Source organism: Pongo abelii, chromosome 13, assembly GCF_028885655.2.
Source record: "Pongo abelii isolate AG06213 chromosome 13, NHGRI_mPonAbe1-v2.0_pri, whole genome shotgun sequence".
Lineage (NCBI taxonomy): Eukaryota > Metazoa > Chordata > Mammalia > Primates > Hominidae > Pongo > Pongo abelii.
The window spans coordinates 42,826,216-43,114,573 of record NC_071998.2 but is presented as its reverse complement, the minus strand read 5'-3'; the positions used below and the strand labels follow the sequence as shown (position 1 = coordinate 43,114,573).

At 40.5% G+C, this 288,358-nt stretch overlaps 1 protein-coding gene, 1 long non-coding RNA gene and 2 pseudogenes across 5 annotated transcripts; 2 read left to right on the top strand and 2 right to left on the bottom strand.

Annotated features, from left to right (window-relative positions):
• Nucleotides 1-20,218: 20,218 nt before the first annotated feature.
• On the bottom strand, nucleotides 20,219-60,184 carry LOC129047838 (uncharacterized). Its single transcript, XR_008509627.2, has 3 exons — nucleotides 60,062-60,184; nucleotides 27,366-27,491; nucleotides 20,219-20,411 (listed from the first exon to the last, which is right to left on the bottom strand). It is a non-coding gene; the product is annotated as an uncharacterized LOC129047838 (long non-coding RNA).
• A 181-nt stretch (nucleotides 60,185-60,365) lies between these two features.
• Nucleotides 60,366-60,463, top strand: LOC112135015 (U6 spliceosomal RNA; annotated as a pseudogene).
• A 22,557-nt stretch (nucleotides 60,464-83,020) lies between these two features.
• TTC39B (tetratricopeptide repeat domain 39B) lies at nucleotides 83,021-220,235 on the bottom strand. 4 transcript variants are annotated; one of them, XM_024252637.3, is made up of 20 exons: nucleotides 219,964-220,235; nucleotides 182,759-182,793; nucleotides 143,225-143,320; nucleotides 131,143-131,253; nucleotides 128,289-128,420; nucleotides 127,123-127,199; nucleotides 120,928-120,995; nucleotides 116,939-117,003; nucleotides 109,701-109,806; nucleotides 108,300-108,365; nucleotides 107,663-107,771; nucleotides 106,835-106,902; nucleotides 106,684-106,743; nucleotides 105,089-105,250; nucleotides 104,063-104,154; nucleotides 102,397-102,523; nucleotides 99,416-99,524; nucleotides 94,827-94,944; nucleotides 92,132-92,248; nucleotides 83,021-89,227 (listed from the first exon to the last, which is right to left on the bottom strand). In XM_024252637.3, exons 1-20 carry the CDS (start codon nucleotides 220,198-220,200, stop codon nucleotides 89,137-89,139), a joined length of 2,046 nt encoding a protein of 681 aa, XP_024108405.3. In that variant the 5' UTR covers nucleotides 220,201-220,235; the 3' UTR covers nucleotides 83,021-89,136. The 4 variants fall into 4 exon arrangements, with proteins under 4 accessions (XP_024108405.3, XP_054375819.2, XP_024108408.3 ...); XM_054519844.2 differs by lacking the exon at nucleotides 131,143-131,253 and having other exon boundaries at nucleotides 219,964-220,226; XM_024252640.3 differs by lacking the exon at nucleotides 182,759-182,793 and having other exon boundaries at nucleotides 219,964-219,982.
• Nucleotides 220,236-272,182: 51,947 nt separating this feature from the next.
• Nucleotides 272,183-272,824, top strand: LOC100457231 (large ribosomal subunit protein uL30-like; annotated as a pseudogene).
• Nucleotides 272,825-288,358: the final 15,534 nt, after the last annotated feature.

The window sequence follows — 288,358 nt, the reverse complement described above, 5'->3', positions numbered from 1 at the left end:
CCATGACCACTGATACTCACTTCTTGGATCAGGTAAAATTCTCACCTGCCAGCAATAAGGCTACCTTTCTTTTCTTCACCCAGGAAGTCATAATGACAGTGAGTAAAAGTGAAACCATTATAAAGAAAGTTTAGAATACATCCTCACCTATTTGGTTAGAAAGTAAACCATTTGCAAGTTTGACTACTTTACCCTGATATTACTATTAAATTGCTGGTGAACCAGCTCACAGCTGACAACCCAGCTCACAGCACTGTGGTGAACACTCATAAACGATTAAGAACTATTGAAATCTTCAGAGTGTAGCTAATACAAATTTTCATAAAAAGTATTTCCTGACTGGATCTGTTTTGGCCTCAGCATTTTTAAGTTAATTTGGAGAAATTAACCTAAAAAATTATTAAGAAAATGTAACAGCTTTTTAAAGATGTGGGGCATTTCAATTTTTGTTCAGAGAAGGGTTTCATTCCATTAGCTTATGAAAAAAACACACACACACACACGATATTGTCTTGTGTAACCTTACGCCTGACAAGAGAGAGTTTATGGCATTTGCTTGGCTTCACCACCAACCAGTTACTTGTACAATACATGTGGTGGGTGGGGCAGGAGCAATCCCAGAGTCAGGCCTTCTTACAAAATGTTTACAAAAGAGTTAATTCAGCAAATGATAGGCCCACTATTTCTCCTAGCTCTATACTGGGAAGCTCCCAAGTTTAGTCACTCAGCTATCAAAGTGGTGATATGTTCTCTGTCACTGTTCTTTCTCTATCTTAATACCTAATGCTCTTTGATCTCTCTGATTTTGATGTTCCCCAACCATACTCATTATTCATGGGCCATATAGAGGTGAGAAGGAAAATCTTTCTCCTTCATATTTAATCAGTAGCATTTCTGTGAGAAAAATCCCCTATAGTGGGAGCACCAGGGCTTTATGCTGCCATTTATTAGATCTTACCTTGTGTGGGCATTATGCTAAGAGCTCTGTCTGCTTGGTTTCATTTAATTATCACAGCAGTCCTCTGAGTGTTTCCTAATAGATGAGGAAATGGATACTGATAGGTGTAAATGTCTTGCCCAGAGACCCCAGTGTCAGGCTCCAGAGCCCATGCTCTGTCTACGACTATAATGCTATAAAAGAAGGTAGCCTTGTTGCTGGAAAGGGGTCTCAATCCGGAACCCAAGAGAGGGTTCTTGGATATCACACAAGAAAGAATTTGGGGTGAATCCATGACGTGAAAACAAGTTTATTAAGCAAGTAAAGGAATAAAAGAATGGTTACTCCACAGGCCCACTTTTATGGTTAAACAAGGGATGGATGATATGCTGATGACATGCTAAACAAGGGGTGGATTATTCAGGCCTTCCCTTTGTAGACCATATAGGGTAAACTTCCTGACATCGCCATGGCATTTGTAAACTGTCATGGCACTGATGGGAGTCAGCAGTGAGGACAACCTGTGGTCAGTCTCATCGCCATCTTGGTTTTGGTGGGTTTTAGCCAGCTTCTTTACTGCAACCTGTTTTATCAGCAAGGTTTTTATGACCTGTATCTTGTGCTGACCTCCTATCTCATCTTGTGACTTAGAATGCCTTAACCTCAGGGAATACAGCCCAGTAGGCCTCAGCCTTATTTTACTCAGCTCCTATTTGAGATGGACTCATTTTGGTTAAAACACCTCTGACAGCCATTTTCTAGAACCATTTTCTAGAACTTAAAGCGTTACTACAAGGAAATCATTGTCCACTTGTTCTCTCTGCTAAGGCTCAAACAAAAGAACATGAGCATAAGTTACATGGAAAGAAGAGTTGCTTAGAGAAGTTGATCATGATCCCCTGAAACAGAAAGCTAGGGGATGGAGTGGAAGCTCCATCCTTCAAAGTGACTATAGGGCCGGGCGTGGTGGCTCATGCCTGTAATCCCAGCACTTTGGGAGGCGGAGGCCGTCGGATCACGAAGTCAGCAGTTCAAGACCAGCCTGGCCAACTTGGTGAAACCCCATCCCTACTAAAAATACAAAAATTAGTCGGTCGTGGTGGCGGGCGCCTGTAATCCCAGCTACTTGGGAGGCTGAGGCAGGAGAATCACTTGAAACCAGAAGGCGTAGGTTGCAGTTAGCTGAGATCACGCCACTGTACTCCAGCCTGGGCAAGAAGAGCAAAACTCCGTCTGAAGAAAAAAAAAAAGAAAGTGATTGTAAGATGCCAGGTGCGATGGCTCACGCCTGTAATCCCAGCACTTTGGGAGGCTGAGGCGGGTGGATCACGAGGTCAGGGGATCGAGACCAGCCCAGCCAACATGGAGGAACCCCTGTCTCTCCTAAAAAATACAAAAATTAACTGGGCGTGGTAGTGCACACCTGTAATCCCAGCTACTCGGGAGGCTGAAGCAGGAGAATCACTTGAACCCAGGAGGCGGAGGTTGCAGTGAGCTGAGATCACGCCACTGCACCACTCCAGCCTCGGCAACAGAGTGAGACTCCATCTCAAAAAAAAAAAAAAAAGCAAAAAGAAAAGAAAGTGCCTATAAGAGCAACAGTAACTGCCTGTCTTTAGCGGTTAGGGAAACATAAGAAACTTTTTTCTTTCAGGATTGAGTGACTCAAAGAGGAAATTTTAATCAAAGGAATTCTCATGGCTAAGATTTAATGTGGTGCTTTTTCTGTGTCAGACTCTATTCAAGTGCTTTATATTAGGTAATGGAACTGAGATCAGAAAAAATGAAACACAGTTTCTTCCTCTGAAAAATACTCTCTTCAAACTATTTTTAAAATTACAAACAACAAAGCTCTATTTCACAACTACTATCAAAATAATATTTCAGCTCCAAGGGCAATAAAAAACATTGGTGAGGTGGAGATGGGGGAGAAAAAAGAGAAAATAATAAGTAAAGCAAAGGTAGGTAGCAGCGAGGAGGAAGTAAAGAGAATATGAAGGAAACATATTTAAAGGTGGGGAAGGGGAGACGAGAAAGAATCAGAAGGAAAGGACAGGAGAGAAACTGAAAGGTAAAGATAAAAAGTGGAACAGCTGAAGGAGAGGAAAGCTTTACACGATTATTTTTGCATCACAGTCTGCTGTTCATTTAGGTCATAAGTGGACTTTAAGCCAACCTATCAATGGGTTCTGTTAAAAGAAAACTTCAGACAAGTTAAATTTGATGGAGTTTAATTGAGCAAAAAAAATAAAAACAATTGGTGAATTGGGCAGCCTCCAGAATCACAGCAGATTCAGAAAGACTCCAGGGGTGCCTTGGGGTCAGTATAAATGTATAGACAAAAATGTAAAGTGACATACAGGAATCAAAATCAGAAGTGAGGTACAGGAACAGTGGGATTGGTTACAGTTGGGGTTTGCCTTATTTGTACACAGTCTGAACACTTAGCAATGTATGAGTGGTTGAGGTGTGGCCACTGGGATTGGCCAGCACTCAGCTATTGTTATGGTTGCATACTACTAAGTTAGGTTTTCGATTTTGTCTGCCTATTAAGCTAGGTCACTGTTCGTCCACAAGTACTCAAATGTAGAAGTATGGAGTCCTTCTCAGGCCATATTTAGTTGGCTTTAACAGTTCTTTCCTTTTACAATGCCTAGTTAACTGTTGGCTTTAACAGTTCTCTCCTTTTACAATGCCTAGTTAACTGTTTAACCATTGTTCACAGGTTTTCAATGTCTCTTATCAAGTTTTCAAACTCTTGGCATGAACTGGGGTAATACCAGTAGCTATCGGGAAAAATTACCACCCAGGCCATGCTGCAGATAGCCAGGAACTGTGGTTTTCACACTGAACAAAATCAAAATGAAAACAAATTGATCCTTAAGTCAGAAGTCACTTCAATATTCTCTGAGAAAACTGATTGGACTACATATTTACATTTCAGTTCAATGCCAAAAAATAAAATAAAATCTATCTACAAACATAAAACTGCGAGAAGCATTCTCAATGGAAAAAGTCTATCCTCGGCTGGACTCTAGATTTCCTCTCTCTATGGAGCAATCCCTTGCTACATCTGTTCCTCAAGCTAGTCAATGAATCTTCCTTCTAGTCTATAAGTTCTGTTGGCCAGTCTCATCACCTCCTCAAAGAAATTCTCTGAGGTGTTTCCTGTATCATAACAATGCGTGAAGTGACTCCTGTAGCCTCATTCATCTTGGCTTTCCATTCATTACTATTTTCTACCCTAGCTCAAGAAATCAGGAATAGTAGCACATTTTTCAAGTTAAGTTGAAAGTTTCCCAAGTTCCCTAAGTCTCCACAGACAACTTTACAGATTTGTATAACACAAAATGGAATTCTGAAAGCAGAGTGAAGCTGTTCGGAATAATCAGAAAGTCACCAGATGTTGCGGTTACAGGGCATACGAAATGCTTTCTTCTAAATGTGCATGTGATTAAATCTTGCAGAACTACTCTATCATATCATTATAGTAATGGATTCTTTTCCTCACAAAGTTGCATTTTTTCTACTCAAAGTCTCTTTTGACCAAATGAATTTCATATGTGTAATCAAAACATTATGTATGTCATTGTACTTGGAGTTAATTTGAGCAATTTTTATTAAAAATTACCCACATGGTAAAACACTTTGAAAACAATTTCATGAAGGAGACTTTTTAAAGTTATTATTTTAAACATATCCATGCATCTTTGCTTTTCCTGCAGCATTTTTATTTTATTTTTTTTTTGTTTTACCAAATGGGTGTTCTTAGATACAACGTGTTTTTACTTCAGTGTAGACATTATATTTTGGTGTCAAGCAATAACTAGAAGGTTATGTATTACTGTGCAGGAAAATTTAAAACTTCAAAACTTACTAAAAGTAAAAGAAATTTACAAGTATATTTATTAACAAAAATGATGTTCACAGTACAGTAAGAACACAGGTTACAAAGAGGGTTAGAGTATAATTTTTATTTAAAATGTAATAGTAATATAAGAATTAACTATTATTGAGGATTCACTACAGGTAGGAATTGTTCTAAGTATTTCGCATTGATTATTTCATTTTATCTTCATTACAATTTGGTACAGAGCTTGTATCGAATTGTAATGAGGATACATTGTAATGTATGTGAGAGAATGGGAATTGAGGCACAACCATATTAATTATTTTGCTTAAAGTCACACAACTTGTAACTGGATTTAAACCCAGTTAGTTTGGCTCTAGGGATGACTTGATCAACATGCTGTTCTGACTCGGGAGCTCTGGGCTCAGACTTCGTGGGTTCAAATCCAGGCTATGCTAATTGCCAGTCATGTGATCTCAAGCAAGTTATCTAACCTCCCTAAGCCTCAGTGTCTTCCATTATGAAATGGAGAAAACAATAGCTGACTTATAACATGGTGTTGACATGTAGATCAAATGAGAAAATCCATTTAAAGTGTTTAGCACAATGCTTGGCACAAAGTAAGGATTCAATAAATTTTCATCATCTTCATCTTCAAATTCTGAAAGAATATACAGTCATGCACCACATAACAACGTTTTAATTAATGATGAACCACATATATGACAATGGCCCTGTAAGACTATAAGATATAATGCAGCTAAAAAATTCCTAGCACCTACTGATGTCATAGCTGTCATAATGTCATAGCACAACACATTCCTCATGAGTTTGCAGGTGTAAACAAACTTACTGCACTGCCAGTTATATAAAAGTCTAGCATGTGCAATTATGTAACAGTAAATAACACTTGATGATAATAAACTATGTTCCTAGTTTATGAATTTACTATACTATTCTTTTTATTCTTATCTTAGAGTCTACTCTTTCTACTTATTAAAAAAAAAAAAGTTAACTGTGAAACAGACTAAAGCAGGTCCTTCAAGAAACATTCCAGAAGAAGGCATTGTTATCATAGATGACAGCTCTATGCATGTTACTACTCCTAAAAACTGTCCAGTGGGGGCCGGGCATGGTGGCTCACTCCTGTAATCCCAGCACTTTGAGAGGCTGAGGCGGGCGGATTGCCTGAGGTCAGGAGATCGAGACCATTCTAGCCAACATGGTGAAACCCCTTCTCTACTAAAAATGCAAAAATTAGCCGGGGATGGTGGTGCGTGCCTGTAATCCCAGCCACTCTGGAGGCTGAGGCAGAAGAATCGCTTGAACCTGGGAGGCGGGGGTTGCAGTGAGCCGAGATGGCGCCACTGCACTCCAGCCTGCGTGACAGAACAAGACTCCGTCTCAAAAAAAAAAACTGGCCAGTAGGACAAGATGAAGTGAAAGACAGTGATGTTGATGATCCTGACCCTGTATAGGCCTAGGCTAATGTGCGTGTTTGTGTCTTCGTTTCTAACAAAAAAGTTTTAAACATTAAAAAAAAAACCTAGAAAAATGTGTATAAAATAGGAATACAAAGAAAGAACGTATTTTTGTACAGCTGTACAATGTCTGTGTTTTAAGCTAAGTGTTATTAACAGTCAAATTTTTCTTGAATTAAAAGGTTTATAAAATTAAAAAGTTACAGTAAGGTTTAACTTACAACTGAAGAAAGAAAAATTTTATATAAATCTAGTATAGCTTTAGTGTACAGTGTTTACAACATCTACAGCAGTGTACAGTAAAGTCATAGACATTCATATTTACTCACCACTCACTCGCTGATTCACCCAGAGAAACTTCCAGCCATGCAAGCTCCGTTCATAAGTGCTTTATACATGTGTAGTATTTTTTATCTTTTATGCTGTTTTTACCATACTTTTTCTGTTTAGATATGTTTAGATACACAAATAGTTACCATTGAGTTACAGTTGCTTACAGTATTCAGCACAGTAACATGCTATACATGTTTGTAGCCTAGGGGCAATAGGCTATGCCATGTAACTTAGGTAGGTAGTAGGCTATCCCATCTAGGTTTGTGTAAGTACACTCTATAATGTTTGCAGGATGATGAAGTCTCCTCAGGACACATTTCTCAGAACATATCCCCATTGTTAAGCAACCCATGTCCATATGCCCAAATAGTAACAGTGGTAATATCTAGGAAATATAATTACAGAAAACTTTCCTTTTTTCTTTTGACTTAACAGTGTGTTCTACTTTTTCTTTTCTTTTTTATTTTTATTTTTTTGAGACATGGTCTCACTCTGTTGCCTAGGCTGGAGCGCAATGGCACGATCTCAGCTCACTGCAACCTCTACCTCCTGGGCTCAAGTGATTCTCCCACCTCAGCCTCCTGAGTAGCTGGGACTCTAGGTATGCGCCACACCATGCCTGGCTAATTTTTATATTTTTAGTAGAAACAGGATTTTGCCATGTTGGCCAGGCTGTTCTTGAACTCCTGGGCTCAGCGATCCACCTGCCTCAGCCCCTCAAAATGCTGAGATTCCAGGTGTGAGCCACCACACCTAGCCTACTTTTTCTATGATAAATATATGTTGTGTGTTTAACAAAACTCCTGGATATAAAGTAAAATTCACATTTCTTAATTGTTGCATGCTACAAATAATATCTATAGAGAGAGGAGTCACAATGCTGAACTTTTACCAATCACATACTGTATATCAGGCATCATCTTGGCTTAAAAAAACAGAAAAATCAATAAGACATGGAATAAACTCTGACACAGTTTGCAGTACAGCAGGCAAAAATGACACGTAAAGGGAGAGCTTTCCAGACAACAAGGTAATATTTCAAGAGAGACGTGTGCACTATGTTATATAAGCCCAGAAGGGGCTGGAAAGCTCTCCAGGAAGCAAGAGAAGGCTTTGCACTGAAGGGGAAGGGAGTATGAGTCCTTATGGCATCAGGAGATGTGTCCTCCAACTTCTCGGAGAAGAAAACTAATTATTAGTATAATATGTTAGAAATGTCAGATGTATCAAAATCAGCTGCATAAGCTGTAAGCCAGAAGCCACATGTTTATATGGGACTAAAATTTACAAGTACCACATCTAAGGATCTGTGTGCTCCCCAGCAACCAAGTCACTGCCCAACATGCTCACAGTTAAGTCTAATGTCCTGAGTCCTGAGAATGAGTAGGAAATCTCCAAGTGGATAAGTCGGTCAAGAGCAGAGGAGACTTTTCTGACCAAAGTAAGTTAGGGTAGAAGCAATGGCAGGGAGTTGTTAGAGGAAAGGTTTGGAGGAAAAAGGAGAAGCTCACCCCATGAGAGGTATCCATGCAGGAGGAAAACTGGTAGGAAGTCAGGTGACAGGACCTACTCAAATTCCCAGAAAACAACAATGAGAGAAAGGAAGACTTGGCAAGAGAGTGGAGCCTGCATTGGATTTTGCACTGATGGAGACATGAGCCTGTAAAATATGGATTCCTTATCTCATTTTCATACACTTACCACTCTCCAAGAGACCAGTATTTACCTGAAACTCACCTGATCTGAAAGAGTTGCAGTGCTTCAGCTAAGTCCAGGGATAATATTTGATTACCAATGGGGAAATTCAATTTGACGTGTTACTTGGATGCTGCTGCTCATAAATTGCCATTCTTCCAATTCCTGGAGACAGGCTATTTATTTTTAAAAATCAAAGCTTTTATATTCTCTTAATAAATTAAACATAAAACCTTCAAAGTTGCCAACTGATAAAAAATCTCAACATAAGCACAAGAGTTGGAACTACATTAAAGGCCTGATACAAATCATTAAGACAAATGAGAATACCCTCCCTATAAACTGAATGTTTGTGTTCCCCTAAAATTAATATATTGAAACCTAATCTCCAATGTGATGGTATTAGTAGGTGGGGACTTTGGGAGTTAGGTTATGAGGTTGGGAGCCCTCATGAATGGATAAGCGCCCTTATAAAAGAGGCTCCAGAGTACCCCCTTGCCCCTTCCACGAAGGAAGGACACGGCAAGAAGACGGCAGCCTATGAGCCATAAAGCAGGCCCTTACCAGCCACCAAAATCCATCGGCATCTTCATCTAGGACTTCCCAGTCTCCAGAACTGTGAGAAATAAATTTCCATTATTTATAAGCCATCCAGTTTATGGCATTTTGTTATAGAAGCCTGAACAAGCTAAGACAATGCCCAAAAGTGATATGTGTAAAAGTCGTGGTCAAGTAATTTATACACAAAAACAAGGGCAAATGACAAATACACATACAAAGATGGCTATTCTTCTCTATAATAGAAGAAATTCTAATTAAGACATTTAATTACAATTGTTTTTTGTCAAATTGAAAAATACTTTTAGAATGAAAAAGCTAATAGTATTGTTTAGGGAAACTTTTAGAACTGTTTGATAATCTGCACATACTTTAACTCAACACTTGCGCTTCTAGAAATGAATTTTAAGGAAATAGCTAAGGATATGCACAAAAATTTGTGGCAAACATATTCACTATAAAGTAGTTCAGGCAAGACAAGGTGGCTCACGCCTGGAATCCCAGCACTTTGGGAGGCCAAGGCAGGTAGATCACTTGAGCCCAGGAGTTTGAGACCAGCCTGGGCAATGTGGTGAAACTCCATCTCTACAAAAAATACAAAAATTAGCTAGGCACGACAGCACATGACTATAGTCCCAGCTACTTGTGAAGCTAAGGCAGGAGGATCCCTGGAACCTGGGGTAGGGGATGGAGAGCTGAGATGGGTCCACTGCACTCCAGTCTGGGCAACAGAGCAAAATTCTGTCTCAAAATTAATTAATAATTAATTAAAGTTGTTCAAAAAACCATTTAGAAACAAGCAAAATGTTCAACAATCAGTGATTACTTAAATAAATTATGTCATTTTTAACTTTTTACTTTGAAATCATGTTAGACTTACTGAAAATTTGTTTAATAGTACAGAAAACCAGCTGGGCATGGTGGCTCACGCCTGTAATCCCAGCACTTTGGGAGGCCGAGGCTGGTGGATTGCCTGAGGTCAGGAGTTCGAGATCAGTCTGGCCAACATGGTAAAACTCCGTCTGTACTAAAAATACAAAAAAATCAGCCTGGCGTGGTGGCATATGCCTGTAATCTCAGCTACTTGGGAAGCTGAGGCAGGGGAATTGCTTGAACCAGGGAGGTGGATGTTGCAGTGAGCCGAGATCACACCACTGCACTCCAGCCTGGGCAACAGAATGAGACTCATCTCAAAAAAAAAAAAAAAATGTACAGAAAACCCCCATATATCTTTGTGTTTGTTTTCTATTGTTGCTGCAACAAATTAACACAAATTTCGTGTCTTAAAATACCACAAACTTATTAACTATCAGCACGGTAGGTCAGAAGTCCAGCATGGATCTCACTGCACTAAAGTCAAGGGCTGTGTTTCTTCCTGGAGGCATAAAAGCAGAATCCATTTCCTTGTTCACTCAAGTTGTTGGCAGAATTCAGTCTCTTGTGGTTGTAGCCCAGAGGTCCCCATTTTCTTGCTGGCTGTCAGCTACAGGTCACTCCCAGCTCCTAGAGGCCTCCTACATTCTTTGGCTCATGAACCCCTCCTTCCCTCTTCAAAGCCAGCAACCATAGGCTAAGTCACCTCCACACTGAGAATCTCTGCTGCCTCTTTTTTCATCACATCTCTCTGACCAGCTCTTCTGCCTTCCTTTTCCACTTTTAAGGGCTTGTGTCATTACATTGGATAATCCAGATAACCTCTTTTCAGTTTAAGGTCCAGAACTTTAATTCCATCTGCAGTGTTCCTTTTGACATGAAATGTAACATTCCACAGGTTCCAGGGATTAGGACATCGACATCTCTGGAGGAGGAGGGAAGATCAGATCACTATGCCTACTACAACCCTTCACTCAGCTTCTGCTAATGATAACAGCTTGCAAAATATAATTATTAAAGCCAACAAATTAACTTTAATACAACACTAGTAATTGAAGTACCAATTTTACTCAAATTTTACCAGTTTTTCCACTAATGACCTTTTTCTGTTCTAAAATCCAATCCAGGATCCTACACTGCATTGATTGTCCTCTTTCCTTGGTCTCCTCCAATCTGTGACAATTCTTCATTATTTCCTTGTTGTTAATGACCTTGACATTTGTGAAAAGTGCTGGTCAGTTATTTTGTAGAATGTCGTTAATTTGGGCAACATAGTGAAACTCCATCTCTACAAAATACAAAAATTAACTGGGCATGATAGTGCATGCCTATAGTTCCAGCTACTTGGGAGGCTAAGGCAGGAGGATTGCTTGAATCTGATGTCTTGGCATGATTAGACTGAGGGTATTATTCATTTTGGGCAATAATACCACAGAAGTGATGTGCCATTCGCAGAATATCACATTAGGAAATATATGATGTTGATATGTTTTATTACTAGAGATGTTACCTCTGATCATTTGGTTACAGTGGTATCTGTTGGGTTTTCCCACTGCAAAGTTACTATTTTTCCCTTTGTAGGAAAAATATCTAATAAATAATAAATATTAATATATAATAAGTACACTATGGGAGATACTTCAAAACCAAGCAAATATCCTCTTTCTTCTCAAACTGTCACCACTAATTTTAGCATCCTTTGAAAGATCTTGTTTGAAGAAACTGTCACTGCATTCTACTGCTGATTTCCTAGATCCTCATTTCTTCTGGATTCATTTATTAATTGAAATTGTTCTATAAAGAATAGCTGTCCCTTCTGTATTTTATTTACTCTATTACTTATTTACATCAGTTTGGACTCATGGATATTTATCCTATTTTATGGGTTATACTCCAATAATATGATTATTTGTTTTGTTGCTTAACTTGTTCCCACTTTGGCCATTGGGAGCTCTTTCAAGTTGGCTCCTGTGTCTTTTTGACAGCCTCCCGTCTTTTTCCTTCTACCTTTTTTTTAAGCACTTCTTTACTCTCTGGCACAATAAGATGCTCAAGGCTCAAGGCTCATCTTGTGTTTTCTCCACATCAGCCCTAGAATTAATCACTTCTCCATAGAGCTCTGATTCCTATCACAGCAAAATAGTACTTAGACGCCAAGATCTGGGTGTTATATGAGCTCATTGTTCTTGAGAAAACATTACTTCTAGGCCTTCTCAATAGACAGAGTTTGGAAATATATATAGGTATATTAACCCATTCTTATACACATTTTTTTTTACCTTTCCGTGTGTGTGTGTGTGTAGATTTAAACTGATACCTCTGATTTCTAATTCTACATCAATGGTTTCTTCTAGCCTTTCTCTTACCTTTTTAGGTAACTGTCTTTTCTTTGTCTTTCTTTGACAGTGAGAAATCTGGTTTTTGTTTTCTACTATGTATTTGTTTATTTGTTCAATCTTAGTATACATTAAAGTCATCTCAGAATTGCCAATCCATAACCCTCTAGGAAATAAATTCACTAATTAGAGTATAGTATTTATATACAGTTCTTTTTGTCTTTAGCCCTACAGTGTCTAGCCAGAATACTATTAAAGAACTTCAGTTCATTCTTTTCTTCACGGCTGCCTTCAGTGTTATTTGTAATACAGTTAGGTTCATTTATTACTGTATTCCATTTGGATTCCCCCATATTCTGACTGATTTTAAAAAATATTTTACCTATAGAAAACTTCATTTTCTGTGACACACAGTCCTATGGATTTTGACAAATGCATAGTCCTGTATCTACCATCCTGTATCTACCATCTACCATCACCTGTATCTACCATCCCTGCTACAGGGAAGTTCCATCGTTCTAAAACTTCCTTCATACTGCCCCATCTAGTCAATCCTCACCTATTCCCTACTCTTGGCAACCACTTTTACTTTTTATCCTTCCAATTATGCCTTTTTCAAAATGTCACATGAATGGAATTATACAGTGGTAGCCTTTTGGGTCTGGCTTACTGTCAATTAGTAAATACACTTAAGATTTATCCACATTGTTTTGTGAAACGATAATTTATTCTTTATTGCTGAGTAATATTTCCTTGTATGATGTTTCACAATTTATCCATTTACCAATTGAAGGGCATCTGGGTTCTTGCCAATTTTTGTCAAGTATAAATAAAGCTACAGGTCGGGCATGGTGGCTCATGCCTGTAATCCCAGAATTTTGTGAGGCCAAGATGAGTGGATTGCTTGAGCCCAAGAGTTTGAGATCAGCCTGGGCAACATGGCGAGACTCCACAAAAAATACAAAAATGAGCTGAGCCTGGTGATGCACAACTGTAGTCCCAGCTACTTTGGGGGTTGAGGTGGGAGGATTGCCTGAGCCCAGGAAGTCCAGGCTGCAGTGAGCTATAATCATGCCACTGCACTCCAGCCTGGGCAACAGAGTGAGAGCCTATCTCAGAAAAATAAACAAATAAAGTTACCATAAACATTTACAGTTTGCATACAGCTCTTTGTGTGAACATAAGTTTTCATTTCTTTTTGGTAAATATCTAAGAGTGGGATTGTTGGGTCATATGGTAAGTCTACATTTAACTGCATAAGAAATTGCCAAACTGTTTTTCATAATGATAGTACCATTATGTATTCCCAACAGTAACACATCATTTCAAGGGGATACTATATAGCCACATAAAATCTTGTAGATGAATATTGATGAACAAATAATATATTCACAAAACATTATGTTTAAAAAGCAAGCTATGAAACATTACCCAATGTGCATTAACATGTCATTTTTCTTCAAAAGTCATGATTTTAATTACTTGCATAATATTTCATTAAATGGCTATATCATTATTTTACTAATCCTCTGCTATTGAATATTCAGGTTATTTCTAATTTTTCACTAATATAAGTAAAAATATGATTAAAATTTTGTATATAAATCCATATACACACTTCTGGTTATTTTCTTAATAAATTTCCTTGGAAATGCAGTTACTGGGTCAGAGAAAAATCACTATTAGCATTTTTAAGATACATTGCAAAATTATTGCCAGAACTTCCTACCACAGCACCGCATTGTGGTCTTTTAATTTAATTCCTGGTCTCTAACCCTTCCAGGTAATCCTCCTTCCCCTTCCCCTAGCCAATCCTCCGCTCTTTCCCATTCCTACCTGGGAACTGGGACTTCCCGCCTACCTACCCAGACTGACTTCCTCAGCAGATTAGAGGGAAGTTCTGCATTCCAGCAAAGTTCCCACTACAGTGATTAGTTCTGCACAGGTTGATCCACAAATTCCTGTTTTGGCAGCTATTCCACATCTGTTAACCTTCAACATGTCGCTCTACTCTCCCCATTTATTTTTGAATCATTAGTTATGATTTCAACTTATTTCATACAGTCAGTAAACTGACTATACCTCACAATCTTTGTTCTGACTTTTCAGCCAGCTTTGGATGTTTTACTGAGCCATTAAACATGTGGTTCACTTCAGTCTAAGCTGATGGTTTTCAGGTATTACATTTAAAGGCATCAGAGAGACATAAAGTATTAACAGTAATACCCAGAATTTCCATTGGGATCACTGATCAACCCTTCAGGGAAATTCCATATAAACAGCATAATTATGTGTACTCACTTTCTAATCACAAGAGACTGCATAGGCTTCTGTTTACATGATTCTACCCGAGAAGCAGAAGAGAAGCAAAGATTTACCTTAAAATTTTTCACCAAATACACTCACACACATCCGCACCTTCTGAATACTGAAGATTATTCTAAAGCAAAATATACCCCCAGTACAGATGCAGGGAGGACCATGATCTCATAGGGAAGAATGGTGAAATATAGTTATACTTTAATATGGAGTAGGGATATAGGCAAACCAAACCCTTCCTAAAGTCTAGATATGACTCACACACACCACCACCACACTCCCACAACTTGGAGAAACCTGTGCTTCTCTGTGGAAGCAGAAAAACATTTTAGGGAATTACAGTCCAGAGAAAATGGCAAGGAAAAAAAATTCGTTTATCATCAGTAAATGATTCTTACAATAACTTTGGAACAAATTTAGATTAAGCCCACAGAACATTTTAGTACATGCTTTCTAAGTGGCCAAGGGGAACTGCTCCACCAATTCTGGAACTTTTTTGCGAGAAGGGTGTGGGTAAGGTGTCCTCTGTGCAAGCTTAGAAACCCAGTGAGTACATTGACTTTGACCAAGCTAATGTAGGACTACAAGCCCCCACATTGCTGATGGCTTGATTACAACAGAGTATTGAGTCTCCATCTCCTGTCTGTGGAGGAAAGCTAGAGAAACACAGATAATCTAACAATGTTCAGATAGAATTTTTTTATTTTTTATTTGTTTATTTTTTTATTTTTATTTTTATTTTTTTGTGAGACAGAGTCTCACTCTGTCGCCTAGGCTGGAGTGTAGTGGCGCGATCTTGGCTCACTGCAACCTCTACCTCCCGAGTTCAAGTGATTCTCTTGCCTCAGCCTCCTGAGTAGCTGAGATTACAGGTGGGCACTACCACACCCAGCTAATTTTTATATTTTCAGTAGAGATGGGGTTTAATCATCTCTACTGAAAGGTGGCCAGGCTGGTCTCAAATCCCTGACCTAAATGATCCGCCCACCTCAGCCTCCCAGTATGCTGGGATTACAGCCATGAGCCACCACACCCGGACCCAGATAGAAATTTTGAAAAGCATAAACCGTGAAATTGACGATCAATGCCCAGGAAAATTCTAGAACGGACTACTACTCAGAATTGAGGAAAATGTAAGAAAAAATAACATTGGCCAGGCGCAGTGGCTCACGCCTGTAATCCCAGCACTTTGGGAGGCTGAGGTGGGCAGATCATGAGGTCAGGAGTTCGAGACCAGCCTGGACAACGTGGTGAAATCCTGTCTTTACCAAAAATACAAAAAATTAGCCAGGCATGGTGGCAGGTACCTATAATCTCAGCTACTTGGGCGGCTGAGGCATGAGAATCGCTTGAACCCAGGAAGTGGAGGTTCCAGTGAGCCGAGACCACGCCACTGTACTCCAGCCTGCGCAACCGAGCAAGACTCCATCTCAAAAAAAAAAAAAAGAAAGAAAGAAAGAAAGAAAAAATAGCAGCATTATGAGACAATATAGGCTCACAAAAATTAGTCAGACTAGACTGCTCTCTTTGACTTTTGTCAAAGGGCCCCAAGATTCATAGAATAAGAAAATGCCATAAAGAGACATAGAGGGTTTTTAAAATATACATATCTGTGATCAGTAGCAATTCTGTCCCTTGACCCACTGAAGCACTTATCATATTTTATTAAATATATTTGTATAAATGTGGCACTCATTATTTTCTTTATATCCCTTCCACAATGCCCATGTATAGTAGGTACTCAAAAACGTTTGCTGAATTGATTTTTAAATGATGCTATACTTTAATTTTCTTTGGAGATTCCAGTAAACTTTTCAATGAAAGGTTAGCATTTCAAGAAAAGATCCTAAAGATAAATGTGAACAAAGGGCTCTGGTTTTCTTTAGCAGAGCAAAGGCAAATAGATTTTCCCTCTCAAGTTCCCAGAAGAGAGGAAGTAATCCATTTGTTGGTGCTCATAAAACAAACACTTGGAGTCCCATTAAATTCCATTTGTCCTCAACTACTACCCATGAGCCTTTATTTTCAGTCCCAAAATCTGAATGGCCACTAACCCAACTCTTTTTCTCCAATGTACTTGGAAGTTAATTTTTCAAAATAATAAAATTTAGCATGACCTGAACTATACCAAAACAGTAAGAGAGCTGAGTAGTGAGAAGAAAGGCACATGATATAATCAGATTTGGTCTTACAAATCTTCTAAGAAATGTCCTTTCCTCATTTAGATAACCAGCTTGGTTAGTTTTTCCCTCATTTGCTTATGCTCTTTTAGATTGAAGTTAAGTATATGTTTACATTTCTAAAATGCTGTCATTTCAATAATTCCATCTCAGTACCAGAGAACAGAAGTCTTGATTTTCCAACTGCCTCCCTGGTGCTTAAAAAATTTGTAGGAATTGAACTCTTAGAAAGAAAGAGAGAAAGAGAGACAGAAAGAGAGAAAGAAAGAAAGATAGAAAGAAAGAGAAAGAGAAAGAGAAAGAAAGAGAAAGAGGGAGAGAGAGAGAGGGAGGGAGGGAGAGAAAGAGAGAGAATTCAGGTTTCTAACTAAAAGGAAACAGCTACTCTTCCTAAATGTTTAAGTTACAACATAAATTACAGGTAACTCCCACCATAAACACAGCTGCACTATCTCCTTTCATGACATTAATGACAAACACTGTTCCATCAGGATCTCAGGAAAAGCAACAGAAGTCTGCCTTTGTAGAAAGCAAATTAAAACAGTCCTGTTGGCATTCCACAAAATACAGTGCATTTGAAGATGTGGGCAAACAAACTAATCCCTCCCATCCACTCTCTCTGGCTTTAGATAAGTAGGAACATTTTTTTAAAACAGCTTCTAGATGAAAGGAAAGACTTTCCAGCTGGAATGGGAGCCTGTGTGTCAATGACAAACACATGCACCGAATGTCAACACAACCGTATGAAGCATGACAGGAAGTGCCTCAAATGACTCTTTTCAATGTAGGCCTGACTGGCCGTGCTGCTGAGACATTATTATAAAGGGTCCACAGACACAGCTATGGAATGGGAGCCCCATACAATGAGAAATTGAGCTGAAAACTTCCAAGGAAGTAACAGAAAAAGTAGCTCATTCTTAAATAACTCAGATAATCTCAGTGCCACTGAGATAGTTTCAAAGCTCCTTAAGGACAATAAAAATAAAAATGAGGAGAAAATATTTTGCACTTATTTTTACATAGATCTATGGCTTTGACATCTGTAAATAGAATAGCTAGAAATAGAAGGAGGGAGGGGGAATGGAGGGAAGAGGAACAGAGGAAGAGGGAATGATGAGGAGATAATCCTACCAAATCTTGGGTTGAGTCAGAATTTTAGAGCTGGATAGAACTTTAATGTTATTCAGTGGTTTTCAAGCCCAACTGTACCTCAGAATCAGCTGGGGAACTTAGGAAAGGATGAAATAGATAAATAGACAGTCACCTAATCACTCATCTCCAGACTCTGATGGATTTGAGGTGTGCTAAGGCTAGGGTATGAGTTATTTTTAAGCTCTCAGAGGGAGAATTCTCTAGGAAAGTCAGGGTTAACAAATACTGGTCACACGAAGTATGTTCAGGTCTAAGAGACCAGGGGTTCAGGGTGCTATGGAATCACAGACAAGGAACCCCTGCTCCCATTTGACAGGCTGGAAGGAAACTGATGGGCTGCTAAAATTGAACCTTAAAAGATAAATTATCGGACAAAGAGAAGAGAGGCAAAGATAAAACTGAATAAGTAAGCAACGTAGATATAGCATGCTAAGGAGTTTGGCAATTATCCAAAGACATTTAGGAACTGTTGCAAGACTTTGTACATGGAATGTCATGTACATCTGCTGTGTTTCCCTGCCAAGGCTCCCTTCCCCCTTCGGCTGATAACAGAACCAATTCATGAGGTTTCAGTGGGGCTGATTCTGTTCTCCAAGCTACAGGGGGTGGGTGTATAACCCAGTCTGGCCAAAGAGAAGGCTTAAGGATTAGCAAATGATTCAGGAATAGACCACTGATCCTCAATGGGACCTTTCTGCCAAAATCACATGGGAAGAGGTTCTCTTTTTGCCGGATCTTGCAGCTGGTAGCGTCTCAGTCCTGATCTGCCAGTGGCCACCATACCCAACAATGCATATATTTGAAACTGTGTCAAGCTGGGCCTGAAGTCAAACCTATCTCTTGGATTTCTCAGAGCTGTGGGCCAAATAAATCCCCTGATTTGTTTAATATAGTTTGAGCTGGATTTCACTCACTTGTAAACAAAAAAGCCTGACTAATACAGAAGCACTATTTTATTTTAGAAAAGCTATGTTCACTGGAAGAGAATGGCATACCATTTGAGAGGCTACCGCAGTAGTGGAGGGGAAAAGTAATGCAGGCCTGACCTAGGCATGAACAACGGGGGTGGTGAGGAAGTGGAGAAAGAGGGAAAGAAAGAGAGAGAAACTGCCTGACCATGGTGTTTGGAAGAGATACTTAATAATTAAAAAAAGAAATGATAGATGTGGCCAAGTGCAGTGGCTCACACCTGTAATCCCAGCACTTTGGGACGCCAAGGCAGGTGGATCACTTGAGGTCAAGAGTTTGAGACAATCTTAGCCAACATGGCAAAAACCCTGTCTCTACTAAAAATACAAAAATTAGCCAGGCATGGTGGTGCACTCCTGTAGTCCCAGTTACCCACCAGGCTGAGGCACGAGCATCGCTTGAACCTGGGAGGCAAAGGTTGCAGTGATTGAAGGTTGCAGTGAGCCACTGCACTCCAGCCTGGGTGACAGAGCAAGACTCTGTCTCAAAAAAGCGAATAAACAACAACAACATAAAATGATAGATGTATGCATTCATTTGACAAATATTTATTTTCATGCTTACAGTGTAAAATAGAAATAATATTTCATGAGGAAGTTGTGAGGATTTGAAGAGTCAATGCATATTAAGAGCATGCCAGCTGGGCCCAGTGGTTCACACCTGTAATCCCAGCACTTTGGGAGGCCGAGGTGGGTGGATCACAAGGTAAATAGATCGAGACTATCCTGGCCAACATGGGGAAACCCCATTTCTACTAAAAATACAAAAATTAGCTGGGCTTGGTGGTGCGCGCCTGTAGTCCCAGCTACTCTGGAGGCTGAGGCAGGAGAATCACTTGAACCCAGGAGGCAGAGGTTGCAGTGAGCTGAGATTGTGCCACTGAACTCCAGCCTGGTGAAGAGCGAGACTCCGTCTCAAAAAAAAAAAAAAAAAAAAAAGAGCATGCCTTGGTAGACATTGAAAATCAGGGTAAGTACAAAAGACAGCTTGCTATCATAGATATTTTGTTGGTATCTTTGAGTCTAGATTTCCAGTCATTTTCTATTCCAAATCTGTCAACAAGATATCATTATATATTGCCAGTAAGATATTAATAATGATTTTATAATTTGGAGGAAATCTTATATTAATACTTTTTAAAACAAAGTTTTATTAACTTAAGTTACCATAAAGTAACACCCCAGATTAAAACAACCAAGCTCAGCACAAATTATGTGTTTCTAGTGATTCTTGCCGATCTCATTTTTAAAACATGAAGGGAAAGACCATTCATGCCTGTCCATAGGTGAATTCAGTAGCAGAAAATTAATAAACAGAAATATTAGAAATTTATCAAAATAAAAAGACCAACTTGATATGAGAATAGGCTATTAAAATTTTGAGGTATTCAAAGAAGTCTATTTCAGTGAAACACAGGCAATTACATATGATAGATAGATTACAAAGCCTAATACAATGACTAAAAGAGACCCCAAAAGAACTAAGATTATCCACCAAGGACATAACATCAGTGATGGAGTCCCAAAAACCAAGTATCCAGTTTTAAGTAACACCTTTCTACAAGTTTAATAAGCTATGCATCATTCTAGATAAGCGAAGTTATTCTGAGGCTGACAGCATTAATGATACACTGCAATGTGATACATATTGGCAGGAAATGTTTGCTTTAATGTATGCCAAGCCATCTCCGTCATGCTGCTTGATGATCTGCAGAGTCTTAAATGTGATCTGTGTAGGGAAATACAAGAGAAGTTATTGTTTGCATCTATTTAGCCCCACATACCCTCTGTTATTCAGTAAGATATTGTCAGCCACTTCCTGCATGTGGACAGAAAGCCTTTATAGTCTGTGAAAATTTGTCCACAGTGTATTGATGTGTTATATACACACATACACAAAAAGAAGGACAGAGGCAAAAACCAAAAAACAAAACCTTTGAGTTTTAGCTGAATCCATCACGGCTGTGCCATGCAGATAGATATTTCTACCTGGGGAAATTGAGTATTTTTTCTTGATGTGTTTCATTACTTCTTTTTCAACATTGCATGGTGTTCTAAATGTTATAGCCCTTCCACTGATTTAACTTCCACATAAAATGATCATGAATCAGAATCCTTCACCAAGTTCATAAAAATTCAGACCCAGATAATTTTAAGACAGCTTAATAAGTGTACTTCCATCTAGAGTATGAATTCTTCCACATCTCTATCAATTGATTTCTCTGTCTCAGCTTAAATACTTCCAAAGATGGGAATCTCTCCAACCTATGCTATATTCTAATGATAACTTTGACATTTTGCTTTTTGATAGAACACGGTCTAACTCCTTAGATATTTCCTTTTAGGAGATATTCATTTCCTCCAATAAGCTGCTGACTAAAGAGGTGCTCTTCAAATCTCCCTTAGCACAGATGTCACCTTGATCTTTTGATCACCTGGATAGAGCTATAGGCAGACTGATATATTCTCAGATCCACTGAAGCAGATCCTTCAGAGTCCCCACTTCCTGGATATCAAATGAACCAGAGTTCTTTGCAGGTTTTTCTAGAAGCTCCCCCTATGAACTGCTAGAAAAATTGCCTACTTCTCCAGCTGTTCTCATTCTCCCTGGATTGAAAATTCTTTTCTACCTACTTGGTTCCACTCTCTAGGAGCCAAAGCCTCTTCACTATAGATTCCATGGAGAAACACTGATGCTCAATATTTTTTATCTTAATTCATGTAGTAGTCATAGAGGCACTGTTTTTTAGCTGTAGTCAATATGACTTGATAATCACCTAGTGTTTTGTTTCCTAAATGTCTGCAGAAGAAATAGGTGTCAGAGTGATGTCAGCAAGATGATGGACTAGGAAGCTACAAGCTCTTCTTTCCCCTACAGAGACACCAAGTTAACAACAGTATATGGACCAGAATGCCCCTGTGAGAACTCTAGAGACCAGCTGAGATGCTATAGCACCCAGGCCATTGTAAAATGAAGAAAGGATTCCAGAAAAGGGGTAGAAAGCATTATGGCAGTTGGTGCACCTGTTCATGCTTCTGCACATTCACAGTATAGTATGGAGCAATTGGGAGGAAATCTTCAAACTGAGGGTCCTTCCTCAGAACAGAAACAGAAGAGCAGACTTTGCACTCAAAGTTCTGGTATGTCGGAGGGCTGTCTGAGAGTCTGATTTTGCTTGACTTAGAGCAGAGGCAGGATCAGACGCTGCTGAAAACAAAGTCTGGCAGAACATTAGGTGTGTAGTTCTACAGGCAGATGCCAGGGGGAGCAAGAGATCAGAAAAGGTTTGAAAGGTTCTTGAACAGTTACCTAGACTGACTGGTAACGGGTTTCACCTGAACAAATCCAGTATGCAGACTGTTAAAGGTGGGTGCTTTTTCAAATGCCCAAATCCCAGCCAAAAAAAAAAAATTACAAGAGGTACAAAGAAACACGGAAATATAACCCAGTCAAAGGAGCAAACTAAAACTACATAAACCAACCCTAAAGAAATGCAGATGTATGAGTTGTTTGACAATTTAAAATAACTATCATAAAGATACTCAATAAAAGAGAACAGATAGACAACTAAATGAAATCAGAAAAACAACATATGAACAAAATGTGAATATCAAACAGAGATAGAAGCTATACAAAGAACAAAACAAAAATTCCACAGTTGTATGTCAGTAAATTGGATAACCTAAAAGAAATGGATAAATTGCTAGAAACACACACCCTACCTCGACTGAATCATGAAGACATAGAAAACATGAAGAGGCCAGAAACTTGTAAATTATTGAAATAGTAATCAAAAATCTCTCCACAAAGAAAAGCCCAGGACCAGATGACTTCACTGGAGAACTCCACCAAACATTTAAAGAAGAATTCAAGTCAATTTCCAGAGAATTCACATCAATTCTGAAACTCTTCCAAAAAATTAAAGAGGAACACTTCTAAGCTCATTCTATTAGGCTCTGATACCAAAACCAGACAAAGAAATTACAAGAAAAGAAAACTACAAACCAATATCCCTAATAAATATTGATGTAAAAATCCTCAACAAAATACTAGCAAACTATTCAACAGCACATTAAAAGGATTACACACCACGACCAAGTGGGACTTATTCATGAAAAGCAAGGAGAGTTTTGCATACAAAATTTAATCAATGTAATATACCACAATAACAGAATGAAAGACAAAAATGACATCATCATCTCAATTGATAGAGAAAAAACATTTGACAAGATTCAACACCCTTTAATGATAAAAATCATTCAATAAACCTGGACAGGAAGGAAACTACCTCAACATAAGAAAAGCCATTTATAAGGCCAGGCACAGTGGCTCATGCCTCTAATCCCAATATTTTGGGAAGCCGAGGCATGTGGATCACTTGAGGTCAGGAGTTCGAGACCAGCCTGGCCAACATGGTGAAACCCCATCTCTACTAAAAATACAAAAATCAGCAGGTGTGGTGGTGCACACCTATAGTCCCAGCTACTCAGGGGGCTGAAGCGGGAGAATCACTTGAACCTAGGAAGTAGATGTTGCAGTGAGCTGAGATCCTGCCACTGTACTCCAGCCTGGTCAACAAAGCAAGACTCTGTCTCAAAAAAATAAAATAATAATAAAAGCCACTTATGAAAAGCCTACAGCTAACATTATACTCAATGGAGAAAGACTGAAAGCTCTTCTTCTAAGATAAGGAAAAAGGCTTAATAACTGCTCTCACCACTCCTATTCAACACAGTATTGGAAGTCCTAGCCAGAACAATTAAACAAGAACAGAACAATTAGGAAAGAAAAAGAAATACAGACGGGTGCAGTGGCTCACGCCTGTAATCCCAGCACTTTGGGAGGCTGAGGTGGGAGGATCATGAGGTCAGGAGTTGGAGACCAGCCCAACCAACATGGTGAAACCCCGCCTCTACTAAAAATACAAAAATTAGCCAGGTGTGGTGGCATACGTCTGTAATCCCAGCTACTCAGGAGGCTGAGGCAGGAGAATTGCTTGAACCCGGGAGCCAGAGGTTGCAGTGAACCGAGATCACACCACAGTACTCCAGCCTGGGTGACAGACTCTGTCTCAAAAAAAAAAAAAAAAAAAAAAAAGAAATACAAATTGGAAAGGTGTTAAAATTATCACTGTTCACAGATGACACGATTTTATATGTAAAAAACTCTAAAGATTTCACACCAAAAGAAACCTTGTTAGAATTAATAAATTCAGTATAAATTGCAGGATACAAAATTGACACAAAAAAACCATTGTATTTCTATATACTAACAATGGACAATCTGAAAAGGAAATTAAGAAAACAATTCCATTTATAATAACATCAAAAAGAATAAAATGCTTCAGAATAACCTAACCAAGGAAGTGAGAAGCTTATACATTGAAAATTAGAAAATATTACTAAATGAAATTAAAGTTGACACGAATAAATGGAAAGGCACCCAGTGTTCGGGGATTGGAAGATGTACTATTGTTAAGATGGACATACTACTCAAAGCAATCTACAGATTCAAAGCAATTCTTATCAAAATCCCAACAGCATTTTTTGTAGCAATAGAAAAATTCATCCTAAAATCAATATGGAATCTCAGGGGATCCCAAAAAGCCAACACAATTTTGAAAAAGGAGGAGATATTTGGAGGACTCATACTTTTGATTTCAAAACATATTACAAAGCTGCAGTAATCAAAACAGTGTGATACTGGCATAAAGACAGACAATAGACCAAAAGCATAGGATAGAGAGCTCAGAAATAAATGCTTATATATACGGTCAAATAATCTTCAACAAGGGTGCCAACATCACTCAATGGAGGAAGGACAGTCTCCTCAACAAATGGTGCTGGAAAAATTGAACATCCACATGCAAAAGAATAAAAATGGGCCCTTATCTTACACCATATACAAAACTTAACTCAAAATAGATTGAAGACCTAAATGTAAGACCAAAAATTATACAATTCCTAGAAAAAAATAGGGAAAATCTTCATGACTAGGATTTGCCAACAATTTCTTAGATATGACACCAAAAGCATAGCCAGCAAGAGCAAAATAGGCAAATTGGAATACATCAAAGTTTAAAACTTTTGTTTATCAAAGGACACAATCAACAGAGTGAAAAGGTAACCCACAGAATGGGAGAAAATAATTGGAAATCATAGATCTAATAAGGGGTTAATATCCAGATATATAAATAATTCCTACAACTCAGCAACAACAACAACAAAAATACAAATAACTCAATTAAAAAATGGACAGGCCAGGCACAGTGGCTCATGCCTGTAATTTCAACACCTTGGGAGGCTGAGGCAGGCGGGTTGCTTGAGCTCGGGAGTTTGAGACCAGCCCAGGTGACATGGCAAAACGCCATCTCTACAAAAAATATAAAAATTAGCTGGGTGTGATGGTGCACACCTATAGTCCCAGCTACTCAGGAGGCTGAAGTGGGAGAATCACTTGAGCACAGGAGGATGATCTGTGGGCCGAGATCACACCACTGCACTCCAGCCTGGGCAAAAGAGTGGAACCCTGCCTGAAAAAGAAAAGGTGGGTAGGGGTAAAGGATTTGAATAGACATTTGTCATAAGATGACATACAGATGGTCAACACACATGTGAAAAGATGCTCAGCATCAGGGAAATGCAAATCAAAACTTCAATGAGATATCACCTCAGAATGACTACTATTAAAAAAAATAGTAAGTGCTATGGTTTGAATATTTGTCCTCCAAAACTCTTGTAATTTAATCCCCAATGTGGTAGTATTGAGAGGTAGAGCCTTTAAGAGGTTACTGGGTCATGAAGGCTCTGCCTTCATTAGTGGATTAATCCACTCATGAATTTGTGGATTAATGGGCTAATTAGATTAATGGGTTAGCATGGGAATGAGACTAGTGGCTTTATAAGAAGAGGAGGAGAGACTTGAACTAGGATACTCAGCTTCCTTGCCAGGTGATGCCGTGTGCCATCTTGGGACTACAGAGAATCCCCATCAGCAAGAAGGGTCTCACCAGATGCAGCCTTTTGACTTTGGACATCTCAGCCTCCGTAACTATAAGAAATAAATTCCTTCCAGCCTGGGTGATGGAGCAAGACCCTGCCTCCAGGAAAAAAAAAATGAAAGGAAAAAGAAATTTCTTTTATCCATGCAGTTTTAGGTATTCTGTTATAAACAACAGAAATCAGACTAAGATAGCAAAACATGGAGAAATTGGAACCCTTGCACATTGCTGATAGAATTGTACAATGATGCAACCACTATATAAAACCATATGGAGATTCCTAAAAAATGTTAAGATAGAACTACTATATGAGCCAGCAATCCCACTTCTGGGTTTATATGCAAAAGAATTGAAAGTAGGGATGGCCAGGTGCAATGGCTCACACCTATAACCCTAGCACTTGGGAAAGCTGAGGCAGGAGGATCACTTGAGCTCAGGAGCTCAAGAGCAGCCTGGGCAACATAGTGAGACCTCGTCTCTACAAAAATTTTAACATTAGCCAGGTATAGTGGCGCATGCCTGTCCCAACTACTGAGGAGGCTGAGGCTGGAGGAAACTCCTTGAGCCTGGGAGGTTGAGGGTGCAGTGAGATATAATCATGCCACCGCACTCCAGCCTGGGCGACAGAGCAAGATCCCATATCAAGAAAAGAAAGGAAGAAAGGAAGGGAGGGAAGGAGGAAGGGAGAGACAAGGGAAGGGAAGGGAAGAGTCTCGATGAGACATTTGATGCCCATATCCACAGCAGTACCATTCAGAACAGCCAAGAAGTGGAAGAAACCCAAATGTCCATCAACTGATGAATGAATAAACAAAACTTAGTATATACCTACAATGAAATATTATTCAGACTTAAAAAAGGGAAGTGGTGTCACATGCTACAACATGAATGAAACTTGTGGACATTATGCTAAGTGAAATAAGCCAAAAACAAAAAGACAAATAGCATATGATTTTACTTACATAAGATACTTAGAGTAGTCAAATTTATAGAAGCAGAAAGTAGAATGGTGGTTAACAGAAGCTAAGAGGAGGAGGAAAAAGAGTTATTTAATGGGTATAGAGTTCAGATTTGTAAGATAAAAAAGTTCTGGAGATCTGTTTCACAATAATATGAATATATTTAACACTACTGAACTGAACATTGTTTAAATTGTTAAGATGGTAAAGTATATGTTATGTATTTTTTTTTTACCACAGTAGAAAAAAATTCTGTGGAGACCTTCAAGAACCTAATGAAAGTTATGCCCCTAACCTTGCCAGAAAAATACATAGACATTGTATATAATTTCAGGGAGTCAAAGGACATCCACTGGGAGAGATGCATAGGTAAGAACTGCTGGGCTAGGCTAAGCTTTATACTTGAAAGATAAGAAAAATAAGGAACAGAGAAGGCAAATTATTTTCTCCAAGATCTCATTGCTCAACAGCAACAAAGCTTGCTTTAGACCCCGGGTATTCTGATTCATGATCTGGTGCCTTTTCTACCACTGCATGTTGCTTCTTCTATTGGGGGCTATATAACCACTAAAAATTGGGCAAAATGTGGAACTGCAATTCATTTGCAACAAAGGCCTCAGCTGACCCTATGAGGAGCTCTGGAGCTGAGAAGGCCAATCATAGTTGTCTGAAGTTGGAGAGGGTCTAGAACGTGGGATCAGGAGCCTGGTCCCTCCTTCTTACCCAGTCAATAGATGCAGCTGCTCAGAAGGCATGTGACCTTGGGCCAGGAAGATCTCTTCAGGACCTCAGTTGAGACCCATCAGTCATCAATACTCCCAGCAGGACAGTGGGATGAATACCTGGATCCTGGGGAAGGGGGAATTTGGGCAAGGCAGGATTAGTTCCAATACAGTAGGTGTGGGAACACTTGCAACAAGCCTTCTCTTCCTTTTCAAATAACCTCAACATTTTAAAGTCATATTTTCCTCTTGTTTCTTCATACTTCTTGAAGAACTAAGGTCAACCCATAGATTATCAAGAGCAGAAAGAATGCAGCTATGATGCCTCAAGCTTATCTGCAAGGCATCTGAGGACTCCTCTAAACACTGTAATGACAATTGACCTTGACAAAATTGGGGAGTCTATTTCTGAAAATAGTCTCTGGGGGATCCCAAGAGTAATGGTATGAAATTGATCGAGCAATGCACTGTTTCGCTTTATAGCCTTTCCATTTGTCACACAAATTATAATGAATACTTATTTCTTGATTTACATTTCGGCCTTCACACAGTTTGCAGCTCCTGCCATGTTTACATGCACCATCTGGAAGAACTAATGAGTCAAGGAGCACCAGAAATTATAATTTGCTTTGACTAAACCTAGAAGATTTTTACTGGCAATAAAATGATTTTGCTTTTTATTTCCCCTGGAATTGCAAGGAGATTAAAACATGAGTTTCACTGAGTTTAGGGCAGAAATATGCAAAGCAAATTTTAATAGAATGAACCTGCAGGCATCTGGCATTCCTAATCAATTCAGAATAATTTAGTCATTATAGCAATAGTCTCATGATAGAAAGTCTCTTCTGACACTGGAATTCTTAAAAATGATTACCTAGCCTGTACTCAAATGTCACAGTGGGTCTCAGTGGGCATAAGAGGGAACACACAGGAATGCTAAGTAGCTTAGAGTTTAAGAACTTGGTCTCTGTCTCCCATGGCCTTACAGCTCACATCTGTCATTTATGATTGATATGACACTGGATAGGTTACCTAACCTCTTTAGATATCAGGTACTTTGTATACAAAACAGAGATAATAATAGGAACCATATAATGAGGTTATTGTGAGAATTAAATGAGATAATAGAAGGAAATTACACTAAACTTTAGGCATGACACTAAAGCACTCAATAAACAGTCACAGTTATTTCCCAAAAAATAAATTACTCTTTCAAAGGAAATTTAGTCTCTCTTGGGTCAGAATTGCCCTGCATAGAGAGTAACTAAGGATAATATGGATGAGTTAATTAAATACATCCATAGTTTAGTCGAAGTGTTCATTTTTATTCCACGACAGAGTGTGAAGGAGTTAGCCCTGGCCTAGCAAGGCTAGATCCAATGGACTCTAGGAAATGTAAATGAAGATACAGATGGGGTCAACTACTTGGAAAACATTTCACATTCTAATTCTTCTTAAAGGTTAAATTTAGAAAAGGAAATAAATAGTCATTTCTGTTGCCATAGCAAACATCTCTCCCACTGGCAAAGTAAAGAGGTAAATATTAGGACTACCCAGTAAATCCAAAAGGACATAATTATAATCCTTGAAAGGCTCTACTAAAAATAATGTGTTCAATTTAGCATGCTGGAATTAATGTAATTTGTATAGGTTTTATAAAATAGTATTTGTTATTTCTGTTTATAAAACAGAAAATGTATTGTAGAAGATTAATAAACTATATTAAACTTCTGAAGAAGATATCAAAAATCACCCAAATTCTACAACTCAGAGATTAAACACATAATGGGTTTCCTTCTAGTTTATTCCTATGCACAAATAGGTTGGGTTTTCTTTTTTCAGAATTATGATCGTACTATCTGTTCAATGTTTGACCCTACTCTTTTCATTTAAGATTTACTGTTTAAAAGCAAACACTTTCTACTGTCACAGTTTTTGAAAATGTGATTTTTAGCAATGTGTAATATCCTCTTATATAGATTTCTTCTAGGAATCATTAGTGATTTTTAACTTTTTACTTTAAAAAATAAAGCTGCAGTAAACATCTTTGCTCATTAATCTTGCTCCAAATCTTTGCTTTTTTAAGATAGATTCCTAGAAGAGGAATTATTACAAAGACTGTATTTTAAGCCAATTAATGCCAACCAATTGCTTTCCAAAAAGATGTAAGATAATACCCACTTACATTTTTATCAGCAATGCATGAATACTCATCTTACCAAACCTTTGCCAGCACCAAATTTCTTAACTCCTAAAGTGGAAAAGTGTACTTCACACAAAATAATTGATATCTTGACAATAAGGTTATTTTGTCTACTTCTTGGTTAAAATTTGATATTAATTTATGATAATTCAGCCAAAGTTAGTTATTATATAATCTCTATTATGGTCAGTCTTGTGGTTGAATTGGTTGTGTATGCCTTTATCTGTTGCCACCACCACTAGTTTACGGGCCTCTGGAAAGCAGCAAGGGATATTATGTACCTCCCACACCACCTAGAACAGTGTCTTGTACACAGTTCATGTTCAACAATTATTTGTGGAGTGGAATTGATTATGCTATCTAGCCTTTAGGAATATGTCAGCCAATCTTGGGAAAGGGCGAGATACAGATTTCAATAGACAGATGCCTATCTTCTAGTCACCGTAGTTTTGTTAAGATCAGGGAAAAATAAAAACAAACCACAGAAAACCATCTTGGCAGTGACAACACTGGCAAACCTTATGCTAGATCAAGATCTTTCAAATTTTCGGCCCTGACACAGAATAAGAACATTTACATGACGCAGCACACACATACATCTATAGAGATCTATAATTAAAATAAATAGTTTATTCTTCTCTATGCTACCTGTGATATAATCTAGTGTTTCCTTTTCTATTTCAATGTTTAAGAAATGTTCAATTTTTAAGGACTAAAGACAACATTTCCCAACTCCTTTGTAGGACCATTCACAGGTTATATGAATAACCAAATTATTTCACAATAGATGGTTTGGAAAACAACTCATTTGAGCAAGATCATAATTGACCACTAGTCCTGTGGCAGCCTTATAGGCCAGCTGCTTCCATACCTATCAGAAGTTGGGGAGACCTTCCTTGGCTTTCACCTTTTCTTTCCCACACAGGCAAGTCTACAGAGGCTGCCTTAATCCCATAAGGTCCCACCAGTGTGCCCTTGTTTTCTTAGACTACAGCTCCAGGCAACAGTTGGTAAACCTATACTAGTGTTGCAGACTGACCTGTGTCTCAAGGAAGTTCAATGTGAATAAATTTTTAATTGTTAAATGCAGAACTTGTATAATGAAAATAGACGGCAATATTATAATCAACTTAAGTGGATGAAAACAGGAAGGAGGAATAGATTTCACATTTAGTCCTCGGATTCAACTGATTTTCTCTAGAAATCAGAGCAACTCAGAAGTATGACTTCAGCTTTTTCAAATTCCAAATGTGAGTTTTCATCACAGGTTGCTGAAGGCCACAATACTTTTCACAGGGTTGAAGAAGCTGTCTTTTTCCTTCTTAGAAGGTCTAGCAACCATTTTCTGACACTGAGATTCACAAGCAATCAACACCTCTACTAATTTCCAGAAACTCGAGTCCCGAATCATGGCATTTCTGATGAAGGCTACAAATGAGGCAATTCTTGATCAGACGAACGGGGAAATAGCAAAGACACACAGCGTGCAAGGTCTCCAATACCCTCACAAACCCTTCAAGTCCAGCTCTTCATGCCAGCAGAGAAAACTCTAGGTTGATGCAAAATGTGGATCACTTTGCCCCTGTGATACAGTCAATCATCTCCTGGGGATAGAGCTATAAAACAAATATACTAGCTAAAAACAAATGTTTAATAAAAACTACCCTAACAAAAGGCAAGCATCCAAGTAAACCCACCACTTTACTCATAGTTAATTGAATAGTTATGTCCTAAGTACCATATTAAAAGTCTTACAAGAATTATCTCATTTTCCAGATGGAGGAGATGAGACACAGAAGATGTAAATAATTCACCTGTGTAAGAGGGCAGTTGTCTCCTAACATCTATTATCCTCTTCTTATTTTAATAATAAACCTCTGAGTTTTAGCTGGGCACATAGCCACCAGACTAAAGAAAACATTTCTCAACTCCTTCGTAGGACCATTGTGTACAATGGCATTGTCTACTATGGCAGCTTGAGCTGCCATAACAAAATACCGTAGACTGAGTGGCTTAAGCAACAGAAATTTATCTCTCACAGTTCTGGAAGCTGGTAAGTCCAAGATCAAGGTGTTGGCCAGTTTGGTTCCTGGCGAGGGCTCTCTTCCTGGCTTGCAAATGGCAGTCTTCTTGCTGTGTCCTCTCACAAGGCAGAGAGAGATGGAGAGACAGCAAACTCTCTGGTTTCTTCCTAGAAAGGAGCTAATCCCATCAATAAGGACCCCACTCTAATGACCTCATGTAAACCTAAGAACCTCCCAAGGTTCCACCTCCTAATGCCATCACTTTAGGGGTTAGGGCTTCAGCATATAAATTTGGATGGTGGACACAAACATTCAGTTCATAACAGCCATGGAGTTAAGTCTTAGGCAATGGGCTGTGACTGAAAGTGACCCATTGACTTGTCCCATAAAGGGACATGCCCTCCACTTCTCTTCTTTCCTTCCCAGTGGCTGAGATGCAGATTTGGTGATGGGAGCTGGAGCTCTGCTTTGGACTGCAAAAAAAATGCTGTGGGTTGAAGGTGGGAGAGCAATGAGAAACTAGATACTGTGAGGTTGTCACATAAACCCTAATGTGTATAGGGCGATACAAACCTCTATCCTATTGGAGCCACTTTACTTTGGCCTTTGCTACAACAGCTGAATCTGCATCATAACTAATTCATTATCCAGGTCGCATCACTGATAAATAATAGAGCCTGTTATTTGAACTCAAATCTGTGTAAATCCAAAGCCCAGTCTCTTACTGACTATACAGTACTGCCTGCAAAAACCAAAAGGTTAAAGTATAACAAAAGGAGGTCAAGCTGACACCCAGAGAAGGTGCTAAATGCAAAATAATTTTAGCTCTTTGAGGTCTGAAACAAGCCTGTGCCAATCACACTAAAAGTTCAGGCGTCCCAGTTGTGAATAAAAACACTAATAAACATTGGGAAGAATGGAGGAGCATGCCACAAAACTGAACTACCCAAGTACAATTCTGACAGCGGCAGATAAGGGCTGGATTCAGGTTTACTGTGGGAAGCAACAATTGTAAACCACCCACGGCGATAACACCATATCAGGGACACTTCCCAGTTGAAGTCCACTGTGGCAGCACCAAGGTTCTTTGGTTGTGGTCACCTCTCACCCCACTCACCTAAGGCGTTTCTAAAGCCCAGCTCCCAGTAGCACCCTAGAGCCTGAAATTGGAGAGCAGTCACTTCGAGATCTACACTGTGAACGAATCAGGTCTGGTCCTACAGGCTAGCCCACTCCGAGAACCTAAGCAGGCATTTCCCCCTCAGCAGGAAAGCCTCCGTTTCCATCCCAAAGCTGCTCTGGGAACATTCACTTGATTTAGTTGAAATGGACAAACAAAACCTAAATCATCTGGTTTTAGACCTGAAAGATTTTCAAATCCAGCAAGTAAGCACTCTTTACGTGTCTTTCTATCTACACCCCTGCAGATGCCCTCACCACCTCCTCCCTGCCATCTTGTGACAAAAACACTGTGAGAAAGCACTTTAATACAAACAGGAGGGTTGTGAAGAAACTGTGCCTGTTTCTTTTGTTTCTGAAGACATTACTAAAATCCATTCTGACCCAAATGACAGAGCTAGGGGCCACATCTCACAGCCAAGCAACAAGGATTCCAAGCCGAAACAGTCCCAGCTTTTTGTGACTGTGGAAGAATGTAGTCCAGAAATGGTTTCCAGCTTGCCCAGTGGAAGAAACAGAAATCCAAGACCCCAGAGAAAGTCCCAATTCCCTGTAAACAAAGAAGGGAGGAACCGTTTATTACAGCCACTGGTCTTAATATAAGGCTCCAAGTATGTCAAGCACGCCAAACAAATTTAGCTTCACCACCTGTTCTGGAAAAGAAACGCCCAGCCAAAATCCCCCCAAAAGTGCACAGATATTCTCAGTGTGGATTAGCTGGGAGTCTTTTCAAATATGTTCTATATTAGAGTTTGTAAACTGGGCACTTGATGTATACCACATGGCTGCCGCGTAAGACGTGAAGTTTTTGTTCTGTGCCTCAGAAAATCACACTCTCTTGCTCCACAGTTTTTAGATAAAATTTTACAAATGGTAAGAAATCCTAAAAAAGAAAGAAAAAAGAAAAAAAAGAAGAAAGGAGCCTACAGTCTTACTGGAGGAAAAACACACATACTTGAAAAATTCCATTATCTAAGAGGTATGCCAAGAGAGTGTGGTTAACTGCCAAAAAAAAAAAAAAAAGTGGGCTAGGTGATAATTGATGAAACACAGATGTGTAAGCATGTGAGGGCCAAGAGGTATAAAATGCCATTGTATAGACAGGTAACAGAAAAGTAATGCCTCAGTTAAGCCATGCAAAGGGTCAAAAAAAATAAAATCAGGGCAAATGCCAAAATCTAGTTCCACTTAACATTTACTTGCAAAGCACCTTCTAGTCTACAGAGTCTGATAGATCAAATTGAGAATGCCTGTAAATTGTTTAGGAAAATGCCAAGCACCTGCTAAACTTTCAACAAATGCTCATTGCTGCAGTTACTGTTAAGACAAAACTACGCCCCAGGGTATGCTGCACCTCCCATGAACTTGCTGAACTTCTATCTTTCCTTTAAGACTCAACTCAAAACTCCTCTCTGAAGCTTTCCTTGGCCCCAGGTCCCCTCCCCAGGCAGTGTTAGGAGCCCCTTTGTCAGTGTTCCCAATGCACAGTCTTATATACACAGTCCCCCTAGGGATCCAGGAAGAACTTAAAAGTAAGGCACAAAAACTATATATCTATGAACCTAATGTCTACTTTGAAGCATGCTTGAAGAATGAATCAGCGCTGAGTGCTAGAAGGAAAGAAGGCAGGAAAACAGGTCAGTGGGAAAACCTGAATATGCCCCAACCTCACCGATCTCCAGATACATATGAGGTCTCACCAACATTAAACCTCAGTGTGAGAGCAACAAACCTACTCATATTACTGACACAGGAACCCAGTCCTTTCCAAAATTCCCCTGAGTTTCTTCTGAGGTTCTCCAGAAAGTGTTTCTCAGGTGCTCACGAGGCAGTTCTGCCTACCACTTCTCATTTTCCTTGGGAACTCTGAGCTCACTACTTGCCCCATGACACCACTGCCTCAGCAGCTGTACCATAGCATTGGGAGCAGCACCTCTGCCCAGGCCCAGATCCCTGCAGAGTCGCCCAGGCACAGGCTCTCTTTTCTGGCTGTGCGTCAACAGCTGGACTGTCCCATGAGAAATTAGAAAGGAAAGGTACGTGCTCTATCCACCACAAAACTCAGGAAATGGATTGCAGCTGAGGGTGGAAGCAGGCTAAATCATCAGATAACTGAAATAGGATTTTCAGTTAACACACACAGCAGCCATTTCTCTCCTTCCCCACTGGGTGCCCATGGGTATCCAGAAAAGCAGAGTTAGAGTGGGAGCAAGTGCCAGAATCCTCAAGCCCTCCTGCTGAGTCTGAATTGGGGTGGTACCCACTCCCCTTCTTTCCCCAACAGGAAACTCTCGAAGGGTCCTACCTCAGGGTTGTTTTATCCACTAGCTGCTCTAGACACAGTGCCTGTGGCCTTCCAGCTATTCAGTCAACAGCATATGAAAATGGTGAGACCTACTATAAAAAGTATTTATTCCAAAATTTTTTTTAAAACATACATAATTAAAACGAATAAATGTTTATCTAAAATGATTATCAAATGTAACATTACATCAACTCAAATACTATTTCCTTAAGGACATTCATCACCATAACGTGGTTGCATTTGCATTTGTTAGAATGATATGGGATGGCATCTCCAAAAGTAAGATCCCTGACAGCCTCTGTAGTCAAAACAGGTGTCTCCTCCCTGCAGTCTGGTTTCTCTGACCGTCATCAGCCTCCTAACTCTGCCAAGCCTGTCTAAAGAGACTGCAACCCGATTATAGGTACACTTCAATTTTCAAAAAAAATTGTTATAGAAATGTTTGACTATACAGAAAAGAATACTATCAACCCATATGCAACACTCAAGACCCAGCTACAGTGTTCATGAACCCACAGCCAATCCATACCTCCTTTCCCTCCAGCAAATTCCAGATATTGTATCATTTCATCCATAAATATTTGATATATATATATTTACATATATATAAAATCTTTAAAACCTTTTTCAACCTACATACAATAGTATTATCACACCTAAAATACTGTAATTAATAATTTCTAATACCATAAAGTATCCAGTAAGGATATAATCTAATTTTTACTTCTTCCTTAGTCTTCAGGTAAGTCAGTTAATGGAAGTAGTTTGGTTTTGTTTTTGTTGCTGCTGTTGTCATTTGAAAGAGGTCACTTTACCCACCATCTAAATCAATCAATTTCCAACCCAGGAAAACTCCTAATAGGTAAGACTGAAAGAGAAGAAATGAAAAGGAAGATGGTGCTGGAGGCAGTCACTCATGCCTGTAATCCCAGCACTTTGGGAGGCTGAGGCAGGCGGATCACTTGAGGACAGGAGTTGGAGACCAGCCTAGCCAACATGGCGAAACTGTCTCTACTAAAAAAAATAACAGTACAAAAATTAGCTGGGTATGGTGGTGCACACCTGTAGTCCCAGCTACTTAGAATGCTGAGGCAGGAGAATCGCTTGAACCCAAAATGTGGGGGTTGCAGTGAGCTGAGATCGCGCCACTGCACTCCAGCCTGGACGACAGAGTGAGACTCTGTCTCAAAAAAAAAAAAAAAGGAAAAAGAAAAAGAAAGAAAGAAAAGGAGCTGGAAGGGAGGGAGATATCTCTATTAGACCAGAGAAGGGATTTACAGCAAGGAGACCTGGGAATTTTGGAGAATGAAAGAGAGTCTGGAAAGAAGAACGGCAAGAGATAGGTGGACGCCAAACACAAACATGCCTGTATGCTGAGGGTCTGCTCTCTCATTTAGCAGGTATGTCTGAAACATGTTCAATCCTTCTGTTACAACAGCCAGCAGAAGAGGTCTCCTCACGCTGAGGGAATCATTGATGGTGGTCTTTGACGGCACTAGCAGCGTCTCTGGGACTTCACCACCTGAATGCAATAAGCTTCACAAGCCTGCTCCTCTTGAAGAAAAAATAGTTTTTAAGTGGATTTTATTTCAAGGCAGACTGGCAATTCAACAGACACAGGCAGGCAAAAATGTTACAGAGCCAACAGCAAGTTTTGTTTTAATTCACATTATACAAAACAAATGAATTTGAGGTACTTAAAAAAATGTTCTCTTCACCTCATTCTCATTGAGAAAGTAAAAATTGTTCTCCCTCTTTCTGCTGAGAAAGAACCATAAGTATTGTAAAACCACAGGAGGAGCTCTGCGACACTGTAAAATGTTTTCATAGTTAAACAATTGTATCTTTCTTTGTTTTTTGTGGACAGTCATATCTGGGAGATGTCCCTCTGTCTGTGAGGAAAACTCCAGTCTCTTCAGCCTGGAATCCAATCTATGCCCACCTTACCTAGCTGATCCCAAGAAATACTTCTCTACCATAGGTCTCATCTCCTTCCTATTCCTCACTCTCATTCAACCCATTCCCACAACTCTAGCTTTATCCAAAACCTTCTCCTCACCTGGTGTTTCCAACCTCTCTTGCTCAGGCACAGTTGAAGTTCTAGTTCCCTCTCCAAAGCTTTTAATCTGACCAAACCATCACATCCTTCTCTTCTCCAAAATCCGACAACACAGAGCTTGACCCCACAGCTTAGACCTTAAATATGCTTTCTCATATGATCTAAAAATTGTTTCTACTTATATCTTATTTCACTAATATGATTTGCAACTTCCCCGAAGCAAAGGACTGTGACTCATGCATCTTTTATACGCAGAACGGTACTAAGCACCTGGTAAACATGTGGTGCCTACTATCTTAATTTGCCTTGAACTTTTAGATCTAATGTGGGAACTGTCATTTCAGCTACTTGTATGCTTACCAAATGGGATTTTATAATTTCACAAATATATATGGAAAGATTTGGATGACACTATGGTATAGTGGCATCTTTTCATCATAGAAAATTTGACATGGCTCCCTTTAAATAAATTACCATTGCCACTTTGACAAGTTCACTTGTTGGAAACATAAAGGACTCTATTAATATATGGGCTGACCTATATGTATATCTTAGCATTTTCCAATGAGTGAACACTGAGTTTTCCTTTTTGTTCTTCATGTCAATATCCACTAATGTACTTCTAGCATTCTAGTCAATGTATACCAAAAAGAAAGAAGGCAGAGAATAAACATTTTGTAATTTATCACTAGTCCAATTTAAGATGAGGTAGGAAAAAACGTATTATTTTAACAGTTGCACCATGCCCTCCTAGGGATGGAATAGGTTCTGAAAAATGCTTTGACGAGCACTTGTAGTATAAATTGAGACATTGAGCATCTGGCCATCAGAGAAACACTTGAAACTACTCTGAAGACAAGGGAAGGAATTTCTTTGTTGTTTAAATGAGTCGAGGAGAGGAAAGAAAGGTAGGAAAAGAGAGAAGAACAAGCACAAGACCCTATGAAGAAACCCTTTCTCCCTTTTCCATCTGGAAAGAGCCATGGGACGACCCCAAATGGAAGGGCCTAAAAGGGTTTTGGAGAGCTTAATATAGACTTTTAATTTTTTATTCTATGTAAATGGAGACCTCTGTTCCTTGTGCCATCCAAATCTCCTACCAAACTCAACACTTTCTCTGCAGAACTCAGTCTTTGTAAAACTCAGTCTCTACATAACTCAGCACCTTCTCAACACAACCTCTAAGCAACTCAAACTCTACTCAAGCCAACTTCTATGTAACTCATTCTCTACCCAAATCAATCCCTACTCAAATCAAATTCTTCTCTACTCAGTTAAAACCCTTCTCAATTCATGCTTGAATCAGCTCCAACTCAATCTAATTCAAACTCTACTTAAGTAAACTAAACTCTATTCAACTGAGTTCTCTAAACTAAAATTCACTGTGCTTACAGATGTTTTGTGTGGGTGTAGTTTGTGGAAGAATTTGAAGAAGTCTGCATCTTACATCTAGGCTATAGCAGCATAGACTGAAGAAAAACATGAATGCAGTTGTCTGAGAATACCATCATCAGAAAGAGTTTCCTGTGAATTTGCAGAAATCTTGCAGATATTTCTACAGGCTGTGGTTTCAAGCCACTTTATCTTAAACTTTATCTAGACATCAGAACAAAGGCTCCCAGCTGATGTAAGTTACAGACATTGTTTAAAGCTTTGAATATGCATATGTAGACTACATGAAAGTAGGAACATTTTTTCTGGACTGAAGGTACTCAGCCCAGAATGCATGGGTTAGAGAGCAGAACTATGGAACTGAGCAAGTAGCAAAGGAAGCCATTATCAGGTAGCAGGTGTTAAACAAAAACCATGGGAAGTCATTGTTTTGAACTGAGCTCCTGCACTAGACCCATACAGGCCAAAACAAAACAAAATGGGGTCACACATGCTAAAGGTCCCATCATCAAACTGAAACTTCTTTTTTTTTTTTTTTTTTGTTGAGACAGAGTCTCACTCTGTTGCCCAGGCTGGAGTGAAATAGTGCAATCTCAGCTCACTGCAACCTCCACCTCCTGGGTTCAAGCGATTCTCCTGCCTCAGCTGCCTGAGTAGCTGGGATTTCAGGCCCAACAGGGCAAAACAAAAAATGGAGTCACACATGCTAAATGTCCCATCATCAAACTGAAACTTTAAGGAAGCTGATAGATCCCTTAACAGACCAGTTTTTCCTGAAAACAGGAGATTCCAGTCTACCTGAATCAGCATAATAAATATGTCCCATCAGGCCAGGTGTGGTGGCTCACGCCTGTAATCCCAGCACTTTGGGAGGCCGAGGCGGGTGGATCACCCTGAGGTCAGGAGTTTGAGACCAGCCTGGCCAACATGGCAAAACTCTGTCTCTACTAAAAATACAAAAATTAGCCAGGTGAGTTGGCGCACGCCTGTAATTCCAGCTACTCGGGAGGCTGAGGCAGGAGAATTGCCTGAACCCAGGAGGCAGAGGCTGCAGGGAGCCGAGATTGTGCCGCTGTACTGCAGCCTGGGTGACAGAGCGAGACTCTGGCTCAAAAATTAAATAAATAAATAAATAAATCCCATCTGCTTTAATCTTTACCAAAATAAAGTAACCTGAAATAATCTGATATTAAGAAATCAGTTTCTTAAATATTGTTCTCCTTCCTTATTCTCACCTTACAAAACTCACTGTTCTGCCATTGCCCAGTCAGAGCTCTCATTCTGTTTTGCAGAATGGAGGTTGTCCCAATTCATGAATCATTAACAAAAGCCAACTAGATCTATAACTAAATTTGTTGTAATTTTCTTTTTTTGACACAGGTAATCAGTGATAGGCATTTTACAAAGCATATTTTGGATATCAAACCTCTTTAGAAATAGCATTTTTGACATATTTATTGTTTAAAGCAGTGTAAAAGAGTACATCTGGCATATCAGAGTGAAATGAAGAGGTGTAATTGTCCATCACCTTTTGAAAGGCCACTAAAATTAAAGGACTTTAAAATGCGCAAACCCACAAAGACAAAGAAAAAAAAAGGAGAGGAGACACCTGCCAATGAATGATGTCAACAGATCTTCAAAGACGGAAAACAGACAAGGGAGTATTAGCAACTCTAGCAAAGGGGATCTAGCATCTGAGCACAAAGAAAAATAATAACGAATGGGGCCATAGCATCTGCAGCACCAGGAAAGGCTCAGGAATGGAAGTACCACAAACCAGAAGGCAGGATGAGACTAAGAAGGAAAATCTGTATACGAAGTAGAGAGTGATCAAATACTATGGACCCTTTTACTTTCCCCAGTTCCTTGCAGCCACGCTACTGGCTTTCTCCCCATTGCTTAGGAGAATGGAAATGTGGTCTCTGGAAAAATATGGGCCACAGAAACTCAAAAGTAACTAGGAGTACAGAGTTGGTCTGAAGCATGGAGCTCAAAAGGGTGGGATTAAGAACACCTTCAATGGTAAATGTTGGGACTACATCTTCTTACCCTGCAGCTGGAAACTATATTCTCTCTAGGAAATATATTAAAGTATTCTTGTCTAAAGAAAGTGACAATGGGCCCGGTGCGGTGGCTCATGCCTGTAATTCCAGCACTTTGGGAGGCTGAGGCAGGCGGACCACGAGGTCAGGAGATCCAGACCATCCTGGCTAACACAGTGAAACCCCGTCTCTACTAAAAGTACAAAAAAAAAAAAAAAAAATTAGCCGGGCGTGGTAGTGGGTGCCTGTAGTCCCAGCTACTCGGGAGGTTGAGGCGGGAGAATGGCGTGAACCCGGGAGGCAGAGCTTGCAGTGAGTCGAGATCGCGCCACTGCACTCCAGCCTGGGCGACAGAGTGGGACTCCATCTCAAAAAAAAAAAAAAAAAAAAAAAGAAAAGAAAGAAAGTGAACAGTATGAGAGGGTGAAGAAACTCTAAAGACATTGATATTCGAGGATCTCTTAATGAAAAAGTCAAATCACAAACCAAAGCCCACATACTTTCCTATCAGCTACCAATATGCTTTAAGTATTATTGGGGTTATTTGTTTGTTTGTTTGTTTGTTTGTTTTGAGATGGAGTCTCGCTCTGTCACCCAGGCTGGAGGGCAGTGGCATGATCTCGGCTCACTGCAACCTCTGCCTCCCAGGTTCAAGCGATTCTCCTGCCTCAGCCTCCTGAGTAGCTAGGACTACAGGTGCGTGCCACCATGCCCAGCTGATTTTTTTTTGTATTTTTAGTAGAGACGAGGTTTCGCCGTGTTAGCCAGGATGGTCTCGATCTCCTGTCCTCAAGTGATTCGCCCACCTCAGCCTCTCAAAGTGCTGGAATTACAGGTGTGAGAATCCTCGCCTGGCCAAGTATTATTGTTTTAATGAGAAGACAGAAAATATCCCCAAATATCTGACCAAGTTGGTAGCCTTACACTACCTGACTTCAGGACTCTTGATCAGCTGTGGTGATGTTGCTATAAAGATAGATATATGAAACAATGAAATGGAAATAGAACTGTACATATAAGGTCAGTTGATTTTTAACAAACATGACAAGGTAATTCTCTGAGGAAATTACTATCTTATCAGCAAATAGGGCTAGAAAAACAGGATATTTATATAAAAAAAACTAACCTCACACTATGCACAAAATTAACACAAAAAAGCTAAAACCATAAACAGGCAATGACTTTTCTTATAAAAACATAAAAAATACCAACTATTAAGAGATGTTAAATAAAATTTATGGGAGGCTATTTTTATGGAATGAGCGCCTGCACTGGGCCCCAGTAGATCAGACCAAACCACAATGAAATCACTTCTGCTAGGTGCCATGTAATCATGCCAAACTTTAAAACAGGGCTGTTTTCAAAAACAACAGCCTGTCCAGGCACAGTGGCTCACACCTGTAAACCTGACATTTTGGAAGGCCGAGCCCAGAGGATTGCTTGAGCCCAAGAGTTGAAGGTTGCAGTGCACTATGATCACACCACTGCACTCCAGCCTGGACAATAGGGTGAGACCCCATCTGAAAACAAAAACAAAACAGATGATTTACCATAATCAATAAAAAGGGGCCCAATGAACCTGAGCTGGCATGCTAAGGAAGCCCCCTCAGCTGTAATTCATAGAAGGGAAGTAACTTGAAGTAACCTGGTGTTAATCGATCTACTTTTTAGACTATGCTGTTTCCTTGTTCCTGCTTAAGCCACCTTTAAAAACCAACTGTTCTGCCACAATTGGAGGAGCTCTTGTTTATTTATAGACTGAATGCTGCCGGTTCATATATTGCTGATAAAAGCCAATTTGATCTTTAAACTTAATTTGTTGAAATTTTGCTCTTGGACACATAAAGAATATTAATAATATATTTTGTTAAAAATGTTTAAACTTTTTCTGTGTAAAATGTCCATTTATAGGTAATGAATAAACAAGGTAATATATCTATACAATAGAATACTACTCAACAGTAAAAAGAAGTAAGAATAGACACGCTGAGTGAGGTGGCTCACCCCTGTAATCTCAGAGCTTTGGGAGGCTAAGATGAAAGGATTGCTTGAGGCCAGAGTTTGAGACCAGCTAGGCAACAAACCAAGACCCCATCTCTACAAAAAAAGTTTTAAAAAAATCAGCCAGGCATGATGACACATGCCTCTGGTCCCAGCTGCTCAGGAGGCTGAGGTGGGAGGATCACTCGAGGCCAGGAGTTCAAGACCGGTCGGACAACAAAGTGAGACCCCCATCTCCGCAAAAAAAGAATGTTTTTAATTAGCCAGGCATGGTAGCACGTGTCTGCAGTCCCAGCTACTCATGAGGTTGAGGTGGCAGGATCACTTGAGCCCAGGAGTTCAAGGCTGCAGTGAGCTATGATCACAACTGCACTCCAGCCTGAGTGACAGAGCAAGACTTACATGGTTGGGCTCTGTGTGCCCACCCATATCTCCTCTTGAATTGTAATCCCCACATGTCAGAGGAGGGGCCTGGCGGGAGAAGAATGGATCATGGATGCAGATTTCTCCTTTGCTGTTCTTGTGATAGTGAGTGAGTTCTCAAGAGATCTGGCGGTTTAAAAGCATGGCACTTCCCCCTTCACTCTCTCTGTCCTCCTCCCGCTCTGATCACATAAGATGTGCCAGCCTCCCCTTCACCTTCTGCCATGACTGTAAGTTTCCTGAGGCCTTCCCAGCCATGTGGCAATTAAACCTCTTCTCTTTTCTTTTTTTAAGATGGAGTCTTGCTCTGTGGCCCAGCCTGGAGTGCAGTGGCACGATCTCGGCTCACTGCAACCTTTACCTCCTAGGTTCAAGCAATTGTCCTGTCTCAGCCTCCCAAGTAGCTGGGATTACAGATGCCCGCCACCACACCCGGCTAATTTTTATATTTTTAGTGGACACAGGATTTTGCCATGTTGGCCAGGCTGGTCTCGAACACCTGACCTCAGATGATCCACCTGCCTTGGCCTCCCAAAGTCCTGGGATTACAGGTGTGAGCCATCACGCCCAGCCATAACCTCTTTTCTTTATAAATTACCCAGTGTCATGTAGTTCTTATTTATAGCAGTGTGAAGACAGACTAATACAAAGTCCCTGTCGAAAAAAAAAGGAGAAAGGAAGAAGGAAGGAGAAGGAGGAGGAGAAGGAAAAGGAGGAGGAAGAGGGGGGAGGAGAAGGAGGAGGAGGAGGTGGAGAAGGAGGAGGAGGAGGTGGAGAAGGAGGAGAGGGAGGAAAAGGAGGAGAAGAAGGAGGAGAAGGAGGAGAAGGAGGAGAAGGAGGAAAAGGAGGAGAAGAAGGAGGAGAAGGAGGAAAAGGAGAAGGTAAAGGAAGAGGAGAAGGAGGAGGAGAAGGAGGAGGAGGAGGTGGAGAAGGAGGAAAAGGAGGAGAAGAAGGAGGAGAAGGAGAAGAACAAGGAATTCAAGATGGTATAAACACCCATCAGGTTCTTCCTGATCACTGCACTAACCAAATCAATTCACAGAAACTATGGCACTGCAGTAAAGAAAGAGTTTGGCTGACACAGGGCCAGCCATACCATGTGAAAGATAGAGTCATTCCTCAAATCAATCTCTTTGAGCATTTGGGGGCTAGAAGCATTTTCAAAGGTAGTTAGCGGGGAAGAGGTGGGGTGGCTAGGTAATAGGTGGAAAGGAGGAGGAGAAGAGACACAATAACATGGATGAATCTCAAAAACATTATGCTGAACAAACAAGTCAGATGTAAAAGACTGTAAGTGTATGATTCCATTTATAGGAAGTTCTACAACAGACAAATCAAATCCATAGCAACAAAGAAAATCAGTGGTTATCTGGCACTGGGGATGGGGGCAAAGGGATTCATTGCAAAGGGGTATGAAGTAATTTGGGGGGTGATGCAAATGTTCTAAAGGTGGATTGTAATGATGGTTGCTCTGGTGTAAACATTTACCAAAACTCATCAAACTGTCAATTTATAATGGGTATATTTTATTGTGTGGAAATTATGCCTCAATATATAGTAGTTGATACTTCCTAAATCTCTTGGTATCACCTCTTCCTCCAACTTCTGTTCTATTTCTCTGCTCCTGTTACAGGTATACTCTCAGAAAGATTTGTCTACAACCGCTAACTCTATTTTTTCTCCTCTTATTCTTAGGAGTCCTAAGTCAGGCTTATAACCACACCATACACCAAAACTGTTCTTGTTAGAATCATTAATGACTTCAAATTTCCTAACCCAATTATCAATTTTATACAATTTCTCACTCCTTCTTCATGATATGCTTAGAGACACACCTAACTCTTTTCTGGTTCTCCTCCTACCTCACTGCCTGTTCCCTGTTAGTCTGCTTTATTGGTTACTTGTCATCTTCCCAACCTCTGCTTGGAGTTTCTCCATGCTTAGCAATCCTCTATTCTTTCTCTACACTCATTTGCTAGATGATCCCATGCAGCCTCTAGCTTTAAATATTATATCTAAAACGAATGGCTCCCAAAGTTGTATCTTTATCTCAGACCTCTTCCTGAACTCTAGACTCACATACCAGCTGCGACTTGATATTCCACTTGAATGTGTAAGAGGTATGTCAGACTCAAAACATTTGCAGTATGCTGAATAATGGCCTGCACAGCTATCCAGGTCTTAATCCCTGGCTCTAGTAAATGTTACCTTCTGTGGCAAAAGAAATTTTGCAGATGTGATTAAGTTAAGGTTTTTGAGATGGGAAAATTACCCTGAATTAGCCGAATTGACCCTAATTATCATCTCAAGTGTTCTTATAAAAGGGAAAGAACTGCAGATGAAGGCAATCACATACTGACTAAAGTTCTCTAACATAAAAAGCTGACTTTGAAGATGGAGGAAACGGCCACAAGCTAAAGAATGAATGCAAGGAATGCAGTTCCAAAAGCTGGAAAAGGCAAGGAAACAGATTCTTCCTTAGAGTCTTTAGAGGTAGTGTGGCTCTGCTGACACCTTGATTTTGGCCCAGTAAAACTGTTCTCAGACTTCTGACCTCTAGAATTGTAAGGGAATACAGCTGTGTTTTTTTTGTTTGTTTGTTTTGTTTTGTTTTGAGACGGAGTCTCGCTCTGTCACCCAGGCTGGAGTGCAGTGGCACAATCTTGGCTCACTGCAAACTCCCCCTCCTGGGTTCATGCCATTCTCCTGTCTCAGCCTCCTGAGTAGCTGGGACTACAGGCGCCCACCACCACACCCGGCTAACTTTTTTTATTTTTTAGTACAGATGGGGTTTCACCGTGTTAGCCAGGATGGTCTCGATCTCCTGACCTCATGATCTGCCCATCTTGGCCTTCCAAAGTGCTGGGATTACAGGCATGAGCCACCATGCCCAGCCAGCTGTGTTGTTTTAAGCCGCTAAGTTTGTGGTAATGTGCTACAGGAGCAGTAGGAAACTGATACCACGTCCTGAAGTGAAGTCCAATCTCTTGCCTCCAAATCTCCATACCATTCTCATTCTCAGTAGATGGCTCAGGCCAAAGAACTTCTAGATACACATTCTATAAGGAAAGGGACTTTGTTTTATGCACTGCCATATCTCTAAGCATAAAATAATGCCAAAGTAGGAATTCAACAATCATTTGCTGAACAAATAAATGAGTGCAGAAAACAGAAGATCAATATAAAACTATCCTTAATAACTACTTTTGCATCCATGAAACAAGAATGAAATAATGTAGTATTAAAAATCAAATATTAGTACAAAGAGGTCTTTGAAATTAATATCTTTGCTAAAGTTTTTTAAAATGCAACATAAGGGTTGGAAAAGTAGAATGAAAAAGCTAAAGACAATACTATAGCAGACTAAAAAATTAGGATTGACTCCTAATTCTTTCTTTTTCTTTCCCTTTTTTTTTTTTTTTTTTTTTGAGACAAAGTCGCGCTCTGTTGCCCAGGCTGGCATGCAGTGGTGCGATCTTGGTTCACTGCAACCTCCACCTCCTGGGTTCAAGCGATTCTCCTGCCTCAGCCTCCTGAGTAGCTGGGATTACAGGCATGCGGCACCATGCCTGGCTAATTTTTGTATTTTGAGTAGAGACGGGGTTTCACCATGCTGGCCAGGCTGGTCTCGGACTCCTGACCTCGTGATCTGCCTGCCTTGGCCTCCTGAAGTGTTGGGATTACAGGCGTGAGCCACCGCGCCCAGCCCTTGACTCCTAATTCTAATCCAAAATTACAATCAAGGCCCATGATTCAATTAACAGGCATTCCAGACAGAGAAAACAGAAAAAGGGAAGAAAGAAAATTACTAAAGAAATAAAATAAAAGAATTTTCAAAGCTGAAGGACATAGGCTTTCATGTTGAAAGAACTCATGAACACACACAAAATAAATTATGAAAGGACTATATAAAGGCAAGTATATAGAAGAAGAAAACTTTCCACAAATATAAGGGCCGTGGCACAAGAGAATGTCATCCCTCAGTACCTAGCCCTGCGCGGGACTAACAGAGAGCGAGGACCACGGGGAAAGGAGCCAGTGGGGTCAAAGACAGACCACTTTCTAGCAACACCTGGCTCAGAGAGTTCATTAGTCCTCTTGTGAACAGGGCGTTGGAAACTAATAATGCCATACGTTGCTTTGTTGTTTTTAGTTTTTTGCACATGAAGTTTTACCATGGAGAAATGTAAACCTCATAAACACTAGGTTCAATCATTCTCAGCAAATATCCATATCCCTCTCAGCAAGACCTGAAGTCAAGAGCCCTTCAAGTATGTCACAGTTAGAAATCTGTACTGGCCAGGGCATGATGGCTCACACCTGTAATCCCAGCATTTTGGGAGGCAGAGGCAGGCAGATCACTTGAGGCCAGGAGTTCGAGACCAGCCTGGCCAACATAGTGAAACCCCATCTCTACTAAAAATACAAAAATTAGCCAGAAATGGTGGCAGGCACCTGTAATCCCACCTACTTAGAAGGCTGAGATAGGAGGCTTGCTTGAACTCGGGAGGCAGAGGTTGGAGTGAGCCAAGATCACACTACTGCACTCCAGCGTGGGTGACAGAGACTCCGTCTCAAAAAAAAAAAAAAAAAAAATCTGCACTGGCCAGAACCAAGGGCAAGTTTGACACAGAGGTCCTCTGACAGAAAGCTAAAGCTAACATTAACTGAGTCATTATTTGAACCATTAAAACACACATGCAAGTGCACACACACACAGTGTGTGTTCTCGAGAGGAAATTTAACCATTGTCTTCTGGCTTTTTTCACTCACTATTTGCTGTTCCTGTCTTCCTCCCTTCTTATTTTGGTTGTTGCATGACTTTTTTAAGACTTCATTTTTTTAGAGCAGTTTTAGGTTTACAGCAAAATCAAGCAGAAGGTACAGAGATTTCCCATGTACCCCTGCCCCCACACACAGCCTCCCCGACTTTTGACATTTTACATCACAGCAGTCCATTTGTTATCATGAATGAAACTACACTGACATATCACGAACACCCAAAGTCATAGTTTACATTCTATGGGTCTGGAAAAATGTATAATAACATGAATCCACCATTGGAGCATCATATGGAATAATTTCACTGCCCTAAAAATCTGGTAGCACCACTTTTTAATTGAACATCCACATTCAACTTACCTAGAACAATGATATGTAGATTGCATTGTGTGAGCTGAGCAAAAGGCACAGAATACTGTAGTACATAGACTGGAAACAACAAATTATAATAATGCCAAAACTGACTATAAAAAGAAACCTATTAGCTGGGCATGGTGGCTCATGCCTGTGATCTCAGTGCTTTGGGAGGCTGAGGTCAGAGGATTACTTGAAGCCAGGAGTTTGAGACCACCTGTGCAACAAAGTGAGACATTATCTGTACAAAAAAAAAAAATGTTTTTGATTATCCAGATATGGTGGCATGCACCTGCAGTCCCAGCTACTCAGCAGGCTGAGGTAGGAGGATCGCCTGAGCCCAGGAGTTTGAGGCTGCAGTGAGCTATGATCACGCCACTGCACTCCAGCCTGGGCAACAGAGGGAGATCTCATCTCAAAAAAATAAAAATCTAACTGAATATTGTTCTAATCTAATCTCAAACATATCTGAAAATTACTCTAATTTAAAAAGATCTTGCTATGTTAGAAACTTCTTAATGCTAAGGCTGTGTAGTTTATTGATATATAGCAACACATCTTTATAAACATATTTTCATTGTTTATAAGGCCGCTGGGCTTGAGGGTCGCCTGTAGTCCACAAATAACCTTTGACCAAAACAAATAAAAACCCTTTGTTTCAAAACAATGCACAAGTACTTTTTTAAAAACTCAAATTACGTTCAAAGAGTTGTTTGTGTAACCCAGAGGTAGTGGGGACTAAATAATTAAATGGCAAACCCAGCCTCTGAGCTTACATCAAATACCCAGAAAAACCTAGCTAGGAAGAAAATAGGTGGTAAACTATTAAACACAGATGGAGGTACTTGTAAATAAAATGGGAGACTTCTAGGAAGTTCCCAAGTTGGTTTTTTGTTTTTTTAACCTAAAATCTGGGAGGTTTCTAAAACTTTTCCTTTCACAGTTACACAAAAAGCATTTTGCAATAGATGTAATCAGAGCCTGTCCACCATGAAGAAGAGTCCCAGGCAACTTCGACATTGCTGTGGCCCTGAAATACCATTTCAGTCATTTCTGGCCAGTAGCCTGTGAAGAGATATGGATGGGTAACACCAAAGCAACCTAGTGAAGCCTGTGCCTCAGGAGGGGCTGCTTCGTGCGTATGCACATGTATGTCTTCACACACACATGAATTGCTCAACCATATCTGGCTAGTTATCGTGGAATGAAGTGGCTATTATGTAGTTGGTTTTAGAGTGTGGGTTCAACTCTTTAGTGAGAGCATGGAATTATGGTTCAAGCCACACGCCCTGGCACTTAGTCAACCTGGAGTCAAATCCAGCCCAGCCATGTACTTGACCTTTCTGTGCTTCTGTTTCCTTCTCTATAAAATGAGAATGATGATAGCTGTTTTACAGAGTTTTGTGAAGATTAAATGAGTGAATAAACATACAACACTTAGAACAATGCCTGGTACAGAAGAAGTGCTATAGTAAGGACTGGCTATCACTACTATTCTTGGCATCTGCATTTGTTATCATAAAGTCTAAGTTAAAGAACTCACAGAAGGATTCTCAATAAAAGGGAACTGAATCTGGTGGATGCAATGAAACTTGAGGCCAAGACAGTTGTGTCCGTGTTAGGGTGCCCAGGTAAACTGCAGCTCTAGGTTCAAATCCCAACTCCTCCATCTTTGCACTGGGAGCAATTCTTAACATTGTTGAGAATAGAAATTACTTGAATTACACTCAATGTGAAAAATTGTGAGGGTTAAGTGAATACTATCAATATTTCACTTAGTAGCTCACGTAGCATGTACTTCCTGAACAGCATTTTACTTTCCATGCCCTTAAAGTGGCAACCTACTGTTCAATAAGCTCCACTGAGACTGAATCAGATCATGGGCCTTGCTACCTGCCATTATCAGTAGTGCAGTAAATAAATGATTGCAGTGAGTATGTGCTTACTTAATAGTGGTTGTATGAATGCATGAATATACCTATTAACCAATTATTGATTAATAAATGAGTGACTATACTTGCAAAGGATATATTTCTGTGAGGGCATACCATTCCTTACAAACTGGTGTTCAAAAAGAACATTTAACTGAATTGATCTGCCCTAAGCAATAGGTATGGATGAAATTTAATTGAAGTGGTGTTGGGGGTGACCAAAATGACTATAATAGTGTCAGGACCAGGGATATTGTGAAAAAATTAGAATTAACCTAAAAATTGTACAATAAATGAGATTTGAGTCAAAATACTCTCTAATAAACACTCTAATAAAATACGACATTTCCATTAGAAAGGATGGCAAAATTAAGAATAGGGAGAGATTACAGTGATGAAAAACATTCTTTTGTTATGTAAATTAGAAACTATGTTTCTAGTCCTGAAGATGTCTGGCCTTGGAGGTAGGTGAGTCCAACAGGAATTATTCATTTTCAGGTAAGACACCAATGCTTTAGGGAATACATTCTTCTATATAGAAGGTACAAATGAGAGAACACTAAAAAACCATCCTGAGAGAGGGTAAACAAGAGGATATTAGGCATTTGTTACTCCTGGGATGATACAAAGCTCACATGATAAATGCCACCTGAAGAGCACAAGAATGCAAAAGCACACACAGAACTGAGGATTGGTGGAATGGCCCCAGAACGGACCTTGTCCCATTGCAACAAGCACTGAAATAAGACCAAAAGAGGAGTTTGGAAATGTTTTGAGTCACTAAATCATTATTAAAAGAAACACCTGGTACCCCATAGAGATTTCTTTGAAGAGCACAATGTCTATTTAGAAGTAGATATTTCTATTTGCTTGCTAAAATTCAGTCTCTTTTTTTATATTATACTTGAAGATGATTTGAGGGAAAAGTAATATTTATTAAGGGTTGCATGATCCAAGGAAAATTTCCCACAAGTAAAATGTACGCTGGTGACCCAAAGTTCTGGAAGGACACAAGAAAAGGAATGCACTAATTTTCCAAGCAAGATGCCTTAGGAAGTGGCAACAAATAATTAAGATGTGAACTTGGGTCCGGGCACGGTGGCTCATGCCTGTAATCCCAGAACTTTGGGAAGCCGAGGCGGGCAGATCACCTGAGGTCGGGAATTCTAGACCAGCATGGCCAACTTGGAGAAACCCCATCTATACTAAAAATACAAAATTAGCTGGGTGTGGTGGCAGATGCCTGTAATCCTAGCTACTCAGGAGGCTGAGGCAGGAGAATCACTTGAACCTGGGAGGCGGAGGTTGCGGTGAGCCAATATCGCGCCATTGCACTCCATCCTGTGCAACAAGAGCAAAACTCCGACTCAAAAAAAAAAAAACGATGTGAACTCGGAGAAAGAGTAATCTCAAGTACAATAATGCCTGTGTCATCATTCCAGAAAATGTATTCCAGAAATGTCTGTATGCCAAATGTACCCATGTTATGTGCCAACTTCTCCATGTCAGAACACAGCCAATTCTCAAATATTTTTGTTAGAGAGACAGAATTCTGAATAATATACCTAATTTTTCAAATATCTTTGTTTTCAATTAGCAGTCTAGCCTTGTGTTTTTTGTTTTTTTGGGTTTTTTTTGTTTGTTTTTTAAATTCTCTCCTTCTCACTATTGTTAATGATAAAAACCCCATACAAGGCTGGGCATGATGGCTCAAGCCTGTAATCCCGGCACTTTGGGAGACCAAGGTAGGCGGATCACTTGAGGCCAGGAGTTCGAGACCAGCCTAGGCAACATAGTGAAACCCCGTCTCTACTAAAAATACAAAAATTAGCCGAATGTGGTGGTGCACGCCTGTAATCCCAGGTACTCGGGAGGCTGAGGTGGGAGGATCACTGAGCCTGGGAGGCAGAGGTTGCAGTGAGCTGAGATCACACCACTACGCTCTAGCCTGGGCAACAGAGTGAGACCCTGTCTCAAAACAACAACAATAACAAAACTCCATACAAAAAAAGTTTACATTATTATCATCTTGTAAAAAGAAAAAAACACATACTCAAATTTTTTTTTAATCTTGATTTCTCCCAATTCTTTGAGGGGAAAAATACAAAGAAGAGCATTGCTTTGATATCTTCTGATCTTCTACACACATGGCGGCTGGGAAACGGAGTCACTTAAATAACAGCTCAGACTGCTTTCCCTCACAAACAGAATAATAGTAGGAACGTTTCTGTGACTCCAAGAAAGCAAATGTTTCTAATTAGTGAATAAGCTCAGCAGCGGTAGCTGCTCTGGGTATCAGCGCCTCTCGTTAGGGGCTCTATCCTGTTGACAAGCAAAGCAACAAAATCGCCTGAATTCTGTTTGTGAAGGTTGCCACCTACTGAAGAACATGCAGTACTACAGCTGGCTTCACGGGGAAAGAATGCTAGGAGAGTAAGGAAAAAGCAGTTGGTAATCCTGGGAGCACGAGGAGTTTCCACGCCAAAGGAAGTCAGAAAGGGGGTATGCACCGACCTGGCAGGGCACAGCTACGGGTACGGGAGGGGTGAGTCTGGAAGGCTTTGTGTAGAGCAGGTACTTAACTGCGCCTTAAGGAGTCTTAGGGTTTGGCAAAGTAGTGAGGGTTGTATACAAAGTGGAAGCATTTGGGGCTCAGACACCGCAGAGAGAAAAGTCAGCATAATGACAGGGTCCAGAGAGCAGATGTCACCACTGGCTGTAGAAGATCGTCTGCACTGGAACTTATGGGAAATGCGATTAGATACTGAGGGCCTTCGATTGATGAATTAGGACTTCTATTAAGGCCTCGGTAAACGACCCTCAATTCAGAACCAACGGAATAGGGAAACAGCTCAGTTAGAAATTACTGCATGGATTGCACACCTCTTTTTTTTTTTTTTTTTTTTTTTTAGACAGAGTCTCGCACTGTCGCCCAGGCTGGAGTCTGCAGTGCAGCGGCATGATCTCAGCTCATGCAACCTCCGCCTCTGCCTCTGCCTTCTGGGTTCCAGCCATTCTCCTGCCTCAGCCACCCGAATAGCTGGGATTACAGGAGCCCGCCACCACGCCCAGCTAATTTTTGTATTTTTAGTACAGACAGGGTTTCACCGTGTTGGCCAGGCTGGTCTTGAACTCCTGACCTCGTGATTCGCCTGCCTCAGCCTCCCAAAGTGCTGGGATTACAGGCATGAGCCACCGCGCCTAGCCTGCACACCTCTTGACTCTTTGGAAATTGCCTCAAAGGAAACTTCAGAGTGAAGATTGAGATGAGAACTTTATAGGTAACCTGCACCCTGGGCAACCACCCTCCTCCCAGCACTCAGAGCTACAGCAGCCATGGCTACCCCAAGATCTGTCAGTATTGGAGCCCCAACCCTGCCCCTCAGGACACCAAAGCCTACAAAGTACCTCAGTACTTCACTGCTTAACAAGTAGAACATCAACTGTGATACTAAGCAGCATTGATTAATGATAAAGATGACCCTTGGTTGGTAAATTGCATCTGGACTAACCAACTCCATTTTGCTTCTAACCACCAAGCTGTCTTTGTTCATTCCTGGGCATAGGCTGAATTAACTTTGAGAGGAACTTGTTTATAGTTTAAAACAAAGATGATAACAGGCTTTTCCCAGGGAAAATCTCCTTCTTGCCTGGGGACCAGACGGCCTTTGCAGGACTAAGAAATTAGCCACAAGATTAGAAATTACGGTTTAGGAGTCATGCAGCTGGAGGCTACAAGATTCTGACACTACTTAAACTGGTCCTAAGATCTGTGCTTGAGATATTTTGCAGACCCAGCACTTGAAGGATCAGCTGATACCACCTGGATCAATAAACTGGCTCATCTGATCTTGTGGCCCCCATCCAAGAACTGACTCAGCACAAGAAGACAGCTTGACTCCCTATGATTTCACCTCTGACCTGACCAATCAGCATTCTCAGCTCACTGGCTTGCCCCCACCCACCAAGTTGTCCTTAAAAATTCTGATCCCCAAATGCCTGGGGAGACTGATTTGAGTAATAATAAAAGTCCAGTCTCCCTAACCGCCGTCTCTGTGTGAGTTACTCTTTCTCTATTGCAATTCCCCTGTCTTGATAAATTGGCTCTGTCTAGGCAGCTGGCAAGGTGAACCCACTGAGCAGTTACACTATTAAGTTGTTAAAAGAAGTGTTTAGCCACTGTGAAGTTTGAGGCCTCCAAGCCATGTGCCTGCCTAATGTGTTTTGCCTCTCCTTGTACCACATCTGTACTGGCACAAGAACTCACACTGAAAAGGAATGCCTGATGCTGCCCTGTAGATGCACTGTGGTTCCTGTCTGACACCTTCCACAGCAGCCTGGGCCAAATGCATCCTCTGATAGTCTTGAGTCTCAGTGTTTAATTGATTCTAACAAGTCCCCCTTATAGGCATTGCAGATACATAAACACACATTTATCTATCTTTACAAAAAGTGAATCATCCATAAAGTCTGATTTGGAGTCACTTTTACCACTGAAAATATCATGGCCATTTTTCTGCTGTTAAATATTCTATATTATTTATAATAATTGCATAATATCTATTATGAACATATAATTTACTAAACCTGATATTGAACATAAAGGCTTTTTTTTTTTCCTTTTTTTGTTTTTTTTTTAAATTTCAAACCACACTTTAAGAAATATGGGCTGGGTGTGGTGGCTCATGCCCATAATCCCAGCACTTTGGGAGGCCAAGGTGGAGAAGAGCTTGAGCTCAGGAGTTTGAAACCAACCTGGGTGACATAGCAAGATGCCGTCTCTACAAAAAAGAAAGAAATACAACTGAGCTCAGTGGCTCATGCCTATCATTCCAGCACTTTGGGAGGCCGAGGCAAGAGGATTGATCACTTGAGTTTGAGACCAGCCTGGGCAAGACAGCAAGATCCTGTCTGTACAAAAAATTTAAAAATTAGCTAGGCATGGTGGCATACACCTGTAGTCCAAGCTACTCAGGAGGCTGAGGCTGGAGGATTGCTTGTGCCCAGGAATTCAAGATGGTCTAAACACCCATCAGTTTCTTCCTGATCGCTGCACAAACCAAATCAATTCACAGAGACTATGGCACTGCGGTAAAGAGTTTGACTGATACAGGGCCAGCCACACCTGGGAGTGGGAGATGGCGTCATTATTCAAATCAATCTCCCTGAGCATTTGGGGGCTAGCAGCATTTTCAAAGGTAGTTTGGGGGAAGAGGTGGGGTGCTAGGCAATAGGTATCTGCTGTTGATTGGTTGGGGGTGCAATCCTAGGGGTATGGGAAGTTGTCCTCCTGCATGCTGAGTTGCTTCTGGGTGGGGCCACAGGAAAGACTGGCAGGTCCAGGTTGAGCCATCAGTTTCAGACATGCAAAAAATCCTGAAAAGATATCTCCAAAGGCCAATCTGAGGTTCTACAAAACTGATGCTATCTGCAGGAGTAATTGGGGAAGTTGCATGTCTTGTGACCTGCAGAATAACAGCTGGTAATTGTTTATGTCTACCCCTTAGCAGAATTCAGGCTCCTCTATCCTCCTAGCCTGGTGGTCTCTCATTAGCTTTACAAAGCCAGTTGAGTTTTGGGGAAGGGCTATTACCATTTAAATTATAAACTAAATGTCTCCCAAAGTTAGCCTGGCCAAAACACAGGAATAATTAAAGGCAGCTTGAAGGCCAAAGGCAAGATGGGAATTGGTTAAATCAGATCTCCTTTAACCGCCATAATTTTCTCACCATTATAATTTTTGTGAAGGTGGTTTAGGCAGCAATGATCTATGATAGTGCCACTGCACTCCAGCCTGGGTGACAGAGCGAGACCTTATTTTAAGAGAAAAAAGAAAGAAAAGAAGAAATATGTGTAAGATGTCAAATAATTTAATATATCTATGATTATTTCAAGGATATGTTCACAGAAATGAAAAAGTCATATATATTCTGCTTGCATTCAGACTAATTTTGAAATGTCTACAAAAACCTTCTGTGACTATTTCTTTTTTCTTTTCTTTTCTTGTTTTTGAGACGGAGTTTCGCTCTTGTTGCCCAGGCTGGAGTGCAATGGCGTGATCTCGGCTCACCGCAACCTCCACCTTCCAGGTTCAAGTGATTCTCCTGCCTCAGCTTCCCGAGTAGCTGGGATTACAGGCATGCACCACAATGCCCGGCTAATTTTGTATTTTTAGTAGAGATGGGGTTTCTCCATGTTGAGGTTGGTCTCAAACTCCTGACCTCAGGTGATCCGCCCGCCTCGGCCTCCCAAAGTGCTGGTGAGAGAAGAGAGACAGACCCTCTCATATTGTTTTATATTGTTTTATACTCAGAAAAGAAAAGCAAAACAAAATGCAGGTAGCCCAGTGCCTAGGAACCAGACTGGAAACCAGGCCTGGGCCTGCCTGACCTATGCCTGGTAGTTAAAGATCGACCCCTGACCTAACCGGTTATGTTATCTATAGATTCCAGATGTTGTATAGAAAACACATCGTGAAACTTCCCGGCCTGTTCTGTTTCACTCTGACCACCGGTGCATGCAGCCCCTGTCACGTACCCCTTGTTCAATCGATCGCGACCCTCTCACGCGGACCCCCTTAGAGTTGTGAGCCCTTAAAAGAAACAGGAATTGCTCACTCGGGGAGCTCGGCTCTTGAGACAGGAGTCTTGCCCGATGCTCCCGGCTGAATTAAACCACTTCCTTCTTTAACTTGGTGTCTGAGGAGTTTTGTCTGTGGCTTGTCCTGCTACACTGGGATTACAAGGCATGAGCCACCGCGCCCGGCCACCTTCTGTGACTATTTCTTTGATATGAGTGCTTTTTTCAGCTCTTCAATTCACTAGGTGAAGACCTTATCCATATCTATTTTTCAATGATCTAGTATTTATAATGTAAAATATGTAGTAATTATTATTTTTCAGAGATTTTCCATAAAATAAATCCACTTGATAATGGTAAGTTTACTGCTTTATAAATCTAACAGTCATAGTTTTTTGGTTAAAGAATAAAATGAATTTATAGCCTATACATTTCTTTTTTCTTGCCAGTGAAATGGAGACAAGAAGTTTCCTCAGTTGCTGAAGCATGTTTATAAACCTCTTCTAAAATTAGAAGTAATTTATGAGTAAATGTTCTGTGTGATACAGCTGTGTATCCATCTGGCCCTGGTGCTTTATTACCTGATATGTCTTGTAGGGCACTTTTTAAACATTTCTTTTCATCCACAGAGCGTATTTAATTTCCCTTTGCGTCTGGCCTCAATAACTCCAAAACTCTATTTCATCCTCATAGCAAATACACAAAATAAATCCCATAATCCTACATGTTATTTTCCAGGGGTTATACTTGTAAGGCTCATAAATCAATGAGAAGCTTCAAAAAGGAATTTTCTTAAAGTCTATTTAGAATTTGCTTATCTTGTCCATGAGACAAACTTTAAATAATATTGAAAATCAGCTTTCATCTCATCAGTATATGTCCTTTTAGAATCACGGACATATCTACAAAGAAGTTGCCAATGTCCTACAGAATTTCTTTTCAAAGAAGAGACCATTTCTAGGGAGTTACTCATAATATCTCAAAGGGCAGTCTGGATAGGTCAAATAATCAGGCAATTGGTAGGCCTTCTCTGACTTTAGAACTGAGAGTAATAAGGAAATAATGGTTGCCTTTGTTGGATCCCAACAAAACTAATATAGAGGGCTATCTCCTGAGAAGACTGGGAATCCTGAGCCAGAGCTACCAAGGTGTATGCTGTGGTTAATTATTAGAGTGGAGCCAGGTGAGTGCCTGTCGTCCAGGATAAGTATCTAGAGAGAGACTTTGAGGGCCCTCACTCCCATACTCCACTGCGTCTGAGACTTGAGGGCACAACCAAGACAGAGGCAATGGGAGGGGATTATTTTTAATGTCCTTTGTATTAATAAGTCCAAATGAGGGGAACCCAATACCCACTGTGAATGTAAAAAGGCACAATGCTTGTGAAATGGCATAACCTGGATACTGAACTCAGGCAAACCCTGAGAAAATTGCACTGATGTCCTTGGAGAGGTGCTGGGTCCAAATGAGAGAGTGAAGGAAAGTCTGTGACCTGCTCAAGTCACTCCACTGGCCACATCTGCAACAATAAAACCAAATCACCAATTGGCCTTGATGCCAAAGATCATAGTGATGATCATAATGATCTCCCTTAAAAGCAGATGAGTTCCCCAAGTTTAGGAAAGAGGAGGGTGTGGTGGGGTGCTTCCCATAGCTCTGGGGTACAAAGCCGCACTTTCTACAGTGAACGTTGACCACAAGATTGAAAACCATCTACTTGAGGTTTGTTTTTAGTCTTCTTAGGAGACATGGCAAAGAAGTTTGAAGGGTCTAAATTATCTACGATGCTCTCTTCAACTCAAAGCATTTAAATAAGTACCTAACAGTGCCTGCTATTACTTACTTAAGGGATTACCTGGTTCTAGAAACAGTGCTAAGCATATCACAGGTAACACACTCGCTTACTAAATATTGGATGTAACAGAGTATAAGAATTAAGTAGCGTAAGACTGTAGGATTTGCATCTTCATTTCCTTTTCATCAAGAACTATGTCTTATTCATCTTTGCATCCTTGGGAGAATACTGGGCACACAATGGGCACTCCACAAATATGAAACAATCTAAAGCTGTAACTATTTCAAGCAGTGAGAAATTTTCCAAAGAGAAGAAAGCCTTTCAATTTTTTCGGTAATTCAGCATTTATTTTTAGTAATGTAAATTATACCCCCAAAAAGTTATATCACCTATGTATTATTCTGTTTGCTTTAAGTATGACATTTCAGAATACAAAAACCAAAGGCTGGGCCTGTTCTAGAAGAGGTTTACCTCCTTGGTGAGAGTGGATTTACAAAACTCTCCTGGAGCAGCAACAGTCCCCAAAGTATTCTACAGAGCATCAGTTCTGCAGGCCACTAGGTCATGTGCATAATCAGCAACGACATTGAAGTGGATCTGTGGTCAAATCAGAGTAGGGGATGCTGGGCTAAGAAAGGGTAAACCAGTTTCTTTACAGGAACGCGTATTAGAACCCTGACTGCACTTCATACCTTGTAAACCTCCCTCAAAGAGCATATGGGCTGTGGCATTTCTCAAGTCCACTTTTGTATGGAACTGCTTCTTCGTGGTATGTCTTCAGAAGCAACCGTTTACTGAACCCTCTTGCCTACCCATGTCTCCAGTGGTTTGCTTTTGGTTCTGCTTTTCCTCCTTGCCATCAATTTTTAGTAGGTGAGACTCTTCTTCTGTTTGTGGTCTAGAACATTAGGAGTAAAGGCAAGAAACCAGGTTCCAGAATCCTAACTTCTAGATCACCAGTTGCTCCTGATGGAACTAAGAAATGCCTTCAAAGCTACTTGGAACTATGGGTAAAGGTGAAAAGATAATTAAGGCAAAGAAAAAAGAAGGCGGGGGATACAAGAGAAGAGGAAGGCAGAGTAAAAAATGAAAAGACAACACAAGAAGAAATACATGGTGAGAAAGGATGCAAAACCACAATTAACCCTCCACCTTCCACTTTAACACAAAAATCTCAGAGATAAGTCAAATTCCAGCCATCCAGGAGGTAGTATTCCTGCAGGAGTAGTGGACCGGTGACCTGAAGAGCAGCCTTTATCTGGGTCCTCAGCCTCTTACCCTCGTTAGCCAAGGGAAGTTATCCAAGCACACAGCAAATCTTTGCCATCACTCTGATGTATTCTTAATGTTTCTCACCATTAGGGTTTCTGCTATTTTGAATGCATAATATACTGTCTACTAAAATTCTTTGATCTTAACAAAAACAAAAGCACACAAATGTTGAGTGGTGGGCAGAGACCATCTCTATTTGGCTTAGAATCACAGATTCACAGATGTTCAGAGACTTAGAGACTTTAGAGGCAAGGTTGTTTTGGTGAGTGTCTTGCAAGTAGCCCACAGAGATGTGTGTTTTTATAAACCTTGCTTTCTTTTTCAGCAGTTCATTAAAGGTAAACCACCCAACTCACCTGTTCACTGTGGCTTCCTGTCAGGAGAGACAGTCGAGATGACTTCTTGGAGCCTGTCAACTCATACTGCACTGACGGTATCAGATGCAAGCTGGGGAATTTGGAATGCTATCTGCAATAGTGACATCTGGTGGCTTCTAAGTTCTACTGCACCTCCTTAAGGGAGGAAAGCAAGCCTGACTTTTAAGTAGCATTTGTGAAAAAATAAAAGAATTACATGAGTTCTGGAAAAGGACCTCAGAAATGGTATCATTTAACAATCTCCACTTGAATGCTTATGTTACTCACTATATTAAAAATTATGGAGCTTGTTTCAGGAGCGCACACACTAAAATTTTGAAAACTACAGAGATTAGCATGTGCAAGGATGACACACAAATTCGTGAAGTGTTACATATTTTAAAATGTATATATGTACATTTTTTTGAGACAGGATCTCACTTCTGTCACCCAGGCTGGAGTGCAATCATGGCTCACTGCAGCCTCGACTTTCTGTGTTCAAGCGATTCTCTTGCCTCAGCCTCCCAAGTAACTGGGACTACAGGTGTGCACCACCACGCCTGGCTAATTTTTTTATTTTTTGGTAGAGACAGGGTCCCACTATGTTGCCCAGTCTGGTCTCAAACTCCTGGGCTCAAGCGATCCTCCTGCCTTGGCCTCCCAAAGTGCTGGGATTACAGGTATGAACCACCACACCCAGCTTATGTAATTATTTTTAGAAAAGATAAAAAGAAAAAATTATGATGAAAGAACTATTATGATATGAATCCTTGTTTCTAAAGGAGAAGCAGCTAGAAAAATATTGAATTATTTGGACTGCAAAGGGTCTTGCATGTCCCCGAGTGGGGTTTTGAGTTGGTTTTCCATGTCTGTTCTGTGGTGTCTGTCATCCACACACCTGATAAATGGGTGATGAGCCAGGCAATCCCACCCTGTACCCCCTGCACCATGATTTTAAAAATGAAATGAACAATAAACATTCTCTTTTAAGAATTCTGAAATTGGGAGAATCAAAGATATTGTCATTTATCTAGAGAACTGAAGGTGGAAGTATCCCATGAGGTAGTGGGGTAATAAAAATGGACCCTTTACAAGATAAAGTTTTGAAGAAGCAAGAATCTATGAAGACACGAAGCTGACCATACATGAGAAGAATGGAATAAATGTGCAAAGACAGGCCACGAAGCGTGAAGGAAAAATAGGGAAATCAATGGAGAGGGAGGCAGAGAGTGAGGCAGACAGTGAGGCAGTGGGACTTGATCCTGGGGCTACCTTGGTTGCTGCCCTTCCTTGGGCTTAATTGCTCTTTAATTGAAAAAAAAAAATGTCCCAGAGGACACCTGAGTGATTTCCTAGACATAAAAAGAGGCTTGACTACTCCTAATGAAAATATAAAGTTTTTTCACAAATCTGAATTTGCTTTTCATACTGCACTAATTCCTAAGTACTCATTGCCTGTTTTCTCTATTTATTGTCAGTGCTCAGCAGCCCTGACAGAGGGGGCTTCTGGCTTGAAACTATATTAGACATGTTGCTTCCACATTTATGCATTAAAGGCTTGGCCACCTGAGAAAAACTTAACCTGTGGACTCCTTTGTCTTTTACTCTTCAGCTCTGCACAGGTGCCCAATTCAGTTCTGCACAGGTGCTAGCTTAGAGTCAAACTTGACGTGTTCAACTCAGCTTACCCATCATCCCCACTCATCCTGCCAACCCACTCACCCCCGTATCGCCAACTTTCTTCCAGGAACCTGTGCCAAAGAACTGGGAGTCATTCTAGTCCCTCTCTCACACCCCAGATCAAATTTGGTGTCACTAAATTTGTTTAACTTAAAATTGCAGAAGCATAATCTTAGCCATCAACTTGCTTTGTGTAGTTTCCTTATGCATTGCTTCATTCCTTTGGTCTAAATTAGAAATGCTTCTTAAAGAGTAAATACATTAAATCTAATCAACTCTATTACCACTGTTGACAGTCAACACCAGTGGGTGTTTTTTCCTATTGTAAACTGGTTTGGCAATAAGTCAAAATTGTTTTAGTCTTGAGTCAACACTTACTTCTCCAACAAATACTTTGACTAAATAACATGTGTTGGGGACACTGCTGGACAGGATAGAAATGTGATTAACTTAAATAACTTAAATAACTCATGTTGTGAAAACACATACTTTCAAATTAACTGTAAGTAAATGATATGCATACTGTAATACACAGATGGAAAATATCAGGTAACAGAGGAAGAAATAAGGAGTCTTACTCAAGGAATAGAGATGTGAAAACGATATGAACCTAGTCAAGTAAATATCACAAAACAAAATGTAAGGAATATAACTGTGCCAACTGTTAAGAAATAAGGAAAAATTCGTAATACACAATTTATGTATAAATAATATGTGACTACATTCAAGTAAACATTACTTCCAAGCTTTTTTAGTGCCACCTCATAAAAACAGGAGCAAAACAGGGACGAGATCTGGCTTTTCCAGGAGTAAGGTGGTATGGCCAGTAAAGTAAAGTGGTAAGGCCAGTAAAAAAATTCTCAAAATTCTTCCATCACCAGGACAGGAGGCAGAATGGATGGGGCATGTGCTGAGCTGGCCTCAGGTGCTACACCCCTACCCCCACCCCCACCCTCACCCCCACCCCAGCCTGGGCCCATGCCAAAATGTTTCCGATGTTCATATGCCCATCATAATAATGGACAGAGAATTTAGCAACCTTGCATAAGGATGGAGGCGTACAAGAAAAATCTTGCCCACTGACAAAGGCAGAACAAATTACTTGAGAATCTTCTCATGAATTAGAAACACAGGGGACAAATTGCCACTGCCAAGCCATATTTTCCTTGTTGGGCAGTTTTGTGTGAAAATGGACAGCAAGGCAAAAGGACACAAAGAACACAGTATTTTGCACGAGGAGTGTTTTCTCAGAGGAACAGGCAACTTACTGATCTCCACATTCTCTCATCAGGTTCAAGGGCACCTCGGTAGGAGGGCGGCTTCCTCCTCCTTCTTCCAACAGGCCCAACATGGCGGGTTCTTTACCTGTTCCAAGATCGCAGTTCCCAGAACAACATCAAAAGCAGTAATTTAAAGTCTGTTTTCTTTCTCCTTACCTCAGGAGGTAAGGAGAGGCAAGGCCTCAAAAGCCTCCTTCATTTGGAATACTAAATTGCACCTGAGGCATACTCAATTGAGACTTTCTCTCCCACCTTTGGAGATCTTACTCCGTTGGAGTGGGAAGACGGCAACTCACATAGTAATATGGAATTTGAATAGAAAATAAATTGTGCTGAATCTCACGTATGATGTCCTAAAAGTGTCCAAAATGATGTCATTAAAAAGGCAGGGAGGGGGACTGCAATTAGATGGATGAGGAAGAGGCAGTTGAGAAAACAGATTAATGATGCCTTTGACACAATCAGCCTGTGAGGAATACTGGTTTCTATGACAACCAAACCACTTAACCTCTTTTTGAACAAATATCAACCTCTTTTTGAACAAAGCTGTTCAAAAAGAAAAACTTGAAAGATGGGGAGGGGAAAAGCCAGCAGATCCTCTTTGGGGGAATGAAGTAGCCTGTCCCCTCAGCGCCTGTGAGACAAGCGCGTATTAACTACATATCTGCAGGGTGCGTATCCTCTTACACTCTCCAGTTACCAGTAATTAGTTTTCAGAAGCAGCCCAGAGATGTTGAGAAATTGCAACTCATTAACGCGGTTTTCTGACAGAAGAGACTTATTATCTTGATTGAGCTTTAACTAAACAGCACGGACAGGAGGAGACAAAAGGCTACCTCTTGCTTTTCCCAAACTGAGTGTTGCTGTTCACACACACCAAGTTCCCAGCATCTTCCAGGAACCCCTTTCTGAGAATTAGGCAGGTCAGGCTGGATTCTGGACTTTAGTTTGTAGCAGAGAATAGTTGTTGTTAGAACGAAACACCCAGGCCGTTCACAATAAAACAATGTTAAAATCAAATAACCAAAAATTTATGCAGTTTAACGTCCTCCATGTAACGAAGCGAACTGGATTTTCCGGAGTTGCTCTTAAGTCAGTGGAGAACTATCTTCATACTTTCCTGGGTCTGAGATGGGTTTGTCTGAGTTGCAATGGGCATAAATAAAGTGAGTCTAACAGAAAGGAGGTGGGAGGAACAGCAGAAGGGTTCATCTTTCTTAGCATGTCATCCATTACCAATTCCTACACCACTCTGTCACCCTCTACAGACCCTGAAAGTGGTAGGAAAGAGAGACTTTTGTTGGACTGCCTCTTGATTGTTTCTGATGAAAATATATCTAGTTATTGATATTCTACTATCAACACAAATATGTGGAAGGACAAAAAATAGAAACCCTAACAATATCAACAGCATTGCCAGTTTTAGCATTTTGTATAGGTGTTTCTTGCTGGTTTTATTAGAAAAAAAAGTAAGTATTATAAGGAGAAATTAATTTACAATGAACCCTTGTTAACATACATTAAATTTTGTAAAAAAACTAATAATACATTGGAGTTATAAAAAATAAAACCAGTTTCTATCAAGCTAAATTTTAATAATTAAATCTAAAAGGTAAAAACATGCAACTTGGAATTTTTTTAAAAATATAAATAGCTACACACACATCTACATAGGAATATCTCCTATTTCACAACTTTGTTGTAAATTTTGACTCATATTTTGCCTCCAATGCTGGGGATGAAAAAAAAGTCAGCCTGACTATAAATAGAAGCACTGACAGTCTGACAGAAGAGTATCTCATAGTTTAAACTTTGTCTTTTACTTTTCAAATTCTAGTGATGATGGGCTGGATGCAGTGGCTCATGCCTGCAATCCCAGCACTTTGGGAGTCCAAGGCTGGCAAATCACTTGAGGTCAGGAGTTCGAGACCAGCCTGGCCAACATGGTGAAACCCCATCTCTACTAAAAATACAAAAATAGCTGGACCTGGTGGTGGGCACCTGTAATTCCAGCTACTCAGGAGGCTGAGACACGAGAATCACTTGAACCCAGGAGGCGGAGGTTGCAGTGAGCCGAGATCATGATGCTGCACTCCAGCCAGGGCGAAGGAGCGAGACTCCATCTCAAAAAAATAAAAATAAAAAAGTTAGTGATGATGCATATTTCTTCTTTCATGAATTGCCTATGTCCATTTTTTCCTGCTAGAGTTTTAGAATTTTTCTTACACTACTGAGATTTTGAAACAGAGAAACTATTAACGTTATTCTTGCCATATTTATGAAAAATACCATCCTAGATTATTACTTTTAAATTTTATGATGTTTTAGCATACAAAAGTTTTCTCTTTTTTTGTAGTAAAATCTGCTAATATTTTCCTTTGAGGTTTTACCTGTTACTTTTATCCATTGAAACTTCACAGTCTGGCCAGGTGCAGTGGCTCGTGCCTGTAATCCCAACACTATGGGAGGCCAATGTGGGTGGATCACTTGGACCCAGGAGTTGGAGACCAACCTGAGCAACATGGTGAAACCCCATCTCTACAACAACAACAACAAAACAACAACAAAATAAGTTAGCTGGGCATGGTGGTGCACACCTATAGTCCCAGCTATTCAAGAGGCTGAGGTGAGAGGATCACTTGAGCCTGGGAGGCAGAGGTTGCAGTGAGCTGAGATCTTGCCATTGCACTCCAGCCGGGGCGAAAGAGTGAGGCCTTGTCTCAAAAAAAAAAAAAAAAAAGAAAGAAAGAAAGAAAAAGAAAACAAAGAAACTTCACAATCCTCAGAGCAGCTCAATATTCATGTACATTTAATGTAAGGATTTATGTCTCTAACTTGATATGATTATATGCATAATCAAGTTTTCCAATTTTTTTTTTTTTTTTTTTTGAGACTTAATCTCACTCTGTCATCAGGCTGGAGTGCAGTGGCACCACCTAGGTTCACTGCAATCTCCACCTCCCAGGTTTAAGCGGTTCTCCTGCCTCAGCCTCCTGAGTAGCTGGGATTACAGGCGCATGCCACAACACCCAGCTAATTTTTGTATTTTTGGTAGAGACGAGGTTTCACCATGTTGGCCAGGCGGTTCTTGATCTCCTGACCTCGTGATCTGCCTGCCTTGGCCTCCCAAAGTGCTAGGATTACAGGCGTGAGCCACTGAGCCCAGCCCAATACTTTTCTATTGAGCTATAAATGTGCACAATGTAAAATTTACCATAATTTTTTTTTTTTTTTGAGACGAAGTCCACTCTGTCGCCCAGGCTGGAGTGCAGTGGCACGATCTTGGCTCACTGCAACCTCCATCTCCAGAGTTCAAGCTAGTCTCCTGTCTCGGCCTCCCAAGTACCTAAGATTACAGGTGCCCGCCACCATGCCTGGCTAATTTTTTATATTTTTAGTAGAGACAGGGTTTCGTCATATTGGCCAGGCTGGTCTTGAAATCCTGACCTCTATTGATCCACCTGCCTCGGCCTCCCAATGTGCTGAGATTACAGGCGTGAGCCAATGCGCCCAGCTCATAAAATTTTGAAGTGTTACAATTTAATGATTTGTAGTAGATTCACACAAAGTTGTGCAACTATCACCACTGTCAAATTCCAGAATACTTTTCATCATCCCCAAAAGAAATCCTATGCCTACTAGGAGTCACTCCCCATTCCACTGTCCCCTCATCTCCTGGCAACCACTAAGCTACTTCCATCTATTCTGGGAATTTCCTATTAATGGAATCATTTATGTGGTCTCTCACACCTGGCTTCTTTCACTTAGCATAATATTTTCAAAATTCATCCATGTAGCAGCATGAATCAGTACCTCCTGACTTTTTTTTTTGGCTAATATCCCAATATATGAGTACACTGTATTTTATTATCCATGTATCAGTTGATGGACATTTAAACATTCATGTACAAGTTTCTGTGTGGATGTACATCTTTAACTCTCTTGGGTATCTACCTAGGAGTGAAACTCCGATACTTTTTGTTTAATAATGCCTTTCCCAGTGATTGATGATTCCTTCTTTATCATACATTAAATTCCTGGTTTCAGGGCTTTCCCATCTGTTCTGCTGTCCTGTCACTTCTTTTCCAAATACAAGACCTTTCCAGTTTTAGTAGATGTATGTTTTATGCGCTCATAGGGCAAGACACCCCTAACTTTCCTTTCTTAAATTCTCTTATTGCTGCTTATTCTTCACTCTCAGCTTTAGAATCTATTTGTCATACCACTGGTATTTTGACTGGAGATGGGAAATTGATTTGGGAAAAACTGATATATTTGCAATATTTTATCTTTCTATCCGCAGATATGGTCTCTCTTCTTTTATTCAAATCTTCTACTATACCTCCCACTAAATTTTGTGACTTTCCTCATACAGGACTCACCCATTTTTTGTTAAGGAATAATAGATACTCTAGCCTCTGAGGGGGTGACAGCTGGACTCAACTGATGAGAAGTGAACCAAGCAAAGACTTGAGGGAAGTCAACTCCAGGCACAGCAAAGGATGAGTGCAAAGGCTATGAGGTGAGCCCAGTTGGCAGGAATAGGGAGAAGGTGAGTGTGGCTGGGACAAAGTGATCAAGGAAGAGTAGAAGAAGTTGAAGTTGGATTTAGGCAGGCCCAGATCAAATAGAGACACAGAGGTCATATAATGAGCTTAGACTTTTGCCTTATGCAAATCGAAAGCCACGGGAGAGTTTAAAGAAGGCACTGACATGGACTTGCATGAGGGCAACTACCCCTGGTCTAGCTAGGAAGTTGCCCTCTCAATGTGACCATGTGGCTTCCTGACCTATGGTCGGCGCCGAGACCTAACAGACAGACAGGAACTTGAGAGAGCTAGAAGAAGTCAGTCCATAAATACCTGTGAGTGGCTCATCAGGATCGCTACCCCACAAGCCACACACTTATTGTGCTAGAGGCTGGTCCTGAACTCACCAGCACCACCAAAGGGAACTGGAGGTCCCAGAGAAAGGCAACCCTTAATTCCCCATCTACCTTCACATGCCTACAAAAAAGCCCACATGATGACTGTAGCCATGAACACTTCTGGAGAGAAAGTAGCAGGCAAATACCCTCCTCCCATCAGCCTGCCCACCCTTCTCCCTCAAAGCTGCTACCAGAAAAAGTGTTGTGGGACGGGCATTTCCAATACCAAGGAAGGCGGCAGGAGTCACCAAACCACCCATAAATCTTAAGGGGATTGTCGTGGCCTCTTAGTCACCCAGGTGGAAGCTGCTATCTTCCTGGCAGGAATTGCCTCCCCCTCTACCCCTGCTATTGTGCCAGATGTTCATATTGCCTGAATACGTCTGCCCTGGTGGATTACTTCAGGCACCCCTGCCCAAGAACATTCATGGAGGCCACACCTGGAACCTACTTGACCAATACTTCTAATGATTTTGTAAGCACCTAATTTCCTGTGTTAAATTCTTTTCTTCTTAAAGTACCTAGAGTGATTTCTGTTGAACACTGACTAATATTCAAATAGCAGCACTAACACTCTGCCATGAGAGATGCAGCATGAGTGCATGTCCTCAGCAATCTCCATCATCTTCCACTCCGTCTGTTCACCTTGCTGTGTGAAACCATTCTGCCCAGCCACTGTCCTGGTGAGGAAACTGCCTCCACTTGCAGCCCTCCCCTACCCTCTCTATGCTAAGGCTTAGTCCTGTGTTAAACCCGTAAGTACCTTTTAGATTTCTTTTCTGCCTATTCTCTGTGGCCCTCCCAGAAGGCAACACAACCTGAGGTCCCCCAGGAGGCAAGTCCAGAAAAGGACTTCTGACACCAGCAATCCACGGGTTCATTCAACACATACTGAAGGTCCATGTTTTGCCAAGGCTGTTTGCAAGAGACCACAAAAGTTCTGAAAGTCCCTGCATCAGCAAATGATTGATATAAAGGTAATCCTGCAGGGTACCAAAAGGTAGCCAAATTGTCCTTTCCAATCAACTTTCCATTGACATTTGAGAAAGGAAAAGAGGGCTGGGCACAGTGGCTCACGCCTGTAATCCCAGCACTTTGGGAGGCCAAGGTGGGCGGATCATGAGGTTAGGAGTTTGAGACCAGCCTGGCCAACATGGCAAAACTCCGTCTTTACTAGGGATACAAAAATTAGCTTGGCATAGTGGCGGGCACCTGTAATCCCAGCTACTCGGGAGGTTGAGGCAGGAGAATCACTTGAACCCGGGAGGCAGAGGTTGCAGTGAACCGAGATCCCACCACTGCACTCCAGCCTGGGCGATAAGAGCAAGACTCCATCTCAAAAAAAAAAAAAAAAACGGAAAAGAGGACGTCAGTGTTTTGCCCCTGCTGCAGCATGCCAAGTTGTCCGGAGTACAGCAGAAAGCTTGGCAAAGTGGATTGAAGCACTTGCCTGAGCCTGCTTCTCCTGCAGCTCCAAAACCAAATGGGAGAATTTCAGTGGGGCAGACCCCTCCCATGGACGAACTTCACACAGGTGGAAGACAAGGTGGGAAAGTGGGAAAGCTCATTCAATCTTGAAACAATCAGAATATTTCTGCACAAGGCAAAGAGACTCGTCATTTGTGTGCTGTGTGTGCATACAAGAACACACACACATATATACACTGCATTGGTAGTCTTGGGGGAAAGCAATCTCTCGTGGTGCCTTGGAACTTCAAGCAAATGCTACCTGGTACTGTGGATTTTGCCCTTTGGCCAACAGACTATCTTCTGAATTGGTTCAAGTCTACGTAGGGTTTAGTATACAAAAAAAATCAAAGATATTTTATTGGTTAAAGTGCAGTGAGTGTAATTTCATTTAATTATTAGTGAAACTGGGTTTTTTTGGTACTTTTTTTGTATTGGTCTGCTCCAATAAAGCCTACCCACTCTGCATAAGTGCTCTGACTACCCCCAGTCAGCCTCACTCAGAAGGAGCCCTTCTCTGGCCTTCCCCTGGGGCATCTGGAAATAACAGACTCTGGTCCACGCTGTTATATGATCTGCCCAAAGTCCCACCAGCAGCATTGTTATCCCTCCTGAGCAGATGGGGCTGACAGTGCCCACCTCTGAGGTTTGCAGCATGACAGCCACCCTCCCCAGACAGATATCCACAATGCAGTTCTTGGCCTTGAAGCATGAGTTGCTGGGACCTTAATTCCCTCCTTTTTCCCTTTCCCCACTCAGTCAAGGGGTGGAGATAAATGGCTATAAAGCTTGTTTTCTTGAACTTATATCTAATAAGCTGGGTTCTCTGAATTAGGCCTACTTAGAAAAGAAGTTTTAGAACTTAGACACCTATGCCCACTGGAAATGTACAAAAAATGTTGCATGAGGGCCTTTCCCCAAACTAAAGAATGGAATGTCCTATTAGCAGACTTTCTACTCTTTTCTTAATATTTCATTTTTGGGTATCTGTGTTTCTTCCATTAATTACCATTTTCATCCTTTTAATTTTGTATAATTGCCTACCATTTAAAACCCTTCCTATTTCAGTAGGTGCCTGGTCATTCATACTCAACATTATTTGAACAATTTGGTATAACAAAACAAATAAAATATACCATAGAGAAGAAAAAAGTATACATTTGCTTGGAATAACAACAAAAATGGCATCCATTGCAATCATCAATCGTCCACATTACACATGAACTGAGGTCTGAACCCAGAGACTTCAGAATGGGATGAAAGGCCTAGGAGGTTCCCAGCTTTCCTTCTATCATTCTCAGCCAGTGAAGACTGAAAGCATGACATACCTTCCTGGGTTTGCCAAGGAAAAGTCCAACAGAATCTCCTTTGGTCATTTTAAATCCTGTTTTAAGGCTAAACAAATATCCAAGCTACAAACCAGGATAAAGAAGCACAACCTCAATGACTGTCCCAGGTGACAGCTTGGAAGCCCAACCTGAGTTTAATCGCCAGCTCAAATGTGAATGACCTGTGTTGTTTTATTGCAACACATCCAACAAAGATAGGGAACAACGCTACCTTAGTATCATCTCCAGGTCCTTTCCAAAAAGGGGCTAGTGTCAGAAGAGCTAAAAGTGGCTGGAAAGCTAAAGACTGTTAGCAGCATCCATAAGAGAGTCAACAAAAAGCTGTAACAAGAGGCCCGTTGGTGGCTGGCTGGCTGCTAGAGGCCACGTGGAGGAAGAAATTTGCTGGCCTTGGAATAGGAGTCTTTTCCTTTGGACTAAGCTTTAAAGAGTCTTCCTTTGGAGGGCAGAAGATTGCTGAAATAAAGAAAGAAACCAGCTTTATTAAAAAAAAAAACCGGTGAGAAAAGAACAAGATGAAATCAAATCTATTATGCTTCCTAAGATTTTGGAAGACTTCCAGGGACCAATGTTAGGGAAAATGAAAATTGAGCATCAAATGTTAATGGAAAAATCACTATCGGGGATGTGGAAAAAGAAAGTTAATCTGGAAGGAAAAATGGAACAAATGTTGAATGTGTGGGCTTCTCAGTGGCTTGTATAAGAGCCACGAAAATGGATTTTAAGTATAGAAGATTCTGTTGACCCAGCATTGACTTGTCGTTCCATGACCAAATGGGGAACACAGGGTTTTAGCATCAGTTATTGAGATTTTGTGCTCCCTCAGTCCCCTCATTCGCCCCAACAATATCACCCAAGAATGATTATCCAGCCAAGGATTATTTTGATAATCAAAATCATGGACACTTACTATTTTTTATGTGTTTGTGTAAACTAAGTCTAGGGACACAGAGCTCATCTAGGAAGATGAGGGGGAGGGCTTCCTAAAGGTACATGGTAGTGCTCCAATCTGAAATACCGCCCCTCCCCGCACCCTCACGCCATCTCACTTTCTGCTTAGACAGCAATAACAGGTAAAAATAGCTTTGGTGCTGCCTCTCCACCTCATCCTCCCCATTCCCCGAAGAAAGATTTGTAGAATTTAAGATGTGAAAAGCTGGGAACCACCGCATTGAACCACATTGTATCCAGTACTCCATACACAGATTGCCAAATGGCTGAAGAACAAGGTCTGGCCCTTAAAACGAATGAAGCTGGATGGCTAAAAGAGCATTGCAACAGAAATCTTTGTTCTACAAATGAGCTGAACCTACCCAGACAGTCCTAACCATAAGGCCTATGGCATCCTTTCTAAGAGCCACAGTTTTGTTGACAAGGAACACCATGCCGCTATTTTTAAAGGAAGCATTCATCTTTCTGACAGCTAGTCAGTAAGTCACCTTTTGTGGTCAAACTTTGCGTGATTTGGCCTTAGGAAGCTCACCTGGGTGAGAAAGGGTAGGGGAAGAATGTGTCCTTCTTCCTACTGGATAAAAGCTATGCATAAATCTCAGACAAAAATTAGAGACAAAAAAAAGAATCCCCCATGGCACTAAAATGTCAGAATATACATTTCCTAATAGATTAACAAGTACTATAAATATTTACATGATCTGCTGATATACCTAACTTGTAGGGGGAATATGGGAATAGGGGAAGAAGCAGCCAGATAAATATTAAAGAGCATTTTTAAAATAATTATGCTGTAATCATTTTTTAAAAATCTATTTTCCTGAAATAAGGGATTCCATCTCTTTTCGGAGAAGACATTTTATAGCCAAATTAAAGAGAGATTAGCTCCATCACTACACTGGTTCCATTATCACCACTCTAATCTCCATGGTCACCCAGAGTTTGCAACTAGAATTTTGGATGAATTAAGATTTGTTTATTTAATAATGTAGAGGAGATCAGGAAACAGTGGGTGTCTCAAGACTAAATGAACACACGCCTTCAATCTGGGTTTTAAGAAGTTTTAGTGTTATAAGTAACTTCAGACAGAAATAAAAAGAAAAAAGAGAAATGGTTTTCTTTTTTAATAAAGAAAAATATAAAGGCTCCAACATATTATTAAAATGACTTTGCTTTTAATTTCAACATAGAAGTGCTCTGTTTAAAACTATTAATAGTTTATTAACATAAATCTTTAGTAAGTGAAGAAAAAAATAAGATGGAAAACTTTCAGGGCTGGAATGAGCTCTTATTTTCCATTTAATATTTGGGTAGGAACAATTCTTGGAAATGATCACAAACGCAATAATTACTGGCTTAATCCTAAATAGATTTGCAGCCGTTCCTTTTCGTGTTATTTTTGGCATGCTGGCTGTGGCATGCTGTAATGTTGACATAACTGGTTTCTCAGAAAACAAGATTTGTGACAATTTGCTCCATTCTGCTCCAAAGACAATCAATCTGAGGCTTTCAAAGCAGGGCTAAAAATGCACACAAATCTCCCCCCTCGCAGCTGCTTCTTGTTTAACATTGTCAAATTTTCTTAATTAAAATTTGAGATTTTATGCTTGGCTTCCTCTCCCCTTCCTCTAAAGCTCAAATGACACTTTGCCTTTTTTAGCTATATGGAAGTCTACAAAAAGCCAGACAAAGGCCCTAATTGTTTTATCAGAAGACCTCATTTTTAAGTTTGTGCTTAGTATTTTTCGTCTATATTACATTTTATCCAATCTGAATCTTAGCAGGCTTAATTCAGCTTTGAGGGTGAACAGAACATGTATTTCACCCAAAATCATAATTACTGATGAAATATCAGAGGCATTTCCTGAGGTTTTCTCATAAGTCTTCAGTCACATGGCTTTCAGTGCCATCTGTATACCAAAGACTCACAACTTTTTATCTCAACCCAAGCCTCTTTTCCAAATTCCAGTGTCATTTATCTAACTGCCCTCTCAACATCAAGATGTCTTATAAGATCCTTAATAAGGATCTTAAACTCATTATGCCTATAATGACTTCTGAGCATTCCTCCAAAACCTGCTCAGTCTGCCACTTTGCCCATCTCAGCTGATGCAACTCCACCCTTCTGGTCATTCAGGCCCAAACCCCAGACATCATACTATGGTCTGGGTCACTGTGATGGCCTCGTCTCCTGCTTCTACCTCATCCACCTCACCCTACCCCCAATATCCGGTCTTTTCAAAACATGTTAGCCCATGCCACTACTTTGCTGAAAACTGCAATGGTTCCTCATTTCCATCAGGGTAAAAGTCAAAGTTTTTTAAATGGCCCCATTACCTTCTGAAGATAACTTATAAACCTGCCATTCAGAGACAATATTATAGGTCTCTTGCTTTTCTGCATATCTCAAAGAAAAGGCACTGACTGGCTTTGTTCCAGACTAGCTTTTCAAAACTGTTTGGAATGAGCAGCTTTGGAAGATATAGTCTCTCCCTCCAGAGAAGAAGGCAGGTTTGCTTACTGTTCAGTGTGAGGCAGAGAGAATGTCTATCTTCCGAGGAAAGGGCAAGAAAGTTTGCTTGCAGTCTGTTATAAAAGATTCAGGTTTGGCCAGGCGTGATGGCTCATGCCTGTAATCCCAGCACTTTGAGAAGCCGAGGCGGACGGATCACAAGGTCAGGAGTTCGAGACCAGCCTGGCCAACATGGTGACACCCTGTGTCTACTAAAAATACAAAAATTAGCTGGGCGTGGTGGCAGGCACCTATAATCCCAGCTACTCGGGAGGCCTTGGCAGGCAGATCACTCAAAACCGGAAGGCAGAGGATGCAGTGAGCCCAGATTGCACCACTGCACTCCAGCCTGGGAGAAAGAGCAAAACCCCATCTAAAAAAAAAAAAAAAAAGATTCAGGTTCCCTGAGAGGCTCCTCTGCTGTGACACAAACCCAGCGAGGGTGCAGCAGCCCCCTGAGCCCCTCCACATCACCCTTGTGGGACTTGGCAGGCAAGGGGAATTGACACAAATATGCCAGTGTTCATGCCGCTTGTTGTGCCATGAGTAATAAAGCATTTTTTTCTCTGACTCAGGATTCTCATGTCTTCTGCCAGAATCCACAAAACTGTGCAGGCTAACCTTGTTAGCTTGCAAGAAGAGTAAAATCTGACTTTAGTCAGTACTTACCACCTATGTGACTCATCTCCTGCTACTGTCCCTTCAGTGCCTCAGGCCAGCCACATGGTCTCCTTGATGTCCTCAGAACACATTTGACACACCCTTTCTTAAAGCCTTTGTATGAGCTTTTGTTTTCTTCCTGAAATGCTCTTCCCCCAGATATCAATTTAGCTCCCTCCCCTCTGTCAAGTCTTTGCTCTAACTTGACCTTCTTGATGAAGCCAACTGTAACCATCTTTTTTAAAACTACAACTGACATCCTTCCCCACCTCAGCATCCCCAGGTCCCCTTACTTGGATACTTTTTCTCTTTCCAAATGCACCTATCACCTTCTATAGATTATTTAGGGGTCAGTGAATGTTTTTTTAACAAGTCAGATAGTAAATATTTTAAGTTTGTTTGCCTTAGATATCTGTTGCAACTATCCAACTCTGCTGGTGCATTGAGAAAGCAGCTGTAGATAATATGCAAATGAATGGGCATGGCTGTGTTCTAGAACACTACTTATAAAATAGGCAGTCTGCCTGAGGGCCTTAAATTGCCAACCCCTGCATTATATAATTTACTTATTCCATTTATTGTGTAATGCCTGACCCATCGCATTAGAATATAAGCTCCAAGAAGGACACAATCTGTTTATTCACCAGTATTTTCCAAGTGCCTGGAGCCATCTGACGGGAAATAGTAGGAACTCAATCAACATTTGCTAAACAAAAGTGTAATCAGGGAACATATAGTTGCGGATCACTTTTCAAGTGACCTAAACCAGAGTTAGATTCCAAATGATAGATGGTATTTTGGGGGTAACTTACCTGGGTTATAATGACCACTTACCCTTAACTATCCCACTCACCAGTCCACAGGGTGAACTTCCAGCAGCCATGTTTGTTCCAAATGACCCTGTTCTCTTAGTTACAATTGTTTGAAGCGAGGGTCACCACACCTCTCCCAAGCTAGGCCAATAAAAACTCCCCCTATGAGGACTTGTAACCTGTACTGAGAAAGAGGATCCCAGAATTCTAATATGTGAACTCAGAACCATGGACAGATATGGCAGAATTGTACCTACCTGTCTCCTTGAATCTGGGCATAGCCACATGACTTGCTTAGACCAGTGAAATATGGATGGAAATGATCCATGTGAAAATTCTGGATGGAAGCTTTAAAAGTCAATGTGATTTTCAATAAATGGTGATGGGACAACAGGATATCCACATGCAAAAGAATGAAGTTGAACCTCTACCTCACATCATATACTCAAATTACTTCAAACTGGATCAAAGACCCAAATTTAAGAGTTAAACTATACAACTCTTAGAAGAAAACATAGGTATAAATCTGTATGACCTTGGATTAGGCAATGGACTTTTAGATATGATACTAAAATCATAAGCAACCAAAAAAACAAAAACAAAAACAAAACGGATAAATTGGACCTCACAAAAATTAAAAACTTTTATGTCAAAGGACAGTATCAAAAAAATGAAAAGACAAATCACAGAACAAAATATTTGCAAATCACGTATCTGATAAAGATCTAGTAAGAAAACCAAATTTTAAAATGGGCAAAAGCTTTGAATAGCTTTTTCTCTCCAAAGAAAATATATAAATGGTCAAAAAGTATGTGAAAAATGCTCAATATCATTAGTCATTAGAAAAATACAAATCAGGCTGGCGTGATAGCTCATGCCTGTAATCCCAGCACTTTGGAAGGCCAAGATGGGTGAATCACCTGAGGTCAGGAGTTTGATACCAGCCTGGCCAACATGATGAAACCCTATCTCTACTAAAAATACAAAAATTAGCTGGGCATGGTGGCGCATGCCTGTAATCCCAGCTACTTGGGAGGCTGAGGCAGGAGAATCACTTGAACCCAGGAGGCAGAGGTTGCAGTGAGCCAAGATCACACCACTGCACTCCAGCCTGGGTGACAGAGCGAGACTCCAACTCAAAAAAAAAAAAAAAAAAGAAAGAAAGAAAAAAGAAAAATACATATCAAAAACCACAATGAGATACCACTCATTATCTTGTATTTTAATACAAAGTAAATTTTGTATTAAAGGCAAAATTACAGCTGTAAATAGGTCAGTGTTTGCCTGGGCCTAAGAGGTTGAGTTTAGGGATTGACAGCAAAGGGACAAGAGGGAACTTTTTCAGGTGATAGGTGCATTCTAAAACTGGATTATGGTGATGGCTGCACAAAAGTACACATTTACTAAATGTAGACCTGTTTTTAAAAGGAGTAAATTTAATGGTATTTAAATTATACCTCAATAAAGGCACTCTTTTTTTTTAAAGCCAGTATGCAATTTGCCAAACTTCTCTTTGCCATGGCAATGAGTATAATCCTAGATGGTGAGGGTCCAATGGCCTCCACAGTGCAGAACAAGGTTCTCTACTGACCAAAAATGCACATGTAGTGTGAGCAAGAAAAAAACTGTTATTTTAAGCCCCTGAGACGTGTGGGGCTGTTTGTTACCGTCGCATATCCTAGCCCATTCTAATTAATACAGAAATCAGTCCAGAGATGGTATTGGCTCAAGTTAATATTAAGTTTCATTAATTAAGGCAACAGGAATGAGTAATGTCTTAGACATACTATGGTGTGGTTATTTGGCATATGACGCTGTATCAAATAGAATAAACGTTTTAGAAAATTGTACTACTGAAGAACCACCTGCACTGAAAAAGGCTGACTTTTTGAAACTTAAAATGATCCTTTGGCCCCAGTGTGAGGCAGGAAAGGTTGAGAAAGTTTTTCCGCTCCTGGGAGGGCAATTTCTTTGACAGTCTCTTCAGATATGGCCAAGAAAAATTACAGAAAATAAAAAAAATCTCTCAGAAGGTGAACCCAGATGCCACAGAGACTAATGAACAAGAGCACTACTCCAGGAAATGGACTCAAGGCCCAATCAAAGAACATTCTCTATTCTCAAGATATGGAAGCTCAAAACATGAGATTTCAGAATAATTACAGACCAGTGCTCACGGTGGTTTCCCATGCTTCACTTTTCATCTTCTAAATGGGAGTGTACATTGTGGTTATCCCACTTCTGTTCAACCAGTGTCTTAGTTCATTCTGTGTTGCTATAATGGTATGCCACAGACTGGGTAATTTATAAACAAATTTCTTAGTCCTGGAGGCTGGGAAGTCCAAGGTCAAGGGGCCCGCACCTGGCAAGAGCCTTCATGCTGTGTCATCCCAATGTGGAAGGCAAAACAGCAAGAGAGTGCAAGAAAGCAAGAAAGCAAGAGAGCAAGAGAGGGCCAGACTTGCTTTCACAAAAACCCACTCCTGCAATACCAATCCCTCTCCCAAGATAACATTAATCCATTCATGAGGATGGGCCGTCTTCACAGTCCTACCTCAATACTATCACTACGGCAATTAAATTTCAATGAGTTTTACGGGGCACATTCAAACCACAGAAACCAGTACACACATTGTGTGTTGAGGGCAAATAACTGTTTAGCTCACGGTGTCCAGATCAATTGGAGCCACATTTGGATTCAAAATAAGACAAGAGGGCATGCCACAGAGATGTTATAACCAGAAGGGATTTTTTTTCCCCAAGATGGAGTCTCACTGTGTTGCCCAGGCTGGAGTGCAGTGGCATGATCTCAGCTCACTGCAACCTCCGCCTCCTGGGTTCAAGCAATTTTCCTGCCTCAGCTTCCCGAGTAGCTAGGGTTACAGGCACCTGAAACCATGCCCAGCTAATTATTGTATTTTTAGTAGAGACAGGGTTTCACCATGTTGGCCAGGCTGGTCTCGAACTGCTGACCTCAGGCCATCTGCCCACCTCAGCCTCCCAAAGCACTGGGATTACAGGCATGAGACACTGCGCCTGGCCCCAGAAGGGATTTTTGTTGTTGTTACATCCCTTGGTGCAGAAGTGAGTGTATTTTGTGTGCAGGAAAAAGAGTGAATCAGATATCTGGCAACCAGAAAGATAGTCATTTGTGCTATTTACCATCTACTTCTGGTGCTTCTTCCAGACACATTAGGGTTGTACTTTCCTGCTCAGTTGAAGTTAGGTAAAGCTGTGTCATTTGCTTTGGACATGAAATATGTGTCACTTCCAGGTGGAAGCTGTAAGACTAAGACAGCCAGTTAAAAGGGGTCACTGGAGAACCTCCAACCAGCCTGGGCACTGGGAGGAGTATGCACTGGGGTGGAGCCTTGGGAAGTTCACGCTATTTGCAGTGGGGAGGAGCCTGGCCTCTCCTGTTCCCAGGTGGTACAGGGGATTCAATCTGTGAGGCGGGAAGCCTGCTAGCAGGACTCTTGCTTTGCCAAGCGTCCCTGTTTCCTTTTTTTTTTTTTTTTTTCCTTTTCACCTAATAAACCCTGCTGTTCTCACCCTTCAAAGTGTCTGCGAGCCTAATCTTTCAAGGTAGTGTAACAAGAACCCGGCTTTTAACAGAACTAAGGAGAAAGTCCTACAACAAGGCCATTTTATATACACCATGCCTCCTTCCTTTTCTCATTCTAGATAGTGGAGTCTCTGGCAATCCAGGGCCCTGTGTGAGGAAAATGTGGAGCTGATCCCTCCCTGGCCTGAAATAGAGATGGAGCATGAGAGGAAAATAAGCCTTTGCTGTTGTGGACATATTCCTCCCATCAAGTCTCTTCAGGAAGCACAAGAGAGACAGAAGAAATACTCTCCAAGTCTCTAAAGCTTTTCTCTTCTGAATTTAAATACTTCCTGAGTATCTCCCACATTCTTGCCCCCAAATTCCACAGGCACCCTTTATCCATTTACTAGATGGCTGTTCAAGTTTTTGTTTTTAAACAAGCTCAAGTTGATTACCCTGAGTTGTAACTGATGCATTCATAAATCTATCAAGTTCCTCATGCCAAAGAACAAAGGAAAGACAAGCAGGAAGGCATGGGACACATTGGGAGAATCATAGTGGACCCAGCCCAAGTGGGAATGTGGCAGAAAAAAGCTAACTGTTCACCATACCCATTGCCTCTTTTTCCTGAGCCCATGGCTAGACTATATTCCTCTGCCTCTTTTGTCATAAGGTAAAGCAGTGACTGAGTTCTAGCTAATGGAACTTAAACAGATATGTACCACCTTCCTCACACACCCCTCCATGCTTTGTCCCCTTCAATAGCTTGATGCAAAAGACCACAGTGACCTTAGCAGATGTGTGAAGACAGCAGAGCCACAAGACTGAAAGAACTGCGATTACTGCATCACATCATGAAAACCCACCCACTGACAGAGACCACTGGTTTGTGATGGACATCTGTTTGCCCTATCTCACATAGGGGAGGACGGGAAGAATTTAATCTTGGATTAGCCCTTTGTGGTTTTGCATATCCCCTCCTCTGATCCTCCTTAGAGCTGAATAAAGTAGTGGAATGGTCCCCATTTTACAGCTGTGTTAGGCAAAGTTCAGAGAAGTTAATGGCTAGGGAGGGGGAGCACAGGCCACAATCTAGCCAAAGCCAGCCTCAAATATAGATCTCCTGATTCCCAGAGCCCATTGCTTCTTCCACTGTGCTATACCCTGAATGCAGAAGATTCCTCCTTAAACTGAACATGTCAGCAGCTAATCTTTGAGCTATTAAATAAATTACAAAAAGATGATATAAAAGGCAATCCTTCCTTGAGACAACTGTACCATCCCATTTATCTCTTCATGCCCAGGACTTGGCCAAGAACTCGGTACCGAGAAGGGCCTTCATAACTGTATGTTATGATTTAAATAAAAAGTCTTACCAAGAAACAAAAATTCAAGTTTATATCACATTGACAACTAAAGACCAGCAAAACAGATGTCGTGTACTGCTTCCACATGTAGACCAACCAGAATAAGACTGCAATTCCATCAAGTGTAATTTATTTAAATAACAATTCAATTGCATGTTAAGTAAACCAGTTGTAGCAATATAAAAATACAGAATTCCAAGAAAATCTGGCAAATTAAACCTGTATCTAAATGCAGCATATTCTGTAATACTACGGAATGAAAAATAAAATGTGTTGACTTTCAAGTCAGGATGATTTATTTGCACTTAAAAATTTAATTTCTAAGATGACATCTGTTTTCAAAAACGTCCTAATGGTAAAAACAGGCTACAGGAACTGTTGTCATCATGTTGAAATTTTAGATTTTATATTAGCATTAGCTTAAAAATCATAGATAATAACATTAACACAAAATCAGCAAGAGAACACTCATTGGGAACAGTTTTTATGTTAAAAATATCAGAAGTTCACAGTTTTCTTCTTTTTTCTTGACTTACATTGATAAAATGCTTTGATAGCTACAATCAATTTCACCTTCTAGTACCAGATCCAATGCCTACTTGATCAGCAGATGGATGTTACTAACACATTCATTTTATATAAAACTCACACATATTCAGTTTCTAAAAATGTTTTGCTCTGCAAAACTGTGACTGCTGAGAATGGGAAAGATTGGAGACTAAAATGAAATGAGAAGAGAAAAAGATAAAATGCTGACAATTTTTACTAACAGAACTTTAAATTATAAAGTACATACAGGTAGCTTTTATGATTCAACAAGAAACTTCACATTAGTTTACAAAGTGCTATGGCCTCTAATTTTATTTTTGTTTAATCCAAACAAAAGTGAAAGCCACACATTATCAAAGAATTCTGAACTCCTTCTACACATCAAGTTAACAGAGGTTTTGAGGTGGGCAGACCACAAGACAGGTTTATTTTGTATGTTTTAAGGCAAAGCAAAATCTCCCAAATGAAACATCTACAAAATACATTTGCTTTGAGAATAAATTTCAGCAATAAAAAAATACTTCTCATTTATTAAATATACATATTTGCCTTTACATTTGATTTAGCAACGTGAATCAAAAAATGCAAGTGTTCTATGAACATCTGCAAATCAATATTTTTAAACACCAATGCAGAAATCAGTCAGTTTTCATTCAGGTGTTTGGATGTTAACAGTCAGCAAAAGAAAAAAAAAAAAAAAACCGACTACTTATGGAATTTTCCCTAACACAATATGAGAATGCAACATATTTTTGAGAATTAAGTAATTTTTCTGGACAATACGTATCAGTGAAACACATATGTTCTCCTTCTGCAAATATTAATTAAAGAGAACCCAACAGTGCTTAAACCATTAAATTTAACCAACAGCCTAAGATTCAAAATGTTTACCATAATCTCTGTTTATGTAAATTATTTTCTTAAAGAAAAAACAAAACACTCTATAGAACATAACTGTCTACTTTGAAGAATAAATCACTTTGGGGAAAAAATGTGAATAAAAGCTGAACTCGGCCGGGCATGATGGCTCACGCCTATAATCCCAGCACTTTGGGAGGCTGAGGTGGGCAGATCACCTGAGGTCAGGAGTTCGAGACCAGCCTGACCAACATGGAGAAACCCTGTCTCTACTAAAAATACAAAAATTAGCCGGGTGTGATGGCACATGCCTGTAATCCCAGCTACTTGGGAGGCTGAGGCAGGAGAATTGCTTGAACCCAGGAGGCAGAGGTTGTGGTAAGCCAAGATCGTGCCATTAAACTCCAGCCTGGGCAACAAGAGCAAACTCTGTCTCAGGAAAAAAAAGAAAAAAAAAGGGTGAACTCATTTATTATCCCCAAAATTGCTACCTGGACGTCTGTCTACATTAAAAATAGGAATGACTTAAAATGTCTACATGATTTCCAAAGCAAAGAGTGTCATACCTTCAAATTGAGTAAGACCATTGTATTAGTCCATTCTCACGCTGCTATGAAGAAATATCTGAGACTGGATAATTTATTTAAAAAAGAGGTATAATTGACTCACAATTCTGCAATGGCTGAGAAGGCCTCAGGAAACTTAGAATAATGACGGAAGGCAAAGGGAAAGAAAGGCACCTTCTTCTTCACAGGGTGGCAGGAAAGAGAAGTGCTGAGCAAAGGGGGAAAAGCCCCTTATAAAACCATCAAATCTCATGAGAACTCACTCACTATCATGAGAACAGCATGGGGAAAACTACCCCCATGATTCAGTCACCTCCCACTGGGTCCCTCCCAGGACACGTAGGGATTATGGGAACTATAGTTCAATAAGAGATTTGGGTAGAGACACAACAAAACCATATCAACCATGCAGCACTTCAAAATAATACAATTCCTTTAAAAATGAAATATTCTTTATTATACTCATTTTTTATTCAAAGTTTTTGGCTATAAGTCTGCTACACCGAGACCAATTTATTTCTTTCCCAAATGGTGCCCAACAGACTACCAATAATTAAAACTAATTTACTAGAAAATACTAAGCAGCAATAAAACTGAAGGTGTCACTGGGATATGCCAGCATCCCTTAAATTTGTTGTTTAAATTAGTGTTTCTAAAAACTATGGCATTAATATACAAGGTGTATTGTATGTTAATGTTCAACAAGTTTTACATAATGAAGTCTGTTATTAAAGTGCCTTAATTTTCCCTATTAAATATCCAATCTGTAGGCATTCTTTTTAGCTAAATACAGTGAGCCAGCTGCTTTGATTTTTCCATGCAATGTCCTGTTACAGTATTACTGTGCTAAACACATACCATGGGTACATTGTAAGCAGAAGGGAATGGGGTGTAGACTTCCTCTGAAGCTAGATCCACTTATATCCTCTGGATAATTCAGGCCAAGAACCTGCTCAGCCATCTCAGTCCACTAAACAGTCCTTGCATCATTTCTTTCTGCAGTTATGAAGTTACAAAATGACTAGAATGGACTTCAACAGTCCTCTAAGAGGAGAGTCTGTCAAGATCAGATAGCAGCTGCTCAACATAAAAGATATCTTCCCTGATGATAAATTCTGATGTGTCCTTTTCATTACATTTCAACATTTCAAAATAACTAACAGCAAATGTATAAAAGACAAAACTACCAACAATACGCAGCAGAAACAAGCAGTCTAACACTTAAAGACAAAAATATGTAAATAACTGGACTCGGTGAGGAAGGATTTGGAGAAAAAATCCTGTATTTCTTTGGAAAGAACTGTATAAAACAATGTCTATTTATTATTTGTAAGTAGTTTTGTATATAGCTATCTATAGATACGTGTATCTTATGAAGAAATATCTGAAGAGATTTAAAATGTCTTAATTATATATATGCATATCACTTAGGTATCATACACATTCAAAAATAAATTATTCTCTAAATGGGTAACATGTGTCCACAAACCTTTTTATATATATATATATATATATATATATATATGTGTATATATATATATATATAATTTTTTTTTTTTTTTTGAGACAGGGTCTCACTCTGTCACCTGGGGTGGAGTGCAGCGGCATGATCTTAGCTCACTGTAGCCTCAAACTCCTGGGATCAAGCAATTATCCCACCTAAGTCTCCCTAGTAGCTAGGACTACAAGTGCACTCCACCATGCACAGTTCATTTTTTTTTTTTTTTTTGTAAAGACAGGGTCTCACTATATTGCCCAGGCTGGCCTCAAACCCCTGGTCCCAAGTGACCCCCCCCCCCACCACTTTGGCTTCCCAAAGTATTAGGATTACAGGCGTGAGCCACCATGGCCAGCCTCTAAAAACCTTTTAAATAGTAATACTGGCCTAGTTGAGAAAGTCAGTGTTGAAACATTAATAACAAAGCAATTGAAAAGTTTCCACTAGATTTCTCAGAATAATTTTATCTTAGAAAATATTGGGCCAGGCACGGTGGCTCACGCCTGTAATCCCAGCACTTTGGGAGGCCAAGGCGGCCAGATCACCTGAAGTTGGGAGTTCGAGACCAGACTGACCAACATGGAGAAACCCCATCTCTACTAAAAATACAAAATTAGCTGGGCATGGTGGCACATGCCTGTAATCCCAGCTACTTGGGAGGCGGAGGCAGGAGAATTGCTTGAACCTGGGAGGCAGAGGTTGCAGTGAGCCTAGATCGTGCAATTGCACTCCAGCCTGGGCAACAAGAGCGAAACTCTGTCTCAAAAAATATATATATTAATCACAAAATCTATCTTCTCAAAGATGTGAATCACTCTTCTATAATTCTAACAACTGTACTTTGTAAAAAAAGAATGTAAAATCAAATTAAAATCATCATCTCAAAAATAAAATTTCTTAATCTAGTACGTAAGGAGTTTGGCAAAGGGAGGGCAGAATAATGTTCAAATATGCCAATGACACTGATCATCTGCAGATAAACACGATGAAATGAAAGTTTAAGGGCACTTTAAATAGAAAAAGCAAATTTCACAGATATGTATGTGAAGCACAAATCAGGTGATCATAGTAGACAGCAAGTAAAAGCCAGAACTCCAGAACGCAGGCTATTGGGAGGCCTTTAAGAAGTACAGCACGTATGAGTGAATGCTTCCTCAGCATTCAACACCATTCCCACATGTGCTGTAAGACATTCCGGGTGCTCTGCAGCCATGTGTGGCGAGGGGCTACTGTACTGGACAGAGCAAGACTGAGGGGAAACAACACAGTTTACAGGCTCATGAGGACGAGGTAATTTTCTAAGATCCATTCCAGGCCCAAGGAATCACAAAATCGATTAGGGTATTAAAACATCACTGGAGTCTTCCTTAACTCATTTTAACTAAATGTATTTGAATTTAAGATTTCTAAATATGAGAGTATAAATACAAAAAAAAAAAAAAAAAAAACAGAAATAGAGGGAGGGAAATGAATGAAGCATTAGATAATTCCAGATTTTCCAGTTGGCCACAAAGACCTTTTAAAAAATTATTTTTAATGTCCAAGCTGGAGGAAAACCCTCCTATTTATGAAGATCAACAGACTAGACTCACTTTAAAAAGGAGTGGATCACGAGTTCAGGAGATCGAGACCATCCTGGCTAACACGGTGAAACCCCGTCTCTACTCAAAATACAAAAAATTAGCCAGGCGTGGTGGCGGGCACCTGTAGTCCCAGCTACTTGAGAGGCTAAGGCAGGAGAATGGCGTGAACCTGGGAGGAGGAGCTTGCAGTGAGCCGAGATTACGCCACTGCACTCCAGCCTGGGCAACAGAGCGAGACTCTGTCTCAATAAAATACAATTAAAATAAAATAAAATAAAAGGAGTGGAAAGTATTAACACCGGGGATTGTTAGTATCTATCACAACTACCTCTAATAGTAGCTTTGAAAGAGAAAACATTCACTTTTATTTGAAATGGTGGTGGGGAGCATTTTTTCTTTACACACTCCCTGCTGATTTGAAGCCCTAATAAAAGAATCATAGAGTGACCTCAAAGTTCAACTAGTCTAAGCTTGTAGGACAGGCAGAAATGGCAGTCACATTAGCCCTGCTTAAACTCACCCCTTTGCAGAAGAACTGGTTATTGATTTTAGACTGTTGGGTTTTCCGATAATGAAAAATCTTCCTTGGCACTGATTAATGTGGAATTCAGCTTCCTACAGCCTTTATGCACTTGTCCCATTTCTGCCCTCTGAGGATAAAGACAGGATCAATGGACTTAATTTTCCTATATAACTTGGAAACTTCTTGTATCAGGGAGCATAGAAAACATTAACATATATGTTCAGATAAGAGCTGATACAGTTCACCTTTCATTCATTGTCAGGGGGAAATCATGCCTTCCTTGTCACCATTCCTACAAAGCACAAAGTTACTTAAATTTATACAGCACCAATCGGAACCCTGACTCTCCATTAAGAAAAAAAAAGGCAATTATGCCAGGAACTACATGAATTGCACTGTCAGACACAATGGCAACCCAACCCCATCATAAATGCCCCTCAAAAAACTAGATAAAACTGTCACTTCAGTATTCATTCTTCACAGAACACCCTAATGACTCCAAAATGCAATATTAGCTGATGCCCAAGAAGTTGGTGCCACTACAATATCTTGAACATAGCAGGAAACATAAATATTTGTAGCATTTTGATATTACAGTACTAAAAGATCCACTGGATATACTGTCCATAGTATCAGGTAACTGCATAAAGAACAGGAAACAAAAATAAAACAAAATATAAATAACAAAAAAGATTTTTAAATGGAGATGAATTTCTTTTATATTTGTTTAGTAATGCAGAGTTAAAATAAAAATGGTCACTCTAAGCTTAAAATTGTTTCATTTTATACCCAAAAAAGAATTTTTTACTGACTTGCAGCTCTGACTTGCAGCTTCTCACAGTAACAATGTAAGAATATATGCTCAGTATACCCATAGTCACAATGTGGGTGTATGCTTTCAAAAATAATGTTACCAAAGCTCTTCTAAGAACTTTATAAACTTTTTTCCAAAGCTATACACAAATAATTTTTTATGTATTTCCCACTACTAATTATAATGACAGTTAATTTTATTTTCTATTTTGTCTGTACCTAAAGTTGTATTATTAATAACACATTGATATCTACCGCCATAGTATCTGAAGGGGTGGTAATCTGACTTGAGTTCTAGTAATCATCTTTCATTGGATATACATCCTCAGTGTTGGTCAATAATCAGTACCTTGAAGAAAACAAGCCACACACTGCTTGATACAGGTCCATGTGGCAGGAAACGGCAGGAGCAGGTTCATATAACCTGGGTAGCCTACTGTCAACATCGAACCCATGAATACACAGAAAGGTATTTGAATTTCTACACTTCTTTCATTTTACAACACAGACCACAGTATCAGCCAATACTTTTGTGTTGATACTGTAATCCAGACATAAAAAACCATAATTATTATAATAATTCATACTTTTGTATAGCCTTTTACAGTTTACAAAAAGCTATCATATGTTTTATCTAATTGAGCCCTCACAAGTACCAAATACTACACCGCTATCCATACTGGGGGGGCAACTGAACCCCTGAAAAGCTGAGCTACTTACTCCGTGTCATGGAACTATTAACCCACAGAGATGAACTCGTGACTCCCAATATGTGGCTCCTTCTGTTAAACTGCAGAGGCTTCTGTGACAAGTTATTCTTCAAAATGGAAACAGAAATAAGGCCCAGATTCATCAACTCATAAATTGTCTTTTCTCACTCTGGATGCCACAACACATACATGTGGGGAGTTGGGGGCAATGATGATGATTGAAAAATAAAACGCTCCAAGTGGGAATGGTTTGCATTCAACATTTTAAAGTCATTTGTTGAAAATAAATACCTAATACATACACTCACAGTTATAAAACTGAAAAAGACCTTGAAAGTCATCTGTTCTTTAATCTAGATTTCACAGAAGAAAATATGGTGACACACAGGGCACAGTGGACTCCCTAAAGGTCCCCTCACTAATCGCTAATGGGTAGCAGAACCAGGACCACAAGGAGTGTCAAGCTCTCTTCTGCTCTATGCCCTGATTATGTTTCCCAACTAAAGGACTAAGCAAGGTCCAGATTATCTATAAGGAGACATCACAGTGCTAGAGAGATTAGAAAACTAGGTCTTACCAACATCTTAAGTGTAAAAATTATTGATATTTTACACATCATTTAAAGCAGCAGGAAATTTACTTCCTAGAAGAAAAATAATCCATGTATGTATTTTAGGCTCTCATTGCTAAGGTTAAGAAAAATTCCTAAAATATGACACTTCCTTCCCTTTAGATACACAGGGGTTTTTGAATTTTGTTATTATAATAGACTTAAGTACATTCAAAATCAGTCTCTCCAAAATGTCACCACCTTTAATCAAATGAAGAGTAAAAAACCACTAACTGAATACTGCATCATCCTTTATAGAGACAGGTCTCTTCAACCCATGAAGTACATTATATCCCATCTGTGTTCATGTTCTCAGACTGTCCTTTTCAGAAGTCTTCTGAAGGTCACTATTAAGCTATTTTAAATGAAATGATATTTATTTATCTTCTGAAATTTAAATACTAGGCAACAAAATATCTCTGAAGTTTAGCTACCCAACAAATCCAAAATTGGCTCAACTTGTAAGCTATTTGCTAAACAATATTAATTTCCACATTAAAAAAATAAATAATCTAATTAGACTATTGCATCTGCAAGTCTTTCAAAAGACTTCTTCACCCCCTAATTCAAATAATATGAAATTCTTTTGGGGGAGGCAAAATATAAGAATTTTCTAGATAATATAGAATGCCATTCCATAGGAAAAAAAATTATGTAGACCAACAGTAAATCTCTCAGATGATAGAAAATATTGACAAAAAAACTGGTTTTTTGTCTCTTATTCACAAGATCATTTTTCCACTTTAATATAAGGTTGAATCTATAGCAGATGCCGATAGTAATTGAGGGAAAATTCCATCCTTCAACTTCTGATCAATCTGAGGAAGGTTTTCTCCAGAGGTGAAGAGCTGCCTGAATTCTGAAGTGTAGTCTGGACTCCAAGGAGTAATCTTTGTAGTTGTTCCTGAAGACAATAACAATAAAATTGTACAGTCAAAATGTCCTTATATACCAGGTACCACCACTCTCCCATTCCTCTCTCTGATCTACTTACTTACTTTCAAACTCTAATATACATAACAGTAGATCTTAGTAAAATGCAGATTCTGGTTCTGTTGGGGGGTTTTGGGGGGAACTGCAATAATCTGCATTTCTAGAAGCTTCCTGGTGGTCATCTAAAGGTCATACTTTGAGTAGCAAGGTTCTGCTTAATTACCAAATCATTCACAAGCATAGCAAGAAGTTGTGAGAAGGGCTGTACAAATTTTGTGAACTAGTCCTAAATAATTAGACTTCCTTTCTTAAACCAGAAAATTTTAAGGTAGGTGCATATAAACATGGTTAGCATGATCACATGATCGATCACTCAAGAAACTCAAATGAAACAACTGCAACAAAGGCAGCAGAATTGCTTAATGACGTCAAAATTACTTATTCCAATTCTCACATGTAAATATCAATGGTTTGGCCAATAATTACATAATAATTAGGCCAATGTCTTTAAAGGGGTCCATAGAAATCCAAAGATTATTTAAAACCTGCCTAAGAGCATTTATGTTGACCTCCCTTTACCAGAATTGTTAAGAATCAGAAAAATGGAATACTTTTACATACTGCCTTGGCCCATGGGTGAGCTATAACTGCTTTCTTTACAGTGGCACTTATTTCTATAGCCCTTCATTTTGAACAGGTATAAGGGCTACTCACTGGTAATCTTGATGAGGGTTAGTAAAATGTATTATTCATAAACTAAAATCAATATCTTACTGGAGTTTACCAATGGATGGAATTGAGTATTTTCCTAAATGCCACCAATGTGGGCAACTTTGCAAAGCTCCTAATACGTAAAGGGAAAGTGCAGATAATAGTCTTGGAATTACTGAGAAGCATCTTTATGTTTGAATTGTCAGTATTGTCTTGAGTTAGTGGAGGCTTTTCACTGCTTTTTAGCAGTGAGTTACTAGTCTTTTATTTTTATCATTATAAAGTTGCCTTATTATACACTGTATATTCAAATAATGAATATTTGGGACAGCAGTATTTATAATCCATAATTTTCCAATAGCTGGATTTGAAAATATCTATATCTAACACATGAAATATTGGTCATACTCCCAACAAATTAACTTTAAAAGCAACTTGCTCTCATATCACCTATATATAAATATTTTAAGGAAGCCCTCCTTGGCTCTACCATGCCCGTAAAGCTTTTGCCCCATTACGATGTTCTATTCACAGCAAACATCCTAAAAGAGTTGCCTAAAGTAGCTGACTCCATTTTGTTTGTCACCTCATTTGTCAAGGTCACCAACGATACTCATGCTGCCAAATTCAGCAGCCACTTTTCTGGTCTTACCTTGTTTGACTTCTTAGTTGCTGCCCTCATAACTGACCATGCTCTTCTTCTTGAAACACTATTTGGTTGGCTTTCCTAGATGTCTTCCTAACTCTCTTAATCTTCTTAATCTTATCATTTAATGTCTAAGAAGATGGCATATCCCAGACATTGTGCTAGACCTCTTTCTCTAACTATAGAACATTCACAAAATGACTTCATCACACGCCATTGCTTTAAATATCATTATCTCTGTGCTGTTGACTGCAATCTCTACATTCAGCCCTGACCTTACCACTGAACTTCATGCTAAGTATGAACGCCAACTTGCCATCTACCTAATATGAGTACCTAATAGCCATCTTAAAGAATCATGGTCTGAACAGAAGTATGTTTCGTTCTCTCCCCAAATATATTCTTTTAAGTATTCCCCAGCACAGCAAAAAGCATCATCATTGACCCAGTGGCTCAACCTCCTCAATGCAGATGTTCACTAACTGTGATTTCTGTCAGGAATGCTCCCTACCTAGTTGGTTGATTTCTGATGACTGATCTCAAGATTGGCTTTAATTATGCAAATCGCAGCTACAACATCATTTCCTCAAGGAAATATTTCAGAATCAATCTATCCTGAAGTAACACCCAGGCACCATGTATCATATTATAAATCTCAGCAAACATATACCACTGATATTTTTCTTGTCTATGTAATATCTCCCTCTGGCTAACAGAGCAGAAACATTGCCTGCTTAGTTTATAGTTGTCTCTCTAAAGCCTTTACTAGTGTCTGACTCATAGTAGGTGCTCAGTGAATAACTGCTGAATTTGAATAAATGGACAAATCACTGTTTATGACCTAGAGCTAGTCTGGCATTCTTTCTCTACCGCAGGAAGTGTTCAAGGCAAACAGGCCACAGGGTTTTTGCCTTACCTAAGTGATCCATGACCATAGGTCTAAAAGCTATTGTCTGCCAGAATGATAAAAATACTTTGAAACTGCCGCAATAAACAGAAAAGACAGAGTCTGGGTAAGATTTGCAAGCTTCACAAGATCAATGGCTCTTCAAGGAAATAATAGGTATGGTTGAATACACTGAAGGTTGGCAAACTAGGACCCAAGGACCAAATCTAAACATACCCATCTATTTACATATTACCTTCTACGACTTCTTTTGATATAATGGAGTAGTTGCAATGGAGACTTTATGCTATAAAGCTAAAAATATTTACTATCTAGCCATTTACACAAAAAGCTGGCCAACCCCTGATATAATAAAATAAGTTAGAAATCTTTCAAATAGATGCCCATAATCATATCTGTAAATAGTCACAGGGTGAGGCAGTAAGAGGGTTGGAAACAGCACAATTACAGCAAAAGCCATGAGCATAAATCAACCAGAAGTTAGCAAAAGTAGCATTATTACTAATTTGACATTGTTAATTTTTAAGTATATAATGTTACTGCTGTTATTAGAGCAGTATTGACATTTCTGACTCCATAACAATCAAGGAAAAGCTGCCTTCAACACTTACCTTGCAGTTTCTAGGAACTTTATGGCCTTGTCAGTTTTCCCCTGGCTTTTATACAAAGATGCCAATTCAAACAGAGTGAACGGCACTAGGTAGTGGTCATACTTCAGTAGCTTTTCACTGAAAGAACAGAGGAAAAGCAAGTAAATCTTAACAGAACAAGAAATACACATTTTTCTAAATATATATTATTCCCATTCTTCAGAAAACATGTGCAACACTAAGTCTATTATCATAGAAAGGTGGCCATTGTATAGTTATGGAACTCATTAAACTATGGCAATAAATAATGTTCTTTTCATATATTAATCTTTTATTCCTTAATGTAAACCCAGCACTGATGGTTTATCGCTGTCTCTTAAGTAAATCAGCACATACGGATCTTTAAAGATTAACCCTAGAAACGGCAAGATCATCTTTCTGAACACGAATGTGTTCAGAAAATGGCTCCATTTAGAAATAAGAAAGTTGTATTATTTTTAAACTAAGGTTCAATTCCCTTTGTATTTTAAAGTCTTATAATGCTTTAAAAGGCCAATAAAGAAATGGTCAACACTTCTGTTTTCAGCACTATTATGAGAACTCTCTGGTTATAAAACATGCAAAAGCACTGAAAAAAAATATAACTAACACCATTTCAAATGCATAGCTTAGCTCACCAGAACATAAGAAAAAACCCTCAAGTGCCAAAAACAACTAGAATTGAAAAAGGGAGACTCTACATATGTGGGATGATGCTGAATGAGCCCTGCGGTCTGCCTCCATCTGAGTCAAGGGCTTTGTATCCAAATGTCCATGCAGGAGATGAGGTCTTGGGCCCACAGAAAGCAGGGAGCTGAAACTGAGACCTCTATTTAAAGCTGGGATCCTTACAGGACTACTCCTTAAGAGAAAGGCAGATTAGAACAAACCCACTCACTGGCAAAAGAGGAAGACAAAGACAGTTGTCTCCTTGGCCAGCACTTTCAATGAGAAGAAAAAAGAATTCCTTAGGAAATTAATAACCAATAGGCCTGCCCACATTGAATGTGCAATTCAAATTTACATTGTCTAAATGATCCAAGAAGTAAGCAATGAAATTAACATGAAAGAGGCCCTGGGCAGAAAAAGCCTTTAGGGTACCTGACAGAAATAAAATGCAAAATCACTGTAGAGCAACTCTTCTTCAATATAGCCTCATAGGAACCTCAAGATAAAACTCCAACGAAGGTGAGTTCACAATCCACAATTATAAAGCACATGAGCAAACAATTCACTATGAGATTCACATACCAAAAAAACAGCACAATAGGTCATCCTTTTGATCATCCTTTTAATCCTTATAGAAACACTAATAAAATAGAATTCAATAGATATTTCTTTAACATGTTTACTAATTACAGAATATTACTAAAGACAGTACATTTGGGAAGTAGATATTTTCTCTTTAGTCTTATAGGGGCACCAGTCCTCCTATATTCCCATCAATACTGTCAGGAAGAAGGGGATCAGGTGGCCACGGATGGAAGGGCATGTGACACAGAGCACAGGATGTCCACCAGCAGTCTATGGCTGTGATTGTTTTGGCTTGCAGAATATTTTCAAAAAATTTGAGCCAATATTTTAAAATGAGGTGATTTTACATAAAATCCAGATTCCAGGCTTTTCATGAAAAATGGTAGGGATCATTGCTACTGGGCCCACACTGTGCAAAGCAATAATCAAATAGAGCTGAGGAGTGTCGCTACACCCTTCAGAGAAAATACCCTGACCTACATAGCCTACCAATCCTATTCCTGCCACCACTCAGCCGGCCTGATTAAGTAAGGTTACGTATCTGGTCCCTGTAAATACTGCATTTGTGATACAGAGAAAAGGGCCAGGCATCAGAACCCTGATTCAACTCTATGGTTAGTAATGGAGCAGGACATCATCATCAACACTATTGAGGGGGAATAAAACCAGAACAAAACTCAATTATATACAGAAGAACTGCTCTTTGCCAAAAGAGAGACAGAGTGCTCATCACATGCCTCTCTTTCCTGCCAAATTATTATCACGGTGACGGCAAGTCTGTTTACTCAGCTCTGAATCCCTAGAATCCAGCACAGTCTCTGGCATATAGTGGGTGCTCAAATATCCGTGGAATAAATGAATGGACAAATAAATGCATGAATTAAATTAGTATCAGAAGCCAGGCATAGTAGTGCACACTTGTAGTCCCAGCTACTCAAGAGGCTAAGCTGGGAGTATCTCTTAAGCCCAGGAGTTCCGGGCTGCAGTGAGCCATGATTGTACTACTTGCACTCCAGTCTGGACAACAAGGAAAGTCTCTCATCTCTTAAAAAAAAAAAAAAAAAAAAAAGAAAAGAAAAGAAAAACTAAAGAAATATGTACAAAATAAAAAAATTAATTACTAGCAGAGGTTCAGTATGATGCTGCCAGAGTTTGGCTAGACACCTGTTAGTTGAGCTATAAATACAGTTTTTATAAGTCATCTTTAAACACCAAGTAGAAATACATAAAGTCATGTTCCACCTAGACAATAATTTTGTTCACGAGAAACAACAACAACAACAATACACTACTGGATTTTCTTTCTGGTAACACCAAGTAAGAGTTTAGCAGTAAGAGATAAAAGCATTTTGCATCACTTTCTCACAGCAATTCCCCTGAAACCACAATTTGCACTTGGGTTGGTTTTATTGCTTGGTCTTACCTTTCTACAACATGACTGTAACATAGTTCAGCTTGCAAGGGCCGCTGTAAGTTCTTGAGGCAACATCCTTTAAGTAACTTCACTAAGCACTCATCATCCACAGAGAAGCTGTTAAAATCTTAAAACAAAAAACATACAAAGAAAAATACTTTTTAAGATCTTTTTTTTTTTTTTTTTTTTTTTTGAGATGGACTCTCACTCTGTCACCCAGGCTGGAGTGCAGTGGCGCAATCTCAGCTCACTGCAAGCTCCGTCTCCTGGGTTCACGCCCTTCTCCTGCCTCAGCCTCCCGAGTAGCTGGGACTACAGGTGCCCACCACCACGCCCGGCTAATTTTTTGTATTTTTAGTAGAGATGCGGTTTCACCGTGTTAGCCAGGATGATCTCCATCTCCTGACCTCATGATCCGCCCACCTCGGCCTCCCAAAGTGCTGGGATTACAGGCGTGAGCCACCACGCCCGGCCTTAAGATCTTAATTAAGAGAAAGAACAAAGTTTCAGAGGGATCATTTACAAATAAGGAAAATTTTTTAGCATTTGTTATGCCTCACTAAATAAAATACAATGAAATTATTTTAAATGAAAAGAGCTGGGCACAGTGGCTCACATCTGTAATCCCAATGCTTTGGGAGGTCAAGGTGGGAGGCTCACTTGAGCCCAGGAGTTCAGGACCAGCCTGGGCAATACAATGAGACCCTGTCTCTACAAAAAAAATTTTTTTAATTACTGGGCATGATGGCACGTGCCTGTAGTCCCAGCTATTCAGAGATAGAGGCAGGAAGATCATTTGAGCCCAGCAGTTGGAGGCTGCAGTGAGCTATGATGGCGCCACTGCACTGCAGCCTGGGTGAAAGAGCAAGACCCCATCTGATATATATATACATTCCTACAATGCTGAATTTACTATATCAGAACAATCATTTTATCAAGGAGTTCACTCTATTCACTTTAAAATATTCTTTAGGTGGTCACACTCTGAGCTTTGTGACCTTAGATAGAACAACCGGAAATCTGAGCTCTAAATAAAGAGCTTTATTAATTCTATAAAAGGTAAAGCCATGAGGAACAAGAAGGCTGCCTCCTCCTGTTGTTTGGCTTCTGTGTTGGCTTCAGTACAGGAGAGGATAACACTTCCATATGGAGAAGCAGATGGCCTTATCCCCATTAAAAATTCAGGAAGTAGAATACCCTCTCCAGATCATCATGTTTACAACTTATCAGTTCTCCCAGGTTGTGTTCTTTTTGGGGGAAACTATGCCATAAGATTAAACAAAATGGTTCTGAAGTACATGAAGGGCACCTAAAATCTCCACAAACTTCTAACTGCTTGAGGAAAATGTCAAGGATTTTTTCACCACTTTTTCCCTTTTGAAAATGCTCTCTGCCTTCTACAGCCCAAGGCAAATGTGTGTTAAACAGAAGGAACCATATTATGTGTGACATCTATCTGACAAAGGTAGCCATTCCACATTTACACTTTGGAAATTTTTTTGCAAGTTACAGGCAAGTACAACGTTATTCCAAGACAGAATGACAATTTACACATTTCAGGCTGTGACAGTAGAGAGGACGGCAGTAAAGGGAACACAGGAGGCCCTGGGAGTCCCTCCTATTGAAATCCTCCTGCTTTCAGCACAAACCTCAGAAATCATCATTAACACATGCTGGCAGTTAAGATGGTAAACCACTTGTCTATGGAGATTAACGATGCTACTTAACCAACCAGAAAGGGGTTACTTCTAGGTGCTGAAAACTGAATATTCACCTCTAACTTTCAAGCTCTGATAGGTCATTCACCCAGAAAACCACAGGTATCAATAACACATTACCTTTTCTATTATTTATTTAGAATCATTTTTCTACCAAAATAAAATTCTATCCATTGCTTTTCATCACAGATGTTAAAACAGACATTCAAGAAGTAATATCTTTTAGGACCTAGAACCAAAACCAAAGGGTCCATATTGGATGCTAGCTTGTAGTATCATTTTTGTGCATTCTACTGAGTTTCCTGTAGCATTGTATCGACAGTTTGTGTTATGACAACATTCTGGTGCTCTGTGAATGATGATTTTGTTGAGGAACAGACATAACATCATGGGAAGTTAAAATACCAGTAAAGCCGCATGTAACTTCTATGACGAACTTGAGTTAGGCATATGGCAAGTGGGTTCAAAAATACTATATTCCTCCAAAAACCTTAGATGGCAAAATCATTATTTCCTCCAACTACAGACCATTATCTAGCAGATGATTATTTTCCCTTGAAGTATAAATGCTTTGTCATGATTTTCAACCTCATGAATGTGTTCATAGATGAACATTTCAACACACAACACACATGTAATATGTTTCCATTTAACAGTCAAAGAAAATTACATGATAAAGCTACTAGAGTACAATTTTATGACAAAAGATCTGCTGAACTTTTATGGTGGATAGGCTGAGAAATAGGGAAGTTTGAAGCCCAAACTACAAAAAGTATCTGTGCTGAAATTTTTATAAGCTAGCTGAAATGGCCCCAAGAGAAAAATCTGAAAATAGATTTAGAAAGTAAAAAGTCATAAAGTCAGTATCACTTTCTCTTTTACATAACTCTCATAATGTTTGCTATATAATTTCATTAAGCAAATTAGTCAAAGTGGAACTTCTGGTTACATGTTGAATTTAGTTAGATTTCAAATGAAACACTATTGGAATTAATATCAAATGCTGACTCCAGGGATGTCACCAAATTCTGTTCTGTCTTCAAAGTTCTATCTTTTGTATCAATGGCCAGCATTTAATAACTATGGCCAGAGTATTGCAGAGTAGAAGATCAGTTGTATCCTCTACCATCTTTTACTTTAGACACACTTGCAAAGCTAGGAGAAGCCAATACACATCCAGTTTCCAATAATGGGGGTGGGGGATGGGGTGGAAGATGATGTAACCTCAGGTTTACAACTTCTCCCCATTTTCCAACTTCTCTCCATCTTCCAATTACGGACTTTTTCTTCCCTGCTCTGAAGGATAGGAGCTTAATTACTAAACTGTCCTAACAGTTCAAGGTGGGAAGAAGAACAGGAAATAATCTTGCATAAAAGAAGTCCTAGAAGAGGTCATCATAAGTTTCACATGAAATATCTGGCAAAGGTGATCTTCAGAAAATAAACTAATTATTTCACCCAGAGAGAGGACACACAAAGCCAAAACTGTGGGTAAGTATGGCATGTCTGTCTGTCTGTCTGTCTCAGCTCCCCCCTGCCCTGCTTAAATATCTCTAAAGCCTATCATCTCAGCATGTCATTAAGAGAAAAAGGAATGGGTGGAGGAGAGTGACTTGGTTTTCTAAATTTCCACTTCATTTTACTAGCATAGTCCGATAAAATATATTTCCCCTCGAATTTTGCCCCCACCCAACGGGGGGCTGGGGGTGGTGAAGAGCTTGCTCAAATAGACAGTAGGCTGGGCTCCTGGAGTGCCCATCTTTTTCCAGTTAAGAAAAATGAGTTAACTGTTAAAATTTTTCCCCACCATTCCTGAATTTCTATGCCTTTTACCATGTTTATCATCACAGAAGTTTTCATTTTACTTATGTGGTTAGAATATTACAAAAGACCATTTCTCTTGGGGTAATACCTAAGTGACTTGGCATTGAAAAGAAATACAACAAAGGCTATCACTTATGGCATGGTTTACCCCTCTTAAAAATACAGAATCAAAAAATGTCAGGGCAAGGAAACAACTTTGGATAGCATCTGGTCCAACACTCCTCCCACTTCACAAGAAAACAGAGGTGATACCCAGAGTCTGATGGCAGAGCTGGGACTATAAGCCCAGACTGCCTGATTCTGATTCTCCTTTTACCACATCAGCTGCTTCCGGTAAACTGAAATGTGGCCTCTAGCACAACCAAATGTAATGGGTAGAATAAATTGTGATAACATTTCACCTTGAAAACTATTCCCTGTGTCTGCAGAAACACACTAATGGTTAGACAGCAATAAGGAGGCATAGAAAGAGTCACAGCAAACTCAACCCAGAGGAAAGTGCACGTTTCCTTGTGCTGCTCTAAAATTCCAATGCTGGGCTTCCTCCCTTCATCTTTTTCGTCACAGTTTTAAGATACAGTTCACATGCCATACAATTCACCCATTGAGAGTATCCCATTCAATGGTTTTTAGCATATTCACAGAGTTGTACAGCCATCATCACAGTCAACTGTAGAACATTGTCATCACCTCCCTCCCCAAAAAGCTATCATAACTCCTAACTTCCATACTCCATCCCTAGGCAACCACTCATCTGCTGTCTGTCTTTATAGATTTCCCTATTCTGAGTATCGTGTAAAGGGAATCATATAATATGTGGTCTTTTATGGCTGGCCTGGCCTTTTTCTCTTAGCAAGCTGTTTCCAAGGTTCATGCAGTTGCAGTGTGTATCATTCCTCCCTGCATTTGACTGCAATCACCCAGACCCCTGCAGCTCAAGCTCTTTGTCCTTGTGATGTACACAAATTAATGTAGGCAGATGTGCACAGGGAAAAGACAGGAGAGCAGTCATGGAGCAGAGACAAAGGCTCCTCGGTGCTTACTGTGTATACTTACTTTGACTTTGTAAAGCTGCCTCAGCTTTTTCAACAGTTACCAACAGATTTTCAGAAAGGTCTTTTCTTTTGCTCACTATTGAAAAACCATTCCAGACATACATCATTTCCTAATGAGGAAAAATGAAAACCATTTGCAGTTATATGAGGTTATTCAATGTCCTTTATGATCCCCAAACAATGTTCATGTGTTTTGCCTTGGTTTCTAGGAACCTCAAGACAATATTTACAGATCATTTTCCTTTACTTTTGCCTTTTATACTGTGAAGCAATTCAGTATATATATTTTTACCAAAAATTAAAACTCATTCATATAACAAATATTTATTAAATATCTACAAGCATTTAATTCTTTTGGAAGGTAACAGAATACAGATGCAGAAATAAATATTTTAAACCGATACTATGAATAATAATTCTGTTTAATGTAAACTTTTGTTGTTACTTTTAAGTAAAGAAAAATATTTTTAAATGTCTGCCAGTTGTTTACATAAAATGTTTCCAAGAATATCACTGGATATAAACACTGGAATATTTTACTGGGCTTAGGATCTTTTATACCATTAGAAACATGTGACGGTCCAGTAATGCAATCCAATATGCAGAAAACGTATTCACTTAAAAGCCATATGGCTGAATGACAGCTCCTAAAATGTAAACTAATGATTTCTCATTACAGATTATATTTAATGGGCTACCAGATGAGAATTTTTTTGGATCAAAAGCAAATGTGCTTTTGCTTGAAAATATTTTTCTAATGTTCCTGATAGTGCAGTTCATATTTTGAAGGGTATGAAGTAAGCAGGGTAATTAGTATCTTCTTGGAAATAAATTTTAAGATATGATAAAAATATAGCTTGAAAAGCCTCTTAGCAGGAAGTAGTGGAAATGAGGACGACACACTCAAGTAGAATGGCAGCAAAGGTATCTTTATCTTATGGTACCGAAAACTAAGATCATGACACTCTACCTTCAATTTTACATGTAACAATTTATTGCTGCTAACAGAGTGAGAGTTCAATTCAATATCAGAATCTTTTTTAAATTGATGATGATCTTTTAAAAATTCCTTTTATTGATAAAACCTTTTTATCAGAAGGAGGCAAGCTCATATCTGAGACTTTATGAAAAATAGGCTTTTGGTAAAATTCCTAGGTACAAAAAAAAAAAAAAAATCCCAGTACTAACATTTCAAGCCAATTTCCTATACATTCTACTTCCCTAGACCTGGAGAAAGAAGTGCAGGGAGTTAACCTTCCCTATGGTTCTTAACAGTCAAAGCAGGATACAGTTACGTATACACTGGTATCTAAGTACTAAGGCAAAGAAAGATGATAGTCTAGAAAATTTTCAGTAGAGTTCTGTGAGACAGAAAAACCTTCCCAGTGCAAATCACTTAATAAAAATGAATCAGGCATGGAGCTAAGGCTGTAATTGGTTAAGCAACAGAAGGCTCTCATGTGAGCTGGGAGAGGGAGATGTTTGGTTATTTGTGTGATTTACAAGTGTTCTTGTTTTTACTTGTGCTCAGACACGATTACAGAGTGGTCATATTTTTGTCTTGCTCCATCACAGTCACAGTCACGAATGGGCCTGTCTGATGCTGACGTTCTGAGTTTGTGTTAGGTAGGAAACACCTGGACCTAGGTGCTAGGTGCAGGCTAATTCCTGTCTGACCCCTGTCAGGGAGGGGCTGCATTGTTCTTTCTCATAGAATGTGTAAAGGGCTCCCATAAGTCACTAAGAAAACAATCAACAACCCAATGAAAAATTAGGGAAGAATATGAACAACAATTCACAAAAGAAAAAATAAAAATGAAGAAACACATGAAAAGATGCTCCACCACATCCACAGGGAAATGCAAATTAAAATGGTAAAATACTGTCAGTACTTATCTAAGTTGGTAGAGCTTTTTTTGAGGGGAATTTTAACAATATCTACCAAAATATTAAATGTATATATTCCCTTGAACCAGGAATTCCATTTTTAAAAAATCTTTCACAGAGAATTATATGCACATGTACAAAAAGAGGATATTCATCGTAGTGTGTAATTGTAAAAACTGGAAAAATCTAAATAACTGTCAAAGAGGAATGATGAAATAAACTCTGAATTAAAAAAAAAAACAAAAAATTCAGGAAACCCCAGAGTGGAGGACTGCAGACATCGGTTACACTGAACAGCTTTCCTGTGCTGACTATCTATATAAAAACTAAAGCACCAGAAGAGTCATAGTAACTTGATATATTCAGTATTTTTTGAAGAAGACTTCATTAAGAAAATTTAAGTTGAAATTGTGTTTTTCACAGAAGCCTTGCCTAAATGGCATAAAGTTTAAGAATGTGAGCTGGAGCTAGAATACAACAGACAGCAGCCAGTTATGGCTCTTGAGCACTGGAAATACAGCTAGACCAAACTAAGATGTCCTCTAAGTGTAAAAGACACACTAAATTTCTAAGACTTGCTTCAATATGAAAGAATGTATATATCTCATGGATAAGCTTCTATTAATTACATGTTGAAATGACAAAATTTTGCATATACTGGGTTAAACAAAATATATTCTTGAAATTCATTTCTATTTCCTCTTACTTTTTTAATGTGGCTATTAGAAAAGGTAAAATTACATAATGTGGCTTGCATTAGAATTCAACTTCAATGGAATCAACTTCTTTCTGTCTAAATTTCTTCATTTAAAAAATGGGGCTAAGAGTTAACTATACTCAAAAAGTTATAAGAATTAAACGATATGTTTTTAGTAGCCTTTATCGTAATGCCTGGAGCATACTAACTAGTCAAAAACCATTAGCTACAGTTTTTATTTATTAATTATTTATTCAGAAATGTTCAACTTACAACAAAACTTACAATGGTTTTTAAATGAGCTAAACTTCATAACCAAATTTAGATATGCTCCCTGCTGCTGTGAGTAGATAATTTATTTCTAGTACATGAAAAGTAAATAAAATAAAAGCAGATACCAGGGCAGGTAAGATGAGCTTCACAGGTGCAGGTAAGGAGGCGGAGTAACGCCGAGCCTTCCTCACAGCAAACTTCTCAGTAGGGATAGATTTCCCGGCAATTCTCTGCTTCAAGCTGTCCACCTGTCTGTGAAGAGCCCCAGCCCAGCCCCAGAGAAAGGTCATAGCAACACATACATTATTTGTACCTGTGGTTTTCACAGTGAACTTCACAGACCACCAGCAGCAGCATCACCTGGTAACCTATTTGAAATGCCAATTTTCAGGCCCTACTCTAGACCTACTGAATCAGTAACTCCAGGGCTGGGGCCGAGCAATCTAGATTTTGATAAGCCCTCCAGGTGATTCTGAGGCACACTCAAGATTGAGAACCACTGACTGACACATATTTCTTTCCAGTCAACTTAGCTAATGTCTTAAATCTATCAAACACAGTCCAGGAAATCTAGGTATACAACTGGCAATTTGTACGAGTAAGCAGGAAAGAGTCCAAAGTATTTACTTATGTTGTGGATACTCAGGGAGAGAGAAGAGGGTACACTGGTATATCGCCTACTCCTATTTGCAAGTATTGCACAGATCTATAAAATAATATGGCTCAAAAGATAGCCATCAATTAACGTATAATTTAAGAAAATGTTTCCCAAGCACAGGTTGTTTGGGAAATAATCAGCTTAGGATATGTATCATGTTCACAAACTTCCTTTTAAAATTCTACAGAATTCCAATTATGAAATTCATAAGCAGGTAAAAATGACAGTAGGATGGGGAGACTACATGTTCCTGGGAGCACTTTCTTATGCATAATTTTATGAATGCATCAAACAAGTTGCTGAGAAAGAATTCAAGGAAATACTCAATTACGTCACTGAAAGAAAAAATAACATGAAATAATAATATGCCTCCAATATGAGTCAAGCTTATGTTAGGTTAATTCCGGGCAAAATATGGAGATGTGAATTTTAAACTAGAGTGTCTCATCATTTTTGTTCATTACTGTCAGTGGAAAAGGCAGTGGAAATGTGAGATGGGGGTCAGAGGAAGGGGTCAGAAGCATGTCTCAGACAGGAATCCTTGTAGTTTAAAAGTAACAGCATCTTTATGAAGAGACCATTTATTGTTAGAACTCTCATTATCCCAACAACCTAGAAGCTATAACAGAGCAAGACCTCAAAGCTTTCTCCTGAAAATAAAAATGATCACATCTTTCACATAAATTGTTTTGATATGGAGAAAACTTAGTCTGCAGTGGAAGAAAGAGAAGGAGATTTAAAAGATTTTAATGTATCTTAATACTCCCTTCCATTAATTGTTGTTTCTGTAAAATAAGGAAATGAACTTTACAGTAAAAGGTGACATTTATCATGCCATGGCTTTTACTAATGTTGATGTTGATGCTACAGTTAATATACATAGTCTTTTTTTTTTTTTTTTGGAGACAGAGTCTCACTCTGTTGCTCAGGCTACAGTGCAATGGCGTTATTTCAGCTCACTTGAAACCTCCACCTCCCAGGCTCAAGCAGTCCTCCCACCTAAGCTTCCCAAGTAGCTGGGACTACAAGCACATGCCACCATGCCCAGCTAATTTTTTGTATTTTTAGTAGAGATGAGATTTTGCCCCTTTATACCCTCAGGGCCTTTGTTATAGAAATAATGTCTCACATACCTGAATAAAGTTACCACATTCTCATTAGTTGCTACTACATCCTCCTCTGGAAGCATACTCAAAATTGCCGCTTTCAAGAACACATATGTTGCCTTGAGAAAAAGAAGGAGCTTATTACAGAACATCCCTAGGTACATGACATTTCTACCTTTCAAATCAGAAATGACCTACAAGTCTTCCAGATATAAAATTAGAGGCATTAAAGAAATCAGAGGAAATGAAATCTTATATTCCCTGTTCAAAATGAGAACAACTCTTTTCAATTACCAATAATTTAAACCATTTTCCTATTATACAACTACAGCATTCATAGGTGAGAAAGTGGACAGAATGAACAAGAAAAAATTATCTCATTGCCCCCCAACTTCTCATAAGTGGATCAGAATTAATTTTCATTATCATGAAAAGCCTGGCATCAGGGCACTAGGAAGTCTACACAAAATTATCAAGATGATTAAGATTTCATAACTTTGTAAGTACAACTCATTTTCAGAGATAAAACCTCATGTTTAAAATAACTCTTTGTTGTTGTTTGAGACAGGGTCTCACTCTGTCACCAGGCTGGAGTGCAGTGGTGTGATCATAGCTCACTGTAGCCTCGAACTCTTGGACTCAAGCTATCCTCCTGCCTCAGCCTCCCACGCAGAAGGGACTATAGACATGTACCACCATGTCTGGCTAATGTTTTTATTTTTTGCAGAGATAAAATCATACCATGTTGCCCTGGCTAGTATCAAACTCCTGGCCTCAAGCCATTTTCCTGCCTTAGCCTCCCAAAGGGCTGGGATTACAGGCATGGGCCGTCATGTTTGGCCCTGAAAAGAACTGTAGATGGCTTTGAAAGCATGCAATGCTGAGGACAGTACCTATAAATACTGGGTACTTAAGGCACATTTCCTCCTTTTGTGGATCTCTAAGTTGAGAAAACACTGTGGTATCATACTACTGAGCAAACAGTCCTAAATGAAAATCATCCTGGCCATGTATTAGCAAACTGATGACATTAATGAAAGTATTGCACTTTACCTTGGACCATTTACTCTCTTTGCAAAGCAGATCTGAATAGTAATATGCCTGCATCCAGTTTTGTTGGAAAACATTAATCCACATTAGCTCCCAGTAGCAGAGATGGTGAAACTGTTTCCATTCTTCCTGAACTGAAACGCATTTTCGAAATACTTCTTGTGCCTGTAAATCAAGTACATAAAGTTGATCGTCCAGATATTAGACAAGGAGATAATAACCTAATGGAAAAATACATAAAACACTTAGTACAAACAGGACAAAATTATCACTCATTAAACCTCTCAATATGATGATATGTTCTTTCCCTTACAGGCAATGGTACAGTTAAGTTCTGCCTCTTTCTTTAATTTTGTGAGAGGGCCTTGACACTTTGTAATGTGGGAGTGGGGAGGTTCCACTCCAAGGAAGATATCAAATGCAGAAATCATTTAAAAGACTGACAATAAACTTAGAACTTCCATAGAACAAAACACTGTAGGCAAAGTTATAGGCAACAGACAGGAAGAAGATGTCACTATCTACATAATTGGCAAAAGGTTAACTCTTTCATCATTCATCAATTTAATAAAATTCTGTAAGAAAAAGAAAACTCAACAGGAAACAGGCAAAGATGTAAATAGGCAAATCAGAAAAAAATATATAAATGACAGATATACATGTGGAGAAATTTGTAAACTAGGCAATATAAACTTAAAAATTAGATTCTCATTTTTAGCCATCACATAATGTCCTGAGCCGGCAAAGAGCATTGGAAAAAAATATTTTTATATGTTTATTGGAGTTTACACTGGAACAATCTTAAGTGAGGAGGACAATTTGGCTGGATTTATAAAAATGCAACCACCTTTTGGCCCAGGAATTCTACTAATCATAATCTGTCTTCTATAAATATACCTGTGCACAGAAATATACATACAATGATGTTCACAACAGTTTGTAGTGGCCAAATGTCTGTGGACCACTTTAATAGGCATAGTATATCCATCCCATGAAAAGAAACCCAGCCATCAAAAAGAATAGGAGACATTTAGGTATACTGACCTGGAAAGAGATCCAAGACATATTGTAAATAGAGAAAAAAAAAAATCACAGAAAAATATATGTTTGATCCCATTTGTGTGGAAAAAAATGGTTTGTGAATGTATATACATAAATGGCTCCTTACTTTTCTACTTCTGACCTCGACACTTCGTTTTTGAGGGAATTCGTTTTTTGAGGGCTCCTTTGATAAGGAGCCCACACGTAGTAGACTTGCATGTCATGCAGGGGCTAGATTCCAAAGTCAGTGTGTAATGCAGAAATTGGTAACAGTCACAGTTTCTTGAAAATCCCTGAGCTTGTTATTTGGTATATATTACCCTAAAGCGCTTAATGTACTCTATGTATAAATGTAGACTATATTCAGTAATCCACTGCATAGATTTTATATAATAGAATGTATATACAAGTTAAAAGTTTTGGCTTTTTACTTATATTGTTTTTTTCTTCATTTTTGTCTAGTCCATATAGCCAAGTTGACTTTTGTTGAATGAGTAGGTCGCAGATCTACCGCCATACAGACAACTCCCCCAAATAACTCCCACCTAATAAATTACCTCTTCAAGATTCCCTTTCAGCAACTCTATTCGGGCATGATAAAACAACACGAGTGAGCCCTGCAGAGCAAGGAAGAAAACACACCGTTCAACAGTCAACACTGGCTGATTAATTATGGTTGAAACATACACTTTGAAATACTGAGCGTACATTTGGAAACTGCTGGAGGAAGGGTGCCAGGAGACGCTCTGCTTCCGCAACATTCACTTCTCCTGTACCTAGAAATTTAACAGGAAAAGCCTCAGTCTTCATAAGACATGGGGATATTTATAACCAGTTCTCCAAATTTCATTAACATATAGTAAAGACCTACTCATGGAAAAGATGAAAACTATTATTTCATCATTTTTATATCTGGGGAATAAAATAAAGACCAGTCTCACCTATAACTTTAGTTTAAGAAAGCTCTAGGACACACTAATTCTTAAGAATGCAGGTGGCTGTCTCAGATTCCTAATTGGAATTTCTGGTTTTAATAGCAATATTAACTTATTTAGCCCAAAATTTCATTTTCTGCAAAGAAAATAAATCTAATATATGATAAAATAGATCACCTTAATATAGAAATTTTAGCTGAGAACAGATGAAAATTATTTAATGAAAGAAACTACCCTACTCCCTCTGCTAAATGTCACTATGACAAAGGACACTATTTTCTACCTTTATTCAAAAAAAAAAGTAAACAGATATGAACTACTAGCTCTTGCTGATCTTTCTAAATTTTTACTTACTCAGATTAAAAACAATCAACTTTTTGTTTTGTTTTGTTTTGTTTTTTAATTTAGAGACAGGATCTCGCTCTGTTGCCCAGGCTGGATCCAGTGCAGTGATGCGATCATAGCTCACTGCAGCCTCAAACTCCTGGGTTCAACCAATCCTCCCACTTCAGCCTCCCAAGTAGCTGGGATTACAGGTGTAACCTACCATGTCTGGCCGAAATAATCAATGTTCAATGAAACAATCTAATCCAGATCTTACCAAGTATTAGGGAGATGTAAGTATGAAAAGCTAAGATGGTTAAGCAGCACAGTGCAGACCTCATGCTCCTTCCTGAAGCACCTTCACGTAACTGCAGGAGGCCCAACTCCTATGGGAATTAAATGCATTTTAGAAAGAGAACATGACTGGAAAATCATATTTGAAACTTTTTAAACATTTTTATATATTAGGGGGGTTACAAGTACAGATTTCATATATTATGCTGTGGTGAAGTCTGGGCTTTTAGTGTACCTATCACCACAAGAGTGAACATCATACCCAACAGGTAGTTTTTCAACCCTCTCTTCCCCCACCTTTGGTCCCTCCCATCTTTGGTCAACTATTAAGAAAGCATAGGAAACCACGTGAGAGTAATAAGATCTAGCAAGAAGCAATATTAGCAACACATAATTTTTCATCCAAGAATTTGGATAACAAGGGTGAACATTTTTAACTTTCATCAGAAAACCTACGTCTAAGTCCTGAAAAACATGATCAAGAATCAAAGGCTTATTTTCTGTCCCACAAACAAATTGCCAATAATTATCAAGCTAGTTATGCAGACATGTTGCATTGCCCTCATATTCAATAAATAATGTTTTATCTTCCCTGTCAAAAGATAAAATTAAATTTGTACCCTATTTCCAGAAAATCCAATAAATTCTAGTAGTCTGATAATCCTTGCTGGTAAAAGGGACAGCATCTGTAAGAAAAAAATATACAGTGTACTTATGTGTTAGTGTTTCTAACTGCAGACAAATCTAAACTAACAACTTACAGTTTAAATGCTTCAATAACATGAGAAATTGGGAACAAGTTTTAACCACCAGATATTTCTGTGACCACATATTGTAACAATCATTTACGAATTAATTTCATTTAGCTAAGACAATGAACCTTTAAAAAGTTTTTTTTTAAGCCTGGTCTTTCCAGGGTTCTCTATAGAATACTGGGACCTTTGATGTGGTGTGATGAAGTGACAAGAAGGTAACCCCTCAAAGCCCACATCCAGGCAAGGTTTCTTAGTTTCCTTTCCCAGAAGCAAAAATCAGTCACAGTCTGTGTGATGTGTAGACACCACCCAGAAGTGGACAGCTGCAGCTCTACCACTTCTCTCTGGGATATTCCTGAAGGACAGTGGTGAGGGAATATCCTTCCAGTAGGCAAAACCCTGGGCAGTGCACCTGGTTATGCACTATGCTTGAACGGAGAAATGGCCAGATGTGCAATTATACTCTGATTCAGGGGATGTAGACAATGATTTGGTTGGATGGGCAGGCGCTTGGAAGGATCGTGATTGGAAAATTGGTGACAAAGAGGTCTGGGGAAGAAGTACGTGGACAGATCTTTCTGAATGGGCAGAAAATGTAAAGATATTTGTGTCCCATGTGGATACACACCAAAGGATGACCCTAGCAGAAGAGGATTTTAACAACCAATTGGATAAGATGGTCCATTCTGCGGGTACAAGTCAGCCTCTTTCCAATTTATCACCCCACAGGCTATAAGCAAAGTGGCCATAGTGGCACATACACTCATGTGTATACTTCTCTTGATCACTTTGTTTTCTCACTAATTCCAGTGAACCATCAATAAAATTTAAAAATCTCTTAATCACATATTGGAATTTGACAGATTGCTACTCAGACTTCCATCTCCTCAGGGATCATCAAAAATCATTCCTCAAGTTATACTGGTCCCTCACACATTTCCAATTCCAGAGCTGTCATTGTCATTGCAACAATATTTCTGCTGTGGAAATGGAAATGGATTCCACTGTTCCTTGTTACCAAAAACCTTACTAGTCTATTCAGAGTGCCACACGCTTCCCTTACATTTTACAATCCAAAGCTACTCTGAGCATGTGTGGAACTTTGTAACACACTGGGTCACAATGCCAGAAAACTGATCCCACTCTAGCTGTTTGTCAACCAACCCAGGGAAAGGTTCAGGATGAGGTTCGAATGCAGTGGAGAAGGCACAGAAAACCTTAGGTTCTTCTACAAAAGTTCTGGTTTCTATACAGTGATTTCCTTACCAAATTAAACGCCCCAGTGCCAAGCTTGACACCCCCTTCAAACTCATAGAAGAATTCCTGCTGAAGTTTGTTCTTCTGAATTTCATGCAGGATAGAAAGACATTCTCTGGATTGAAGAAAAAAAGTGACAGCGTAAGTTGACCATGACTCTGAAAATAAATATTAAATCAAATTTTACACTTACACACTATAAAATAAATGTCATTAATTAAAATACCATCAAAATTTTAAATGGATGATGCTGTGCTGAGTTTACTCTTAAGGATACTAGGTAATAATCATCAAGGAAAAAGGAGATGCTCATTTTTACAGTGTCTAGCAGGACCAGTGTTTCTCAGCTTAAAGAGAGGGTTCATCCATTGGCAAGCACCAGCCAGGAGCCGCAGGACCACAGGCTGCCATCCCACAGCTTCCGGCAGCATCTTACAGCAGACTCCCTGGGAGGGCTCAGCTCCTCAGCCACTGCACACACTGCAGCAACCTGAGGAAATGAAATGCTACTGGCAAGAAGATCTGAATTTCAGTGTGACTGCCATCGTCTCAAACAGACCAAATAAATTAGGGCTTGGGACCAGGACAGACTGAAACAAGAAAGCAAAGGCCATGACAATGGCCCCATCTGTCCTCTGCTTTCTTCCTGCTCCATCCATGAAAATCTTTCCAACTTCTCACTTTATTTTCTATGTATTTCTCTCTTGCCTGTTCACATCATCTTCAAAAGGCAAATATTTAACCAAAGAAATACAAATTAAAACAATGACAAAAATATAAAAATTGATAATACCTGGGAATTGCTTATCAAATTGACAAATATATTTTTTAATAATAACGAATAATGAGATATCATGAATCACTTGGTGTGAGCAATTATAAAATGTGAAACTACACTTGTGATCCAGTCTAGCCAAATATTTTTAATCTGAATCTAGCAAGCCTATAGACCTAACTTCCAGTTTACAAAAAATGTAAGGGTTTAGAGAGTCAATTCAGATGCCTACAAGCATCCCCTGCTGTCTGTCATTTCCCCTGGGTCATTTATTTTTTATTATGGTGCATTTTGCCAAGATAAAATGATGAATGTTTATTTGGTCAGCTCAATCAATTTCTTCTGATTTCTGATTTTATGCCATGGTTAAAAGGCCTTTGAAACTGACATCATGTACCTAATGATATCATTTCTAAGGTATTTTTGCCATAGAGTCATAATCTGAATTTAATCATGAAGAAACATTAGAAAAGTCCACATTGAAAGATGTTTTACTAAATAACTGGCCAGTTTATTCTTTTAAAATGTCAACATCATTAAAGACAAAGACTGAGGAACTATTCCGAATGAAAAGAGACTAAGGAGACATGACAGCTAACCTCGATATCCAGGATCCCGGGTTAGATCGTGAGCCAGAAAAAGGGCACTGATGAGACAACTGGAGAAATGTGAGTAAAGGCCATGGAGTAAATATTAATACTGTATCCATGTCAGTTTCCTGATTTTAATAACTGTACTGTGCTTCTGCAGAATATTAATATTTGTAAATCTGAGTGAAGAGTATATGGAAATTTTTTGTAATAATTTTCAAATTATTTCAAAGTGAAAAAATAAAAAATAAAAAAGTTTAAAGCCTTTATATTTAAGAATTATAAAAGTACTTTCTTATGTTTCCTGCTAGAATTCTTTTTAAATCTTTTAATATTAAACCTATATGGACTTTTTTCATCTTAATGACTTTTCTATAAAATGAACCATTTTCCCAAAAACATTTACTAAAGTACCTATCTTTCTTCACTGTTTTGAAAGGGCCTATATATATAAAGGAATTTAGTATATTTTGAATTCCCAGGTAAGTGTGTGCATGTGTGTGTAAGTCCATGTGTGTGCACACACACACATGCTGTCTCTTTCAAAAAACCCTGCAGTTCATTTCACTGATATGTAAAGGCATACCTTGTTTTATTGCAATTTGTGGATACTACATTTTTTACAAAATTGAAGATTTGTGGCAACTCTGTGTTGAGTAAGTCTATCGATGCCATTTTTCCAACAATATGTGCTCACTTTGTGTTTCAGGGTCACATTTCAGTAATTCTCATAAAATTTCCAAACTTTTTAGTTATTACTGTATCTGTTAATGGTGACCTGTGATGGGAGATCTTAAACGTTACTACTACTGTAATTGTTTCAGGGTGCCATGAACCACACCCATATAAGAGCGAAAGTTATCAATAAATGTTGTGTGTGTTCTGACTGCTCTACTGACAGGCTGTTCCTCCATCTCTCTCCTCCTCAGGCCTCCCCATTCCCTCAGACAAAACAATATTGAAATTAGGCCAATTGGTAACTCTACAGTGGCCTCTCAGTGTTAAAGCGAAAGGAAGAGTCGCACCTCTCTCACTTGAAATCAAAAACTAGAAATAATTAAGCTTAGTGAGGAAGGCATGTCAAAAGCCAACACAGGCTGAAAGCTAGGCCTCTTGTGCCAAACAGTTAGTCAACTTATAAGTGCAAAAGAAAAGTTCTTGAAGAAAATTAAAAGTGCTACTTCAGTGAATGCACAAATGATAAGAAAACAAAACGGCCCTATTGCTGATATGGAGAAAGCTGTAGTGGTCTGGATAGAACAAACTGCCCGCAACACTCCCTTAAGCCAAAACCTAATCCAGAACAAGACCCTAACTCTTCAACTCTATAAAGGCTGAGAGAGGTGAGGAAGCTGAAGAAAAAAATGTTGGAAGCTAACAGAGGTTGTTTCATGAATTTAAGGAAAGACACCATCTCTATAACAAAAAAGTGCGGCCAGTCACGGTGGCTCACACCTGTAATCTTAGCACTTTGGGTGGCCAAGGCAGGCAGATCATGAGGTCAGGAGTTTGAGACCAGCCTGGCCAAGCATGGTGAAACCTTGTCTCTACTAAAAATACAAAAATTAGCCAGGCATGGTGGTGCACGCCTGTAGTCTCAGCTACTCAGGAGGCTGAGGCAGGAGAATCATTTGAACCTGGGAGACGGAGGTTGCAGTGAGCTGAGATCGTGCCACTGCACTCCAGCCTGGGCGACAAAGGGAGACTCCATCTCCAAAAAAAAAAAAAAAAAAAGTGCAAAGTGAAGCTGCAAGTGCTTGTGTAGAAGCTGTAGCAAGTTATCTGGAATATCTAGCTAAGATCACTGACGAAGGTGGCTGCACTAAACAACAAATTTTCAATGTAGACAAAATGGCCTTCTATTGGAAGAAGACGCTATCTAGAACTTTCATATCTAGAGAGGAGAAGTCAATGCCTGGCTTCAAAACTTCGAAGGTCAGGCTGACTCTTGTTAGGGGCTAATGGGACTGGTGACTTTAAATGGAAGCCAATGTTCACTTACCATTCCAAATATCCTAAGGCCCTTAACAATTGTCCTAAATCTACTCTGCCTGTGCTCTATAATTAAAACAACAAAGCCTGGATGATAGCACATCTGTTTACAGCACGGTTTACTAAGTATTTTCAGCCTACTCTTGAGATCCACTGCTCAGAAAAAAAAAGATTTATTTCAAAGTATTATTGCTCACTGAAAATGCACCTAGTCACCTAAGAGTTCTGAAGGAGATGCATGCAAGGATTATATTGTTTTCATACCTACTAACACAACATCCATTCTGCAGCCCATGGATCAAGGAGTAATTTTGACCTTCAAGTCTTATTATTTAAGAAGTGCATTTTATAAGGCTATTGCTGCCATAGTGATTCCTCTAATGGATCCAGGAAAAGAAACAGAAAACCTTCTGGAAAGGATTCATCATTCTACATATCATAGAGAACATTCGTAATTCACGGAAGGAAGTCAAAATGTCCACATTAACAGGAGTTTCGAGGAAGTTGATTTCAACCCTCATGGATCATTCTGAGGGGTTCAAGACTTTGGTGGAGAAAGTAACTTCAGAGGTGTTAGAAACAGAAAGAGAACTAGAATTAGAAGTGGAGCCTGAAGATGCGACTGACTGCTGTCATCTCATGATGAAACTTTAATGGATGAGGAGTTGCCTCTTATGGATGAGCAAGAAAGTAGTTTCTTGAGACGAAATCTACTCCCGGTAAAGATGCCATAAACATTGTTGAAATGACAACAAAGGATTTGGAATATTAAATAAACTTAACTGATAAAGCAGCAGCAAGATTTGAGAGCATGGACTCTAACTCTGAAAGAAGTTCTCCTGTGGGTAAAGTGCCATCAAGTGGTATTGCATGCTACAGAAAAATATTTTATGAAAGGAAAAGTCAATAGGTATGGCAAACTTCACTGCTGTCCTTTTGTAAAAAATTGCCATAGCCACCCCAACCTTCAGCAACCACCACCCTGAATGTCAGCAGCCATCAACATGGAGGCAACACCTCCACCAACAAAAAAGATTATGACTTGCTGAAGCCTGAGATAATTGCTAGCATTTTTTAGCAAGAAAGTGTTTATCAATTAAGGTACGTATATTTTTTAGACATAATGGTATTGGCAGACTTAACAGAATACAGTACAGTATCAACGTAACTTTTATATGCACCAGGAAACCAAAAAGTTTGTGTGACTCACTTTATTGCAATATTCACTTTATCGTAGTGGTCTGGAACCCAAAATATCTCTGAGGTATACCTGTGTGTCTTTGCCTCTACAGGCCTATTTTAATCCTTTAGTATTTTTAGGTTTTGGTGACTAAAACAGCAATTAGCATTGAATTTAACATTCGTTTATACCTTCTAAAAATATTTCGCAAAGAAATCTATACAACAGCATGTCAGGTACCCAAGATCTACCACCCCATTCCAGGATTTTGAATGAAACACAGTTTTGTGAAAGGATTTTCAGTGAAAGTTCCTCTTAAAATACTAAATTTTCGTTCTGCTACCAGTAATGGTAGGGTAGCTTATATCAGATTAACTTTCCCACAAATAACAATTATAAATCGTAGAAAAATCAAAATATACATTTAAAACATATTTTTACACAGTGGAAAATGAAGGGAAAAAAGTAGGAGTCTCAGGAAAGGAGAAAGTAAGAATGGGGCAGAAAAAAACAGTTTGAAAAATTATGACCACAAATTTCTCAAAACCACACTTAGGCACATCATCGTCAAACTACTGAGACCCAAAGATACAAACCAGTCAGTCTTCAAAAAAGCCAGAAGAAAAGACACATTATATATAGGGGAACAATAATACAAATGAAAACTGAATAACAGAGGCTTTAATACAATAGGAAGCCAGTTTTAAAGGGCTGAAAGAAGGAAAAAAACCCATCGACTCAGAATACTATAGTTAGCAAAAATAACCTTGAAAAGAAAAAGTAAAAAGTAAATATATTTTAAGATAAATGAAAACAGAATTTGTTGAAAGCTGACACCCTATAAGAAATGCCAAAGGAAGTTGTTCAGTCTGAAAGTAAACAGGAAATATATTTACCATTTTGAATAAGAATATGAAAAATGGTAAGAATATGGGTAAAGAGAGAAGACTACAACATATAACTGATTAAAGAGAAAGTCTGACACTGCATTGTAGGGTTTATAATATATGTAAATCTGCTATACATCATAAAAATAGCACAGGGCCAGGCACGGTGGCTCACGCCTGTAATCCCAGCACTTTGGGAGGCCAAGGTGGGTGGATCACGAGGTGAGGAGTTCAAGACCAGCCCGGCCAGTATGGTGAAACCCCACCTCTACTAAAAATACAAAAATTAGCTGGCCGTGGTGGTATGTGCCTGTAGTCCCAGCTGCTCGGGAGGCTGAGGCAGGAGAGTTGCTTGTACCCAGGAGGCAGAGGTTGCAGTGAGCTGAGATCACACCACTGCACTCCAGCCTGGGCAACAAAGCAAGATCTCGGTCTCAAAAAAAAAAAAATATATATATATAGCATAAAGGACAAAACGTGGTAAATGAAATTACACTTTTGCAAAGTTCTTACAATTTATGTCCAGTGCTACAATATTAACTCTAAGTTGACTGTAATAACTTAAAAAGAATATTATAAACACTAGAGCAACCACAAAAAAAATTAGAGAGTACAGCTAAGAGAACAGCAGTTTTAAAAATGTTATTAAAGCAAAAGAAGACAGGAAAAAAGGGGGAGAGAAGAGATGAGGCAAAGAGAAAAAGCAAAATGGTAGTCACAAGTGCAAACATTCAACTGCGCAGCTATGTGAATCTACAAGAAATACAATATAAATATTTAAAAATACAATTTAAATATGAAAACAAAAATAGGTTTAAAGTAAAAGAATATATCCCATGCAAAGACTAATTATAAAAAGCACGAGTGCCTATATGAATATTAGACATAACAGATTTCAAGACAAGGAATATCACCAAAGTTAAATAGAGACATTTCAAGATGATGAAAAGGTTAATTCATTAGGAAGACAGAACAATTATAAATACATATTATAAAAGCCTAACAACAGAGCTCCTAAATATATGAGGCAAACACTGACAGAACTAAAGGAAGAAAGGGATGACTCCAGATTCAAATTTAGAGCCTTTAACACTCTGAGTAAATAACAGACAACTGGATAAAAATCAATAAGGATATGAACAATGCTACAGCCACCTCAGCTGAACATTTCTATCTATTGCAGAAAGTTCTACTGGGCAGTGCTGCTCTGGAGTCTGAACCAAAGATATTACTATAATTTTAAATTTATAAATTGTTCTAAGGAGAGAGAAACTAAAATTATCTAATCAGAAATTATATCAGTAGCTTTATTTTCAGCTAGCTCTTAAAATTGTATTTAAACTTAAATTCTGTTGTCCTATAACACTGAATACACACTCAACAAAAAATCAAGTTCATTTTTAACAACACCAAATAAAAAATCCTAGTCAGACCGGGCGCGGTGGCTCACGCATGTAATCCCAGCACTTTGGGAGGCCGAGGTGGGCAGATCACGAGGTCAGGAGATTGAGACCATCCTGGCTAACACGGTGAAACCCCGTCTCTACTAAAAATACAAAAAATTAGCCGGGCGTGGTGGTGGGCGTCTGTAGGCCCAGCTACTTGGGAGGCTGAGGCAGGAGAATGGCGTGAACCTGGGAGGCGGAGCTTGCAGTGAGCCGAGATTGCGCCACTGCACTCCAACCTGGGGACAGAGTGAGACTCCATCTCAAAAAAAAAAAAAAAAAAAAATCCTAGTCAAACTTAATTTAGGAGAATTGTGAAGAACAAAGGAGTATACAGCACAAAATTATTTACAAACCACATCTTACTTTTTAACTTACTTATATATTTGATAACTTGTTCTAATTTTGAGTCCACCTTTGATGAAGTTGATCATATTTTCATCCTGAAAATAATTCAGTTAAAAAATTAGATTATTTAGCAAAAAAGTTTAAATTGTCCCCACAGTTATGTGTTTGTGTGATTAGAAAAACAAAAACAAACAAACAAAAAAAAGTATTTTGAGGACATAATTTTGAAATTAACACATACTCTTGCTTTACATTTAAAAGTTTTTGGGGTAATTTTTCTTCCACATTAGAGGACAACAAAAAGAAAATACTTGTAAAATCCTTCAATTATTTTATATTACTAAAGAGGTAATCCTCACCAATTAGGGGCCATATGTGGTCCAAATTATTTTAACAAACATTGACATCTACTGAGCAATTTTCTTCTGGGTTTAATAGAATCTAAAATGGATGATTTTAACAACCCGCTCTAAGGCCAAACCTTCCAGTACATTACACCCAGTAAATGGGACAATGGTCCTTCTTTCACAGAGTACTTTAGCAGTCAGAGTCTATTTAATGTTGCGAATTTTACTCACACACATTTCCAGGCCCAAAATAACTGGTCTGGTTTCCGAAGTGGCTGTCACTACTATGCAATTTTGTTTTAGGAAAACAACCCACTTCGGTTATGTTTATCTGATTGTCAACAACCATAAAATTGAGGCTGTTGGCCTAGATGAATGGCATTTTCGGGGTCAGCATTCTAGGATTCTAAGACAATAAATTACATCACTTAACCACTTGAAGGAAGTTACTCTAATAGATGGTACTAGTGGAGACAGTCCTGTGTTTTGCATATCCAGAGAGAAAGTTTTTCTAGTCAATTGATATCAGAAAGATGCTCTGGCCGGGCGCGGTGGCTCACGCCTGTAATCCTAGCACTTTGGGAGGCTGAGGGGGGTGGATCACGAGGTCAGGAGATCGAGACCATCATGGCCAACATGGTGAAACCCCGTCTCTACTAAAAATACAGAAATTAGCCGGGCATGGTGGCGGGTGCCTATAGTCCCAGCTACTCAGGAGGTTGAGGCAGGAGAATCACTTGAACCTGGGAGGCGGAGGTTGCAGTGAGCCAAGATCGAGCCACTGCACTCCAGCCTGGTGACAGAGCAAGACTCCAACTCAAAAAAAAAAAAAAAAAAAAAAAAGAAGAAAAAAGGAAGATGCTCTGATATGTATTTCTCATGTACTTAAGCATCCTTCTGTAGCAAAAGAAAAACTGAATTTCATTTACTAATTTCATTAATTGCTTAAATATTTAATGTTCTAATTATTATAAGAATCAATAGATATGAAATTCAATGTTTATCTTCTTAAATTAAGGAATCTTATGATTACATAAAATCCAATACCAACCAGAAAAGAATTTCTTAAATTAGCTTGAAATATGCCTCAAAAAAAAAAACAAACATATTTCATTTCAGGATTCATCAAACTTAAACTTAATGCCTATTTTATACCAGGCACCCAAATGCAAAAACAGATGAAAGTAATACAGTACGTTAAGGGAGGGCGTCAAGCATGGGGAGGGAGTCATGCACAGGGATGGAGTCATGCATGGGGATGGGATCATGCATGGGATGTCATGAGAACACAAAGTAGTGGCATGGAGAGGGCCAGACATGCCTCCTGGAAGCATTGGTGCTTTAAGCACAAAAATAATTAGAAACTGGCCAGGTATAGAAAGGCAAAGCAGATGGGAATTTTGTAAGCAAAGTAAAACTCAAATGGAAAGACAGGGTGGCATTAAGGATCATGATGGGTTTGGCCATGTGTGCATATGTAATTCCACACTGCTGAAGAATCTATTGCAAAGAGAATGACCAGAGTTAAGAAAGCTACCTCCAGCCATGCTACTCAAGTATGCAACCCCGTCAGTGGCTTTCAAAGACACCTGTAAGGTGCCAGGGGGGTGGGGGGTAGGGAACATAGAGAGGACGTACCAGTTTTGTTTGAAAAAGAACCCCCCTCGTTTGTGATAATCTAATACAGAATACTGCCATACTGAATCAGAGCTACTGAATGCTGAAGCAGAGAAGTGACCAGGTCAGAGACTCATTTTTAAGAGGGTACTCAACCACTGCAGAATAGGGAATGAGCTGAAGGTAAAAGAAATTAGAGAAGGAGAGTCACTAGGTTGCTGTGCAGTACAGCAAAGAGTGGATAAGCACTTATTCTAGAACAATGATAGGAAGAGACGGAGCTGCACAATCTTTAAAAAGCTAAAGCAGCATGAATATAAAAGTGATTGGGTGGGAGGCATGAGGAAGAGGGGACAAGCATGGATATCTGTTTAATTTCAAATCCCCAAATATAAAATAAGCCTTCAAATCCCATATTTGATTACCAAATCCCTGTTTGGAAAACAGAAAAAAACTTGGGCCTTCATGACTATCATTATGATGCTTACTGAGGCAGTAAGACTGTTGTTATCAACCAGCCTTTGTAATGTCTGGGTTTTAGGAAACAGGGTCATGGGCTACAGTGATTCCATTTTACTAAACCAGAATCCAACCCAAGAGGTAAACCTCCAGGAAAAGAAAGAAGCAACTGTCAAATAATTTAAAAGATTGTGGCCAGGCACAGTGACTCACATCTATAATCCCAGCACTTTGGGAGGCCGAGGTGGGTGGAACACCTGAGGTCAGGAGTTCAAGACCAGCCTGACCAATATGGTGAAACCCTGTCTCTACTGAAAATACAAAAATTAGCCAGGCATGGTGGCACACATCTGTAATCCCAGCTACTCGGGGGGCTGAGATAGAAGAACTGGTTGAACCCAGGAGGCAGACGTTGCAGTGAGCCGAGATTGTGCCACTGTACTCCAGCCTGGGTGACAGAATGAGGCTCCAACCACCCTGCCACCCCTTCCCCTGCCAAAAAAAAAAAAAAAAAAAAAAAGATTGTGAGTGAAGGAAGATTTTCCATTTCACAGCTGAATTTCTTTCTGATTTCTTACAATCTCTACCTCACCTCACCCTCACTGTAGCCATCACCACCACCCATGAAGCCATTATGTGAAAATTTATGTTTTACAGAAGCATTGGAAGATACAGAAATAGGCAAGGTACTGACTGTATCAGTTCCCAGAGGTGAAATTAAAATGGATCATAAGGAAAGGATTAATTGTTTAGTGACTTCTAAAAACTGCTCTTCCAAAGGAAGAAATAAAAGCAAGGAGAATGAGAATACAGAAAGAAGGGGAAAAATAAAATTTGAAGTGTACATGCTATGCATGCATAACTGAACTTCACTGAGGCAAGTAGCGTAACAGGGGACACTTCCTCTGCCTGGGCCACTCCCATGTGCGGCCTCTACCAGTAGAAAGTGCAAAGGAGAATACTCTCCCGGTTTTCACACAGATGCATCTTAAAATTAGATGTGATGGTTGCAAAGCAGTTTCTTTAAAGTTTCTTTTTTGTTTTTGAGACAAAGTCTTGCTCTGTCACCCAAGCTGATGTGCAGTGGTACGACCTCAGCTCACAGAAATCTCCGCCTCCCAGGTTCAAGTGATTTTCCTGCCTCAGCCTCCTGGGTAGCTGGGATTACAGGCACCCGCCATCATGCCCAGCTAATTTTTTTTTTTTGTATTTTCAGTAGAGACAGGGTTTCACCATGTTGGCCAGGCTTGTCTCGAACTCCAGACCTCAGGTGGTCCGCCCACCTCAGCCTCCCAAACTGCTAGGATTACAGGCGTGAGCCACCCTGCCTGGCCTAAAGTTTCTTTAAAGACACAGTCTTTAAAGGGCAATGATTCCCAGTGGAGTGCAATTTGAAATAGATTCTTAAGTGCAGTAGAGGAGGAACAAAGCTCTGTAGCATCTTTTTCCAGCCAAAGTTTATCAGAATAACAAATATTTGCCATTACAACTCTAAGTCAAAAGAACTGAAGCTTTAACATAGAATGCACCACATTTTTCTATGCAGCACTGGCAGTCTTCCCAGCCAATACGAATTCCAAGCCAAATATTCATTACCTGCACAAACGTGAGTGCAGCTTTCTGTAGGAGACACTCGGCATAACAGATTTCAGCATGCATCTCCTCTATGAAAAACAAATAAAATTATATTAAGTAAAATCACACATCCAAAGTGATTGCTCTGTGATGTTCAGGAAAGACTGGCAGATAAATGAACCCAAGAGAGACCCCAAAACTTAGACTGCCCCTGTGCTTCCACAAAAATGGAATGATAACCCCAGTTCTCACTTTGTCAGGAAGATTTTCCTGGAATGTGTGACGTGTTCAGGGAAGTCATCCCCATTCAAACGTAACTGCAAAGAGTCAATCACTTCGTATCAGAGACCCAAACTCAACTCACAAGGGGAAATGAACATTTAAAAGCACTTTTTTAAAAAAGGAAACCACTTATTTTTTAACTTAATTAGTAACATAAAACTTTGGCTTTGTGTGGTGGTTCACGCCTGTAATCCCAGCACTTTGGGAGGCCGAGGTGGGTGGATCACCTGAAGTCAGGAGATCGAGACCAGCCTGACCAACAGGGAGAAACCCCATCTCTACTAAAAATACAAAAATTAGCCAGGCGTGGTGGCACATGCCTGTAATCCCAGCTATTCGGGAGGCTGAGGTAGGAGAATTGCTTGAACCCGGGAGGTGGAGGTTGCAGTGAGCCGAGATTGCGCCATTGCACTCCAGCCCGGGCAACAAGAGTGAAACTCCATCTCAAAAAGAAAAAAAAAAAAAAAATATTTAACACAGTTTTAAAAGTTGAAAAAAACTAAATTAAATGTATGAATGTTAGCTTCTAAAATATGAAGGTATGGTAACCATGACACTAACCAGACACATTAGCTACCTGAAAAGAAAGCAGCAATTCTCTAGAGCTCAGTGAAAAAGAAACGTCCTGCACGGCCACGTTAAGACTCCTCACACATGAAGACCTGATATAAAAAGAGGTAGCACTATACCAGTTTTAGGCTAATTTGATCATGTAAACGTCTAGCACAAGAACAAGGTACTCACAAAAAGGGGTTAGGTGGGGCTCTGTGCATCCAGGGGACCTGCGGACTACCCCAAAACACACACCCTAGCTTCCCAACCACCCATTATACTTGCAGAGGATGGAGAGACAAATCTTTACTTTTTTCCATACACAAGTCAGCAGATTCTTGCTCTACCCATGGGATGCAAAGTGGCATGATATTTAAGTAAATGAGCCTGGGGTATTTAGTAGCCTGGGCTGCTAAAAAGGCTCTGCCATGTACGAGCTATAGGACCTCGTCCCCTCTCTGCTGGTTTCCTCATTTATAAAGGCCACTAACACCGCCTCTAGTTCACAGCTGAAGGATCAAATGAAGTGCTGCACATAGAGCTCATGATACAGAGTAAGCACTGGATCAGTGCTAACTACGTGCACTGAGATTACTGCCCATGATCCACGTCACTGCTTTTTGGTAAAAGCTCAGAAAGCAGAAAGCATTTTTATGTGGAGTGTGACTGAAAATAGGGTATTTCTTATTATTGGGATTAGTGCTAAATAGACTTAGATGACAACAAGTACTTTCTTGCGCTTATACACATAGATGCCACCCCCACCCTACACACACATACAACCCACTGGTTCTCACAAATTGGTTCAAGTTCCTGCCATGCTCATATTCCAAATGTTTAATTTACAAAGAAGCACCTCTGCAGCTAAGGTCTTCAACAGTACACAGAAAGATGGAGCCAAAGCCATTAACAGACCAAACTTGAGGAGTTACAGCCTGCACATCCACAGTCAGGGTCTCAGTCCTTCAGAACACCTCTCCTCAAAGTGTGCCTAGTGATTTTCTAGCTGTGTTCAGCGGGATACCAACTGGTAACTTATTTTTACCCAGTCACCTGAATATCCTCTTCCTAGGTAATTCTGTAACAGAGTGAGAACCAGGAATTACGAGCTATGAAAGTCTGCTCAGGAATACAGATTGCTGGCTTGGGGTACATGCAGAGGGGATGAAGTCTCTGGTGGTGATGGCAGCGGTGGGTTGGGGGCGGAGGGGAGTGTGCCGGTAACAGGAGCAAGGAAAGCCAAGAGCACCTTCAGGAAAAGCCAGTCAAGGGAGGAGACATCAATGAGGCTGCAAGGGTTAAGTCAAGGCTCAATTATAAATGGCCTTGAATGTTAGAGTCTGCACTTGATTCAGGAGGCAACAGTGAGTCAGTCCCCGCAGAGATCTGAGCAGACAGGTGGGCAGATCAGGGTTAAGTGAAAGATGAACAAATTTAAGAGCAGCATGGGGATGTGACAACAAGGCAGACAGAAAAGGCATGAGAGTTTGAACTTTGTATTCTGCAAATAAGTATCTGTCATATTAAATCCCTTTCACATCCTAGGTACTCACTGCATTTAAATATCTGCTTGTAATGGGAATTTGAAACCCATTTGGGGCAATCCGCCAGCCACAAGAGAAAAGAACTAGTATGTTCCACATTAAACCCATGAAAAGTTTAATGAAATGTACTCACTCCTGTAGACAACCAGACACTCAAGGATGTAAATGAAAATTACCAAGAGGAAAAACAAATCACACACTAAAGCTACAATGTTTTGACATGCTCCCTTGAACACAAAGTCTGTTTGGGTTGCAGTTGACAGCCAAACTCACTAAGAATAAAATACAGCTTAATTTATAAAAGTCTTATTCTTTCACTGTGGTTGATTTACATTGCATAGTTCTTTAGTTCTCAAAATTAGCCATTAGGCACTTATGAGTAGGTAACTACCAGAATATCTCTTAATTATAAATTCCTTAGTCCACAGGAGTAAATAACTTCATGATGCACTGAAATAATGTTAGCTAAGCACTGCTTTTAGATATGAAAGTCTAAATAAACCTGTATTTCATAATAGGCTATAGTCACAAGTTTATTAGTTTATTTTTTTATTTATGTAGAGACAGGGTCTTGCTCTGTCACCCAGGGTGGAGTACAGGGGCATGATCTGCACTCACTGCAACCTCTGTGATGTGCTTAGGCTTTGTGTCCTCACCCAAATCTCATCTTGAATTGTAATCCCCATAATCCCCTTGTATCAAGGGTGGGACCTGGTGGGAGATATTTCGATCATGGGGGTGGTTTCTCCCATGCTGTTCTCATGACAGTGAGTGAGTTCTCACGAGATCTGATGGTTTTATAAGTGTTTGACAAGTTCCTCCTACATGCACTTCTCCTTCCTGCCACCTTGTGAAGAAGGTACCTTGCTTCCTCTTTGCCTTCTGCCATGATTTTAAGTTTCCTGAGGTCTCCCCAGCTATTCAGAACTATGAGTCAATTAAACCTCTTTCCTTTATAAATTACTCAGTCCTGGGCAGTTCTTTAGGGTAGTATGAAAATGGACTAATACACTCTACCTCCTGGGCTCAAGGGATCCTCCCACCTTAGCCTCCCGAGTAGCTGGGATTACAGGCACAAGCCACCAGACCCAGCCTACTTTTTATAATTAGTAAAAAGTAATTTTCTACCTTATTCCAGATTTCCTAAACTGCCATTGTTCAAAGACATTACAAAAACATAACAACACAGTATCATCTGTTTTCAAGATGACTAACACAGAAATAATTCATTATTTCCTTCATCCATATATGACACATTTCATGCCCTTCTCTACTTGCCTACAGGAGAAAGTGTGGGTTACAATGGAAGAGTTGTGGCTTAGGGAAAGGCAGATGATCAGTTAACCCTACTCTGCTAGGTGGGGAATCCTGGCCATTTGTTGATAACTCTGATCAAGTTCCAAGTCTACAAAGAGGAGGTTAGATTGGTTAATGTTAAGAAAAGCAACAAGGACAGAATATGGCACATACAGGATGCTTTTTAAAAAGGGAGGATTATCGGCCGGGTGCAGTGGCTCACACCTGTAATCTCAGTACTTTGGGAGGCTGAGGTGGGCAGATCATGAGGTCAGGAGATTGAGACCATCCTGGCTAACATGGTGAAACCCCGTCTCTACTAAAAATACAAAAAATTAGCCGGGCGTGGTGGCAGGCGCCTGTAATCCCAGCTACTCGGGAGGCTGAGGCAGAAGAATGGTGTGAACCCGGGAGGCGGAGCTTGCAGTGAGCCGAGATCATGCCACTGCACTCCAGCCTGGGCAACAGAGTAAGACTTGGTCTCAAAAAAAAAAAAAAAAAAGGAGCATTATCATCTTATTTTTCAAATTATTATTATTATTTTTGAGACAGAGTATCACTCTGTCACCCAGGCAAGAGTGCAGTGGCACGATCTCGGCTCACTGCAACCTCCACCTCCTGGGTTCAAGCTCCCGCCTCAGCCTCCTGAGTAGCTGGGACTACAGGTGTGCGCCACCATGCCTGGCTAATTTTTATATTTTTAGTAGAGACAGGGTTTCACCATGTTGGCCAGGCTCGTCTGGAACTCCTGACCTCGTGATCCACCCGCCTCGGCCTCCCAAAGTGCTGGGATTACAGGTGTGAGCCACCACACCCGGCCAAATTATTATTATTATTTATACTCATACAAAAAATACCATGTCATTCATGCCAAAACGCAGCTAAAAAAAAATCTCAAATATCAGCCTTCATACGAAATGGAAAAAAGGGAGGCAGAGGTCAATGGGCCACTAGAGGGAAGCCAGAGAGAGGGTAACAGAAAGGAGAATACAACAAGAGTTCAATTTCTTTTGGGCCTATTTGATTTCTCATTAACCCACTTTAGTGAACTACATAAGCAGCCCAAAGATGGAAAATATGCAGACATATTCTATCCGAAGTCAAGGGGATAAATACATTCTTATAAATAGTTGGAGGTCAGTTTCTGGAGAAAAAGATGATGGGTTTCAGCTGCCTAGAGTGACCAATGAAATGCCATTCTGTTTGACCATGGTTTTGGGGTCAACATCATGCCCCTTTGAAATAAGTCCCAAAGATGTGAAATGTCTCATAATTCCTCTCCTATAATCAATACTCTAGCTTCACATCATGCAAATGTTCCCAAGTTCTCCAACGTCCATAACAAGCTGATAATACTCATCTAACAAAATAAACAAAACTTCCCAATAAAACACACTCAAAAATATGTCTGACATATACTTGACCATTAGAAATTACTCTGACAGCAATATCCAGAATAGCTCTTGCTCTAATCAGCCAAAGCTACTTCTAGTAGCTTTGTATTTTGTGTTTTCTAGTATGGCATATTCTAGTATTTTGTGTTACCTCTTCACAGAACATGTTTGACAATGGCAATACAGGCACAGATTCTCCTGGGATGGCAAAAGCTTTATTCTACAATAGTGACATTTGAAGGACATTTTTTTTTCCTTCTACAGGAATATTTAGATGCTCCTTTCTTGTAAACTATTGTGGACTAGAGTGTAACACTGAAAAGACAGAACTGATGATGAACCTTCTGCCCTAGTCCCAGGGAGCACATCAAGCAATTGACAGCAACAGGGGTCATTTCCTCCCAGCCATTCCTGGATTCTTGAATATTCCCAAATGTCCACAAACCGAGCATCTTCCATACTGTGAAACATTATCATTTTTAAAAGATATCAAAATTACTTTCACTTTGAAAAAAATTTTTAATAGCTTGTGGAAAACTGAAACTCTCAAAGATGAATGGTAAGAATATAAACTGACCTATATGTAGAAAAAAACTGGGAATACCTATAAATATTGTAAGTTTTCAAACTGTCAGTCCTGGTTCTTCCACTTTTAGGAATCTATCTTATGAAATAACTTTTTAAAATGCATGAATCCATATGTATAAGGATTCTAGGACACTATTATTTATATCAATGAAAAAATAAAAGCCATAGAGAAAAGCCAAGTAAAGTGCAGTATATCAATCCTATGGAATACCACACAGCTGTTAAACACTCACATGTAACAACCTGGGGAAGTGTCAATGTCAAATTCACATTGTAGGACAACACCTATTATGTGATTCTATGCTTGCAAAAAAAAAAAAAAATGAACAATCCATGAGCAACAACAAAAACCTTATGTGTACCTTATTTATGTATTTGAGTATGTACACAGAAAAGGCTTCAAAATGAACTATTAACAATGGTTACTTCCGGAGGGTGAGTATGATACGGAAGAGAAAAAGACATTCCATTTACTTTATATACTTCGGTATGGAATTTTATGAGATGATCATTTAACTATTAAAATCAAGGAATAAAGTGATCTTTTAAATGACTTTTACCTTCGCTCAGTTGCTCCAGGGATCCTCTAGAAAGAAGACTTGAGAAAGATTCTACAACTGTGTATTTTTTCCTGTATCTACATTGAATAAATAAAAAGGGAGATAGAAAATAGAAAAAAAAAATCAGGCTGAGCTCATTTTCATTTGACATTCATTTCAGTCACTATCACACCAAAGAGTCAAAAAGCTGAAACTCTAAACCCTGAAGTCTATAGGACACAGATCATCCTTTTCCAACACTCTACATGCAGCACTGGCTAGCCATTTGTGGGAACTCAGTCTGTGTTACTGAACACCACGTGGGGAAACCCACACACACCAATGAAAACTAACCTCCAAAGTACTTTCCCTTATCCCTATAACTAAAATCAGTATTTGTGGTAAAATTCTCCACAGGTTAAAAATGAAGTTAAAGTGCAATATTTGGAAGCTCTCTTCATTTGAGGAACTTACAACACAATTACATCAGGATGTAATTTCACCCATGTTAACCTTCTGATCATGAACCTTCTGCCCTAGTCCTATGGGGGCACATCAAGCAATTGACAGCAACAGGGGTCATTTCCTCCCATCCATCTGATCAGGGTGCTGCAGCCAGCCATTCCTGGATTCTTGAATATCCCTAAATGTCCACAAACCAAGCATCTTCCATACTGTGAAACATTTATCATTTTTTAAAAGATATCAAAATAACTTTCCCCTTGAAAAAAATTTTGATAGGGTCTTCCTATACACACAAAGTAAAGCTTAAAATAAAACTAAAAATCTATCTCATTTTCACCAAACAAAAGTGTTCAAAAACAGGTCCTTCTTAAACAAATAAAACATTCCCTCATGAATTTGCATCTCCCACTTAAAACAAGAATGTTCCTTGTATGGCTTGGTTTGGCATGCAGTACCTAACGTCATCTACGTTTAGAGATGCTTGCTGCTAATCCCACTGAAATCCCCCCCAGATCTCTGTAGCTCAGACCCCAGGCTATCAAAAAGAAAAGTGGAATATATAGATGCCAAATGGGAATCCTTCAGCTTCGAGGCTGAATTTCTTTTCTGTAACTGTGGCCAATTTCAAACACAGAGCTCTTGGTCAGGCAAATGACATTATTTTTGTCACACAGGCATAAAAGTTTGCAGTCACATCTTAAGTATTTAATGACTCATCATACTTTTGGCAGGTTTGTAAAGCATCCTTCATGGCAGAAATGCCGTTCTGGATGTCCTGTTGCTCGAAGGTCAGGACAGCCTGCAACACCACAATGGTACTGTAGCCCAAGGCATGGTACATACTCTCCTTAGCCCTGGGAAGAACACAGGGAATTCAGACATTTTAATTCAATGGGAATACTGATCATAAGAAATCCTAGTAAATGCATGTCCTGACTTGCACAGTAACCTTTATTCCTTCACCATAATCACCGAAATTATATGGGTGGTGAAAAGTAACCTCTTAAAAACTCAAATACCAAGGACTTTCCAATGTAAACCCACACAGGCGGAACAAAATGTTCCAGGTTGAAGGGGACAATATGCATTTCCCTATTTCAACAGAAGAGGGCAGCCTGCAGGCAGATTGCAAGCAAACCAACTGTTTTCTGTTGAAAAGGGGGCAGCATAGGGCCTTTGGCTCTGAAATAAGTGCTAAAATAAAGGCCGCTGGAAATGTATTTTTTGACAGAGAGATTCTGACATATTTTTTCAAAAATAAAGGCTCATATAAAATAATCCCTCTCCTCTCCAGCCAAAGGCCAACAGCAAACAAGATTTTGGAATAAGTTAGGCTGGTCACAAGAGCCATGACCAAAGTAATTGTCAGACCTTGTATCTAGTCTAATCCCATTATCTGAGGTTCCTGATTAAAGTTCTTGATATTTCAAATCATCAAGTTACAGTGAGAACTGCTTCAGGATTCTTAAGGATGTTAACTAGTCCTAATGGATGGCAGACATCCAGATTCTCAGGCTATGAGAACATCATTTATTTTCTCAAAACTTCTTAAGCTGTATTAATTATTTATAAGGTTTAAAATGGTAATGCATGGTTTTGTTTTTAAATATTAATGCATAACAGCCTGCTGCCATGCAAAACAAATGCAAGCCACATTATTCTTTGCCTCCATGGAAATAGTATAAACATCCTTCGGTAATCTGCAGCTTGTCCTGAACATTGAGGGCACTATCTGTTCAAAAGAACCACAAGGAATCAGAGCAGCCCAAAGTTAATCACTAATTGTGGTTTCAAACCTCACATTTTTAACTGAAAGCTCTTTCAAGAAGCAAAAAAAAAAAAAATGATTCAAGTGAGGGAAAAGTATTTTTATTTATTTAATTTTTTTTGAGACAGAGTTTCGCTCTTGCTGCCCAGGCTGAAGTTCAATGGCACAATCTCGGCTCACCACAACCTCCGCCTCCCGGGTTCAAGTGATTCTCCTGCCTCAGCCTCCCGAGTAGCTGGGATTACAGGCATGCACCACCATGCCCGGCTAATTTTTTGTATTTTTAGTAGAGACAGGGTTTCTCCCTGTTGGTCAGGCTGGTCTCGAACTCCCGACCTCAGGTCATCCATCTGCCTCGGCCTCCCAAAGTATTGGGATTACAGGCGTGAGCCATTTAAACACTGAAACATGTACAAAAGTCGGAGACTAACCTGACTGAATACAACACTAAATCATTTATTTTCATTCCATGTTATGACCAGCTGTGTGTCAGTGGCAGAGAAAGACTTGTTTGAATAAAAATCAAACGAGATAATGGATACAAAAATACAGTTAAATGGAAGAAATAACTTCTAGTATTTAATAATAGAGAAATTATAATTAACAATAATTTATCGTTATTTGAAAATAGCTAGAAGAGAATAATTATAAATGTTCCTGAACAGATAAATGTTTGAGGTGATGGATAACCCAGCTACCCTGATTGATCACTGAACACTGTATACAGGTAAGGAATTATCACATGTACTCCAAAAATAGGTACAACTATGGCTCATGAATAAAAGCATTTAAAAACCCAAAGAAGACAGGCAAGTAGGCTGAGAAAAGAGACAGAAGGAGAGACCGAGAGAGGGAAAGACAAGCAGACAAAAGGAGGTAGAGACAGGAGACAAAGAAGTCTGAGGGACAGAGGAGGACAGAAGGAAAAAAGCAGGGGACACGCAAGGTGGAGATTGTGAGGCAAATATTGAAGACAACACTGGAAAATTTCCTTAGACTACAGGGCTTCACCATCGATTTCATCATTTGTTCTTAACCTGTGAAACGATAGCTGACCCATCTTGATTACAGCTACTCTAAATCTTAACAGAATTACCATAGCAGCTCCTCAGCAGGTCAATCAATCTCTAAGATTCAAATGACCAGAGTCCAGTCACCCTGGTAACCACTCAAAGTAAGGAACGAGATTGCCGACTTTTATGCCCAAGTAATCTTGGAAATTATTATATGAGGTCTAAGCTTCATCTAAGCAAGTGTTTGAGGGCACAATGTAAGATTATTCTTGTCAAGATAAAGGCCAAGTAAGCAGGCAAGTACAGGTTTTATTGCCACACCTGAAAACTTAACAGGTACTATTAACTGAAATTAAATTGCTTGTTTGTCAAACAAATAGAGAACCCCAATAATAGTCTTCTTATCTTAAATTTCTTTATAGCACTGAGATCGGCATATTCTGGTTCTTCCCCTCCCCATTTCAAAGGAAAATTTTCTCAATAACATTTAAAAGGAACAAACATAAAAACATTTCACTGAAGAAAGCAAAATTGAAGCCTTATAAAACTACTTATAAGATGACAATATCTGAACAAGAGAGATTAAAATATGCGAAACAATCAGAAATTTTCTACTAATTATATTTGAAAACTCAGATTTCTAAACTGAATTTTAAAAGTGACCAAAGAGGTCTGAACTAAATTAGCTGATCAATATTCAGATGGGAACAGCCAAATTAATTTACAAGCATGACATCAGAGAATCATCAGAAACATCTGAAAGATATTTTATCTAAAAGACACAAAGTAAATTACCAGGGGCGAAGCAATTCTAAGGCATCTGTAAATTTGTTGCTTAGAAATAAGTTCAATGCCACAGCACATTCTTCGAGGCCACTTTTGAGATCCACCTTGGTTGATGATGAACTAAAGATCAAGAAAAAAGCACAGAGAATTTCTATAGCTTTACGATCAGCAAGTTGTCCCCAGGGAGTGTGTGTGTGTGTGTGTGTGTGTGTGTGTGTGTGTGTGTGTGTGTGTGTGTGTGTGTGTGTGTGTGTGTGTGTGTGGATTCTGGAGACAGGACAGGCTGGAATTCTAACTTTGCTACTTACTGTCTATAAGATCCCTGAGTCTCAACTTTCTGATCTGTAAAATGGGAAGACCAACACCTACTTCATGGGGCTGCTGTGAGGATGAGGTAAAGTGACAAATGCTGCTCATAGCAGGTGCTAAATAGATGATAGTTCCCTTCCCCACTGTTTCAAAGACCATACATGTAGGAATTCCACACTTTTGTACATGGAGGAGGGGCAGATTTCTGGTTGTACATGGGAAAAAAATGTGCTTCATTGGAAAACCATGCACTGTTGAGACTCTAGAGGAGACCTCTACAGGTAATTAGATTCTGATTCTCGGGGAAATTACAACTCTGTAAATTGTAGATAACTAATAGCAGTGCAAAATAACTGTTGTCTATAGGCATGTTAATTTTGTCCTGGCCAGTAGAGGTTCAACTAACTTCCCTCCCCCACCGTGGAATAAGTTAGTTTTCCTGAGTTTGCATATTAATTTCAACAGTACTTTACTTCACAGAAATTTGTTCTGTTTTGATTTCTCCTTTGAACCTATTATAACATCTGCCAAATGTCCTCATCTATAATTAATAATTAATCGGTGATTAAATAAAATCCTTAACATGTTCATTTTTGTATCTATATGAGTCATGATTTTATCCTTTTTTGAAAATTATATATTAATCACTTATGATTGACAGAAATTTTGTTCTTTAAAGTCATCTCTAAAATGTTTTGTGTAACAACTTGTAACAGGGAAATATTTCAGTAAGTAAATGAGCAGTAGGATGATTTGGCAAACAAAAATGCTGATAAGAAATAAACCAGCAGGTATGTTTGGCTCATGCCCAGCACTTTAGGAGACTGAGGCAGGAGGAATGCTTGAGACTGGGAGTTCAAGACCAGCCTGGGCAACAGAGTGAGCACTCGTCTCTATAAAAAAGTTTTTTTAAATAGCCAGGCATGTGGTGTGTGCCTGTAATCCCAGCTACAGGCATTGCAGCGGGAGGACGCTTGAGCTCAGGAGTTTGTGGCTGTAGTGAGCCATGATCACGCCACTGTACTCCAGCCTGAGCAATAGAGACTTTGTCTCAAAAAAATAAAATGAGGCTAGGCGTGGTGGCTGATTACAGGCTCAAAGTGCCCGTAATCCCAGCACTTTGGGAGGCCAAGGCAGGTGAATCACTTGAGGTCAGGAGTTAGAGACCACCCTGACCAACATGGTGAAACCCCGTCTCTACTAAAAATACAAAACTAGCTGAGTGTGGTGGCACATGCCTGTAATCCCAGCTACTCGGGAGGCTGAGGCAGGAGAATCACTTGAACCCAGAAGGCGGAAGTTGCAATGAGCCGAGATTGCACCATGGTACTCCAGCCTGGGCGACAAGAGTGAAACTCCATCTCAAAAAAAATAAATAAATGAGACAGGCATGGTGGTTCATGCCTCTAATCCCAGCACTTTGGGAGGACGAGGCAGGTGGCTCATTCGAGGTCAGGAGTTTGAGACCAGCCTGGCCAACATGGTGAAACCCCGTCTCTACTAAAAATACAAAAATTAGCTAGGTTGGGTGTGGTGGTGCACTCTTTATAATCCCAGCTACTCAGGAGGCTGAGGCAGGAGAATTGCTTGAACCTGGAAGGCAGAGGTTGCAGTGAGCCAAGACCATGCCACTGCACTCCAGCCTGGGCAACAGAACGAGACGCTGTCTCAAAAACTAAATAAATAAATAAATAAATAAAATGAAATAAAAATAAATAAACTTGATAAGTATTTGAAGTTGAGTTTCCATCCCACCAACCTCTTCAATTTCATTCTTTAAAACATGAAAGCAAAGTGCCCCTTCAGTGACTCTTCTAGCAGGAATAGGTTCTGAAGGCAAGGCCAGAACCCTTCTCTCCTCGCAGGTCTTCTCACGGCTCCTTCTTATTATTCAGATCTAAGCTAATGCACAGCAGCCTGGCTGACCCCATCCCATCCTGTCTCACTGTTTTTTCTCCCACCATTATTACCACCCAAAAGTATCCTGTGCATGTAGCATTTGTAGACATGCTTGTCTGTCTTTCCTCTCTAGGACATAAATGCAAGGAGGTTGTTTTAGTCATTCCTGTGCACCAGTGCCTTTGACAATACCTAGAACATATTACGTGCTCAAAAAATATGTTGAGTGGTGAATGGGTGGATGGACGGGTACAACGGCTCTGAGTAGAAACAGAGACTTCTTCATGCCTAGAGTTTGAGACACCTCCTGTAGGATGGAGTAGAACCAAGGCAAGCTCTCGATGGAGGGCTAAGAATCGCTTTGCCCTTAAATTTCCAGCGAATGAAAAGACCAAGTAAGAATGCTAGGAGTTCACAAACCTCTCACGGCAAGATTTTTCACAAGAAAGTTGCCTGATACCTCCTGTAACAGTCCATCATGAAATTTTGTCAGTGTTACATTCTGAACATCTCTTGAATTTATCCTGTCTCATCTCTACTGTCCAGTCCAGGTTGGTCACCATGTGTTGCCTGGGGTCTATAGACCCATTTCTTTCCCCATTGCCTACCTCTGCCCTTCATCAAATCTTTACCTAAAGCCCTTTCAACTAATATTTATGGTAAATATGTGCCAGGTACTCTTCTAGGTGCTGGCAATACAGCAATGAACAAGACACACAGGATCCCAGGCTCTCAAAGAGCTTTCATTCTACTGGAGAAGGGAAGGCAGATTTGCACAAGCAGACCAAGAACTGACCAGGGTCATCCCTGATTGGGATAAGTGGTCTGGAAGAGAACCTAGTTTTGGTGGGATGCAGGGGTAAGGAGAAGGCCCAACATTAATGAGGATGGTCAGGAAAAGCTCTCCAAAAAGGTGACATCCAATTGCTGTATAATGGAGCCAGCGAAGGGAATATCTAGGTTGAGGGCAGAGGGGGGATTCTAAACTGGGAATGTGATGAGCAAGGCAGAGAATGAGAGAAAATGAGGACAGAAAACAGGCAAAAGCCAGAAACCATAGCGGCAGAGAGGATGTATTTTATTCTTTGAACAAAAGAAAATACATCAGCTCTGAAATCCTCACTCTTTTTCTCAACATCCCTTCCGTTCAAATATTAGGTGTTCCCATTTTACCTCCTGCCAATTCTCGCTAAGGCTACACCTCATCCTTCATTACCAGGAAACAGACTGTGAACAGATACTAGTCCTCTTGCCAAACATCCACCTCTGCATCTCAGCTGGCCACACTGTCACCTGGGAGGATACACTATACACACCCCCCACTTAGATACACAAAGTGGGAGCTCAGCACCTCCGAGCACGTAAACTCAGCTCTTCTGAGTGGTTTACAATGATGCTCACCTGGAATTAACACCCCTCTCCAGCACATTAGGGCTACCATGGGTTCTGTAAGGAATGACCAGGAGAGCAACTTTCACCATGGCCAAGACTTCTGTCAAGTATCTCTTGGACACACGTGTTCCTCTTCATTTCCACTGCCATCACATTAATTGAGACTGTCATCACTTCAGATCTGAATTCTGAAATGCTCTCCAAGAATGCCTTCCTATTACTGCTTTGACTCCATGGTTCTCAAACTCCAGCACATATCAGACACACTGGGATACCACTCTCAGGTTACTCTTCTCTTCCTAAAACAGATGCTCATCATTCTGCCTCCTTAGATTAAGAACCTAAAGTAGCTACCCACACCTACCACGTGAACTGGAAATTGGCTCACCATACCTGTCCAACCAGACTGGAATGATGAGCAAGGCAATTTAAAAACAGTCCAGTATAGCCAGGTGCGGTGGCTCACGCCTGTAATCCCAGCACTTTGGGAGGCCGAGGTGGGTGGATCACGAGGTCAGGAGCTCCAGACCAGCCTGGCCAACATGGTGAAACCCTGTCTCTACTCAAAATACAAAAATTAGCTGGGCATGGTGGCACACACCAGTAATCCCAACCACTGCGGAGGTTGCAGTGAGCTGAGATCATGCCACTGCATTCCAGTCTGGCAACAGAGCGAGACTCTGTCTCAAAAAAAAAAAAAAAAAAAGCACTCCAGCATTTTTTGCAAGAGGCTCATCAGCATAGCATCCCCCTCAAGTACAGCATGATATAAATAATGAAAAGATTCCTGGACTGGAAATTAGAAGTCAGCCAAGCCATTCTCTAGCCTTGTGACCTTCACAATGTCCCTTAACTTCCCTGAGTCCCTAGCCTCATCTTTGAAGTGCTCTCATTTCACAATGTCTGCAGCAGAAGCAAAGGCAATGGTTATTATGAGTGTGTTTTGTGAACTTTCAAGCCCTGTGCAAGTTAACAACCATGTCTAATTCTCCAAAAACTGTGGTGCTCAGCCCACATATTCATATTCCTGCCCTGCTGGAGACATGCCCGAGTGCCTTTCATAATATATATCTTCAGTGAGGTGACGACTCCTCATGTTTCTAATTTAAAAGATATGTTCATTTAAGGCAGGATGAGTTTTTTAGTCTATTTTAAAATATACATATATAAAATGAACACATAACTTATAAAAATTTGGAACTATACTATATCATTATCACTTACATTCCAATTCTTATTTTAGTAATTACTTTATAAGCTTGGTTACAAAAAAACTTCATAGTAAATGAGCATCTGGGCTCTGGAATCAGATCCTTTTATTCATTTCCTGACTCCCTTTTGCCTCAAGAGAAGTCAAATGTTTCCCACGATATATTGGTTCCACTGAAACTGTGATCCTAGAGAACTAGGCTGCAGCCTCCCAAGGCCATTTGCTATTACTTAACTGGAGGTTTTGTCTCTTTCCTCTAGAAATCATAATTCTTACTCACTTATGTTGGACAGGGAAATAACCGGTGACTTTTTTCCCCTCTTTCCAAATTATCTGAACTCTGCTAACATTACTTTTATAATGGAAAAACTGATTTATAAAAATTTTGAAACATAAAAGTAGTATTTTAAATAAGAACAAAGGAAAAGTCTTTTCTCTACCACTTCCCAGTTCTGTAACCTTGAACAACTCACTTTACCTCTGTAAGTCTCAGCTTCCTTATCTGTAAGACAGGGATCGTTAAGTCTGCAGTTACTACTATAAAAAGTAGTTGCAAAGATGGAGGAAGCTCCTGGAATTAAAAGCATAAGCATTTATATATATTGAGGCATTACTACAATTCTCCAGAAGTGTCAACCTGCCCCAACTCCCCTGCTAAGAACCACATATGCACACATACATGGTGACCTGGCAGTTTCTCTGCACTTTGCTCATAATCTGATGACCTCCTACTATTAACATATCTGATTCATGAGATCTATTGATTAAAAGGTAAAGAAGGGATTTTATTGTTTGTGTTACAATAAATAAAACCAATATATAATAATATATTGGTCTACAAAACCAACATATAATAATCATATCCCCTCACCCTTCTCCCCTGAAGCAGGTCACAAGACCCTCATCCAAGAGGTGCCCTCCCTGTACCCTGAGGAAAAGAACATCCTTATCTCTGACACCTTGGACTTCCCTGAGTAGGGACTTCACTAGATGAATGCTCCTGGACTTTCCTCTCCCTCCTCCCCTCTTCATTCCTCCTCTGGGAAAGGAATTAATTATCTGATTGGTGAGTTGGAAAGAAACACAGGGCATAAATGGCCCAGCCCCTTTCTTACAGGGAAAGAGGGTGCAGAAAAGTCTATTCTCTCAGCGATGCAGTGAGCTAGTAGGGCAGGCTCTACTGCCCCACACCGCCCAACCATGACCCTCACAAGGGAGGCCTGCACTTCAGGGCTGAAATTCCATTCAGGGCTATGTCAAAAAGAAGCCCATTTTTCCACGCATCTAAGCTATAATACATTCTCCAACATAGTCTTTGTGAATAACAAAGCTGAGAATTTGATCTCCACAGGTCTGACTCTTGCATCAATATTTCAACTTGGGCCAAAAAGGAACCTTTTTTCCAAAGTGAGAACTAAGCACTTAGAATCTGTATGCACAAAATGATGGGCAGACAAGTTTACTCTTCAGAGACTTTTACTAATTTGTGTGGAAGTATCCAGGGTTCTTTTGCAAGCCAATCCAAATACAAGTCCCCTGCACCTGTGGACTCCAGACCTCCCTGCCCTCAAGAGCTCCACGGCAAGAAGTCTCAGGTCTATTGATTCAGCTGTGTGGAGTCCAGAATCTCAGAAGCAACTGTGGCTGGACAGCCAGACTACAGAAACTCCTGTTACCATTTCTCATTAGTTATCCAAGGGAGAGGAGGGACCCCACAAGCTCATAGTCTACAGTGGGCTGTGTTAGATGGCGAGACTTCCAAGAAAGTCATTAACCTCTCCAAATCTTTGTTTCCTCAGCTATGAAAAGGATATGAGGATATGACAATATCCACCCAACAGGTATTATTAACATTGCCGTTATGAGCATCAGAAAAGATAAAAATGCAGATGTAAAAGGTAAAAATGCAAATACATAATGCAATAAAAGGAATGATGTAAATATTACCATCTAAGAAAGAATAATAGGGTGCTCATCTTCAGACTCAAATGGGGAAGCAGAGTTTTTTTTTTCTTTTCATTTCCAAATAATTTCAGGCTTCCAAAAAGTTGGAAAAATAGGACAGAGTTTGTATAACCAGTTCCCCTAGATAACATCTTACATAACACTTTTGAAGGGTGCTGGCAATTATTTTGTAGCACAGCCCTTTGGTCTATCTGATGTTTCCTCATGATCAGATTCAGGCTACACATTTTGGGCAAGAGTCTACAGCCACATCACCCTGAACACACCCGATCTTGTCTGATTTTGGAAGCTAAGCAAGGTCGAGCCTGGTTAGTACTTGGACAAGAGACATTTTGGGCAAGAAAACCACAGCAGTGATGCCGAGTTCTCAGTGCATGATATCAGCGCTACAAGCTGCATGCACGTATCTGGTGATGACCGCATAGCTAGGGTGGTCTCTACTGTGAGGTTACTACTGTTCCCTTGGGAGTCACTAAGCATCTTCAGAGGAGGTTCTCAAGACTCTGCAGATACCCCGTTTCACAACACACATTGCCCCCTAAATTTAGTGTCCACTGAGTGTTCTTGTCTGTACCCATTACCATTGTGGTTTGTCAAACAGCAATTTTCTGTTCCCATCATTTCTTCTACATTAGTAAGAATGAGTAGGGAAGAGCTCTCCCTCCCACCACTGACATGTTTACCCAATTATTTATATACTATGAACACATTCACATTAATTGATTCTGTGGGCTATATAACTCAGTACAGTCATTATTTATTTTCTTTCTCAAATTGTACCGGATTTGGCAATTGGAAGCTCCTTTATGTTGCTCCCATGTTCTTTCGACAAGCCCTGTCCTTTTTTTCAGCAATTCTTTACTTTCTGGCACAAGATCTTCTAGGTTCATCTTGTACTTTCCCTGCCCTGGTGCTGGAATCAGCCAGGAGCCTTGGTTTCTTTTGTTAGAGAATGGCATCAGAACTGAGGCCTTGGGTGCCAGGGGTCTCTGCGTCTAGGCCATAGAAGAGCAGAGTTCTGACCCAGAGCCACCCCTGTGGTGCTGCAGTGCTTCAAGCTATGTCTACTTTAGTAGATCTGTTAATTAACAGAAAGAGTTGGGTTTTGTTCATTTTTTTAAAAAAGCACTTAGTCTACATAACCAAAACATGATATACAAATTCCTTTAAATTATTATACCTTAATGCCCCTTCTTCCTATCCTGATTTGTTAATAAGCACAATTATAATAAGCTGCTTTTCAGTATTGCATTGTTACATATGGTAATACTTTTACATTGCCCAATATGTCTCTAATAAAAATAGCTTATTTTGAAATGGCTTCTTGGCAAACACTGGCAACTACTCTGGTTAAGCAACTAAGCCAGATCATTAGGTGAAGGCTAAATGAATTTGGAAGAAGCAAGAAAGAGTAACATAAGTACAGTCAGAAGGTGGGATGTATTCCCAAAAACCTGCTTTAGCTTTCCCGAGCTCAGTCAAGGGTTTCTGTTGTCGTAGTTGTTAAGCTAAGAGGGATCGTTCCAAGACGGAATGGTATAGATGTGATAATGGCATGGAAAATACACCTGGCACTCTTCTAACACAAAGGAGGTAAAAGCTAGACTTAACTCTATGTAATAACAGCTGGGCAATCTGTCCTGCATTCTTTTTTTTAATTGTGGTAAAATACACATAGCATAAAATTATCATCTTAACCATTTTAAAGCACACAGCTCAGTGGTGTTAAGTATATTCACACTGTGTTAACCACACAGGTGTGGTTCATCACTTCAATCTTTAGAACTCTTTCATCTTGCAAAACTGAAACTCTGTACTCATTAAACAACTCCCTCTATCCTACATTCTTTACTAACCAATCCAAAGGAGAGTCACCCTCTGCTCTCACAAGCCCTTGGCCAACATTTTGCCATAACCTTCATGATTGAGCCATTTGGACACCTCATCCCACTAAACCAGTCTCTGGAACTCAGTCTCCTGAGCAGCCAGAACTCCCTGTGTAATTCTGGGATTTCCCAATGCCAGCCTTGATTTGGTAACTAAAGCTACCAACGTTCTGTACCCACACTGGGCTGACATATCTAGGCTTGGTAAGCGAAGTATAAAGAAGTCTATGAAAGGTTTTCTCTCCGTTCCTTTAATTCTAAGGCCCTAGACCCCTGTTCTATTTTGATGACTTTCTCAAGTAAATCAAAAAGACATACTTTATCTTAGAGACTGTAAATTGAGTAACCTTGTGTTCAGCCCATTTCCTATGGAAAAATACATATTTGATGAGCCAACAACAGGTCTCCCACCTCTAATGAAGAGATGTGGTAAGAGGAGAAAGTAAAGTGATGACAAAGCTCTGGCCAGGGTGCACAGTCTTTCCTCATTTTTCCAGTGGCCTTAACACAGTTGTTTCAACAACTAGTTTGTAAACAGATTTGAAGTGATGAACACAAAACTGTCAAATGTCTTAAAGTTTGTCACTGGTGCCCTTTAAGGACAATGGCAAGAAATTCTAATTCCAAGAATTTGAGAGTGACAAGGCATTTTAGCTGATCGTGTACTTCTCTGGATATGAGGATCCTTTTGTGGGAAGATTCTCTCTTGGCTCTTTCAAGGTTGGAGGGAGAATCGAAAGAAACCATGGTTGTCAAAACACTCTGTAAGACTAAACAAGTGAAAAGGATTATAAGCAAGGAGGCAAATGAGTTTCTTAAAGGTGCACCAGCCCAGAAATGAGAAGGTGGAGCATCAAGATGTAATTCCACCACTGCCTGGCTATGGCACTTGGCTATGTCACTTGACATCCAGGGTGTCTCACTTGTTAAATGGTGACCCAAACTCTCTCCTTGGCTGCCTCACAACTTTGTGTTAAGAAGCAAATAGTTACTTGTGGAATGAGGAGTACCAGGAGGAGTAACATATGAGGTATGGCACTATCATTTTCTGTTCAGACTAACTCCATAAGAGCCACTCTTCTTGTCCACACCCAAGCTTCCTCCACTTTGCAAGTGTCATTTTAGGCTGCTTCACATTATGTTTATTCTTTGACACATGCATTAGAAGACCTATTAATTAAAAGGCAGAGTGAGAATGTCTATTGTTTAGTTTTTAAAAAGAAAAAGACTATGAAAACTGCAAATGTGAGTACAGGTTGAGCATCCCTAATCTGAAAATCCAAAATTGAAATGTGCCAAAATCTGAAACTTTTTGAGCACCCACATTACACTCAAAAAAAAAAAAAAAAAATGCTCACTAGAGTATTTTGGATCTTTGGATTAGGGATGCCCACCCTGTGCTATCATGAAAACACTTCTCAATTATTTCTTATATTTCACCTCCATTTCCTCTTTTATATAACTTTAACTTCTTCCTCTCTTTGACTCCTTCCCAACTCAGAAATATACACAAATCTCATTCATTTCTATTTAAAGTAAAACCAGCAAGAAAGATAATTCCCTCAATCTTGCTTTCTCTCCTAACACACCCTTCTCCCACTCCTCCTATTCATAGGCAAGAGCTTCAGAAAACAACTGATGCTCACTCTCCCTACTTCCCCACCTGCCACTGACCTTTAGCCATGCTGCCTGACTCCTGCCTCAACTTCCCTAAAACCTTATGAGCTAAAGGTCTCCAATGACCTAACTATGAAATGCAAAGGATACTTTTCCACCTGTATCCATGAAGACCTCTTTGCCACACCTGGCTCTGCTGACTGCATTCCAGAACTCACCCCTCCCCCCAAGTCCCTTGCCTGTCCTGTGGCCACCAACTCATAGAGTCTTCCTCTCTCAGACATCTATGTAGCTCTTGTTTGAACTGTCATTGTCTCAGCCATGCTTCAATGTTCTGTGTTCCCAAAAGGTTCCTTCCTCCATTCTCTTCTCTTTTGTTATGGCTCTCTGGGAAATACAGGTGTGGTTCATCACTTCAACAACTACGTGCATGCCGAAGACTTCCAGTCTACAGATGCAGCTTGTTGCTGCCTGTGCGTGTCATGCCCTTATTTATTATTGCTTTCAGTAATTTTTATGTATTTTATTACAGCTTTCAAACTCAGCATTATAAATGTTGATACAGTAGTTACTTAGGAAACTATCGAATGAGTTAGAGGATAACTATGAAGGAAGAGCACTTCTTTTTGAAGAAAACACAAAATTCCATGAGCAGGGACATACACAGTAAAAAAAGGATATGGAAAACAAATGCCTTAAGATCCTTAGAAGTTATTTTCACTTTATCTCCATTCTGTAACCTCTTCTATATATTGCGAGGGTAGAATCTTAAGACAAACTACCAAACCCATGAGTATAAAGAACACATGCGTAGCTGAAATTTCAAATGCAAAATCCAAAATGCTAAGGATCTGCTGTATAATTCTAAAAGTTTAATAAACCTCTAAGGATGGATGAAAAGTACTTTCTCATGTACTAAAACAGCTTTAACAGAGCTGCCTTAATAACTCATAAAAAAAAACCTTCACGTTCAAAGAGAGAATCTGTTAATTCTAAAATGATCTGGAAAGGAACAAAAATTAACCAAGTATGATATCACAGAAAAATATCTAATGGAAGGGGAAAATATCATGATATATTAAATTTTAAAAAGTAGATTACTGAACAGTATATTTAATATGATTCCAATTAAGAAAAAAATTTAATATCTCTATATATGAGGAGAAAAAGAATACAAACAAAAATAACCAGGATTATAGTAATACATATTTCAGTCTCTTTGTGCTTTCTATAGCTCTGAATTAGCTCTGAATTTTCTACAATGAACACTTCTTAAAATGTATTTTTAAACCAAGATTATGTGAAAAATGTAAGAAAAATAATCATAATATAATATTTGATGAAAAAATCTATTATGGTTACAACTGTATCAAGAAGCACATGCCTAGGAAAAAGACTGGAAGGAAAAAGACTGGAAGGAAAAAGACCAAAATTCTGTGTTCAAGTGGTCATCATCATGGTTGTTTCTCCTTTCCTCCATTTTCCCCAATGTTTGGCAGTGTGATTTATTATTTTATAATAAAAATAACTGCTAAAAATATTTAAAGATAAAAACGACTTGAAAGGGAGTTGTGCCCCGAAGTTGAACTTCGTTGTGCTTTCCATGTAATAGTGCCACCTATTCACTGAGTCCCTGAGCAGCCACTGTGTCTCCTTCCCTGATTTATAAAATGGGCACTCTACTTGCCTAGGCCTCTCCTGACCTCACTGGTTTGTCAAACGCAATGCACTATGCAAATATCAGTATTACATTCCTTCAAGGGTGGGACTGTCCTCCCCTCTTCCCCCAGGAATGCCCACAACCCTTCCTGACCTGCTCACAGTAGATGCTCCGCGCTGTCTGGGCGCCTGTTGCGTATCACATGATGCAAAGTGAAGGCTGCTTGTTGCCATATCTGAGTGAGAAGATCTGTTAATTAAAAAGGCAGAGTGAGGTTTTTTATTTCTTTGTCCTGTGAGAAGAGTCTACACCAGTGCAATTACACAACACAAGGCTTCCAATTATTTTTATACATCTTACCTCCATTTCTTATCAATTTTTAAAATCAAGTAACAAAAATCTACTGTTATGTGTCAAACATTCCTGAAATACAGCCCTAATAACCTTATTTTTTCATTCTAGTACACAAAAAATAAGTTAACTGAAATTACTCCACAGGTCTCCACCCAAAGATAGGATTGTATCTTGTATATATCCTTCCAGGTTTTTTCCCAAGTAAATCTATACATATTTTAATAAAACTTTATTAAAGACATTCATTATAATGGGTTATAATATACAGTATAATGGATTATATATAGGAATTATTCTGAATCTTTTCTTCTCAATAAATCCAGAGTTGCTTTATCATAGCATCTGCAACATTCTGCTGACTGGAAGTAACGATAATTTGTTACCTGTCCCTCATTTTCAGGCATGTAGGTTACTCCCAAAGTTTTGGCATTATGAACTACTGTAATAAGCCTCTTTCCTCACTTGCCTAATTATTTCCAAAAAATACATTCCTGAAGGAAACGGTGCTTATTTTGTAAGGTACTGTATTTTTAATAAACTGTCTAATTTCCCACTAAATACACACCACAGAAAGCCGAAGTAACATAAAGAAGGTAAGGACCAATCTGCCTTGCAGAATCTTAGGCCAGTTTATTGACCCAAAGATATCTGACAGGCACACAATGGGGGCAGGTCCACTCAGAGAAGGAAACTTCCAGAAAGAGTTTAAGAGTAAGACCTGCCCTGTATTACAATAGAATTGCCAATCTCCTTCCATTTCCACTCACCTTAACAGTACACATCTCACAGAGAAGAGCTAGAGTCATTAAAAAAAGAGGTAAAGTCATTAAATACGAGAAGTTTTGTGTGTGTGGTTTTTTGTTGTTGTTTTCTGTTTTTGTTTTTGTTTTTTAATTCTAAGATGTACAATGGGTGCAGTGGCTCACGCCTGTAATCTCAGCACTTTGGGAGGCCGAGGCGGGTGGATCACCTGAGGTCAGGAGTTCGAGACCAGCCTGGCCAACATGGTGAAACTCCGTCTATACTAAAAATACAAAAATTAGCCAGGTATCGTGGCTTATGCCTGTAATCCCAGCTACTCAGGAGGCTGAGGCAGGGAGAATCGCTTGAACCCAGGAGGCGGAGGTTGCAGTGAGCCAAGATCGTGCCATTGCACTCCAGCCTGGGCGACAAGAGCAAAACTCCATCTCAAAAAAAAAAAAAGTGCAGCGTCCTCAATTCAGTGGAGTTTTGTTTTTTGGTTTTTTTTCCCCCATTGGAAGTTCAGACTTCCCAATGCACTCTAATATTTTACACTAGACATTCATTTTTATCTTGGATATATCAAGTTCCCTAAATTTTTCACATCATGTAGGGGAACATTGAAGTTGTTCTTACAAGGGTGGTTAGGTGTGGGTGGTGGGAGGGAAGAGAACTCCACAGGTAAGGGAAAATGTCATTAGAAGACAAGTTATTTCCATCACAAAAACTTCTTATTATGAGAATACAGGTACCACTTCCATAAATAAGACTCTGGGCAGTGACCATCAGCTCCGTTTACAAGCAGGGAAAGAGGACGTGACCGACTGAAAAGGCTGTCTACCCATTTGGACCATTCTTGCCCATCTGTTCACTTACAGACTCATTTTCAAGGGCTAGAAACACACACTCTCCGAAACGTACTGTTAAAATATCCCCTTTTCACATTTGCCTTTAGCTTTAATAAAAGTCTCCCCAATATTGAAATTTTTACTTAGTCATAACTATCACCCTTTTCTTTAACATTTCTGATTTTGAGGGCACACTTAGAAAAATCTTCCCTCTACAAAGATTATATAACATAGTTTTACCTGTGTTTTACTTTTTAATATGTAATGTTTATTCGTTTATAATTTAAATAGATGGTACAAGATAGTGCTGTGTAATTTTTTCCCTAATCTTTTGCCATGTTTCCCAAGATTGTTTTTAAAAAAACCACCTTTTCCCCCAATGATTTGACATGCCATATATAACACACTAGATATAAACATAAATTTGGTGTGCCAGGTAAATATTATATGTTTCAAAGTGCTAAAATAATTGGGACTGGGCACAGTGGCTCACGCCTGTAATCCCAGCACTTTGGGAGGTTGAGGCAGGCAGATCACTTGAGGTCAGGAGTTTGAGACCAGCCTGGCCAACGTGGTGAAACCCCGTCTCTACTAAAAATACAAAAATTAGCCAGGCATGGTGGCGGATGCGGAGGTTGCAGTGAGCCAACATTGCACCACTGCATTCCAGCCTGGGTGACAAGAGTGACACTCCATCTCAAAAAATAAAAATAGTAATAATGAATTGGGAGGCCATTCATCAAAGATGGTTCCTATACAAGCAAATGGAAACTCAACTCAATGTAAACAGTAAAAACAAAACTTAAGCTTAGCCAATCAAAAACCGCCAACTCACCTCTAACTAAGAACTTCCCACTTGTTCCAGTCAAGTATTTTATTTGTCTTGCTTCTTTAAATACTTCATAAGTTTCCCCCTCCCACTCCGTAGGTAGAACACTGAACTGCTTGTGTTCTAATGATATTCAATTCAGGGATCACTTATGCTCAAACAAACTAGTTAAAATATTACTGTGCCCAAATTAATCTGTTACTAAAAGCTAAAATTATTGTATCTTTACCTGGCACAACAGACTTGACTTTAGCAGAATATAATAATTATTAATAAAATGTTACATTTTATTCATCTTTTCTGAGGTATAAAAGATTAGATTTAGATTCTTCTAGTCCTTTATGTTTGTATACACATGTACATGAAGTCATAGAAATTCTATAGTATTTCTAGATTTATGTTAATATCACAATAAGCATATCATGCCACAAACTAATTTTTTTATTAAACAGGATTTTTTTAGATATAGACATAACTCATTTATTGAAAGTACCGTCTAGTGTTTTAAGAATGCATTTTCTCATTTGGTTAATAAGAAATGCTTCAAATACATAAAGTAAATACTATTGCAAACACACAAATATAATCTAGAATCCATTTTGTGTACAGTCTGAGCTACATTTAATTCTTTCCTGCATGGGTAAGCAAGAAATAACTCATCTACTTGTTATAATAGCTTGGAAACAAGGCAAAAGGAAGACTGCATGTCCTCTCAAGGTCACCTTGGAGCACTGTCTGACAGGCCCACCCAAGGAATATTTAATTCCCTAGGGAGTATATATATATATATATATATCTTGTTTGGCTTGCTATTTACTATTAAAACCTATATTCTGTAAAATTATGTTAACTTGTAGATTTTTTAATCTGGTAGATATGCAAATAATTTCTGTGTGGTAAGATTATGGTTTTATTACCTTGCCGGAGGTTAACCAGTGTTGTGCATAACAAACCTTATTTCAACACTTTTTCTTTCCTTCGTTCTCCAAATGCTGTTACCAGTTTTACCATCTTGCTGATTTCCTCACTGACATGCATTGATTCCATAATTATGATACTTTGACATACTGGATTATTCTGCAATCTCTTACACACAGCAATTTTCCATACATGCTCAGGTCTGTTTCTGGGCATTCTTTTGTTCCATCACATATTTGCCTCTCTCTGCACTAGTCACACCATTTTTATCATCATGGCTTTCTGAGACCTGTAAGCCAACTGGGGCAAGTTCTCTACTTTATGAAATACTCTTTTTGTGGGGTTGCTATTATTACACCTACATTCTTGTTTATGAATTTCAGAGTTAGTCATTATAACATTACAAGCAAGTACTGCTGGAGTTTTGACTGGAAATTCGTTACATTATTAGGAAATCTACAGAGAATTGTTGTCTTTATAACATTGCATCTTCACATCTTTACACATTTATTCAGGTCTTCTCTTATTTCCTTCAATAAAGGCTTTTAATATCTGAACACTTCACTGATATGCATGTACCCTTGCAAAAGAGCCATGCTAAATCTTTATACTGGAGGCTACGAAAAATAACACACCAAACTTCAATTACAGCTATTAGTACATTGGAATATATGCCCTTATTTTGCCCTGTTTTAACAGCTCTAACTTTTAAGTTTTTAAACAGCTTTATTGAGACATAATTCACAGACCATAAAATTCACCCAATTAATGTTTACAATCAATGGTTTTTAGTATATTCACAGACTATCACCACAATCTAATTTTATAACATTTTGTCACCAAAATGTATCCATATATTAGCAGTCACTCCTCTTTCTCCACTCTACCTCCTCTAGTCCTAAACAACTACTAATCTACTTTCTGTGTCTATAGATTTACCTATTCTGGACATTTCATATCAATGGAATCATAAAAAGTGTGGTCTTTATGCTTGGCTTTTTTAGTTAGCATGTTTTCAAGATTCATTCATGTGGTAGCATGTAACAGTACTTTATTCCTTTTTATTGCCTAATATTATTCCATTGTATAGCTATACCACATTTTGTTAATCATTTGTTGATAATATATTAATAATTTGCATTTTGTGGCCATTACGAATAATGCTGTTATGAACATTCATGTACAAGTTCTTGGCCAGGCACGGTGGCTCACTCCTGTAATCCCAGCAGGACTTTGGGAGGCCGAGGCGGGCAGATCACTTGAGGTCAGGAGTTCAAGACCAGCCTGGCCAACATGGCAAAACTCCATCTCTACTAAAAATACAAAAATTAGCCAGGCATGGTGGTGCACACCTGTAATCCCAGCTACTCGGGAGGCTGAGGCAGGAGAACTGCTTGAACCTGGGAGGCGGAGGCTGCAGTGAGCCAAGATTGTGTCACTGCACTCCAGCCTGGGTGACAGAGTGAGACTCCATCTCAGAAAAAAAAAAAAACAAAAAAAAAAACAAGTTATTGTGTGGACATGTATTTTCATCTCTCTTAATTATATATCTAGCATTGCTATGGAATGCTAAATTATGGCATGTGGAATTGCTACATTATGTGGTAACTCTATGCTTGACATTTTGAAGAACTACTAGACTGTTTTCCAAAGTGGCTGTGTGATTTTTCTGATTTTTTTAATTTTTATTTTTTGTAGAAATGGTGCCTTGCCATCTTGCCCAGGCTGGTCTTGAACTCCTAGGCTCAAGCAATCCTCCTACCCCAGCCTCCCAGAGTGCTTGGATTACCAGCATGAGCCACCATGCCCAGCCACCTATGTGATTTTATATTCCCACCAATAATGTACTAGAGTCCCAATTTCTTAACAGCTTGGCCAATACTTGTTTTTGTCCATGAGATATGGTGGTATCTCATTGTAGTTTTTGGTGTGCATTTGCTTAATGACTAATAATGTTGAGAATCTTTTTAAGCACTTAATGGCCAATTGTATATCTTCTTTGGAGTAATGTCTATTCAGATTATTTTCCCATTTTTAATTGAGTTACTTATCTTTTTATTATTCACTTGAAAACCGCTCTAATTTTAATTACTAGGTAGAACTATTTTCGAGTGTAAAGCTTACAGCTATCTTTGTTTATACTTTTTCTCTCAATCAAATCATAGATAGCAGAGCCAATTCAAATTTAACTTCCCCAATAAATCCAACACAATATGCTATGTTCCTGCGCAATGAGATAAAAGCTAGTCCATATTTAAAACTAAAATAAAATTTCAAAAATGAATAAAAATATGTCCTTCAAGCTTTTCCATCAACGTTAAAATCTCTCCTTAGGGGAGAAAAGGAATGAGTAGATAGGCCAACTGATGTGCTCTGGAAGCCACCATGTTTGTAATCTAGAGTCGAAATGGTAACCATCAAGCCAGTGGAGCCCTCTCAAATCCTGCAGAGACCTTGGCACATCTCACCAGGAGCTCCCCCGAGTCACCCCCACCAGGGCTGGAGCTTGAGCTCATCACTGGGATACTCATGGGCAAGCTAGGGAATCCAGTTCTGCCCAGCTATGTCCCCCTTCCCCAACCTGAACAAGAACCTCAAGGCACCAGGCACTCCTCTGTCCAGCTCATCACCTGAAACAACAGAGGGCACATCACAGTAAATAAGTCAAGTACATCCCATCTGCTTGTGTGGCAACTGGCTCTTACCCATAAGTGCCACCTACTGACCTCCAAGTCAAACTGCACAGACCAATATAAAACCTGAGGACAGAATCGCGCAGGGCCTTAGAAGCAAACCCAAAAGACCCTACCCAACATACTTACGCTATAGTTACACCCCTAGAAGAGGTGGAAACAGGAGGTAGGGGGGAAGCCCATCTAAATGAAAATAAATTCAAAAAGAAAAAGTAGTAGCCTCTCTAGATAACAAGAAACCAACATAAAAATTCTGGCACCATGAAAAATCTAAATGTTGTGACATCACCAAAGGGTCACACTAGCTGTCTAGCAACAGATCCTAACCAAATAAAAACTCAGAAATGGCAGATAAATAATTCAGAATATGGACTGCAAGCAAGCTCAATGAGATCCAAGAGAAGGTTGAGAACTCAACACAATGAAACCATGAAAGTAATCCAAGAAATGAAGGAAGAGACTAATATCCTTTAAAAAACAAAACAAAACAAAAAAACAGAACTTCTGGAAATGAAAAATTCACTTAAGAAATTTCAAAATACAGTTGAAAGTTTTAACAATAGACTGGACCAGGCAGAAGAAAGAATTTCAGAGCTTAAAGACCTCCAATTCATATCACCAACTAATAATTTTTTAAAAAATAGCTTGAAGACCAATCTTTCAAATTAACCCAAACAAAAATAAAGAAAAAAGAATTTTAAAAAATGAACAAAGCAGTTCAGACATTCAGGATTGTGTAAAGCAACCAAACCTATGGCTTATAGGCATTCCTGAGAAGGAAGAAGAAAAAGTAAGCAACCTGGAAAATATATTTGAGGGAATAATTCAGGAAACTCCCTAATCTTTCTAGAGAGGTGAACATGCAGATACAAGACATTCAGAGAACACCTGCAAGATACTATGCAAGATGAACTTCACCAAGGCATATAGTCATCAGACTATCCAAGGTCAACACTAAAGAAAAAATTTTAAAGGCAACTAGAGAGAAGGGTCAAATCACCTACAAAGGAAAACCCATCAGACTAACAGCAAACTTCTCAGCAGAAACCCTACAAACCAGAAAAGATTGGGGTCTATTTTTAGCATCCTTTAAGAAAAAAAATGCCAGCCAAGAATTTCACATCCTGCCAAACTAAGCTTCATCAATGAAGAAGAAATAAAATATTTTCTAGACAAGCAAATACTAAGGGCATCTGTCACCACAAGACCCATCCTACAAGAAATGCTGAAGGGAATTCTAAACATGGAAATGAAAGGACAATACTCACCATCATAAAAGAACACATAAGTGCAAAGCTCACAGATCTTATAAAACAATTACACAATTGAAACTCCAAAACAACTAGCTAACAACACTATGACAGGAATAAAACCTCACATATCAATACTAACCTAAATGTAAATGACCTAAATGCCCCCACTTAAAAGATACGGGGTAGCAAACTAGTTTTTTAAAAAAAATACAAGACCCAACCATCTGCTGCCTACAAGTGAGCCACCTACTGGCTAAAGATACCTTTAGATTCAAAGTAAAAGGGAGAAAAAAGACATAAAATGAGAATGGAAAACAAAAGTGAGCAGGAGTGACTATTCTCATATCAAGTAAAACAGACTTCAAACCAACTAACAGTAAAAAAAGACAAAGAAGGACATTATGTATAATGATAAAGGATTCAATATAACAAGAAGATTTAACTATTCTAAGTATACATGCAACCAATACTGGGGCACCCAGATTTATCAAACAAATGCTACTAGACCTAAGAGAATAGACTGATATCAATATAATTATAGTGAGGGACTTCAACACCTCCACTGACATCACTAGACAGATCATCGAGGCAGAAAATCAACAAAGAAACTTGGGACTTAACTGGGTTACAGACCAAATGGACCTAAAAGACATTTATAGAACATTCTACTGAACAACCACAGAATACATATTCTTTTCATTTGTGCATGGAACATTCTCCAGAATCAACCATATACTCAGCCACAAAGCAAGTCTCAATAAAATCAAATAAATAAAATAAAAATCATATCAAGTATTTTTTTCATACCAGAGTGGGATGAAATTAGAAATCAATTCCAAGAAGAACTCTCAAAACTATACAAGTACATGGAACCTAAACAACTTGCTCCTGAACAACTCTTTGGTAAACAATTAAATTAAGGCAGAAATAAAAAAATTCTTTTAAATGAACGAAAACAAAGACACAACATACTAAAACCTCTGGTACACAGCAAAAGCAGTGCTAAGAGGAAAGTTTATAGCATTAATTAAATGCCTACATCAAAAAGACAGAAAGACCTCAAATTAACAACCTAACATCACAACTCAAGGAACTAGAAAACCAAGAACAAACCAACCCAAAGCTAGCAGAAGAAAAGAAATAACAAAGATCAGAACAAAACTAAATGAGATTGAGACAAAAAAAAAAAGGCAAGGAATCAATAAACTGGCTGGGCACAGTGGCTCATGCCTGTAATCCCAGCACTTTGGGAGGCCCAGGCGGGTGGATCACCTGATGTCAGGAGTTTGAGACCAGCCTGGCCAACATGGCGAAACACCATCTCCATTAAAAATACAAAAATTAGCGGGGCATGGTGGTGCATGCCTGTAGTCCCAGCTACTTGGGAGGCTGAGGCAGGAGAATTACTTGAACTTGAGAGGCAGAGGTTGCAGTGAGCCAAGATCATGCCACTGTATTCTAGCCTGAGCAACAAAGCAAGACTCCATCTCAAAAAAGAAAAGAATCAACAAACCAAAAAGTCGGTTCTTCAAAAGGATAAACCAATTGGCAGACCATTAGCTAGACTAACCAAGAAAATAAAAGAGAAGATTCAAATAAGCATAATCAAAAATGATAAAGGTGATATTACAACCAATACCACAGAAATACAAATGATCATAAGAGACTCCTATGAACTCATTTATGCACACAAACTAGAAAACCTAGAGGAAATGGATAAATTCCTGAAAATATACAAACTCCCAAGATTGAAACAGAAAGAAAAAGAAATCCCAAGCAGACCAATAATAAGTAAGTAATGAAATTAAACTAGTAATAACAAATCTTCTGGGAAAAAAAAAAAAGCAGCTCAGGACCAGATGCATTCACAGTCAAATTTTACCAGACATATAAAGACAAGCTACGACCAATCTTAGTGAAACTATTACAAAAAATTTGAGGAGGTGCAATCACTGCATAACACCTTCTATGAATCCAGGATCACCCTGATACTAAAATCAGACAAGGACACAACAAAAAGAGAAAACCAGCAACCAATATCCCTGATGAACACAGACGCAAAAATCCGCCACAAAATACTAGCAAACTGAATCCAACACACATCAAAAATATAATTCATCACAATCATGTGAGCTTTATTCCAGGTATGCAAGGATGGTTTAACATATGCAAATCAATAAACTAAAAACAAAAACCATATGATCATCTCAATAGATACAGAAAAAACAATTGATAAAATCCAACATGCCTTCCTGATAAAAAGCTCTTCAACAAACCAGGCATCAAAGGAACATGCCTCAAAATAATAAGAGCCATATATGACAAACCCTCAGCCAACATCATATTGAATTGGGAAAAGTTGAAATATTTCCCCTAAGGACTGAAACAAATGAGGACACCCACTTTCACCACTCTTATTCAACATAATACTGGAAGTCCGAGCCAAAGAAATCACGCAAGAGAAAGATATAAAAGGCATCCAAATTGGAAAAAAGGAAGTCAAATTATCTTTATTCATTGATGACATAATCATATACATATACCTAGAAAGCCCCAAAGACTCCTCCCAAAAGACAGAAAACCCTGAAGACTCCTCCAAAAGACTCCTAGACTTGATAAACAACTTCAATAAAGTCAAGATACAAAATCAACGTACAAAAATCAGTAGCATTTCTATATACCAATTATGTTCAAGCTGAGAACCAAATCAAGAACTGAATCCCATTTATGTTAGCCACAACAAAAATTCTTGGAATACATTTAACCAAGGAGGTAAAAGATCTCTACAAGGAGAACAACAAAACACTGATGAAAGAAATCACAGATCATGCAAACAAATGGAAAAAACATCCTATGCACATGGACTGGAAGAATCAGTATCATTAAAATGACCATATTGGCTGGGCGTGGTGCCTCATGCCTGTAATCCCAGCACTTTTGGAGGCTGAGACGGGCTGATCACTTGAGCTCAGAAGTTTAAGACCAGCCTGGGCAACACAACAAAACCCTGTCTCTACAAAAAATACGAAAATTATCTGGGCGTGGTATCACATGCCTGTAGTCCTAGCAACTAAGGAGGCTTAAGTGGAAGGATCACTTGAGTCTGGGAGGCATAGGTTGCAGAGAGCCAAGATCGCACCACTGCACTCAGCCCAGGTGACAGAGTGAGACCTTGTCTCAAAAATAAGAAAGTATTTGCAGACTATGCCTCTGACAAAAGACTAACATCCAGAATCTACAAGGAACTCAAACAACTCAACAAGAAAGAAACAACACCATTAAAAACTGGGCAAAACGCCTGAACAGATGTTTCTTAAATAAAATAATAAAAGATGCCAACAAACACATGAAAAAAAAAATGCTCAACATCACAAATCATCAGAGAAACACAAATTAAAACCACAATGAGATATCATCTTATACCAGTCAGAATGGCTATTATTAAAAAATCAAAAAACAACAGATGTTGGGTTGCCTGTGGAGAAAAGGGAACACTTGTACACTGTTGGTGGGAACAATCGTTGCTTTAACCTCTATGGAAAACAGTATGAAGATATCTCAAGGAGTTAAAAATAGCGCTACCATTCGAGACAGCAATCCCACTACCTGGTATCTACCCAAAGGAAAAGAAATAATTATATAAAAAAGACACCTGCATTCATATGTTTATCACAGTACTATTCACAATAGCAAAGTCATAGAACCAACCTAGGTGTCCATCAGTGGTTGACTGGATAAAGAAAATGTGGAATATATACACAATGGAATACTATGTAGCCACAAAAAGGAATGAAATCATCTTTGCAGCAACTTGAATGGTGCTAGAAGCCATTATCCTTCTAATCAAATACCACGGGTTCTCACTTCTGAAAGCTAAACAATAGGTACAAATGCAAATAAAGATGGAAATAACAGACACTTGGCACTCCAAAAGAGGGGAGGGAGGGTGGAGGTGAAGGTTGAAAAATTACCTTTTAGATACAATGTTCAATATTTGCGTGACGAGTACACTAGAAGCTCAATCCCCACCATTATGCAATATACCCATGTAACAGACATACACATGTACCTTCAAATCTAAAACTTTAAAAATAAAAAATAGTATCCACTAGAATTATGAAATGCAGGACTCTGACACACCACTGGAAATATATTGCTTAATAGTATTGGCTACATAGACAACATTTGTCTTTCTTACTAAAAAAAACTGCTTCCCAGACCAAATTCTGCCCAAGGATGATTCCTCAAAGAGCTGTTCTCATGGCCAATGATCAGAGGAAGGAGGAGGTGCTGCTGCTGACAATGAGAAAGCAAGAAGAGCCCAAAAATAAAAAGATACTCCCCAAGTATCATTTTACTGCCAACTCCAATCCCATTTTGCCAGGCCTGGCACCAGTGCTTTCAGAATCAAAGGAATATACTTTCAACTTTTTCTCTCCGCTCTGGCCCTGTTCCTTAAGAAGGAAAAACTAAACAGCTGAAAAAGGCCAAAGGACAAGCACCAACAAAGGATATAACTGTTCTATTAAACGAGAAACTGGCGAATAGATAAACTAGATAAACTTGTCCCTAAATAATCTATGCTTAGACTTCTTACAAAGCCTTCCTCAATCAAAACTGTAACCCTTAGTATTATCTGTAGGGCGTGGGTAATCTTTAGATTCTTTGTACTTTTCTATGTTTTTTTTTTCAATTTTTTTCAAAAATGATAATGCACTATTTTAACAATCATGAAAAAAGTTAAGCATATATTTTGAGTAATTTAAGTCTATATTCATGAAGGGAATATTCAAATATTAATTTAAGGAAACACCCTCTGATCATCCCTTTTTATCACACATAACTCAAAATAGTTATCCTAAGAAATATGCAAGAACAGTATAATTTATTATTTTTAGCCCTCTCCACATGAAGAAGTCAGAATACATCACTACTCAACGTGTTTCTCATGTTATTTTAGACCTTTTAGACATCTTCCAAGCTTTCACTACTTTAAAAAAGTCAGTTCTTGAATGTGGTTTTTCTAATTTTATCTTTTCTATTTCCTGCATTGATAACATGCTTCAATAGGTCTACTATTATATTCCTGAACTGCTTTCAAACTTATTACTTTATGCATATTTACCATCTCAATCTGGTCCTTAATGCATCTACCTTTGCTAAAAACGAACAATGATTCATACCTTATTGAAGGAATCAGCCCTCATAGGAAGCTAAGAGATGGCGCTCTCACGAATTCTCTAATACCAGCCTTGTTTCCCATCTTTGACAGATGAGAAAAATGTAGCACATAAGGGCCGTGTGAATGTGATATTTGCCAAGTGTCCCTTAGCTCTGTATGGAAAATGGGGAATGACAAGCTCATTCAAATAGATGGATTCATAACTGTTTGAACAGCTTCTCTCAAAAGGTACTTCCCTTTATCATGTGTTTTACATTTGTATCAGAAACTAGGATTAAAATAGAGAATGCAAGGTTAAAAACAAAAAAAACTCTGCAAAACAATGAAACTGGGAAAGATAGCAGTGAATGAACCATAATTTAAAAAGATAATGCTCTAAGTGGATGACTTATATTTAGTAAACTAAAATTTAATTTTTATCCATAAACATTTAGGAATGCCATATTCCAGGCATGGTATCAGATGTTAAAGCACACAAAATAATAGCATGCCTGCTCTCAAAGATGATACCTGAGTGAGAATAAATTATAAATTCCTGAGTTTATAATTTATAAAATCTAACTGAATAAAAACAGGATAAAAGAGATGTGACTTAAAAACATGGTAAAAAGTTGTGAATTATTTTAAATGAATTTATGAACACAACAGAACATGAATCCTGATACAACTTAAGCTGTATTAAGAAAACTATAGCATCTAGAATGAGGAAAATGGTAATCTTTCCTAAGTTTCTTTTAATTAACTCTTTTTTTTTTTTTTTTGAGACAGAGTCTAGTTCTGTCACCCAGGCTGGAGTGCAGTAGTGGGATCTCAGCTCACTGCAATCTCTGTCTCCTGGGTTCTAGCAATTCTCCTGTCTCAGCCTCCTGAGTAGCTGGGACTACAGGCACACTCCACCATCACACCTGGCTAATTTTTGTATTTTTAGTAGAAACGGAGTTTCGTCATATTGGTCACGCTGGTCTCAAACTCCTGACCTCAGCTGATCCACCTGCCTCGACCTCCCAAAGTGCTGGGATTACAGGCATGAGCCACCGCACCTAGCCTAATTAACTCTGACTTAAAAATATAATTATCTCTTAATCAGAGTACAAACTTCATAAAGGCAGGATTGTATCGCAGCACCTAGTACGTGTCTTGCAGGTAATGATCTTCAATACCACTGTGCTGGTTGATTAAATAAATAAACAAATGAGCAAATGAAGGATAACATCATTCTCCTCTAGTCAGACCAGTCACACCCGGCCTATCTGATGTTCTAGACATACACTTTTAAGAATATCAACAACAGGAAATGCAGGCTGGGCACGGTGGCTCATGCCTGTAATCCCAGCACTTTGGGAGGCCAAGGCAGGCGGATCACTTGAGTCCAGGAGTTTGAGACCAGCCTGAGCAACATAGGGAGACCCCATCTCTACAAAAAATATGAAAAATCAGCCAGGCCTGGTGGTGCATACCTGCAGTCCCAGCTACTCGGGCGGCTGAAGCAGGAGGATTGCTTGAAACAGGGCAGTCAAGGCTGCAGTGAGCTGTGATCATGTCACTACACTCCAACCTGCGTGACAGAGCAAGATCCTATCTCAAAAAAAAAGAAAGAAAGAAGAATTGGAAGAAAGCAGAGAAAAGAAAGGAATATGAAAGCTCCATTCACTAGAAAGATTTTGGTTCATCCTTCTAGACCACCTTCTCTGGAGCAAAATCCTATTCTCAAATGACTCAGAAAATACATAATAATGTGTATACATAGAATAATAAAACAAATATGGCAAAATGTTAAAACTGAATTAAGGGCATTCAGAAGTTCTCTGCGTTATTCTTGCACTTTTTCTGTAAGTTTGGAATTATCACAAAATAAAAAAGTTTTTTTAAAAGACTGCTTATTGGCATGATGATCCTGTAACAAAGGGCAGAGACAGGGATTAAATGTGAGTGGCCACTGGATCTCAGGAACCTGTGGGCCAATAAATGCCGGTGGAGAATGCCAAGCCCTTGGGCCACGGGCACACCAACACTCCAGAAATCCTTTGGTGGCAGAGACAGCAAGGAGAGAGACCAATGCAGAAACAACAGGATGGGGCCCTCTACCAGGCAGCAGTCCCCAGACAGGGGCCATCCGTACACCACCTCTTCCTGCACCCAACACCATGTCAGAAGGAGGAGAGAGAGGGAAAATCTTTTAAGAAGGAAGATATAAGCCTGATACAGAGTTTAAGTTTTTACTTAACTGGGCATTTACCCCTCCCACATCTCCCAGAAAACCTGAGTCACTCCAAAACAGACTGCTGGTAATTTGAACAGATGATGTAATTTTTAATTGACCACTTAATGTGCTTTTCTGTCCTCCATGGGGATGAAAGTTCCAGAGTAAAGGAGAACAGTTGAAAAGAATAAAAGTACATTTTCATATAAAATACAAAGCGTGATTCAGACCCTACTCATTAAGGGGCAGAGCAAGATGGCAGAATATAAGGCTCCACTGATCATCGCCCCTGCAAGGAAACCAATTTAACAACTGTCTACAGAAAAAAAGCACTTTCGTAAGAACCAAAAATCAGGTGAGCACTCATAGTACCTGGCTTTAACTTCATGTTAAAGACGCTACTCACTAAGAAAATGGAAAGCAGGCTGGGTACAGTGCCTCACACCTGTAATCCCAATGTTTTGGGAGGCTGAGGCAGGAGGATCACTTGAGCCCAGGACTTCCAGACCAGCCTGGGCAACATAGCAATAGCCCATGTCTACAAAAAAATAAAAAATTAGACGTATGTAGTGGCATACACCTACAGTCTTAGCTACTTGGGAGGCTGAGAGGACAGCCTGAGCCCAGGAGTTCAAAGCTGCAGTGAGCAGCACTGTGCAGTGCACAGGCTGTCGCCCAGGCTGGAGTCTCTAAAAACATTTTTTTTTCATTTAAAAAAAATTTTAGAAAGAAAATGGAAGGTAATGCTTGCTATCTCTTTCAGCAAAAGAAACTACTCCAACAGCTGCTGTTTTCCTTGCCCATAGTCATAGCAAATTACTGACCAAGTTGGAAACTTAGAACCAGAGCCTGTATCTTTTCAAATTCTTTCCTTAGGCAAGCAAATCAGACTCCTTCACATTATTTAAAACAAACAACAATGGAATGTTGGATTGGCAAGAGATAGGCACAGCTCCTGTTTCATTTTGCTAGTTTTCTTTGCTGATTTTTTAAATTAAAAACAAACAAAAATCCTTTCCCTATTGGAGGGTTCTCTTATTTCTGACTGAAAACTTCTTACCTAATCTATGAATTATCCTCTCTTACCACATATCTGGAGCGTGATTTAGGAGAAGGCATGCTGAGACACATAGCAGACCACTGTGTTCCTGTCCTAGGTATGCCAGTCACTGGCGGGCAGTGTGGCTTTGCGCCACTCCCTCACGTCAGTGGGCCTCAGTGTCCCCATCTGCAAAAGCAAAGCAGCAATAACAACACCTGCCTTATCTCCCTCCCAGGGATACCACAGGAAAGAACGTGCTCCATTTTATAAAATCACTTTTTAAACTGAAACATCACATAAATGTAAGGGAATGAAGTGGTGCTGATGTTATTAGAGGAGTTATAGAGTATAGTGGTGCTGATGTTATTAGAGGAGTTATGGGAGCCAAGAACTTCCCATTAGACAGACCATTATATTCCTGCTATTCAGCAGTTCTGCTTAATGCTTCCTGCAGTCATGGGGCAGAGGCCACTGAGGTAGCATTTGCCATTTGCATTGCATCCCTCCACGTTAGAATGCAGATATTTTCAGACGTAGAGCAAATACAGGTTTACAGTGGGACACTGAATTGGGGGGACATTGTCTTTTCTTTTAAAATATCACCACCTAAAACAAAGAGTAACAAAGTTTTTCTAAAGACAATTCTGACAACAAGTTTTCCTTTTATTTGCCTCATGATCCATGAGAGGAAGAAAAAAAATAAAGGCTTCCAAAAAGTCATTTTCTCAGGCTAGATAGTATGTTTCTTCTTTGGGTTCTCTGGTTGGAGTTTACAACTCATAGTATAATTATTGGTCTACTTTTCAATTACAGTGAGTAGCTTACGAGCTTCTTAAGAACAGGAACTATCTGTTTCTTAATCCAGAGATGTTCAATGACTGCTTGATGAATGAATGACATTCTTCCTGATGCAATTAGCACCTTGCATCAAATTCAGTCTTCCTACTTGGCATTTTATGTCACATATGTAGATCATGAAAAGTACCCATGAATATTTCATCACAGAAACCTTCATTCATAATCAGCTTTCAGTAAATATAAGGGCTCTCCCTACAAATATCTATTAGTAGGAAAAACAAACAAAACTGAAGAAGGAGCATATAAATATTCAAGTAATTAAACTCTAGAGTTTTTCTTTAGTTCTTCAATATGTGGCTGTTTCCATAGTTAATCTGCTGTATTTTTTCAGCCTGTGGTATCAAGCAGGCATATGAAATGGTTTTGCTATACAGGGATGCTATTACTTTAAAAAATAAAAACAAAAACACCTAAGCTAATATTAAGGAGGGGTGATGGCAAATAAATGCTATATATTGGGTCCTGGATTGCTAGAATGAAGGGCTCAAATTCTGTCCCAACTACTAACTAAGAAAACAATGACTACAGCCCCAAACCACAAGAGAAATTCAAGTCTTGGTTTCATACTTTCCTGCTTTCTAAATTACAGCCACCTATAATGACTCAAAATAAAATATTCTATAACCCATTAATCTAAAATGATCACTAAAGAAATCCAATCATACCACTTGGTCACTAAAGACTTTCCACACCTGTAGACTGATGAAACATCAAAAGAAAAGTAAACCATGCATGAAATTCACATCAAACTCATGTTCTGTTTGGTGTTCTGCAATTACCACTTAAGTTTCTCTGGCTAAGTCAGAGAACTCGGGTAGAACGGCACTGTTAAGTCATTTCTTACCGAAATAAATCACCAGGCTGGGCACGGTGGCTCATGCCTGTAATCCTAGCACTCTGGGAGGCCAAGGCGGGCAGATCACCTGAGGTCAGGAGTTCGAGACCAGCCTGACCAACATGGAGAAACCCTGTGTCTAATAAAAATACAAAATTAGCTGGGCGTGGTGGCACATGCCTGTAATCCCAGCTACTAGGGAGTCTGAGGCAGGAGAATCGCTTGAACCTGGGAGGCAGAGGTTGCGGTGAGCCGAGATCGCGCCATTGCACTCCAGCCTGGGAAACCCGAGCGAAAGGAAACTCCGTCTCAAAAAATAAATAAATAAATAAATCACCAGAGTCACATAACATTTTGGTTAATGTCTTGATGTTAGTCTGCAGAGGGGTCTTTCATTAAGGTCAGGAGACTCACCTTAACAAAAATTCAAATCTAACTCTTGGGGTTTTAGTTGAGGAGTTTAAGGTGTATGACTTAGCTGGAAATAGACAGAAGGACAGAGACCAAAAATTTGGCAAGTGTGGTAGATTATAAATGGCCACAAATTCTTTGTCACCCTTCCTGTCAAGAAGTGAGGTCTATGGCCCCACTTCTTGAATCGAGGTGGTCTCTGTGACTACTTGACCAATACAACACTGTGTTAGTTTGGGGTCCAAATCTTAAAGACTAGCAGTTGCTACTTCTTGTCATTTGGAATACTAAAGCTTAGAACCACATTGCCATGCTGTGAGGAAGCTCAAGCAACAACATGGAGAAGAACAAAGCCCCTGACAACAGTTCTAGCTAAATTCCCAGCTGACAACCAATACTAACTGGCCAGCCAGGTAAGTGAGCCATCATAGCAATGGCTCCTCCAGCTCCAACTGAGCCACCCCAGGTGATTCCAAGTGGACAGAGATGAGTCATTTCCTCTGAGACCTGCATAAATTTCAGATTCATAAGCAAATAAATGATTGTTATTGTTTTAAGTCTACTAAGCTCTGCAATGATTTGTTACACAGCTATTGATATGCAGCATAGGAAACATTAACAGAAGAATAACATTACTGCATCATGAGAAAAAAATGACCCATTTGCACTCTTGGCTGACCAGACAAAACTAGAAATAGTGTCCAGTTTTGGTTGTAACCATCTAGAAACTATGACAGGTCAAATTCAAAGAGATCAGAATGGAGAGAAGCATGAAATATGTCACAGGAGAGAGAAGTGACATAACTGAGGATGTGTAGCTTGGATATACAAAGATCCACCAGAGACCAGTAGGGAGAATATTTTACATATTTGAAAGACTACTTTGTAAAAACACTAGAGTGGTTTTATCTTAAGATCAGTGGGTAGGAGGCTGTAGAGAGGCAAAGTTCATCTTCGATAAGGAAGACTTCATTCTAAGGAAGAACATTCTAACAGTCTTTCAGAAAGGAAATGGACAAATGGCCTTTAGAATCAAGATGTGCTATAATATCTCCTGAAAAGTTACTCCCTACCCTCGATTTTCAAATTTGCAAGGATTCCAACTCATTACAGGAAATAAGTCCTGCGTACAACTCTGAACATGCCAGCCCTATAGGGAATTGCTGATGTTGGTGAACAGCATTCTGGACCTAAAATTCAAGAAACCCTTGATTTTTCCATTAGCATTCCTCTTCTAGGATGTATGTATTTCATGTTCCTTAACTGGCCTGCCACTGAAGCATAATCTGCCCATAAGTGCAATCCTGTCCTTTCTAAAGTGAACCAAAGACATAAATGTATATGTGCTGTTAACAAGTGGAAAGCAAGTGCAAAATGTTAGGAAGACCTCTGGGCATGAGGCAAAAAAAAACTAAGCATTTTCCTGTTTCATAATAGCATGATATTTAGTAGTGCACTGTGGCTTTAGGAGAAAAAAGAAGAAAAAAAAAAGAAGGGGGCTCCCCCAACCAACCTATGACAAAGGGACACAATCCAGCAGCTTCAAGGAGCACAGACTTGCCAACTTTTAGCATGATGGAGTTATGATCAGCATTCTGAGTGACCCTAGGCAACTGAGTTAGTCTTTGTGCACCTCGTTTTCCTCATTTGGGAAATGGGAGCATTAAGGCCAATCGACATGGTTGCTGTTGAAGATTTTTTTAAAAGTCAAAAACAGATTTACCATAGATACTGGGCCTGGCACAGAAGACATTTTAAAAATAATCTAGGTTGTTTCTTCTCCAGTAAAATAGGAGATTGATGACAGAACATTCTAACATAGCCAATTTCCCTTCCTCTTCCACTAAGACTATGAGCTCCTCCAAAGCAGAACCATTTCTTACTTACTGACCTAAACTCAGCACTTACTATAGCACTGACCACATGCTTGCTGAACCAATTAACTAATTTTCAACATCTCTTTCGAGCTTAAGCATTCTAGGGATCTGTACCTTCAGATCTGGGGCAGAATTAGTTGCAAGTATTTATATGTCCTATATGTTTGGCCACAAAGTACTTACACTTCTACAGGTGAAAAATTACCACAATTTTAATGAAATTAGGTAATCAGTTTTTTAATGCCTTCTTCGTCTGCTAAAAATATCTGCTCCATGAGGGCAGATACAATATTTTGTTCAGCATCATATCCCCAGAGCCTGGCAAGAGCTTCGTAACAGATGTAAACATTTTTGAATGAATGAATGAATGAATGAATGAATGAATGAAATGAATGAACGAATATAAGATCTTTGCAAATCTAAGTAAGGCAGAATTTCCTAATTTTAGCAATCCTTCCTAATTAAATTCAAAGTTGCTGCATTTAGGTATGACAAAATGTTTAAAAATAAAAACAGCAGATGTTTGATCTCTGGGTGGTAGAGAAAATTTCTTTTTTTAAATCCTTGATTTATTTTACCCTGCAGGAAGTCAACCAAAATACTGGCACCCAAAAAGCTCATATAATATGTCAGCCTAAGTCAAACATATTCTGCATCTACAACGATGACTGTTACCAGTTGGTGTTTAAAAGTATTTTGACTACTGATCTCTGAACATATCAACTTTTAAAAATCATTTCAGCTAATGTAATTTTAAGATAAAGGAACAAAATCAGTAGCCAAATTATATGAATCTGTTCACTAAAATAATACGACTTTTATTCAACAAAGACAAATCAGGAACATATGGGGGTTATGGTGAGAATCAAAAATTAACCTATCTTTAGAGAATGCTTAAAACTCACTCACTAATTCAGCAAGGATACAATTCTAACGTCCAGGAAATTCCAAGGGGGGAAAATGGGACACGATGACTAAGGACAGATGTTTAGACTTCAGGGTCTGCGTCACCAAAAAAAAAAAAACCAGCATTGATTCTGATGCACAATTTTAAAAGGTAGCCATACAAAGGTCACTTTTTGGTAGCTCACATTTACTGTAATCTGCTACAAAGAGACCACTAAAGCCAGCACAGCAAGGTCAGAGGTGAGGGTCTAGGACAATCAACACATGCTATTTCCGAGGACAAGCCACTTTACTAATCTCTAAGGTTCTAATTACCCTAACAAAACAAAACAAAATGCTATAGTGAAACCAGCAGAGGACATAAGACAAACAGTAAATACAAAGTGAACCAGCATCATCCTGCCATTGTTCTGCAGCAGGAGTCTCAGCCGCCCAGAAGCACACCTTGCAGCAGCAATAAACCGGCCATGGCATCCCGGGAAAACCAGATCCTCCTCCGCAGCAAGTCACACTATTTTCTCCAATTTCAGCACTCACCTTAGGAAGTTTTAAAAAGGTGCGGGGAGGGTTAGAGGGGAAGCCAAGCAGGCTTGACATGAAGCTCTTAATGAAGACAATGTCATCTAACAAAAACTGCAGGCTCCAGTGAAATTTAACTGGAGTTTAAAAAATTTACATAGCCTTCCTTAAATTAAACCCTCTTAGATTTAAAGAGAACATTTGAATCATAGCCCCAGGAACTGCTAAATAAATATGACATACTCACAGATTTAGAGCAGCTGTAACTTTGGAGGAATGAATATAGTCCCACTATGAAGATGTCTTTCCCTCTCTTCTACCGGATTTTTTTTTTTAAGCCAACTAAAAGAAGAGACAAACCTCAATTTTAAAGCCAACAAAAATCCTCAATTTCTATTTTATTCCTTGGTCTCCAATGAGACTCTCAATTCTCAGGCACAAGCAAAGTAGTTGCCGAGGCAGCTGACAGCATCCCAGGGCTTTCCAGGGCAGAATTTAAGACATGTCAGTTAAAGTGGCAGCTACACTCACTGCTGTAGCGGATGCTTCTGCAGGAAGGGATGCCGGGAGATTTTTTTTCCCCAATCTCTGCTGCAGCCTAATTCTAATCCATCACTGTTTAATTATCTAGAGAAACAGGCAAGGAAAATACAAATGGCCTGGATTTATAAAAACCACAGAATATTTTCATTATTTTTCATCTAATCCAGGGATTCATCTCCTATGTAAAAAGGGCCAATTAAGAAAAAAAAAAATGAATGATCTCTTTTGTCTTAAGGAAAAATGTAGGCTGTTATTGCCGACTGAGACGTAGATTTTATATCATGGACTTTTAAAAAATACTAAATAAGAGAAAATCAATTTTTCCCCGAAGTTTTTAGATTAATGCACAAAAGTTAAATTAGCAAAGGGAATTAAACACATATATGACATGACAGTCATACTAACATAGTTGGAAAACTCCACTTTTAAATTAATAATTGATCAACAATATTTGAAGTGGTTTTGATGAAACTAGAAGATAGTAGGCATAGGAAATACTAGTTCAAAGACTCTAAGATAGAACATAGTTCTAAAGTTCAGCTATACGTTTTTGGTTTAAATAGATAAAAGCTCTCCTGGGGAATAAGGTGGTCGTTGACGTCACAAATTTCTTGTCTTGCCTCAAGGGCTCTTGCACATGCTAGAATTGAAATGTTTTTAGTATAGGACTCACTAATTTTTCTAATTATAAAAGTAATACCAGGGCGCAGTGGCTCATGCCAGAAATCCCAGCACTTTGGGAGGCTGAGGCAGGCAGATCACAAGGTCAGGAGTTCCACACCAGCCTGGCCAATATGCTGAAACCCCATCTCTACTAAAAATACAAAAATTAGCTGGGTGTGGTGGTGCACGCCTGTAGTCCCAGCTACTCGGGAGGCTGAGGCAGAAGAATCGCTTGAACCCGGGAGGCGGAGGTTGCAGTGAGCCAAGATCGTGCCACTGCACTCTGCCCCGGATGACAGAGCAAGACTCCATCTCAAAAACAAAAAAAGTAATACCAGGTAAAATATTGTGGTACTTCCGAATTATAAAATAGTAAATTCCTTGGAAAGAGCTAAAAAACAAAGAAGAAAATTAAAGATAGCCTGTAATCCCAGCACTTTGGGAGGCCAAGGTGGGTGGATCACCTGAGGTTGGGAATTCGAGACCAGACTGACTAACATGGAGAAACCCCGTCTCTACTAAAAATACAAAATTAGCCGGGCGTGGCGGCGCATGCCTGTAATCCCAGCTACTAGGGAGGCTGAGGCAGTAGAATCACTTGAACTGGGTAGGTGGAGGTTGCGGCGAGCTAAGTAGCACCATTGCACTCCAGCCTGGGAAACAAGAGCGAAACTCCATCTCAAAAAAAATTAAAGCCAGCCATAATCTCATAACCCAGAGATAACCACTCTTAATGTTTTTGTAATAATGTACTTCTAGTTTCCTTCCTCTCTATATATACATGCACACATACACACACACCCATATGAGGGGACAAGACAGCTAAATGTATTTTTGATACTACTATTTTAAATTACCCTTTTCACGCAGAATTGTTATGATTATTTACCCAAAAATGTATCCTATAGTTAACCACTCATATTTCTAAAAGTTCAAAAGAGCATATGCAATGACAGTCCATTTATATCTGTATGCCTACTATGCGCCAAGCACAGGGGATATAGCAGTGAGCAGAGCCCACAACGTCCCTGCTCCCCTGGAGCTCTCAGTCCAGTTGGAGAGCCAGATTCACCAAACGACAGCAAATATCATGTGCATTGTACTACAAAAGAAAACTATAGATTCTTTAGAAACATGAAACGACCTGGTGCTGTGAAGGTCAGGCTTTTTCAAGGAAAGAAAAGAGAACTGCAAGCCCAAATGCAAAATGCAAATGCAAAATGTACTTTATTAGTAAAGTACATTTCACACCTTCATTTTTCAATCAATATAAATATCTCTCATCTAATTTTTCTTTTTTCCTTTCAAAATTAATTAAGTCCAGCTTCCAACTACATTTTTGTGGATAATATGTAACATGTAAGAGAATAATTGATGTAATGTGTACAGATCTTAAGTATTTAATCAATTACAACATATCCTTTAAGAAATTACAAAAGGTGGGCCGGGCACGGTGGCCACGCCTGTAATTCCAGCACTTTGGGAGGCCGAGATGGGCGGATCACGAGGTCAGGAGATCGAGGCCATCCTGGCTAACACGGTGAAACCCCGTCTCTACTAAAAATACAAAAAATTAGCCGGCCCTGGTGGCTCATGCCTGTAATCCCAGCTACTCGGGAGGCTGAGGCAGGAGAATGGCTTGAACCTGGGAGGCAGAGGTTGCAGTGAGCCAAGATGGTGCCATGGCACTCCAGCCTGGGCAACAAGAGTGAAACTCCACCTCAAAAAAAAAAAAAAAAAAAGGATATTAGGTAAAACCTAAGGAAATCTGAACAAAGTATGGACTTTAGTTAGTGATGTGTATCCAAAATGGTTCATAAACTGTAACAAATGTACCACACTAATGTAAGATACTAATCGTAGGGGGAAGTAGGTATAGGGTCTGTGGGAACTCCACTATATTTTCTAGTTTTCTGTAAATCTAAAACTGTTCTTACAAAACTGTCTATTAAAAAATCATCTTTCCAAGAGTTACTTAGCTTTCTCTGATCACTAATAAAATATATTCCATAAAAATTCTGACTATGCAAAAAAGTTATACAAAAGCAACTTTTCGAAAATTATAAATACCCTGTAATCTCAACACACTGAAATAATCCCATACATACCATATGTATGTTCTTGCACAGGCTTCATGCATACATACACAGATAAACATATATGTATTTTTCCACCCCACATGCTATTTGATAGGTGTGGTAGTCTGAATAATGGCACCCAAGGTTATCCAGGCCTTAATACCTATGAATGGTACTTTATATGACAAAAGAGACTTTATAGATATTAGGGATCCTGAACAGAGTCATTATTGTGGGTTATTTGAGTGGGCCCTAAAGGCAATCACAAATTTCCTTACAAGAGGGAGGTACAGAGACACAAAAAACCGAAGGTGGTGGGACCATGGAAGGAGAGTGATTTGAAGATGCTCTGCTGCTGGCTTTGAAGATGCAGGATGTGGCCATGAGCCAATGAATGCAAGGAATGTAGCTCTAGATACTGGAAAAGGCAAGGAAATGGATTCTCCTATAGAGCCTCTCAAGGGAGCATGGCCATGGGACACCTTGGTTTTGACCTAGTGAAACCCATTTCAGACATCTGACCTCCAGAACTGTAAGAAAATAAACCTGTATTATGTGAAAACACCAAGCTTTAATCTGTTATAGCAGCCATAGGAAATTAATATAGCAGCCTGACGGACCTGTATTTCTTCTTTTAATTGTCTGCTTAGGTCCCTTTGCCAATATTTTCATCAAAGTGTTCTCTTTCTGAGTCTGTTTGCAGTGTTAACCTTCTTTCATATATGTTCAAGTATTTCTCTTTGAAATGGGCTTATAAGGGTTTTGTCATAACAATCAAAACTATCACTCTTTTTTCCTATTGGTGCCATGTTTGAAACAGACTTCTCTACCCAAAAAAGATAGAATTATTTGCCTTAATTTTCTCTTAATATTTAAACAATAACATCCCCAACTATTGTCCTTTATTACTAAGAACCATACAAAGCAACACGTCCCTGCACATGTGTCCCTCTCCCCTTTGCCCCTGGCCCCTGGCTCAGTGTCAACATTGAGACTTGACTGGAGAAAAAATGTGGACTCGAGACTTCCTGGACACTCCCATTCCATACCCACATCCCCTTTGTCAAGTCTGTCCCCTTAAAATAGCTTAATGCTTGATGTAAAGGATGTATTCAATAAAGGCTTGTTAAACCTGGGGTGTCTATAAATTCATAAAACTAGCATTAAAAAAAAAAAAGAACCATGCAATGAAAGCATCCTCTCCTTCCTTTTCCCTGTTTTGATGGGGTAGGTCTCAGAACTGGGAAATGAGCAGGGATAATTTTATTTCTTAGATATTTGTTAGATTTTTTTTAATGTGTTCTTTTTTTAAAAGTTTAAAAAGTGTTTTTATAGTTTAAGGTAGCCATTGTGAGACTGTATGAAACAGCTATATCAAAATGTCTTATATCTTGAAAGAAATAATGCTTTTACAAAAACAGCAGTGTTCTTCAATATATTATATGTATATACTATGTTACGTTTGCTTTACACTTTGCAGTTTTACAAAATGCTTTCAAATAAATTATTTTGTAGGTTAAATACATATTACCAAATAATTTTTACTTCTATGGGACTGTCTGAAAAGGTATCCTTATACAAGTTTAGTAACTAAGTTCTGCTGAAAATATAGGACCCATCTACTGTACTAAGACAAAGAGAATGTATCGTTTAAAATACACGTTTTAAATAGCCAATCACAGGCTTAATTTTCTTACAGTGATTACACAAAATTATTTTAATCAAAGCAAACTACACATTATGGGTATAATTTCTTTCAAATTAGGCTGAAATTTTTAAATGGCAAAGAATCCCTTAAGCCAATGGGAGATCTGACACACAGAACTTTATACACACACACACACACACACACACAGAGTTGTTTTTGTTTTTTTTTTTTTTTGCTGCATAAAAGTCAAGTTACTCTTGCAGAAAACTTTCCTAACTACTAAAATAAATAAAAATCAAAAGCTTATAGCTGTATTGCCTACAGGGGAGACCAAAAACTATGCCCACACCTTTGAAAAGGTTAATTCATCAGAGCTATATGGAGTTTTAACATTTTTCATTCTAACTATAACATTCTGCTTATAAGGTAATTTTAAAAGACCCCTGCTGGTATGAATGTTTTCATTCTAGACAATAAAAATAAAATAAATAACATAGAAATTACTTTATACAATAATAAAAGTTATATGTAAATCCCCAAATATCTCTTCAGTTTTAGGCAATTTCAGGGTTCTTCCAATTTGTTGATGGCTATTAAGTCTTCAGACTATTTATTAGATGTACATCATGCATGGTACTGAACTATACACTATTCAAAAATGTACCTAAACCAAATATCACTATACCTTTGAGGAGTTCTATTCTCTGGTCGTAGAATAATGTTCCACAAGCAGAGACAAAAGGAGGAAAGAGGGAAGAAGGAAAAAGAAAGGAGACCAGAGAGACTGATGAATTTTCAGAACACAAGCAATGAAGAAGTTTGATGCATTTCAAAAGACAAAGCTCCCAAGTATATGCTTTTGGGTGTTTTATTAGTCATCTTAGGTTCCTATTTTTATCGTGAGGTAGATGAAAAGGGAATGGATGAAGGCGTCAGAAAAAAAAAAAAGGATGTCAGGTGAAACAGGGTAAAAAGTTAACAAAAGGCAATGAGCTCACTGTATCCTTTAAGATTCTGACACTCATTTATACAAACTTCAAGTGAAAAGTGAGTCAGCCTATCAGAGAAAAATGGCAATAGAGACACCAACAATTATGCATAGTGTTTACTGTGCCCAAACATTTGGACTTTATTTAATTATGTAGGCATTTGAGTTTATGAACACAATCAGCCACAGTCATTTTTTTTAACTGTGTATTCCAAAAGATCCCTTAACTAACCATTTGAATAATCAAAGCAATTATCACTGTGCTCTATGCTCATTAGGAACTCAACGATGGCTACATTTTTTTCTTTAATGTACTACACATCCTAGCAGTCTACTCTGAGGATCCACCTATATTTTCTTAATAGTACATGCTATGGTTTAATGTTTGTGTCCCTCCAAAATTCATATGTTGAAACCTAACCCCCAAAGTGATGGGGTGGGGCCTTTGGAAGGTGATTAGGTCATGAGGGTTCCACCCTTGTAAATGGGATTAGTGCCCTAACAAAAAAGCTTGAGGGAGTCTCTTTGCCCCTTTTTCCTTCTTCCTTTTTTTTTTTTCTTGCCCCTCTCTCCACTATTTTTTGCTTCCTTCTACCACATGAGGACACAAAGAAGGTACCATCTATGAGGAATGGGCCCTCACCAAACACTCAATCTGCTGCCACTTTACTCTTGGACCTTGCGGCCTACAAAGCAGTGAGGAAATAAATTTCCTTGATTTATAAATTATCCAGTCTAATGGATTTTGTTACAGCAGCCCAAATGGACTAAGACAGTATATTAATTTCATACATTCATTTTTTCAACACATATATACTGAGCACCTACTATGTGACAAGCATGGTGCATAGGTGCCAAGTACACCATGACAAGCAAAGTAGATCAGACCCATCGTTAAAGAACTTAGAGCTCAAAAAAAACAGATGATCAAAAAACAAGTAACAATTAACTGCAAAATGAGAAATGGAGTGACAGAAACAAACAAGATGCCAAGACAGAGAAATGGGGGAAGAGTAACTGTTTCGGTGGAGTCACTGAGAAAGTGGGACACGCCAGCTGAGAGTGGAGGATGGCCAGCAAAAAGCCCTCAAAAGAGTGAGGGCAAACACGCTCCAATCCGGAGCAGCACAGGGTTTACTCTCACAAAAAACTGTATAAGGCTTGTGGCTGGAGGGTCATGCATGAGGGCAAGAGTTGCCCTCGATGAGGCAGAAGCAGTATGTGGGAGCCCGACCACCTCAAACCTTATGAACAAAGGTAGATTGGGTCTTCAACTTTAGATAGGAAAACTCATGGACGGATTTTAAGCAAGCAGTGACATCATCCCATTTAATTTCTAAAAGGATCACTCTTGTCCTGATTCACACAAACATACTGTTAAAAAAATAAATGAGACAGTCGGAGAAATCTGAGCACTGACCAGTTACTGGATGGATATTATTATGTTTTAGGTGTGATAACAGTCTTGTGATATTTTTAAAAAGCGACCTTTGCAAGCTAAAATACAGATAAAATGATGTCATATAAAGCATACAGATTAAACTATAGCTCTATATCAATGTTAATTTCCTGATCTTGGTATCTGAACGGTAATTATCAAAGAGACTGTCTTTGTTTTCAGGAAATATATTTTAATATATTTAGAGGTAGGAATAAATTATCAAGTCTAGGATTTGATTCCAAATAATCTGGGGATGGGATACGGATGAAATAAGATTGGCCTTGAGTTGACAACTATAGAAGCTAAGTGATTAGTATATAAGGTTTGGTTTACTATCCTCTTTACTTTCTGTAGACGTTCAAAATTGGTCATATTAAAAAAAATTTTTTTTTTTTTGAGACAGGGTGTTACTCTATCGCCCAGGCTGGAGTGCAGTGGCACCATCACAGCTCAACACAGCCTCGACTTCTGCGGCTCAGATGATCCTCTCATCTCAGCCTCCCAAGTAGCTGGAACTACAGATGTGTCACCACACCTGGCTAATTTTTTGTATTTTTTGTAGAGAGGGGGTTTTGCCATGTTGGTCAGGCTGTTCTCAAACTCCTGGGCTCAAGCAATCCACCCGTTTTGGCCTCCCAAAGTGCTGGGATTACAGGCATGAGCCACTGTGCCTGGCCCAAATTATCTTATTTTTAAAAATAATTTTAGGCCGGGCAGGGTGGCTCATGCCTGTAATCCCAGCACTTTGGGAGGCCGAGGCGGGCAGATCATCTGAGATCGGGAGTTCGAGACCAGCCTAACATAGAGAAACCCCGTCTCTACTAAAAATACAAAATTAGCCGGGCATGGTGGCGGGCGCCTGTAATCCCAGCTACTCAGGAAGTCTGAGGCAGGAGAATCGCTTGAACCCGGGAGGCGGAGGTTGCGGTGAGCCGAGATCGTACCACTGCACTCCAGCCTGGGCAATAAGAGCGAAACTCCATCTCAAAAAAAATAAAATAAGATAACTTGGGCTGCTGTATGGAGAGTAAGTGGGGTGCAGTTGGAAAAGTGGAGGGAGAGAACAAAAGAAGCGGGAACACACATTAACCATTAGCCAGCTCTTAAAGTAGTCCAAGCAAAATCTTATAGTCACTTAAGCTAATGTAATAGAGCGGAGAGAGAGGAAAGTGAACAGATGGGAAATATATTTTGGATGTAGAAATCATCAGACTTGGTAATGTGGAAATTAAAAGAAAGGAATCAGAGATGTCTCCCAAGCTTCTGACTTGAACAAATGGGTGGATGGTGGGTGGAGACATTTACAGAAAAGGCAAAGTTTTCAGACAAACAAAGGAGGTGGATACCAAGAGTTCAGTTTGGGACATAAAAATTAATGTGTTTCTGAAACATCCTAGTGAGTGATAAAAGAAGCAATGATTGGACCTCTTTCCCATTACAACTACCAAAGTAGCCCAAGACAGCAGCAGGGAGCAGCAGCCATGTCAAGAAGGTTACTTATGGAGAAGGCGAGGAACTCAGGGTAAGAGCAAAGTCCTGGCTTTCAGACACAAGCTAAGCATTGCTACCAGGGCTGAGACAGTCAGAGAGGATACTGAGCCTGCAGAAAGGCAACCACAATCACAAAGGTCCCGCTCATAGGGGTTCACTGGTCATTCACTTTGCACCAACAACACCCCAACCACAACTCAGTCTTCCACCTCTGCTGGGACCTCCTTGGTAAGATGAGATAATTGGACCAAAGTGTTGCTAAGGAGCTTTCCTTCAGAGGCTTTCCTTCAAGTTATGAAATCTTGTCACTCCTCGTAGTGAAAAGCAGCATTTATAGGATCTATATCTTAAAACGTGTACAACACACATTCTCCTTCCCCCTGTGAATTTATATGAAGAACTTCACAGTGGCAGGTCTAAACCCAACAGCAGACCATTAGAGTAGATCTAATAGGACAAAAGAAAATACAAAGAGAAGCAAGCCAAGTGGTAACAAAAACAAGGAAAAAACACCAGGAATGCTGTTTACCTTGAGCTTTTTAAAGAACTTTTATTTCCATTTACTATATCATTGACTCTATGACACACAAATTTTCATCATGGAATATCCCTAACCCCAAGATACATCTTAAAATTGACAGCAACTTTGACTGCCCTAAATCAAAGTTATGTTCTTAGGGAGAGGATCCGCATTTGCTTCTGCCAATTACCTGAGGACACCACCAACCTGATCCACTTACAGTTAAATAACCTGCTTGAAGTTGTTGGGGGTGACACCATTTATATGTATTCAGACTCCAAACCAGCTTACAATTCAAATTCTAAAGAGCGTTAAAAAGTTAAACATAGGTTCACCATGCAACTTACCAATTCCACTTCTGTGTCTGTATGACAGATAATTTAAAACATGTTCATACAAAGACTGTACACAATTGTTTATAGCAGCATTATTCACAATAGCCAAAAACTGGAAATTACTCAAATGCCCATCAACTGATGAACAGATAAATAAAATGTGATATATTCATATAAATGAATACTATTCAGCCATAAAAAGGAATGAAGCGCAGATGGTCCCCAACTTAGGATGGTTCAACTTACAATTTTTCAACATTATGATGGGTTTGTCAGGGTATCCAATGCATTTTCACTTACTATATTTTTTATTTATGATGAAGTTATCAGGATGTAACCCCATCATGAGTCAAGGAGCATCTATCTGTACTACACATTCTATGACATGTGTAGACACAAAATAATACATATTAGATTATTCCATTTATATAAAATATCTACAAAAATTAAATTAGTGGTTGCTCCAGCTGAGGGTGACAGAAATTAGATCAGTGGATGCCCCAGCTAAGAGTGGGAATAGATAATGACTATAAAAAGGCACAGATTTCTTTTTCAGATGATAAAAATGTTTTGAAGTTAGATTGTGGTGATGGCTCTATAATTCTGTAAATACATTAAAATGCATTAAATCGTATAATTAAAATAGGAATATATATGAGATATAAATTAATATTGCAATAGAGCTGTTTAAAAAAATTCTCTGAGTGGAGAATCTCATTAGAGGGTTTTCTTTTTCCTTCCCTACCTAATATCAAGATTGAAATATACACATTTCCTTACTGTGCCTTCCTGCAAGATGATTTTATTTTTCCTTTCCTTTATGCAAGGTCTCCTACAAAATTCCTCATTATGTTTTTTTTTCCTTCCTTAGGAATATATAAGATAACAATATGAACGGCATCTTAGATCCAATAAAATCACTGTCGACTTGGTTAAGAAAATCAAATTAAGAGAGGACAAAACTCCCTTTCTAGACTTAAGTAACATTTATATTACCTACAGGGGAAAATTGGGGCCGAAAAAACAGCAGAGAAAAATGAAAACAAATCTAACTCTCCCTGTAGTTACTATTTATAACTTAACCACTCTGAAGAAAAGTATCAGATGTTTTCCAACTATCATTCACCGATATTCACCCTTAATTAAAACAGGCAAACTATTGTATCACCAATTGATCTAACCTAATGAGGGGAAAAAAAAATGGCCCTAAAAGCCCTACCTCACTCTCATCTACAGTTTATGGTTCGAAAGAGAAGGTGTGGAGAAGGAAAAAGTTTGTGAGAAATGTTATAAAACAAAATATTTTTATACTACACTTGATCTTAGACAAAAGGCCAAGAAGCGATCAAAATATTTTTATTTCCATTGTAAGCTTCTAATTACCTGGCTAAAAAAATCTGCCTATTTCACCTTCTACAGGTAAGTACAAATTCAGAGCAGTTCTTGAAAATAGACACATTCATCCCCACTGTATTCACACCACCTCAGGACTCCATTGAACACATATGAGTTTCTATGTAAGGATAAATTTGAAATTTCCATAAGATGCTCTGGAATATGAAAGAGCACTGCTGAGAATATATTAAACCTGCATCTGTTCTAACAGACTTTCAACATAAGTTTGATCTGTCTCCCCTGACTTCTCTAAACTACCATGAAAAGAAAATCTTAATTAATCAGTGCCCAACCAGCACTCCCGGTTAGATTTTTGTCCCATTGTCCACAGTGGTTTTTATGAGAAAGAAGTTAATCAAAAATACCACCAGCCAGGTACGGTAGCTCATGTCTGTAATCCCAACACTCTGGGAGGCAAAGGTGGGAGGATCACTTGAGTCCAGGAGTTCAAGACCAGCCTGGGCAACATAGGGAGACTGTGTCTCTACAAAAAAATAAAATTAGCCAGGCGTGATGGCACCTGCCTATAGTCCCAGCTACTTGGGAGGCTGAGGTGGGAGTAGCACTTGAACCCAGGACTTTGGGGCTGCAGTGAGTTGAGAACGCGCCACTACGCTCTAGCCTGGGAGACAGAGTGAGATCCTATCAAAAAAACAAGACCAAAACACCAAATCACGATGACTGTAAGTGGTTAGTCCATTCTCTCCACTAGACAAGACCAGGAATCCTCCACGACCCAACTTCATTTGTGTCCAGGGCCCCACTGGTGTTTCAAACCCACTGCTCTGTGCTCTGGCCACTGTCCTCAAAACTGTTCACCCGGCATGTCCCCACCTCTGACCCTCTGCACTGGCTCTACCAACTGAAATGCCACCCACCCCTCAAAACCCAAAGCAAATGCCAGCACCCCCATCTCCCAACCAAAAGATAGCTTTCTTTTGGAATTCCCAAAACACTATATTTACTCTTCACATGCCTTATCACAGTTAATTATCAACAGATTTATTATACCCACCACTACGATGTCAGAGATGGCAACTGGGCACTAACACTGAGAAAAGGGACACTCCGTCATCAGAGCACTAGAAGTGCAAACCAGCATGGAACTGTTAAATTAGGAAGCAAGAAACTATAGCTAATCTAGAACTGCATGTTATTTGTGACAAATTTCTATATATCATGCGACAGGTCTAATTTACAATTCCTCCTTAAGAGGTCACCTCCTTATGCCGGACAGGTCATAAAGTTCACAAACTATTTTAATTTTAATTTTTTATTTTATTTATTTTATTATTATTATTTTTTGAGATGGAGTCTTGCTCTGTCGCCCAGGCTGGAGTGCAGTGGCACAATCTCGGCTCACTGCAACCTCCGCCTCCCGGGTTCAAGTGATTCTCCTGCCTCAGCCTCCCGAGTAGCTGGGATTACAGGCATGCACCACAAAGCCCAGCTAATTTTTGTATTTTTAGTAGAGATGGGGTTTTGCTATGTTGGCCAGGCTGGTCTCAAACTCCTGACCTCAGGTGATCCCCCTGCCTCGGCCTCCCAAAGTGCTGGGATTACAGGAGTAAGCCACAGCACTTGACCTATTTTAATTTTTAAAAAGAACATGGTCAATGTACTACTAACATTTTTTTACATCTCTAATTTTTCCTCCAGTTCTAAATGGTGGAGATTTTTGTATGATCTACCAGTTTTATTTTAACAGTTTTATTTTATTTTATTTTGTGTTATTTTAACTATTTTGAGAAATTGCTAGTTTCAATTGCTAGAAAAACTAGCAATTTCTCAAAATAGTTAAAATAACACAATCGTTACCACAAAGATCCAGAGGTAGGAAAAATCTATGTTGAGAGTGGTAAATTCATTAGGCAGAAAAAGAAAAATAAGAAACTGTTTCCTTTGTGGAAACAATTTAAGGCCTCCTTCATCTGTTAGTGCGAATCCTTTCATTAGGCATTCAAGAGAAAATATTCACTGGAAGAAATTAATCATCAGGTTGGCAAGACCACTGCATCTTGATACAGAGATGGAAGCACTTGCTCTCTGCACCAGAAACATAAGATCAAAATGTATGGTTCAGTAAGTGTAAGGAAAAAGAACTCTACTAAGTTTTGCAGAATCCACAAAGGGAATGTTATAGTATCACCAATTTAAGAGGAAATGTGAGAAATATTGACAAACCCTGAAATTAGGACAAACAAAAAGTTCACATAAAAACAACTGAAGAAATTTTTGACCATTAACATGTATTTATAATCAGAGGCCTCTGACTTGGACTAGAAGTCCATCACTTCTCCTGTGTCTCCAGCTTGCCAACTGCAGAACTGGGGACTTCTCAGCCTCCGTAATCACATGAGTCAATTCCTTACAGCAAATCTCTTCATATATAGACATTTTATGTCTCCTATTGGTTCTGTTTGTCTGGAGAACCCACACTCTTACAAGAGAGAGCAGAAAAGTACCGATGTTCACTGAGCACTTACTATGTGTTTGACTCCCATTATCACATTTAACTTAAATTTCATTTAATCCTCTCAATAAATCTATGAGAGGAGAAAACAAGCTCAGAGAAACTGCCCGGGCCTCCCAGCCAGTAAATGGCAAATTGGGACTACAGTTCAAGTCTGACTGTCAAGTGCGGTCAGTCCCGTCTCCCCAGGAAGGTACATGTAGTTGTGTGCCTGAAGGCAAAATGAAACCATACCGCTGTGCTTTGGAGTTTTATGGCTGTGTGTAATATTTTCCTTGCTCTCTCACTGCCATTTTTTGTCATCACCAACAAGCTCTGCTTCGGAAACTACCCCCCTTACAATACCTCTCAGAACGCTGTAAGGCAAAAGTACGCACAAGACCAAAAGGCAAAGTTTATTAAAATCAGATCAAAATCAACTGCAGACTCTGAATGGAGGCCTCTGCTACAAGATTCTTCGTGTATGGACTCCAGCACCTAATCTGGCTACCCCTTCTGGTTTTGGGCTCTATCTCTCTCTGTTAGGAGAAGCGTTCCTATAATGTGTTGCTATAACCAAGGTGAGAGGAGTGGAACAATTCAGCAACATTGAAAAGGACACACAAACGTTTAAGCGACAGTCTAAAGAACACGAGAAATAATGCACACCAGAAACCTAAAAGAGCAAGATAAATTCTAAAATGGGGAAAGCTTTGGATTTGTTAAACTGAGCAGGACAGGGAAGTTAAAATTAGATAAGAGGAAGAAACTGCTGGCAGATAAATACAGCCACAGAGAAGTTCTGGAGGCAATGAAGGGAGAATGTGTGGTCATTAGAAACTGAGGCAGTGTTAAGGAGCTACAGTCTTCAGGATGAGAAAAACTATAACAGAGTTGACAGTAGAATAAAAGACACCAAGACAATGCTTCTCGAATTCCCCACTTTAAAAGTACATGAAGGGGTTTCTCTAGCAAATATGAAAGATGAACAAGCTAAAAAATCTAATGTACAACATGAGGATTATAGTTAATAAGAAATAGTACACTGTATTCAGGATTTTTGCTAAATTAAATTAGATTTTTCCTCCTTACCACAGGAGAAAAAAAATGGGTAACTAGGTCAGGCGCAGTGGCTCACGCCTGTAATCCCAGCACTTTGGGGGAGGCCAAGGCAGGTGGATCACCTGAGGTCAGGAGTTTGAGATCAGCCTGGCCAACATAGTGAAACCTTGTCTCTACTAAAAATACAAAAATTAGCTGGATGTAGTTGGCAGGTGCCTGTAATCCCAGCTCCTTGGGAGGCTGAGGCAGGAGAATTGCTTGAACTCAGGAGGCAGAGGTTGCAGTGAGCTGAGATCACACCATTGCACTCCAGCCTGGACGACAGAGAGAGACTCTGTCTAAAAAAAAAAAAAAAAAAAAAAGGATAATTATGTGAGATGATAGATATCGTCATTTGTTCTTCTATAGTAACAATTTTACTATATATGTATCTTATAACATCATGTTGTATACCTTATATATACACAATAAAATTTATTTTAAAGCAAAAACAAAAAGTACACAAAGGGGTTTCTGATAGTCACGAATCAAAAGCATCTCCATCACAGGAGTCATTTCGGATGATGTTCTGAGAACCAGACAATGCTAATATTAAACCATCTAACTCGGTTGAACAAAAGAGTTGTTTTTGTGCAAACACAGGCATCTAGATCAAAGGAACTGAATGGAAAGCCCCAAAACAGTGTGTTATTATTTTAATGAACTTATTTGACAAAGGAGGTATCAAATATAAATTGTTTCCCTCATGGACCTAACAAATGGTGCTGGAATAGTGGGCTAGCAATTTTAGGGCTGGTGTGAGATAGGAATCTAAATTAACTTCAGCTGGGTTGAATTTAGGGCTTTTGTTTATTTCTATGGTTTGATTTTTTTAAAAACTAATAGACGTTAAAAACTGCTTGCAATGCCTTCCTGAGGTCCCAAAGGTAAAGCCACTACCAGCCAACTGAAGCCAGTGGGAGCTCAGAGAAGCACAAGCATCAATGTGCACTGCTCACGGGTCACACTGCTCCCATTGGTCAGCGAGACCCGTCCTCCTCTGTGAGGTCTGCACCCCTCTCTGGTGTGTGTGGCATGCTAGCTCCCGCTGGGAAAAGCAGTGTCTCCTCTGGTGAACTCCAATCACCAGCCCCACGGCCTGATCCTTTTCCATCCCCTGGACTGCGATCACCTACTATATAGCCCAAGCTCAAATCCTGCCAACACCAAGGGAGGAGCAGGGTTGAATGATTATAAGATTTCTGAATGGCGATCACTTGCCCACCATAGGAGTGATTTCTTAAAAATCACATAAACAGATTATCTTCCAAAGAGTACTGTACAAAAAGGGAGGAGGGGAAAAAGGGCATCTTCACAGTGGAAAAACCTGACAAACACTACCCATGCCATGTGACCAAGTTCAACATCGGTAGTGCTAAGTCACATTGATATCATGGATCTTTGATAAGAATGGCCCTTTCCAGCTGGGGTCTTCTTCCCAAAAACACATGACCACAGTCAAATCATGAGGGGGAAAAAACAGACCAATCTCAATTGAGGGCCATTCTACAAAATAACTGACAGTACTCCTCAAAACTGTCAAGGTCACCAAAAACGAGAGTCTGAGAGACTGTCACAGCCAAGAGGAGCCTAAGGGGACGTGACAACTAAATGTAAAGTGGTATCTTGGGTGGGATGCTGAGGCAGAAAAAGGACACTAGGTAAAAACTAAATAAATCTGGATAATGTATGAACTGTAGTTAACAATAATATATCCATATTGATCATTAATTGTGACAAATGTACCATGCTAACTTAAGAAATTAATAATAGAGAAAACCTGGGTGGGGTACACAGGAACACTCTGTACTACCTCCTCAATAATTCTGTAAGTCTGAAACTGCTCCTAATTGATAGGTTAATCACAACCACAATTAAGTTTTTTAAAAAAAAAATCATATAAACATTAAACTTTTGGACAAAATAAAAATGTATAATTCTAAAATAAAGAAAAATTGCAGTCTGGAGGAAATATCTATAGCAAATATGACAAAAGATTAGGGTATATATAATTTAAAGTCCATAAGTATGTTAAGAGAAACACTCTGAAAAAAGCTAAGAGACAAAAGAAAACTAGAAGTCATACAAAAGATGCAATGTATTTTTAAAATAATTTTTAAAAATACTAAAGTAGGTATCATTTAAGTTGCAAAATTGTTTTTGAAATAATACCCAGTGATGATAATGTGACAGTTTAAGCCACTTTACTTATATAGTATTGGGAGCCAAGTAAATTGATAATACTCTTGTGGAAGTACTGTAAAACAAACGGTGCCCCTCTACCCCCACATGTACATGCACAAGTTCAAGCCCAAACCCCCAATGTGATGGAATTTAAATATGGAGCCTTTGGGAAACAATCAGATTTAAATGAGGTCAGGAGAGTGGGGTCCTCAGGATAGGATTAACACCCTTATAAGAAAGGACATCAGGCAGGGCGCAGTGGCTCACGCCTGTAATCCCAGCACTTTGGGAGGACGAGAGGGGTAGATCACAAGGTCAGGAGATCGAGACCATCCTGGCTAACACGGTGAAACCCTGTCTCTACTAAAAATAAAAAAAAAAAAATAGCCGGGCGTGGTGGCGGGAGCCTGTAATCCCAGCTACTCGGGAGGCTGAGGCAGGAGAATGGCGTGAACCTGGGAGGCGGAGCCTGCAGTGAGCCGAGATCGCGCCACTGCACTCCAGCCTGGGCAACAGAGCAAGACTCCATCTCAAAAAAAAAAAAAAAAAGAAAGGACACCAGAGAGCTTTTGCTCTCACTCTCTCAGCCATGTAAGAACACAAGAAGAAGGAGGCAGTCTGCAAGCCAAGAGGAGAGCCCCTACCAGAATCCCAACCATGCTGGCACCCTTAACTCAGACTTCTAGCCTCCAAAATTGTGAGAAAATAAATTATTGTTGGTTAAGCCACCCAGGCTATTGTGTTTTGTTATAGCAGCTGAAGTTAACTAATACAGGAAGGCAATTAGAGATATACAAAGAACAATACACATATTCATCCCTTTTAATTCAGTAATCCTACATTTGTTATGTTAACCTTTAGAAATAATTCAAAATATAACAAAGCTATACACATGTAAAACTTAGTTTTACATTTTTAAGCCAGTGACAACCTAAATGTCTAACAATGGAGAAGCAGGTAAGTAAATTGTAATATTCCACTTGATCTAATATGATTTAGCAATTTAGAATTATTACAAAATATATAGGCTTACAGTGAATGCTTTTAATAAAATTAAGTGCAAACCAAACACAAAAATCTACAAAATGAGACTGACATAAATATGAACAACTATTAAAAGAGTTAGCTATAAACAAATAATTTGTTGAGAAATATTTTATTTTGTTACAAGAAATAATACTCAGAAATGTATCTGAAAGTATTATTAGATAGATCCTTCCTTAAATATAATCACATCCTCTTTAATTATAGAAAAGTGACTTTTTTTTCTGAAAATAGCCATTGCAGTACTCTCCAAAAAATGAGAATGAAATATTTACTTTTTATGTAAGACAACCATCAATTTTTCTTTACTACATACTTTTTATTATGTTATTACTTACATTGAGATGGTTTCCAAGGCATCTTCGAAAACGTCCTGGGGGAAATAAAAAATACAATGAGTTTCTCAAGAATTCTAAATGGGTTTCTCAAGAATTCTAAAAGAGAAAATGAATACACACATTGGGGAGAGTGGTCCTGGCAGGAAGGTATAGCAGGTAGTAGAATCAATCAACTTAACGCTTACGGAATTCTGTTTACAGAAATCAAGCACATGAATTTCAGTGAGGTTTAATTTTTTTTTAAATAAAGCTGGTAAAATACTCAGCAAGTGATCAAACTGGCCTAATTTAAAGAGACTATGACGTCTTTTATGAAGTTACCTTTCACTCCTAAATCTCATTCATCTCAACTATAGAGTAAAATAAATAAGAGGACTTGCCCGATGTAGTCTTTTCTTTCTCCATGGCTAGCCAAGTGAGCATCCTCTGGGCCTTCATTTCACATATTGCACCACCCTCTCAGCTCGTCTCCCTGCCACCGGCCTTCCCCCCAGTTTACTCTGTGCCACACAGGATAGCCCTTTGCTTCATGCCACTGGCCTGATCACAGCTGCAACAGGAGAGAAACGCACACAGTCATATGCACTCAGAAGTCCACACGCGCACTCCACACTCAGACACAGTGACTCACACACAATCTCACAGTCACATATACAAATACACATGCACTCACTCAAAAACTCACACATTCACAACAGCTCCCTCATAGCTGCAAAAACCAAACCTAAGCTCCTCATCCAGGTACCTGGGGTCCACCACAACCCAGCTTAATCTTCCAAGCATCCTTCTCTGACATCCCTACCACTCTTACCATAGCCCAAGCCACGAGACCCCCAAAGGGCCACCTCACTGGTCTCCCTACTCCTGTGCTTGACACCCTCCATTCAATTCTTCACATGACAACCATATCATTCTTTTACTTCATGTTTTTGAATAAGCATACACCATTCCAGTTTTCTAGACCTCTTCAAGAGCTTTCCATTGCACTTAGAAAAATCCCAAACTCATTCTCCCTATCTACAGAGCCCTAAAAGAGCCCCGCCAGCCTCTGACCACATCCCCTTACTCACTCGACTCCAGCCACAGGTCTTTCTTTCCGTTCCTTGGACAAGTCAAACATCCTACAGCTCTCTGCACTGTCCCCTTTCTCATAATGTCCTTTGCTCAATTATTCCCATGGCTGACGCATTCTCATCCTTTGATTTTCAGCTTAGAAAGCCACCTCCTCAAGAACATCTCTGATCACCCTAATTAAAATTACCAGGAATAGCAGCTTACTTACAGTTCCTCATCATTTCATTTGTTTCATTCATAGCACTTATCATAATCTCTAATAATCTTCCTTGTTTACTTGGTCACCCTCTGTCTCCATCAGAGCAGGCTCTTACATACACAGAAAAAACACCAGGGCTTCGCACCAGGGTTTGCTCAATAAATACTTGTTGCCTAATGAATGAATGAATGAATGGAACCTGGACTGCCAAGGGACTTACCATATCACACCTCATTTAGAGTTATGCACAGAAATGAGGAAAGGGGGCTAGGGATCTTTTCCCTTGTGTGGCCATTAATACTGAACAAGGTTTAGACCCTACTGGATTCTGCAGTGAGGCAGAAAAAAAGTGTAAATACTAAAAAGAAGAACCTGGCCAGGCGCGGTGGCTCACGCCTGTAATCCCAGCACTTTGGGAGGCCGAGGCGGGTGGATCACAAGGTCAGGAGTTTGAGACCAGCCTGGCCCACATGGTGAACCCCTGTCTCTACTAAAAAATACAAAAAAATTAGCCAGGCGTGGTGGCATGCACCTGTAATCCCAGCTACTTGGGAGGCTGAGGCAGGATAATTGCTTGAACCTGGGAGGCGGACGTTGCAGTGAGCTGAGATCGTGCCATTGCACTCCAGCCTGGGTGACAGAGTGAGACTCCATCTCCAAAAAAAAAAAGAAGAACTGACTGGGCCTGGTGGCTTACACCTGTAATCCCAACACTTTGGGAGGCCAAGGCCGGTGGATCACCTGAGGTCAGGAGTTTGAGACCAGCCTGGCCAACATGGTGAAACCCCATTCCCACTAAAAATACAAAAATTAGCCAGGCATGGTGGTGCATGTCTGTAATCCCAGCTACTTGAGGAGGCTGAGGCACAAGAATTACTTGAACTCAGGAGGCGGAGCTTGCAGTGAGTCAAGATTGCACCACTGCACTCCAGCCTGGGCAACAGAGCAAGACTCCGTCTCAAGGAAAAAAAAAAAAATTGTAAACAGTGGCAGAACTGAGTTTGAATTTGGGACCCTGACCTATTAATCTACATTAATATCATACTCCATAAGGGAGGTAAAATCAAGGGCCAGCACACAGGTTATCATGTGAGTAGTTACAGAGAGGGGAGGAAAACGTATTCTCCAGGAACCCAAATCTCACTATGATAAGCCCAGCTCACAGTCCCTCTGGCAGCTCTGCAGACTCCCTCTGCACTTACCTTTAACAACAATAGGGTACATGGACAGCCTACTCCTGGAAGCCTTCTGTGCCTTCTCCTCCTCCTCACAAACCTCAACATGGACACTAAAATACTTACTGAGTGAGCAATGCAAAGGATAACTTGGGAAGCCAACCCTCCGTGTAAAGAAGATAAGACTAATATTTTCATCTAAACAAGAAGTATTCCCACCCCTCCATCAAAAAAAGAAAAAAAAAGAATATCAAGCCAGGTGGCGCACACCTGTAGTCCCAGCTACTCGGAAGGCTGAGGTAGAAGGATGACTTGAATTCAGCATGGACAGTATAGTAAGACCCTGTATCTAATAACTTTTTTATTTAAAAAAAAACACGATTTCAAGAATATCGAAACTCTCCATTTTGTTGAAACAGTAATCACAGACAGAGAGTTTTCTAAATAAAGCATATGTGGTCTATAAAGGCCAGACAAAAGGTGGAAGTGTCTTAATTTTAAAAAGAGGAAAGGTGAAGAGAAGAACTAAGATTTACTGAGTACCTATCATGTGCCAGGCACCTTACAGCCTTACAAAAGCTATCTCATGTTTTCCTCCCAACATACAGCAAGTTAAGCCAGTTGTAGTTTAATTACTTGCCCAACATTACACAGCTGGTAAGTGAAGAAACTGGGGTTCAATCTCAGGTTTAATGCCAAAGCATTTTATTAATGTTAATACAATCTAAAACTTGGAAATTAGATAGTTGGGCAGGATGGGGAGGGAGTGGGAGATGAAGGGGTGCCATATCCTCTCAATGTAATATGATAGCATTGTTTCACAAGCCTCCCAAGGATTATTTAACTCTCCAGAAGAGTGTACTTGTGTTTAATTTTGCCATCTGCTGTCTGATTGGAGTCCGCACACTGTGAAGTTACATGTTGACTTACAGGATTTTTAGTGGCGTAAAAGATTACCTCAAAGATTATGATTTTGCTGCTCTGTGAGACAGCAGTTCCCAACCTTTTTGGCACCAGGGACTGGTTTCGTGGGAGACAGTTTTTCCACAGATGATGGGGGACAGTGAGGAGATGATTTCAGGATGAAACTGTTCCATCTCAGATCATCAGACATTAGATTCTCATAAGGAGTGCGCAACTTAGATCCCTTGCACGTACATTTCACAATAGGGTTAGCACTCCTGAGAATCTCATGCCACCACTGATCTAACACAGGGCGGAGCTGTGGTGATGCTCGCCTGCTCACCACTCACCTCCTGCTGTGCAGCCTGGTTCCTAACAGGCTACAGACCAGTACCAGTCCACAGCCCAGGCACTGGGGACCCCTGCTTTAAGGTATTACCCAGCTTTATGTATAACCTAGCAATCTTAATCTAACATTCTTCCTGAAGCCTATAAATACGAGTTCCTCAAATACCGTTTGGATCAATTTACCATTTCACTGGTTTCCTAATTGGTGGATGAAATAAAATTTTGACATGTTCATTTATATCTTATTTCCAATTCTGGGAAATTATACTTGGACATGGAGATCGCCAACCGCTCTCTCCCTGGGTACAAGCAAATACAGTTTCCTGCATCCTTGGGAAAAGTGATGTGGGATCCACGTGGAGGATGAAACACCAAAAGGCAGAGACTGCCCATGCCTCTGTTCCATATCCCTGTGGACAGACCAGTGCTTCCTTTTCCTCCTGTCTGTCTTGGTCCCCACACTCAGTTCAAATTCTATCCCTTTTCTGTTGCTGCCTCAGGAAGCTCCTTTTCCTTGTGTGAGATTCCCATCAGGGCCCTTAGGTTTGGCACTGACAGCTATTCCACAGTCTCCCACCTGGCCCTCGGTAGACACGCATGTATTCTTCATGTAGCAGAACTAGATGTTTCCACCAAAGTCTCTTTGCTTCTCCATTCTCACCAAGAATTTCCTAGTGCTCCTCCAGTGTTGGTTTCCCTTAGCTCCCCAGTACTGGTAGGCTCACCGTGTGCCCTCCAGTTTACAACACGCACAGTCAGAGGAGCATCCAGACTCCTTCCAACGTAAGTAAAGTAAAACAGGAGAGCTCACGCTGCCAACAAATACAATGTGTTACAGGAAAGCCTCGGTGTTTAGTTCCCTCCTTAAAGGCAGCTGCATTTGCCTGCCCTACTCCCATACCAGGGCCAACCTTGAAGTGCTACTACTGTAGGGCCTGGTGTAACAGATGTTTTCATTGAACCACACCTGGCTCCCAAATCATACACTGCCTCCAAACAGTATCTAACTTGTTCAAGAGCCTATCTTGACTCTCTAGTTGGAGTCAAGCACCATTCTACTCTTTATGAATCTGCTTTCTAGCCCAGCACAGTACTCTGTACTTCATGGACTCTTAGCAAATCATGGTTAGCTAACTGACTGGCTAGGCACCCTTGTCTAGAGGTGGAAGGTCCTCACCTTGAGCAGTTTCATTTTGCACATTAAAAAATGGGCTCACCTGTTAGTTGAAGGATTCCCTAGGTGAGCTGACAGACATAAGGCCAGCACCCAGGGCCTGCTGCCTCCTGGGAGATCAGCCTGAACCCTACCTCTGCCTCCAGATCATAGAAACTGCCATCCTGATCATAGAACTGACACAGACTGAGGAAAGCTGCATCACCTACTAAGGCTTTTCCAAACAATTTCCATCTTAACTCGCTAACTTTGTCATATTCTGAGTAGCAAAAATGCATGCATGAACATTTGAGTGAAAGAGCAGGTTCCTGATGTTCATTTAAGAATCTTAATGAAGATATTAATGACAAAAGTGTTTACATTATTTTTATCTCTAGAGAACAAAGAGTAAAGATGACAAATATGCTATTAACAGTAGTAATGTCAACACTCTCCATTAACTGCCAAAGAGACCAAATAGATTTACAAATTTTTCAGGCCTCCCTATCTGATTTTTAATTCACTTTGTGGTTTGGAAAGGAATACATGACAAATATTACTGCAAGAAGGAAAAGGAAGTAGGAAGTAACATGACAAAAAATAACGCCAGGTACTGTAAATCCACAAAGCCATATCGCTTCTCTAGAACTCCGTTCCTCCCTCCTCCTCCGCATTCCTCCCTCCTCCTCCGCGTTCCTGCTCCTCAGCCTCAGCCCTGTCCTCCATTTTACCATCTTTCTCATAGGGATGACTTCACAGGCCTAAGAACAGATTCTACCACGCTCTCATTTAACCACTGCACTTTAGCAAAGATGACAAGGTTTGAGAGGGCTTGCAGATACCATCCTCCTCAATGAGGAGGACCACCTGCCCACCCCCACACAACCAGGCCCCTTCTCACTGGAGCTTTCCCACCCAACATTCCATTCCACTGACCAATGAAGCTGTGTGTTTGGTATCATGGACTCAAAGAACGCTACAACTGTTGAGAACTCTGGCAAGTCATGAATTCTTTTGGGGCACATCTGGACCATTCCCATGGAGATAAGACATGAAGAGGATGCCCCAACTTCCCCCCAGGACTGAGGCAGGGATTAAGAGCCATGGGTATTAGGTTCTATGGAATACAAACACGTGTCTGCATGGCATCCACTCCTGTAAATCAAGATGTCCAAAATGGGAAACCGGACTGACATCAGAAGCATTATCATAGTGACTGACACACCTGGAGGATTCCTCAAATACTGAATTTCTCTCATAAAGAGAAACAGCACATTGCTAGTTAAAGGAATCATATGAGAAATGCATAAACTCAAGTCACATCACTCCCTATTAAAACTTGAATAAAGTATTGATTTTTCTAAGTCAGAATTAATTTAAAATACACCTTTATTATTGTGCAAAAATCATTTTAAAAATATATATGTACCCTGAGCTCATCTGTCAGGAATAATTTTTCATTCTGCTCACATTTATCATCCAATTCTCTGTAATCTATTTGTCAAGTTCAAAAAGTAGTCCATGGCCTTCTACAGCATTTAAACTCTCCAACTAAATCCCAAGGACTACCAACTAGTCGCATCTTATCTGCAGTGCCACATTTTTTTAAGTTTCATATTGCATAAAAGAGCATCAATGTTCTTTGATGGCAAATGTAATAATCAGCTTCAGCTCCCCCATAACTGGGTTTGCAGGGGACAAGCACCCCTCATACCCTCCTTAAAGGATTAGCATCAAAGCAAGTCCTTTGTGAAACCTTAACTGACCTACAGAACTCTTAATCAAAGGGAAAGAAAGCAATAGGGGCCCACACATTAGACACACTCACATTCCAAGTCCCCACCTGTAACGACTGTTGTTGGTCCTTGCAGGGAACAAAACATGACCTTCTCAAATTTCAAGTATCGCACTATGACAATAATTCTCAAATATGGCAGACCAAAACGAGAAAAAAAAAAACTAACACTAAGTTTATCTTCTTAATTTGTCCAGGTTTGTCAAATTCCAGGCAATAATTTTTTTAGATTTTTTTAAGACTTAGAAAAACTGGAGGTTTTCAAATATTTTTTCAGAAATAGGGATAAAAAAATAATAATAGCAAAACAACAGTAAAATCATCTGCCAAAACATAAAGCTCATGCTTTAGAAATTTTTAAACATTCATCAGTTGAGATTAAAAAATAATTTTCCATATTCTCCAGGTGTAGGATTAATATAGTTCCCTTGTTGCTCTTGTGCCAGATAAGTGCTCTCATATAATCCCACATAAATTCTGTTCTTTTTTTTTTTCCTGAGATGGAGTTTCACTCTTGTTGCCCAGGCTGGAGTGCAATGGTGCGATTTTGGCTCACTGCAACCTCTGCCCCTCCGGTTCAAGCGATTCTCCTGCCTCAGCCTCCCAAGTAGCTGAGATTACAGGCATGCACCACTACACCCAGCTAATTTTGTATTTTTAGTAGAGACGGGGTTTCTCCAGGTTGGTAAGGCTGGTCTTGAACTCCTGACCGCAGGTGATCTGCCCGCCTCGGCCTCCCTAAGTGCTGGGATTACAGGCATGAGCCACCACTCCCAGACAGTTCTGTGTTCTTTTGTATTGCTTTGTTTCTCTAGGCCTTAGGATTGATGAAGTAAGGTTCTATGTTTTTTAAAGCTTCATTTTTACCAAAAAATCACAGATCTAATAGTAGAAACTGGGGATATGGAGTAACGGGCATTTTAATGGGAAAGATTACTTTCTATGCATTTAGGAACTACCAGCATCGATATGCCAAGCGCTAGTGAAACTGCAACAAAAGAGTCCTTGCTTTAAGGAAGTCTCCTGGGAGAAGGAGAATACACCCATTATGAAACCACCAAGTAAAGGGACCTCACTTCATCAGGAGATAGAGGAAGGGAGGACATAAGGAGCTTGGTGGGGAAGGAATTACGCAGGGGGAAATGTATAAGGTAAGGCCCCAAGGTAGAAAAGAGTTTACTACAGTCATGTTGTCTACAGTTGAAAGAACAATAATGCCCACAGAGCTCACTATTATGGATTAAAGGAGCAGAGGAGAAACGGAAACATAGTCTATCTTCACTCACACTGTTTACAAAGTGCTAGTAATAAAGCAGCCTAAAAGTGATCTACACACAATGCCTTTAAGATCTTTTTTTGAAAAAATTTAAAAAGACCTCAGGAATACAGGAGCATTTTCAATGTCACATTTGTAAGAAACAAATGCTGATATATAAATACCATGGAACCATGACTGTCTAACGAAAGTCCCCTCTGGGAGTAGGTAGTTTGCTGGTATAAAGGGCCCTGTGCCTTGATTTCAACTGTCACTATGTGGAAAAATTTAAGAAATTTAAGAGGTTATTAGTAGGACATCTTACTTAGCCTATAAAGGTCCTTTGGATTTGGCAGCAGGGTTATCATGAACTTGAAGAAAGGAGTGGGTTAAGTGCACCTGCCTGGCTCACCATGTGGTTTATCAACTTCAGCATGGGAGGGCCAGATACAACACGAGTGTACTTCAGGCCTGCTGTTCACCCATTCTCTCCTCCTTTTTCTTCCTTAGTATCCCTATAGAAAATCCTTTCCCCCTTCCACTCTGGAGTTATCTTCTGTAAATTGGAGATGCCCATAGTACCTACCCTAGGAAGCTGCTGGGAGGACCAAAGGAGATCAGAGGGGAAAGTGCCTGGCACAGAGCCAGTGCCCATCAGGGCAGTCATGACTTGATGACATGAGCCCTCCCTTGTCTCACAAGCACAAAATACTCCTGGATGTGTCCACATAGTCACAATACAAAGTCCATGTCATGTGCTCAAGTGTCTAGGAAGCAAATCTGCCTCCACTCCCTAAGTACTACACACTATAAATAAATACACAGGTGATTTTAATTACACAGCCTGTGTAGTAGAGCCGAAAGCATAAATTTAGGCTTGGAGGTTAGACCTGTCTAGGACTGAATCCTGGCTCCACCTCCGACCCTAGGTGAGTCCAGCCTTTCAATCCTCTACTTCCTGTTGTGTACAATAAAGATTCCAACCGCCCACTGGGATTGTAAGGATGTGAGATAACACATAGAACAGGTCTGACTTAAAACAGGCTCAACAAATACAACTTCACAGGATATTAAATTCTCAGATATGGGACCAACCAGTAGACTCAGGAGACGGGGCTGGGATCCCTAACTATACTTCCTCAACAACTCTTTTTCACGTCAAAGATGCTGAGCCTCTTTTGGATGAGAGAAAAGCCGGGTGTGGGATATTTACAGCAAATAGGTAGTGAAAAATGTTAACTGTCTTTGCCCTCTAGCCTTTGCCCTCTAGCCTTTCACTCCCGACCTTTCTTACTAGTGGGTTGCCCAGTATAAAAAAACATAATTTATGGGCCGGGCGCAGTGGCTCATGCCTGAAATCCCAGCACTTTGGGAGGCAGAGGCGGGTGGACCACCTGAGGTAGGGAGTTCAAGACCAGCCTGACCAACATGGAGAAATCCCACGTCTACTAAAAATACAAAATTAGTTGGGCATGGTGGCGCATGCCTGTAATCCCAGCTACTTGGGAGGCTGAGACAGGAGAATCGCTTGAACCCAGGAGGCAGTGGTTGCAGTGAGCCAAGATAGCACCATTGCACTCCAGCCCGAGCAACAAGAAACTCCGTCTAAAAACAACAACAACAACAACGTAATTTATGAGCACAGAGCCCAATGCCACACTGCTCCCTGGTAGCACAAAACCCATAAGTTATGGAACCTCTGCTCACCAAGGAGCAGGTGACCTTGGCCAACATGGTGAGACCTTGGCCAACACAGTGAGACATTGCCCAACATAGTGAGACATTGGAAGACACAGTGAGACCTTGGCCAACACACTCTACTTCTCAGGGCTCCAGCCTCCTCATGAGTAAAGCAGAGAGGTTGGCACAGATACCATCCCTTATTCAAAATCCTAAGTTCTCTGAATTAAAGAGAAATCCTTCCCAAGACAGTGTTTGCCCATCACAAATTCTAAAATGTTCATTCATCCAAGGAAGGCTGGTGTTCCCTTCAGAGACGGGCTGCATCCAAATGGAGCACTGAGGTTTTCAAAGTTCAAGCCACATCAGTGGGACTAACTTGATTCTCAATAGCTAGCTAGTGTTAAATGCCAAGCAAAGCAGTTCACACAAGGATTCTTTGGAATTTCCAACAACCAGCCAAGCACAGAGAAATCATGAGAATTAAAAAGGAACCACCAGATGTCACTGTCACAAAAAAAATTTGAATTGTATAGCATTGCTTTAGTTTCTACTAACACATAGATTAGCGAGCTAAAAAAGAAATGAAAAGGTTAATTAATTATCGGTTGTTCAATTTATGGAGGTGGGAAAAATGTTCCTTTTCTGCATTTCATTATAGAGTTGAGCTGCAGCTTAAGGCAGGGGTTAAGTCCTAAGGTCAGTCCTTAAAAGAAAAATCATGTATATATAGTCAATCTTAACATTGAACAAATACTTTAAATTGCCATTATCATAGAATACTCACAGTTCTGGACACAACCCCACAGAGAAATAAGTATATACAAAAAATATGCATAGTGATATATGGTATATAATAGAGTATATATGTAAAATATAACTTTTTTACAATTAGGTTATCACTGAAATTTAACATAAATGAGCAAATTATTTTACTCTCCTGTGCATATTTCTAAGTTACTGCCTTTATGGCTGTACGATCCACCTTGTAAATCATTTACTATGTCAAGCATACCTATCCTCTAGTGCCAACCCTATCCAATCTACCTAATTTACAGTAAACAGGAATATCTGGGGCTGTTTTTGCAGCGAGCAATTTTACCCAAAACAAACAAAAACAAACAAAACCAAGAGATTGACTTTTAACATTTTAATGTTTAATTTTAAAACCATCACCAGTGGAGATATTTTTAAATTAAAAGGAACAGAGCTTTACACAGTTTCTTCCTATAAATAATCATAAGTTCCATCTATTAACACCTAGGCACTATGTTGAATACTCATGTGCTTATTTCTAATTCACAAATACTCATAAAAAGTGAGCATTTCACCTCTACAATTACTACTATGTTCTAATAATAACAGCAACAATAACAGGTAACACTACTGAGTGCCAAACATTGCTCTGAATCCTTAACATGTGTTAACTCATTTAATCTTTGTAGTGACCCTAAAAGATAGGACTATTATAATGTCCACATGGGGAAACTAAGGCTCAGAGATTTAAATAACTTATCCATAACTGAACCTCAATTTTTCCATCTGTGTAATGGGAATAATACCACTTAATTTACAGCATTGTGAGATTTTAACCAATATAATATATTTAATGCACTTAGCACAGTATCAACAAAACAGACACTTAATAAATAATCTCTACTGTTATTAAAGTGCTTCTGCAGTTGAAAGTCTCTGGTGTAGCCCAGGGATGAGCAAAAAGAAACCTCTTGCATGATCTTGCTCCACCCTTGAACTAACCAGCTGTAACAGAAAATTGGCAGAGTTAGCAGTCCCTTACTTGTAGCTCTGCTCCAAAATAAATGTCTCAAAAAGAGAACACAGAACCTTATCACTCAATATGAGTGTTCGGAAGAGGCAGTTCCCAAAGAGCAAGGCTTCAAAGATGATCTCAAACTGAGAAATCCTATAATGTGGGAGAGAGAAGGTAAAGGGACTTGAGCTCACAAGCTTAGAACCACTCTATCTGGGTTCAAATCCCAGTTTCACCACCCACTGGCTCTGTGACCTTGAGCAAGCTATTTTCCTTAGGACCTCAATTTCCCATGTCACTCAGCCGTCCATAGATTAATGTCAGATGTGAAAAGCACTTAGAACAATGCATCCAGTAGAAAGATGAGTTATTATCACTATTACTGTTGTGCCTTGAATCTCCTAAAGGTACTGGTGAGTGGCACTATGTGCTGCAGACTGGGAAAGGTTAGGAAGTGGACCAGGCACAATGCTTGGCACTAAGAATCCTAAATCACCTTCTCCGTGGCTGACATGTCCTGATGTCCCCAAATAGATCAGTCTATTACTATTGGTGTCAGGAAACTACAAACAGGGCCAAATTCCACCTGCTGCCTTTTCTTTTTTTGTAAATAAAGTTCTTTTTTTCTTTTTTTCTTTTTTTTTTTTTTTGAGACGGAGTCTCACTCTGTCACCCAGGCTGGGGTGCAGTGGCATGATCTTGGCTCACTGCAACCTCCACCTCCCGGGTTCAAGTGATTCTCCTGCCTCAGCCTCCCAAGTAGCTGGGACTACAAGTACATGCCACCACACCTGGCTAATTTTTTTGTATTTTTAGTAGAGACAGGGTTTTGCCATGTTGGCCAAGCTGATCTCGAACTCCTGGCCTCAAGTAATCAGCCCGCCTCAGCCTCCTAAAGTGCTGGGATTACAGGTGTGAGCCACCGTGCCCGGCCTGTAAATAAAGTGCTATTGAAACACAGCCACAACTCAATCAATTGACATATTGTCTAAGGCTGCTTTCCTGTAACAGTCACAAACTGCATAGCTGCAACTGAGATCATAGAGTCTTCAAAGCTGAAAATATTTACTCTGTCACTTTACAAAAAAAGTTTGCCTACCTTTGCGCAATGAATGAAACATCAGGTTTCCTTCCCTACCGCATTGGATGCTTTGAGGATAGAGTGAGAAACAAATGTTAAAAATCTATAAAGTTTAAAGGGTTGGCAAATATGAGAAATTATTTAGCCCAAAAAACTCACTGCCTTCAAGATTTAAATTCAAGGGAGAAATAACACTAAGAACAAAGACTGCAGAGTCCCACCATCGGCTCCATCACTTACCAACTATGTGTGGCCCGAACAGTGATGATGATACCCCGCTTTTGCTCAGCTGAGACCACCAAGCAGCCTCCTGGCCCTTGGTATGGTTGCTGCAGCTAGGTGGCGGAACAGGGGCCAGCAGTGGAGTTTGCTACAAGAGAGTCAGGAGAGGCAGTGGGTATCCCTAAAAGTTAATATATTGAGAACTTAGCTTGAGTCTGGTCCTTCCCAATTCCAAAAGTAGGAGGAGTAAAGAATGGGAATGCTTGCAGTGGGGTTTAGTAGAATGCCTCTCTCAGGGCTCCCCCTACCATTTTAGAGAGTCGAGGCACCAGCCATTCTTGCCAGTCTTATCACAGTGCTTCCCAAAGAGACTGTTTTGTGTGTTGAAAAGATGAAAAACAATGCAATTATCCCAAACAGTATTGAGAGGAATAATTTATTTCTTTTTTCTTCCTTTTTCGTCTTTTTTTTTGTTTGTTTAAATCATCAGTCCCTATTCTGGAAGAGGTACATCCCAGCATCTAGCCCAGATGTCCTTTTATGCAATAGTTATTTTAACAAACTTTCTTTATTTCCTTCCTTTTCTCTTTCTAAACTAAAAGAAAAAAAAAACTAAAAACAACAACAAAAACCCACTGTGTATGGTCTTGGGCAAGGTACTTCTCTAAGATTCATATTCATCATCTGTAAAATGGGAATAACAGTGCCATCAAACTCATGGGGCTGAAGAATTAAATGAGATGTACATAGGGTTTAACATGATGCCTATCCACAGTAAGTACGAAATAATGTCAGCTCCCATTAAATTATTACTTTCATTATGATTACTGCAGGGAAAAGTTGTGTGTCCAAATACTGGACCACTCATACAGTGCCCTCCCTCTCTTGATATCTATCCTCATAGGTAATTTTGGTATTAGCAAAGCAGAGATGCTGAGAAGTTAAATCTGTCCTTTTGGGGCAATCTAAGGGAGAAAAGCTTAAGACTTCTACATATTAATTTCTGCTAAGACTAAATTATCCTCCACTCCTACCAACATCCCCCCTGCAACAGCAAAAAAAAAAAAAAAAAAAAAAAAAAATGGCAAAAAGCTAAATGCCTCTTCTGCATTTTTTTTTTTTCTTTTTGAGACAGGGTCTCACTCTGTCACTCACGCTGGAGTGCAGTGGCACAATCTTGGCTCACTGCAATCTCTGCCCCCAGGTTCAAGCAATTCTCCCACTTCAGCTTCCCTGAGTAGCAGGGACTACGGGCACATGCCATCTAGTCCAGCTAATTTTTGTATTTTTTGGTAGAGGTGGGGTTTCACTATGTTGATCAGGCTGGTCTCAAACTCCTGACCTCAAGTGATCCACCTGCCTCAGTCTCCCAAAGTGTTGGGATTACAGGCATGAGCCACCACACTCAGACTTACCTACACATTTTATTATGTAGAAAAACAAACTTTCAATTATACTGTAAAATAAGTTAATTTGTTTTACAGTTAAAAGAAATTTAACTATAAATTAATTTGTTCACCAAATTGCTTGGTGAACCAATACTACTATAAGTAAAATGCTAACATTTTGGTTTCTAACAAGAAGCAATTAAACATAGACACTTACTCAAAACTCGCAAAAAATAGAGACTGCCAGAAGTGATAATTAGTATAACAGACCATATAACTAGTATCTCAGATTTCATATACATTATCCACCAAAAAATGAATTAAAAATTCTAAACATGTTAAAAGACAAAGACTAACACTCTGGTAAAACAAATGCAATAAAAGGAATTTGAAATGACTGCAGAGGGATAGATACCAAGGAACCTTGGGGGCTCATGGAAATATTCTGCCTTAGTTGTACTGGTGATTAAATGGGTGCATACATTTATGAAACTTAATCTTAACATGGTGCTACTCTTAGCACGTACTCTTAACATGGGTTTTATTGCATGTAAGTTATACCATGAGAAAGGTGGTCTTTAAAAGAATTTGGGAAAAATAAATAATTCTAAAATTCCATATGAGGTGTTAAAAATTTGGATGCTAACGAAGTCACAATAATGGCTAACACACCCTCTACAACACTCTATGAGCCAGACACTGCTCCACAAACTTTTACATATAACAACTGATTTGCTCTTCATAAAAACCCTCGGTAGTGGCTTCATACTCTACTCAGCTTACATATGATGAAACTGGAGCACAGAGAGGTTAAGTAACTCACCCAAGGTCACAAAGCATGCAAGTGGCAGAATCAGGATTTAAACCCACAGAGTCTAGCTTCAGAATCTGATCTACACTCATTCTCATGAAAGCTTTTAAAACGATGTTTGAGAAACAAATTTTGTAAACTCAACAAACTGAGCTATTTGACAAAGTGAACTTCATCAAACTGAGCCAGAGCCGTACAGACACTGTAACTCTTCTTCACACCGTATTTCTCAATCATAATTACAAAATTAGGTAGAATTATTTGTTTCACGTCTGCCCTCCCTCCAGGCGGCATTTACCATAAGGCATATCTATAAGCTCTATCCACAAGCACCAAGCACCATGCCTACCCACAGCAACCGCACCAAGATACTACTGGAAGGAATCAATAAAGAAATAAATGAATGAGTACAGGAATACACTAATGTGTTTATTTATGTATCAAGTGTAATATCATTAAAGACAGAAATTTTATTCACATGTGTATATAAGTATGCTATTTCTTAAATGAATGCAAGGCTATTCTGATTAATAAGCTATAACACTGTCACAGAACATATCATTTCTCTGTCACTATGGGGATATACATATTTTTTAGGCACATCTGTACACCAAGCATTAGCTTTTGCACCTTTATGCATTGTCTCATTTAAACTTGACGTTTCTCTAAAATAGGTGCGATTATCATTCCCACAGCTAACAACTGGTTTATACACAGGCCTATTTGATTCCACAGCCTGAGTTCCTTTTCACGCCAGGAGAACTTTTTACATACAGAGAACTCAGTCAATAAAATTCGCAGCAGAACTCTCAGTGGAACCTGACAAGTAGTTCTAAAGTTATCAAGAAGGAAAAAAAATTGTAGGATTTCCCCTGACAAATCGAAACTATGGAATTGGCACAGGAACATATATAGAGATCAATAGAACATAATAAAGAATACAGACAGGGATTCCTGTGCATATCAGAATTTTATTATTCAGTTAAGATTTTATAGTAGAGAGAAAATATTTAATAATTGATGCTAAGGATATTGGTTGTCTACTAAGACAAAAATGAAATTAAACCCATATGCAAGTTTCCATATAAAGAGATAAATATAAAAATTTAAAAAATGGGTATTTTTTTAAATAATCTTAAAACAGGGACAGTCTTTCTAAGCAAAACACAAAGACCAGAAGCCTTAAAGAAAAGAGTAAAAGATTTTGCTACATAAAAATTTAAAACTTCTAAGACAAGCAACTGGCTAGGATAAAATAATTAAGGCTCTTTAACAGGCAAAACAATTACTATTTAGAATAAACAAAGAACACTCCTACAGGTCATAAGAAATAGACAACCAAAAAGGACAACAGATAAAGGGTGTGACATGCACTCATGCACTGAAGAACAAATCCACTAGCCAATAAATGCGGAAATGTGCACTTAAAAAGTCATATTATTTTTGTCCCTGTGATTGGCAAAAATTTACAAGGTTGATAATATCCACAGTTGGCAGAGATGCCGGAAAATAAGCATATACTATCATTACAGTCTGTTTAGAAGTCCGTTTTGCAGGACCTATTAAAAAATTTAAACACACATACATTGACACAGCAACACTACTTCCAGGATGCATTATTAAAATTTTCATGTACCACGGTTTCGTGTACCAAGATTATGATACACACTGTGCTGTGAAAGAAATTAGAATTAGACCCAAATGATCTTCAATAAATAAATATATTATAGTACAATTACCCAACTCTCTTCAGACATTATATAAATAAAGCAAACAGTAAAAACATATCTCTAAAATATATTAAGTGAAAAACGTAATCCTGGGAAAGGTGTAGGGTACAAAATCCCCTTTATTTTAATAAAAGCTGGATTTGCATTTATTTAACAAAAGCCAGATTTGCAGATTTCTATGACTAGAAAGTCACAACCAAATTCTTACTTAAGCTGGTTTCTACTGAGGAGAAGAAGGGAGGGAATATAGTAAATGCAAAAATCATGTTTGGCTTCTGAAGGATTTAAATCTTCTACAGTGAGAATAATTTTATGTATTACTATACACGTAAAAATAATGAACAATTTAAATAATATTAAAAAGATTAAAGTATTATTTCGAGACAAGCAAATCGAATGTACCTAGAGAAAAATTCAAGCCCATTAAGGTAAGACAACATTTCAGCTAAATTTGTTTTATAACTAAGATCTTTTTGGCCGAACTCGGTGGCTCACGCCTGTAATCCCAGCACTTTGGGAGGCCGAGGCGAGAGGATCACGAGGTCAGGAGATCGAGACCATCCTGGCTAACACGGTGAAACCCTGTCTCTACTAAAAATACAAAAACAAAATTAGCCGGGCGTGGTGGCGGGCGCCTGTAGTCCCAGCTACTCAGGAGGCTGAGGCAGGAGAATGGCGTGAACCCGGGACGCGGAGCTTGCAGTGAGCCAAGATCGCCCCACTGCACTCCAGCCTGGGCAACAGAGCAAGACTCCGTCTCAAAAAGAAAAAAAAAAAAAAAGATCTTTTCATGCCCAGTGTATTTGTTTGTTTACTTTCAGTCTCTAGACAACTTTTTGAAAACTTTTTATTTAGAAATAAGTTAAAACTTACCAAAAAGTTGCCAGAATAAGAATATACACACAACGAAATGATAAATGCTTGAAGTAATAGATACCCCAATTACCCTGATGTGATTACTACACATTGTACGCCTGTAGCAAAATATCACATGTACGGTATAAATGTATACGCCCATTATGTACCCATAGTTAAGAATTGTTTTAATTTTTAAAAGAATATACAGGGCGGGAGCAGTGGCTCATGCCTGTAATCCCTGCACTTTGGGAGGCCGAGGCAGGTGGATCACAAGGTCAGGAGATCGAGACCATCCTGGCTAACACGGTGAAACCCCGTCTCTACTAAAAATAGAAAAAAAATAGCCGGTCGTGGTAGCGTGCGCCTGCAGTCCCAGCTACTCAGGAGGCTGAGGCAGGAGAATGGCGTGAACCCGGGAGGCGGAGCTTGCAGTGAGCCGAGATCGCGCGACTGCACTCCAGTCTGGGGGACAGAACGATATTTCGTCTCAAAAAAAAATAAATAAACAAAAAAGAATATACAAAGGACACCTGTGTGCCATTTACCAAATTTATCTATTGTGAACATTTTGCCCCATCTGCTTATAATCTGCTTTCTCACCCTCTCCACCTCCTTTTCCCTTCCTATCAATCTAGCCAAACAGTATTTTTTTCCTGAACCATTTGAGAGCAAATTGTAAACCCTGTGATCCTTTACCTCTAAATACTTCAGTGCATGTTTCCTAAAAATAAGGATATCCTCTTACATCGCCACAGTAGAGTTCTCTACTTCCATAAATTAAACTACTTTACACTATTGCCCACAATCCAATTCTGTCAACTGACCCAGCAATGTCCTTCACAGCATTTTCTCCCCTACGAACAGGAATCAGTCTAGGCTCAGCTTTCACATCTGGCGGTCACAACTCTTTAGCCTCCTTTAATCTGAAACATTTTCACAGCCCTTATGTTTTATGATACCAACAGTCTTGGAGACTACAGTCTTTCTCTCTTTTAAACAGTAGTATCTTCCTGTTCCTCATTTAAAGTTTCTCTGATGTTTCCTTGTGATTACAGTCAGGTTAGACGACTACAGAATAGACAGTGCCCTCCTAAGGGCATTTATATCCAGAGGCACAGATGTTCATCTGCTTCCACCTGTAATGTTAATTTTGGTCACCTGGTCAAGGTGTTGTCCTATTTCTCCACTGCATAGTTACTATATTTGTCTTGCAACTAATAAGAAGTCTCCGGTGAGATAGTGTAAGATAGGTAAACATCATGTTCCTCACCCAAAGTACCCCTAGATTTAGCACCTAGGGTGGTACTGCCTGACTCAATATTTACAATGACGCTGAAACTGAGCTTCCAACATCAGCACTCCTTCCATTTCTGCCAATCTGTCTCTGGCATTCTACTAAAGCAAAAGTCTTCCATCTCCCTCATTTAGCTATCTAGTTATTTCTTTATCATCCATATGCACTCGAGGATTCCTATTACTTTCTATGGCCCATAATACTCTACTGTTCTTAATTATTTTGTTGCTCAAATTGTCCCAAATTTGGCCTGGGGAACTTTTAAATTTCTTACAATTTATCCCCTCTCAGAAAATTCTAATACCTAGAACTAGCTTATTATGAGAATTCTGTTTTGTCAAGGAATCTTAGAAGGCTAAGGCATAGCTAAACTTCAGCAGTAAGACTTATTTTTCTAATTGTTTTTCATTCCAAAATGGACTTTATTAAAATGAAGATATTGGAGGTCTGCTTGATTTGCCATTGTCTAAAGCTGAGTTTCATTACTAAATCTTAACTGATCTGTTTACTCATTGCTCTAAATGCTTGGAGGGGAGCCAAAGGGCCATCAGTATTTGTACGAGAATAATAGCGTACATGGCTAAAACACAATCTCTTAAAATCATTTCTCATTAAGAGAGAAGGAGAGAAATCTATGGTGACATCTGACAAAGCTGAATGGTCAATCTGAAAATAAAGAACTGCCAAAATTAAGAAAGCTGAGAAATAGCTAGAGACAACAGAACAGGTCAATCGTAACAGAGTTACGGAAGAGATGATTGTCTCCAATTGCCACAGTTGAAATGGAATGCTTTGTGGTCTTTAACAAAGAGATAAGAGTTCATTAGGCATGTCACATGTCCCTCTGTCTTAAAATGTCAGAGCCTAATCTATTGCCATGTGGTACTTGCTTCCCCAAGCTTACAGACCTAAAGTACCCTCTTGGACTGGGCTTGCGTATATCAAACAGGGGCACCTTCATTTAAGTTAAAATGTAAGCTCCTCTGCCATAAACTGTAAAGGGAGGTAAAGACAAGAAAACCTTTAGGGGAAAAAAAAAATGATTCTTTCTGGCCGGGCGCAGTGGCTCACAAGGTCAGGAGATTAAGACCATCTTGGCTAACACGGTGAAACCCCGTCTCTACTAAAAAATACAAAAATTAGCCAGGCATGGTGGCGTGGGCCTGTAGTCCCAGCTACTCGGGAAGCTGAGGCAGGAGAATCGCGTGAACCCGGGAGGCAGAGCTTGCACTGAGCCGATATGGCGCCACTGCACTCCAGCCTGGGTGACAGGGCGAGACTCTGTCTCAAAAAAAAAAAAAAAAACATAAAAAAATGATTCTTTCTAAGCTAGTAGCTTTACTTTGTAAATTTCAAATATAATTAGCTATACAATTAAGCTTGTGGAACCCAACACCTTAATAAAGTCATTTCTACCATTTGTGAAATCAAACTACATTTTGATAGATTGCCAGATGAAAAAGCATACCAAGAATCTCAATGCTTTCTATCAAAGTTGTGAGAAATACCAATACATCCATATGATATGGACAGGAGACACGGAAATACTGGATAGAAGACAGCAGTTCCCCAGCAGAGGCCCCATTCTCAGGCCTGGAAACCTGCAGCCCTAAATGAGAATGGGCATTCCTGTTTTTGCACCCAAAAGTTACCTTTTGGCCCACCACATCCCCTATCCTGTACCCACATAAACTCCAAAACCCAGCTCCACAAGGAAATGAACAGAAGAGCAGAAGAATGGCAGAATGGCACAGCAAAGAGAAGAGAAGGAGTATCTGAACATCATTGAGAGGAGTTCAGCTGGGGACGGTTGGAGAGGAGATTGGCTGCTGGACAACCACACTCCAGGGGAAGATCATCTTCCCACTCCATCCCCCTTCCAGCTCCCCATTCATCCCACTGAGAGCCACCTCCACCATTCAATAAAGCCCCCACATTCATCCTTCAAGTCCATGTGCAACCTGATTCTTCCTGGACACTAGACAAGGGCCTGGGTACCAAGAGGACACTGAGCTGGTTAACACTTAAGACATCTGTGGACGGCAAGGTTAAAAGAGCACACTGTAACACATGCCACTTGGGCTTTGAGAGTCACAGACACCCACCCCCAGGATGCTGCCGTGAGGCCGGAGCCCAGGGGCACTTGCCCCAGCTTCTGCACCTGCCATCTGTGTGCTCCCCCTCCCATAAGGGGTTTCAGCATGCACGGCAGCTGAACAGACCAGCCACACCCAGTCACACATCCCATGAGGGGAGTCAGGGAACTCTCATAGGCTATTATTACTAAATAAGCAAGTTGTTAGAAATGTGAACACCCCAGACCTCTAGGAGTACTTAATTGCATGCTTTTAAAGTATAATTATCTTTATTTTTGTGAATGTTCCTTATCTACCGCAGGTAGCAAGTTGCATACATTATATCATTTAGCCCCACTGTATAAGTGAGGAAACTGTGGCTCAAAGTGCCTTGCCCTTGGTTACCTGGCTTCAGCCAGTCCTCCAAATGGACATTTACCAGTGTTGGTATTTTAAAATAAAAACAAAACCTTTCCTCCCAAAAATAAAATGACTACCAGTAAATGAATATTTAATACCAAAATGTTCAATATGGCTAGTCGCAGTATTTTAAATAATCTTATTATGATTCTTTCCTGCTCTGTAAAACTCTAGTCATATGAATGTACTTACAAAAAGTAAACTTTATACACAAATGCTAATTAAATTAATGGATGCAAATAAGTATTTAAAGTATGCCAGGCACTGAGGCACCAGAGCCGCACACAACCACTATGAGGCAGACATTAGAATCCCCATTTGATTGATCAGGAGACTGAAGCTCACAGAGAGGTTAAGTTACTTGCTCAAAGGCACAATGCCGGCAAATGGCAGAACTCCACGTGTCTGCTACCTTGCAAGCCTACCTATATTCTTTCCTCTCTCCCACATGTCTTGCTAGGAACAGATACCACAAATCTGAAATTCAGGTATGCCGGGAAAGAGGCTGATTTTTTTTTATTCTTTGTCCTACTTGAGACTTTGGATCCAGTGATATTTCCTTTTGTTCACTCGTAATGGCTTAGAAATGCAACTGTTTTGCATACTTTCAGAAGGAACCTAAACATGTTGGATAAATAGCAGCTGCCTTAAGGAATGAATAGAAAATCAGGAAAAGTCATCATCCATACGAACTACATATCATCTGCTTTCTTGCAAATGGAATAAATTATTCATGTGGGCAGGAGTAATTCACACAGCCCTTGACCCCCCTGATGATGTCCAGTGTGAGAGCCAAAGCCAAACACTGACCCAAAAGCACCCGTGCTCTCCCGGTCTTGATTTGTGATGCCTAACACTTGTGCTTTATCCTCATCATATATAATGACTGCTCATTTTTATTTCTGTCTGGGAAATTTTACTTTCTCCTGGTGATTTTTAATTATTTTAATTATTTTAAGTGTACTAAAGTGAGAAAAAAATGGTTAGAGAAATCCTTATAGGGTGATAGAAATGTTCTTAAATTGGATTGTGGTGATGGCTATGCAACTCTGTAAATTTACTAAAAATCCACTGACTTGAACACTTACGTTAAAGGAAAATAAAATCTTGGGACCAAAACTCATCATGCCAAAGGGAAAATTTAAGCTTGGGAACTGAGTCACACAAAAACTGCCTCCCTTCTGTTCCTAAACAGATAGCTGCAATGATAGAAGGCCACCTATCTCCCCAGGTGGTCTCCTTCACAAATTGCTCACAAGGAAATGCCTTGTGGGCCCCAGAATCTTTACCATAAAACAGAGTTCTGTTCAATCTCACCCTGAAAATATAACTTAACAACTTATCTTCACAGGTATGGGACAAAGACAAGACTAGAAATCATCCTACCACCCACCCAGAGACAAATGCATGTTTGACCTCTTCCTCTACTCTATGTTTACTTTGTCTTACGTAAAATGCAGATTTAAAATGCAGAATGCATAACTGACTGTTCCTCTACTCCCTCCTTTCACATGCAACATGTGGATCCAGTGAACGCTAATCAAAGCCTCACAAGAATGTGACCCCTTACCTCACTGCCTATCTACCTCTTTTTTTTCTTTCCTGCTTTCCCCTTCTGCCACTCTCCCCTTTAAATGTTGAACTCCTCAAAATCGTCTTTGGAAAATGCACAGGGCACAGATCCTACTGCAACTGTGTCTCCTTCCCAGGCATATCCTCAATCTTAGCAAAATAAACCTCTAAATTGAGATCTGTCTCAGACACTTTTTGCGTTATACATAAAAGGAATAATGCAAAGCACATCTCAATAAAGCTGGGCGTGTTTAAGTGTATTGGGATAATGCTAATGGATTACAGAGGTAAAGTCTCCCTCCTGACTGAGAGGATAAAACTCTCACATTGTTAGACAGCATTAAAGGAATTCCTTTGCTGTTTTCTATGGTGAAGAAGGGCCACCATCTCTTGTGGAAACATATTGTCCACGTGAATAATCTGTTCCATTTGTGATATGGTTTGGCTGTGTCCCCACCCAAATCTCATCTTGAATTGTATCTCCCACAATTCCCATGCGTTGTGGGAGGGACCCAGTGGGAGGGAATTGAATCACCAGGGCAAGTCTTTCCTGTGCTATTCTCATGATGGTGAATAAGTCTCATGAGATCTGATGGTTTTAAAAATGGAAGTTTCCCTGCACAAGCTCTCTCTTTGCCTGCTGCCATGCACGTAAGACGTGACTTGCTCCTCCTTGCCTTCCACAATGATGGTGAGGCCTCCCCAGCCATAGGGAACTGTAAGTCCATTAAACCTCTTTCTTTCGTAAATTGCCTAGTCTCAGGTATGTCTTTATCAGCAGCATGAGAACGGATTAATACAATTTGCAAGAAAGCAGATGATATGTAGAGTTCATATGGATGATGACTTTTCCTGATTTTCTATTGATTCCTTAAGACAGCTGCTATTTATCCAACATGTTTAAGTTCCTGCTAGAAGGATGCACAAACAGTTGCACTTTTAAGCCATTACCAGTTGAACAAAAGGGACCGTCACTGGATCCAAAGTCTCAAGTAGGATAAAGAACTAAAAAAAAAAAAATCAGCCTCTTTCCTGACACACCTGAATTTCAGATTTGTGGTATCTGTTCCTAGCAAGGCATGCGGGAAAGAGGAAAGAACATGGGCAAGCTTGCAAGGCAGCAGACACGGTGGAGTTCTGCCACTTGCTGGCAATGTGCCTTTGATCAAGTAACTTAACCTCTCTGTGAGCTTCAGTCTCCTGATCAATCAAATGGGGATTCCAATGCCTGCTTCACAGTTGCTGACTGCAGCCTGGTGCCTCAGTGCCTGGCACCCTTTAAATCCTTATTCGTGGCCATTAACTTAATTAGCAAATATATGTAAAGTCTACTTTTTGTAAGTACATTCATAAGGCTAGAATTTTACAGACAGGAAAGAATCATAATTAATGCCCACATCCCATTCCTGTTGGATGCCACAGCATGTATGCCAAAGAAGGAATAGTTCTTCTCAAGGCAGCCAAGAATGCTAAATACAGACAAAAGCTGTGTAACTACAACAGGTCAATGATGGACCACATGCACCACGGTGGTCCCATAAGATTGGACTGGAGCTAAAAAGTTCCTATCACCTAGTCACAGCCATTATAACACATAGTGCAATTAGTTACCTACATATTTGTGGTGATGCTGGTATAAACAAACCTACTGCACCAACAGTTATATAAAAGTATAGCACATACAATTACGTATAGTACAGAACAATAAAAACACTGTTACTGGTTTATGTATTTATTATACTGTATTTTTAATTGCGATTTTAGAGTGTACACTTCTCCTTCTACCTATTAAAAAAAGAAGAGTTAACTCTAAAACAGCCTCAGGCAGGTCCTTCAGGAGGTATTTCAGAAGAAGGCATTGTTGTCATAGGAGATGACAGCTCCAGGCATGTTACTGCCCCTGAAGACAGTGATATTGGTGATCCTTACCCTGTGTAGGCCTAGGCTAATGTGTGTGTTTATGTCTTAGTTCTTAAAAAAAGTAAAAGTAAAAAAACTTTTAAAATAGAAAAAAGCTTGAATAAGGATATAAAGAAAATATTTTGTATAGCCGTACAGTGTGTTTGTGTTTTAAGCTAAGTGTTATTGTGAAAGTTCCAAAAAGTTTTAAAACATTTAAAAGTTCATAAAGCAAAAAAGTTCCATTAATCAAAGGTTTATTATTAAAGAAAAAATAAAAATGTGGTGCAGCCTAAGTGTACAGTGTTCATAAAGTCTATAGTAATGTGCAATAATGTCCCAGGCCTTCACATTCACTCACCACTCACTCACTGACTCACCCAGAGCAACTTCCAGTCCTGCAAGCTCCATTCATGGTAAGTGCCCTATACAGGTGTACTGTTTTTTATATTGTAGATCACATTTTACTGTACCTTTTCTATGTTTAGATACACAAATACCATCGTGTTATAATGGCCTACAGTATTCAGTACAGTAACATGTTGTACAGGCTTGTAACCTGGGAGCAATAGGCTATGCCAGAGAGCCTAGGTGTGTAGTAGGCTGTACCATCTAGGATTGTGTAAGTGCACTATGATGCTGGCACAATGATGACATTGCCTCACAACACATTTCTCAGAGAGCATATCCTGATGTAATGACATATAACTAGTTACTGAGCACCTGGAGGTGGGGTGGTACCTGAGGGAGGTCTGAAATGATTAAAAAGAATTGTCCAGGTGAGGGAACAGAGTATGAAAAATTTGGGAAGAAATGACCACCTTTTAGGAAATTGGGCATGAGAAAAGAAACCACAAGCACATCAGAATGGCTGATGTTAAAAGTCCATGTTAGGAATGCAAGATCCTAGGACCCACCCCAGACCTACTGAGCAAGAATCGCTGGCGGTGAGACACAGGGATGTGCATTGTAACAGACCACCTGTACCCCAGCCAGGTGATTTCTATGCACACTAAAATATGAGAACCACTTAGCAAGATACTAAGAAAGGCCTTACATGTGTTAAATCAAGTTTAGCCTAAAGCTGCCTCCTTACATATTTTAAGTTTGGCCTAAAGGTTTCTCTGTACATCATGAGCTACAAGTGGAGGTGTAAAAAGACCTTACCTACACTTGTGCCTATCACCGAGTTTTGGCCCATCAAATGTAGCCAACGGTTGGAACCGTGTTCAAATAAAGCAAACTGTGGGCTGTAACCAATCCAGCTGTCTCTGTACCTCACTTCCATTTTCTGCACATCACTTTCCTTTCTCTGTCCATAAATCTTCTTCCACCACATGACTGCACTGCAGTCTCCAAGCCTACTCTGGCTCCAGAGATTGACTGATTCACGACTCTTTCACTGCTCAATTAAACTCCTTTATATTTAATTCTGCTGAAGTTTTTATCATATGTCATGCTAAGGTGTTTGCATGTTACTTTAAAGGCAATGAGAAGCTGTGGACAGATTTTAAGAGGCAAGGCAAAAATGGACTTGCATTTTAGAAAGAGCAGTCTATTGTCAGCTGCTAGCAGCTGGTTAAAAAAAGGAGTCTAGCACAGTACACTGCTTTAGGGCACAGCAAGAATCCTAGAGTCCCTCCAGGGCTCAGGAATGCTTGCACACTCTTACTTCCTTTACCTTTTAGCCTCTTATATTCAGTAACTGAACATAAACATACCTTTTACAGGCCATAGTCTCCTACCAACATCTAGGTACTACATGAAAACTCTGTAAGAACTTTATGACATTGACCAAAAAGTTTGGAGAAAACAAAGGTTACAACACCATTTATGTGTCAGCGACCAAATGCCGTTTCTAAAATATTACTGGCATTATCACCTCCCTTGCTGACAAATATTAACACTTTTCAGTTTTAGATAGAGCTGGAACAGATGGCCCTTTGAGCCCCTTTTTACTACTCTCTTTTGTGTGAAGTGGTTTCCCCTCCCACTCAGGAAAGGAAAGGAAAGGTGGGAGGATGTAAACTTGAAGAATTTCCCAGCTGGAGTCCTGGGTATTAGCCTGAGAGGTGACTTATTTATCCTACAGGACTCCATCACAGAGGAAGGTTTTTCTGCAAGACCCTGGCTGGGCCAATCTTTACACAATGCCTGTGAGCAGCCACAGAGTGCAGCCTTGACAATAATGCCACAGGCCAACTTTTGGGCCCCCCACGCTAAGCGCTGCATAGGTCTCCTTGAACCCTCACAACAGGTTCTATTATCGCCATTTCTCTGGTGAATATGGAATAGCTAGATTGAGTAACTTATCCCAGGTTATACATGGAGGAGCAGGGATTCAAGTCCACGTCCAACTGACTCCAGAACTTACAACCAAACCAATTAATGGGATGTGTCAAGTAATTTTCTATTTTTCCTATTTTTTGATGCTTACATGCACATGAAGGAAATAAGCACATTTAATTCATAAGGCTTACAACACATTACGAACAAACTTACAACACCCCAGAAGGTCAGAAGTTTGCTGACCACCTAGTACTGGGGTCAGCAAACTTCCTCCATAAAAGGCATACAAATATTTAGGCTGTGTGAGCCACACATCTGTTTCCCAACTGTACCACAGTAGGGCAAAAGTACCCATAGGCAACACCTAAACAAATGGGTATGGCTGTGTTCCAATAAAACTTTATTTACAAAAATAGGCAGGAGGTGGGCAGGCTGCATTTAACCTCTTAGTCAAGTTTGAGAAGTTTGTGGCTGCTTGACCTAGTGTAAAGGGCAAAGGGTTTAGAGTTAGGGAATCTAGCTTCTAACCCTGATTCTGTGCCTAAGCCAGCTGAGTGACCTTGGGCCACTCACTTCCCTTCTGTTTCTTCTGTAGAATTCTCTTTTCAATTGACTGCAAAAATAAAGTAAAAATATATTTTAACACACTGAAATGTTAGCTGCAGATTCTTCATTAAATCCATAGATAATGAACCAGTAGCACCAAGACTTTAAAAGCATAAACAGAAAGTAAATTTGCATTTTAGTAGTACCTTCTATGTGTCAGGTGCTTTATAAAATATAATCTGACTTCATCCTTCATAAATGAAGAATGTCAGAAGTGAAATCACATGTTCAAAGTCAGAGAGCAAATGGGAAGCCAGAATCTAAGCCCAGCTGGCCGCTCTCTCAATAACTCAGTGCTGCTCTGCACGTGGAGGACCTGGTCTGGGTCAACGAGCCCTTGATTGATGATTCTGCACAGGGGGTGACATATGAGTACTTTTGGGGGAGGATTTTGGAGTCAGGCTCACGTCCCCCTCTTGAGGACTCTCCCTCTCTGTCCTCATCTGTCTTGTCCACCTCCTCTCAAAAAGATAATACTCCATTTGGTCTGAAAAACAATGTGAGAATCTGAGGTTTGTTTCCTTTGGTTCTGAGTGGAAGGACTGTGACTCATGGTTGTCCAGAATGCCAGGACAAAGTGGTCTGAGAAAGCAGGGAGAGAAAAAAGGAGGACCAAGCACTTCCTCAAAGAAGCTGTGACTGGTCCTGCTGCCCACACCAGCAATGTGGCTCAAGTTGGTTTTCTATGTCAGAACTTACTCCGAAGGTAAAAGTCTACATGATGAAATGTAAACCTGTGAAATTACCCAAGTGCCTCTGACCTTGTCTGTCTCCTTAACCACCCACTGCATTTCAGTTTACAGGCATCCGTTTAAAACTGTACCTTAGAAATGGGGTTGGGAAAGGGAAAGTGAAACCAAACAAATGGAAATCATTATTGTTGCTTCCTTTACCCCAAAAGAAGAAGAAAAGCAAAAATATTCCCCAAATACAGAAGGGTACATCTGTGTCTCCACTGTCAAAAAAAGCAATTTTTTTTTTTTTTGAGAAGGAATTTCACTCTTTTTGCCTAGGCTGGAGTGCAATGGCTCAATCTCAGCCCACTGCAATCTCCGCCTCCCAGGTTCAAGCAATTCTCCTGCCTCAGCCTCCCAAGTAGCTGGGATTACAGGCATGTGCCACCATGCCCAGCAAATTTTTGTATTTTTAGTAGAGACTGGGTTTCACCATGTTGGCCAGGCTGGTCTCAAATTCCTGATCTCAGGTGATACCCCCCTGCCTCGGCCTCCCAAAGTGCTGGGATTACAGACATGAGCCACTGCACCTGGCCAAAAGCAAATTATTTTAAAAGGCAGGGCCAGGCATGGTGGCTTATGCCTGTAGTCTCAGCACTTTGAGAGGCCAAGGCTGGGGGATCATGAGAGCCAAGAGGATCCCTTGAGCCCAGGGGGTCAAGTCTGCAGTAAGCCATGATCACACCACTCTAATCTAGCCTGTGTGACAGAGCAAGACCCTGTCTCTTTAAGAAAAAAAAAAGAAAAGAAAAAAGAAAAGCCGAACTCGGTAGCTAAGCATTCAGGGCCAGATTCTGATCAATCTGGCTGGAACACACTTGCAGCAGCTCTCCTGCATTAATCACTTAAAGGGGGCCTACCCTGTGCTCCAACCACATGGCCTCCTCCCTACTTCACCACACCTGAGGAGCGCAGTTCCCCTGCTGTTCCCTCTGCCTGAAGGAATGAGGGGTGATCTCCTCCCTTGCTGCCTGCTGAAATTCCACCTCATGAAGCCCAGGTCGAATGTCACCTTCTAGAAGACACATGTCAAAAACTCGAAGGAACTTTTACAGACAGATCATCAGTTTCAACTCCTTCGTGTCGCCTATGAGGAAAACAAGGCTCAAAAACATTAAGGCACTTGCTCTAAGTCACACAGCTAATCAGTAAAGACTTGGTCTGGAAACAAGTCAGCAGGTGGGGTGGGCAGCAGGCACGAGAATGTCCAGGTGACAGCCCTCTTCTCCTCTTCTCCTTGGTGCACAGGCCACTTGAACCCTCTCTAGACTCTGCCCTGCACTCCAGGTTACAGCTGTCTGTGTCCACATTTCTGACTGTCTTTTTCAGAGGGGTCCACACCATATCTTACCCATCATGTTACCTTATTACTTAGGTACCCTTGGGTCGTCAGTGAGTCCCAATAGTCATTCAACAAACAAAACAAAACACCAGCCTCCATCACTCTGGGCTTGTCTACCTCCAATCAGCCTCCATGCCTTGCCAGGGAGCCACCTAAGGTACCGCTCACTCCCCACTACTCCTCACTGAAACCCGCAGACGCACACCACGATCTCCACAATCTGACATGAAAGTCTCTGAACGGCCCTTCTTACCTGTGATGGTTAATTTTAGGTGTCAAGTTGACTGGATTAAGGGATACCCAGATAGAGAGAGCAGGTAAAGATTTTATTTCTGGGTATGTCTGGGAGAGTGTTTCCAGAAAAGACTGGCATTTGAATCCAAGAACAGGGTAAGGAAGACCTACCCTCACCCAAAGTGTTGGGTACCATCCACTCAGCAGAGGACCCAGATAGAACAAGAAGACAGAGGAAAGCCAAATTTGCTTTTTCCCTCTTCTGGAGCTGGGAAGTCCTTTTTCTCCTTCTCTTGGACATCAGAACTCAAGGTGCTCCAGCATTCGGTCTCCAGAACTCACACCTGTAGTCCCCCTGGTTCTCAAGCCTTCATCCTCAGACTGAGTTATACCATCAGCTTCCATGGTTTTGAGGCCTCTGGGCTTGGACTGAGCCACACTACCAGCCTCTGCGGCTCTCCAGCTTGCAGACAGCATATGGTAGGGCTTCTCAGGCTCCATAATTGTATTAGTCCATTTTCATACTGCAATGAAGAAATACCCAAGACTGGGTAATTTATAAAGAAAAAGAGGTTTAATGGACTCACATTTCCACATGGCTGGGGAGGCCTCACAATCATGGTGAAAGATGAAAGAGGAGCAAAGGCACATCTTACATGGCAGCAGGCAAGAGAGTGTGTGCGGGGGAACTGCCCTTTATAAAACCATCAGATCCCATGAGACTTATTCACTGTCACAAGAAGAGCATGGGAAAAAATCCAACCCCATGATTCAATTACCTCCTACTGGGTCCCACCCATGACACGTGGGGATTATGCGAGCTACGACTCAAGATAAGACATGCGTGGGGACACAGCCAAACCATATCAATAATCATGTGAGACAACTCCCATAATAAATCCCCTCTCATCTATCTATACATTATGTCCCATTTCTCTGGGGAACTAACAAAGTACCCCTCCAGCCTTGTTTCCTGACACTACACCTGTCCAGAGCACCACAGGCTCTTCCTCACCTCTGCACCTTATCCCGCTATTCCCTCTCCTGGAAGACACTTCAAGAGCTCCCCCTTCCCCACATCACCTCTCCATGGCTAACCCTTACTCATTCTTCTTGACTCAGAATGTCTAAGAAATGGCCTCCTCCAGGAAACCATTCCTGACTACCCTCTCTCCCAGGAGAGGTGCCCTCCTCTATGCTCACAAAGTACCCTGGCATCCCTCCTCCACCAGGTGGTTCTCAGCACACACATGCCCCCACTCTCCACTAGACCATAACCTGAGGCAGGAGCTGCATTTGCTTGTCCAGCACCTAACACAATACTCAACACATTAAGTCAGACTGAAAAACTGTCACTCACTAGTTACCTTCAGATCCAACAAACATACAATGTATCATTTCACCAAAATATTTTAAAATATGTAGGCCCTATGTATATGACAGCAGAATATCAGCAGTACCAAGGGGACACATCCACAGATCACAACAAAAAGCATTTACTACACATCTAGTCTTTAAATAAAGAGCTGAAGATGCATGACGGCATTAGGAACTGCCAGGCACTCCCCACTTCAGAAGTCCCTTTAGAGAGGTGTGATGACATCACCAATACAGCAGCTGGCCGTGGTGGCTCTGGGTATAAACGGACTTGGTGCATCAGGAGGGAGCACAGATCCACGAAGCACAGGGGGAGAAGAGGAGAGTGCTGACTAAGGTGGTGGCCAACGGGAGGCTCAAAAAAGGAAAATCCCTCACCCAGGAAGCCTCAAAAGCACCCACAGGAGTCCCCAGGTACTCATCTTTGGGAAGTGAATACAAAGTAACTTCAGGAGACTCCACCTGAGATGCTACTGGGGCACCCAAGACTGGAGATTGGTCGGCTGTCAACAGATGGCTAGATGGAAACTCTGAGCCAGTGAACTCACAGTATCAGATTCACACTGAATGATTGGTAACAGCACCTATGGGCAGGAAACTGAGATAAGAAGGCAAGCAGCTAGCACAGGAAGAACTGATACTTGTCTGCAGAAGCATATGTGTTACCCAGACTCGAAGGGAAGGAAGTGGGTATCCAGGTAGAGGGGGAGGAGAGGAGAAAACGAGGAAAAGTTTCACTAGAAAAACAGCTGTCAAAAAACAGGGCTTCAAAAGAGACTCAAGATTGAACATTTCAGGAAACATTTCAGGAAATGTCCGTTTGTTAACCTGAGCTGGAGTTGGGACTGAAGGTAAAGTGATGCTGCTTCCTTCCACTAACCTGCATTACCAATTTACAAACATCCTTTCTTAACTCTGCCCAAATGCATACCCTCATGAACAAATGGCCCATGCTCCACAATCAGAAAATTCAGTGAGCCATAGAAGTTAGTTTCATCTGCTTGCTGTCCTTCCCCATCTCCTACCCAGCTGAAAGCAGACAGGAATAAACTCTATCCCTTCTCCTTAGGGGACAGCACCCCCACCCAGCCACACAAGGAACCCAGAATTATTACTCAATGGCTCCTCCCTCACTGCACCACTGACCCTCAAACTGGGGGACAGGCCACCAAGTCAAGTCCTCTTTCATGTTCTGAGAAATCCTTCAACTCTGGCCTCTTCTGTCCAATGCCACAGCCTCTACTCTACTTCATTACTCATCATCTTCCACACTAACTGTTGCAACAGCCTTTTGTCCTCCTTCTGCCACCTCCACATCCTGGCTTCATCCACTTCACCAGATTTATCTTCCTAAAATCAGCAATCTTATAACAATTGCCTCATCAAAAACCTTCCATATGGCTGGCTGCAGTGGCTCACGCCTGTAATCCCAGCACTTTGGGAGGCCAAGGCAGGTGGATCACCTGAGGTCAGGAGTTCGAGAGCAGCCTGGCCAACATGGCGAAACCCCGTCTCTACTAAAAATACAAAAATTAGCTGGGCGTGGTGTTGGGCACCTGTAATCCAAGCTACTTAGGAGGCTGAGGCAGGAGAATCGCTTGAACCCGCGAGGCGGAGGTTGCAGTGAGCCGAGATCATGCCATTGCACTCCAGCCTGGATGACAAGAGCAAAACTCCATCCCCCACCAAAAAAAAAAAAATGTTTAAAAAGCTATGAACATTTGGCCGGGCGCAGTGGCTCATGCCTTTAATCCCAGCACTTTGGGAGGCCAAGGCGGCCAGATCACAAGGTCAAGAGATCGAGACCATCCTGGCCAACATGGTGAAACCCCGTCTCTACTAAAAATACAAAAATTAGCTGGACGTGGTGGCACGCGCGTGTAGTCCCACCTACTCGGGAGGCTGAAGCAGGAGAATCGCTTGAACCCAGGAGGTGGAGGTTGCAGTGAGCCGAGATCGCACCACTGCACTCCAGCCTGGGCAACAGAGGGAGACTCCAACTCAAAAAAAAAAATCTATGAACATTTAACCTTATAACTGTATTTGCTGAGTGACTTTTAATATAATGTTAAATATAATGCATCAAATTATATATGCAAATTATCCATTTCTATACCTACATAATAGCAATGTAATCAACTTTTCAAAAAACATTCGAAACTGTTATATTCCAGCAAAAGTAAAACTATTGAAAAAATCATTTTCTGAAAAGTGATTTTTTTTCTTTTTTTTTTTTTGAAACGGGGTCTGTCACCCAGGCTGGAGTGCAGTGGCATGATCAGAGCTCACTGCAGCCTCAACCTCCTGGGCTCAAGTGATCCTCCCACCTCAGCCTCCAGAATAACTTAGGACTACAGGCGGGCACCACCATGCCCAGCTAACTATTCATATTTTTATTTCTGTAGAGACAAGTTCTCACTGCGTTACACAGGCTGAAAAGTGATTTTTAGTGAACTTTTGTTTCATATGAGAAAATTTTTTTTTTTTTTTTCTGAGATGGAGTTTCACTCTTGTTGCTCCGGCTGGAGTACAATGGTGCAATCTCAGCTCATGTAACCTCTGCCTCCCAGGTTCAAGCGATTCTCCTGCCTCAGCCTCCCAAGTAGCTGAGATTACAGGCACTCGCCACCACGCCCAGCTAATTTTTTGGTTATTTTTAGTAGAGACGGGGTGTCACCATGTTGGCCAGGCTGGTCTTGAACTCCTGACCTCAGGTGATCCACCTGTCTCAGCCTCCCAAAGTGCTGGGATTACAGGCATGAGCCACTGCACCTGGCCTCATATGAGAAAATTTTTAACTTAATTAGCTGCTAGATATTAATTCAACTACTGTCAATGTTTTCCTTTTCAGCACTTGAGATACTTATTGGTGAGTTGAATAATCTTAATTGAATTAAATAATAAAATATAAATGATTTTCATTCAATTCTCAAATCCTTATATTTGAGGGCCACATATAAGCAAGCCACAAGGCACCCAATGGTAGCCCATAAGTATGTGAAGGTAACCAACCAAAATGACTTCAAGATCAGGCAACTAGAGAGAAAGTCTCCAATCACAGCCATCTCTACGTTATAAATTTGTTAGATTGACGTTGAATATATTCTGTACATCTTCCATGAACCCATTATCAATGTTGCTAGTGTAATATACACAAGAAAACCCAATGAGAAAATTCAAATATTAAGAAATAAGCTTTTGTTGATTGAGCTTTAAATGGCCACACACCATTATAATATCTAAGATGCTTGTGCTCCCCAATAACCAATTTTTGCCTCCAATAAGGATGCAAGTCCTAACTTCTATGCTCCCAAATTTATCATACTAGCACCTAAAAAACACAAATTAAAAAATCAGTTTACCCAAGAAAACCTCCATCCCACAGCTACCATGAGAGCTCCTCTACCATTATCATTCATTCCTTGGGTACTTTTAAAGAAAAAAGATTTCCATATTATTAGCCCTTCTCCCAAAAGAAACTCCCTCTCCCCCAACCTCTCCCCCACCCCCCTCCCCCATCTCAATAAAAGCCCAGATCTTTAGAGCTGGAAGAACACTTAGGGCTAATCCAGCCCCTCTTTCTTCAGATAAGGGAACTGAAAGAGCCCTCTGAGGTTGACAGACTTGATCAATCAAGGTCAACAGTCATGGGAAGGACCTTGTCTGTCTTGTTCACTGTTGTACCTCCAGGCTAGTACAGGGCTTGGCATCTAGTCAGCTGTTTACACACCTAAGTGATGAACAAAGAGAAGAACCAGGTTACCTAAAAACCTAGCCTGGTACTTTTCCAACTATATCACTTTGTCCCTTTTAACTCCCCCAGAATATCAAATAATGGCCATTAAAAACTATCAATATCAAATATGGCCACAAAGACTATCAGACTCTTCTTAAATACGTGAAAAGCTTCCTAGCTGAAATATGCTATTTGCGCACCCAGTAAAATTGAAGAGCAGGGTCTTATGAACTCAAGGTTAGAGTTCTTCAAGCCCACTTACAGTAAGGGACTTTCTACAAATAAATCAAGGGTATCCAGTCTACAACACACTACTTCTTACTTGCTTATACTTACTTGAGCTCCTTTTTAGAGTTCTTGTACCCAGGTCATATCTCCCTAATCAGACTGAGAACCATAAAGAGGCAAAACTATGCCTTCTCTAAGGTACCTACCAAGTTTGAGCCCAAAGTAAATGCTCAATAAATGCTTGCTCAGTTTATAGCAATGGAAGTGGTACACTGTGAGGGACAAAAGTAAATTTGGCATGAACAAAGAATTCAGTTCGTATTTTGCTCATCAACTAGAACTAGTACAGTACCTAGCATGTAACAGAAGCCTAATAGTTAATGAATGAAGAAAAATAAATGAATGATATGGCGAAAACTGAGATGTTATTAAGCAACATCTTTTCTGCAGTCTTTCATTCATTCAGCAAATATTTATTTACCAAGTATCTGTGTGCCAGGCTCTCTGCTACTCTGAAACCTAACTTCCACACAGAATTTCACCCACAGAAACCTAACTTCCCTCCTCATCGGCTAATGCATCTCAACCGTTCATCTAGTAGGCAGTGAGCATAGCTGGGGTGACCATTTGTCAAAGTATGTCCGAAACAGTCCCAGTTTACACCTATTATCCCAGTGTTAATTAATAATAGCACTGCCTCAACAATGCCCTAATCTAGAGAATTACATAGTTCTAAGCACAGCAAATCTTCTACAAACAGATCGGGATTCAAACATTTCACTCTACAGTCTTGGGACCCTCAATGCAAGGGACAGGCTGTAAGCAAGGGTCTGGACAGCCCGGCTTGCCCTCTTGTCTCTCTGTCATGTAAAGGAGCTGTAGTTCAGTTTTTGTTTTGTTTTTGTTTATATTACGGACCACATTTAAAGTATAGTATTCCTTGTCAGGAGATTCCTGGCACTAAAGAGATGGACGGGAATCTTAACCGCCTCCTCCAGATCGTCCACTATTGCATCATTTGAAACCAAAGCCTTCTAAAGGCAGCGACTCGCACAATTCAAGTCAGGTAAGATGGCAGCAACAGCAGCTGTGGGTGCTGGCTGCTGCTGGAGCCTCGGTCTCAACTTCAAGAGCAGGGAGGGCGCTGTCTCTGGAGTTGCCAGGTGCTGAAAGGAATAGTCAATAAATCAACAGGTCGGAAGCGCTAGCCCCTGGGTGCTCAGGCCCGGGCGCGCCACGACTGGAGGAGTGGCTAATTACTCAAACACAGTTGAAACCAAAGGAGGCCGGAGTCGGTTCTCAAAGTGGTTTCCCTCCGGCCACCACCGACTCTGAGGACCTGCTAGGGGAAGTGTCCCGGCCCCGTGGAGGGAGAGGGAAGCACCACAGCCCTCCAGCCCCAGCCCCTGGCAGCCCTGCCCTGCTGTCGCGGCAGGTACCCCTCTACTCATTCTTCCTCCGGCTGCCCCCTCTTTTCATCAATCGTAAGCCTTTCGGTTCTGCCACCAGGAAACTTCCATAGAAGGTGAGATTCCCAGGTCGAGGGATGATTCCACGAACACCCAGGGGCCAGTGCCGGGACTTCAGGGTCAGACTTCGTAAAGCCCAGGCGTCGCTGGGCCGGCCCGGAACAGCTCAGAGCTGCGAATCCTACGCTCCCGCGCCCTCACGCCCATCCAAGTGCCGGCAGGACATGGGTCCTCCACCCCCACGACCCGCAGGGCCGGCGCCCCGAACCCCGGCAGCGCGTCCGCTCGGTGCGCCGCAGGGACCCTCCTAGCTCCAGCGGGGACAGACCTACCAAGGCCGGGCGCCCCCACCCGGAGCCCGCCCGCCCACCCCAGAGAGGGGACCAAGGGGGCGGGGCCTCGACCGTCCCAGCCGGGCTCACTCTTCTCTCCCGGACTCCTGTCCAGGGTTTCAGAGGCCGGGCCCGCAATCCCTATCGGCTTGTACCTCGTCCGCTTCCAGCTCCGCTCGGCTGCCTAAGAGCGCCATATTCCTCCTCTGGCTGCTGCCACCTAAAAACCAAGCAAAGAACTCAGAGCCGACTCCTTCTCTCGGCTCTGGGCTCAGCCCAGCGCAGAGGGAAAAAGGGGACGGCCCGGCGCTCCCTCCGGGTCTCGGGCGGGGCCTGAGTGCAGCTACTCGATTTCCCCGCCCCTGGAGCCGGCAGGCCAGCACAGCATCCATTTCCTCCCCGGACGCCGCGCCGCTGGCCGGGCCACTTGCCCGGCCCCCAGCAGGCTCGCCCTGCCCGCCCCCAGCGGGCGGCCGCCCCGCCCAAATGGGTGGAGTCACCTCCCAGATAAAGTTTCCCGGTCTGGCACGCCCTCTGGGAGGGTTTCCTAAGGTTACCCGCCGCCTCTTTTCTGCGGTGGCTGGGCATACCTGGAAAGAAGCTAGGGAGCGCGGGGATGACGAAGCCAAGGTCAAAGCAGCGCCCCACCTGGGATCCGTGGAAGCATTCACCTGGCCCTTGGTCCGGTGCCAGTCCTTTTCCCTCGCCAGGTGGCCACCGCATCTCGCAGATGGTGTGGCCTGAGGGCAGCCTTGGGTCACGGTCACTGGTCCCCGAGAGGCCTCTGACACACCACCCACCTGGACAGTTGGTGGAAGGACTCTGTTTGCTTCTGTGTTCAAAAAATAGAAAAAAAACGCGGGACAGAGATTTAAACATTTTGGAACTCCTCTACCTCCCCCTACCCGGACAGTGTATTCTCCCCATAGCATCCTGTATTTTGTAACTCCAAACATAGGTGTATAATTCGTGCTTGAACTGTAAACTCCATGAGGGTAGGATGCTATCTGTCCTCTTCAAGACTGTATCCCCAACACCCAGAACAGTGTCTTGCACATAGTAGGTGCTCAACAGATATTTGTTGGCTGAGTTTACAAACTGAACCTTGCTTCTGACATGTAAAATAACTGGAAAATTAAAAGCTAGATCTTTAAGAGTTTGGGGGAGAGAGGTCAGATTTACTTTACATACAGAAAAATGCACCAAGTTAAATGTGTAATTCAATGACAAGTGTTTACAAAACATCCCAATCATAATATAGAACATCCTGAAAAGTTTTCTGTGACCCTTTGCTGTCAATTTCCTACCTCCACTCCCTAGCCTCTGTCAATCACTGATCTGCTATCAACATCGATTTGCCTTTTCTAGAATTTCATATAAATTTAATTAGAGCATGTGGTCTTCCATGTCTGGCTCATGAAAGGCTATTTAATAGTCATCCAGTGATAACTGTAAAAACAGCTAATAGTTCTTGAGTCCTTACTATGTGCCAGGACTCTACTGAACCTCTTGCATATAGTATTTCATTTATTCTTCATAACCCCATAAAGTAGGGTGCTGTTCTCTTTCAGATGAGTAAACTGAGGCTCAGAGAGTTCAAGTAATATGCCTGAGGCCAGACGGCAGTTAAGTAAGTAGGGATGCCAGAATCTGAACCCCAGCAGTCTGACTCTAGGGCCTAGCTGATAACCATTGCTTTGTACTGTACTGGCTCTAGCCACCCTCCCTCTCTTTCTTTCTGTGTCAGTAGAGCAGTTGCCTGTACAAGTCCATTACATATATTTTCAGTGAGTCACTTTGCATCCTTAATACTTGCTGTACAATTTTAATGGCTTGGCATGTACTTTTGTACTAGAATAATAAAATGGTTTCTACACCGGAAACATTGAGAAAATGGGTTAGATCGTGTGATGGTTGCTCAACTCTCTGAATTGTCTAAAAATCTTTGAATTGTGTACTTACAATAAGTGGAACTTGTGATTATGTAAATTATATCTTAGTAAAGTTGTTTTAAAAAAGCTAGTTGACACAGGCTAGGTGTGGTGGCTCACACCTGTATGGGATTACAGCACTGGGAGACTGAGGAAGGAGGCTAACTTGAGTTTAGGAGTTCAAGACTAGCCTGAGCAACATAGCAACATAGCAAGACCCAATTTCTAAATAATAATACTTTTTTTTTTTTTTTTGAGAGACAGAGTTTCACTCTCATCGCCCAGGCTGGAGTGCAATGGCTCGATCTTGGCTCACTGCAACCTCCGCCTCCCGGGTTCCCGCTAATCTGTAAATTGCTTAAAAGTAGGCACTATCTTATTCATTAGTGCAGGTACTCAATAAAAAAGCTCCGGGTGCAGTGGCTCATGCCTGTAATCCCAACACTTTGGGAGACCAAGGCGAGCGGATCACGAGGTCAGAAGTTCGAGACCAGCCTTACCAACATGGTGAAACCCAGTCTCTATTAAAAATACAAAAATTAGCTGGGCGTGGTGGTATGCGCCTGTAATCCCAGCTACTGAGGAGACTGAAGCAGGAGAATTGCTTGAACCCGGAAGGCAGAGGTTGCAGTGAGCCGAGATCGCGCCATTGCACTCCAGCCTGGTGAAAAGAGTGAAACTCCATCTCAAAAATAATAATAATAATAATACTTTTATTATTTAGAACACATGCTCTGAACACTTAGAATCAGATGGACTAGAAGAGACATAGAGTTTGTTTAATTCCACTACCCTTGAAAGTTTCCATTCCTTCCCAGATCCCCCAACCCACTCCTACCTCCTCCTATGTTTCACTTTCTGAGGCTAGAATTCCTGTCCAGGTCCAGATTCTACTCTGTATTACTCATACATGGTTCTGTTTTTCAAAGTTCATTGGTTCCTGAATTGATAGCACATCCTTTTGACATGAAGCCATCTCACTGGTAGCTTCTTCTCCCATATGCTGTTATTCTGCCTTTGGAATTTCAACTCTTCAAATTTTGAAGAGATCCAAACAAACTTGGCTCTAATTAGTGACAGAATTATGTTATAATGAAAATCAAGTATAATTTTTCAAAAATCTATACTTATAATTGAAGCTTGACTGATGTTTTTGTTGTTGAATTTTTTACATATCAGGGATCAAATCTGAAGTCTCGTATGTTTTAAATTCACGGCAGGAGATAAGCAACATTCATGTTTCAATTATAAACACTGAATGAATAAATGTATTCTAGCCACTGGAATGTCTAATCAAATTTGCTTTGCTCAGGGCAGCTGTCAGCTTTCTTTGCCCATACATGAGTGATTTTATCATGAATCACAAATATAAAATAGTTTTTCTTCAAAGAACAATTAGAATGGATTTGTTTTTACACAGAATTCCCCTTGCAAGTTTGCTGATAATGTTATACTCTAGCAGTCAAGTGAGATTACTCAGATATTCCATATCCCAGAAGTAATTAGCATAGAGATCAAGAAAGAGGGTATCTGAATCATTTCATTTTGAAGCCACACCTACTGGGAGCTGTTTGTGTTTCAAAATAAATCTAATATTGTAAACAATCTAATCTTCAGTATTCCTGAACATGCTACCTTTAGCTGATAGTTTTTTGCTGGTACTTAATTTAAGTGAAAATTGAATCTTCATGATTTGTGTGGTAGGAGAAGCTCAAATCCATGAAATAAGTGCTCATTGTAAATCACATGTTTGTCAATGACTTTGTCTCACATTCATGTCTTAGCTCTTTAAGGAAAACGTCCCCTTCTAAAGCAGCCCCTCCCTCTCAGTCACACTATAGCACTGTTCACTACCTGGAACTTTCTTGTTCATTTGTTTACTGGTTTATGAGTATGTCCCTCAACAACGGCACCTCACACGCACTATAATATAAGCTCCATGAGGGAAGGAACTTTGTGTTTTGTGTCTACAGCAAAAACCCGAATGCCCAACACATAATGACTACTTAATAAATGGCTATTGAGTGAATGAATGAAAGTATAAAAAGTTCATAGTACGTTAAGCATTATTGTTTAGACCTAGCAGCCAATGTTTTAGCATAATCCAGTAATAATGAGGGAGATTTAAAGAATGCAAATCAGGTGTAATCTAAAATGTAAATTATTTCCTAGGGTAATGTAACAGGCATGAAGATTATCTTTAATGCCTACTCAGTTTTTCAAAATTACGTAAGAGCTAAGCACTTAGAGGTCCCTCAGTGACCTAAAGAAGAATAATTCACCTCCCTGGGAGAGGTTGCAATGCTAAGGGGAAAAACCTTATCATTTAGTGGAAGCTGAAATCTTCCCTTCAGAATATCCTTTTTCCAGGCACTTGGGGCTGGGTAAACTTTTATTTTGCCCCACCTATTAGTTGTTTGTTAACTTTTTTGATATATATATATATATATATATATACACACACACACACATATATATACACACATATATACACACACACATATATACACACACACATCAAAATATATATTATATATATATAATTTTTCCAGTTGCCTTCCTGTTGATTTTCATATCTCTTTAAATTTGATTAATATCGTTTCTTCAGACAAAAAAAGTAAAACCCAAAGAAGAGAGCAACAACATGAAGAGTAACTTTGGCAATACGCAATCTCAGGGCAGAGTGTCAAAGATTTAAAAACCAGACCAAGCAGGCATGGAGGTACACCAGTAGTCCCAGCTACTCTGGAGGCTAAGGCATGAGGAGGATAACTTGAGTCTAAGAGTTTGAGTCCAGCCTGGGCAACATATCAAGACCCTCATCTGAAAGGAAGAAAGAAAGAAAGAGAGAAAGAGAGAAGGGGAGGAAGAAAGAGAGAAAGAGAGAGGAGATAGAGAAAAGAAAGAAGACAGAAAGAGAGAGACAGAGGCAAAAGAAAAGCAACGTCAATAAAAATAAACAGGTAATTGGCAGCTTGTTGCCACCTGCTGTTCATTCTCCCAAAGCACCATCCATAGGAGCGCCTGCCTAGCTAAAAGACTGCATTTCTCAGGACTCCTTTGCAATTAGGAATGGCCAGTGTAACTAAATTCTGGCCAATGAAATTCATTTGACATCCAGGAAGGCTATTGGAAGGAAAATGACTCAACTAGGGCATGTGCCCTTTTGCCATTATTCCAATGAACATATGAATAATAAGAAAGCAAAACAGCCTTATTGCTGATATTAAGAAAGTTGCAGTAGTCTGATCTAACCAGCCACAACATTCTCTTAACCCAAACCCTAATCCAGAGCAAAGCCTTAACTCTTCAATTCTATGAAGGCTGAGAGAGGTGAGAAGGCTGTAGAAAAAAAGTTGCAAGCTAGCAGAGGTTGGTTCATGATGTTTAAGGAAAGAAGCCATCTCCAAAACATAAAAGTACAAGGTGAGGCAGTGAATATTGATGAAGAAGCTACAGCAAGTTATCCAAAAGATCTAGCTCAGATCATTGATGAAGTTGGCTACACTAAACAAAAGATTTTCAATGTGGACAAAACAGCCTTCTATTGGAAGAAGATGCCACATAGAATTTTCATGGCTAGAGAGGAGAAGTCAAGGCCTGACTTCAAAGCTTCAAAGAATAGGCTGACTGTCTCATTAGAGACTAATGCAACTGATGACTTTAAATTGAAGCCAATGCTCATTTACCATTCAAAAAATACCAAGTCCCGGCTGGGCGCAGTGGCTCACGCCTGTAATCCCAGCACTTTGGGAGGCCAAAGCAGGCAGATCATGAGGTCAAGAGATTGAGACTATCCTGGCCAACATGGTGAATCCCTGTCTGTACTAAAAATACAAAAATTAGCTGAGGGTGGTGGTGCGTGCCTTTAGTCCCAGCTACTCAGGAGGCTGAGGCAGGAGAATCGCTTGAACCCGGGAGATGGCAGTTGCAGTGAGCCGAGATTGTGCCACTGCACTCCACCCTGGCAACAGAGCAACACTTCATCTCAAAAAAAAAAAAAAAAAAAAAATAGCAAGGCCCTTAAAAGTTATATTAAATCTACTCTGCCAGTGCTCTATAAATGAAACAACAAAACTTGGATGATGGCACATCTGTTTACAGAATTGTTTACTAAATATTTTAAGATCACTGTTGAGACCTATTGCTCAGAAAAAAGATTCATTTCAAAATATTGCTCATTGACAATGCAGCTAGTTACCCAAGAATTCTGATGGAAATGTACAAGGAAATTAATGTTGTTTTCATGCCCACTAGCAGAAAATCCATTCTGCAGTCCATGAATCAAGGTGTAATTTTGACTTTCAAGACTTAGTATTTAAGAAATACATTTCATAAGGCTATAGGTTCCATAGATAGTGATTCCTCTGATGGATCTGGTAAAGGTATATTGAGAACCCATAAAGGATTCAGTATCCTAGATGCCATTAAGAACATTTGTAATTCATGGGAGGAGGTCAAAATATCGACATTAACAGGAGTTTAGAAGAAGTTGACTCCAGTCCTCATGGATGACTTTGAGGGGTTCAAGATTTCATTGGAGGAAGTCACTGCAGATGTGGAAGAAATAGCAAGAGAAGTAGAATCAGAAGTGGAACCTGAAGATGTGACTAAATTGCTACACTCTCAAGATGAAAATTGAATGGATAAGGTGGTGTTTTTTTTTGGTTGGTTTTGTTTTGTTTTGTTTTGTTTTGTTTTAGAGATAGGGTCTCACTCTGTCACCTAGGCTGGAGTACAGCAGCATAAGCATAGCTCACTACAGGCTCAGACTCCTGGGCTCTAACAATCCTCCCACCTCAACTTCCCAAGTAGCTAGGACAACCAGCAAGCACCACCACCACACCCAACTGATTTTTTTCCTGTAGAGATGAGATCTCACTATGTTGCCCAGACCAGTCTTAAACTCCTGGCTTTAAGCAATTCTCCTCTGTTTTATTCCATTTTCACACTGCTGTAATGACATGCCGGAGACTTGGTAATTTATAAAGGAAAGAATTTGACTCACAGTTCCACATGGTTGGGAAGACCTCAGGAAACTTACAATCATGGCAGAAGGGGAAGCAAGCACATCTTACATGGCAGCAAGCAAGAGAGTGAGCGTGTGTAGAAAGAGGAACAGTCAAACACTTACAAAACCATCAGATGTTGTGAGAACTCACTCACTGTCACAAGAATAGCATGGGGAAACCTCCCTCATGATCCAGTCATGTCCCAACAGGTCCCTCCCTCAACATGTGGGGATTGTGGGGATTTTGGGATTTTGGGGATTACGATTTGAGATGAGATTTGGGTGGGGACACAGAGCCAAACCATGTCATCCTTCGTCAGCCACCCAAAGCACTGGGATTACAGGTGTGAGCCACCATGCCTAACCTGGAATTGTTTCTTATGGATGAGCAAAGACAGTGTTTTCTTGAGATGAATGTACTCCTGGTGAAGATGCTATGAACACTGTTGAAATGACATCAGCTAATTTAGAATATTACATCAACTTACTTGATAAAGCAACAGGGTTTGGGAGGATTGACTGCCATTTTGAAAGAAGTTCCACTGTGGGTAAAATGCTATCAAACAGCATGGTATGCTACAGAGAAATCTTTCTTAAAGAGTTAACTGATACCAGGCGTGGTGGCTCATGGCTGTAATCCCAGCACTTTGGGAGGCTGAGGCGGGCAGATCACCTGAGGTCAGGAGTTCGAGACCAGCCTGGCCAACATGGTGAAACCCTGTCTCTACCAAAAATACAAAAAATTAGCCAGGCGTGGTGGCACATGCCTGTAATCCCAATCCCAACTACTTGGGAGGCTGAGGCAGGAAAATCACTTGAACTCAGCAGGCAGAGGTTGCAGTGAGCCAAGATTGCACCATTGCACTCCAGCCTGGGTAACAAGAGCAAAACTCCATCTCAAAAAAAAAAAAAAAAAGAGTTAACTGGTATAGCAGATTTCATTGTTGTCTTATTTTACTAAGTTGCTGTGGCCTCCCCAGCCTTCAGCAATGACCACCCTGACTAGTCAGCAGCCATCAACAACAGGGAAAGCTCTTCCACCAGCAAAAAGATTACAAGTCACTGAAGGCTCAAATGATCGTTAGCATTGTTTAACAATAAAGTATTTTTTAAAGAAAGTACATACATTTTTAAGACATAATGCTATTGCATATTTAGTAGACTACAGTGTAGTATAAAGTTATCTTCTATATGCGCTGGTTAATCAACAACTTTGCGCGACTTAGTTTATTGAAATATGTACTTTATTACGGTGGTCTGAAACCAAACCTGCAATATCTCCAAGGCATGCCTTTATGTACCATCTCTATCCTGAGGAGACCTCCCCAGGTCTCTGATTCTTTTGTGCCTTTTATTCTGGCATCTTTCTTCTCATATTGCTAGGATCTTTTATTGTCCTACAAATCCAAATATTCTCTACATTTTGGAGGATACTAGCATCTTTTAAAAATGATATTCTCATTGTATTTCCTGCATAGTTTAATAAACCGGTAATTATTTTGACCATCTTCAGCAATTCTACTCTCATTGCCTCTTTTAGGCCTAGCATTTACAATACTTCTGATTGGGCACTTTGGGTTTATATTAGGCAGCTCCTAAATTCACCTACCTATAAAAGGAGTCACAGATACAAACCTTTGTAAGAGTTACACATAGTAACATTTATATTCTAAAATCACTAGCTGGGTGTGATGGCACATGCCTGTAGTGCCAGCCACCTTGGAGGCTGAGACGGGAGGCTTGCTTGAGCCTAGGATTTGAAGGGCTGCAGTGAGCTATGGTCACATGACTGCCCTCCAGCCTGGGTGACAGAGTGAGACCCTGTCTAAAAAAAAAAACAAAAAACAAACAAAAAAAAATCAGTTATGACTCAGCACTATAATGATTAGTTCTAAGTGTCTCTAAAAAACAATGGTTCCTTGCCGGGCACAGTGGCTCACGCCTGTAATCCCAGCACTTTGGGAGGCCAAGGCGGGCGGATCACGAGGTCAGGAGATCAAGACCATCCTGGTTAACACGGTGAAACTGTGTCTCTACTAAAAATACAAAAAAAAATTAGCCAGGCGTGGTGGCAGGCGCCTGTAGTCCCAGCTACTCAGGAGGCTGAGGCAGGAGAATGGCGTGAACCCTGGAGGAGGAGCTTGCAGTGAGCCGAGATCGCGCCACTGCACTCCAGCCTGGGTGACAGAGTGAGACTCTGTCTCAAAAAAAAAAAACAAAACAATGGTTCGCAAGCTTGAACACACACCTGGAACTCGTTAAAACACAGATCTTTGGCTCCAATTCCCAGGGTCTCCAATTAGGTCAGTTTGAGGTAGGCCCCACTTGCTGCTGCTGCTGCTGCTGCTGCCACTATGCAACCACACTTTGAGAACCACTGCTCTAAATCATGGCAAGCAATTTGCACCCTTTCAAGCATAAGCAGCCTACCTGGCTTCCAGATGTAGCCCATCAACTACGAGTTCAGGAGGAAAGACTAGAAAAGTACTTTTGTGTTCTGCTATGGTTTGAATGTTTGTGTCCCCCTAAAATTCATGTTGGAACCTAATGCTCGATGTGAAAGGATTAAGAAGTGGGGCCTTTGGGGAAATGATTAAGTCATAAGTCATGAAGGCTCCGTTTTTATGAATGGGAGTAGTGCCCTTATAAAAGAGGTTGAAGGGAGCTGCCTTGCCCCTTCTACCATTTGAGGACACAAGAGAAACCATCTCTAAAGCAGATGATGGGCCTTTACTAGACACTGAATCTGTTAGCACTTTGACCTTGGCCTTCCCAGCTTCCGGAACTGTGAGAAATAAATTTCAATTATTTATAAATTAGCTAGTCTATTGTATTTTGTTATAGCAGCCTTCACGGACTGAGACATGTTACTACTTAGCACTTGTGGTCTAACCTAAATGAAAAGCTGTAACAATTTTTCCCTTGGTATTTTTCCATCAATAAGGAAAACAATCTAAGCACTGATCTTAGGAGCAGTTTAGAGAGGGTCAGAATCTTGTAGCCTCCAGCTGCATGACTCCTAAACCATAATTTCTAATCTTGTGGCTAATGTTAATCCTACAAAGGCAACCTAGTCCCCAGACAAGAAGGAGGTCGGTTTTGGGAAACAGCTTTTGTCATCTTTGTTTTAAACTATAAATTAAGTTTCTCCCAGAGTTAGTTCAACCTAAATCCCAAAGTGCTGGGATTACAGGCATGGGCCACTGTGCCTGGTTAAAGTGAAACAATTTATGTGACTTTTTTTTTATGTGACTCAATAAGACCACTTTATTTTATTTTCATAAAATTTTATTTTGTCTGATTGACTGATAAATACACATAAAGCTTGGTTCTCACTGCCCCAAGCCACAGCCTGATTCCACACAGATAACAGACCATCAGTAATAAAGCCTCATCTCCTAGTCCTTGAGACCTGGGTTTCCGACCTTGAACAGTTTACTTCAATTCTTTTCATGTCGTGTGTGTGTGTGTGTGTGTAATATAGAATGAGGAGTTAACGTATATAACCTTCCATATCTTAAAGACTATGGTTCTGGGATTCTAGAGATTAGACTGAAGGAAGATCTTCTTGATCCACAATTATAATGGAAACTGGGATGTGGTGACTGGAATTAGCCAAGAAGATGATTTAACAAATTCCTAAAATGCCAGATATCTTAAGTAATTTCCCCAAAATGTCATGCTAGCTACTGTGTTGGGAAGTCTTTTTTTTTTTTGAGACAGAGTCTCGCTCTGTTGCCCAGGCTGGAGTGCAGTGGTACAACCTCTGCTCACTACAGCCTCCACCTCCTGGGCTCAGGTGATCCTCCTACCTCAGATTCCCGAGCAGCTGGTACCCATAGGCGTGTACCACTACAGCCTGCTAATTTTTGTATTTTTTGTAAAGATGAGATCTTGGCATGTTGATCAGGCTGGTCTCAAACTCCTGATATAACTGCCCAAGGGGTTCACCTTGCCCACTGCCTAGACAGAACCAATTTATCAAGACAACGGAACTGAGATAAAGAAAGAGTTATTCACACAGAGCCAGCTGTGTGGGAGGCCAGAATTTTATTATTCCTCAAATCAGTCTCCCTGGGCATTCGGGGAGCAGAGTTTTTCAGGAAAACTTGCTGGGTGGGGGTAAGCCAGTAAGCCAGGAGTGCTGATTGGTCAGAAATGAAATCATAGGGCGTCTTCAGGCTACACGTGAGAACCATAATCACATGTAATCATAGCTGTCTTCCTGCAGAGTCAGTTCCTGGGTCGGGGCCACAAGATCAGATGAGCCGGTTTATTGATCTGGGTGGTACCAGCTGATTCATCAAGTGCAAGGTCTGCAAAATATCTCAAGCACTGATCTTAGGAGAAGTTTAGGTAGGGTCAGAATCTTGTAGCCTCCAGCTGTATGACTCCTAAACTGTAATTTTTAATCTTATGGCTAATATTGGTCCTACAAAGGCAACCTAGTTCCCAAGCAAAAAGGAGGTCAGCTTTGGGAAAGGGCTGTTGTCATCTTTGTTTTAAACTATAAACTAAGTTTCTCCCAAAGTTAGTTCAACCTACTCCCAGGAATGAACGAGGACAGCTTGGAGGTTAGAAGCAAGATACGGAGTCAGCTAAGTTAGATCTCTTTCACTGTCTCAGTCATAATTTTGCAAAGGCGGTTTCAATGGGCTCAAGCAATCCACCTGCCTCAGCCTCCCAAAGTGCTGGGATTACAGGCATGAGCCACTGTTCCTGGTTAAAGTGAAACAATTTATGATGTTCTATATACTTTATACCATGTACATACATTAAAGTCTTTTTTTTTTTTTTGAGGTGGAGTTTTGCTGTTGTTGCCCAGGCTAGAGTGCAATGGCGTGATCTCGGCTCAGGCAACCTCTGCCTCCCAGGTTCAAGTGATTCTCCTGCCTCAGCCTACCTAGTAGCTGGGATTACAGGCATGCGTCACCACGCCTGGCTAATTTTGTATTTTTAGTAGAGATGGGGTTTCTCCATGTTGGTCAGGCTGGTCTTGAACTCCCGACCTCAGGTGATCCGCCCTCCTCGGCCTCCCAAAATGCTGGGATTACAGGCGTGAGCCACTGTGCCCAGCCATTAATGTCTTTTTTAAGTTTCTGGCTAACTCGAATTTCCCTATTAGTTTCCCAGCAGAGAGATTTATCTGGAAACACATTTAAAAGTTGGAAAGTAGACACCAGGTTGATGGGCCTCACATGTGGCCTGAGAGTCTCTGATCTGGCTCAGCAGTTACTGCTGGGCTCAGAAGAAGCACAGTGTCATTTCTGTATGGATGATCTGTTTTATTATTTTCTTAGCACTTTTACAACAATCCTGTGAGATAGGCAGGGCTTACATCTTACAGGAGAGGAAACTAAGGATGCAAGATGTTACATGACTGCCAAAAGTCATTACTGAGTGAGGATAAACATGTTAAGGCCCTTTTATGAAGGATATTTTATAAAGGATATAACCTTGGTCTGGAGATCATTTTTTTTTATTTTTTTTTATTTTAAAGATAGGGTCTTGCTCTGCTGCCTAGGCTAGAGTACAGTGGCACAACTCTAGCTCACTCTAACCTGGAACTCCAGGGCTCAAGCGACCCTCCTGCCTCAGTCTCCTGAGTAACTAGGACTACAGGCATGCATCACCACACTCAGCTAATTTTTTTTCCTTTTTTTTTTTTTTTTCGAGACAGAGTCTTGCTCTGTCACCCAGGCTGGAGTGCAGTGGTGCGAACTCGGCTCACTGCAACTTCTGCTTCCTGAATTCAAGTGATTCTCCTGCCTCAGCCTCCCGAGTAGCTAGGACTACAGGCACCTGCCACAACGCCTGGCTAATTTTTTGTATTTTTAGTAGAGGTGGGGTTTCCCCATATTGGCCAGGCTGGTCTCGAACTCCTGATCTTGTGATCCGCCTGCCTCAGCCTCCCAAAGTGCTGGGATTACAGGCGTGAGCCACTACACCCAGACTTTTTTTTTTTTTTTTTTTTAGTAGATACAGGGTCTCACTATGTTTCCCAGGCTGGTGTCAAACTCCTGTCCTCAAGTGATCCTCCCTCCTTGGCGTCCCAAAGTAGTAGTATTACAGACGTGAGCCATTGTGCCCAGACTGGAGATTTTTTTTTTTTTTTTTTTTGGAGAGACTAGGAAAAATATAGATACCCTGAAAGCTATCTAGTATAACAGACATATCCCAGAAGCTTGTGAGCTTCTCTACCACTCACCTCCCACTGTAACGTAGTTTGTTTTGTTATTATAAGGCAGTTCTTTTTTATTTTTTGAGACAGAGTTTCGCTCTTGTTGCCCAGGCTGGAGTGCAATGGCACAATTTTGGCTTACCACAACCTCTGCCTCCCGGGTTCAAGTGATTCTCCTGCCTCAGCCTCCCAAGAAGCTGGGATTACAGGTGTGCACCACCACACCCGGCTAATTTTGTATTTTTAGTAGAGACGGGGTTTCACCACGTTGGCCAGGCTGGTTTCAAATCCCTGACCTCAGGTGATCTGCCCTCCTTGGCTTCCCAAAGTGCTGGGATTATAGGCATGAGCCACCACACCTGGCCAAGGCAGTGCTAAGATCTTTGAAGCCATAAACTCTTAGTGGACTGAAAATTTCTTTTTGTGGCACTGCTGACACACAGGGAATCTATAAAAATCATAGATGTTGTACTGTGAAGAAGGTTGAAATAATTCCAGAAAAGTTCATCAAACGCCAAAGCATTCTTTGGAAGAAAAGATAAAAAATGTTTAGTATGTGCAAAAAGAATAGAAAACCTATGTTAAACAGAAGAAAGATCTCAAATAAATAACTTAACATTCTGCCTTAAGGAGCTATAAAAAGAAGACTAAACTAAACCAAAGCTAGCAGAAGGAAGGAAATGATAAAGATAAGTGTAGAGAGAAATAAAATCATGAACACAATATAAAGAAAATCAATCAAACCAAGAGTTGATTATTTGAAAAGATCAACAAAAGTGACAAATCTCTAGTTAGTCTAAGATGAAAAAGAGAAACAACTCAAATTATTAAAATCAGAAATGAAAGTGGGAACATTACTAATGACCTTACAGAAATACAATTATAAAAGGATACCATGGGCCAGGCGTGGTGGCTCACGCCTGTAATCCCAGCACTTTGGGAGGCCGAGGTGGGTGGATCACGAGGTCAGGGAATCAAGACCATCCTGGCTAACATGGTGAAACCCTGTCTCTACTAAAAATACAAAAAAATTAGCCGGATGTGGTGGCGGGCACCTGTAGTCCCAGCTACTTGGGAGGCTGAGGCTGAGGCAGGAGAATGGCGTGAACCCAGGAGGTGGAGCTTGCAGTGAGCCGAGATCGCACCACTGCACTCCAGCCTGGGCGACAAAGCAAGACTCCATCTCAAAAAAAAAAAAAAAAAAAAAAAAAGGATACTACGAACAATGGTACATCAACAAACTAGAAAACCTAGGTCAGTGTTTTGTACACAGAAAGCTACAAAACATTGCTGAAAGAAATTAAAGAAGACCTAAATAAATAGAAAGATATCCTATGTTCATAATTGGGAGACTTAATATTATTAAAGTGTCAGAACTCCTCAAAGTGACCTACAGATTCAATGCAATCTCTATCAAAATCCCAATGGCCTATTTATGCAGAAATGGAAAAGCTAATATCAAAATTCATATGGAATTGCAAAGGGCCTTGAATAGCCAAAACAAATGATATGGTTTGGCTGTGTTCCCACTCAAATCTCGTCTTGAATTGTAGTTCCCTTAATCCCCACATGTTGTGGGAGGGACCAGGTGGAGATAATTGAATCTTGGGTGTAGTTTCCCCCATCCTGTTCTCATGATAGTGAGTTAGTTCTCACAAGAGCTGATTGTTTGTTTTGAGACGGACTCTCACACTGTTGTCTGGGCTGGTGTGCAGTGGTGCCATCTCAGCTCACTGCAACCTCTGCCTTCTGGATTCAAGTGATTCTCCTGCCTCAGCCTCCCAAGTAGCTAGGATTATAGGCACCCGCCACCATGCCTGGCTAGTTTTTTTGTGTGTTTGTTTTGTTTTGTTTTATTATCATTTTATTTTTAGTAGACACAGGGTTTCACTATGTTGGCCAGGCTGGTCTCGAACTCCTGACCTCGTGATCTGCTTGCCTCGGCCTCCCAAAGTGCTGGGATTGCAGGTGTGAGCCACCATGCCTGGCTGAGCTGATTGTTTTATGAGGGGCTTCCCCCTTCTCTGGGCATCATTCTTCTTGCTGCCACCATTTGAAGAAGGACATGTTTCTTTCCCCTTCCACCGTGATTGTGGGTTTGCTGTGGCCTCCCTGGCCCTGCAAAACTGTGAGTCAATTAAACCTCTTTCCTTTATAAATTACCCAGTCTCAGGTATGTCCTTATAGCAGCATGAAAACAGACTAATACAGTAAATTGGTACCAGGCAGTGGGGTGCTGCTGTAAAGATATCTGAAAATGTGGAAGCAACTTTGGAACTGGGTAACAGGCAGAGGTTGGAACAGTTTGGAGGGCTCAGAAGAAGATAGGAAAATGTGGGAAAGTTTGAAACTTCCTAGAGATTTGTTGAATGGCTTTGACTAAAATGCTGATAGTGATACAGATAATAAAGTCCAAGTGGAGGTGGTCTCAGACGGAGATGAGGAACTTTTTGGGAACTGGAGTAAAGGTCACTCTTGCTATGCAAAGAGACTGGCAGCATTTTGCCCCTACCCTAGAGATCTGTGGAACTTTGGACTTGGGAGAGATAATTTAGGATATCTGGCAGAAGAAATTTTTAAGCAGCAGACTCCAACAGGAAGCAGAGCATAAAAATTTGAAAAATTTGAAGCCTGACAATGCAGTAGAAAAGAAAAATCCATTTTCTGGGGAGAAATTCAATCCAGCTGCAGAAATTTGCATAAGCAACGAGGAGCCAAATGCTAATCACCAAGACAACGGGAAAAATGTCTCCAGGGCATGTCAGAGCCCTTCGCAGCAGCCCTTCCCATCACAGGCCCAGAGACCTAGGAGGGAAAAATGGTTTCCTGGGTTGGGTCCAGGACCCCCCTGCTGTGTGCATCACTTGGTGCCCTGCATTCCAGCCATTCCAGCCATGACTAAAAGGAGCCAAGGTACAGCTCAGGCCATGGCTTCAGAGGGTGCAAGCCCCAAGCCTTGGCAGCTTCCACATGGTGTTGGGCCTGCGGGTGCACAGAAGACAAGAATTGAGGTTTGGAAACTTCTGCCTAGATTTCAGAGGATGTATGAAAATGCCTGGATGTCAAGGCAGAAGGTTGCTGCAAGGCTGGAGCCCTCATGGAGAACCTCGGCTAGGGCAGTCCACAAGGGAAATGTGGGGTCAGAACCCCCACACAGAGTCCCCACTGAGGCACTGGCTAGTAGAGCTGTGAGAAGAGGGCCACCATCCTCCAGAATCTAGAATGGTAGATCCACTGACAGCTTGTGCCACAAGCCTGGAAAAGCCACAGACACTCAATGCCAGCCTGTGAAAGCAGCCAGGAGGGAGGCTGTACCCTGCAAAGCTATAGGGGCAGAGTTGCCCAAGGCCATGAGAGCCCACCTCTGGCATCAGTGTGCCCTGGATGTAAGACATGGAGTAAAAGGAAATCAATTTGGAATTTTAAGGTTTAATGACTGCCTCATTGAATTTTGGACTTGCATGGGGCTTGTAGCCCCTTCGTTTTTGCCAATTTCTCCCATTTGAAATGGGTGTATTTACCCAATGCCTGTATTCCCATTGTATCTTGGAAGTAACTAATTTGTTTTTGATATTACAGGCTCATAGGCAGAAGGGACTTGCCTTGTCTCAGATGAGACTTTGGGCTTGAACTTTTGAGTTAATGCTGGAATGACTTAAGATTTTAGGGGACTGTTGGAAAGGCACTATTGTGTTTTGAAATGTGAGGACATGAGATCTGGAAGGGGCCAGGGATGGAATGATATGATTTGGCTGTGTCCCCACCCAAATCTTACCTTGAATTGTAATTCCCATAATCCCCATGTGTCATGGGAGGGACCAGGTAGAGAAAATTGAATGCTGGGGGCAATTTCCCCCATCCTGTTCTCATGATAGTGAGTTCTCACAAGATCTAATGGTTTTATAAGGGGCCTCCCCTTTCACTGGGCACTGATTCTTCTTCTCTTTGCTGCCACTATGTGAAGAAGGATGTGTTTGCTTCCCCTTCCACCATGATTGTAAGTTTCCTGAAGCCTCCCCAGCCCTGCAGAAGTGTAAGTCAATTAAACCTCTTTCCTTTATAAATTACCCAGTCTCAGGTATGTCCTTATAGCAGTGTGAGAATAGACAAATACAACAATCATGAAAAAGAAGAACAAAGTTGGAGGACTCATATTTTCTGATTTCAAAACATACTACAAAGCTGTAGTCATCAAAACACTGTGGTGTTGGCATAGAGATTGACATATAGACCAATGAAATAGAATTGAGAGCTGAAAAATAAACCTATACATCTAAGGCCAATTGATTTTTGACAAGCATGCCAAGACCATTTAATGGAGAAAGAATAGTCTCTTCAATAAATGGTACAGGGACAATTGGACATTTACATCAAAAGAATGAAGTTGGACCACTAACAACAACATACATAAAAATTAACTAAAAATGCATCAAAGACCTAAAAGTAAAAGCTAAAATTATAATATCCTAAGAAGAAAACATGGGGCATATCTTCAGAACCTTGGATTTCACAACAACTTCTTAGGTATGACACCAAAAGCACAAGCAATAAAGAAAAAATAAATTGGACCTAATCAAAATTTAAAACTGGGCATAGTGGCTCACACCTATAATCCCAACACTTTGGGAGGCTAAGGCAGGATGACTGCTCAAGCAGAGGAGTTTGAGACCAGCCTGGACAATATAGCAAGATGCTGTCTCTACAAAAAAAATTTTTAAATTATTCATAGGCCGGGTGCAGTGGCTCATGCCTGTAATCCCAGCATTTTGGGAGGCCAAGGTGAGTGGATCATGAAGTCATGAGATCAAGACCACCCTGGCTAACATGGTGAAATCTCGTCTCTACTAAAAAAAAATACAAAAAATTAGCTGGGCGTGGTGGCAGGTGCCCGTAGTCCCAGCTACTCAGGAGGCTAAGGCAGGAGAATGGCGTGAACCTGGGAGATGGAGCTTGCAGTGAGCCAAGATCACGCCGCTGCACTCCAGCCTGGGCGACAGAGCGAGACTCCATCCCCAAAAAATAAATAAATTTATTAATCATTCATGGTGGCAAGTGCCTATAGTTCCAGCTACTTGGGAGGAACACACGAGCCCAGGAGTTCAAGGTTACAGTGAGCTATGATTGTGCCACTGCATTCCAGGATAGGCGACAGCACAAGACTCTGTCTCAAAAAAAAAAAAATTAAAATTTTAAAACTGTAGTACATCAAAGAACACTACCTAGAAAGTGAACAGAAAACCTAGCAAATGGCAAAAATAATTTCAGAGCCAGTGCAGTGGCTCACACCAATAGTCCCAGCTACTCATGAGGCTAAGTTGAGAAAATTGCTTGAGCCCCAAAGTTTGAGTCCAGCCTGGGCAATATAGTGAGATTCCTGGCTCTAAAATAAATACAATAAAATAAAAATTTGTTTAAATTATTTATAAACCATACATCTGATAAAGGTCTAATATCTGAAATTTTTTTTTAGCCTTACAACTGGACAACAATTAGACAACCCAATTCAAAAACAAGATAGAACATGAATAGACATTTCTCCAAAGAAGCTATACATGACTAACAAACACATGAAAAAGTGTTCTACGAAGTCATGTCCCTCACAGCATGGATGGCACTGGAGGCTGTTGTCCTAAGCAAATCAATGCAGGAAAAGAAAACCAAAAACTGCATGTTCTTACATATAAATGGAAGCTAAACATTGAGTATACATGGACACAAAGACGAGAACAATAGACACCAGGGCCTACTTGAGGGTGGAGGGTGGGAGGACGGTGAGGATTGAAAATCTACCTATCAGGTACTGTGCTAATTACTCGGATGACTAAATAATCCATATACAAACACCCATGACACACAATTTACCTATTGTATTACTCCTTTTCATGCAGCTAATAAGGACATACCAGAGACTGAGCAATTTACCAAAGAAAGAGGTTTAACTGGACTCACACTTCCATGTGGCTGGGGAGGCCTCACATTCATGGCAGAAGGCAAGGAGGAGCAAGTCATGTCTTACGTGGACGGCAGCAGGCAAATAGAGACCTTGTGCAGAGAAACTTCCATTTTTAAAACCATCAGATCTCATAAGACTCATTCACTATCACGAGAATAGTGCACGAAAGACCTGCCCCTATAATTCAATCACCTCCCACTGGCTTCCTCCCACAACACGTTGGAATTGTGTGAGTTACAATTCAAGATGAGATTTGGGTGGGGACACAGCCAAACGATATTATTCTGCCCCTGGCCCCTCCCAAATCCCACGTTCTCACATTTCAAAACCAATGATGCCTTCCCAACAGTCCCCCAAAGTCTTAACTCATTTCAGCATTAACTCAAAAGTCCACAGTCCAGCATCTCATCTGAGACAAGGCAAGTCCCTTCCTCATATGAGCCTGTAAAATCAAAAGCAAGGGGATGGGTGTGGTGCCTTATGCCTGTAATCCCAGCACTTTGGGAGGCCAAGGCAGGTGGATCACCTGAGGTCAGGAGTTTGAGACCAGCCTGACCAACATGGAGAAACCCCATCTCTACTAAAACTACAAAATTAGCCGGGCGTGGTGGTGCATGCCTGTAATCCCAGCTACTGGGGAGGCTGAGGCCAGAGAATCACTTGAACCCAGGAGGCGGAGGTTGCAGTGAGCCAAGATCATGCCATTGCACTCCAGCCTGGGCAACAAGAGCAAAACTCCGTCTCAAAAAAAAAAAAAAAAAAAATCAAAAGCAAGTTAGTTACTTCCTAGATACAGTGGGGGTACAGGCATTGGGTAAATACACCCATTTCAAATGGGAGAAATTGGCCAAAACGAAGGGACTACAAGCCCCATGCAAGTCTGAGATTTAGCGAGGCAGTCAAATCTTAAAACTCCAAAATGATCTCCTTTGACTCTGTGTCTCACATCCAGGTCACGCTGATGCAAGAAGTAGGTTCCCATGGTCTTGGGCAGCTCTGCCCTGTGGGTTTGCAGGGTACAGCCCTCCTCCTGGCTGCTAAATAAAAGTTGGTAGGCAAAAAAAAAGAAAAGATGTTCTAGATTATTAGTCTTTAGAGAAATGCAAATTAAAGCCACAATGAGATAGCATTTCACACCCATGAGAATGGCTATAATTTTTTTAAATAAAAAATAAGTGTTGGCAAGAATGTAGAGAAATTGGATTCATCATATGTTGCTGCTGGGAATGTAAAATGGTGCAGCCACTGTGGATAACACTGGTGGTTCTTCAATTACTTAAACATAGAATTATGATATGACTCAGCAATTCTGCTCCTAGGTATATATCCAAAAGAATTGAAATCAGATATTCAAACAAATGCTTATACAGGAATATTAATAGCAGCACTATTCACAAAAGCCAAAAGGTGGAAAAAAAACAAATATTCTTCAACAGATGAATGGATAAACAAACGTGGCATATTCATACAATGGAATCTTATTCAGCCATAAAATAAAACTGAAAGCATGCTACAAACATGTTTTAAATGAACTTCAAAAACATTATGTGAAGCAAAGGTCACATCTTGCATGATTTCATTTATACGAAATATCCAGAATAGGTAAATTCATAGAGGCAGAAAGAAGATTAGTGGTTGCTTGGGCTGGGGGAGAGTGGGAATGAGGAGTGACTATTTAATAGTATAGAGTCTCTTTTGAGGCTGATGAAAATGTTTTAGAGCTTTTAATAGATAAAAAGCAATGATTACACAACATTGTAAATGTACTAAATGCCTCAGAATTATATCATTTTAAATGGTTAATTTTATGTTACATTAATTACCCCTAAATTTAAAAAAAAAAAAAAAAAAAGGACAAATTGGACTTGCTTCTATATTTTCAGAAAGGCAACTGTCTTCTCTTCCCAGATCCAGTAACAAGATACAAGGCTACATGGAACCTCCGTGCTTTCAAAAAACACCTGCGGCTGGGCGCGGTGGCTCACGCCTGTAATCCCAGCACTTTGGGAGGCCGAGGCAGGCGCATCACCTGAGGTCGGGAGTTCGTGACCAGCCTGACCAACACGGAGAAACCCCGTCTCTACTAAAAACACAAAATTAGCCTGGCATGGTGGCACATGCGTGTAATCCCAGCTACTCGGGAGGCTGAGGCAGGAAAATCGCTTGAACCCGGGAGGTGGAGCTTCCAGTGAGCCAAGATGGCACCACTGCACCCCAGCCCGGGCAACAAGAGTGAAACTCCGTCTCAAAAAAAAAAAAAAAAAAAAAAAAAAAAACACTTTCCTACATGTATAAAAAATGACTTCATTGATTTAGCAACTACTCTGTGGAGCTGATATTCAGCTCAAACCACTGTTATGGATTACACTGGTGCTGAAATGCAGGGATATTTCTGACTGGCTGAGCATTTTCTTATGCCTGTGCTATACTGGGGTTAAATACTTGACATCAGCCTGGTCACTCTGTGTCAGGCTCTGTTCTGAGCACTGAGGAGATGGTAATGAACAAATCAGACAAAACTCCCAGCCCTCCTGAAGTTTACATGCCAGTGGGGGATGAGAGAAAAGAAACAATGAAAAAGTAATTGTAGCATGTTAGATATAGATAAGTTCTAAGGAGAAAAACAAATAGAAAAGGGAATAAGAACTGTTAGAAATTATGTTCCCAGTCATGGCAGAGGAGCTCCTATGAGACCAACCCTGCTGCAGGTAACAACTGTAAATTCTAGACCAAAAACAAAAACAAACAAACAAAAAAAAGCACGCCCGGCGCGGTGGCTCACGCCTGTAATCCCAGCACTTTGGGAGGCCGAAGCGGGCGGATCACGAGGTCAGGAGATCGCGACCACGCTGGCTAACACGGTGAAACCCCGTCTCTACTAAAAATACAAAAAAAAATTAGCCGGGCGTGGTGGCGGGCGCCTCTAGTCCCAGCTACTCGGGAGGCTGAGGCAGGAAAATGGCGTGAACGTGGGAGGCGGAGCTTGCAGTGAGCCGACATCGCGCCACTGCACTCCAGCCTGGGTGACAGAGCGAGACTCTGTCTCAAAAAAAAAAAAAAAAACCAAAAGCAACCGGACTGGAGAGAGACCCAAAAAAGGCAGATTCAGAGGGGTTTGAGAGTTGTGCATCAAGGCACAGACCAGGTGCAGTTTATTAGTTCAAAGAATCCAAGGACAGAGTTCAGAGAAACCATAGCAGCTGGAAATTGAGACGAGAAGTCTAGGAAAAGGGAGAGGTAGAGAGGAGAAGCTCCAACTTCTCTGGGTATTAGCCTTTCGCTGAACCTGGCTGACGTCTGAACCAGGCACATATGCCAACTCCAAGCTGCCCAGCTAAGATTAAAATAACTAAACTAAAATTCTGCCACTCACTGCAAAGAAAAAGTGTTTACTGTTGTATTCAGCCAAGGCAACCAACTGATTTAAAAAATAAAAATAAAAAACAATACTATTCAGAGGCTCTAAAAAAATCCAACTCAAACTCTGATATGTTAAAAGCTATCTTCCTACCTACTGCATCTTACCTCTTTACAATCTATTTAATCTCTTTTTAAGCTTTGTTAGATGGGAATGAGAAAATTAGCACATCTTTCTGGAAAACACTCTAGCAAAAAGTAACAAGAGTTTAAAATTGTTTGTACCTTTTATCCTTCCCAGGACAAGAGCACACCTTTACAAATTCACATCTTGCTTTTAGGTAAGTAAAGGAAGGGCAGAGAACTTTTCTTGTATCTGCTTCCTCTCAATTGCCTTCAGCTCAAAATAATCTTCATGCCAAAGTGGCATATTTTGGGTTTCCATATTCTGCTATTCTTAAGTTTTTAATCATAGCACTATTTTTCATTTGTAAAATTGCATATTACCTACGAGATAGGGAAAGATTTAAAAGTTTCATAAAATGTTATGTTGGAAAGGCTTATTGTTGATATTGAGTTATTTTTTGTTGTTGTTGTTGTTTTTGAGACAGAGTCTCACTCTGTCAACCAGACTGGAGTGCAGTGGCATGAACACAGCTCAGTGCAGCCTCAACCTCCTGGGCTCAAGTGATCCTCCCACCTCAGCCTCCCATATAGCTGGGACCACAGACATGCGCTATTACACCTGGCTAAGTTTTTAAATTTTTTCTAGAGATGGAGTCTTGCCCACACCAGTCTTGAACCCCTAGACTCAAGCAATCCTCCCACCTCAGCCTCCCCAAGTGCTGGGATTACAGGTGTGAGCCACTCTGCCCAACCGATACTGAGCTTTTCATTGCAACAATTCTAATGAGGGCAATTTAGTAATAATCAACCAGAATTACAAATTTCCTGCAATTCCACATCTGGGAACTTATCCTACAGATATACTCACATATATGTGAAACTACCTATGTGCAAGGTTACTCATTGCAGTGATATTTGTAACAATGAAAATTTGGGAACTATTGAGACCATCCATCAATGAGGGATTGGTGGCCAGGCGTGGTAGTTTGTGCCTGTAATCCCAGCACTTTGGGAAGCCAAGACTGATGGATGGCTTGAGTTCAGGAATTCAAGACCAGCCTGGGCAACATGGTGAAACCCCATCTCTACAAAAAAAATACAAAAATTAGCTGGGCATAGTGGTGCATGCCTGTAATCCCAGCTACTTGAGAGGCTGAGGTGGGAGGCTCGCTTGAGCCTGGGAGGTGGAGGTTGTGATGAGCCGAGATCGGCCACTGCACTCCAACCTGGGTGACAGCATGAGACCACATCTCAAAAAAAAAAAAAAAAGAATTGTTGATACTACAAAACAATGGAGTATTATTATTCAGCCTTAAAAAATAAAAATAAAAATGCCAGGTGCAGTGGCTCACACCTATAATCCCAACACTTTGGGAGGCTGAGGTGGGCAAATCGCTTGAGCTCTGGAGTTCGAGAGCAGCCTGAGCAACATAGTGAGACCACCGTCTCCACAAAAAAAAAAAAATTAGCCAAGCATGGTGATGCATGCCTGTAGTCTCAGCTACTCGGGAGGCTGAGGCATGAGAATCACTTGAACCCAGGAAGCGGAAATTGCAGAGAGCCAAGATGGCGCCACTGCACTCCAGCCTGAGGGACAGAGCGAGACTCCATCTCAAAAAAAAAAAAAAAATTAAAATAAAAAAATAATAAAAATAAAGATTCTCCTTAAGTACTAACATTGAATCATTGCCAAGATATATAAAGTAAAATAGGCAAGGCACAGAACAGTATTAATTGTTCCCTAATATTCTGTCTCCCTTCTTCCAAAAGTTTTAGCCAGACACATGACCATCAGGAGTAGACTACATTTTCCAGTGTCCCTTGCAGCTAAGAGTGGCTGTGTGATTGAAGTCTCCTCAGTGAGATATGAGCAAAACTATTATGTGGCAGCTTCCAGGTCCCTTCCTTAGACAGAGGTATTATGTGGCCTTTGTTTCTCCATTGGACACATCCTTCATTGGATACACTCCATCCTGCTTCCTGGAAAGTAGTGCTTTCATCTTGGTCATGATTGAACTGGAAGAAAACCAAGTCCCTTTTGGAGCTCACACACATCACAACTCTGGACCACTTTTGGAATTTCGCATGACAGTGATATAACCATCTTTTTTAAACCATTGTTATTTGGGGTTTCAGTTATTTGAAGCTGAACTCAGTCCTATCTCTTACACAAGTATAAATTTTGCAAGACTTATAATATATCTTGCTAAATTGCCTGCAGAAAGATTGTGTCAATTTTTGCTGCAATAAGTGCTGTAAAAATGTGTACAGAGCTCTTTTTGCCACACTGTACCATCTCCTGGATACCAGATGCCAACTGCTCGCTGGATCTAGAGACAGGTAAAAAGAATCTACAAATGTGACCTGGATGCCAGGACAGGCAGAGGCACCAGTACCAGCAAGAAGCTTCAGAAATAGAGTAGTTATTAAAATGACCATTTGCAGTGAGAAAATAAATCACTACAAACTACCAACTACCAGAGGCTTGGAGATTCAGGTCCCTTACTTGTGACATCTCTTTAGGCAATTTATCATAAATGCTTTTATATGGATGCATCCTGGTTACAATCTGGCTTCCCCTTCCGCTTATGTCACCCTTTAACTCTCTGTAAGTCCCAGCACCCACAGAATCTGAACAAGTGAAGGACCAGGAATTTTAAACCTCAGTAAAGTCCATCGTGCTGTTAATGTTAATCTGCCCTGAGCAGACACACCTTGTAAATACTCTGAGAATAAGGTTCAAAGTACCAAGGGCACTTGAGGAGGACATGGCTTTGCTTCAGTCAGCGAAGATTTCCTAGAAAAGTTAATGCTTAACAGAAGCCACAAAGAAAGGAGTGAAAAACGGAAGAGGAACTAGGATTTCTGCCCAGTTGGGAATTTTGGCGTTTACAAAACACCACTGAAATACTTACTCAATTATCATCTTCCTCCTGGAAAGACAGAAGTCTTCCCTATGATGTTAAAGAGGACACATTTTCTTTTTTTTTTCTTTCATCTAATTCTCAAAATAGTTTCTTTCTTTTATGTTTTAGATTCACTTCTTCCATCTGTTTTTTAATCTTTTCAGTATAACACCCATTTTTAAAGACCAAGAGATTAAAATTGAACACCAGCTTTCATTAGCATCCAGGTCAAAAATATATATTAATATGTGCATTTCTAAAGGTAAAGTCCTAGTTAGGTCATGCTCTAACCTATAGACATGAACACTCATAAAAGAGAATTTGTTAGGAGGCCACGGTGGGTGGATCACCTGAGGTCGGAAGTTTGAGACCAGCCTGACCAACATGCGAAACCCCATCTCTACCAAAAACACAAAAAATTCGCCAAGTGTGGTGGCAGGCGCCTGCAATCCCAGCTACTTGGGAGGCTGAGGCAGGAGAATCGCTTGAACCCAGGAGGCAGAGGTTGCAGGGAGCCGAGATCATGCCACTGCAGTCCAGCCTGGGTGAGACAGAGCGAGACTCCATCTCAAAAAAAAAAAAGAGAGAATTTGTCATTGCCGAGGTCCGTGTTGTCATGGAGACAGAGGTAAGGGCTCCTCTGACAGATGTTCTCGTTCCTTTTGATTCCTTACTCTTCATTCTCTTTTCTTCTCTAAACTACAGGATTCCATATACACCTCCTCTGACCTAACTCCTAAAGTTTTTCTGACTTGACCCTTTTCTCATTCCATGTGTTATCTCTCTGGATAATCTTATCCACTACCCTTGTAAACTGTTATCTTCAAATAGAGGATTTTCAAGTCAACTGCTCCAGCCAGACTTCCACCCAACTCCAATTCCTTGCCTCATCAATGGATGCTTTTTGTTAGGAAGGCAAGATGGCACAAAGTGGCCAGGTTCCAACTTGGGTCAAATAGAATCTCTGCTCCCCTGCTTTGTGCCTCCTAACAAGTCATCTCCTCCAGCTAAACCACAACTGCTTTATGTAGAAAATGGGGCAATAACTCATAAAGATGTGGTAAGGAGTACATAGAATAATCTATGCAAAATGTCTAGTACATACAAGTACTTAATATATTTTACCTGGTTTTTTTTTGTTTTTGTTTTGAGATGGAGTCTCGCTCTGTTGCCCAGGCTGGAGTGCAATGGCACAATCTCGGCTCACTGCAACCTCCACCTCCTGGGTTCAAGCAATTCTCCTACCTCAGCCTCCCAAGTAGTTGGGACTACAGGCATGAGCCACCACACCCAGCTAATTTTTTGTATTTTTAGTAGACACGGGGTTTCACCATGCTGGCCAGGCTGGTCTTGAACTCCTCGCCTCGTGATCCGCTCACCTCAACCTCCCAAAGTGCTGGGATTACAGGCATGAGCCACCACACCTGGCTTTATTTTACCTGTTATAGCATAACTCTTAATGTCTAACACATCACGAAGCCTGTATTTGTATAAATACACGCTTCACCAAGTGCTAGACATCACTAGTGCACACTAAGGCTTCTCGCCTTTGGGGCACATGGAAGACTTCACTTCCTACCCACCTTCCAGTTAAGTGGGACCATGTGACTAATTCTAAAAAATGAGCCAAAATGTAGATTGGGTATGAGATTTTGATGAGTTTTTTTCTCCCATTTGATGACCAAGAAGGCCATGTGTTCCAGGTGGCACTTCTACAAGATGGTAGAGGCTCCTCAGCCTGGGTCTCAAGTTGCAATAGATACCAAGTAGGAGCAACTCAGATTGGGGAGCTGTTATTATCACAGCAAAGCTTAGCAGGTGGTATCCCAACTAATACAGAACATCTCATTTCCTACTTCTCAATACTGGGGATAGGCCATAACACATGTAAGATTTCCTAAAACAAATGAACTAGCAGACACCAAAAGTTCTAGTTATTTGGGGACAAAGGAATGTCTGCAGTTCTCATTTATTTTTCAAAGTGATTACATCTGTATATATTTACTTGTAAGTGATTTTAAAAACCAAATGAGGCTGGCATAAGCAAAATAGGAAACTGATTAACCTATGTAAATTAGAAGTCCAAGAGCAGACAAGTATTGGGCATGCTGGATGCAGGGGCTTAAGGTAGATATCAAGGATTCAGTCTTTCCCTTTTCATAGCTCAGGTCTCTTTTCTTTTCTGATAGACACATTTGCAGACAAAGTCTTCTCTTTTATTGGAAAGATGATTGCCAGCAGTTCCAAGATTACGCTGTTTTCTATTAGCTCTTACAAGTTTTCTAACTTCAGCACAAAGAGTGATTCTTTCTCCCAACCATTCTGGTAAAAAGTCCTGGGATACAATCTAATTGGACCAAAGTCAGTCATATACCCAGTGCTAAACCAGTAAATATGACCAGAGAAATAAGATATTCTGATTGGCCACTCTACACCATGTGTCTAGCCCTGACTCACAGGGTAGGGCCATCCACAGTGAAGCCACATGGACTAAAACAGAGGAATGGAGGTTCCCCAGGAAAATCAAGGAACTACCACCAAAGAAGACAGAATCGACACAGGATAGGTAAAATGATAGATGTTCACTACAGACGTTAATACAATGCACCTGGCAATGTTGGTAAAATATGTAATCAGTTAAGGAATTTTATGAAGTCCTGATTATAAGCTTAAAATCTACCATGCCTGTCTGACCTTCAAAGGACCGTCTTCCTTCCAAGTATTAGGTTGGTGCAAAAGTTAATGCGGTTTTGCACCAAAGAAATACATTGTAAGGTTCAAAATAGCCTGCTGGCTGGTCACAGTGGCTCACGCCTGTAATCCCAGCACTTCGGGAGGCTAAGGCCAGTGGATGGCTTGAGCTCAGGAGTTTGAGACCAGTATGAACAACATGGTAAAACTCCCATCTCTACAAAAAATACCAAAAAAAAAAAAAAATTAGCTGGGTGTGGTGGCGGGTGCCTGTGGTCTCAGCTACTTGGGAGGCCGAGGTGGGAGGATCACTTGAGCCCAAGAGCCACAGGTTGCAATGAGCCAAGACTGTGCCACTGCACTCCAGTCTGGGTGAGCGAGCCAGACCCTGGGAAGAAAGAAAGAGACAGAGAGAGACAGAAGGAAGGGAAGAAAAATAGCATGCTTTCAGCTATATACCACTCTCATTACCCCCATCGCCATCTTAGTAGGCTTCTAAAATTATACTGGAAAATAATTTTAAGGATCATGGCATAGAATAGACTTCTTAGTCGAAGCTATTGTGATTTTAGATCACTTTTACATTACTTCTGTTCTCAAATGTGAGTGAAACTTGAAAGAGGTGCAGCAATACACCTGGTTTTCTTTTCTGTTGTTGTGCATGTTTGCATTTTCTTTTGTTTTGTTTTTTGCCTCATGGGTGAAACTCCCATATCAGCCATTCCAGCCTCTACATCTCTCTCCCAAGCGGGTGTTCCTCTTGAGAGTTTCTGGCTTCAGCAGCTTAGGTGATGCAGTAACAGGCACAAAGTTGTATGTGAAGAGAATCACTCTCTGTCAAGTTAATCTGCCTCTTTCAGTGAGTGGGGTCTTAAGAGGAGAAATGAACATCAGAAGAAATTGAAATGGGACACTACTCTTTGGCTTGTCCACAGCTTGTGCAAGATGAAGGGATTTATGGATAAAACCATCTGCCCACTCAGGGTTGTGAGCTCTTCAAGGACTTAGCATGTGTCTTTTTGACATCTGTCTCCACAGCACCCAGTACTGTGAGGGACAAAGAGGTGATGGGCTCTGCCCCAGGTTGTTCATAGTCTAGTAGAAATATTAAACTGGCATAGAGTTACCATAATATAAGATGGAGAATATGGACTGACACTTGAAGCACAGGCAAAGAGTTTTGGGATTTCAAAGAAGAAAGTGATTACAGCTGAATGGATAAGCAATCTTTAACAAGGAGGTAACTTTAAAAGAGGTAAGGGAGAGATGGGCAGAGCTGGGGGCAGGAAGTGCCAGGCAGAGGAACCACTAGTAAAAGAAAACAAAAAGGTGACATTTTCAGCTTAATCACTAGTACCAGAATAGGAGAGGACATTCTTTGTTTGGAAAAATATTTTGGTGAGCTACTAGAATTTAGGGTGAGAACTTTAAATTCATGAACATGGGCCCAAGCAAAGTCATGATCCCTGCACTGTACTGGGTAATACAAGAAAGGGGCTCATGTGTAGCTAGATTTGGGGACATATACCCTCCTATGTCACAATGGAATACACTAAGCATTTCGAGGAATGGCAAGGAGTTTGGAAGGGGCTGCAAATTTTAAAGTTTTTATCATTTCAAAAATGTTATCTAAGAATTATACATATGTTATTTTAGGGTATTGACTGTTTTCATTCAGAACAACTTCCTTGTGATTCATCCAAATTCTTGCATGTATCAATAGATTGTTCCTTTGTTGCTAAGTAGTATTGGGGGAATACATCTACCCTGGTTGTTTAACCATTTACCTGTTGAAATATATCTGGTTTGTCAATTACCCCGGAATAAGAAAAAAGGAGAAGGATATCTCAGCTATTTTCAATTTTTGGCAATTACAAATAAACCTGTATACAGGTTTTTGTGTAAGTTATCATTTCTCTGGGTTAAATGCCCAAGTGTCATTCCTGGGTCACATGGTCATTGCATGTTAATTTATAAGAAAGAGCCAAACTGTTCGCCCAAGTAGCTGTACTGTTTTAAAATCCTCACCAGCATTTGGCGTTTTCACCATTTTTTACTTTAGCCATTCTGAGAGGTGTGTAGTCATAATTAACTATACTTCTAATTTGCCTTCCTCTGTGGGTAATGCTGCTGGACAGCTTTCCATGCGCTTATTTGCCTCCATAGATCCTATTTGACAAAACATCTGTTCATGCCTTTGCCCCTTTCTAATTGGTTTGTTTGTATTTTTACTCTTGGGTTTTGAAATTATTCTAGATACTTGTCCTTTGTTGTATATGTCATTTGCAAATATTCTTTTCCTCTCTGTACCTTGTCTTTTCACCTTCTTCTCATGGGCTTTTACCAGTTTTTAATTTTGATGATCTCAAATTGATCAATTTTTGTTTCCATGAATAGTGCTTTCATAGATCATGTATGAAATTATTGCCTAGATCTAGATACCAAAGATTTTTTCCTATAATTTTTTTCTCAAGTGTTTATTTTATTTATTTTATTTTATTTTATTTTATTTTTGAGACATATTCTCACTCTGTCACCCAGGCTGGAATGCAGTGGTGCAGTCTCGCTCACTGCAACTTCCTCCTCTCAGATTCAAGTGATTCTGTGCTTCAGCCTCCCAAGTAGCTGGGATTACAGGCTCGAGCCACCATGCCGGCTAATTTTTGTATTTTTGGTAGAAACGGGGTTTTGCCATGTTGGCTGGGCTAGTCTCAAACTCCTGACCTCAGATGATCCACCCACCTCAGCCTCCCGAAGTGCTGAGATTACAGGCATGAGCCACCATGCCCAGCCAAGAGTTCACATTTTACATTTTACATGTAAGTTCATGGCTCATTTTGTGTTAATTTTTGCATTGAGTTTTGTTTAAGTCAAGTTTCATTGTCTGATCATGAAAGGGGTGTCTCATTGTTCCAGCCCATTTGTTGGAAAGGCTACACTTCCTGCATTGAATTGCTTTTGTACCCTTGTCAAAAATCAATTGAGCGGATTCTTATGGATCTATTTCTGGGTTCTCTATCTTGTTCCATTGATCTGTGTGTCTAATCCCTCACCAATATACCACGCTGTCCTGATTACTTCAGATATAGAGTAAGTCTTAGCATCAGACAGAGCAATTCCTCCCACTTCGTTCTTCTTTGTTAATATTGTTTTAGGTATTTGGGAGGCCCATGCCTTTCCATATAAATTTTGGAATAACATTCTCTCCATCTTCAGAAAGTTTCCTAGAATTTTTACAGAAATTGCATTAAACCTATAGATCAATTTGGGAAGAATCAACATTTCTGTTATGTTGACTCTTCCAAAATATAATATAGTACGTCTTTCCATTTATTTAGGTTGTCTTTAATTTTCTTAACCAGTATTTTGTAGTTTTCAGCACACAGATCTTGTACATGTTTTATTGAGAATGTATTTAAGTATTTTGTTTTCTTTAGAGCAATCAAATGGTATTGCATTTTATTTTATTTTTATTACAGCAAAGCCAGCCTAAGAAGGTATTGCATTTTAAAATTCAGTTTCTTCCTTTTTTTCTTTTTTAGACGGAGTTTCGCTCTGTCGCCCAGGCTGGAGTGCAGTGGTGCGATCTCCGCTCACTGCAAGTTCCACCTCCCAGGTTCATGCCATTCTCCTGCTCAGCCTCCCAAGTAGCTGGGACTACAGGCGCCCGCCACCACGCCCAGCTAACTTTAGTAGAGACGGGGTTTCACTGTGTTAGCCAGGCTGGTCTCGATCTCCTGACCTTGTGATCAACCCGCCTTGGCCTCCCAAAGTGCTGGGATTACAGGTGTAAGCCACCGCACCGGGCCTCTTCTTCTGTTCTGATATGTATGTTCTTTCTCTTTTCCTCCTTCCCTCTCTTCCTTCCTTCCTTCCTTTCTTCTTTCTCTCTCTTTCTTCTTTCTTTCTCTCTCTTTTTTTTTCTTGCTTATTGCAGGGGCTAGAACTTTCAGTACTATGTTGAATAAGAGTGATGAGAGCTGACATCCTTGCCTTGTTCCTAATCTTAGAGCAAAAGCATTCAGTCTTTCAAAATGAAATGCGATCTTAGCCGTAGGATTTTTTTTTTTTTTTTTTTTTTTTTGAGACGGGGTCACGCTCTGTTGCCGACGTTGGAGTGCAGTGCCGTAATCCTGGCTCACTGCTGCCTCAGCCTCCCAAGAAGCTGGTACTACAGGTGCGCACCACCACACCTGTATAATTTTGTTTATGTTTTGTAGACACAAGGTCTCACTTTGTTGCCCAGGCTTGCTGTAGGTTTTTGTAGATGCTCTTGACCAAGTTGAGATAAATCTCTGCATTTCTAAGTTGCTGACACCTTTTTTAAAATCATGAATAGATATTAGATTTTGTTAAATGCTTTCTTTGCGATATGTTTATGTGACTTTTCTTCTTTAGCTTGTTGATATGGTAGATTAATTACATTAATTGATTTCTAATGTTGAGCTGGGCTTGCATGCCCAGACTAAATCCCACTTGGTTGTAGTGAATAATTCTTCTTATACATTTTCGGTCCACATACCTTTAAAATTGAGAAACTTGTGTGTTGTGCTGAACATTTCCCTCTCCCTCTCCTTCTCCCTAACATTGCCATTGCCATGATTTTTACCCCCATTACCCTCTAGTCAAAGCCTCTACACCCATTCACCTGTTCTACTTCTACAGCCTCCTGTTCCCCCTGCATTAATTTTTGCTTGCCTCTAGCCATTCTCCACACAGTCAAGGGTATTTTCAAAACACAAATCCAATTTTAATGCTTCTTTTCTTAAAATCCTTCAATATTTTCATGCCACTTCTAGGTTAAAGGCTCACATCTTTAATGTGGCCTACAAGCCCCAGTGTGATGTGGCCCCGCTCTGCCTCTTAAGCCTGCTAAGCCCCACTCTGTGCATCTGCACGTGCACCTTCTTGATTCCCTCAGCATCACCTGCCATCCACCTTGGAGCCTTTGTCTGTGTGATGCCCACACACTCCTGCCCTGCTCCTTCGTCAGGATGACTGTTTCAACTGACAAACTGCTTTCCCAGGAAAACGCTCCTGGACCATCTAGCTTGATCAGGTCCAAGTATTTATCATAGTTTCATAATACTTAGCATAGCTTCATAGTATTTAGCATAGCTTGTGGGTTATGCTTATTTGTATGGTTATTTGATTAGTAGTCGTTTCTCCTGAGACTGTAAAAGCTTCATCAGTGCAGGGACTATATCTGTTTTGCTCAACAAATGTATTTTGAATTAACAAATGGAATCAACTGTCCTACTTAATTAGTTCATCAATATGTGTTTACTGACCATCATAATATATACCTTATCAAGTATATTAGGCCATTCTGGCATTGCTGTAAAGGAATATCTGGCCAGGCGCAGTGGCTCACGCCTGTAATCTCAACACTTTGGGAGACCAAGGCAGGAGAATCATTTGAGCCCAGAAGTTTGAGACCAGCCATAGTGAGAACCTGTCTCTATAAAACATTTAAAAATTAACTGGACTTGGTGGCACATGCCTGTAGTCCCAGCTACTCAGGAGGCTGAGGTGGGAGGATTGCTTAAGCTGGAGAGTTTGAAGCTACAGTGAGCCATGATCACGCCACTACACTCCAGCCTGGGCAACAGAGTGAGACTCTGTTGCAAAACAAAAAAACAAAGGAATACCTGAGACTGGGTAAGTTATAAAAACAAAAGTTTTAATTGGCTCACAGTTCTGCAGGCTTTACAGGAAGCATAGTGCTAGCATCTGCTTAGCTTCTGGGGAGGCCTCAGGAAGCTGCCAATCGTAGTGGAAGGCAAAGAGGGAGCAGGCACATCACACGGCCAGAGTAGGAGGGAGAGAGTGAGAGTGAGAGGTGCCACACACTTTTAAACAACCAGATCTCATGTGAACTCACTCAGCACCAAGTGGATGGCAGTAAGCCATTCATGAAGGACACACCCTCATGATACAAACATCTCCCATCAGGCCCCACTTCCAACAACAGACATTACATTTCTTTTTTTTTTTTTTTTTTTTTGCGAAGGACTTTAGCTCTTTTTGCCCAGGCTGGAGGCTGGAGTGCAATGGCGTCATCTCGGCTCACCGCAACCTCTTCCTCCTGAGTTCAAGCAATTCTCCTTCCTTAGCCTCCCGAGTAGCAGGGATTACAGGTGCCTGCCACCGCACCAGACTAATTTTTTGTATTTTTAGTAGAAATGGGGTTTCTGCATCTCTACTAAACCCAGCCACAGGCTAGTCTCGAACTCCTGACCTCAGGTGATCCTACCCGCCTCAGCCTCCCAAAGTGCTGGGATTACAGGCATGAGCCACCGCGCCTGGCCCAAGATTACATTTCAACATGAGATTTGGTAAAGACACACAGATCCAAATCATATAATCGGGAGAACAATAACTAAGGAGAGTGAAAACAAGGGAGCACAAGAGAGCAAGAGAGAAAAAAAAAAAAGAGAGAACAAATGCTTACTAGGTACTATTACATATACGTGAAACAATCCTATGCACTATGTCGTATAATTTTATTAGGTGTAAGGATGTTTTCTGCTAATTTAATTGGTAAAAGAATTGCTAAGTAGCTACAGTGGTCAAAGTCATCTCTGGGTGGTAGGATTCAAAATAATTTTTATTTTCTTCTTTTTATTTCTCTATTCTTTTTTTTTTTTTTTTTTTTTTTTTTTTGAGACAAGTTCTCACTGTGTTGCCCAGGCTGGTCTTGAACTTCTGGGATCAAGTGATCCTCCCACCCCAGCCTCCCAAGAATGGGAGCCACCTTTGCAAAAATGATAGCAGTGAGAGAAATCTAACATAACTGACTCCATCTTGCTTCTAACTTCACAAGCTAACTGTGCTTGCTCATTCCGGGCATAGGCCAAGCTAATTATGGGAAGAATTTAATTTATAGCTTAACCATAGAGCAAGGATGATGATAGCCCTTCTTAAAATTACCCTGCTCCTCGTTCAGAGACTGAAACTGCCCTTTGTAAAGCTAATGAAAGGTTATAAGGTTAGAATTATGGTAGAGGCCTGAATTCTGCTAAGCCCTAGGCATAGTAAAATAGTAACTAGTCATTGTCTCCTAACTTGGGTAAGTAGAAGTCAGGTAGCCAGAGGTCACAAGATTTGTAACTTCTCTAATCGCCCCTATAGATAACATCACTGCTGTTAAACCTGAGACTGGTGTTTGCAATATTTTTCAGACTTTGCATTCTGGTGGGCTAACACACCTGGACTCACGACCCACACAAAGGAAATGACTTAACTGGCTCCCCACTCAGAAACTGACTCAGTGCATGAAGACAGTTTCGAACCCCTATGATTTTATCCCTAACCCAAACAATCAGTCAGCATTCTCCATTCCCTAGTCCCCTGCCCACCAAACTATCCTTGAAAAACCTTAGCCTCCGAACTCTTAGGGAGGCAGACTTGAAAAACATCTCCTGTTCTCCTAGCTTGGCTAGCCTTGCTATTATTAGACTCTTTCTCCACTGCAACTCCTACTGTTCTCAGTGTCTTGGCTTTTCTGGGCAGTGGGCAAGAAGAACCCAGTTGGAGTATTACAGTCGTTGGGACAACAGGCATGTGTCACCACACCCAGCCTTCTTTAATTTGTAAGATGAACACGTATTATTAGTTTATTAACGAAAATACTACAGAGCACTCTTGAAAAATGTTCTCACTTTATTCACCTTTCTTCAAAATACATAAACAAAACAAAATTTAAAAGATATAACAGGCTTGGCACAGTGGCTCACGCCTGTAATCCCAGCACTTTGGGAGGCCAAAGTGGGCAGATCACCTGAGGTCGGGAGTTCGAGACCAGCCTGACCAACATGGAGAAACCCCGTCTCTACTAAAAATACAAAGTTAGCCAGGCGTGGTGGTGCATGCCTGTAATCCCAGCTACTTGGGAGGCTGAGGCAGGAGAATCACTTGAACCCGGGAGGCTGCGGTGAGCCAAGATCACACCATTGCACTCTAGCCTGGGCAACAAAAGCAAAACTCCATCTAAAAAAAAAAAAAAAAAAAGGTATAACAAAAAATCATATTATTAAATATGTTAGTTCTTGAAATAATTATAGGATATTAAGAATTTATATTTCTAATGATCATTTGTGTCAAAAATACTATGTTATGCTTGAATTATATTGTATAAAATCCTAACACTATATTACAATTCAGAAACACCAGAAGAATACACACACACAACACACACACACACACGTACACCCCGCAATTCATTCTGCTGACTGGGATGAGATTGAATAATAAATTCAATCAGTTATAAGACTTAATTTGCACTTTATATTATCTATACTGTGTTTATACTATCTACTTGAGTATGTATTTTTTCATATTTTTAAATAAAACTACTTTTCAAAAACGCATTTGGAGATAATTTTTTAGAAAAAAAACAAATGAGGCCTGGCACAGTGGCTCATGGCTGTAATCCTAACACTTTGAGAGTCCGAGGCAGGTGGATTGCCTGAGCTCAGTAGTTCCAGACCAGTCTGGGCAACACGGTGAAACCCCATCTCTATTAAAATACAAAAAATTAGCTGGGCGTGGTGGCGTGCACCTGTAGTCCCAGCTACTTGGGAGGCTGAGGCAGGAGAATTGCTTGAACCCGGGAGGTGGAGGTTGCAGTGAGCTAAGATTGTGCCACTGCACACTCCAGCCTGGGCGACAGAGTGAGACCCCATCTCAAAAAAAAAAAAAAAAAGAAGAAAGAAAGAAAAAACAAGCTGGATCCCTGTCACCCTCCCCCACACCTCCCCCTTGTTACACACATTCATCAACCATCGCAAACACATATAACCACATTGCAGGCTCAAATGGAGCCGTTCTATTATTATACATATGCTATAGGGGAGGAAAAGCTTTATCTCTCTATCCTTCTAGGGTCTCCCACTGGGGCCCTGAAAATTAAGCTAATAAAAGACAGATTAACAAGAGAGGCAAGATATGACGGTTCATGCTTGTAATCCCAACACTTTGGGAAGCCAAGCGGGCCTATCACTTGAGCCCAGGAGTTCAAGGCCAGCCTGGGCAACATGGTGAAACTCCATCTCTACTAAAAATACAAACAATTAGCTGGGCGTGGTGGCAGGCGCCTGTAGTCCCAGCTACTCAGAAGTGGGAGAATCACCTGAGTCTAGGAGGTCAAGGCTGCAGTGAGCCAAGATCACACACCTGTACCCCAGCCTGGGTGAGAGTGAGACTCTGTCTCAAAAATAAATAAATAAATAAGAGAAAAATTTAATTACATATGTATGCAAAGGAGTTTCAGAAAGAAAAGTGACTCAAAGAAGTGGCCAGATAAGTGAGGCTTATTTATCATTTTAGGCTAAACAAATTAAAAGGGGTTTGGGGCTTCTGAGTCTGGGAGGCACACTATGGGAGAGAGAGGAGTGGAAATATATAATAAATAAAAGTAGTCTGGTTATGCAGCTAAGAGTCTCAGGTGATGAGTTGTCTGCCAGAGTACCTTTCTTCCTGGTACAGACATACCTTTACAAATAGAAATTTTCTTTATAAATGTAAATGTATTTTACAAAAGGGGAAATTAATACTCCACTTTTAGGCAGTCAGAGGGAGGTAAAGAGACTTTCTGCATCTGCTGGTTCTCAGTTGCCTTTAACTTAAAGTAATGCATATGACAAAGCAGCATACTTTGAGGAGGCATATTCTGGCATCTTTCAATGCCAACCTCAAAAACAGTAAGAAAGTGACTTCTGCTTCCCAGTAAGATGGAGTAACAAGGCCCAGGATGACTGACATGACTGAAAAAATGGTGTGTAAACAATGGTTTTCAGACATTGGACATCAGGCAATGCAAGAGACTATTCCCTGAGAGGTGAGAAACAAACCAAGTGAACCCAGAACTGCCCAAGCTTATTGCCTGGAGAGATTTCCAGGCTGCAGTTTAGGGTGAGGGAAACTAGATGAAGCCCAGCCCAGCTGAATTGAGATGGTGGAAGTTCAGGGAGGCCAAGGCAGCTAGAGTTCACAGGGCAGAGTACTGGAGAGGAGGGAGTTGCAGAGAGAGAGAAATCTGGAGATCTGTGAAAGATCCCTCTCGAGTCCTCAGCTAATTATTTGTCAGCACATGAGTGATTAGAGGGAACAGTCCTGGGAGATCACACAGATCTGGGACGTGAATAATTCATCTGCCCAACAGACAGACCAACTCACGGGACATTAAGTGGAGTACTCAGAAGAGTATTCTCTCAGTAGCGGGGCAAAATTAGCCCTTGACCAAATCCTGTTCCAGTCCACTTAGCAAAGCTTAAAAGCAAGATCCGGAAGGATACAGACATTTCCAAGTAACTAACAGTGTCGTGGAGCAAAGCTAGAGAATAATTAAAAGAATATGAAAATATACAGCACTCAACAGCATAAAATTCACAATTTCTGGCATTTTATCAAAAAGTACCAGGCATGCAAAGAAGTAGGAAAACATGACTGTGATGGTTAATTTTATGTGTCAACTGGATTGGCCACAGGGTGCCCCAATATTTGGTTAAACATTACTCTGAATGTGTCTGTGAGAGTGTTTCCAGATAAACATCAACATTTGAATCTGTAGCCTGAGTAAAGAAGGTTGATCTCCCCAGTGAGAGTGGGCCTCACCCAATTCAGTGAAGGCCTGAATAGACAAAATAGTTGAGTGAGGGAAAATTTGCTCTCATGACACGACTGTCATCAAGCAAGCACATCAGTCTTCCCTTGCCTTTGGGCCCAGACTAGAACTAGAATTTACATCCATCTGTCCTGATTCTCAGGCCTTCAGACTTGGGCTAGAACAATATCGTTGGCTCTCCTGAGTCTCCAGCTTGCCAACTGCAGATCTTGGGACTCTTCTCTGCCTCTGTAAGTGTGTGAGCCAATTCCATAAAGAAATAAATCTCCTGTTTTAGCCGGGTGTGGTGGCACACACCTGTAATCCCAGCTGCTCAGGAGGCTGAGGCAGGAGAATCGCTTGAACCTGGTAGACGGAGGTTGCAGTGAGCCAAGACCATGCCATGGCACTCTAGCCTAGGCGGCAGAGCGAGACTCCGTCTCAATAAATAAATAAATAAATAAATATCCTGTTGATTCATTCTTTTTCTTTTGAGATGGAGTCTCACTCTGTTGCCTAGGCTGGAATGCAGTGGCATGATCTCGGCTCGTTGCAACCTCCACCTCCCTGGTTTAAGTGATTCTCCTGCTTCAGCCTCCTGAGTAGCCGGAATTACAGGCCCACGCCACCACACCTGGCTAATTCTTGTATTTTTAGTAGAGATGGGGTTTGCCATGTTGGCCAAGCTGGTCTCCAACTCCTGACCTCAGGTGATCCACCCGCCTCAGCCTCCCAAAGTGCTGGGATTACAGGCGTGAGCCACCACTCCTGGCCTCTTGTTGATTCTTTCTCAGCAGTACCCTGATTAATATAAAAAAGTTAAATGTATTGTTATCATTTCTATTTTATGTAAAGAAGAAACTGAGGCCACTAGAGATGTAACTGGTCCCAAATCAGACAGCTAATACATGGTGAAGGGAGGACTTGAACCCTGATTTTGGGTTTCTACATTCTGTGCTCCTCCCACACTCACTGTCTTCCCTGGTTGAATGTGATTGTGCAGCTCTCATGCTCCGGCCCTCCCTTTTTTTGGCACTGCATTATACGTTGCATCTATTGCAACTTCATATTGTAGTTTCATGGAATTATTATTATTGTCATTATTTTTAGAGATGGGGTCTTGCTGTGTTGCCTGTGTTGGAATGCAGTGGCTATTCATAGGCACAATCATAGCACGCTGCAGCCTTGAATTCCTGGCCTCAAGTGATCCTCCTGCCTCAGCTTCCCAAGTAGCTTGGACTACAGGTGTGCACCACAATGCCCGGCTTTCACGGCGTTATTCTTAAATCCCCACCTGGCCTGCAAAGCTGAGAAGAAAGTACATGAGTTCTGGAGTTAGACAGCCTTGGGTTTTAATCCTACCTCCCTCACCACTTGCTCATTTTAAGACCTTGGGCAATAAGGAGAATCTCCAGTGTTTATTGAATGCTTAGTATGTTCAGTGATGCTAAGAGCTTAATATGTATTAATTTCCTCTAATCTACACAAAAACTCAAGGAGGTAAAAACAATTAATATTCCCATTTTGTAGAAGAGGAAATTAAGAGAATCCGTTTTCTCTCTCTTTTTTTTTTTGAGATGGAGTTTTGCTCTTGTCGCCCAGCCTGGAGTGCAATGGCACAATCTCAGCTCACTGCAACCTCTGCCTCTTGGGTGCAAGCGATTCTCCTGCCTCAGCCTCCCAAGTAGCTGGGATTACAGGCACGGGCTACCATGCCTGCTAATTTTTGTGTTTTTAGTAGAGACAGGGTTTCACCATGTTGGCCAAGCTGGTCTCCAACTCCTGACCTCAGGTTATCCGTCCACCTCGGCCTCCCAAAGTGGTGGGATTACAGGCATGAGCCACCACACCTGACCGAGAATCCATTTTTTGTGTGACAATAGTCACATCTAATTTACTAGGCTATCATGAGGATTACATGAGATAACACATAGAAAGTGCCTAGAGGGTAAGAGTAGCTTTGTAACTGTTCCTCCCCTCCCTGTCACCTTCTCCATTGAGGGCAAGGACCACATCTCTGCTGCCTCTGCTTTCCCTAGTAGAGGGCAGGGGTGAGCAAGTAACAGGGGCACCAGAAATGTTATCAATGGTCAATTTGAAGATTGGAACTCCCCTCGCATTTGACCTTAATTCCTCTTTCACCGAAAACACCAAACATATAGATGTCATTTGCTCTGCCTGCCACTATCCACCCAACAAACACAGCTCATGGAGCAGCTAAACTTTGCTGGTAATAACAACCACTTGATATGTTCCACCATCATGTTCTGGAACCAACTGACTAAGGAAAACATACCTGGACTGAATAATGACCACCTGCACATTGGGTGTAACTCAGCACTTTGCTGACTATTGTATGCCACTTTGGCTGCACAAAGCATCACCCAGGATCTCTCTGAAAATACTGATGCCTGGCTCCACGCCAGAGATCATGATTCATTCAATCTGAAGTGATGACCAGGCATTAAAAATGCTTAAGTTCTAGAGATGACTCTAATGTGTCACCAGGGTTACAAATAGTTGATTTACCTGTATACATAAAAGGGAAATTAATTTTAGCCATTCTAATTATTATTTAGGATGGCAAATCTGTCTCTCTGCATGTGTTATTCAGACTATAACCAAATATTATAGCACAGTGCAGTAACCATACAAGGAAACTAAAAAAAAATTATGATATAGACTGAGATCAGCAAATACATGGCTGCCCCTCCCTGTGTCCACAATTGCAACACTCATCTGAGTCCTGGTCTTGCATCCTTTCCCAAGAGAGCATCTTGGTGGTCACATGAGATGGAGCTTAATCTTGCACAAGGTATACACACACTTAAAAAGCTATTACGGCCAGGCACAGTGGCTCGCGCCTGTAATCCCAGCACTTTGGGAGGCTGAGGCAGGTGGATCACCTGAGGTCAGGAGTTCGAGACCAGCCTAGTCAACATGGCGAAAACCCGTCTCTACTAAAAATACAAAAATTAGCTGGGCATGGTGGTGCATGCCTGTAATCCCAGCTACTGGGGAGGCTGAGGCAGGAGAATCGTTTGAATCTGGGAGGTGGAGGCTGCAGTGAGCTGAGATTGCTCCATTGCACTCCAGCGTGGGCAACAAGAGTGAAACTCCATCTCAAATAAATAAATAAAAAATTAAAAAGCTATTACAAGACAGTATTTATTGTATTTATTCAATAAATATTGATCAAGAACCTACTATATGCCAGGACCTGGGTTAGCTACTAGCAATATGAAGATGGATAACATGTGGTTCCTGGCCTCAAAGAACTCAGTCTGTTGGAGGAGAGAGGATGTGGTAAGTGCTTTGTAGAATATGTACACAGTTTTGTTAAAACAAAGAGAACAAATCAACTATTCATGCCTGGGAGAATCAGAAAAGATGACAAGAATTGTCAACTGTGTTGGATCGTAAGGGATTGAGTAGGAATTCACAAGGCCCCATTCAACTGAACCAGTATTCTAGTGAAGGAATAGCATGTATGACTGCAGTAACACGAAATAGCGGCTGTGTTTAGTCTACAAGTGGTGTTAACAGTGTGACTGTGGCCAAAGGTGAGCATGAGGGCCTGACCGAAAGTCAGGCTGGGAAAAGAAGTATCAGGGCCTTTGCATGGCATTTTGGTGTTGAGGTGACAGTTAGAACTGTCCAGTGAAATTTCTGTGATGATGGAAATTAAGGGGGTAGTTCAAGCAAGAAAGAGTATAGGAATTCCAAGAGTGAACCTAAACTCAAAGGGAAGGTCTTGCACTTACATCAAAAGTTTGAGAAATCAGCATACTTGTATGTTTTGATCTAGATAAAATTTTTTTTTTTTTTTTGAGATGGAGTCTCGCTCTGTCGCCCAGGCTGGAGCACAGTGGCGCGATCTTGGCTCACTGCAAGCTCCGCCTCCCGGGTTCATGCCATTCTCCTGTCTCAGCCTCCCGAGTAGCGGGGACTACAGGTGCCCGCCACCACACCAGGCTAATTTCTTTTGTATTTTTAGTAGAGACGGGGTTTCACCGTGTTAGCCAGGATGGTCTCAATCTCCTGACCTCGTGATCTGCCCGACTTGGCCTCCCAAAGTGCTGGAATTACAGGCATGAGCCACTGTGCCCGGCCCTGATATAGATAAAATTCTTAAATTCCACTTGTCTTTTAAAAAATAATTATTCCCAATTCTAAAAAAGTTTTTGTCTTCATAGACCAATCGCCAATCCATAGAGTTTCGTTTCAGTGCCACAGCTAAGGATGTGAAGATACTGTTTATGCCACGATATTTACTCAGCAATACAATTCACCAGTACTTAAAGGAAAGTTGCTACTTCCATCCACCATTAATAACTCACTTTTTTTCTTTATCGTCCCACTTTGTTTTTATTTTTTATTTACTTTTTTAAAATGTTTTAAATTTTAATATATTTAAGAGATACAAGTACAGATTTCTTACAGGCTTGTACTGCATTATGGTGAAGTCTGGGCTGTTAGTGTACCCATCACCCAAATAGTGAACATTGTCCCCAGTAGCTAATCTACAACCCTTACCCCACTTCCACCTAAATAACTCACTTCTGGTCCACTCTTTTCAACCTTGTGTTCACTACTTAGCCTATGTTGGTTTCAAATTTCCCAACTACCAACGTTGATCCTTGTTTCCAGTATTTGTCTTTGCCTACTGCTTTGGCCTCAGTGCTCAATCCTGTTTTTCCAGCTGCAAACTCAACTTTATAGTCAATTTCTCCACCTCGCTGTGTAGTCATAGGAAAACACCCTTCCTACTTTGGATGGGCCTGAGATCCACCTATCTCAGAGCCCCCTTTACCTGTGATCATCCCACCAGGCTGGCTTCAGTTTCTTAAGAGGTTCAGAGAGAGCAAGAAAGGGAATCTAGACCAAAGCCTAGGACACCTGAGAGGAAACACTGAAGGACAGATTTTGGGAGGAAGATAATGAGTTCAGTTTTAGGTGTGTTCTTTTAAAAATGTTTCTGTACCATTCAAGTTGAAGCTACCTTTGCAAAAATTATAACAGTGAGAAAATTATGAGAGTGCAAGTGATCTGACCTCACCAATTCCATCTTGCTTTTAACCTCTAAGCTGCCCTTGTTCATTCCTGGGCATAGTAGTGTATTGTTGAATCTTGAAATAAAGATGATAGATAATAACCCTTTCCCGGAACAAATCCTCTTCTTGCCTGGGGATCAGACTGCCTTTGTAATGAGAGAAGAGAGACAGACCCTCTCATATTGTTTTATATTGTTCTATACTCAGAAAAGGAAAGAGAAGCAAAACTAAAGGCAGGTAGCCTGACGCCTAGGAACCAGACCCGAAACCAAGGAACCAGACCCAAAACCAGGCCTGGGCCTGCCTGACCTAAGCCTGGTAGTTAAAATTCGACCCCTCACCTAGCAACTGATGTTATCTATAGATTATAGAAAGACATTGTAAAACTTCCCGGTCTGTTCTGTTTCACTCTGACCACCGGTGCATGCAGCCCCTGTCACATACCACCTGCTTGCTCAATCGATCACGGCCCTCTCATGCGGACCCCTTTAGAGTTGTGAGCCCTTAAAAGGGACAGGAATTGTTCACTCGGGGAGCTCGGCTCTTGAGACAGGAGTCCTGCCGATGCTCCCAGCCGAATAAACCTCTTCCTTCTTTAACTCGGTGTCTGAGGATTTTTGTCTGCAGCTTGTCCTGCTACAGTAAGACTAATTAACCACAAGATTAGAAGTTATGGTTTATGGCCGGGCGTGGTGGCTCACACCTGTAATCCCAGCACTTTAGGAGGCCAAGTCGGGTGGATCACATGGTCAGGAGATGGAGACCAGCCTGGCGAATATGGTGAAACTCCGTCTCTACCAAAACTACAAAAATGAGCAGGGCGTGGGGTGGGCGCCTGTAGTCCCAGCTACTCGGGAGGCTGAGGCAGGAGAATCGCTTGAACCTGGAAGATGGAGGTTGCAGTGAGCAGAGATTGCACCACTGCACTCCAGCCTGGGCGACAGAGCAAGATTTGGTCTCAAAAAGAAAAAAGAAATTATGGTTTAGAAGTCATGCAGCTAGAGGCCACAAGATTCTGAACTTCCCCAGTTGCTCCTAGGGATAACATCACTATTGTAAAACTTAAGACTAGTGCTTTGAGACCTTTCCTACTGATGCACCAGCTGCAGCCACTCAGACCGGTAATCTGGGTCAACCAGTTCTGCAATCCCATCCAGGAACAGAAGGCAGCAAAAAGAACCCACTTTGATCCCCTATGATTTCATCTCCCACTCGACCAGTCAATACTCCCCCACTCCCTGGCTCCCCTACCTGCCAAATTATCTTTTTTTTTTTTCTTTTTGAGATGGATTCTGGCTCTCTTGCCCAGGCTGGAGTGCTATGGTGCTATCTCGGCTGACTGCAACCTCTGCCTGCTGAGTCCAAGCGATTCTCCTGCCTCAGCCTCCCAAGTAACTGGGATTACAGGCACCCACCACCACACTCAGCTAATTTTTGTATTTTTAGTAGAGACGGGGTTTCACCATGTTGGCCAGGCTGGTCACGAACTCCTGACCTCAGGTGATCCACCAGCCTCGGCCTCCCAAAGTGCTAAGATTACAGGTGTGAGCTGCCATGCCCAGCCAAGAGTTTATATTTTATATGTTACATGTAAGTTCATGGCTCATTCCATGTTAATTTTTGTATTGAGTTTTGTTTAAGTCAAGTTTCATTGTCTGATCATGACACATCATGATATTTGAAGAGATTTATTCTGAGCCAAATATGAGTGATCATGACCCACGGCACAGCCCTCAGGAGGTCCTGAGAACATGGGCCCAAGGTGGTCAAGCTGCAACGTGGTTTCATACATTTTAGGGAGGCATGAGACATCAATCAAATACATTTAAGTATTACATTGGTTTGGTCCAGAAAGGCAAGACAATTCAAAGGGGGTGGCGGACGGTGGGGGAGTTCTAGTTTAAACATTTTCTGGTTGACAATTGGTCGAGTTTGTCTAAAGACCTGGGATCAATAGAAAGGAAATGTTCAGGTTAAGATAAAAGATTGCGGAGACCAAGGTTCTTTTGAAGTCTCATAGTGGCTGCCTTTAGAGACAACAGATGACAAAGGTTTCCTGTTCAGACCTTTAAGTGGTGCTAGACTCTCAGTTAATCTCTTCAGGATTGGGGGGGCCTAGAAGAAAAAGATCTGGCTATGTTAATAGAGATTCTTTACAGATGCAAATTTTCCCCCACAAAGGGCAGTTTTGCAGGGCCATTTCAAAATGTGGCGAAGAAACACGTTTTCAGGTAAAATATTTTGATTTTCTTCTTTGTCACGTAATATTATGCCAAAGTCAGATTGGAAAGTAGTAACAATATATAGGTCTAAACAAAACTCATCTGATGAGAATTTATGGTTCATAGGGCATGACTCCCCAAACCCCTTAGATAGGAATTTGGGCAAGATAAGAAAAACAATCTGAGCTTAGTCCTCAGTTTGGATAAGAAAAACAGGACACTTTTGCCATAATGGGAAGAAACGAAAGATAAGTTTTAGAGATGTTGTTCCTAAAAAGCAAGCATGGTTTCACACCCTTTACTAAATGAAGTTAAGGGTTGATGTTTCACTTTTATTAGGAAATGTCCTAAGTTGGCTAAACATACGTTTGTCAAGCTAAGTCAAACTCAAATTTCTCCTGACTTGCTTTCAGGTTTACAGGCACAATGAGTACAGTGCTCACACCATTAGTACTCAATAGACATTTAATCTTGCATTTGGGAAGCTCCTGGTTAGTAATTACAGAATGAATGAAAGAATAAATCTGTACAACAAACCCCCAGGACACAAGTTTACCTATGTAACAAATCTGCCCTTGTACCCCTGTAAACCAAAAATAAAATTCTAAGACCCCCCACGCCAACCATCTGAATGGACTACTTCCTCCGCCAGGGCCTGGTTAAAATTTAACCTGAAGGACTGGTTCAGGCCATGGCGGGCAGTGAGGGTCAGACAGGCCTCATTATACCTCCCCGACATTAACATCAACACAGGCCTTAAGTGTGATAAGAAGCATTTGCAATCTATTCTCTCTGGAGCCTGCTACCTGAAGGCTTTGTCTGCACAATAAAAACTTTGGTCTCCACAATTCTTCATCTTTTTCTTTTTTTTTTTTTAGTTTCACTCTTTTTGCCGAGGCTGGAGTGTAATGGCGCGATCTCGGCTCACTGCCGCCTCCGCCTCCCAGGCTCAAGTGAATCTCCTGCCTCAGCCTCTCGAGTAGCTAAGATTATAGGCATGCACCACCACGTCCAGCTAATTTTGTATTTTTAGTAGAGACGGGGTTTCTCCATGTTGGTCAGGCTGGTCTCAAACTCCCAAGGTGATCCGCCCACCTCAGCCTCTCAAAGTGCTGGGATTACGGGCTTGAGCCACCGTGCCCAGCCCACAATTCTTTATTTTAACCCAAATATTTCCTTTCTATTAATCCCAGGTCTTTAGATAAACTCAACAAATTGTCAGCCAGAAAATTTTAAATTTACCTGTAACCAGAAAGCCCCACCCTTCAAGTTGTCTCACCTTTCTGAACTAAACCAATGTGTTACTTGAATGTATTTGATTGAAGTCTCATGTCTCCCTAAAATGTACAAAACTGAGCCGTACCCCAACCACCTTGAACACATGTTCTCAGGACCTCCTGATGGCTGTGTTATGGGCCATCATCATTCATATTTGGCTCAGAATAAATCTCTTCAAATATTTTACAGAGTTTGACTCTTTTCGTCGATACCCCTGAACTTAAAATAAACGTTAAAAAAAAAAATAAAAAAAGAAAAGCAAAGATAAATTAATGCAGAAAAAAAACCTTTTAACTTGCCCAGGGAATATATGCACTAGTGGCAGGAAGTCAAAAGATAAACCTTTCCAAATTAAAAAGATTTACTTTAACCAACTCCACATGCTTATTTCTCTCATTATTACCTCTAAAAACTGAAGGAACCAGTGTTTTATTAACTTCCTAAAAGACTTGAGGAGTCGTTTAAATGTTAAAAGGCCAAGACCCATTAAGTATTAGTAGATCATTTCTTAACATAAACTAATAAGTAACACAATGCAATAGGACTATCTACTGAACTTAATAGCCATGCTAACACTTTGCTACTTGGTTCACCTGCGAAAAATTCAGGAATATAAAGTAAAATTATTTACAGAGGGATTTTTATTCAGTCATTTTTCTTCTTCCTCTTTTTTTTTTTTTTTTTTTTTTTTTGAGACCAGTCTCACTCTGTCATCCAGGCTGCAGTTGCCGTGGTAAAACCATACCTCACTGCCACCTCCACTGGGCCCAGGTGATCTTTTTGCCTCAGCCTGGCAATTAGCTGGGACTACAGGCATTGCGCCGCCACGCCCAGCTAATGCAGAAGGATTTTAAAACAAACTTTTTCATATTTTTGCTTTGACTATGTCCTTTAGTTACTCTCTAGTTTGGTTCAGATTCTCCCAGTCATTGGTCTCATACAGCCAAATAGAGCAAGAACTTAATTTACAAGATAATAAGAGGTCATAGTCAACAGAAAACCCAATCCACTTGTTCTCAGTTGACCTAGGTTGCTACTATGGAAACAGATAGACCCACAGATACAAATAAACCACTGTGCTCTACTCAAGAATAAGAACCCCCCCTACAATTCCTTTGCTGAGACTCTTTTCTGATTTAATGTATTAAAATGTCACTATCAAGTGAATGTAATGTTGTTCTTGTCTTATTAGCTTTTTAAAAATTTAAATAACAATTGTTCTTATTACAAAAGCAATACTTTGCATTACAGAGAAATCTGAAAATGCAAGATATTCAAAGAAACGAAAATTACCGCAGGTAATTGGGCTTCCTGTTAATAGGTCAGTTGGGACTTGAGTGATTAAATAAAAAAAAAAAAGAGAAAAACATCTAGAGATAACTACTTTTACACTCAGTATATGTAAGTGATTTGCAAATTTTTCAAACTTGCAAAACTTCTTTAAATGAATCTTATGTAGGTTATCAATATGTAAAACATACAATTAGGAGGTGGATGCCTGAAAACCCAACAGTTTGGTCTGCAAACACCCGCCAAGTTGAGTCCCGAAGCACCTTCTTGGCACCTCACAGTTCTTCAGAATGAAGTTTAAAATCCACTGGGATCTATTATTCTAGAAATTTTTCCTATGAATATATTCCTATGTATCACTTTATAAAAAGATCATACAATGTATGCATTTTTACAGAGGGGAATACTATTTTCACTGCACAATATTACAAATCATAAACAGCTTTCCCACATCAAGATATTCCCTTCTAAGGGGCAGTAAGGGTAAACTTCTTTGTCCTTGGTCAGGTCATAATTTTTTTTTTTTTTTTTTTGAGATAAGATCTCACTGTCAGCCAGGCTGGAGTGCGGTGAGGAGATCATAGCTCACTGCAGCCTCAACCTCCCATGCTCAAGTGATCCTCCCACCTCAACCTCCCCAGTAGTTTTTGTTTTGGGGGTTTTTTATTGTGTTTTGTTTTGTTTTCATTGCCCAGGCTGGAGTGCAGTGGCATGAACACTGCCCACCACAGCCTCAAACTCCTGGGCTCAAGTGATCCTCCTGTCTCAGCCTCCCAAGTAGCTGGAACTACGTGCTTATGCCGTCACGCCTGGTTAGTGGTTTTGTTTTTTGGTTTTAGGTTTTTTGTAGAGACGGTGTCTTGCCAAGTTGCCCTGGCTACTTTCAAACTCCTGTGCTTAAGCGATTCTCCCTCCTTGGCTTCTCAAAGTGCTGGAATTACAGTAGTCAGCCACCTCTTCTTGTCTAAATTTTTAACATTTAGTTTTAATAGTAAACACTGTTACTTGTTCATATGCTCTTCCCATCTCCTTGGTGGTTGGGGAAAGGCACTATTTTCATCCTTGCTTTAAAATTAACCTATAAACTAAATTCCTCCCATAGTTAACATGGCCTATGTGCAGAGATACGGAAGGAAGTTAACCTAAAATATATAATTGGGGGAGGGTAGCATTAGGAGCAAAATGGAGTTAGTCATGATAGGCCTTTTTTTCACTGTTACAATAACAAATTGTTTCAGCATCATTTATGAAACAATCCACCAATCAATCTACAACACTAACCCTATCACATATAATATTTTCATGCACGTGGATCTGTTTCTAGGCTTTTCCCCATTATTTTGGTCTGTATAACATTGTGCCAATATTATACCTTCTTGATTACTATAGCTTTGAAATAAAACTTGACATCTTGAACTTGGGAGGACAAGTTCTCCCATCTTCTTCAAAGATCATTTTGCAAAATTTTGATAGGAAATCAACTGCTCTACTCAGATTCCAGTCTGGAGTTTTGCATTGCATCAAGTGTTGTGAATTGTTTCTACAGAATGTAAGATAATTGCCTCTTTATTGTCACTGAATGTAATGTTTATAGATAACCTGCAAAATTTTCCTTCCATTTTTCAAAGGATTCCAGTAACAGGAATTTACTGCTCAATTTCTCAGAACAAAAGATTTTTTTTTTTTTTTTGAGACAGAGTTTCGCCCTGTCACCCAGGCTGGAGTGCAGTGGCATGATCTCGGCTCACTGCAACTGCCTCCTGGGTTCAAGTGATTCTCCTGCCTCGGCCTCCTGAGTAGCTGGGATTACAGGCACACGCCACCACACCCGGCTAATTTTTTTATTTTTAGTAGAGATGGGTGCTGAGACCAGCTCGGTCAGGGAGACCCTAACCCAGCAGCGCTAGAGGAATTAAAGTCACACACACAGAAATATAGAGGTGTAAAGTGGGAAATCAGGGGTCTCACAGCCTTCAGAGATGAGATCCCCAAACAGAGATTTACCCACATATTTATTAACAGCAAGCAGTCATTAGCATTGTTTCTATAGATATTAGATGAACCAAAAGTATCCCTATGGGAAAAAAAGGGATGGGCAGAAATAAAGGGATGAGTTTGGCTAGTTATCTGCAGCAGGAGCATGTCCTTAAGGCACAGATCGCTCATGCTATTGTTTGTGGTTTAAGAACGCCTTTAAGCGGTTTTCCGCCCTGGGTGGGCCAGGTGTTCCTTGCCCTCATTCCGGGTAAACCCACAACCTTCCAGCATGGGTGTCATGGCCATCATGAACATGTCACAGTGCTGCAGAGATTTTGTTTATGGCCAGTTTGGGGGCCAGTTTACGGTGAGATTTTGGGGGGCCTATTCCCAACAGATGGGGTTTCACCATGTTGCTCAGGCTGGTCTTGAACTCCAGACCTTGTGATTTGCCCATCTTAGCCTCCCAAAGTGCTGGGATTACAGGCATGAGCCACCGTGCCTGGCCACACTAAAGACATTTTTAAATTTATTTTTTGCATGGGTTATTCACGTGGTTCAAAAACCAGGAAATATTAAAAGGCATACAGCCTCCCTTCTATATTTGTCCCCATCTGCTCAGTTCCCTCACCTCCATAGGTCATTCCTTTTCTTAGTTTCTTATGTATCTTTCCAGAGTTTCTTTATGCATATATAAGTAAACATAAATATAAACCCTTATTTTTCACAATTTTTTCCAAAAACGTGTTCTCCATCTTGTCTTTTTCATGTACAATATATTTTAAGGCTTTTGCATAACAGCACATAGGCGGCTTCTAAACTTTTTTTTTATTTCATTTTATTTGACATATGCATGTAGGTATTTAACGAATCTGCTACTGATAGACCTTTGGTTGTTTTCTACCCTTTGCTTTTGCAAGTAATGCTGCAATAAGTAACCTCGTACAGATACTTTTTTAAACATATGTAAGAATATCTGTCTCATATATTGCTAGAAGTGAAATTTCTGGGTGAAGGGCTGTGTTGGTAATTTTGATGGCTATTACCAAATTCTACCCATAGACATTTTACCAGTTTAGACTCCCACTGGCAACATACAAGAATGTCCAGTTCCACACAGGCGCATCCATAGAATGTTATTGCTGGTGCTCAGAAAACAATACCCCAAAATGAAGGCCTCAAAAGCAAAAGTTCTTTTCTGACCTTCTCCTACCCTCCTATCTCTCAGTCCCATTCTCCCTCAAGACTAGAATTCTAGAAAACTAGAATTCTAGAAACTAGAATCCTTCTTCCCCAAGGTGGGCCATAGAAACCAGTACCCCTTTTCCCCATAGAAACCAGAACCGTTTTTCCCCAATCAGCCATAAAACCTAAAAATCTTACTCTAAGTTTCCATCTGCCTTTCTTTCTAAAATCTGGCCATAAAAAAAGATCTGACCTACCTTGTTTGACTGTAGGCCCGAAGGCCCCCAATCCAGAGAGATCTTTCCCCATACTCAGAAGGAAGGAATGCCTGCTCAGGAAGGCCGAGAAGAATCTAGACAGAGAGGCCTTGCTGGGTTTCCCCACTCATTCTATTAGCATTAGATTAGACCCTTTTTGTCCAATCATTTTTCTACATGGCTGATCATACATTGTTGAACCTAAGCATAAAAATGGGCAGTTTCTCCTCTTTTCTAGCTAGAACCATAGAGGGTGTCGAAGAGAAGCAGCAGCAGCTTCCTGCTGTGTCAGAAACTTAAGAAAAGACAAAGGAATTTCGCAGAACTGAAGATCAAGTGCCTGAGAAAGAAGTTTGCCCAAAAGATGTTTTGAAAGGCAAAAAGGAAACTTATCTATGAAAAAGTGAAGCACAATCACAAGGAATATAGGCAGATGTACAGAACTGAAATTCGAATGGTGAGGATGGCAAGAAAAGCTGGCAACGTCTATGTACCTGCAGAACCCAAATTGGTGTTTGTCATCAGATTCAGAGGTATCAATGGTGCGAGCACAAAGGTCCGAAAGGTGTTGCAGCTTCTTTGCCGTCATCAAATCTTCAATGGAACCTTTGTGAAGCTCAACAAGGCTTCAACTAACGTGCTGTGGATTGTAGAGCCATACGTTGCATGGGGGTACCCAAATCTGAAGTCAGTAAATGAAGTAATCTACCAGCATGGCTATGGCAAAATCAGTAAGAAGCAAATTGCTTTGACAGATAACGCTTTGATTGGTCAGTGTCTTGGTAAATATGGCACCATCTGCCTGGAGGATCTGATTCATGAGACCTATACTGTTGGAAAATGCTTCAAAGAAGCAAATAGCTTCCTGTGGCCCTTCAAATTATCTTCTCCAAGAAGTGGAATGAAGAAATTGACCATCTATTTTGTAGAAGGTGGAGATGCTGGCAACATGGAGGACCAGATTAACAGGCTTCTTAGAAGAATGAACTAAGGTGTCTACCATGATTATTTTTCTAATCGGGTCAGTTAATAAACAGTACTTGTTCTCAAATTGAAGAAAAAAAATGAACAATTTCCCCCGTTTTTTTTTTTTTTTTTTTTTTTTTGAGACGAAGTCTCACTCTGTTGCCCAGGCTAGAGTGCAATGGCGCCATCTCGGCTCACTGCAAGCTCCACCTCCCGGGTTCAATCTCCCATATAAACATGTTAAATACACTTGCATGCCTTTTTTCCAGATAATCTACCTTTTGCAAGTTAATTTTTCAGCGCAAATTCAGAGGGCTCTTGGCCCCTAAATTATCCAACCTTGGGATTTTTGCCAACCTTCCAGGTGTACACATTCTTTACTCATTACTTAGTTATTGTTCTTACAGAGACAGAATATGAGTTGCAAATGTGATTCCCCAGTTCTTTTTATTTTATATACTTCTTTTCCCTGCCTTTTCATTTTATTTTTGTGCTAGTTTCCATTTTATATAGTCAAATTTATCAAGCTTTTCTTTTGTGACTTTAGGATTTTAAGGCATAGTTGCAAAGGTCTTCCTAACTGCAAGATTTTAAAGGTATTTCTTCTGCTTCTTTCTAGAACTTTTAAGTTTACAATAATAACTTATGCAAGTAGTGATAGTTTTACCTTCTCCTTTCCCAATTTTTATACCCCTAGTTTCTGTCTCTTGTCTAATTGCATTGGCTAAAACCTTCAGCACCCTGCGAAATAATAGCAGTGATGATGGACATCTTTTATCTTATTCCTCACTTTATTGGAAATGTTTATAAATTCTGGCATTAAGCGTGATGTTGAGCTGAGATCAATTTATCTTACCATGTTAAGGAAATATCCATCTATATCTACCTAAGTCAATATTTTTATCAAGCATGGTTGCCAAATTTGGCCAAATGTATTTTCAGCATCTATGGAGACCATTTTATGATTTTTCTTCAAATCTACCCATATGATCAGATATATTAATATATTTCCAATATCAGAATATCTAGACTAAACCTCTGCACACAATTCATTTCTTCATGCTTTCTGGCCATCTTCTTTTTCTCACCAGCTCCTATTTTTTTTTTTCTTGAGACAGAGTCTTGCTTTGTCGCCCAGGCTGGAGTGCAGTGGCACCATCTCAGCTCACTGCAACCTCCTCCTCCTCCCGGATTAAAGCAATTCTCCCGCCTCAGCCTCCTGAGTAGCTAGGACTAGAGACGCTATGCTTACATAAAAAAGTCTATATATATATATAATTTTTTTTCCATTAAAAGGATACTCATGGAATGGCACAGTGTCTCACACCTGTAATCCCAGCACTTTGGGAGGCCGAGATGGGTGGATCACCTGAGGTCAGGAGTTCGAGACCAGCCTGGCCAACATGGTGAAAAATACTACTGAAAATACAAAAATTAGCCGGGCATGGTGCTGGGTGCCTGTAAACTCAGCTACTCAGGAGGCTGAGGCAAGAGAATCGCTTGAACCCGGGAGACAGAGGTTGCAGTGAGCCAAGATGGTGCCATTGCACTCCAGCCTGGGCAACAAGAGTGAAACTCCATCTCAAAAAATAAAAAAAGAGATGCTCATATAATTATTTTCATGTTGTTAATGATATGGGGAAGGTAGTAAATAGTAGACAACTTTTGCTTTCTCTTACAAATGGAAATAAACTTTTTCCTAACTGTAAAGTAAAACAGTTTAACTTTTTAAATGCAGACAGTATAAAAAGTGTTGACTCTGTAACCCCACCATGAATAAAGAAGTTATTGCTATTTATAAACCTTTTGTTCTAGGCTTCCAAGTTTTTTTTTCTACCCTCATCTCTACTCAAAGTTTTGTTCTAAGTATATACAGTCATCTGTTGATATCAGTGGGGCTTTGGGTCCAGGACCTTCCTCAGACATCAAAATACACAGATGCTTATGTTCCTGATATAAAATCATATAAAATGGCATAGTATTGGCGTGTAACCTATGCACATCCTCTCATATACTTTAAATCATATCTAGATTACTTATAATAACTGATGCAATGTAGAGTTGTGTAAATCATTGTTATACTTCATTGTTTTTTGTTTGTTTGTTTGTTTGAGACGGAGTCTCACTTTGCTGACCAAGCTGGGATGCAATGGCACTATCTCTGCTCACCGCAACCTCTGCCTTCCGAGTTCAAGTGATTCTCCTGCCTCAGCCTCCCAAGCAGCTGGGATTACAGGCATGTGCCACGATGCCCGGCTAATTTTTGTATTTTTAGTAGAGATGAGGTTTCATCACGTTGGCCAGGCTGGTCTCAAACTCCTGACCTCAGGTGATCCGCCCGCAGTGGCCTCCCCAACTGCTGGGATTACAGCATGAGCCATTGCGCCTGGCCAATATACGTCATTGTTCAGGGAATAATAACAAGAAAGAAACATCTGTGCTGGGCATGGCGGCTCATGCCTGTAATCCCAGTGTGTCCAGAATTGGTGGGTTCTTGGTCTCACTGACTTCAAGAATGAAGCTGTGGACCCTTGCAGTGAGTGTTACAGTTCTTAAAGATAGTGTGTCCAGAGTTTGTTCCTTCAGATGTTCAGATGTGTCCGGAGTTTCTTCCGTCTGGTGGGTTCGTGGTCTCACTGACTTCACGAGTGAAGCTGCAGACCTTTGCGGTGAGTGTTACAGCTCTTAAAGGCAGTGCATCTGGAGTTGTTTGTTCCTTCCGGTGGGTTCATGGTCTCGCCGGCCTTAGAAGTGAAGCTGCAGACCTTCGCAGTGAGTATCACAGTTCATAAAGGTGGCCAATAGGGAGTTGTTGGTTCCTCCCGTCGGGAGTTGTTCGTCCCTCCCAGTGGGTTTGTGGTCTCGCTGGCTTCAAGAGCAAAGCTGCAGACCTTCACGGTGACTGTTACAGCTCATAAAGGCAGCGTGGACCCAAAGAATTAGCAGCAGCAAGATTTATTGCAAAAAGCCAAAGAACAAACCTTCCACAACGTGGGATGAGACCCGAGAGGATTGCTGCTGCTGGTTAGGGAGGCCTGCTTTTATTCCCTTTTTTGGCCCCACCCACATCCTGCTGATTGGTCCATTTTACAGAGAGCTGATTGGTCCATTTTACAGAGAACTTATTGGTCCGTTTTGACAGAGCGCTGATTGGTGTGTTTCCGATCCTTTAGCTAGACAGAAAAGTTCTCCAAGTCCCCACAGATTAGCTAGGCACAGAGTGCTGACTGGTGCATTTACAAACCTTTAGCTAGACACAGAGTGCTGACCGGTGTGTTTACAAACCTTTAGCTAGACAGAAAAGTTCTCCAAGTCCCCACCCAATTAGCTAGGCACAGAGCGCTGATTGGTGCATTTACAATCCTTTAGCCTGACAGAGAAGTTCTCCAAGTCCCCACCCAATTAACTAGGCACAGAGTGCTGATTAGTGCGTTTACAAACCTGTAGCTAGACACAGAGTGCTGACTGGTGCGTTTACAAACCTTTAGCTAGACAGAAAAGTTCTCCAAGTCCCCACCTGATTAGCTAGACACAGAGCACTGATTGATGCATTTACAAACCTTTAGCTAGACAGAAGAGTTCTCCAAGTCCCCACTGGACCCAGAAGCCCAGCCATCTTCACCTCTCACCTGCACTTTGGGAGGCCAATGCGGGTGGATCACCTGAGGTCAGAAGTTCAAGACCAGCCTGACCAACATGGAGAAACCCCGTCTGTACTAAAAATATGAAATTGGCCAGGCGTGGTGGCACATGCCTGTAATCCCAGCTACTCGGGAGGCTGAGGCAGGAGAATCACTTGAACCTGGGAGGCAGAGGTTGCAGTGAGCCGAGATCATGCCATTGTACACCAGCAGCCTGGGCAACAAGAGCAAAACTCCGTCTCAAAACAAAAACAAAAACAAAAATACCGTCTGTACAATATGTACAGACGGTTTTTTTGTTTTGAATATTTTCTATGTGTGCTGTGTTGAATCCATGGATGCAGAACCCATAGATACGGAGGGCTGACTCTACTAACAAATTATAAGCACATTCACATGTATTAAAAAAATACAATCATAGCACATCTTCTGTTTTGTAGCCTGTTTTTCCACTTATATCACGGCCCTCTTTTTTTTTTTTTTTTTTTGAGAGTGCCATGGTGGTTTGCTGTACCATCAACTCATCATCTAGGTTTAAGCCCCACATGCATTAGGTATTTGTCCTAATGCTCTCCCTCCCCTTGTTCCCCAGTCCCCGACAGGCCCCTGTGTCCAATGTTCCCCTCCCTGTCTCCATGTGTTCTCATTGTTCAACTTCCACTTATGAGTGAGAACATGCGGTGTTTGGTTCTCTGTTTCTGTGTCAGTTTGCTGAGAATCATGGCTTCCAGCTTCATCCATGTCCCTGCAAAGGACATGAACTCATTCTTTCTCATGGCTGCATAGAATTCCATGGTGTATATGTGCCATATTTTCTTTATCCAGTCTATCATTGGTGGGCAATGATACAGATATATACCTATGTAACAAACCTGCACGTTCTGCACATATATTCCAGAACTCAAAGTAAAATAAAAATTTTTTTAAATTAGCCAAGCATAGCGGCCCAGGCCTGTCTCTTTTTTTTTTTTTTTTTTTTTTTTTTTTGAGACAAAGTCTCTCTCTTGTCCCCCAGGCTGGAGTGCAATGGCACGACCTCGGCTCACAGCAACCTCCACCTCTCGGGTTCAGGCGATTCTCCTGCCTCAGCCTCCCGAGTAGCTGGGATTACAGGTGTCTGCCACCACACCTGGCTAATTTTTGTATTTTTAGTAGAGACGGGGTTTCACCCTGTTGGCCAGGCTGGTCTCGAACTCCTGACCTCAGGTGATCCACCTGCCTCGGCCTCCCAAAATGCTGGGATTACAGGTGTAAGCCACCGTGCCCGGCCAGGACTGTCTCTTAAAAAAAAAAAAGAAAAGAAAAGAAACTGCAAATATTAGATGTAATCTTAAATAAATGAGGATTTATACCTATGGATAATTTCTGTTACCCCAGAAAAAACATTTATTTTGCACTTTAGCCATGAAGTACTTATGTCTTTCTGGAAAAGCAGTGATTTGTTAGAATTGATTTCCTTACCAAGTCTTCCAACAGAATAGGTGAGATTATAAGAGTGATCATAATATTACTGTTTTTTAAGTCAAGTTCTTTGAAGTATTATTTATATTCAGTAAAACTACCATTTTTAGTATATAAATTTATGAGTTTTGATGAATACACACAGTTATGTAACAATAATCAAGATTTAGAATACTTACACCACCCAAAAAATTCCCTCATGGTCCTTTGGTGGCAATCCCACCCCTACTCCAGCCTCTGGCAACCACTGACCTACTTTCTATCTCTATACTTTTGGCTCTCCCAAAATTCTATTTAAATACACTCATGCAGGCCGGGCATGGTGGCTCATGCCTGTAATCCCCGCACTTTGGGAGGCCGAGCCGAGTGGATCATTTGAGGTCAGGAGTTTGACACCAACCTGGCCAACATGGTGAAACCCCATCTCTACTAAAAATACAAAAGTTAGCCAGTCATGGTGTCCACACCTGTAATCCCAGCTACTCGGGAGGCTGAGGCAGGAGAATTGCTTGAAACCAGGAGGTGGATGTTGCAGGAGCTGAGATCACACCACTGCACTCCAGCCTGGGTGACAGAGTGAGACTCCATCTAAAAAATAATAATAATAAATACACTCATGCAGATTTATTTCATTCATCATGCAGGCTTATTTAATTCATCATGCAGGCTTATTTCATTCAGCATGATGCTTTTGAGTTTGATCCAAGTAGTGGTGTATACCAATAGCCTGCCCATTCCTTTTTACCACTGAGTAGTAGTCCATCACATGGAAGAACCACAATTTGTTCCTCCATTGAAGGACATGTACGTTGTGTTTCCATCTTGGGTGATTATAAATAAAGCTGGTGTAAACATTCATGTACACATCTTTATGTGACTATAAGTTTTTGTTTTTGTCTTTGTTTTTGTTTTGAGCCAGAGTCTCACTCTGTCGCCCAGGTTGGAGTGCAGTGGCACAATCTCTGCTCACCTCAATCTTTACCTCCCAGGTTCAAGAGATTTTCCTGCCCCAGCCTCTCAAGTAGCTGGGACTACAGTCATGCGCCACCACACCTGGCTAATTTTTAAATTTTTATGTATTTATTATTTATTTATTTATTGAGATGGAGTCTCACTCTGACGCCAGGCTGGAGTGCAGTGGTGTGATCTCAGCTCGCTGAAACCTCACCTCCCAGGTTCAAGTGATTCTCCTGCCTCAGTCTGTCGAGTGGGCAGGACTACAGGCACCCACCACCATACCTGGTTAATTTTTGAATTTTTAGTAGAGATGGGGTTTCACCATATTGGCCAGGCTGGTCTCAAACTCCTGACATCGTGATCCGCCCACCATGGCCTCCCAAAGTGGTGGGATTACAGGTGTGAGCCACCATGCCTGACGTAATTTTTGTATTTTTAGTAAAGATGGGGTTTCCCCATGTTGGTCAGGCTGGTCTTGGACTCCTGACCTCAGGTGATCTGCCTGCCTCAGCCTCTGAAAGTGCTAGTATTACAGGCATTAGCCACCATGCCCGGCCGTGACTATAAGTTTTTATTTCTCATGGATAAACACCTAGGGCTGGGATTACTGGATTGTATGGTGTATCACTCAGGGTTATCCAGAGAAAAATTATCAATGTGATATAAATATATAGGAGATATATATCTCCTATATATCTACACATCTATCTATATCTGTATCTATATATTACATACATATACATATATGTGTGGGTATTCACTCACACACACACACTTACAGAGAGAGAAAGAGAGATTTATTTTAAGGATTAGTTCAAGGGCTGGGCACAGTTGCACACGCCTGTAATCCCAGCACTTTGGAATGCTGAGGAGTGAGGATCACCTGAGACTAGGAATTTGAGACCAGCCTGGGCAACAAAATGAGACTACATCTATACAAAACAATTTTTTTAGTTAGCTGGGCATGATGGTGCATGCTGGTAGTCCCAGCTTCTCAGGATGCTAAGGTGGGAGGATCTTGAGCCCAGGAGTTTGAGGCTGCAGTGAGCCATAATCACACCACTATACTCCAGCCTCAGTGATGAAGTGAGACCCTGTCTCAAAAGAAAAAAAAAGGATTGGTTTGCACAGTTGTGGGGGCTGGCAAGTCCAAAATTTATAGGGCAGGCCAGCAGGCTGGAAATTCAGGTAAGAGTTTGATATGGTTTGCCTGTGTTCCCAAATCTCATCTTGAATTGTAGCTTCCATAATACCCACGTGTCATGGGAGGGACCCAGTGGGAGGTAACTGAATCATGGGGATGGGTTTTTCCTGTGCTGTTCTATTGATAGTGAATAAGGCTCACAATAACTGATGGTTTCTTTTTTTTTTTTAGACAGAGTCTTGCTCTGTCGCCCAGACTGGAGTGCAGTGGCATGATCTCGGCTCACTGCAACCTCTGCCTCCCGGGTTCAAGTGATTCTCCTGCCTTGGCCAGGCTGGTCTTGAACTCCTGACCTCATGATCCACCTGCCTTGGCCTCCCAAAGTGCTGGGATTACAGGCATGAGCCACCATGCTAGGCCAAGATCTGATGGTTTTATAAAGGGCAGTTCCCTTGCACAGGTTCTTTTACCTGCTGCTATGTGGGACATGCCTTTGTCCCTCTTTTGCCTTCTGCCATGATTGAGAGTCCTCCCCAGCCATGGGGAACTGTGAGTCCATTAAACCTCTTTTTCTTTGTAAATTGTCCAGTCTTGGGTATGTCTTTATTAGCAGCATGAGAATGGACTAACACAGAGTTGATGCAGTTTTGAGGAGGCCAGGAGCCTGAAAGGTCAGGCAAGCTTTCTGTGTTGCAGACTTGAGGCAGAACTGCTTCTTATTTGGGGAAACTTAGCTTTTGCTCTCAAGGTCTTCCAATGATTGGATGAGGCCCACCCATCATTAGGTAAGATCATCAGCTTTACTCAAAATCTACTGATTGTAAATGTTAATCACATCTTTAAAATATCTTCATAGCAACATCTATACTGATGTTTGACCAAACAACTGGGTACTATAACCTAGTGAAGTTGACATATAAAATTAACCATCACATATGGGCCAGGCACAGTGGGCTCACACTTGTAATCCCAGCACTTTGGGAGACTGAGAGGGGAGGATGGCTTGAGGTCAGGAGTTCAAGACCAGCCTAGGCAACATAGTAAGACTCCATAGCTACAAAAAAAAAAAAAAAATTTAATTAGGTGGACATGGTGGGATGCATCTGTAGTCCCAGTTATTTGGGAGACTGAGATTGGAGGATCTCTCGAGCCTGGGAGGTTGAGGCTGCCCTGAGTCATGCTCACACCACTCCATTCTAGCCTGGGTGATAGCACAACCCTGTCTCAAAAAAATAAAAATTAAATTAGATCAAATTAACTATCACATATGGTAAGTGTGTTTAACTGCCAAATTCTTTTCCAAAGAGGCTGTCCCCTTTTCATTCTCACCTCCAATGTATGAGTGTTCATGTGAGTGATTACTTATAAACATTCTTTTAGCCAAAACTCTTATATTATACATTCAATTTGCTACAGCATTGGGATATTAAAAAAAAAAGTCAATCTTACTGTACAAAAGGGAAATAATTTTCTCCCTATCCTTTGTAGTTCTTGGTTGGGACAGAGTGACAGACATCTATAGCCAAAGACAGATTAACAAACAGGTTTATTAACATGTGTACATAGGAGATATCTGTTGAAATTGGTAAATCTCAAAGAGATGGCTTTAAATTTAGTCTTAAATACCATCGTGTGCTGAAACAAAGAAAGAATGATATTGGGAAGGCTGGTTATGTGGAGATGCTCAGGAAAAACAAGGGTAAGGTTTGTTATGCAGATTTCAGCCAGTGCCTTCTCCATTTATACACATTTTAGTGACTTTGTCATCCATCTCTTCCTGGTACAGAGGAGGCACTCCTACAAATGGAGATTCCCTTTATAGATACAAATTTCTCTTACAAAACAGTAACTTCTAGTATTCTGTTTTCAGAATTTCTCCTGTGTCTGCAGTTTCTCAAAATAATCAGCTCAAAATAATCCTTATGCCAAAAAACCATATTTTGGAGCAGCATATTCTGGTCCTCAGCACTGCCATCAGGAATTTGTTTGTAAACAAACATCCAGTATGAGTGTTTTGACTTTTAAGTGTTGACCTTAGGAGGAAGTACATTTATTGTAATGTAGGTTAAGAAGGGTAAGTAAGCTGTTTAATGTTACATCACTAATAAACTGGCTTACTAGCTAATATGTCTCATCCTTCAAAGGCTGGCAAGTATTTTAAAATCTAACCTACCTTAGGCATGCCCTCAGCAGAAACCGATATCTTAATTAGAAACAACAAATCAAAAAACCTAAATGGTGTTAAAGAGTACCCGCTTCCCGGACATTTGTTCTTAATTTCCTCCCCAGTAGGAGATGTTAGCTCTTATTATTTTAAATTTGCTTTTATTTTTTTAAAAGATGGAAGTCACAGCTCAAGAAGAGAGAGAAAATTTGCCTTCCTCAATCCTTTTGTGTGTTTGCTTTTAATGAAAAGTGAGGGGTTTATGTAAATCGGCTGTGACTCCCCAGGTGCAAGTAGAGGCTAAGAACAGCTACTCCTGTTCTTCAATAGAAAGATGCTTAGCTCCATCTACACTCAGCCGGTCATCTCGTTACCATGGTAACACCATCCCTCGTTCTCACTCTCGGGAGCTTTGCCAGCCTCTGCTGATGGAAGAGCATTGCCACATTTGCGTCAGAAATTAAATAATACTTTCCAGGACAGATCGTACACAAGGGCTGGGGTCACAGGGATCACCAGTATGGCCATGATAGAGGTGAGCAGAATTAGTCCAATGGTTACAGTATTTCTCTTTAGCATCATTTCCCAAAAAAGAATGGAAAATTGATGACTCAGAACTTAGTAAGCTTGTTGATTAGCAGGGTACCAAGTGGGAGTATTCTCTCCAAAGTAACAACAAAGAGCGGGAGCTTTCAGCAGCAAGCCTGCCAGGTTTTCAGGACTGTTTCCCACTGTGCCCCTCAGGGCACGGCCCCACACTGCCTCAGAAACCTTCTTACATTGTAGGCAGCTGCTTGTTCGGGATCTGTCTCTCTCTCTCTCTCTCTCTCTCTCTCTGGAACCCACCTCTATCTTCTGCCTTCATTCTCATCTGTTGGCCTGCATTTCTTCTTAGGCTTGTTTTACAGTGACTGCTTGCCCAGTGATCAGTTCATCCTGCTGCTGGACTTTGCCCCAGGATCCTTCCCCTACCCCCACCCTATCACCGGAGGTGGTTGCTGCGGTGTCTGGGAAAGGAGGCCTGCCAATTCCTCTTCCTGGCACTCGTTCTCCTGGTTTCTCCCTTCCTCTTGTCCTCTTCCTCATTTCCTACTCCCACACTTCCTTTTTCTTTCTTTCTCCTGTTTTTCCTTTGCTTCTCCTCTTCTCAACCTAAAATTTAGCACCCTCCAAAACACAGCCACACATATTTCACCCTACTGGTGACACTGTAAATCAAAAATACAATTCTAAGGCCCCCCAAAACCATCTAAATGGACTTCCTCCTTGGCCAGGGCACATGTTCTCAGGATCTCATGAGGGCTGTGTCACAGACCATGGTCACTCATATTTGGCTCAGAATAAATCCCTTAAATAATTATTGTTGACTCTTTTTGTTGACAGTAATTTGGTGCCTCAGAGAAGACTCAGGACCCGGAAGGAGTTAGCCAAACTCGGAGCTAAGGTACTAGCAGGGAACCATTGAAGCCTCCCTGACTTCCAGCTTCTCCAACCAGTGGAGCTGACGAGTCCTCCTGAGCCCTGGACCTCCCTTTGGTTGACGGTCCTTAATTTATTCTGAGCCGACTTTTTTCTCCGAGGAAGTTATTGTTTAGGATTTTTTTTTTTTTTTTTTGAGACGGAGTCTCACTCTGTCGCCCAGGCTGTAGTGCAGTGGCACGATCTCAGCTCACTGCAAGCTCCGCCTCCTCCCGAGTTCATGCCATTCTCCTACCTCAGCCTCTTGAGTAGGTGGGACTACAGGCACGCACCACCACGCCCGGCTAATTTTTGTAGTTTTAGTAGAGACGGGGTTTCACCATCTTGGCCAGGACGGTCTCTATCTCTTGACCTCAAGGTCCGCCCGCCTCGGCCTCCCAAAGTGCTGGGATTACAGGCATGAGCCACCACGCCCGGCCTGTTTGGGATCTTCTAGTTCAGAGGTACATTCTAACGGGCCTTCTCCATTACTTTTTCTTCCAAAAGTAATCTTGATTTGGCTTGCCTGTGCATATTTGCCTTGGGAACTGAAATGTTGTTTTCATGGGTAAATAAGAGACTGAGTGTCCTCAGCTCTGAAGAGAAAGGCCATTTTGTTCCTCCCAGCCAAAAAGCACCCCTGGGTGACAGGGGGCCACATGGGAATGTCTGTGGGGTTGACCCCTGTGACATGCAGTGACCTTCAGGGAACCCCCAACAAAATTAGTTTAAAAAGGGCTTGTCCCGGAAGTGCATATAGGACCTGGTCACTCCGTGCTTTGAGCCCTCCCAGAGGTGCTTAGACCTCTGGAGAGAGAAACTGAGACATGTAAGAGGGTGTCAACAACCCTGTGGTGACACTGTGGAGTCCAACCCACAACCAGCACACTTAACCCACCACACTGAACTCTAGACCACAGCTCAGCTCCTCCTTTTCAAGAAAAAAAAAAGTGGGAAACAAATAATCTAAGAATGAGGAAAAAACAAGGCGAATGACAGCTTTCAGGCGCTCTGTTGGTTTTATGGTGCCGCTCCTTGCAAGTGTTTGTATAAAATCAACATATTATGGTCTTTCTGCACATTTACATCAAGGGAAAAGAGCCCAAAGTTCGAAATGTAATTATAGGCTTTCTAAGTTCTCTTTTTCTCTATTTTCTTTTCTGCCTTCTTTAAATCTACTGTTTTTTTTCTTTTTAAAAAAAATTTAAAAATAATTTATTTTGATATAGGGTCTCACAATGTCACCCAGGCTGGTCTTAAACTCTGAGGCTCAAGCAGTCCTCCCACCTCAGCTTCCCAAAGTGCTGGGATTACAGGCATGAGCCACTATGCCTGGCCTACTGTTTTCTACTGAGATAAAAACCACTGTTTGGAGCCAACCGTTTTTTGTTTGTTTCTTTGTGTGTTTGCTTTTTGCAAGCCTGTGAATTTGTATTAATATCTCATGGCTAGAGTTCTGAAGTAAAAGCTATAGAATCGTGTGTGTGTGTGTGTGTATTTAAAAGGCCTTTTTGTTTTGTTTTGTTTTTCATTTTTTCTCCTATGACCATGTTCTTACTGAGAAAGTTTTTTTTAGAAAAATAGTGTCTAACATCCTGGGATTCCTTAAAGTAAACAGAGAAGGTACCAAACTCCTTTTAAGGAAGAAACCTCTTTTTCCCTGTGGAACCCCAAGAATGTAAACAAATGTGTTTTCTCTCAGATCTTAAACTGCTTGCTTCTATATTGTGTTATCTGATTTTTTTCCAACTAAAATAGTTATTACAACAGAGGCTACTGTTTGATGTTTAAAATAAGGAAGAATGTAGTTTAGACACTTAGAGAAATGTCTTTGTAAAAAAAAAAAAGTTGCACTGTAAAAGCATCATCTAGCCTCATAATTCTCTCTTTGGAGATCCAGTGCTCAGAGCTTAAGAGGAGACTTAGGGCCAGACACAGTAGCTCACGCCTGTAATCCCAGCACATTGGGAGGCCAAGGTGGGCAGATCACCAGAGGTTAGGAGATCAGGACCAACTGGGCCAACATGGTGAAACCCCATCTCTAATAAAAATACAAAAACTAGCTGGGCATGGTGATGCACACCTGTAGTCCCAGCTACTCGGGAGGCCGAGGCAGGAGAATTGCTTGAACCCAGGAGGTGGAGGTTGCAGTAAGCCAAGATCATGCCACTACATCCAGCCTGGCAACAGAGCAAGACTCCGTCTCAAAAATAAAAAAGAGAAGACTTAAATTAGAACTACTGAAAAATGGTGGATAGGAGACAGGACTAACATGCAGCTCCTGCGTGGACAGACAGAACAGTGTCTGGAGACTCACATTGTAAACTTTTGCTCCAAGAACCACTGCAGGAACATACCAGGAAAACCAAAAGAATTCAAAGACCCTTTGAAAGAAGTGGCTTGCCGTTGCAAACACCACAAGACAGCCAAAAAACTGTGAGTTCCCAAAGTGTGAGAGGAGGAAAAGAAAGCCTCCAAACACACATCTTCACTGGGGAAACTGAAAATCCAGGTCAAAGGAGAAGGATTTAACCTTACCTACAGCTGAAACAGATTTAGGGAGCTGAGTGAAATATAAAAGCAGAAGAAGCAGTGGGAAGAGCCCTGTAGGCACTCCCAGTCTCCAGCTCAAGCCCAGTGAAGCCATTCCTGGCTTTATCTCACAGAGGTCTTTGGGGAAGTGAAGACAGCCAGTGGAACTGGGGAGGAGCCACAGAGAGAAGAAAGCTCCTAGCTGAACTTTGTAATAATTTGGACTGAGCACTAATTTTTCTGAACAGAATCAGGTGGGGCAAATGGGGAAGTGCCAATACAAGCGCAGAAGCCACAGCTTACAGTGCAGGCAGGTGGGGAGGGGTGAGGCCTGAGAGCCCTATTTGCTTTCTCAATAGGGAGGCTTGTACCCTGGGGCAAGATCTCACCCCTGCATGCAGGCTGCTTGGATATAAACTCAGTGCAGTCGGTGGGAGCATGGTGGAAGTGAGACTGGCCCTGCTGGCTGCATGGGAGCTAGGTAAGGCCTGTCACTGCTGGCTTTCCCCCACTTACCTGGCAACCTGTATGATGCAGCAGAGGCAGCCATAATCCCCTGGGAACATAACTCCATTGGCCTGAGAACCACTCCCCTATCCCCAACAGTGGCCATAGCAAGCCCCACCCATGGGGAGTCTGATCTCAGACTCACCCAACCCTGCCCCCACCTGATGGTTTTTGTCTACCCACCCTGGTAGCCAAAGACAAAAGACATAAACTCTTGGGAGCTCAATGGCCCCACCCATCACCTGAGAAACCTGAGAACTTATCCTGGCCAATGTAGAACTAGCCTATATCTCCCTTCTACTATCACAGCTGGTGCTCTCTCAAAAGTGCCACCTCCTGGTTGGAGGCCATCAATTCAAGCCATCACAGTAACACATAACAGAACAACCCTGCTCTAAAGGAGAAAACAACAGCTAATTCCACTGCCTGCAATACCCTGGCTAACCAGAGGTCCTGACAGTGACAACTTCACTGCTAGTATAATCACCATTCAAGAAAACCAGCACGCTAAACAAAACTACAACCAAGGACTCGCAGAGTCCACTTCACTCCCCTTTCTTTCTTTTTTTTTTTTTTGAGACAGAGTCTCACTCTGTCACCCAGGCTGGAGTGCAGTGGTGCAATCTCGGCTTACTGCAACCTCCGCCTCCCAGGTTCAAGTGGTTCTCCTGCCTCAGCCTCCTGAGTAGCTGGGATTACAGGCACGTGCCACAATGCCCGGCTAATTTTTTTATTTTTAGTAGAGACGAGGTTTCACCATGTTGGTCAGGCTGGTCTTGAACTCCTGATCTCGTGATCTGCCCACCTCAGCCTCCCAAAGTGCGGGGATTACAGGCATGCGCCACCACGCCTGGCCATCCACTCCCCTTTCATCTCCACTGGAGCAGGTGCTGGTAGCCATGGCTCAGGGAACTAGAGATGGATCACATTATAGGACTCTTTGCAGACCTTCCCCAGCACCAGCCTGGAGCCTGGAGCTGAGTGGCTAGACCCAGAAGAGCAATAACAATCACTGCAGTCTGGCTCACAGGACCCCATCCCTAGGGAAAGAGGGAGTGCACCACATCAAGGGATCAAGAGCAAAAAGAGCGAAACTCTGTTTCAAAAAAAAAAAAGAACAGAGCCTCCAAGAAATTTGAGATTATGTTAAATGACCAAACATAAGAATAACTGGTGTTGCCGGGAAAGAAAATAAATCTAAAAGTTTGGAAAACTTATTTGAGGGAATAATTGAGGAAAACTGCCTGGTCTCACTAGAGATCTAGACATCCAAATACAAGAAGCTCAAAGAACATCCGAGAAATTCAGTGCAAAAAGACCATCACCTAGGCACATAGTCATCAGGTTATCTAAAGTCAAGAGGAAGGAAAGACTCTTAAGAGCTGTAAGACAAAAGCATCTGATAACCTATAAAGGAAAACCTATCAGATTAACAAGAGATTTCTCAGCAGAAACCCTGCAAGCCAGAAGAGATTGTGGTCCTATCTTTGGCCTCCTCAAACAAAATACTTACCAGCCAAGAATTTTGTATCCAGCGAAACTAAGCTGCATAAATGAAGGAGATATAATTTTTTTCAGACAAACAAATGCTGACAGAAGTCACCACTACCAAGCCAGCACTACAAGAAATGCTAAAAGACGTTCTAAATCTTGAAACATAACCTCGAAATACACCAAAATAAACCTCCTTAAAGC

Coding starts and splice junctions, on each gene's coding strand:
- TTC39B (XM_024252637.3), bottom strand. CDS start 220,200: ATGGATGCTGTGCTGGCCTGCCGGCTCCAGGGGCGGGGAAATCGAGTA. Junction 131,254..143,224: donor GGAGCATCTACTGTGAGCAG/GTCAGGAAGGGT, acceptor CTTGATCTTTAG/TTCATCATCAACCAAGGTGG. Junction 106,744..106,834: donor TCCTCCAGCAGTTTCCAAAT/GTACGCTCAGTA, acceptor CTTGCTCTGCAG/GGCTCACTCGTGTTGTTTTA.